General features: G+C 41.2%; 2 protein-coding genes and 1 pseudogene across 7 annotated transcripts in view; 2 read left to right on the top strand and 1 right to left on the bottom strand.

The window, feature by feature from the left end:
* The first annotated feature begins 10,416 nt into the window (after positions 1 to 10,416).
* On the top strand, positions 10,417 to 11,666 carry LOC114209237 (glyceraldehyde-3-phosphate dehydrogenase pseudogene; annotated as a pseudogene).
* A 39,464-nt stretch (positions 11,667 to 51,130) lies between these two features.
* On the top strand, positions 51,131 to 249,694 carry LRCH1 (leucine rich repeats and calponin homology domain containing 1). Of its 2 annotated transcripts, none has more exons than XM_028104370.2 (19): positions 51,131 to 51,656; positions 143,532 to 143,676; positions 163,499 to 163,625; positions 176,736 to 176,841; positions 181,019 to 181,155; positions 181,877 to 182,004; positions 183,199 to 183,262; positions 186,162 to 186,267; positions 188,088 to 188,215; positions 190,762 to 190,829; positions 192,891 to 192,977; positions 197,408 to 197,497; positions 197,601 to 197,637; positions 201,538 to 201,591; positions 202,335 to 202,407; positions 220,750 to 220,859; positions 224,381 to 224,518; positions 229,474 to 229,551; positions 247,465 to 249,694. In XM_028104370.2, the coding sequence occupies exons 1-19, from the start codon at positions 51,344 to 51,346 to the stop codon at positions 247,573 to 247,575; spliced, it is 2,100 nt and encodes a 699-aa protein (XP_027960171.1). In that variant the 5' UTR covers positions 51,131 to 51,343; the 3' UTR covers positions 247,576 to 249,694. The 2 variants fall into 2 exon arrangements, with proteins under 2 accessions (XP_027960171.1, XP_027960185.1); XM_028104384.2 differs by lacking the exon at positions 247,465 to 249,694 and adding an exon at positions 238,325 to 239,550.
* A 13,894-nt stretch (positions 249,695 to 263,588) lies between these two features.
* The window catches only part of ESD (esterase D), a 24,792-nt gene continuing 22 nt past the window's right edge, over positions 263,589 to 288,358 (bottom strand). Inside the window, exons 1-11 of one of the 5 annotated variants that reach the window (XM_028105975.2) lie at positions 288,267 to 288,283; positions 284,531 to 284,579; positions 282,670 to 282,771; positions 282,096 to 282,170; positions 281,449 to 281,537; positions 277,084 to 277,182; positions 275,274 to 275,398; positions 274,104 to 274,223; positions 272,482 to 272,580; positions 269,923 to 270,090; positions 263,589 to 264,490 (exon numbers count right to left, since the gene is read on the bottom strand). In XM_028105975.2, coding sequence (XP_027961776.1) covers positions 264,410 to 264,490; positions 269,923 to 270,090; positions 272,482 to 272,580; positions 274,104 to 274,223; positions 275,274 to 275,398; positions 277,084 to 277,182; positions 281,449 to 281,537; positions 282,096 to 282,163 — 849 coding nt within the window. In that variant the 5' untranslated portion in view covers positions 282,164 to 282,170; positions 282,670 to 282,771; positions 284,531 to 284,579; positions 288,267 to 288,283 and the 3' untranslated portion in view covers positions 263,589 to 264,409. Of the gene's footprint in view, positions 264,491 to 269,922; positions 270,091 to 272,481; positions 272,581 to 274,103; positions 274,224 to 275,273; positions 275,399 to 277,083; positions 277,183 to 281,448; positions 281,538 to 282,095; positions 282,171 to 282,669; positions 282,772 to 284,530; positions 284,580 to 285,237; positions 285,257 to 288,266 lie in introns of those variants that run through there. The other 4 variants (XM_028105983.1, XM_028105961.2, XM_028105970.2 and 1 more) reach the window with 4 other exon arrangements.

The raw sequence follows: 288,358 nt of genomic DNA, 5'->3' as shown, positions 1-288,358 counted from the left end.
CTAAGGAGCCTTGCAAGATGAGCAGCTAGCTGGCCAAGAAGGCATGGGGACGGGGAGTGCGTGGAAGAGGGAAGACTGGAAGCAATTAATTTCTAATCCTCTTTATGCTTATCTCAAAGTCCCTGCGCTGGCTACAGACAGAAAAACCGCATCCAGCCTGACTACATCTTTGGTGGGTGGAAGGTCGATCCGAAGTTGATGAGAGCCACTGCCAGCATTAGAGGCAATGAGCTGCAAGGAAGCCATCTTCCTCCAAACTGAAACTAGATGCTGTTCAGTGAATGTAAATGTCTTAGGGAGCCAAACTTTTCATTGTGTTTCTCTTTTAAAAATGAGAGGCCGCAAGAGGGCGCCAGACTTCAGTTTTCTGGATCAGGAAGCCAGGGCATGGCGAAGTACAAAGGAAGGGGTCACAGTTAAAGGGAATTAGCTCTTATGGTTTAAAGTGTATTCTTGTTCTCTAATGAGAGTAGACATATAAATATTCACAGTACTTTGAATAAATGTGAATGTTGATTTATCTTTCAAATTCTAAATTTGGGTTTAAAACACGAAATAAAATAATACATCAAGTATTGCTTCTTGCAATGGAATTCAAGCCCAGTATTTAAGGATTGGTGAGTCCAATAATGAACCTTCCGGCCCACCCTCTTCTTGATATTTGTCTTCTGGGCTGAGTAGACTATGCCTGCTAATAGGTGCTTTGTTTGTTTATTCATTCATTTAACAAGTATTTGTTCAGATTCTATTATGAGCTAGGCAGGTTGCTAGGTGTTGAAATAGAAAAGTAAAAAAGACATGGTGAACGGATAAATAAACCATGGTCCACCCATACAATGGGCTGTTATTCAAGGACAAAAAGAAATGAGCTATCAAGCTCTGAAGAGGCTTGGAGAAAACCTACATGCGTAATACTGAGTGAAAGAAGCTAATCTGAAAAGGCCATATACTGTGACTCCAACTATATAACATTCGAGAAAAGTCTCAACTATGGAGACAGTAAAAAGATCAGCGGTTGTCAGGGTCTAGGGAGGAGGGTGGGGTGAATAGACAGAGGACTTTTAGCGCCCTGAAACTATCCTGTATGAGGCCGCAATGACCGACCCGTGTTTTTATATAGAAGGTACGCCACCGACAGTGAACCCTAATGGAAACTATGGGCCTTGGGAGATACGATGTATCTGTGTGGGCTCATCAGTTGGGCGATGTTGATGGCAGGGAAGGCTGTGCACATGTGGGGGCAGGAAGTGCAGGGGAAACCTTTGTACTTCCTGCTCAGTTTTGCTGTGAACCTCAAACTGCTCTAAAAAATTAAGTCTGTACAAAAAAATAAAACAAAACAAAACAAGATACAGGTGTTGCTCTCAAGTTGCTTAGAGTCTGGGAACAGACAACCCAGAAGACAAGAACAATACCACAGGGGCAGTGCTCCAAGGAAGGCTTCAGGGTTGTGGGAGCCCAGGAGTGGGGCCCCACGTCGCTGTGCAGTGTGTGTGTGTGCGTGTGTGTGTGTGGGCGCGTGCATCTCCCCGGAGGCCCTGGGTTGTTACAGCTGCTGTGGGAAGCCCGGGGGCTGGAGAGGCTGGAAGAGCTTCCATCTTCGTGCTGACGGGACGTGAGCTTCTTGGTAAGTCTCTTCACCTGCCGGAGCTCCGTTTCCTCATCTCTGACTCGGCACCGCTGTTCCCGGCCATCTGTAAGCCCGGGACATAAAATCGATCATTTCGGTTGTGATACCAAGTTCGTGTGTGTGTGTGTGTGTGTGCGTGCGTGCGCGCGCGCGCAGTAAAATATGCAGAACCTAAACCGCCTTAACCGTATTCAAGTGTGCGGTCCAGTGACGTTCCGTGCATTGACGTTGCTGTGTCGCCGTCACCACCCTCCATCCATCCCCGCAGCTGTCTCACCTTCCCAAAGTGAATCTGTCCCCACTCCTCCTCCCCTAGTCCCTGGCAACCAGCATTCTACCTCTGTCTCTATGAAGAGAGAAGGGTACCTCAAGTTCGTGGAGCCAGATAGGATTTGTCCGTGGTGTCTGGCTCGTTTCACTCAGCACCATGTCTTCAAGGTTCACCTGCCTTGGCCTGGGTCAGAGTCTTTTCAGAGTCTATTCTTTTCGAAGGCTGAATATCATTCCATTGTGTGTCTGTGGCCACTTTCCTCTGAAGTGGCTGTTTCCGACCCCAGCAACTTCGCGATGGGAGGAGAGCCCTGGCAGAGAGCACACTGGCCCCCTTTTTATCTTTCTGGATCCAAGGACAGCGAGTTCAGATCTCGGCGTCCAGCAGGCTCTGCCACTTCTGCTGGGATAGCTCATCCTTTTCACCAGATAGGCTGGAGCTCCTGCCCGTGGAATACCCTTGGATTCTTCTTGTTTGTTAGGCAGGAATCTGTTTCCCTCCCGAGTAAGACCATGCCCCATTATCAAGAGTCACAGATAGGGAAGACTGAGAGAACGAAGGCACGTGCCTTCAGCCCTCTCTGAATCTGTTTGGGCTGCTGTAGCAAATGCCACAGGCCGGGTGGCTTCTAAACAGCAGAAATGTATTTCTCCCCATTCTGGAGGCTGGAAGTCTAAGATCAGCGTGGCAGCATGGCTGGGCTCTGCTGAGAGCCTGCTTCCAGGCTCTCCACGGCTGATGGCTCACTGTGTCCTCACTTGGGAGGAAAGTGTGAGGGAGCTCTCTGGGGTCTCCTTTATAAAGCCACTCATCCCACTCAGGAGAGCTCTACCCTCATGACTCAACCACCTCCCAAAGGCTCTGCCCCGGAATGCCATCACATTGGGGGTTAAAGTTTCAACATATGGATTGGTGCAGCAGGGGTGGAGACACACATTCAGTCTGTAACACCTCCTTCACGTGAGACAGCAACAAAACCAGAGTCCACAGTGTTTACAACCTGAATGCTCCACTCATGTAGTTTATCAGAGAGCAAAAAATCGAGCATGGGAAATGCAGTCTTAATTAGCGCCATGTGAAATTCTCTGTGATGTCGTTGTGAGGAATGAGATTTCTGGAAGAATAAGAAAGTTAAAGCCAGTTTGTCCCAATAGAACTTTATGCGTTCCTCACATGGAGACTAGAGGCACGTAGGTGACCATTGGGGGCTGAAAGCAGTTGCTGTTGGAAACCAGACAAGGAATAGACTGGCTTTGAGAGCATTTGCCAAACCTACAATAAAATAATATGGTTTCATTTTCAAAGTGCCTCAGCTGTGAGACTCTCTTGGAGGTTCACAAGTGCTTCAATCCCGGCTCCGCTGGAAAGCTTTCTGGAGGTGTAGAGCGAAAGGCAGCATTTGCGTCTGGGCACAGTTCACTGCTAGGCTAAAAGAATTTCACACTAAAACTAAAGGACACCATTGATACAGAGCTCTGATTTTTCCCTAATTGGAACAGACTAGTAACATAGGATTGCATATTAGCACACTCTCGATGCATAAAGCCTAAAATAAATCAGGTTGGTTGATTAGAAAACAGATGGCAAGGCTTTTGCCCTCATTTCTTGAAGCCTGGATTTGTGGGTAAAGAATAGTGTGGTGTAGGTGTGCACACTCCGGGAGCAGACTGCCTGCTTGAAACCCCGAGTCAGCCTTTCCTCTGTGTAGTGTCTTGGGTAAGCTGGTGAAATCCTCTGAGGTTCAATTTTCTATAAGATGGAGGTAATAATAGTTATTGTAGAGTGTTATGAGAATTAAATTGAACGACAAATGTAAAGTCTCGGGCATGATAGTGCTATTGGTGGTATCATTACTATTATTATTATTATTATTATTATTATTATTATTATTGAATGCTTTTAGGACTGGATCTGTTTTCTCCTAGCCACCTAAACTCTAATCAGATATAATAAGAAAGGCAGTATGCTATAGAAAAAAACCAATGACCTCCATGATCTTGGAGAAATCATTGTATCTGTCGTCTCAAAGCTTGGTGTGGTTATCTATGTCATGATGATGAAGATGCAATGAACTTTACCCCACAAACTTGGATACACTAGATAACTGTTACATCCTTTTGTTCTTTTAAAGTCAGGTTAACTCTGACCCTGCTTCCACCTGGGAAGCAGGAAATTGAGTATTAATCTTATTGATGGGCTCCCTCCTCCCCCACAAACATCTGAGAAAGGGCCCTCTGTCTTTAGCCCATAAGGGGCCCTGGTGCTCGGTCCTCTGTTGAGGTCCTTTGAAGGTAGGTCACTCTGCTACTTCTTTGCCAAACGAGCAGAGGGCGTTGGTTGGGCATCAGAAGCCGCATGCAGACGGTGTTCCATCCAGACATTCCCTTCTAAGGCCTACTCACCTCCTAGAAGTGTTGCAAGGACCAGAGGCTCAGGTTACTGACACTTCACCCCTCTCCTTGTCCCAGACTTGGGAGAAACCCTCTCCCCACTGTGTTATCACAGCTTCTACCACTTTCCTCCTTAAAGATGCTCACTCCTCTTCTCTCTCTTGCCCTCTCTTCCTGGGAAGATAGAGCATAATCCCCTCAAGGCTTTTAAGAGCTAATGCTGGGAAACTGCAGGTGGTAGTGGGGTTATCTCCAATAAACTTCTGCTGTGAGTGTTGAAGCAAGAGAACACAAAGGCCCAGCCACATTCCAAAATCAAAAGAGAGGGTAAAAATCCAAAGAACATACAACACAAATTAATGTTGCAGTGAATACTATTTTAAGTGGATAAGACTAGCTTGGATGATTCTTAATTTTTCCTTTCCAAGAACTCCTTCCATATTATCATTTTATTCTGCTCCCAAATATCACATTTAAATTATTTCTCCGAAGGGGTTGCCTGGCTGGCCTAGTCAGTGGAGCATGCAACTTTTGATCTCAGGGTTGTGAGTTCCAGCCCCACGTAGGGTGTCGAGATTACTTGAAATAAATAAATAAAATGTTAAAGAAGTAAAAAATTTCTTTTAAAAAAATAAACCATTTCTCTGAATGTTAATTTATTAAGACATTGCTTGTACAAATTTATCTTAGGTAAGTGTAGTGTCTGTTAGATTTTTTGAAATAATGACTTTCATGTCACAAAGGTCCTTTCCAGGCTGCCATTACTCACATAAGGCAGGTCGGGGCAAAGTCTACCATGTCATATCATATGGGTTCAGAAATAGCCTTTAAAGGTAGCAAGAAAAAGGCACAGGGCAATGAGGCAGAGGTGAATATGGCCCACCAATCTCTCCATCGTCCCTGGATGAGGATCACACCTGGGCTATGGTTTCGTTCCATGGAGGGACTTCTCCCCTTTGTGGGTGGGCCTACTTAGGACAAGTGTGAGGAAGTGGCCTCATCAGGAAGACCTAGACTATTACCACTATTTACAGACTATGACCACTATTTCCAACTCATCTTAGAACATTAAACCTTCTTCCCGTGGGAGAACTTAGAGCAGGTGGGGTCCCTGAGACCCATGGGATATTATAACCACCCCCTACTCTCCCCGGGGTGGGCAGAAGCCAACTGTCCAGTACGAGGCAGAGCCTCTCCCTCTGGGGGTCTCATCTAGCTTGTGGTCCAGGCAACCCTTGGTGAGCACACCAGTCATTTCTATAACACAGTCTCCTTGCATAACAATGACAGTTACTTCTAGACTACCATTCTTACCTTCAGGGGTACCTGGTGAGAGAATTCTATCAAAAGTTAAAGGCTGACTTCACAGTTCTGCTTCTCCTGGGCCTTTTGTGCTGCTTTGACTGATTCTTTCCCCTTAATTCTTTTCAGTGTTTCAAAACCCCTAGAATCATCAATTCCCCACTCCTGCATAGCCTTGCTATTCAGAGTGTGGTTCTCATACCAGCAGCTTTCATATAACTGGGAAGCTTATGAGAAATACAGTTTCTCAGACCCCATCCCAGACTTACCAAACCAGAATCTGCTTATTAACAAGATCCTCAGTGATGCCTATGCACAGAAAGCTTGAGAAGCATGGTCTCCTGGCAGTGCTTCTTGAACTATCTGTGGTAAAGAACCAGTTTTCTAGGTTTCCAATTCATCTAGGACCAGCACTTTTGTAAAGTAATTAAACATGAATTACTTGAACAATGAATTCAAAAATTCATAAAACAAACAAGCTCCATTATTTTATTGTTAGCCTCAGCAAACTTAAAATTACATTTAGGCAAATATAACTGGAGCAAAAACAAAAAAAGAAAATAATTACATAAACTATACAGGTTTATTAAAAATGTGGATTTAGGCAATTAGTAAAGAAAATCTCTATTACACTTCTAACTTTTTGCAGTTGTAACTAAACAAAAAATTATGAGTGAAATAGTTTCCCCAATATTAAACACATCTAATCATGCTTTCAATGAATATTGTGTATATAAATAATTAAAGTTTTTATTATGACAAATAATATTTGCCTCTTTCTTGTTACCTACATTGCACTGAGAGAAACTATTTGCAGGGTATAATATATATCTAAACTACTTCTGTTTTAATAACACATAGTCAAGATACCTGTCTCAAAGAGGTATATTAATAAGAATGGAAGAAGAGATTTCAAAGGAATTTTAGCAAGAAAATACAGTAAATGAGGCTGTATTTCTGAAAGGTTATTTTTAACCTTTTCATCAGTATCCGTTGTTCTCGAGAATTCTCAGCCATCCCGGGATAAGCTTGTTTTGCTTGTGACATGGCTGACTCTTCTTTTTTTTTTTTAGGTCAACACCTCCATACATAATTTCATTTAATCTTTTTAACAACTATGTGGTGAGTACTGTTCCTATTGCTGTCACAGAAAGCAACTTGAGATTCACTGGGTTGATATTTCAAGGGCTTGAACCCAGCAGGGCTCCCTCCCCAGCGCCTGTTACACAGAGAGCAAGTTAAGCAGAAGTCTGATTAAAACAAACAAACAAACAAACAAAAAACGCCCACTGCTGGGAATGTCATCTGCTTTCATTCTTTTGCTGCAGGTTTCTTTCAAAAATTGAAGGTGTTTAAGTTATTAAAATTGCCCAAAGTTTGCCTTCAGGATCTTAGATTATGTCTCTTTTCAGTCTCAAAATAATTATGAAGCGGGCGCCTGGGTGGCTCAGATGGTTAAGCGTCTGCCTTCCGCTCAGGTCATGATCCCAGGGTCCTGGGATCGAGTCCCGCGTCAGGCTCCCTGCTCCTTGGGAGCCTGCTTCTCCCTCAGCCTCTCTCTCTCTTTGTCTGTCTCTCATGAATAAATAAATAAAATCTTAAAAAAAAATTATGAAGCAATAATGCTGCCACAGGAAAGTGAAAGTTGGAATAATCGATTATTTATCTTCTCTTCTTGTTTCTGTTGTTTTGAAATGAGTGGATTTATGTCAGTGCAGAGGGCAGCACCAGAATAAAAGTGGAATTTTGTTTAAGTCCTGCTTATTAAAGGGATGATAATAGTGAGTTGAATATTAGACATCGTGTGTAGAATTTGTACTATAAAACAAATGGCCATGTTTTGTATTTTAAAATTATTTTATAGATATTATATATTGTGAAAGGGCCAGTAATTTGGTGTAGATATGCACTCATCATATTCTGACTTAGAAGAAACATGTTTTATCTATCTGAGAGGTTGTGATGAAAGGTTAATCATTTGTTTTCTCTAATTTGAGTTCATTGATTTTGTTAGTATAACTGTTATTCTGACCTTTCTTTACAGTGTTGGGATCAAAACATAAAGAAAATTACTACCTGATTTCAAGACTTAATATAAAGCTGTGGTAGTCAAGACAGTGTGATTTTGGAGAAAGGGTGGATGTATGGAATGATAGAACAGAAAAGAGTCCAAAAATAGACTCACGTGTATATGGTCTGTTGATTTTTTGACAAAGATGGAAAGGCAATTCACTGAGTTCACTGGGGAAAGGACAGTGTTTTCAATAAATGGGCTGGAACAATTGGATATCTACATGTAAAAAATAAACCTGGATCCATATTTCTCTCCATATACAAAAATAAACTCCCATATATACATGTAAGATCTAAAACTCTAAAACCTCTAGAAAAAAATATAGGAGAAAAATCTTTGTGATCTTCGGGTTAGGAATGGATACTTTAGAAATGACACAAAAGACACTATCCATAGAAAAATGACATTGAACTTTTTTTATTATTATTATGTTATGTTAATCACCATACATTACATCATTAGTTTTTGATGTAGTGTTCCATGATTCATTGTTTGTGTATAACACCCAGTGCTCCATTCAGTACGTGTCCTCCTTAATACCCATCACCGGGCTAACCCATCCCCCCACCCCCCCCGAAACCTCAGTTTGTTTCTCAGTGTCCATAGTCTCTCATGGTTCATCTCCCCCTCCGATTTCCCCCCCTTCATTTTTCCTTTCCTGCTATCTTCTTCTTCTTCTTCTTCTTCTTCTTCTTCTTCTTCTTTTTTTAACCATATAATGTATTACTTGTTTCAGAGGTACAGGTCTGTGATTCAACAGTCTTACACAATTCACAGCACTCACCATAGCACATACCCTCCCCAATGTCTATCACCCAGCCACCCCACCCCTCCCACACCCCCACCACTCCAGCAACCCTCAGTTTGTTTCCTGAGATTAAGAATTCCTCATATCAGTGAGGTCATATGATACATGTCTTTCTCTGATTGACTTATTTCGCTCAGCATAATACCCTCCAGTTCCATCCACGTCATTGCAAACAGCAAGATTTCATTCCTTTTGATGGCTGCATAATATTCCATTATATATATATACCACATCTTCTTTTTTTTAAGATTTATTTATTTATTTGAGAGAGCGAGAATGAGAGGGAGAGTACATGAGGGGAGTGAGGGTCAGAGGGAGAAGCAGGCTCCCCGCTGAGCAGGGATCCCGATGCGGGACTCGATCCCAGGACTCCGGGATCATGATCTGAGCCGAAGGCAGTTGCTTAACCAACTGAGCCACCCAGGCGCCCTATACCACATCTTCTTTATCCATTCATCATGACATTGAACTTTATTGAAATTAAGAACTTCTACTTTCTGAAAGACTCTGTCAAGAGAATTTAAGGCAATTCAGACTGGGAGAGAGTATTTCTAAATTACATATCTGATAAAAGACTTGTTTCCAGAATATATGAAGAACTCTCAAAACTCGGGAGTAGGAAAACAGCCCTTTTTTATAAAAAAAATGGAGAGCAGATTTGAATAGACCATTGACCAAAGATGATAAATGATGACAAATAAGGACACAAAAAGATAGTGATCACTAACACCACTAGTCATTAGGGAATTGCAAATGAAACCTCTGTGAGGTACATACCTACTAGGATGACTGAAATTTAAAGAAATGCAATAACCTGATAATGTCAAATGCAGATGAGGAGTGGCTGCACTGCTCACAGGTTTTGCAAGTGGGAATCCAAAATGGTATAGCCACTTCAGGAAGAAACTGGCAATTTCTTGTACAGTAAGCATACACTTACCACATGACCTACCAATCTCACTCCTAAGTATTTACCCAAGTGAACTGAAAATTTATGTTCACATAAAAACCTGTATGTAAACAATTATAGCAAGTTTATGTATAATTGCCCAAAATAGGAAAAAATACAAATTTTTCTCAATGGGGGGATGAATAAACAAATATGATACATCCACGTAATGGAATACTATTCAGCAATACAAAGGAATGAATTACTGTTATATAGAACAACGTGGATGAAGCTCAAGAAGGCATGATGCCAAGTGAGAGAATCTGGACAGAAATGGAGTACATTTCTATGTTATTCTGTTAATATGACATTCTGGAAAAGGCAAAATTATCAGGATACAAAACAGATCACTGGTTATCAGGGTGTGGGGACGAGTTGGCTCTAAAGGACATTTGGTCTTGGTGGTGGTGATACCCCAATACGCATTTGTCAAAACATGCAGGACTGTTTACTAATCAAGGGGGAATTTTATTGTATTTTACTGTATATCTTAAAGAAGAAAAAAGAATAATAATAATTTAAAAAACACATTGCAAAGACACAAGAAAGACTGGCTTTATGTCTGAATCTGGTCTGTCTCCACTCCCAAGTTTTCCATAACTGCCTCACACGGGTTCTACATGCAATCACTTGAATAACTATATTGATCCGAGTGAATAATTTAGAGTTTTAGGTCATCCTCCATGCATTAAACTAGTCAAAATAAGTTGATAAAGTAAAATTGTTTTCCATCTCTTCTTGCTTATCCCTTTCTTCCTGGTCTCCCTTGCAGATTCCTCTCCCTTGCAGATTCCTCATCCTCGGACCACCCACAAGGACTGGTGTCCTGGATCCTGTGTGTTGTGACTCTCCATCCCGGAGTGACATTCTCTATTTCCAGGTCTTTTCTATCCCCACTTATATGCTTGTAAATCTCAGATCTGTTTTCAGCTCAGATTTGTTCTTAAACTCTGTTCTAAAACTTAGGACAACCATTTTGATTTTTCAAAAATATTTTATGTGTCAAGAATTTAGGAAGGGCTCGGCTCTCTGCTCCTCCCCGTTCGACAGACAGCTGCGTATTCTGGTGCACTGCCAGCCGCGTCCCTGAGACAAGATGGTGAAGGTCGGAGTGAATGGATTTGGCCATACTGGGCACCTGGTCACCAGGGCTGCTTTTAACTCTGGCAAAGTGGATATTGTCGCCATCAATGACCCCTTCATTGACCTCAACTACATGGTCTAAGTGTTCCAGTGTGATTCCACCCATGGCAAATTCCACGGTACAGTCAAGGCTGAGAACGGGAAGCTTGTCATCAATGGGAAGTCCATCTCCATCTTCCAGGAGCGAGATCCCGCCAACATCAAATGGGGTGATGCTGGTGCTGAGTATGTTGTGGAGTCCACTGGGGTCTTTCACCACCCTGGAGAAGGCTGGGGCTCACTTGAAGGGCGGGGCTGAGAGGGTCATCATCTCTGCTCCCTCTGCCGATGCCCCCATGTTTGTGATGGGTGTGAACCATGAGAAGTATGACAATTCCCTCAAGATTGTCAGCAATGCCTCCTGCACCACCAACTGCTTGGTTCCTCTGGCCAAGGTCATCCATGACAACTTCAGCATCGTGGAGGGACTCATGACCACCGTCCATGCCATCACTGCCACCCAGAAGACCGTGGACGGTCCCTCTGGGAAGCTGTGGTGTGACGGCCGAGGGGCTGCCCAGAACATCATCCCTGCTTCCACTGGCGCTGCCAAGGCTGTGGGCAAGGTCATCCCTGAGCTGAACAGGAAGCTCACTGGCATGGCCTTCCGTGTCCCCACCCCCAACGTGTCCGTTGTGGATCTAACCTGCCGCCTGGAGAAAGCTGCCAAATATGATGACATCAAGAAGGTGGTGAAGCAGGAGTCAGAGGGCCCCCCTCAAAGGCATCCTGGGGTACACTGAGGACCAGGTCGTCTCCCGCGACTTCAACAGTGACACCCACTCCTCCACCTTCGATGCCGGGGCTGGCATTGCTCTCAATGACCACTTTGTCAAGCTCATTTCCTGGTATGACAATGAATTCGGCTACAGCAACCAGGTGGTGGACCTTATGGTCCACATGGCCTCCAATGAGTAAGAGCCCCTGGACCACCAGCCCCAGCGAGAGCAAGAGGAAGAGACAGGCCCTCAGCTGCTGGGGAGTTCCTGCCCCAACTTATCCCCCAAAACACTGAGAATCTCCTGACCTCCACCGTTTCCATCCCAGACCCCTTGAAGAAGGGGAGGGGCATGGGGAGCCCTACCTTGTCATGTACCATCAACAAAGTATACTGTACCCAGCCAAAAAAAAAAAAAAAGGAATTTAGGAAGGGTTCAGCTGGGTGGTTAGTATCCATTCTGGGGGCATCAGCTACATGGCTGGGACTGGAGGAGCCACTTCATGATGACTTCTTCACTATCTCCCTGTGGAAGGGGACAGCTAACAGCTGGTGCAGACTCTTGGCTGGTAACTCAGCTGGGCCGGTCAATCAGAGCTTCTACCCATAGTCTCTCCATACATATGATCTGTGCTTCTTGTAACATGGCCACAAAAATGGTAATCTTTTTATGTAATCAAATTCATTAAATTCTGTCTTACAGTTTATGTTTCCAAGATTGTGTTTGAGAAATTCTTTGCCAATTCATGTGGCAAAGTAGAAAACACAGCATAAATGGGTGGTCACGTGCCCCAGAAGAAGGAAGAATGGATTTCAACAATACTCTCATGGGGTTACATGTGGGATTTAAATATGATACTGCATCCTTAAATGATTGCTCAGAGCAGAGCTACCTGGCTAACCGGAATACTCACCTAAGAATCATTACGTGTGATAGAAATAAGCTTTTCTATTCTTAAGGCTGCTGTATTTCTAGGTCTCTTTGCTACAGCAGATTAACCTTGCCCTAACTCATACATCCATCTTACAGATGAAGAAATGAACCTTGAGAGATCATACAACTTCTCAAGTTATTCAGCTTGAGCGCAAACCTCCAGGTAATTCCACTCCAGGTATTAGAGACTGTATTTTTTCCCCCTGATGTTGGCTTTGCTCTGCTTTCTCTTCTCAGAATTTCAAATCTTTCCATTAACTTTCATGTGAGTTTACTGCTCATCAAAGGCAATTAATAAAAATTTAAAGTCAATATGAGGTTTATGCTCTGAAAGATGAAGTGCTAATAATAAATATCAAACATTATTTCTTTTAAATGACCTCTTTCATATCTGAATATTACTTACTATCAGGTAAGCTTTGGAGAAGGCCACAGGCAGTTTCCATGCACTGAAAACCATGGTCTTGGTGATGGTGAGCACCCTGAGGGAGAGCAAGGATGATGGATACTGAAGAAGAATTTAAGTTAAACATCAGGAAGCAGTAGTACCTTATATAGTCAGATGAAACATTATGCATAGACATTCATATGAAATAGTCTAGGGGCACCTGGGTGGCTCAGTCAGTTAAGCATCTGACTCTTGGTTTTGGCTCAGGTCATGACCTCAGGGTCATGATATCGAGCCCCTTGTTGGACTCCACACTCAGCAGGGAGTCTCTTCCTCTCCCTCTGCCCCCCCCACCCTGCTTGTATGTGTTCTCTCTCTCTCTCTAAAATAAATAAATAAACCTTAAAAAAATGTCCTGAAAATTTTGAAGAATTTTGATAGGTGTTGTATTAGCCATCATGACACCTGGGAAGTAAGGATGTTGTATAGTAATTTTAACTTACTCTATACTCCAGCAATCATCTTGTGAAGTGGATAATTGTAAGAATTTCAGATACGAGGAAACCTGAAGTAACTCCACAGGGTGTAGAAACTCCTGGATACACTGTCCAGGAGTTGTTAGGTTGTTAGGTGACAGATGATCAAGCCTGCCATTCTGACCGGTGTGGTTAGATGAGATGGAATGGGTGTCCATCCACAAGATTCACCCGAAGTAGAATGAAATCCAGTTCTCTTAGTCAACCATGAAATCTGATGAGGGGTCATGTGCTGTGGGCCATGAATAAGTTTAAAAAGAGCCAGGACATAAAAGTAAGGCAAATCTGAATCCTCTTCAGAATGCTTTATGATAACTTTGGAGCGTATTTCCTAAAGTAGTTTTTTTCTTTAGAGAGCATATGAAAAGTGAAAATAGTTAAGAAGCAAAAAAAGACATTGTTAGTAGAAATCACAGCTGATTAAATGCATAGAGGCAGTTTTTGAGGGTCAACCTGAGAAGGACTGGACATGGGAAAGAAGAGAGACCATCTACAGGTGTGCAGACTTCTGGGAGTCTGCTCAAGTTCTCGCCATCATAAAGTAGTGCCTAGATCTCAAAGGTGAGCTGAGCAGCTTGGAGCTATCTATGGTTTTCAGATTGGATACGCTTAGAAGTCTCGTGGATTTTTCTTTAAATTTTAAAGGGGGTTGGTGCTGTGCAATAGCTTTGTGTTCTTAGAAAGATGAGCTTTGTTCACCAAAGAGGACATCTAAATGCTGATCGAAAGATTCCTAGTAGTTGTTGATACCTGGTACTACTCATCAGTTATGAGACTACTTCAGATAATTATGTATAGCTTCATTTTGTCATGTAAACATTCCAAGAACCCTAGCCATTGAAAACTCTGTCAGCAGAGACCCAGGGCCTAATCATATGCTTGGAGATCAGTGAGGCCTTGATGGTCTTCATCCCTGTAGGACTGAGTAGGAGGTGGGTTGTTTGGATCCAGACTTAGATACAGGGAGCAAGAGAGGATTCAGTTACTACAAACAGGGTGTGGACTGGGAATTGGTCTCAGGGTCAAAAACAAGCCCAGCTTTCAGAACTGGGGAAGTGGCCTAAAGTTAGATTAGCAATGAAAGTGAATTGATCCTTTGGCCAAGAACATAGGTCTCAAGTACTTTAAGTCCAGTTTAAAGTCTGGGTGGGTCTTTCAGGTTGGGGCAGGACTGAGCCTATATATGGGGGCCTAACTGCCCAACTGGTGAAGAAGAGGGATAAAGAGTTTAGGAACTCAAGCAGTGCTGGCCATGGGGAGTGGAGGTTGCTTCCATCTATTGTGGGAAGATGAATGAACCCCAGAGATTTGAGTTCTGTTAAGGTGAATTTATAAAATAAGTCTTTGTAGGGAACCCTGGGTGGCTCAGTCAGTTAAGCATCCTGCCTTCAGCTCAGGTCATGATCCCAGGGTCCTGGGATCGAGTCCCACATCGGGCTCCCTGCTCAGTAGAGAGCCTGCTTCTCCCTCTCCCACTCCCCCTGCTTGTGTTCTGTCTCTCTCTCTGACAAATAAATGGGTAAAATCTTTTAAAAAAAGAAAATAAATCTTTGCAAATGGGTATTCTAGTTTTTTTTGGGGGGATAGGTCTCAAATTTAAATTAATGTGTCATTTAAGACAATCTTCACTCCCCTACCCCATCTAGCAATAAACCAAAACATCCTTTAGAACAGAATTCCCCGAACATTTTTTCAAAGTTGCATAAAACTATCAATTTTTGAGCATCTTCACTTACGTTAATCTATTTATAAGTAATATGCTTGCACAACTTTCCTGAAATATTATATATATCAAAACCCAGAAAGATAGAAACTCAAAAGGATGAAGCAAAGAATAGATAGAAATTCTAATATGATGCTGTTGCATCCCAGTAGATTATCTTGGCCCTCTTTGGGGTGAGCACATTCCATTTTGGAGATCGCTCCTTTAGAATATTAATGGGGAATTACATGGTCTGAATGGCATGACTGAGTTTTCAAACTACTTACTCCAGGTCTGGAAACATGATTTTTCTTCCTCCCATTCATTAATTTGACAGTGTAGGCCCTATAGAGCTCTATCTTGGGTATTCTGAATTATTCTGATTAATGGCAGATAGCACTGGCCTCAGATGGCAATGTTGTCCTGTCCCGATCATCATAGCAAAGCTAGAGTGCACTGATTTATTTTCTGCACAAAAAGTATTAGGCTCCAGCTGCTGAGGTCAAAGGCCAAAGGAAACATCACCAGATGCTGAATCCAGGAATTCTCTTAGCACCTGGGGCTCAGGTTCAGAGCCCAAGTGAATCTACTCTCTGTCGATCTGGGGGCCTGGGATCAGGACAAGCACAGCTGGATGCAAAAATGCTGCTAAAGCAATCCTGGTGGCGCCTTGTAGGACTGCAGTATTGTGGCTGTTGCCACATCCCAGGTCCTTAAACATGTGAGCCTGAGCCTTGGATACCAGCAGAGTCCCCGCTGAATGCCAAACATGCTGAGGTGTTCAGAAAAGCATTTTGATATCTACTTCTCCATAGACTTTTAAAATACGTTTTTTTGAGATATAAATCACATTTCATAAAATTCACCCATGCAAACCAATGCAATGGTTTTTAATATATTCACAAATACGTGCAACCATCGCCACAATCAATTTTAGAATATATCCACCAGGGGCGCCTGGGTGGCTCGGTCATTGGGCGTCTGCCTTCAGCTCAGGTCATGATCCCAGGGTCCTGGGATCGAGCCCCGCATCGGGCTCCCTGCTCAGCAGAAGCCTGCTTCTCCCTCTTCCACTCCCCCTGCTTGTGATCCCTCTCTCGCTGTGTCTTTCTCTGTCAAATAAATAAAATCTTTAAAAAAAAAATAGAATATATCCATCACTCCAAAAAGAAACCATTAACAGTCAATCTCTCTAAAGCCTGCCATTATTCAATCAACTCAAAATAAACCTCTTTGACCTTGGCTGTAGCAACTTTTTACTAGGCACGTCACCACAGGCAAAGGAAACAAAAGCAAAACTGTACAGTAAAGGAAATAATCAACAAAACTAAAAGGCAGCCTACAGAATGGGAGAAGATATTTGTAAACAACATATCTGATAAAGGGTTACTATCCAAAATCTACAAAGAAATGATCAAACTCAATACCTAAAAAACAAATAACCTAGTTAAAAGATGGGCAGAAGACATGAATAGACACTATCCAAAAAAGACATCCAGATGGCTAACAGACACACGAGAAGATGCTCAACATCACTCAGCATCAGGGAAATACAAATCAAGATCATGATGAGATACCATCTCACACCTGTTAGGAAGTCTAAAATTAGCAATGCAAGAAAGAACAGGTGTTGGTGAGGACACGGAGAAAGGGGAGCCCCCTCGCATTCCCATCCCTCTGTTGGTGGGAATGCAAACTGGTGCAGCCACTCTGGAGAACAGTATGGAGGTTTCTCAAGAAGTTAAACATAGAACTACCCTACGATCCAGCAATTGCACTACTAGGTATTTACCCAAAGGATACAAAAATACAGATTTCAAGGGATACATGCACCTCGATGTTTATAGCAGCATTATCAACAATAGCCAAACTATGGAGAGAGCCCAAATGTCCATCGACAGATGAATGGATAAAGAAGATGTGGTATTTATATACACAGTGGAATTTTACTCAGCCATCGAAAAGAATGAAATGTTGATATTTACAACGAAAGGAATGGAGCTAGAGTGTATTACGCTAAGTGAAGTAAGTCAAAGAAAGATGATGTCACTCATATGTGGAATTTAAGAAACAGAACAGGTGAACATATGGGGAAGGGGAAAAGAAAAACAAGGAGAGAGGGAAGCAAACCGTAAGAGACTCTTAAGGATAGAGAACAAACCGAGGATGGCTGGAGGGAGGTGGGTGGGGGATGGGCTAGATGGGTGATGGGCATCAAGGAGGGCACTTGTTATGATGAGCACTGGGTGTTGTATGTAAGTGATGAATCACTGAACTCTACTCCAGAAACCAATATTGCCCTGTATGTTAACTACCTAAATTAAAAACAAAAACAAAAACAAAAAACAACCCTCAGTCTTTGTGTCTCTTTTCCAAGTTTCAAATTCTCAGGTGAGAGAATCTGATCGAGTGAGCTGTCTTCCCTTAAAACAGTCTCTTCTGGCTGGGAGCAAAGTTGCACAGACACTGTTAATGGGGCCTGTCCTTTTGTTGGGGGCTATACGAAGACAGCACATCCATCTCCTGAGCCTTTATAGTACCCCCTTCATTTTTCTCCCTGCCTCTAGGCTCTCTTCTCCGCAATCCATTTTTCTGGCTACCACCAGATTATCCAAGAGAATCTTTCTGGGACAGTCAGTGCGAGGTCACATTCCCGACATCAGGAATTGGGAGCTTCCTAGAATTGATCAGCATGGAAACTTGAACCCGGAAGATGGGCCTAAAGCGGGCGGGTGAGGGAGCTTGGCCTTTGCCCAGTCTTTCTTAACTAGAAGAGTACAGAGAATGAAGCCCTCCCTACCCAGCTCTCCCAAGTCCATAGCTAGTTCCATTCCAGATGCACAGTAGAGATGTCGATTTGTTAAAAATGTGTTGAGTGCCTTAAGGCCTTAAAGATGAATGTTTTGGGGGAAGTGTGGTTGAGAAGGGCTGGTAAGCTTTGAGGAGGTTAGGGGTCTAGGCATGTGCTCCTGGATGGTAGTTGTCCGGGGCGTGTCCCACCCATCCCTGCCCTACTCAGGTAAGCACATCCACATACAGGTGTGTGGAAGCTTCACCTACACAAGCAGTAAGGGCAGAATCGGAGCTGGAGGGGACCAGACCTCCACATCCTGAGAGTAAGGCACCTTTTATAAATTGTATAATCCTACTCTGTTTATTTTTGTAATGCCAGGGTTTAATAAAATCTTGTTCAATGTCTTTGTCAGATCTTGAGGTATCACTGAATTGTTGGAAGAGCCCTCTGTGCAGCTTGGTGCAGAGATCTCTTTGAGACCAGAGTAATACTGGAACTGACTACTAGGGACCCATTAAAAGCTGAAAGTGAACCTAAGGGAATAAGATCTCATAGGGATTTTATTTAAATTCTTAATAACAGAGGATATGGATATTTTCTTGAAGAAAAAGAAAGCAGAGATACCTAATTAAAACCCTCTCAGCAGCTCATCACCACCTGTAGGATAACATGTAAACTTCCAGGCCTGGCTCATCAGCCAGTCAGTCTGGACCTAGCCCTCCTCCCCCGACCCCAACGAACACCCCATATCCTAAATACACATGTACTTTAAACCTGTGCCTTTCCCACTATGCTCCCTTTGCCCATGCTACCTGCCTTTCTCCTACCTGTTCTTCGAGACCCTGTTCAATGTCACCTCTACTATGAAGCTGTTCATCCATCCCCTCTCCTCCCTACAAAATTAGACCTTTCTCTATTCCATGCCCCTATGGCCTTTGAAACATAATTCTATTGCATCACTCTCCACATTGTTAACATCACTACGTATCTGTCTCCTGCCAAGAACGCGCATTTCCCAAGGGTAAGAATCTCTCCAAATCCAGCAAAGTATGTCTTCATCATGGGTGTCAAGGAATGTTATTCAGTGAATGCATGTAAAGAAATCGCACTGATGATTTTTTCTATTACGAGGAAGTCCACCAGTTATTTCTCGCAAGCCAATGTAAAAGGCAGTGCTTGCTTCTAATTTGGAAAAGCCAAAGGATTTTCCCAGAAACCTTCCCAAGAAACTATCACCACATTACAAGAACTATTCTGATAAATTCTGAAGAAATGACTCCTGCCTGAGTTACTCTAGTAACTGAGGGTAAAGGATGGCTACTTGAATGGAACTCTTCAGATTAGTCTTTTTATTACTGAATTTCACTGAAACAAAATGTCGGCATTATTCTTTGCTGCACAAGATCTTCTAAGGAAGGCTAAGGGCCAAGTACTACAGGAGTGATGGTCAAGTTTTTTTTTCTTTGTCAAAGAGGAGAAAAATGAATATGGATATCATCTGAGAAAAAAATTGAGAAGCTACAAGGTATTTGCCAGGTTCGTGATAATGTATTTCTCAGCATAAAATATCACATAGATCCTATATCCAGTTTAGTGCAAGGGATTGTAATTTATCTTGCACAGGGCTGCATTTGGAACTCATTTGAGTTTTGTAGGCTCATGTTCACAATACCTACAGTTGGAGTATCTGATTTCATTCTCCAGAACAATGAGGAGACCTCACGGACTGCCGTATAAATACAAAGGATTTTGTGCAGAGTCAAGATCTGGTCCCAAGAGAAGGGCAAATAAGACCAAAGAAGCAAAACAAAACAAAACACAAAAACGAAACAAAGTTAAAAGAAAGAAAAAAAAACAGAGCCATCTGTTAATCCAGGAAGAAAATGCATAACATCGTTTTCATTATTAGGATTCCTTTTGTTTTTACTCTCAAAAGAGTCAGCCAACATAAGTTTCCTTTCCCGTTTAATTCCCAAGAGGGCACTTTTGGTGTTCAGGAAAAGCACCAAGCTGAATTGTTTAGAAAAATCTACTCCCAGTAAAAATACTACACGAGAAACCACTTTTTTATCCTTGCTCCAACTTCTTTTCTCCTATTTCCTGTGGGGATTGGCACGAAAGCCCCCAAAACAAAGGCTCCTATGCTGGATCCAAGGACAGCAAGGAATGGGGCCTGGGCAACCACATCCCACACCTCATCCTGGCCAGGGGTGCGGAGCCTCCCGAGGTGGTGCGGCAGGAGCACGTGCTCTAGCGAAGTGGGGACAGGATGGAGCGCCTGAGCCCGGCTCCCAGGAGGAAAGACAGCGAAGCACAGCTGACCTGACCCTTCTTGAGCTTGGAGGTGGTTAGAAGGGTGTTTTCCTTTATTTTGCCCTTGAACTTAGAAAAACAAACGGCTTTCTCCTCCACTGCATCTCCCTGTCAATCATTATGTTTACTGGTTAGCTCTTCTTTTTTTTTTAATTGATTTCCTAAACTTTAGACTCATATAGCTAACTGCCCACGAGATATTCTCCTCCTCCCTCAACTCGCTCCTTCTCCTGCTGTCTTCCCTTCTTCATCGTGGTGTCAGCACCTCCCACAGCCCCAACCACACAGGCTACACATGCAGAAACCATCCCATTTCCACACTCTCCTTCCACCCCACCCCCCCGCCCCCCAAACCCTGGTGCCCAGGTAGCTAGTTCCTAGCTTCTGGTGAACTTCTCCCCAAAGGATACCCCCCTCCTCCCACCACCCTCTCTTCTTCCATGGCTAGCTCACCATTTCTTCCCGTAGAGCGCTCTCTGGTGCCTAGCAGGCACTTCAAGAATGTTTGGTTTTGATTGAATGAAAATGGATCTTCCCGTTAATTTACTGTAGCATGAATGACTTTACCAGATCCTTTAGAGCTAGGCTGAAGAAGCAAAATAGAACAGGATCTCATGAGATATCTGAGAGGAAGGAGTTGTTAAAAGGGGATATAATACAAATTTCCTCTGCTCTTATCAGCCTGGTGCATAAAGAACCATCAGTAAATATTTCACAATGCTGACCCTCTGTCCTGCCTTAACCATCCTTTTGAGCTAGGCTCTACGCATGCAGTAATATACACTGATCTTGATGATCTATGGGTTACAGGAGTGCTTCTCAAAACCCCCAATTGTCTAAAATCTTGTTAGAATGCAGATTCTGTTTCAGGGGGTCTGGGGTAGAGCCTGAGTTTCAACATTTCTTTTTAAATTTTTATTTTTCTCTCTTTCTTCCTTCCTTCCTTCCTTTCTTTTTCTTTCTTTCTTTCTTTCTTTCTTTCTTTCTTCCTTCCTTCCTTCCTTCCTTCCTTCCTTTCTTTTTCTTTCTTTCTTCCTTCCTTCCTTCCTTCCTTCCTTCCTTCCTTCCTTCCTTCCTTCCTTCCTTTCTTTCTTTCTTTCTTTCTTTCTTTCTTTGACAGAGAAAGAGAGAACACAAGCAGGGGGAGCGGCAGGCAGAGGGAGAAGCAGGCTCTCTACTGAGCAGGGAGCCTGATGAGGGACTCGATCCCAGGACCCCGGGATCATGACCTGAGCGGAAGGCAGACACTTAACCGACTGAGCTAACCAGGTGCCTCGAGTTTCAACATTTTAACAAGTTCCCAGGTGATGCCAAGCCTGCTGGTTTGTGGGCCACACTTTGGGCAGTGAGGGCTACCAAAAATAATCTCTTCCAGAGTAAAAGCTCATTACCACAAACTATAGCACTGTCAATATTGAAACATTAAAACTGGCTTAAGGCTCGACAGCCTCCAATGATGCAGTTTCAGCAGCAAGACAGTAAGGCTTTCAACCCAAATGGCAAAGGCTCTTGGAAATAAGAAACCCTCAGACAAGTCCTCTGCAGGCTGCAGAAGGCATGCTTTGCCGGTGATTGCGAGTCTTTCAGGACAGGATGTTTGCACGGGTATGGGCAGGCTTCAGAGCCCCCAACAAACCCAACAAACAGCTAGAGGCAGATAGAGACAGCACAGCAGGAAGCCTTTGCCCCCGCACCCCCGACTCGACGTGATGGGAACCTGCAAGAACCAGGGGCCATCAGGGCAGCCACTCCTCAGGCTGAGAACCCACCTTAGGGGAAGACCTTGGCCAGGGCCAGAGCCACAGTGCTAAAGCGGGGAGGAAGGAGGCAGGGGAGAAATACCTCGACTCGTTCTCCCCTCAATGGTGAGTAGGGTTGACCAAATCCAACTAGAAAAGGGAGGGTAAGGGAGCCCTGTGATCCAATCCAGTGGGAGCCAGGTTCCCGGGGAACAGGGCAGGACAGAAAAGAGCGAGAAATGGATATGGATTGGTTAGTAGAAAATAAACAGCTCACCAGCCCCTGCGGTGAGAGATTCAAAGTGATTGAGAATTCTCATCCTTTTTATAAAAATGTGTGGCTATTTTAAAACATGCCATCCCTAAGGACAGAGAAGGGGGGAAAGGCCACTGTTCAAAGGGTTTGCTGTATACCCTGACTACCAGGGTGAGGTCAGCCCAACAGTAAGCAAGCAATAGGTGTGGGACCCACCCCTGCCTATTTTGGCTCCAACCACTACACAGAATCTGACCCCAAACTCCCACTTCACCCAACAAGTTAATTCTTTGAAGACTCTAGGCAAAAATGTACGGGCTCAATCACAGTTCTAAATAACACTGCTGGCTTTTCCGAGGAAATTCCTGCTTTCTTTTCCAAGGAGCACTGTCACGTCTAGGAAAATGCAAATAGGAAAGTGGTTTCCATGAGCTCAGACCTCCTCCAGATGCATCGAAAACGCAGTGAAGGAAAGCAGGAAAACTGATTATAGGAAAGCACACAGGACATTGGGATCGAAATTTTACCTTTGAGTTTGCCCTCAACAGAGCCACAGAAAGCAAACTGCTGAGGCTTAGCACATCCAGCTTAGGAGGGTAAAGGATTTCTCTGACCTCATTGCCTCAGAAAAGCTCAATAGGTCACATTTCCAGCTTGGGCCACCAAGTGCTCCTTTGGCTTTTCCTTCCTATGCACAAAATTTCAGAAGTGACTGTGTTGCTGATTTTCCTTTGGTAACAGAAGAAACAGTCATCACTGTTGACTGCAAGGAACAGCTCTGACCTAGAGTCAATGATTTCTTCCTGCCGGTGACAAAGCGTGTTTCCTCCAGCTGATGATGACACTCTGAAAATGTGCTGGACATGCATTTCAAAAGCAAACAATCCATGGCAAAGATGCAGCCTTGTACTTTAATCAATCGAAAATGAAGAATCATATTTTTTAAGACAGTTTTTTTTTTCTATTGTGGCCAAACCTATATAACATAAAACTTCCAATTGGAACCATTTTTTGGGGTGCTATTTTATCCTTTACTTCATTAGTATTAAAAAATTTGTTATTGAGGTATAGTTGACACACATTACATTAGTTTCAGGTGTAGAACATGGTGATTCAACAACTCTATACGTTATGCTGTGCTCACCACTGGGGTACCTACCGTCTGTCACCGTTTGAACCATTTTTAAGTTTGCACAATCAGTGGCATTATGTACATTAAGAATCACATTTTATTTTATTTTTATTTTCATGCTAGTGATTTTTAAAAAATTTAAATTCAATTGATGAATATATAATGTATTGCTGGTTTCAGAGGTAGAGGTCAGTGAAGAATCATATTTTATTTATTTATTTTTAAAGATTTTATTTATCCACTTGACAGAGAGAGAGAGAGCACACAAACGGGGGGCGAGGGTCAGCAGGCAGAGGGAGAGGGAGAAGGCTCCCCAAGGAACAGGGAGCCCAACTTGGGCCTTGATCCCAGGACCCTGGATCATGATCTGAGCTGAAGGCAGACGCCTAACTGACTGAGCCACTCGGGGGCCTGGAAGAATCATATTTTAAAAATAAATTGCTGGAGCGCCCAAGTGGCTCAGTCGGTTAAGTGACTGACTCGCGATTTCAGTTCAGGTCATGATCTCAGAGTCCTGGGATCGAGCCCCACACTGGGCTCCACACTCAGCAAGGAGTCTGCTTATTTCTCTCCCTCTCCTCCTTCTGTTGCACTCTCTCTCCCACTCTCTCTCCCAAATAAATAAAATCTTAAAAAAATACACTGCTAAAAATGGGCATAACAAAGAAAGAGCTATCATTTTCATTCTAGAGAAGAATGGGAAAATGTGATACTTCCACAAGAATAATGTTATAAGTCTCAACAAGAAAAAAAAATCCTAAATCCCTCTTTTCCATGTAGGGAAGGTGAGCAAGGGTATTGAGGGGCTCTCTACCCATCTTTCATCAGCTTCAGGAAAGTTCCCTTGACGTCTGCTGGATATACTATCTGCCTGGCCAGCAGACCTGTCCTGGGCTTATACCATTTCATTTGCAAGACTCACTGACAGAAAGTGCATCCTCCTACACATGGCAAGAAGACATTCCCCTGATCCCACACAAAGGAGTGTGGTTTAGGGGGAAACTATGCCATGCTCTGGTAGAAGTTAAGCTTTGGAGTCCAAAAGATCTGGTTCTGCTGCTCATGGTATTGTTGCAAGTTACTTAAGCACTTTGCATCAGTTTTCTTATCTATAAAATGAGGATTAACATTAATATCTACTTGATAGGATGGGGGATAAGTGTTAAATTAAATAAGAGGATTAGTCAGGATATGATAGGTTCTGCCGCAGTAACAAATAAACCCCAATATTTCAGTGGCTTCACCTCACAAAAGTTTACCTCTTGCTCATGTCACAGTCTGCGGTGAGGCAGGTGGCTTTCCTCCAAGGGTGCTCAAGATCCTGGGCTATTTCCAAATAGCAGCTCTGACATCTTGGAGGTCTTTGCTTCCTGATGAAGGGAGGATTCGCACTGGCTCTCTACTGGCTTGGCCTCAAAGTGACTATGTCCTTTCTGGTTATGGCCCATTGGAAGTAAGCATGTATATATTAGAGTCACAGCAAAAAACATACGGCACACTCTGAAGGGCCACTCTTTAATGGGTTCTTTACAAAGCCAGGAAGCAAGGTCAAGAGAAAGCACAAGGGATGGTGAGGCACATCAGGGGTACCAACAGCTCAATCCAGGTCCTGGATTTTCAGTACCTAAAACTCAGGGAGGGACTGTGAGATGGGGGTGGCGGTAGGATTAAGTAACCTAAACCCTCTCTCTTCCTGCCCCACCTAATTGTTGCTGTTGCCTCCCCTGTGGCCAAACTCAAATACAAACCAGAAGTCGGTGGAGCCTGAGTGACACTGCCCATTCAAGGTGAGCTTCCTGGGGTCCAGGGCAGGGTGGAAAAGTGGGTCTGGGACAGCAAATGGAGAATGTCTGGCAGAACATGCAGAAGGCTTGACAATGTGCTGAGCAAGTAATTAGCACTAGAAAGAAAGAAGGAATGAAGTCAAGAATACATGAAGAAAAATATTTAAAAGTTGCTGGTGTTTATTGAGGTTTTCACAGTTAACTTTACCCCTGACAAAGAGAAATTAGCATTTGCTAAGGAGAATTTTTCTTTCTACCACACAGATTTTCCAACAAGGGCTCAGCATCCAAAGCTGGGCTGTCCTTCCTCCCTCCTAAAAGATGAGTTTAACAAGAAGAATAGTGTTTTGTTTGCACAGTGAGAAACATAGATAGCTCTGCCCTGAAGTACCTTATCTGTTCAGCCAGCAATTACAACCTGAGTTAGGACTAATGGCATAGTTACACTGAGAAGTTGCTGTTACTGTTTTCATTCTTTAACTTGCCAACATGATCCTCTGTTCCCTTATCTTGTACTGGCATCAACCCTACAAGAGCAGGAGAAGTTGAAACTCTGACACTTCAAAGCACAGGACGTTGTGAACAAGCTCACTAGTTGTTTGTGTTGGGCTTCACTAGATGAGAGGCTGGATTCAGGGCCAGCAAAAAGATTTGGAGAACAGTTTCTGATCTTTACTCATATGTAGCTTCTCATTCTGCATGTAAGCCAAAGGATCTTTTCCAAGGATCAAATTCATTTCTGGTTTCTTTCCCACAATTGTGTATTTTTATGTCAGAAACTCATCGGAAGTTTGAATTTGAAGGAGGTTTAGAAGTCATTTCGCCTAACCTCCTTACACACCATCAACACCTTGACGAGATTGGGGTTCTGCTTTTGCTTGTCTGCTTTCCGTGATAGGAAGCTCTCTGAACTAATACCCACAGCATCTCAGTGTGTGCTTTGAGCCAGGGATGCAGCTTTGCCACATTATCTCATTCACCGCTCACAGTTCTCTGAGGCAGCTACTACTCTTTGCCCCACTTCACAAATCGGGAAACCAAAGCCAGAGAAGAAACTTGCCAAGGATACACAACCAGACTGCACTGATGCAGGAGTTCAAACCCAGGTCTGTTTTCCCCCAAACCCCAAGTTTTTCTCCTCTAAGGTCTCCCTGCACCTTTCAGAACAACCCATTCCCACCAGGACTCTCTGAAATATCCTTACCTATAGCCACCCCCCCCCCAAAATTTTAGCTAATTATTTTAAATTTTGCATGAGATCAAAAGATGGGAATGAAAAATCTATTAATGATAATTTACATTTTATACCACTTTACCGTTTACAAAGCATGTCAGTGAACTTTTCAACAGTCCTGTGAGACAGTCAGTATCATCTTTATTTTACCTGTTAGAGAGCTGAGTTTCAGAGAGTTTGCACATGTTCGTATGTGCAGCCTGATGGTGGAGCCAGAAACAGAGTCCAGTTCCTTTAACTCTTGGTCCTGGGCTCCTTCCATCATATCATGCCATCGACTCAGTGAAACATGAAAACTCAGTCAATGTGTTAGCTCTTGATGCAGACTCCTTCTCAAAGTGCTTTGTCTAGACCATCAGGAGAAATCACCCTGGCCCTGGTTTCCACACTACTTCCTGTCTTGTTCCAGTGTACCATGACCTCCTGAACTACTGCAATGAGGAGGTTCAATCCTCCTAATAAACCTGTCCCATGCCTACTCCTTAGATCTGAATCCCAATGAGAAATTTCTGTCTCCAACAACTTTACCACTTGACCTTGGTCCAAACTAGTACTGGCCCTCCTTGGTCAACATTGTTCCTGAGACTGGATCTTAGGAACAGGAGCAGATCAGACAGAAGGCAAACTAGGGCCTTTGCCATTGTACAGGAGTATAATGATGTTTCTGTTTGATCCACAGGATGCCAAACAGCTGCTTCCAAATATCCAGATGTTTGGCATCATGAAGAACAAAACTTGGATTCGTTGGCCAAATATTTCATTGCCGTCTAATCAATCAACACGTGCTAGATGTTTTGGCATCCCGAAGACATTATGCTTAGTAGTGATTAGATTTTAATATTTCAGCCTCCAAAAAGTATCCCACAACAAAAGTTCCCCACAATATTTCCCAGTGCACAAATCTTCTTTCCATGTTGCTTGCCAATCTAACAAAGAGGAAAAGGTCCCCCCACATTTTGCAAACTCTTTAATCAGCTAAACACATCTGCATCAAAGGCCAACGTGTTCTTCTGTTGAGCCACCAGAGAAAAAAGAAAATCTTGGTTTTCCCCCATGTCCCCGATGTGAGGAAGCTCAAACCAGTGTAAACAAGACACATTTTAATCTTCTTTACCCTGTGGTTGGTTTTTTTTTTCCATCGAGGTGTAATTGACATGTAACATTGTATTAGTTTCAGGTGTACGATGTCATGATCTGATTTGTATATATTACAAAATGATCACCACAAGTCTAGTTAACATCCATCACTATACATAATTATGAAAATTTTTTCTTATAATGAGAACCTTTAAGATTTAGTCTCTTAGCAACTTTCAAATGTGTTTCATTTTATATCTTGTACTTTACATAGACTAATCAATGAAAATTACTTCACTGTTTTTCCTAATTGTTTTCTCTTATCCAGCTACTTGGAAACACATTTCCTAGATCATTAGTAACGAGTACTTGAAGTAGTCTCCAGTGAGCAAGATCTTCAAGCTTTCTCTCCAAGAGAGATGATAGTTTTTTCCTCCTTGGAAGATACTAGATACAATCTGAGCTTCTTTACTTCCGGCTGGAGCCTTCAATCTACTGCTATTCAAATTCCCAATAGTATAAAAAACACTTTGTATTAAGCTATCATGACATTTGTCAGACTGTGCTAAGTGTTTTAAAGCCATGATGCACTTAATTCTCTCAAGAAGCTGTCTTTTTTTAAAGTTTTTATTTATTCATTTATTTTTAGTAATCTCTACACCCAGCGTGGGACTTGAACTCACGACCCTGCAATTAAGAGTCACATGCTCTTCTGACTGAGCCAGCCAGGCACACCTCTCCAGAAGCCTTTCTGATATATGCCATTAAGAGTACCAGTTTGTACATAAGAAGCAGCAGCTTATAGAGGATCATCACTTTGGTCAAGGTCACATGGCTATTGGGCATCAGAGCTGGGGCTCCAGAGCCTATGGGCTTAACCTCTCATTCTTCACCTGCTTTCAAAATGATCATCCTCACAAACAGGATAGAATCTACTAGCCCAGAGCACAAGGTCCATCCCAGGATGGCCCTTCCTTATCTTTATGTGCCCTGTGCTAATTTTCTCACCATGAACCCTGAGGTGCAACCTCATAGAATGCAAGCATTTCCACCAAACACTCCCTCCATATGCACACCCTACTCTCCTCACACACAGCATCGTACTTGCCCAAACTCATACACTATATGCTCAATATCTTTCCAAGGGACAATTCCCACTTGTGGAGCAAGGACTACTCAAAAGGCAACTCTTCCCTGAAGTTCACCTGACCCCTTGCTGGTTTCCCCTTCTTCCATGACCATGGTTACAGATTCCTTCCTTGGTTACAGAACCTAATGTAGAATGCTGAACACATGTTTTGAAATAATTTATTTGCTTGTCTGTTTCTCTCACCAGCCTGAGAACTTCTTGAGGACAGGACTGACTGCATCTCTGTGTCTCTAGGGCCGTGTATAGCAGGTTCTCAATTGGTGTTTACTAAATAAATGATGAATTGCATCTACACAAGTTATGAGGATGTGTGAGTGATTGCTAACATTTAACACCTCCACAGAATGCAAAATGTTCTTAATTTGTGCCTCTACAGGTTTCTTAGAATGGGGCTCAATTCCTGTCTTCACAAGTCTTTGGGCAGAGAGTTTCTGCTTTTGCCTTCTGTGTAGATTAGGAAATTACCCTTTAAAGAGAGAGAGAGAAAGAGAGAACTCTTCTTCTCTGCAATTCCACAATCACAGGGAAGGACCCGATTTACTCAATTCTGACCCTGGAATGATCACCACCAATGATCACATTATTCTAACATGATTGCTCCCATGTCACCGGGAGGAAGTTGCAATTCAGTTAAATGAGAGTGGGGGTGGGGTCCCGAGCTAAGAAAACAACAGATGTCTATGACAGTGTGCTAACATCAAGGGTTGAAAAACAATCTCTTACTGGGGTTAGCGAACCCTTGTTTATACAGTCATCCTTCTCAATGTTTGGGAGATTTTCATAAGGACCTCTTAAAAGACCAAAAGGTCACTCAAACTCAGAGAAATGCTTTTCTAATAGATGCATTACAGGCCCCGGTGGTTGAGATATTTAGGGGGCACAAAAGCCTTCTCCAGAATTTTCAAATTACCAGGGAGCTGTGAAGGTCCTTTACCCAGAAAGCCAAAGAGCTCTCTCTATTGACACCTATGCTTCTGTCATTGGTGGAAGTTTTGGGGCAGTTAGGTTCTAAAGGTAAAAATCTGTCAGCACTAACATATGCAAAACAAATGGAATCTAGAAGTGCTGTCCATGTTGGGCTCAAGCTATCACCCTGTGTCCCCAGACACTAGATTTGAGAACAGGCCACTTAGTGTCTTCAAGCCCCTCTTTCCTCAGCTGTAAACAGGGAATAAATAACCAAGCTGAGTTGCTGGGAGAACCAAGTAAAACCAAGTATGGAAAGCACAGTTACATGAATATTATTTACTTGTGCTATTTTAGGAAGAAAATGGAAAATAATTGAAATACTCATTTAAAAGGGAATGGTATATCAGCTGTATGTAACTACTCATATTTTGGCATTAAATGGTTTGCAGTAATCAAAATGAAAACAATAACAAAATGGGGAAATGACTGGCACACTGAATGAAGAATATCAGTCTTATATTTTTCTACTATGATTTTATAAACAATATGTATGCATATGAAAAAGAACTAGAAAGGGGGTCGAATAAACATAACTTGGTTTTCTGGGAGGAGGCAGAATTGGGTGAATTTTTTTCCTTTTAGCTTCATTTCTGTTATTATTGTCTATGTTTGACATTATATTTTAAAAAATTTCTCCTTAAAATGACAGAAAGCAATTAAGTTCTGTCCCTCCTTTCTCATAGGCGTCCTTCTCCGAGAGACAGGCAGCCACGGGATCCTTGGCCCTTTGTCTGAGTCCTGTGGAATTCTGTTAAGTCTTCATGGAGTCCTGGGTCCAGGGAAGAGGCCTGAATGTGGAATTGCAACAAGTGTTGAAATGGGTTAAGACATACCACATCCTAGATAGAGGTGGAAGCACGGAGGCAGGGCACACGTGGGCAAGTTGGCACAGTTTGCAATTTTTTGCCCTGCCCGCCATCTTGTTGCCCATCTTCTCCTATCTGTGCCCATTCTTCCTCTGGGAGACCTCCTCCTCCCCATCTCAGTCAATGTGTCCCAGGTGGAGATGCGCTGGAGCAGGGCTTTCGAGGTTTATAAGTCAATTAGCACATCTGTCAAGAACCATAAAGGCTCTGAGATTTTATCCTACTTGCAAGAAAGCAAGTTAGCTTGCTACTATTTCATGGATGCTTACAGAGAACATAAGACTCTTTGACACACACACACACACACACACACACACACACACACACACACACACACATTACTCAGAGCAAAAACAGTAGCTAAAGTGTCAGCATATTTGTTTTGGTCTCCCAAGCTCTAATTCCACAGGACAGCAAAGAAGGAGAAGTGATATCTGCACATATAGTGGGTTGTGTTACAACAGAAAACTCAGAGCCCAGAGCCCAGTACATTTTGAGCAAGCAGAGAACACTGTTGCCAGCAACAAGTCAGTCTTTCCTCCCTACTCCCCCCATGCAAACGGTAGTCAAACTATAGGTCCTTGACCTACTCGGTTGCCCACATGACTAGCTCCAGAGCTGCTCAGGTCAGGCACACCCAGCAGGGACATAACAGATGCCCAGGGCCATGTGTCCCCCAACAGCATTAAATTTGGTTGGCCAAACCCAGACATGCGTGTGGGCCAACCAGAACTACTGAGACAAAATAAAACCTTTGAAGCTTTTGCTCCAGATGACAGGCAACTTACTTCCCACCCCACTTCCACCTCAGATAAGAATTTAGAAGAGCCATCTTGTGACTAATAGGGAAAAGTCTGTGTGAGAGTAGAGTCTACTCAGAGAAAGCAAAATTGAGAAATGGAGAGATCAGGAAAATTGATCCTGATATCATTATTTGAACCAGTGTATAAAGCCAGGATTCAAACCAAGCCATGTACCTACAGAATGGCCACTTTTGGAAGGCAATGTAGGCACAGTTTTCTGTCACTTCCCAGTAGAGTCTGGACACAGATATCAATATAAACCTGTATTAGTCAGGTTCTCCAGAGAAACAGAAACAATAGCATAGCTAGATGATGGCTGGATAGCTAGATGGAGAGAGAGGGGGAGGAGAGAGAGAGAGACAGAAAGAGATTTATTGTAAGGAATTGACTCATGAGATTATGGAGGCTGACAAGTCCCAAGATTTGTAGTTGGCAAGGTGGAGGTACAGCAGAGCTGATAATACAGTTCTCGTCCAAGTCTGAAGGTCTGAAGGCTGGGAAAACCCATGTCCCCGTTCAAGACCACCAGGCAGGAGGAATATTCTTGTCCTTACAAGAGGGTCAGTGTTTTTGTCTTCTTCAAGCCTTCAACTGATTAGGTGAGACCCACCCACATCGGGGAGAACCGTGGGCTTTACTCAAGTCTCCCAATTCAAATATTCATCTCCTCCAGAAATACCTGCACAGACATACTCAGAATAATGTTTAGCCAAATGTCCAGGCACCTTGCGGCCTAGCCAAGGGGACACATAAAATTTAACCATCACAATACTTGTACTATTAAATTACATTCATGAACTGTTACGAATGTGCTTAAATCTTTTTTCTTTGGTGAATGTTGAAAGTCCCTAACTGATTCAACTTCACAATTTTTATTCTTCCAGACTCTTAGTAAAAATGGGGCTCTTTGATGAATCGTTTGTTGATTCATTTCATCCAAGATTTTGTTAGGGGTTTTTAAGAGCTTAAAACTATGTTTTCATAGTTGTGTTGCTCCTTAGGCTAAATTGAATCTGCTGGGTAAAACCTTCCCCTCTATTATAAGTGTTATTGCCCCATACTCATCTCTCCTCTTCCTGAAATAAAAATGGGGATGGGGGAGAAGGCGGGGGTAGATAATTTTTCAGGATAAAAACCTGCTTGGCTTTCTCATGCTATTTTAAGTTCATGATCCTGTCCATTTGATATTCATTTTACATGCCTGGCTTTCATCACAATGATTACCTATCTCATTACATTTTAGCTGAAACAGCCAGATAGCCTTTCAGTGAGATTGAGGAAAACCTGAGCTTCCAGACTTTTCTGAATCCTTCTATTTCTCTGTGTTATCTTTACAGGCAGCCTTTAATACAGAGACTACAGTGGAGATAATTAACCTTCTAATGGTGCCAGGTACATTAAAAAAAATGGCTTGATTTTATTTCTGTTCCACGCTAAGTCTTCATCCATGGCTCATCCAAATATTTCCCCTGCTTGAGGCACTTCTTCTCATGCAGTTCCTCTGCCAGGGGACCAGTCATCTATGAAGGAAGGCATGTGAGTGAAACTTAATTCAAACTGGAGGGGGATGTCTTTTCATTTTTGTGCAGTGCTCTCCATCTTGACTGTAGAGTGGTAACTCCTGGCCTCTCCAGATTCTGAGGAATTCACCCCCGGTCCCTCAGCCCTCTTGGAGAACTGGGGGGAAGCTTTTCCTCTCACTGGCTCCTCACCGCAGTGAGAGACCAATAGGAAAGGTGGGATAATGGCTCAACCTCCTTTATCTGCCAGCGCGCAGCGAAAGTCCCCTCTCCCCAGCTCCTCCTTTCCCTCAGTCAGCTCAGCAGAGGGCTTTCCCACCCTGCAAGGGAAGCCTGAGTCCTCTGCTTTTCCACTTGTGACTGCTGAATTTGTCAGGGAGAATAGGAAGCTCGAGGTCAGCCTTTGGGTCAAGTCACATTCTTTACGCCAGCAGCTGTACTTGAACATAGCTGCTGTTGTATCACCTCTAAGTCTGGCTTCCTGAGTCTTTTTAAAATTTATTCCAAAGCTGGAGGAGAGACTAGGTAATAGGTTCGATCACCTCCCGTCAAACCCCACATCTACCCCAAGAGAGTTGAGAGAACTGACAGGAGGTTAAGTGCGTTACTGTAACAACATGATACCAAGTTCCCAAGAAAATATGCGCTTGGAAGACCAAAGCCATGTGGCATTTGGGAACCTGATTCTCTTCCATTTTTTTCCGCATACCATCAAACATGTAAGGTAGTTTTGATGGACACCATAAATGCAGCATGTTAGTCACAAGATAGACTTTGGAATTTCCCTTTAGCTTCAGTTTCTGAGATGCAACTGTAAATGACTGAACAAAAGCCACAGTTCATGTTTACAAAGTAAATGACTTTCACTTGTCATTACTATCAAGCTTACGAATACGACAACCTCCATAAAAAAAAGCTAAAAGTAATTTATCAAGAGATATGAAAAAAGACCTGAATAAATGGAGAAGCAAAATGTTCCTGAAAAGGAATACTAAATTTTATAAACATGTTAATTATTCCAAAATTAACATACTTTTTTCAGTAGGTTGCAATTCAAATCGAAATCTCAATGATTTTATGTCCCCTCAATATTTTATTATGAAAACTTTTTAAACAAACATAAAAGTTGGAAAAAATAGTAGAAAGAACACCAATATATCCACCACTTAGATTTGATAATTGTTATATTTTGTTATATTTATCTATATCTATATCTATAATTGTTATATTTATCTACTCATGCATGTTTATATGTTTATACATGTATCTAAACATATATGCACACACTATACCTATATACACATACCATATATATATATATATACACAATTATTTATACTGTTTTTTATTGTTGCTGAATCATATGAAACCAAGTTGCAGATGTCATCACACTTCACCCTAAATACTTTGATATCCATGTCCTCAAAATATATTTTCCAATATAATCACAATAATGTGAGCATGACTGAGAAAATTAACGATGATTTCCTAGTATCTATTTCATTTTTAAATTTCTTAGTTGTCCTGAGAATGTGTCACTTACTGCTGCTTTATTCCCTTCAAATCAGAATCGAATCACGTTACATTTGGTTATTATGTCTCTCTAGTCTCTTTTATTGTAGAAAACAGTCCCTCCACTTTATTTTTCATATCTTTCGCTTCTGGAAAATACTTTTGTTGTTTTGAAAATAATTTTGAGGTGTTTTGAAAATCATTTTGATCTTTTGAAAACATCAGGCCAATCCTTTTGGATGTGTCTGATTATCTTTTTATGGTACACTTTAACTTGCTCTTCTACTCTTTGTATCTTCCAAACAGGCTTGATTAGGTTCAGAGTAAACATTTTTTTAAAGATTTATTTATTATTGTTTATTTATTTGAGAGAGAGAGAGTAAACATTTTTTAAAGATTTATTTATTATTGTTTATTTATTTGAGAGAGAGAGTAAACATTTTTTTAAAGATTTATTTATTATTGTTTATTTATTTGAGAGAGAGAGAGAGAGAGAGCAAGGGGAGGGGCAGAGGGAGAGGGAGAGAATCCTCTGTTGAGTGCAGAGCCCGACGTGGGGCTTGATCCCATGACCCTGAGATCATGACCTGAGCCTAAATCAAGAGTCGTTCCCTTAACAGACTGAGCCACCCAAGCGCCCCCAGAATAAACATTTGTAACAAGAGCGCTTCCCTAGGCCATGTGATTTGTTCCAAATTGCATCACATGTGGAGGCATACAATTCAGGCTATCCTATAATTTAGCGGATGGATAAATGGTGACCACCAAATCTTTCTATTTTAAAGGTGTGGGGAGTTTTTCCCCTTTACAATCAGCAAATACCCTGGAGAGAGGGGGGACAAAATTATTTTCAAGTGTATTTGGTAGAATCAATAGATAAAGATATCAAAGAAAATTTAGAAAAGGAAGAGTAATTTAGAGTGACTATCAGGTATTAAAATATATCTTAAACATGGTGACAGTAGAGCAAATCTTAGCCCCCTAATGGGTTAAGTAGCCTAAGGCTGGCCAGTCCTGTGGCTGTAGTGAGAGGCCCCCCACCACAGGCTGGCATTTACCATTAACGTAAGTCCGGTAACTGAAGAACCTGCCGTAGGAGCTCTTGGCTTTAGCTGATTCCCAAGTCCCTTTGGTCTCTTTTGCCAAGTCACATGAACACACACACACCAAACTGGCATGGATTCTTCCAAAGAGAGCTATGAATAGATCGTACAGAACGCGTTTGTTGACTCTATTCCATTGTTTGGGATCATATTAGAACAAAATCCTTTTCAACAGAAGCCTATTAAACCGGCATATAAGAAAAGGACCGACAATGCTGGCAGTTGAGAAAAACAAAACAAAACAATTTAGATAAACAAACAGTGGGTCAGAATGTGATCGGGTTTTTCCCTACTCTCCTGGGAGGCAGTCCTCCTCCTCAGGAGCGTGTGTCCATACCAGCTTTGAAACTGGGAGAACAAAATCCCCCGAAGATGGCCTGAGCGAAGGCCAGGAGATCCTGAAGGAGAGGATACAGGGCAGTCCCAGGCAAACGGGGAGGGTGGATGAGAGCTGGACCCGACGTCAGGGCAGGGCTTCAGGAAGAATGCCGCTGTGGGATGGCCTTCTGTTTCTGAGTCTGCATCTCTGTGCATCTTTCCCCATAGGTAGACCTAGCAGGAAACACACACACACACACACACACACGAAACTTACTACCTATACTCCTCCCACCCCAGCTCTGAAACCATCATGAGCCCTGGAAAATGATAGATTTCCTAAAAAGGACTTTGTTCTGCTCCGTTCCTCGATGAGTGTCTGGAAGCAGGCTGGAGAGCTGGGGCGGGGGAAGGAAGCTAAACCACCTTTTCTGACAGAGTCACACAAAGAATACGCAGGTGCGAAGTGGCGATATCACTGTCGTTGGCGGTGGCTCTCTGGGACCCGTAAGGAACCTGGAGCCTTAAACCAGCCTTCTGGGTGAGCCACCCTGTGAGGATTCTCAGCTGGGTTCCCCCTCCTCCTCCTCGTGCTGGAGCTGCTCTCCTAGGACCAAGAGTTGATTCAGCTGGATTTGACCTACCTGGCGGATTATTTTCCAGCCAAACCAAAAAGGGTGTCCTCTCACTACTGTTTGGGAATTTAGGAAAGAAGAGAGCACTTTGAGGACTGTACTGCTGGCACTATGGTAATGCCCCATTGGTCAGCCGACGGTCTCACTTCCTCTCCCTGCCTCCAATGTCAGCACAGACGAGGCAGAAGGGAGAGTGTGGGCAGTTGTACAGACTCAAAACCAGGGGCTCAATAAGCCGTTCTTAAGGAAAAGGCATAGTCCACACCTCTTAGATAGGATAATCTAGTTCAGATAATCCAATTCCTCCGATAATGGTTCACATCTCCCTTTTCATGTTTTTCTTGGAAGTCCCAAGCTCTGATCGGTCTCTTATTATTTCCTGGTGAGGGCAGCATCAGGGTCCTACCTGAGAATAGGCATCCAAATCAGATATGGTGCTCTTCACTTACATCAATTGATCCACAGGATTTTCATCTCCAGTAATTGCACGGTAACTTTTGAATGCTACTGTAAGGCTAAAGCAATTATGGAATATGATTATATCAGCCGACTGCCTTGCTTTTCAACATCCTGCAGTTAAAATTTTGCAGCATGCATTTTGAGCCCAGGCTACAAGCTAGCACAAAAACTTCCACTCGGTATATAGTGTTTTTCCATAGTTAAAAAAAAATTGCTTTAAGGCACACACATTCCTTTCATAGCCATAGGCATTGACATTTTTGATAACAAGACTGTGTTCAAAGCATAAAAATTCAAATTATAGAAATAGTTATGTTAATAACAGTAGCTAACAGTCCTTCAGAGCTTCCTTCTCCTTAGGTACCTGGAATGGTATAAAGCATTTCATAGACAGTACGGCATGGGCACTGACCAGTCAGAACTCTCACTGGTCTCACACCTGTAGTAGGATACCTGAGACCGGTCACCACCCTGGGCACTGACCCTTTAGTTGCTGGGTCATAGGGAAGTATGACGAATTTAGGGGGAGGAGCCTGGCAGGTGATGTGGGTGTTTTTTTGGTGGAGAGAAGGTGGGGAATATGTCCAGGGCAGCCTGTATGGAAGTGTTGCGTATTTGAACAACAGGTACATACAGGTGGGTCCATCTGCTGAATATCATTCGAAGCTGCCGGGCCCTGTGCTAGAGCTCCTATCCCCAACACAACCCTGCAGGGAAGATCCTGCATTTACCTTCATTTTACAGAGAAGGAAATGCAAGCTTACAGAATTTAAAGATCTTGCCCAAGTTCACACAGCCAGTACAAGGAAATAACAAGGATTCTCGGGGGAGCAGTTTTAGGTTTACAGAACTGAGCAGAGAGTGGGGAAGTTCCCATATCCCCCCTCACCTGCACACCTGTTTCCCCTGTTATTAACATCTTGCATTAGTGCAGTACATTTGTTATATTTCATAAGTTGATATTGATATATTATTATTATTAACTAAAGGTCATAGTTTGCATTAGTGTTCACTCTTTGTGTTGTGGGTTCTATGGCTTTTGACAAATGGCTAATGGCATGTGTCCAACATTACAGTATCACACAGAACAGTTTCACTGCCCTGAAAATCCTCTGTGCTCCTCTTTGTCACCTGGCCCTCCTCCCCTCTGGAAACCACCGATCTTTTTACTGCCTCCATAGTTTCACCTTTTCCAGAATGTCCTATAGCTGTAATTATACTGTCTACAGCCTTTTCAGATTGGATTCTTTTGCTTACCAACATGCACTTAAGTTTTCGTCATGTCTTTCTGTAGCTTGATAGCTTATTTCTTGTTATCACTGAATAATATTCCATTGTCTAGATCTACCACTGTTTGTTTAGCTATTCATCTTCTGATGGACATCTTGGTTATCTCCAAGTTTTGGGAATTTTGAACAAAGCAGCTGTAAACATTCATGTGCAGGTTTTTGTGTGGACATAAATTTTCAACTCGTTTCTGTAAATACTAAGTAGTACGATTACTGTATCATATGGTAAGAGTATGTTTAGCTTTATAAAACTGCCAAACTGCCTTCCAAAGTGGCTGTACCATTTTGCATTCACACCAGCAATGAATAAGAAAAAATGAATTTTTGAATCACTGTGTTGTACACCTGAAACTAATGTAACATTGTGTGTCAACTATACTCAAAAGACTTAAAAAAAGAAATAACTAATTTTTATATAGACTTTTATATTTACAAAGCACTTTTACCTGTATTAACTGTACCTGGATCACAGACAGAGAGATTTCTTCACAAGTATGTTCTAACAAACTGATGGATTTTTCTGTGTAACTGGTACTACCAAAGAAAGGCTACTACTTATTCGGTGGGCTGCAATAGTTTCTTTACATGTTTCTCTTATTTAACCTGCATAACAATCTTCAAAGATAGATCATTCCTATTTTACTGAAGAGGAAACTGAGACTCAGAAGTCAAATACATTGTTCAAGATAACAAAGGAATTCAAACCCAGGGCCACCTATCGCCATGTCCGGGGTTCATTACGCTCTACCACATTACATTCCCTCAATGCAAATTGTCAGGAAAAATCGTGAAAGACTTTGAAGGGGGGAAAAAAGGTAAAGAGAAAGGATCCCCAAGTGTCCTGTCTAGTGTGCCCTTCTTAGTTAGCTTCCCTTTCACTGTCTCAGAGCTATCGTACAGCTCTGCAAATTACAGAAAGCTAATAATAATGCAAATGATTCTTGTCCACAGAGTTGCAAATTACTTGCCTTTCGTGGAGTGCAATTGATAATTGCCCTGTGGATAGCCTGCTCTTTTTTTTTTTTTTTAAAGATTTTATTTATTCGACAGAGAGAGACACAGCGAGAGAGGGAACACAAGCAGGAGGAGCTGGAGAGGGAGAAGCAGGCTCCCCGCCGAGCAGGGAGCCCGATGCGGGGCTCGATCCCAGGACCCCGGGATCATGACCTGAGCCGAAGGCAGACGCCCAACGACTGAGCCACCCAGGCGATAGCCTGCTCTTTGTGTCTACTTGTAAATTCATTTCAGCATTCCCTCTCTGCCTGTATGTGTGTGTATTCACCTGAATTCTCCTTTGAACCAGCTGAAATATCTTATGGGTTTAATGATTAATGAAGGAGTTAAATAAATTCCTTGACATGCGTTTATTTTATATTGGCATGACAATCATGGTTTTGTCCTTAAAGATTATCTTTTTTTTTTTTTTTTTTTGAGGGGGCATGGCAGGAGAGGGAGAGAGAGAGAGAGAATCTTAGGCAGGCTCCAGCTTCGTATGAGCCCAACATGGGGCTCAATCTCAGGACCCTGAGATCACAACCTGAGCCGAAATCAAGAGTCAGACTCTTAACTGACTAAGCCACCCAGGTGTCCCAGGATTATCTTTTAACAGAATGTATTTTGTATATATGCATCAACAGAATCAAAAGCAACGCCAGTATTATTTCCTTGTCATGGTTTCTGTTTTATAACTCAGGGACCTACACCATCAGCATACAAAGCCCTGATCACTCTGGACTTTCCCTAAATCTCACCTTTTGAGATGGATGTATGAGAGGGTCTTTCTCTTAATTCTTTCTCCAGTGCTACTACTACATCATGTCTCATTTCCCCCCTGAAACGTTTTTCTTTTTTTCTGCAAAATTAAGATTCTCTGCTTATTGATACTTTAGAAGCAAGGTGTTATGAGAAGGGGAATATAAAATTGGAGCCTGATTAAGAATTTTAGAATTGAATTTGCCTGCAGTACTTCACACACCTAATTGTATGACAGATTATTATGTGTTCTGTGGATTTTTCAGGATACTAGTTTCTTCTGCCAGCCTCAGGCTCTTCATTAGCCATTTATAGTTTTTTTCTCCTCTGATGAGGCAGGGGATACTTAGGAGATATGTCTTTCTCTGGGTGTGAAGTAATGTCAAAGTACTTTTGGTAGAACAGAAAGTTGAAATTATTGCTTAAACTGTAATTTTGAGAGTCATGAAATTTCAGGGAAAAAAGATCTTCGACATAAACCCTCCAAACCCTTTATTTAAACACAAGTAGAAACTGAGTTCCAGAGAAATTAAATGACTTGGCCCCAGCTGACTGGTGACCTTTCTTGAAATAGGACTGCACCCTCATTTCCAGTTCAGTTCTTTTTCCATGACACACAGCAGTTCAATGACCTTGCCCTTCAAGAACTCCAATTAGCACAATAGTTAAGAAATAACTATAGTATGCATTATTTTCCTGAACTTCTCTCATCGTATGAAATCATGCAATTTATAAAAGCTTATTGTTTTACTAATTTGAAGGAAAAATCAAGGGCAAAGTCAATGGTAGCAAATTTGCGCTTAAATTACAACTTGCAAAAATAAATTTTAAGCTAATATGAGATTTTCACTGTTGTTCTCACTAACTGGTCTACGTCATATGATGGCCACACATTCCACCTTCCTCCATTTATGAAAGCCCTCGGGTTTTTCTCTTAGCTTTCTGAAGTTAGGCGAGGCTGGCTAATTGATGCTGAAAACATCTTTGCCTACTTAATTCAATAGTTAATGACTAAGAAAACAGTCCATTATTATGAGCCCTGCATTTACTATCTCTCATTTGCATTCAAATTATTTTTTAAGTTGAAAAGGAAGTTTGAGGGGGAAAAGTGAATAAAAGCCTGGCCTCACTTTTAGAAAACCTTAAGCCTAGAGGATCCCTTGGACTTTGAGGCATGATAAAGAGAAACAGGTACTGCCTAATGCAGCCATCTGGACCCAAATGGTCCCAGTTAGGGGAAGAGGCACGTATAATTAGAAACAGTCCATGCCGAATAGTGTAACCTAATCAGCAGCAAGGACCTGAAAGATATGTGCTTCTCTCATATCTCGGTCTGGAGCTTTAGGTGGCCCCATTCCCACTCCCTGGTTTGTGTACAGAATTGCTAACCACACAAGGTAATCTACATGCTTCCCAGTTTCCCACCTAACGGTGTGTGAAGACAGGAAGTACCCGCTTCTGTTCAGATATCTCTCCCGGTCATCACTCCCTGAATGACCTGAGTAATCTGGAACCCCTTGGGGATGGTGTTGGGTGAAAATCTGTTTAATATATCCACTGAACTCAGTAGTAAAGCCCTTGCCTCCTGATTTTTAACCCCACAGGAGTAATGGGTGGTTAGTTAGATAATATCTGTGACTACGTGTGAAATAACTCGGACAGCACTGAGTTGCTAGGGAAGAGGCAGGTGATGGACGACTTAAATTAAAGGTAACTCAAACACATTTATGTCATTCACCACACACTCAGCCCGGAGTGGGAGGAACCACTCATTTGTGTCCTCATTGCAGACTCATGCAAAAGAGATGCCTGGTGTCATTCGGGAGTGAGCCTTACACTGGGAAGCCATGCTGTTCACGGGGGCAGGGCTATGCCCCAAGCCATAGGTGGATGCCCGTATCCTGCTGCTGACATATGGCGCCCCATCATTAGCCAGATGGCAGAAATGCTGGAAAAGACCTGAGCACACATGAATTTTCTAACCTGGGCTGTGGGAGGCTGTTAGGAGAGGCCGGGCAGGGATCAAATCTGGTGTGTTGCTGTGGAAGCCTGAACAGGAATTTAAAATGTTACAGATGGGGGTCCATGGTCAGCATGGATGAATCTTTGTCATCAGCATCACCTCAACTACCTGCCACCTCTACTTAAGTGTTGGAAGACGGTTCCAATGTCACACACTTCCCCCTGTGCCCAAAGGAAATATCAGGGGTTCAGAAGAAGAAGAACACGCTGTACCTAAAAAAGAGAATATTTTCTGAGATAGTCTTATGGCTCAAACTACTTCTCTTGATATATTTCTTTTTAATAGGAAGGTTTGTTTAGAGTCAGAGTTGATTAGATGATGCTTGACCAGCCTTAGAAGGTTCAGAGTATCTCTAGTACCTTTGAATTGTACAGAAAGTGGTGCATGTAGGATTTCAGGCTCATTTTTCTGGGAAGAAGGTATCTCTCTTCCTGGGGGGCACCTGGGTGGCTCAGTCAGTTAAACATCTGCCTTCAGCTCAGGTCATGATCCCAGGGTCCTGGGATCGAGTCCCACATCGGGCTCCCTGCTCAGCGGGGAGCCTGCTTCTCCCTCTCCCTCTGCCTCTCCCCCTGCTTGTGCTCCCTCGCCCCCTCCAAATAAATAAATAAAATCTTAAAAAAAAAAAAGAACCTTAAAGGATCTGCAATGCCCAAAATGTTTTGTAGCCACTGGTATAGAGCCCAGGGGAACCCAGCTGGGTTCCTGAAATGTCATTTCAGGAAGTATCCTGAAGTGTCATTACAGGAAGTGGACGTCGGGTAACTTATGACCTTGAATTTTGCCTGGCTCTTGGGTACTTACAACACCCCTCAGCCGACCGAGGGCACACTGCCTGTCATGTTCCAGAGACAAGTAGCTAGGCCATCTCAGGTGTCTCGGACCAGCTCCCACCAAAGCCCTTACCCAGCAACAGCCCAGTGAGCTTGCACCCTAGATGATTCCCCTTTCACAAAGTCATACTCAGACAGAAAGCAAATGAACCACATTGATGGAAGGACAAGAGCAGATGTCCAAGCATGGCAGTGGTATTGTCTCATGAGGGACAAGGAGAACACAGTGGATAGGAAATGACCTGAGTTCTAGTCCATGTTCTGCACTGGCCAGCAGCATAACATTGAGTAATTCACCTTCACGCCTTTATTTCAGTTTCCCAATCTGCAGAATGGGGAAGATGGGCTGCATTCCTGAGGCCTCCCTCGCTGAGGACATGACAGACTATATACAAACTCCCTGGCATGGCTCTGTCTACAGAGAGGTTATGGGAGGGAAGTGGTCTGTTATTAGGAGCTAGTTCATTTCTTTTTCTTTTTTTAAAAAATATTTTATTTATTTATTTGAGAGAGAGAAAGAGAGAGCATGAGAGGGGGGAGGGTCAGAGGGAGAAGCAGACTCCCCGCTGAGCAGGGAGCCCGATGTGGGACTCAATCCCGGGACTCCGGGATTATGACTGAGCCAAAGGCAGTCGTTTAACCAACCGAGCCACCCAGGCGCCCAGGAGCTAGTTCACTTTTCTATCTTAAACACCAAGCTATATGTTTTAAGACATGTTGGATTTTGCAATCCACAGAAGGACTAAAAGCAAATAGACACATCCAAGGGGAAAAACCATCACTGTGGGTAGTATCGAGGTATCAGTGATAGGTTAATGTGCTAGTTAAGGCTGAAAGCCAAAGATCACATATTTCTGATTATAATGGGGTGCCTGCTCTATGGTTTCTGATTTGAAGTATTGTTCATAAATCTCTTTTCCTACCTCCAACCTCCAGTTCTGCTCTTAGCAGATAATATATATTTAGATTTTTGACTCTTGGCATCCAATCCCTCAGGGGCCTAAATTGCCAGTTTGGCATATTAGCGTTCTCACTTAGGTCTCCTAACGTTTTCACTCCAGTCTCCAAAGGAGGCATCTGAGTCCTTCCATCCAACCTGGACCCCATCCTTTTAGTCTCCTCCCCTTTCCTGTCTATCCCACAGCCAGCAGTCTCTGCCACCCTCACGTCCACTTCCTCCTGCTGGGTGCTCCTGTCTTACCTTCCTTGCAGGCTTTGTCCTCGCCTCTCGAATCTTCTCAGGTCTTCCCTACATTAAACATCATTGCCTTTTTAGTCACCTTTCAATTTTTTTCCTCCCCCCCGGTTCCCAAATCCTTGGAGTAAATAGCTTACATCTGCTGTTTGTACTTCTTTCGCCTTGTTACCTCTGCAGTCTGGACATTCCCAAGCTGCCCTGGAGGTGCGATCTTGCAGACAGCTTTCCATGTTCCCCTTCTCCTTGTCTCTGGCATTTGCTATAACCATGGGGTAGAGACAGTGCTTCCAGCCACCGACCACCAGTACCCGGCGTTGACGGTGGCTCCGAAGCGGCGGGGCAGACCTCTGTGGAACACTGACACTCTGTCCCCTCTTCCTTCCCAGCACTTCTCATTCGCCCATTCTCCCGCATGCCCTGTGCCTCATCGTCACTTCTGATCCATTCCATGGCGTCTTTTATCACTTCCATCTTCCTCAGGATGCGCCGGCTCTTCCCCACGGACTGGTGATCCAAACTCAATCTCCTCAGTTGGTACTTTAAAAATGTAATTATTCGGGTGCCTGGGTGGCTCAGTTGGTTAAGCGACTGCCTTCAGCTCAGGTCATGATCCCGGAGTCCTGGGATTGAGTCCCGCATCGGGCTCCCGGCTCAGCGGGGAGCCTGCTTCTCCCTCTGACCCTCTCCCCTCTCATGCTGTTTCTCTCTCTCTCTTTCTCAAATAAATAAATAAAATCTTTAAAAAAATAAAAATAAAAAATAAATAAAAATGTAATTATTCATTGCTTAAAAAGAGTCATAGAGGCACTAACAAAACACATAAACAGAACAAAAATGTATCTGGAGAAATAGAAGTCTCTCTCCCAGCCCACTCTCCAAGTTTTCTTTCCCAGAAACAATCATTATTAGCAGTTTCTTATACATCCTGGCGGAGAGAGTCCACTTCCATACAAGTGCTTCCTGATCGGGCTACAGCTCAGTACCATGCTGTCTGGACATTTCTGTTTACCTGCTGGACATTTTTCCCAGAACTGGGCTCTACCACACACACTCCTCATCACCAGCTTGTGATTTGCTTCACCCCACATGAATCTGAGACAACCCTTGCTCTTACTAGATTGTCTGGGGCTCCCGGGGGCCTCCCCTGTGGCTACTGTGAGGGGCTCCAGGAGTCCTTCCTGGTCAGTCCTCCAGCCCCAACCCCACTAATTTTGACTTTGCTGTTTCTGCCAACCAGAAATTGAAGAAAGTTCTAACTTGTTTTGCGTCTGAACCATGGTTGATTCATGCTACCTGTTGACCTGATCTGCCAGGAGATAAGAATGAAATGACCATGTACCTTTGCTTCTGAGCTGTTGCTTCATTGCCTGGCCTTATTCCTAAGTCCATACCTGACCCTTCTTTTCTTTTTTTAATTAACTAATTTAGATAGCACCAGCAGAGGGAGGGGCAGAAGCAGAGGGAGAGAGAGAATTCCAAGCAGACTCCGTGCTGAGCGTGGAGCCTGACACAGGGCTCAGTCTCATGACCCATGAGATCATGACCTGAGTGGAAATCAGGAGTTGGACACTTCACTGACTGAGCCACCAAGGGGCCCCGACCCCTCTTCTAATGATGCCCTGGAATGATTCGAGAAAGAACTTGAGGTTCTCCACATCTACACTTTAAATCCTGGGCACATGAACAGTGATAACATCTGGGTGCAGAAAGCTTAATGCCCTTGTGGCCAGAGAGTGTTTCCTGCTAAATCTGGGGAAAATGGCCCCTCTGGGAGGCATGCTCTGGTTCTGCATCTGACTAAGCAGTAATGACAGCCTTGCATTTGGAAAATATCCCTATAATGACATCAGGAGTCTTAAAAACTGCCTTTGGGGGACATATAAATTACTGTTGTAGTTAGATGCACAGTACCTTAAGTACAAATGGGAAGACTTCTTTGTTCTTTTATAATCCACCTAATGAATAACAGGCCTGGAATGGCATTTGCCAAAGAGATGCTACAGTAGTAACACTTGGCATCATTTTAAATATTGATTTGGAGGTAAATTTTGATCTGTTCAACTGTGATTCATTATAGATAATGTCAGGAGAGAGATTACCCCAACCTGGGGTTTCTCAATGTGATTACCCTAATCTAGGGTTTCTCGAATATATATGAAAAAAGCTGGAGGTAAGCCACTACTCTTTCATGCATATTCACAAAGCACATTAGCCTACTGAAGACTCTAAGAAGTCCCAGAGTGAAATAACTTCTAAACTTTTTTATTAACCTAAACTTATTTGGCAATAAAACCCTTTATGCACATGCCTATTAACAGCCTAGAGAACTATGGTTCAGAGGGCTCATACTGGATAATAATGTCACTTCAGTTTATCCATGCAAGTTAAGCAATTTATAAATAAATAATTGGTTGCCCTAAATATTTCGTGTATTCGTTATACAGTAGTCTCCCCACTTATCATAGGGGATACATTCCAACAGCCCCAGTGAATCCCTGAAATCACAGATGGTATCAAACCATATATATGCTGTTTTTTTCCTATACATACATACCTATGCTAACGTTTAATATAGAAATGGGGCACGGTAAGAGATTAGCAAGAATAAAAAGATAAAACAATTATAACAATATTTAGTTGATATGAGATGATAAAATGCCTATATGATGACATGAAGTGAGGTGAATGTCATAGGCATTGTGACATAGGGGTAGGTAAGCTGTTATTGACCTTCTGATGATATGCTAGGGGGATATCATCAGACTTCTACACTACAGTTGACCACAGGTAATCAAGACCACAGAAGACAGAACCACAGATAAGGGGAGACTACTGTATTACAAGCCAATAGCATAATATGCAATTATATTGTAAACCAATAACACACAATATAAAAAATAGATGAAATATTTAGGGGAACCAATCATAGTAAAGTTGTTATCTAATGTCATCTAAAATTCAATATTTACATTCACATCTTTAAAAAGCCAGTTACTCAAAATACATTTTTTAAACAGATTTTATTTATTTATTTGAGATAGAGTGAGAGAGAGAGAGAGCACAAGCAGGGGAAGGGGAGTGGCAGAGGGAGAGGGAGAAGCCTACTCTCCACTGAATAGGGAGCCCAACTCGGGGTTCGATCCCAGGACCCAGGATCATGACCTGAGCCAAAGGCAGATGCTTAACCGACTGAGCCACCCAGGCGCTCCCAAAATACATTTCTTTATAAGTTAAAGTTCTGTTAGCTGGTGCCCTTTAGTCGTCATTGTCCAGTGGCTCTTCCCCCAGTAGCCTCTTAAGAAACTTCTGACAGGAACCCGAGGCTCAGCTATTGGTCTCTGACATTTTCTCCTTACAACTTATTCAAAGAGGTATCAACCTAATTAAGCCAAAAAACTCTTTGTCACAATCATCTTCACATGCTGGGTGGTCCAAGCTATCTCTCCCTCACAGCTTCTTTCAAAATGCTATTAGGGACGTCCCAGTGGCACAGTTGGTTAAGTGTCCTACTCTTGGTTGCAGCTCAGGTTGTGATCTCAGGGTCGTGAGATCAAGTCCCACATAGGGCTCCACGCTGAGCGTGGCATCTGCTTGAGATTCTTTCTCCCTCTCCCTCTGCCTTTTCCACTTATGGCTTGCTCACATGCTGTCTCTCTCTCTCAAATAAATAAATCTTTTAAAAAATGCTATTAATCTCTCAGAAGTTCTAGGTCAGAGTGTTGTCTTCCCGCCACACGTTGGGCTCTTGGGGAAAAAAGGCCTGGGTTCTGCCCCTGACGTACTTAAATACAAATGAATACAACACACTCTGATCACTTCCAGATAAATATCTACTTATAAATATTTACTGATATAGTGCAAAGAGAATACTTAAGTCTGAGAGCATGTGGAGGGAATAATCAAAAAGGTTGGTGTTATGCAGGGAATATTCTTACTCCTTTTTTAAGAAAGAGGAAACTGAAGCAGGGAGGTTGGAGAATATCAAGGTAAGAAGATGGGAATAAGCCCTGACTCTGGCTGCCTTTGGGGTCAAATACCTGCTGTTACTTGACTCTGGTCTTGGTGTGTTTTGCTTCAATTTTCAGGAGAGTCCGATGGGTGAACTCCCCTGCTTGGGGCTGACTAGATCTTGTGTCAGCCCCTCTTATCGAGTTCGCTATGGCTGGCAGGGGCAGTCAGGACCGTGAAGGTCAAATCTGGGTGACCATGCCTACCTCTTCAGCAAATGATTCAAGTTCCCACCAAAAGAGAATTGTTCATGGCTTTCTGAGAAGGTGGTGTAGGCCAAATAGCCTTGCTCAAATCTTTTTTTTTTTTTTTAAGATTTTATGTATTCCTTTGATAGAGAGAGAGAGCATGAGCAGGAGGGGAGCAGAGGGAGAGGGAGCAGACTCCTGCTGAGCCCGGAGCCCAATGCAGGGCTCTATCCCAGGACCCTGGGACCATGACCCAAGCCCAAGGCAGACACTCAACCACCTGAGCCACCCAGGTGCCCCAGGCCCTGCTCAAATCTATCTGCCATTCTTAATAAGTCTGATTCTCATCAGCTTGTCCACAGCTCTATTTTCCAGGCAAGAATAAAAGAGCTGGGTCTTAAATATGGAAAAGTCTGGTATCTTTTCTGAGCGCAAGAGGAATTTTTAAAAAAGAATGGGTTCTAAAATTTTTTTGTTTTGATGAAAATGATCACTTTTTTTCTAATAGCCAATATTTTAATCTGAGAGTATTTCTGTTTCCCCCATTTTCTCAATCATTTGAATTCTGTCAACTTTGTAGGATGATTGGAAGGTAATAAAGACAAAACATGAAAAAAATCTGCTGACATTATCCAAATAGTTTTTAAAAGATTATTTGTTGACCATCCAAAAATGAGGTTATATAGGAAAACAAGGGGGAATAAAGACTAAAATATGGTAAATTGAATGTATTAATTAGAACTCTTGGTTACACCGAGAGAAAACCAAATAAAATTGACTTAGGTGAACAGTAGAATGTATTACAAATATACTGGATATCTCAGAGAAACTAAAGACGCAAATCAGGAACAGTCAGAATCTAGGATTTGAACATATTCAGGACCTTCCGATCCTCTGGCTGTTCTGTCATTTGGTCAGAAGTCCACTTCTAGACTAACCGAGGTGACCAGCTGTGTTGAAGAACTGTAAGTATGGAGTGGGGAGAGTGAACAGAAAGACGGTACTGTTTTCACAAGAAGTAAAAAGAGTAACCAAACAGAGATGCCCCAAAATAGAGAAGCAAGACAGCCAAAGAAAATAGTTTGTCACGTTCTTGAATATTTAGAAATAATCAAGGTCCGTTTTAAGGGTCAAGTACTCTCCTCCATTTCAAGGAAAAACTCCTTTATTCAGGGACATAATTTGAAAGACATACCAACAAATGGCAAGCTTTCTATTGTGCAATAGACAGGTTTATTGTGCTCTTGGCCTATTGTGCAATGCTTAATTACCAATATTTATTGTGCGCTCCTTATACACAAAGTACTCTTTTAGATATGGAGTGGGAGTTACAAAGATGAATGGGTCCCGCCCCCAAAGAGTTTACACTTTGTAGTCTGTAGAAGGAAAAGCAAACTATAATGACTATGTCATTCTAACATAAAGACTGATCACTTGCTAAAAAGCAAATTCTGAACTATTCCATCATTTCCTCTAAAAAAGAATTTGTGGCCTTTTTTAAAAAAAATGATGCTCTATATGATGCATCACCACAATCTGTGGTCTGAACTAAATTTGCAATCTGCTAAGTGTCCTCAACTATAACTTGCATACTGATGACACAACTGAAGACAGTGAGTGAAAATGTTTCCTGTTTCTGTTTCTCACTCACCTTTTGGGGAAAAACCAGTGAAGAAAGGGGAAAGTAGGTTAGTTTTTATAAGTGATGTAAGTGTGCTTTTATTTACTATTGTTATTATTTCCTAGTCTGGTTTTTAAAAGTCTGAGAAGTTGAGGGGATTAAGAGCTTGGTGAGAGAGGAGGTTTGGGGGAGATACCAGCAGGTGGCGCTTGTCTCCTCCGACGAGATTAGAATATTTTAGGCATCCTAGAATCCTGTAGGAATTAAGGGCGACTGTGCATGCACTCAACGCAAGTGACATAGATCATGTCGTACTTTAGTGCCGAGTACACGAAGTCACCGGTTCCAGCCTCTTGCCCAGGCCATCATCTTTCTGCACTACAATTTGAAAGACTGGCTCACCTACCAGCGGGGTTGTGGTATTTTCTACAAGCATCCTCATCTCTCCTAGCCGAGTCGCTCATAGCGACCGTCAAGATGGTTATCTCGCAGAGATGAAGGCCCTAGAGAGCTGGAGCTACAACTTCAGAAGGGAGTGAGGTTTTATCAGTCTTCAGCTGGACTGCCCTATGCTGTCAGAGGTTCTGTCGCCACGTCTGGGCAGAACGTGAATTTGCTTACACGTCAGTCCCCATGTCCTTTGGGGGCAAGAAGAAGCGGCACAAGGACACTTTGACGGTACCTGTGCGTAGGCTCAAAATGCTGAGTTACTGGCTAGTTTTGGTCACTGGTTTTCTTACTTCTCTCTGCACCACTCAACTTCGGGGCTCAGTCAGCCATAGCCAGCCCCTCTCCCTCATGTGCCGGTGGATTCTGTCCACCATCAAAACTACCCTCATTTTGAAAGTCCTTCCTTTCTGTGTTTGTAGTTTCCCCCCATCGCTCAGAATACCTTCTGCCCTACTCTTATTTGTCTCTTCGCCCTGAGGTCCAGCCAGGGACTACACAGGAAGAAGGGCAACCCTACAGTGTGAGGGCTGCAAGTTCGCATCCCGCTCCGCCTCAGACTGCACCGGTGACCTTAGACAAGTTTTTTTGTTTTGTTTTGTTTTGTTTTGTTTTAACTTCCTCTGTACTCTGGGGAAACAGGTTTTCATCATTGGATCCCTGGATTAATGAGATAATTAATGTAGACTACTTAGACCACCACTGGTGCATTGTAGGCGCCCAAATGCCAGGGGTCTGACCCCACGGTGAGAAACTGCCTCTTGGGGAGCTGTGGGTCAGAAAGCCAATATAGTTCGCAGAATTGAGATAACCTCTCACCTCCTCATGATCTCACTGTGTTTCAAACCCCACCTATTGCCTCGCTGGCGTCTTCTCAGACCCTCTAAAACCTCTTGTCCCCCCCCCCCCCCCAATACCCTGGGCAGCAAAAAGAAACCCAGGGGCGTTGGGCGTCTAAACGAAGATCACCCCGGAAATGGGGCCCGGCCCCCTGACGTACCCCCGACTGCCGGGCGGAGCGCAGCGAAACTGCGGGGGGCCGGCCGGGCTCCGAGCGGAGGAAGGCTAAGGGCTGGACTGACAGCTTGGGGTAGGAGGAGGAGAGAGCAGGCGGCGCGGCGGAGGAGGGGAGAGCCGCCTAGAGGAGGGAGCAAGGGCGGGAGGAGACACATGCGCGCTGCCTGCCGCCGCCGCCGCCGCCGCCGCCGCAGTCCTTAGCTTCCCGGGGACAGGAAACCTTCGAGACCGAGCTGCCACTGCCGCCTCCCCGCCTGCCCCCCATTCCGCGCGCCTGCCACACCCTCCTCCCCCTCTTCCAGTATCTTCCGGTGGGGCACTGTAGGGACTCGGCCCGCGCTGCAGTCTCCCCCTCCCGGGGGAAAGCTGTGACCCCCCCCGCAGGAGCGGCGGGGCGGGGTGGGGGGGCCCGGGAGAAGATGGCGACGCCGGGAAGCGAACCCCAACCTTTCGTCCCTGCCCTCTCGGTGGTTACTCTGCACCCACATCACCATCCCCACCACCACCACCACCACCATCAGCACCACGGAGGAACCGGAGCCAGCAGCGGGGTCGGGGGAGGCGGCGGCGGCGGCGGCAGCGGGGGCTTCAACCTGCCCTTGAACCGGGGGCTGGAGCGCGCGCTGGAGGAAGCGGCCAATTCCGGGGGGTTGAACCTCAGCGCCAGGAAATTGAAGGAATTTCCCAGGACCGCGGCCCCAGGGCACGACCTCTCGGACACGGTGCAGGCAGGTGAGAAAGGGCCGAGGGGAGCCAGTGGGTGTGGGTGACTGGCTGTCGCGCCTTCCCCTCGCCGCGGCCCGTCAGATCTGGCCTCGCTGGGGGTCCTCTGGCCGGTGCTCTCCAGAGTAAGGAACACGCGTGGGCACGGGAGAGGCGGGCCCTGCGGAGGGCAAGGTGGCCCCCGCCTGGCCAGAGAACTGGGGTGCGCCTGGCTGCGGCGTCCGCGAGCACGCGGGTCTCCGGCTCCCCACCCTGCGGCGGCCGCTCCAGGGAAGTGGCGGCCAGGCGGAGAGTCACGGGCGCGCTGTGGAAGTGGGAGGTTTGGGGCGGCCGCATGGGCTTCCCCGGCCCCGCGCAGAGGCCGGGAAGCCGAGCGCCGGGTGGGTGCTTCCGACCAAGGCAAGCCCGGTTCGCGACAGGCGTCGCCCGTCCGGACTGGGAAACCGAGACAAAGGTGGCGCGCCCGGGGCCGACCCGAGGGCAGCGGCGCGGTGCCGCTAGGCCCCCTCGCGACATCACCGGGCGGTCGGGCAACTTGGTGCCGACTGCGAGGAGGTGCCAGGCTTCCTCTTCCTGCGCCTGTGCGAGGGAAGAGTCGCTGCTGTTGTCGCCAATCCGAATGGGCAGCCACTTCGCCGGCGGTCGGCTTGGCTCCCGCGTTCCTTGCCTTTCGCTAACCGCCCACACGGTTTGGTCCTGCCGCCGAGGCTCCCTGGTTCTCAGTAACCCGATCTTTGTGGGGGCCCAGGAGGGGACGGCATGGCATATTAAAAGAAAAGTAATTAAAGTGAGCCGGTTTTCCTGTGTGAACCCGACAAGTTGTAACTCGCGCCAATGAGCAGCCAGCTCTTTCAAGTTATGTCATGTATTGACATATTTCTGAGACGTCTGCTTTCTCTTTGGTAGTTGGAGTTCCTGGAGCGGGATCTATAAACAGGAAGGAGGGTGGTGGAACTCGATTCGGGGCTTGGGATCCCTTAGAACTGCCTTGGTTTCCGACCATCCGGTTCAGCTCCCAGGGGGGAGGGTTTGTATCTTGGCAAGCGCCCAACATTTCCCAGCGCAGTGGGTGCCCCATTTTGGAACCACTGCCCAGACCTCCTGGCTGTCATCACCTCATGGGCTGAGTGTCAGACCCCTTGGATACTGGATGGCTCAACTCTCAGCTGCAGATCTCCCAGTTTCCTTTCCTGGGGGAAAAAAGGGGGTTGGGCGAGGGAGCGAGGCTTTTGGAGCTAGGTTTCCAGTGCTTTTTGTTTTCGACTTCAATTCAGTAAACATCTTTGAGCGTCTTAATGAGTATTTAGAAAGAATTCCAAGTGCGCTGGAGGCAAAAAAGGGCTCTTTAGGGTCATTAAACTTTGTGACTTGCATTAGGGATAGTCAGGAATGGGCGAAAGGGAGGGAATTTCCAGAGTTGAGCTCTCAGCAGCTGGGGAGTCTCTCGATAGGAGCTCTTAGTTACATTTTCTCAAGTGGAAGTTATTCCAAGAATTGCCTGAATCATTAACTTAAAAAAAAAATCTGTTGTTAAGTTCTACTTCCCTTTTGCCTTAGAGTATACCAGGGATTATGGAAGGATTGGATATGACTGGGGAAAACAGAGCTGGCATAACCAATGATACGTGTTTGTACGGTCAGTAGGGGGGTTCGAAAGTTGTTGGTCACTTCAGTTATGCAGACGTTTATTCCCAAATTTGAGTGAACTTGATGTGTCTGCTGTGTTGGCATGTCTTTGAGACCTGTGCTTTTAAAAGCAGGGACCACCTTTTTCAGTTAAGACCTTGCCATGTGAGGTAAATGCTCCACAATATTCCTGTTCTCCTCTCTTGCTTGCTTGTGGTGAACATAGGCTGTGAGTTTTGCCAGTTTTTAATTATGACCCTTCCTTGCACATATTTAATGTTGAGAGAATTCTAACTAGTTAAAACGCAGAATCTTAACATGAATTTCCCAACAAAAAAAAATGCAATATTAGTTATGGGATAGGGAATGTCACCAACGTTTGTAGAAATGTAGGACATCCTGGAAAGGATAAAGTGTGTTCAGTGTAGCCAGCTATTTCTCGTGAAATGTGAGTACTCCTATGTATTCAAGGGTTGCTTCTGCAAAACATCTTTGCCTCAGGTCAAAAGCTGGCTGTAAAGCAAATGTATTCTGCCCTTTGTTCTAAAGAAATATTTACTGATCACTGTTCTTTATTTGGAGGAGCAAAAATCAAAATAAAGCAAGAGTTAAATCACCCCCAGTTTGCACAGTGTTGACATTTACTGCATATGAAGTTCCAGCCAAGTGGAGAGTATGAGGAATATGACATACAATAAAGATAGTGGTTTCTCCTGGTTAATATTTAGTTTACAGAAAAGCTCTTAAAATCAGAATGGCACATGAAGATTCTTAAAGACCTAAGATGTAAAGTGTACTTTTTCATAAATTTTGTAAAATGAAGAGTGACATAGAAAGCTTTTTCTCACTGTTCAGTTGTATAACACAGGCCATTTGGTTTATTCCCTAGCAGCCAGATGCAGACCTGCACTCTTGGGCAATGTAACCTATCTGAACAGAGTGGAAAACTGGGATGTGAATGCAGAAACATAGAGGCCGGGGGCCGCTCAGTAGATGTCTAAACTCTGTCACTAAAGTGCATCCATATTTTTCACAGGAAAAAAATACTTGCAAGCCCTCACTCAAAGTGCCTCAGATAGGCTCAGAGCCTTTTGATTTGCTCATATTTGAGTCGAAATAATCTTGTTGTCAGGGTCCAGTCTTTTTTCAGGTTGAGAAGTTTCGGATAGAAAGGCTGACTTATGCAGGTGTGGTGACACAGGTGACACTGAATGGGAGAAGCATGAACAAAAAAAACCACGATTAGCTCTTGGTGTTTGCACTTTGCAGTGTGCCAAGGACTTTATCTGCATTATCCCGCTCAGTCCTCACTGGAAGCCTATTCATATCCTCACTGATGGTTGGGGAGAGATCGCAATTGAGAGAAGTCAGGTAATATGCTCAAGATCATACCCTTACTTAGATGGTGAGTCAGTGACTAGACCCTGACAGTTTCACTTTGGCTTTTATGTTCTTGACCATTTTCCTGTGAAGCAGAGAAGAGGTGGAGAGGAGCAGAATCTGGGAGGCTGTTTGACGGTTCATTCAGCCAACATTCATTCCACAAGAACCTGCCAAGCCCTGCTAAGTGCCAGGCACTATTTTAGGCTCCAGGGACCATCAGAGAATCCCTGTATCTCTTCATATGGAGTTTCCATTCTGTTTGGAGGGGGATGGGGAGAGAAAGGAGGAAATAGATTTTGCAGAATGAGTTGGAAGATTTACAGTATAAATATAATCCCTTGTTTCAGAAAGACACATGCTGCCTTGATTTAAGGTGACTTGAGGTAGCTTGTAACAAGAGCACAAAGGATGACTAGTAAGACATAGAAACTGAAGCATAAAATTGGGCCTGATAAAAAGAAGTACACATGTGCATCAGGAAAGCAAACGTTTTTTTTCTAGTGCTGATTTATTAAGTGTGTCATTTTGTGATGAAGAAGTTCAAGATGGTGTGGAATATGACTGAGAAAAAGCAAATCGAAAAGAGGAGTAAGAAAAGAAAGTGTCCGTCTCAGATTGATTGCAGGAGGGGCTAGAAAATAAAAAGGAAGCCCTTGGACTTGATGCGCAGACAGTTGGTGAGAACTGGTCCCATTAAGGAGAGGGTGGAGGGGAGCCTGGGTGGCTCAGTCGTTAAGTGCCTTTGGCTCAGGTCATGATCCCGGGGTCCTGGGATGGAGCCCCGCATCGGGCTCCCTGCTCAGCGGGGAGCCTGCTTCTCCCTCTGCTCCTCCCCCTGCTTGTTCTCTCTCTCTCTCTTTCTCTCAAATAAATAAATAAAATCTTAAAAAACAAAAAAGGAGAGGGTGGAGTGTATCATGATAGTATCTTTTTGAGGTGGTTGGAAGCAGGAAAGACTGTACGGGAAATGAAGAGCCTACCCAAGCAGGAATATAGAAGTCTGGCATAAAAAAATGCTCACGGTGGTCCCGTATGTGCCTGTGTGGAATGTTTAGGAGATTGCAAGGTGAAGATAAGATAGGAATGCATGAGAAGGTAAGTAATAGTTCAGGAAGTCCCAGGAGCCTCAAAGCAGGTCAAGGTGAGATGCTGAATCACATAGACAGACACTGTCTGTGAAATTCAGAAGAAAAGGTCTTTTCAGTGAAGCTGGTTAGGAGCGACTTTCATAGCATAGGCATGGTTTGGGTCAGATTTTATAGGATGGATTAGTTTTAGATAGAAGTGCCCGTGGACATTCTGTGGTCAGAAAGATATTTCTGAGATGTGGAGTGAGAACCTGATGGCCTGAGATCTGTGACTAAAACAGAAAGAGGCATTTAAGCCTGTGCCTCTGGTCATATTCTCCCTACCCACTATCACCATGTAATGAGGTCACAGAGAGCGAGGCTCTTAGGACCTTTTATTTGAGGACCCTGGAGATGGCTGAGGCCTGGGATTTGTCAGCCTATGGGACTAACACCCTAGTCTGTCTGAGCTACCTCTCTCAAATGTCTATACAGATTCAAAGAATCTTCTTGGAGATTTGTGGGCAGGCCTATCTGCTGAATGCTGACTTCCCCCACTCCACTCCCATCCTATAGCGACTGAATCCTTAGGATATTAGCACTCTTTTGTCATCAGAATTCATACAGGACTTGATAAAGTAATCTGTGTGTTCTCAAATACACGTTCTGTTCCATAAATTTGGCCACCGAGAGTTTTCATTACAAATGTGATGAAACTTCTGAAATCATGTGGCTTCTTAAAACTTATGTTCTTTTATAGTGATATTTAGTTTCAGATTATTTTTCTGCTATTGAATTAAATTTATTCGTTATTGCCGTACCTATCATTTATTGTGGCCATCACTATCATAGAAATGTCTACATTTGTGACATGTATCTTCAGTGCTTTTCCATTCATAAATGATCAGTCACAGCTTTTCCTTCCTATTATTATTTTTTCTTCTGTTGATCAATTCCTTCCTTGTTAAGGTGTAGAGGACTTCTAATAGTGAAAGCTTTTAGAACATCGAAAACTCAATATTGCCACTCAATATGTGGTGGCTCGGGATCCTGTCCAGATGCGCTCTTCTATGTATGTATCTGTGTATGGCAGAAACCATCTCCACAAACACACTGCTATTCTCAGTGCTTGCATTATAGGCCACTCTTCATTGAAGAGGTAGGAGCACACTAATCAAGTTTCTAGAATAATAGCATGCAATTATAGGTCACAAAACCTCTGGGAATTTTTGGCCTGTGCCGGTTTATAAAGAAACAGCCCAGGGTTTGACCTTCATCATCGAAATGATTCTACTGGATCGCTTGTCAGTCACTGTGACATCTTACTTGATTTTTGGTGAGTGTAGGTCATTAAGCCAAAATTTGGCATACCCCACCATTTAAAATTTTTTAAGTTATTGACTAAAAAATTGTTTTTTGATTTTTCACGCTGTGGTTTAGTAACTCTTTGGTGGCAAGCATTTAAAGGGTAGATACCTTTTGAAGTCTGTGTTAACCTTGATCAATTCACGGGTCAATTTCCTTTTATTCTTGTTCTTCTGATGTGTAGGAAGACTTTTTCTATCCTGTTACTTGACTTCATCATTGCTTGTTTTTAAACATAAGTTTTTCCTCTCTGTGTGTACTTTTCTATTTTTCCCTTTCTATCTATCCATATAACTATTTATAAGTACAAAATATGCAAAATAGAGAAACATACATAAAATTATAGATGGGTGGATAGTTAGATGATAGATAGCTGATAGATGTTTTGTGTTTAGAGGAGCAGCATTTACTCTCTCAGTCTCTCTCGAGTTACCCCCAGGTACTGTACAGATTATGTTTTTCCGGAGACTTGGTAATTTAAATGATAGAAATGCTATTAACTCTACTTAAGGTGGCTGTGGGTTCATCCGTCAGGCCACGTAACTTGAACTCTTGTCTAAGCCTCACAAAAACCTGTTTGTGACACTACTTTCCAGATTTGGCTTAGTTCTTTGGAAAATTAGGGCTCTGCCTTAGAGAAACATCAGGGGAAACTGCCCTGGGCTTAGATTTGGTAAGGCCACCAATCTGTGAACTCTTTCAGTGAATGAGTCAGTTGTGGGGATTAAGATAATTTGGTGTTAATTGCAGTGACTATTTCAAATTATAATACTATAATCTATCATAAAAGGTTTAAGGATATAAAGCACAAAACCCAACTATATTTACATATTTGATGCCTTTATTTATATGCAACCTATAGGAAGCCTAGAAGCTCCTGTTACTGATACTCCTGATTTTTGTTGCTGCTGTTTTGTGAAAATTAATTCCAGCATTTGCAGTTACTGTATTTCAGATAGGTTTTTTTTCCCCCTATATTATGTGGATCGTTTAACTGAAAGAAAAAAAAAAAAGGTCAGAATTCCAGGTAAGCCTTAGTTTAGGGAAACTAGGTCTATCCATGGAGACAAGCTTGAAGCACGCCTGTGTTTTCTTCATCTTAATTGAAGAGCTCAGTAGTATTACTTCCATCTACTGCAGTAAGAAGTCTTGCATTTGGAAACCATCTGTTCCCACTAAGTAATTCGAAAATAAAGTGAGATGGTTTACATGAACAGAAAGTTGACGAACTGTGAGAATTTGGCTTCTCCTGTTTACTCCAGCAAAGCAATAGGGAAAATGCCTTTATCATCAGGTTGCTGCCTGTGTTCATAGTTTTTCCAACCCTATCCACCTTTACCAGCCACAAAGGAGGATATAGGTTGGGGGGGGGAACAATTACAGAAGAACAATGTTTGATTTCCACGACAGAAATGTTGTATGTTCTTGCATGATGAGAAATTATTGCTCCGCTGTTAATATGCTGTTGGTTTACGGTTCTCAGAACTCTTCCAGGACATTTTTGTCACCAGCATCAGGCTCTAGGGGTTTGGAATCTTCTTTGATGTTGGCTTTTCTTCCTTTAGCTGTGTTTCCTCCGTCTTTTTGCTGGAGGGGGCCCTAAGACCTTGAAAGATTAATAGGGCCATGAGACCCCCAGCTCAGTGAGTGTTGAATTTCCTCTTCTCTGTTGTCCCCGAATGGGCAGAAAGAGACCCCATCTTAATTTTTTTTAATCCTCTGGTTTCTTCCATGGCCTTGCTTTTGACAGCTGACCCCTGCAGTGCAAGATCCAGCGTTTTGCTACACAACGTATTCCTCCAGTATTCTTTCCTGTGTTTGATGTTGATGCCATCCAGTGTTAGGAGCAGCATCAGTATGTCTGACCTGGTTCCGTCAGCGTAGCTCTGATTCGACTCTTGTTATCTCTGCAGGCAACAGTGACATGTTCAGAGAAGGGCGTCAGCTGCAGGCTCTCTGACTTGGCTTTCCTCTACATTGCCTTCATTTCGCTTTTCCAGGTCATTTCCCTCACTTCCCCCTTCTGCCTGCCTGGTCGGAGCCTACTTCTCTCCCACTCTGGTTTCGTCCAGTCCCCAGGCTAACTTAAAACGCACAGCCTCCCCGCCAGCCCTCCATGTGGATCTGAGCCCTGAATCATGCATGCCCTCAGGGCACCTTTGCAGTAGTTCCTTATGGCATTTTTGGTTAATGATTACTTTCCTCCTTTGGTACTTTTCCCATGTTTAGGCGGTTTCTGCCTATACTGTCCTGGAAGGTCTGGCCAGACAGGGTTTTCTTTATTTTTACATGCGCCCTCCGTGCCTCTCGCAAATAGTGTGAGGTCTCCATCAGGGTGACTGTTGCATCTGCTCTTTCCCACTCGCGGCCTACTCTGAGTCTCTGTACTTTTAATCCATCATCTTGGATCTGACCAGATAACTGAGACCCTGAGCACCCCTGCAGAGTGCGAATGATAGGTGCTCAGTGGGGTTATTGTGAAGACAATGATTATAAAATGACACCAGAACACTATCAAGTGCTTTCTCTGGGCCAAGTATTGCTCCTCGTGCTTTATATGTAAATCTATGTATTAAATCTAGGTAGTATAGGTATCGCCTTATTTGATTCTTGCCGAGTGTTCTGTTTTAGCCATGGGAGGAACTTGCTAACCCCTGTCTCTTCTAGCTGTTACCAGGATCCCACCCAACCTCCCGCATCTGGTTCAAGTTCATCTGCTTCTGAAATGCCTTTCTTGACTACTGTGGCTTGAAGAGGGAGTTTAGATATCTAGAAAGGATCGGTTCACATCTCTCCCAGAGAGCTTAAGCCACTTGACCAACGTCACACAGCAGGGCGGTGGGTAGGCTCCTGAGACAAGGCAGAGTCTCACAGCCTCACACCAAAGGGCTGTTTCTGTGGAACCCGGAGGCTACCCTGGCCTGGATGAAAGACCTCCTTCCTTCCATAGAGTTCTCAGGTCAAATTCTTCCAGACCAGCCGCGTGGATGGTCCCTAAAAGAACAAAAAATACTGTGAAAACTCTAATAGCATATGGTTTAAAGCTAGGGAGAATAAGATATAAAATTAATAGTGGTTATAGATGAAACATGTTAGTTCAGGATTTTACTGCATGTGGTCTGGGGGACATGCACGGGCCCCGGGTGAACTGGATTCCAAATACTGAAAGGCGGGTGTGTGGGGCAGTCCCTGGTCCACAAACTGGAGGCCCACAATGGTCTTTCATTTTCAGTGTTTTTCTTGGCACTCCTGTGGAAATAAAGCAGTAAGTGGTGGTTTGGTTCTCTCGCCAACCCTCTATTTAACCCTGGCAGAGGTGGGCCTCCATATTAATGGTGGTTTCTTATTGTTTCTTTGGAAAAATGCAGCGTTAGTTGTAACATGAAATTCTGAATCTGGAGATCTTGGCATCAGGCTGTGAACAAAGCTCCCGCCTCGTGGGGACAACTCTCTCCCCTTCATCCTTTCTGACCGAATGTCAGAAGGTTTCTCTACCCTCCTCCAGGTCCCTCAGTCCGTGGGTGTCCCTTCCCACTGGTGTGGGGACAAGGGTTGGCATAAGTCAGAGGGTCGGCTCTGGGACTCCTCGAGGCCTCTCGGCCGAGGAGGGGCTGGCCCAGCAGATGTTGTCTGAGGGAGACGGGCAGGGATTCAAACCCTTCTCCATGTATTTTTTTTTTATTTTTTATATATTATTTCCTCAATTTATTAACTTTAGAATTTGAAGCAAGTTCCTGAATCTCATGGAGCTTCAGGTTTGTAATTTGTGAGAAGTGAAAATACTCTTTTTTTTTTTTTAAAGATTTTATTTATTTATTCATGAGAGACAGAGGAGGGGAGAGAGAGAGAGAGAGAAGCAGAGGGAGAAGCAGGCTCCCAAGGAGCAGGGAGCCCGATGTGGGACTCGATCCCAGGACCCTGGGATCATGACCTGAGCCGAAGGCAGACGCTTAACCATCTGAGCCACCCAGGCGCCCGAAGTGAAAATACTCTTTACCTCTCAGGGCTGTGAGGATTCCTGAGGGAGGTGCAGGACCCAGAGCAGTGGGTCTGGCACAGAGTGAGTCATCAGTAGATGTCATTGGCCCTCGTGGGCTCCCCTGGGGTTATGTCATAGTTTTCTTCAGTCAAAATAATCATTGGAAATTGTTGGCATATTATTAGCATGGGGGCTATGAGTGCACTGTGGCTGGGTCTTAGTCCTGGCTCCACCAGGATGTGGGGAGTGCTTAAACTCCCTGTGCCTCAGTGCCCCCAGCATAAAATGGGGGATAATAATCATAGGATTATTGTGAGGAGTAAGTAAATGAATATATGTGTAAAGTGTTTAGTTCAATGCCTGGCATTGACCTTTGCCATCATTATTATACTCCATTATCTTTAGAAAACGGATTCAATTTTATAAAGCACCAAAAAAACCCCTAAATTCCTGGAAATTTTGTGACATTTTAAAATGATTTTAATCCCTAGAAAGCTTGAGTATACATGCTTCCAGTGTGTGTAAGCATTACTGAAACTCTTTGACAGTCTTTGGAAGATGATAGAGTAGGTAGTACTTATTATTCCAGCTCTAAATATTCAGAGCTGGATTACATGTGAGGAAACCCAGACTAGATGGTGAAATGGGTTTTCCTTGAGTTATGTTGCTAGTGGGTGGTTGAGCCAGGACCAGGTCTTCTGAGCTTTTATGTGATTTCCATTCAGTCTTTAATATAACAGCATTCTTAGGTCTGGTTTTGATTTTACCAGGATGGAGAAATCCTGAGGGGGACAAGCCTGATGAGAAGAATGAGTTTGGGATTCTCCCAGCAAAGGATGGGGAACCATATTCCGGTGCCACACTATGTATTGAGGCCAAGAGTCTAGGGTCCAAGGCTTATTTTTGGCCTCAGGATTAGAAGGGTAGGAAGTTGGTTGGGGGTGAGGCCTCAGAGGAGGGCTTGCCTTGTGGCTCTCTGTCCCGTGCAAGAGTCCTGCCCCTGATTTAAAAGCTCTCTAAAAAGGGGCGCCTGGGTGGCTCAGGTGGTTAAGCGTCCAACTCTTGATTTCGGCTCTGGTTGTAGTCTCAGGGCTGTGAGATTGAGACCCGAGTGAGGCTCTGTGCTGGGTGTGGAGCCTGCTTAAGATTCTCTCCCTTCCTCTGCCCCTCCCCCTGCTAAAAAAATTAAAAAATAAAATAAATAAAAGCTTTCTAGAAAAATAAATAAAAGCCTTATAGATTAAAATAAATAAATAGATCACCTTTTTATGCTCTTGGCAAAAAACAATTTGTGACTCTTTTTACATTTTGGCAACTGCTCTGAGGATGTAGAGCAAATAATTCTGTAAGATGTGAGAAAATGTCTTTGAGGAGGCAAAGCTTTAAGAATAAATATATAGACTTAAATGTATCTATTCTTTTCTCACTGTTTTCCTGGCATCCGGATTTATTTTGAACTTTATTCAGGAGTTAATTCTTTAAAAGCCTCATGGTAGGTTCAGTATCATGCTGAAGTTTCTGCTAATGGAACTGAAAGGGGCATGTCATCTGGGTCCAAGTTCCTTCAGAATATTTCTTCAGTCCTCATGCCTGCCTTGCAAGGTAGGTAGGGTCCTTGTTGCGGAGAAGGGAACACATCAGCGAGGCAATCTTAGTAGGTTTGTAGATCCAGTAAAGACAGAGCCAGAACTGGTGTCAGCTCCTGTGGAAAGTGCTGGAGTCTCTTGCCAGGCTCTATTATGGTGTCACTGAATATCTAGAGCTGGAGGAGCAGGCCAGAGGAGGGGATCTGTCGTATTTGACAGGCAGTCCGTGGGGTGACTCAGAGTGAAGAGTAGATCCTTGAATTGGAGTCAGATTCTGGACTAATTTCTTTCTTTCTTTCTTTCTTTTTTAAGATTTTATTTATTTATTTGAGAGAGAGCGTGTGTGTGTGTGTGTGTGTGTGTGTGTGAGAGAGAGAGAGAGAGAGAGAGAGCACGAGCAGGGGGAGGGGAGGGGCGGTGCAGAGAGAGAAGCAGACTCCCTGCTGAGCAGGGAACCCGATGTGGGACTTGATCCCAGGACCCCGGGATCATGACCTGAGCTGAAGGCAGACGCTTAACCGACTGAGCCACCCAGGCGCCCCTGGACTAATTTCTTTCTCCCACTAATCTGAAAGTGGGTGCCAGCAATGCAGGTACATGTGTGGCAAGTTCTGATCCTCAGCTGTTTGTAATGCCCGGCTATCGGCTCCATTTCTGAGAACTGCATTTTCAAGCAAGCATTCTCTGAGGTGTCCGTTGTTTAGAAACATAAATATACATTAGGGTTTTTAGTTTTCTCGTATGCAGTTTTTGTATTAGGTAGCTCTAGGGCTTACCCTATATATCCCTAATTTATCACAATCTTCTTTGAATTAATGTTATATCACTTCATGTAAAACATAAGAATATGTCATATATTCAGAATATTCAGTTCAGTTCCATTTACTCTGTGCTTTGTGCTATTTTTACATGTATTTTACATAAATATATATTTACATACATTTTGTATGCATTATAAACCTTGAAAACTTATTTAAACTACTTTAAAGAATTTAATAAAACTACTTTATGCATAAAAAACTTTATAGTCTTTTATTGTAAAAGACTTTATAATATGTAACCTAGTTGAACAATCCATTTTAACTGTACTAGATTTTATTCCCTATGAGAAATGAATGAAGACCCATTGGGTGAGTAATCAATTGTTTGTTTTCTAGAGTATTCTCTTTGTAATAGAAGTGTTTATATTCTTAAAGTTGTTTTATTAAGTAATAATCACCAATTTGATTTCTAAAAATGCATTTTATTTCATCATACAGATCCTTCACTACATTAATTCATTGCTCTTACCATCTTATAAATGAGATCAAACAGCAGCCCATTTTGGCTACAATGGCAGCACGGCTTACGGTTAAATAACCAAAATTTTTTGTGTTGATGCAAATTGATCCAATTCAAAGGAATCTGATTGTGCAATTGAAGGCAAATAGATACCTCTTTGTGCAGTTCCCTTGGAGGTGTGGATGATAATCTCTGCATGCAATTTTAGGCAATTATGTTTTTTTCTGGTCTTTAGAAAGCCTGGATAAATCAAAGTTAATTTTAGTTCTACCAGTCATTCCCGTGGTTATAGTCTTGCAATAAACTCTAGCTGTGGTTTGTTCAGATATTTACAAGTCATGCTTTCTTGAATCTGTGCAGTCCTTTAAAGGGTTCTGTGCTGTAACTTTAAGAGTGCTAATGTGCTAAGTCTGATCTATTTTGTGAAATTCAGCTGGAGGCTGTAAAGACTTGTTTCTGCTCCCCTTCCACCCCCAACGTCCTTGATATGTTAATGAAGACTTGGTATCTCCATAGGAAATTTGCACAGTGGGAGTTCTGGGGTAATGTGTCCTGATAGAGCCCCTAATGCCTGCCCCTTAGAGAGTGAGTGACAAAGATAGGAGAACCCAGCTAAGTGCTCGCATAATCAGGCAGCTTGGGTCTCTCTAAAGTGGTTTCCTCCTTTCAGTGTGTGCCCTGTGCTCTCTGGTGTGTCCGTGTCTCAGACCCCTGCTGTCCTCTGGCAACGAGGAAGCCTTATTTGTACTCTCTTGACAGCGCATGGTAGATTGGGGTGATGAGCCCCATCAGTTTTGGATGAAAGACCTCAGCTTTCAAACGTATCACTTTGTGAAATGCCACCCTCTTTTGGTTTTGAAAGAGAACATTTGGTCACTGTGGACATCACAAGACGTGCTCTTATAAGATGATCATAAGTAGCATCATGCTGAGTCCAGTCTGGTTTATGCCTCTTGCCCTGGCTTAATGAAGGATAGCAGCTCCTGATTTGGATGATAAATCCTATGGTCGTTCCACTCATGTGGGACCATAGACACTATCTTTTAAGAATAAACTGAAATGGAGACACACGAAGTGACTTGCATGTCACCCTGCCCCCCCAGCCAGTAAGTGTGGGATCAGGTCTGGAATCAGAAGAGCTTATCCTGGCCATCTCTGTCTACCGCCCAGACTGCTGTCCTTTGAAGAAAGGGCAGCGCTTGGCTGGTTTCTAAACCCTCACAAGAAGGTGTTTGGCATTTGTTGTTCGTTTTCGTGGGCACAACGCAGTGCTCATTCTAAAATTTTGAAACGCAGCATGGAAAGGAGTCCATACAGAATGTAGGCATGATTTAGACGGTGATAGTGACATAGACATGCAGAGCACGCAGTAAACGGGACTTGTCTTGACTGTAATGTTGACTGCCCGGTGTGTGCATTGGTCAACACTCACGAAACTCTACCCTTCAAAATGGGGGCATTTTCTGTTTTGTATATAAATTATACCTTGGTAAAGTAGACCCATTATTCAACTTAAAAAGTAGACCATTTGCAGTATGTGTTTTAGCTCTCTGCACGCTGTGTATCCATGATTGACAAGCTGTTTTAAAACACAGAATAATTGGGGCTTCATGGCTGAGTCAATGCCTACTGCTAGAAGACTGATATTTCTCTTGTAGTGGACAGATTCTTTGATCCTCATTTTCTTTATTTTGAAACAGCTTGTTAACTGTCTATATAGTCATACTAATAAAATATTCTAAGTCTAATTATGAGTAGCATCTTATTTTATTGATAGTAAAAACTGACACCGAGTCGAATTTTCTAGGGTCACTGGGATGATGGTGTTGGCTAATGAAGTCCAAAGGCTCAAGAGCATTTGTTTGTGCACCTCTTGGGTAGCAGACCCTGTGCAGACAGGATCCCATTCTTCTTGCCAGCCTGATAGGTGTCATGTACCTGAAATGTCATCAAGTACAGATACTGAGGCTCCTCGATGTTAAGCAGTTTACCCGAGATTCCCCACGTGGGAAATGGAGGAGCCAGGGTTTGGATCTTAGTTGCCTGACGCTAAAGCATTCGCCTTTCCCACCAAGCACATGGTCATTTAGAAAGAACTGCCTATCCCGGAGAAAGTGGACCATGTTGGCTCTTCCCTGGCTGCAACCTGTAGCTCGGGCAGCATGTCAGTCCCAGACTGCCCACATTACAACGGTGCCCGGCAGGGCCCCTGCGCAGCCTCCTCCCGTGGCTCTCTCCTGCCTGCCCACCCAGAGTCAGCTGCCCGCCTGCCGGCAGATCTGATGAGCCCCTGGGAACCGGCGCCACCCTGCTTATCCCACTGGGTTTTCCTCACACCCTCCTCACGGCCCCTGGGGCTCCAGCTGCCTTTTCCTGTAATGTCCCCATATGTTCTGGGTTAAGTGCCTCTCCTCCGCCTTTGATCATACCTTTGCTTTCCTCTCTGCATTTGCCAGATAAAATAAAACCGAAAACACAACAATAAAAAACCCCACAAAACTCCAGTACCCCAGGTGCCTGTCAGTCATCCCCAAATCTCAACTCCTGCCTCTTCTGTGATGTTCCCCCATCCCAGCCTCCCACTCCCCATTCACCTCCCATCTTTTCTGAACTTTAGGCTTTGGGTCTGAAACAGGTGGTTTCAGTGATCGAGTTGTCCCTCAATTATTCTTTAATTTTATGTCTTTTCTTTCCAGGTCATAACAGTAAGAACGATAACTGCCTTATTTATTGAGTGCGGCGTTGTGCTGTGCACTTCAGGTGGCTTTTTTCAACTAACCCCCAAACAATTTTAGGAGGCAAGTATATGTTTTCTCCCTATTTGGCTAATGGGAAAAATCGAGGCTCAGAGAGAAATGTCCAAGTCCTAAGTGGAGAAACTGAGATTCAAATCCCATTTGACTTGAGGGTTCACATCTCGCTCTTAACTGAGTCCTCGCAAAGTCCTTGAAGATACTGGAAAAGAAAGGAAAGTGACCTTTCCTGTGCCTTTACTAGGGTATGGAGTAGAGGAGGTTGGCTCATTTCCTCACATGATTTTTACACCTGTGCTAAAAATTAGATTTATGGCCTCCAAACCAAGGCTCAATTTAAATAATTTGCTCCAGGTCACAGAGCTGGTAAGTGGAGACATCAAAATTAAACCAGGTCTTTCTGCCCCTAGAGACGCACCACTCTGTGCGTGAGAAACTCCATCTATATTTCTTTCTCTTATTTCTCTCCAGGGCCTTTTATTTCTTTTTTTATTCTCTCCAAGTCCCAGCTATATATTAGTGAAACTTTTCAATTAGTTATAGGTTGATTGAAAAACACAAAGGTCCCCTTTATTCTGTTAGAGAAGCATGAGCGGATAAGGCATCTTCCAGTAGGGACGGTGGAACCCACAAAGAAGTTAGATTTTTAAAAGAGACGCTACAGGAACGAAGATGAGGTGGAATCGATTCTTGAATGGCATGGCAACCACAGATAAACCACATTTATCTTGGGAGATGTACTTTCTGCCTTCCTGACTTGTACTGTAGTGGAGCAGGAATGTCTAAAATTAAAAGATAGGAGAGGATGATAGGATTTCTGTTCACATTTTTAAGTTGCTGTATTGTTAGCTTACTCCCAATCAGCCTGCTTCCCCACTCCGCCTTTCTCAGGGACAGAATTAAAAGCTGTAGGTGCTTACCCTGGGCCCTGTCCTTGGTGGATGTGTAGACCGCTGAAATTCACCCAGAGCTCACTGTGAAGAATAATTAACTATTAAAAAACAAAACAAAGAAACAAACCCAAACAACAAAAAAGGAACTCCTTTCAGTTCTGAATATATGTTACAATAGTTAGAATTTCACTGATCAAAGCAACACCTTCTCAGTGTGCCCAATGCCCCTCATGTGTCTCTGCCCTTAGTGCAGGTAACCCGGTGTGATGAGAAGATAGGTCTGTATCAGGTCTAGTTCCTGGATCTTGTAATACGTCCTCCGCTTTCATTTCTATCAGCAGAGTGTTTCTATTGAGTATGCTACATGCCCACAGAACAGTTGTCAAGTGGAATTCACAGTGATGTGTGTTAGCCTGAGCGCCAGAAGAGACTCGAGTGTAGATTCTGGAGTGATGGACACCAACTCTGTCTTCCACACATGGCCTTTTGTGCTCTGGGTAACAGAAGCGCTGGCTGTGTGCGCTGGGTTTTCTCGAAATGTGCCAGGTATGTCATCTTCCAGGGCTGTCGAGCTTCTTAGAATGTGCATGATACGGAGCTTTCCTGGAGTGAAATACCACAGTGCTCAGATCACCATGTCTTTGTCACTGGCTTCCCTCCCGTTTTTGCTGTGACCTTCCAAGAGGTTTAAAACTATGGTAGCTGTTTCAGTAGTGGGCTTGGAGATCAGGTGATCAAGTGGGCAACAGATCACACAACAGTGTGCACAGTGACTTGGAACCACATTCAAGGCATTCAAAGTTGGGATTCCTGCTTTTCCACCTACTGGCGTGGTGACCTTGGGCAAGTTGCTGGGAAAGCCCTGCCCAGTACCTATTTCAGAGGGCCTTTGGAAGTTGAATATGTAAAGAGTGTAGAGCAGTGCCTGGCATCTGAGAAACACTCAATAATTTTTACTTGTCTCTTTTTTGTTTGCTTCTTTGTTGTCATTCTCTCCCTCCAGCATCAAATGCTGACAGTGACCTTGTTTTTTTCTTTCTCTTGTAACTAGTACCCCTAATTCCCAGGACGGTATCTAGCCCATGGTAGGATCTTAGTAAATATTTGAGCTCAATAAATGAATAAAGTGGTTGAGTGAGTGAATGGCAGGCTCCATGCTGGATGCTTCGTGTATAGTCATAGAATGAACATGGTATCTGCCTTCATGAAGCTGCCAATCAGCCTGGTGGAGAGGGGACTGGAGGTATATCATGACCAATGGTGATGAGTGAGTGACACACAGGGAAAGAATGAGGGGAGACTATTTTGGATGGCATGATCAGGGAATAGTGGCATTTTCAGACCCCGTATGGTTGACTGATAAATGGCGCACGTTTTTTTCATCATCTGTTCGCAGACTTAAAATAGTTATTTGTGGGTCCCCCTTCCTGCTTTTTAAAGCATTTCCATCTCAACTGTTTCTTCTCTTCAAACATATAAACCATTATGTGCATGTTCTAAGGTTTCTAAAAAGGCGAACAAACATCAACGATTTAAAAGATCTTAAAAAGTCAACCAAGTAACTTAAAACTGGGTATGATACACACTCACTTGTTTCCTTTTGGTTGCTTGGAATTAATTTTTTTTCCATTTTGGTGTGTGGGATATTTATTGGTTTTTCTTCATCTTTTCCTTGTCTGTTTGGGTAAATTCAGCCAGCAAAATTCTTTTTGGCAGCAGGAATGATAAAGACTCTGCTTAGTCTTAGGATGAGATTTACATTAAATATTTACAAGTACATTCTTGAATGTTAGAATAACAGGTTCTTTTTGGCCAGTGGATGGTGAAGTTACTGAAAAGATCAAATCCAAATATGCCTGATGGACAAGAGCCACCTTTTTTCAGGAGGTGGAAATCCTCAATAGGGTCCTGACTTGGACTGACCGTAGGGAGCTGAGAGCTGCTAGAAGGCTGCTTTCTCCCATCATCACCAACACAAAGAAGTGTGTTCTCTGCTGCAGATTAATGATCTTATAGGGGGAAGTTTAAGCTCAGCTATGCACTCCAGACTTTGGCCAAGTTGCCTACTGTATGGCTTAGCTTCACAGGGCCGTTAGGTGTGGGCACCACTGTCTAAATAAAGCACTATTACTCCACCTTATGGTTAGGGTGCTAGCACTGTGTTTGGAGGGCTTGGCCTCCCTATGCTTTTCACACAGATGGTTCTCTAAGTTGAAGGAGACTTGGCACCATCACATAAATCTACAAAACTAAAAGGTAGGTGTGTGTGTGTGTGTGTGTGTGTGTGTGTGTGTGTTTGAGAGATGGGGACACATTGGTCTCTTTTCAAAGCCTTGCACAAGGCTCATGTTTTTCAGAGTCTTGGGTGGACTAAATGTGAGCCCTGTTCAGTGCCTTGCAAACAGTGGGAGATCAATGGGCGCTCATGGGAGCCATTTAATTCAGACTGAATGATAGGATCCATTTGAACCGGATTGAATGATATAGAAACTTGCTCGATTTATGTTAATTACATCATATGTTCTTTCTCTCTCCGTTTTTCATGAAATGCATCCAGGAAGCTCTTTGTGGCTGAAATGAAAGAGTGAAGCTGGCCTCTGAGCCCTGGAGCTCATGCCTCTGGTAAAGTAGTAAGGAGGATCTTTTGGGAAATCCAGAGGGAATGAACATGATGAACAGGAGTGAAGGACGAAAGCCCTGGTAGGGATGATACAAAACAGTACATCATCCGAAAGTAACTAATATTTGACTTTGGAATGCATTTTTATTTTTGGCAGTGGATTTGTCTCCTGTGTTCTGCCTGGACAAACATTGGAATTAGCCGGCATTCCTTAAGCACATGCTGATTAGGGCCAGAGAAAGTGGCAGCCTTGAGGCATGCTGGTGACCAGGGGAAAGCCATCTGGATTAGACATTTGTCATGGACCTTTGTGTTCATGTAACATCTCCCTAAGTCAGAGAAACAAGAACCTGGAAAGCACTGTTAGTGAGGTTCTCACGCACTGCAGCATGTTTGAGTCATGGTGCACTTTATGCCGGCCCTAAATGAGAATGTTCTTCCCTTTCCTTCTCTTTCTTTTTCTTTTTTTTTTTTTTCCTGTAGGATTCAGGTTCTGTCAGTGTAAAGATTCCTGAGTGGGACAATTTAAGTTCCTTTCCTTCTGATAACCTCTGGAGTCCTGGCCGAAGTTGTCAGTTGCTGCTGGACTCAACAGAAATAATTGCATTCCTTATGCTGATTATTAGTGTATATTTTGAGACCCAGGAGGGCTGTCACGACATGGTCACAATGCCCTTGTTGATGAAAGCTCTGAGTTTTAAATGTGGTCAACTTTGGTGCCCTTTGAAAAATTGGGGAGCATGCTGCTTTTCTTTGGATGTTCTCAACACCCCCCCCCCGAGCCAGAATTAGAGGCTTCCTCATGGTCCCATGGAATTTTCTACTTACCCTTTATTATATGTACCTCATTGTATTGTGTTCTTTATTTCTCTGTCCTCAGCATAAGGCTCACATCGGCATTTGTGTTAGTTTGCCATTGCTTCGTAAGAAACTGCCACAAAAAAAATGTAGTTACTTAAAACATCGTAACATTTATTATCTCACAGTTTCCCTGGGCCAGGAGTAAGGGCACAGCTTAGCTAGGTCCTCTGATTAGGGTCTCATAAGACTTTAATCAAGGTGTTGGCTAGAGCTGCTCTTATCTGAGGCTGAGTCCTCTTCCAAGTTCATGAGATTATTGCCAGAATTCAGTTTCTTGTGGTTGTAGAACTCATAGAACTCATGGTGGCTTTTTTTTTCTTTGAAAGAGGGTCCCAGTTCCAGTCCCTCTTTTAAAAGCATCACCTGGGGCACCTGGGTGGCTCAGTTGTTTTAGCATCTGCCTTCGGCCCAGGTCGTGATCCTGGTCCTGAAATCGAGTCCCGCATCAGGCTCCTTGCTCTGCAGGGAGCCTGCTTCTCCCTCTGCCTTTCTCTCTCTCTGTTTCTCATGAATAAGTAAATAAAATATTAAAAAAAATTAAAAGCATTGCCTGATTAAGTCAGGCCCACTTGAGATCATCTCTCTGTTTAAGAACTCACGTCAACCGATCGGGGAACTTAATTACTCTTAATTACTCTTGAAATACTTTTGCCGTGTTAGGTATCATAGTTATTGGAGTGATGATATGCCATCGTATTTACGGGTTGCACTCACGTTCAAGGGGAGAGGCTTCTACAGGGTATAGACAACGGGGACAGATATCTTGGGGGCCATCTTAAAATTCTGCCTACCAGAATGCCCAATAATGTTGAAAGAATGAATGAATGGGATGAATGAATTCTGATCGGTGGCAGTACAGCAACCAGCTTGATTGTAAAATGAGTAAGAGAAGGTATTGAGGTCTTTAGTGCAAAGTGCAGTTGCCAGCAGTTTCTTTATCACCAGTGAGCTGTTTCCTGGCAGCTAGGAAGGCATCAGCCAGAGAGAAGAAAGAGCAAGAAAGCAAGGAAGGAAAAAGAAAAGAAGGAAATCATGTCTTGGGCTGATTTCAGGTGGCGGTTCCACTTCTGAGGAGCTCTACCCACCTTCCAGGCTGCTTACATTTACAAGTTGGTCAGAGACCAGGAGCTATGGGTGTCTCCTCCGTTCTGCCCTGGGGCAGAGCCATTCTGGATGCAGCAGGGTGGAGGCAGTAAAGGGAACCCCCGTCAGCTTGGCTTCTGGTTTCCAGAGATGGAGTCTCTGCCTTAGGCTGAAATAAAAACCTGAGTCTGTATTCCATCCCTTATAACCACAGGCCCATGTGGTATCTCTTGGAATCCTCCAGCGGTGAGATGCATTAGGTGTGGAGAGGAAGCCTTAACTTCAAATCTCCTGGCTGCGGTTGGCTTTAAAAATCAAATTGAACCATGGCTGTCTGTGTTTAATTTGGAAGAACAGAAAGGATGTGTGCTTTGTGGCGCCCACGTAGTATAAAACTCTCCATGACATAATACCGCTCTGCCCAGCCTTAGAAGCTTCCCGTGCAGACAATGGCCTGCTTCCCTGACAGTTCCCAGGCATGGGTGCCACCTTATGTAAACATTGCCGTTTTTAGTGCATTGCAGAGGCAAAAGGATGACACATTAATAGCAGCTGGAGGATCTCATTAAAATTGGGAGGAAAATATGAAGACTGGAGTCTGGTAATGTACAAACAGTGAAAGAGTCTTTGTCTCATCTGATTAACAATTGGATACATTCTGATTGCCTTTCTGGATTGTAAGAGCTGGCAGCATTGCAGCCAGAAGAACCATGTTTTTCTTCTTTACAATAGACTGTCCTTGTTTTTCAAATCTCTTACTCCCTCCAAAATTAATATGCCGGGTCCTTGGGACTCCCTTGAGAGCTGAAACGGTGTGGTGGCTGGTCTCCATGAGCTGGTGCAGAACCAATCAGCAATCCCTGGACTGGATTTGGGAACACCTGCATTATACAGTTAGATGCTCACATCTTGGGAGGTGGAAGGACAGGGCTTGGCCCTCCTGCCACAAAGGACAGGGAAGCACACTGCGGGGGAGCTCTCTGGGGGAGGAGGTGTTGGCAATCTCTTAAGGTTAACCGGTAGGGCCACACTGCCTTCTCCAGCTCAACAGGGAAGCCTCCATGCTGAAAATAGTTCTCTCCCTCCTGAAGAAGCCTGTTTTCCCAGGTGCGTAGGTGGGGGATTTGCTGTGTGCAGGGCAAGGGCTGCTTTTTCAAGAATTCGTGTATAGATCTTGGAATAAAAACAAACAGGCCAAAGGACCGTTCTTTTGAAAGCTGGTCTGCTTGACTCAGCCTAGCAGGAGTGTTGCCATGTGCTTGACAGCAGCATCTAATTATGGGCAGGGTTTGCAGACTGGACCGCCACCTGATATGAACCCACGGAACACAACTTAACTCTAGCCTGGACTGTCACTGGTCATCAGTGATCATTTTTTTTTTTAAGTCATCAGAGAAATAGTCATCACTATGAAAAGTGGCTTTTTAGAACTCCGTGGAATGAGACGTCAATATTATTAGATGGGTTGATAGTGCTCTGTCTCTTTTTGCCTATGGTTGTTTTTTCTTTATTGGGAATGATGTTTCCATATATGCTCATTTTGTGGCTAGTGGGGAAAAAAAAGGTCATCTTTCCCTATACTAATCACTTTTCCAGCTGAGATGAATAGAGGGTAAAACTGACTCCTTTTCTGGGATTCGTCACTATCAGTCTGATGATGTGAACAATAGAGAGATAATAACCCCTCAGTAATCACAACAAAGCAGATAACCTTTAGTTTCCTAAATTACCTTAGCACTTTTCACCACCTTCATACCTTTCGGAGTTAAGTTTTCTCAAAGGCAGCTGCCTGCTTTGTCCCTGATGTAACTAAGCAATGTGAACATTGAAATAATTGTCAGGTAAATCTGGTTTCAGAAACATCTGTCCCATAGTTCATCATCTTGCAACTTGAAATATTGAAGCATGAGGTGCCTCATTTTAACTTCAAACATTGTTAACATTGTATAGCTTCAGAGTAATTTGACAAGACTACGGTCTGTACCTCAGAAAGGCAGGTCTAGAGAATGGCTTCATGGAGTGAGACCCATCAGGTAAGTGGGGTGGGGGACAAGGGAAGTTCTTGGAGCATTTTGGTATGGATGTTTGTTTTGAGTTTCTAGCCCAAGGCTTTTTTTTTTTAATACCATTTGTTCCTTTCTTAGACTCCCCTTCTGTCTCAAATTTTTTTTTTAAGATTTATTTATTTGTTTTAGAGAGAGAGAGAGAGAGCACAAGCTAGAGGGGCAGAGGGAGAGGGAGAGAGAATCTCAAGCCGACTCTGAGCCCAATGTGGGGCTTGATCTCATGACCTAAGCTGAAACCAAGAGGCGTATGCCTAACCGACTGAGCCACCCAGGCACCCTCTCTTGCCTCCAGTTTTTAAAAAATTAAGTCTCCTTTAACCTAGACATTCTCGTTTAATAGTGAGCTAGCTTTGGAAAATAGCCTTATAGAACCATTTTCAATGAAGAAGGAGTTTTAAAATGACTTCTATCACTTGTGATCAAATTATAACCTGACTATAGATGTATCTAAAGATCGAAAATAATAAAAAGAGCTTTGGTTATTGTACTTTTTCTTATAGGGCCCTTTTCTTACCTTCTTATTGGAATCTTGTATTATTAGAGTGGGATATGAAATTGTACAAAGTGTAATTTGCAGTTTGTATTTTAACCAGGAGTTGAAATGATAGTAGCAAAACATGAAGGGTTCTGTGTTTTGTAATGTCAGCATGTAGGGGTTAGTGCACACTGCTTTCTGTTCCAGGGGCACTGAACTGGAACTGGGGACACATATTTTTCGATCTGGGACAAATCTGTAAGATTAATAAATGACCGCTGAATTTATATTTTGCAGCAGGTCTTGTCAGATGAACTTGTTTGTGAGACCAAAAGGAAAGTCCCTTCCTTTTTTGCCATTATGGATTCTGTAAGATGTGGATTAATCAGTGCAGACATACTGATGGAACCTAATGTCACCAGAGGAACATTTCTGACATGCAGTAGACCAAGATGGGAAAGCTTAAATGCATTTCAGTGACGTCAGGACAGAACTTTAGAGACAAAGCTCTTTCTACCAAAGGGGAGCAGAGCAAAGGGGAATTGGTAAAAATCCCCAAGTTTCCAGGGCTGGGTTAGTTCTAATGAAACCCTAGCAAAGGGAATTTGTGCACAAGGGCCGACTTGAGGCCTTCATTATAATAATAATTGTTATTAATTATTATTAATTATTATTATTAGCAGCAGCAGTATAGTGATGCTTCAGATACTGAAGTGTACAACTGGAACTCATCCTTTCGTTAATAGATGTATCACCAAGTGGGCTTCTAGATTGCTTTACCAATGGGTCTAGCATTCACTTGGTTAATGAAATAAAGTAAAACACAATCCCCTGTGGCACCGTGGTACCGGAAAGTGGGTTCCTGTGCCATCTCTTTCCTGACGTTTGGAAACTTGCAGGTGGGATTTTGTGGGGTCCTTCAGTCTCCTCATCTCTTTCATTGCCTTAATGAACCCCACTGCAGCTGCAGAGCTTTTGCCTCCTGGCTCTTACCCCCTGCCCCCCAGCCTTTGTGCACTAAGTGGAACATGGCATTGACTATGCCTGGAGCATCTTAGGAAAAGGCTTAAGGGGAGGTGAGGCGGGCAGGCCAGGGACAGAAATGAATGCAAAACAACAACATAAAAGGTTAGCTGGGAGTTGGGTAGAGGCGGCGGGCCCACAGGATCTGGAGATGGAAACTTAAGAGAGGGCGGTGCAGAAAAGACCAGCGGCATCCACCAAACATGTGGCACGTGCCACGCCTGGTTCCAAGCGCGTCGGATCGATTATTTCATCAGAGTCTCACGGAAGTCCTGATAGGCATCCCCATATCAGATATGAGGAATCTGAAGCACAAAAGGGTAGGTAGTTTTTCAGTTGTGAAGTGGCCCTTTTGGGGACTAAACCCCAGCAGTTTGACTCTAGTTTATGCCCTTACCTCTGTTACACTGTACTGAACAAAGTGTGGGGCAAAAATCCCAACCAGAGGCTGCTTCGTCCTTCCAATTTTCCCACTCACCCTCCTGCCACCTTTTCATGCCCATGTAATCCCCTTTTTGTTTTCTTCTCCTTCCCATGATTTGGTTGCCCTTCCTTTATATAATCCAAAAGAAATAATTTAAAAAAAAGTTTTTTTTTTTGACGAAAGTAAAGGGTGTGAGCTAAAAGCTGCTCATTTCACGGGACCCTGGCAGTTTTAAAAATCTGAGTGTATTGTAGGACACAAAGGACCCTTGTTACCAGGCTTTTCCACCAATGGGAAAACAGCTGTTGCTCTCATCTCTTCTGTCATTTCATCTTTCCAGTGGCTGAGTGCTTGCTTTTGAGTTCCCTTGGATGTCTTAACGGGGGGATGAGCATGCTGTTGTTTGATGGAATTAGACAGTAAGTGTTACCAAGCCCTTCACAGAGGTTGTTGGGCTCAGGAATAAAGGCTCTGCCCCAGCTCTTCCAACAGCTTACACCACAAAGACTTGCTCTCAGAAAGAAAACAAATGACAGTTCCGTTCAGCCAAGGGTGGAGCCAGGAACTTAAAATGTTTCTCAAAAATATGTTCCCAAGAAATCCATGTTGACCAAAGCCAGAGGCATCCAGTGTCTGTTTATTGCAATCTCAAGGAATATTCTGCCACAGATTCTCCGAAGACTGATCTTTGTCATAAAATTGCAAACCTTTTTGTCTTTTTATAAAAAGTTTATCAAGTCTCACATTCCATATTTAATTTTGACAGCTGCCAAGGCAAATCAGTTCTAGCTTCCTTTGTTTAAAAGGTGTTGGTGACACGTGCTGTAAGCTTATGCTCATCCTCAATCAGCCGTGTTAAAAGCACTAATATTCTGTTCTTTTCTGGGTGCTAAAGAAATATAGCCAATGAGAATCCTGGCCAAACTTAAAGGAATGAATTTCACTGTACCAAGACATTTTTATTGCCAAATTAAGTCAGTGATTTGTATCACACACTGGAGGCCTTGGGTGGGGATGTGGGAGTGGAGTTTTGTCTACCTTCTGTGGCTCAACTACCCTTCCAGTCTTTCATATGAAAAGCTGTTAATTCAGGAGTCACTTGTGAGTATTCAGTATTCCAAAGATGGCTTCAGGTTCCTGGCTGCACGTGTGAATGGCAGTACTCACTCCTGGGCAGGATATCTAGTTTTTAGGTTCTAGGCAATTGAGAGTCATTACCTGCCCCCCGCCCCCCCCCCCGTTTGTCTTCTATTTCATAGAGTAGATGTTAGCGATGTGATTTGATCTGACAGGATTCCTACAAACCTTTGACCTTAATCTTTTGTTGGTATTTGTGTTACTTGTTAACATTTCAACCAAGATTTTGTTGTTGTTTACCAAGACTTTTTAAACTGTATGGAGTCAGGAAAGTTATTTTTTACATAATGCATTTTCCTTTTATATAGAAGAATATTTTCTGGGTATGTTTTTAGAGGTGATATAGGTAGTGGTTAAGGACCTGACATCTGAAGTTTCCTTATTCTTTTTTTAAGGATTTTACGTATTTATTTATTTGCGCATGTGCACGCACACGCACACGAGAGAGAGAGAGAAAGCACAAGCCAGGAGCAGAGGGAGAAGCAGGATCCCAGCTGAGCAACGAGCCTGATGTGGGACTCGATCCCAGGACACTGGGATCATGACCTGAGCCGAAGGCAGACACTTAACCCACTGAGCCACCCAGGCGCCCCTGAAGTTTCCTCTTCTTATACAGATCCTGGCCTGGTCACTTGTTAGCTGTGTGGCCTCAGGCAAGTTCCTTAATCTTTCTGGGCCCGATTTTCCTATTCTGCAAAATGGGGATATGAAAAAGATGCTGGGAGATTTAAGGGGATAATTCACTTAAAGCTCAGTACTTGACAGTAAACATCCAACAAATGCAAACTAATATTATTATGCTTCTATTCATTGTTATTTTTAGATTTTTAATAGTAAACAGGAGAGTAACACATGTAGACCTATACATTGAGTTTTTGAATAGAGCCACTAAAACAGTGAAATCAAAACCTTATTAATCAGGGGCACCTGGTGGCTCAGTTGGTTAAGTGTCCGACTCTTATCTTAGCTCAAGTCTTGATCTCAGGATCATGAGTTCAAGCCCTGCGTTGAGCTACACGCTGGGCATGGAGCCTACTTAAAAACAAAACAAAACAAAACAAAACAAAACCTTATTAATCAAAGAATAATTGAAGAAACTGGATGTGAAGCCTAGAAAAGAAAAAAGAAGTGTAGAAATGATGGTAACCATTTTCCAGTATCTCAGGAGAAACACATACCTTTTATTAGAAATTTATGTTAACTATCAGAAAGACCACATAAGATTAGAAAAACATTACATTTGTTAGTAAAAATTCATGGCTATAATTTTATCCAAAGTTTGTATGATTCTGAAATTCCAGGCAATGGGACTTAAAGACATAATGATAATTAAGACTTTAAATTATAGTCTATTCAATTTACCACTGGGGTAATTGTAATTTTAGTTACAGACTGGCTTTCTTCCAGGGAACCTACATTTCCTTATACACACAGCCTCATTCCTTCCCACAGCGTGCTACGTTAATTTCACTGTTTCACATTTGATTTAAGATCTTGCTACCCAAGGTATGGTCCATGCAATAACAGCACTGGTGTCACCTGTGAGCTCACAGAGAAAGGCGGACTCCGACTCTACCCCAGACCTTCTGAATCAGATCTGCCCAGTTGTGTAGCCTGTGTTTCCGATACATACAGCAGAGATGCCCATTCCTTTCTTTCTGAGGATGATGCAGAATCCCCTTGGCTACGGCAGAGCCTCTGCGGGTCCCGCACCCTGGGTTCCTTTTCTTCTTCTTCTTCTTCTTCTTCTTTTTTTTTTTTAAGATTTTATTTATTTATGTGACAGAGAGAGACAGTGAGATAGGGAACACAAGTGGGAGACGGAGAAGCAGGCTTCCTGATGAGCAGGGAGCCCGGTGCGGGGCTCGATCCCAGGACCCTGGGATCATGACCTGAGCCGAAGGTTGATCCTTAACTACTGAGCCACTCAGGGGCCCCTTGGGTTCCTCTTCTTAACTCTGCCCCTGTGTGCTTTTGTCCCTTGAGACTTTGTCCCTGGGATTTCTTCCTTAAGTGCTCTGAACTTAATAGCATTTTATTTCTTAGTTTAAACATGGCATTTCAGTCTGGTGACAATTTTATAGTCAAAACCCACATGGTATCTATTTCATAATGTTTTATAAAGTACCACTTATTATGAAAAAGAGTAGATCGTCCTGAGATGAAGCTCTATGCAAAATGTGGGTGGACTTTGCAGGTCAGTTGGAAACTGGTAGGGAAGTGTATTTTGGTCTGCTATAAAAGTTTCTCCCCAAATTGCTTCCACACAACTACGCGAGGAAAGAGCAGAGAATTCTCAACTTGCTTCACTATTGAAAAGTAAAGGGAAATTTATGGGGTAATAGTGACATTGAGAAGAAGTAGTTCTTTAAGAGAACTGCATTTTTCATAGGTAACTAGAAACATTTCCGGCTTTTCAAACGAACAGATGTCTTTTCCCCTTATTATTAGCAAGGTTTTAGAAACGAGTAGGAACAACTTGGTACAATTTCTGACTTACAGGTCAAAACATTTTGAATTTACTTTTTAAGTAAGATGTTTTAAAAGCAGTTGGCACTTGTATTTCTGCTATTCATAAGAACACATTCAGCATTTCTGTAATTTGCGACAATGTTGTAGTAATCAGTATCAGCTAAAATTAGTTTTCCTGAATATGCTTTACCTACATATGTATCATTCATGCACATAATTTTCATTCTTTAGTTTCCATCTTTTTGGTTATGACTGAATTTACTGGGGATAAGAATGAACATTGCCATCCCCCCCCCCCGCCGCAAGGACACTGGTATGATAAGTGTAATTACAGTACTAAGAAATCCTTTCCAGCTGAAGAACAAACCACAAAGACCGTGGTTTAAGTCTTTGTAAAGGTTTTTTTTGTTGTTGTTTTTTGGGTTTTGTTTTTCCTATTTAAATTTAAACCATACAGTCAGATTTGGTTGTGCTTCACAGGTGTCTGCTTGCAAGAGTTTTCTTGACTTCATGTTCTGCCGGTTCTCAATTATGAATCAGGCCAGTACTGGGGAAAAAAAATGCACTTTAAAATTTACTTTTACTTTTCATTATGAATTTTTAAACCCTAAAAGCACGATGCATTCTTTTCACAGGCCACAGCACTAGGATAATATGTGTACTGATGGTCTAGCATCTGGAAATAGTTTGACCTACAGGAGATACAAAAAAATAACTGTAAAGATAAAGAGGGGGGAAGAGAAGGGCAGACAGGAGAAAGACCAGCGGGAATTGACCACAGAGATGGCATATTTTGCTCAATTCAGTATGGTATTTGTTGCTTAGGAAGCCTTAGGAAAGGCCACACATGGGGTCCAGGGCTGCCTGTCACATGTGGTTGGCAGCCAGGAACAGCCCGAGCGAGGCTGAGGAGAACGTCACTCATTTGTTTGTTCTTTTAGCCAGCTTTGACTGACTTCCTTCCCTGGCTTTAGGAATTGTAGTGTAGCTGCAACAGTAAGTGTTGGGGGTCAGGCTAGGGTCCTGCCGTAGTTTGTCCTCATCAGCAGCTCCCCCTAGCATCCAAACTCCCCAAGCAAAAAGGATTGTTAGACATTTTGTGTAGATGTGATTCAGGTCCCTCAGGATTTTGTTTCAGCTTCAACAGAGGAGAGACAGTGACTCCCACTGGGTCTCAATATCTTTATCAGGAAATCAAGGGGTAGGCCATTGATGACCTCTGTCATACCTTCTAACTGAGACCGTTGAGATGTATGGTTTGCGAAGGATCAAACAGCTCCTGACAGCTGCTACAGGAAGCTTGTAAGTCTAGACCTTTCTTTACCAATCCAAGTTGCTTGCCTTGTAAATGTTCTAACACACTGGTTGCTGATGGTGAAGCTTACCTCCATTTGCCCTGATTCTAGAGAAGAGTGGAGGGATGGCCTTAGGCGCCATCTTTGTTCTTGACTTTATTTATGTGCCCCACTTTCTGTAGTCTTGGAATGGCAAATTTCTGTAAAGAAAACACAAATTTATACCTCCTGCCAAGGCCTGACAGGTTGCACTGCAAACAGAATGTGCCAATTGTTCTACTGATGAAGTGAAAAAATATTGAGGCTTGACAATTGATTTTTGGCATTGACGAATTAAGGCAGATTAGACGGCCCTTTAAGACGCTCCTGTTAACATTGCGGTGCGGGAAAGGCATTTTAGAAGAAGGGTCAGAAGGAAATTAAGAAAGGTATTGGAACATATTGTGGGTGCCTGAGAGGAGGTGTTTGACTCAAGGTAAATTTTAGATTGTCCCTGACTTATGACTGGGTCTCTTAGTAAATGCTTTTGTTTTCTCCTTCAGTGACATTTTTTAGTCAGGAATTAGAGGCAACTTTCAGAGTTCAGTAGTCCTCCCTCATCTGCAGGTGTGCTTTTCCCAGTATCAGTTGCCAGCACACCCCGCTCCAGAAGCAGATGCTCCTCCCTCTGGCACCCTGTCAGGGGCTCAGCACCAGCCTAACACTGCGTCATCGTGCCTATGTCCCCCACCCCACTTCATCCCACAGCGGAGGCATTTTATCACTTCACACCATCCCGAGAAGGGTGAGTCCATGTATTAAGTTCTTTTGAGGAGAGAGAGACCACACTCACGTAGCTTTTATTATAGTCTATTGTTATATTGTTCTGTTTCACTATAAGTTACTGTTGTTAGGGGCGCCTGGGTGGCTCACTGGTTAAGCATCTGCCTTCGGCTCAGGTCATGATCTCAGGGTCCTGGGATCGAGTCCCACGTCCGGCTCTCACCTCAGCGAGGAGCCTGCTTCTCTCTCTCCCTCTGCCCCTCTCCTGGCTTGTTGCTCTCTCTTGCTCACCGTCTCTCTCAAATAAATAAATAAAATCTTTAAAAAATAAGTTATTGTTGTTAATTTCTTGCTGTGCCTGATTTGTAAGTTAAACTTGATCACAGGTGTGTATGTATAGGAAAAAACACAGACTGTATAAGGTTCAGTACTATTTGTGGTTTCAGACTTCCACTGGGGGCTTGGGATGTCGCCCACGCAGGTAAGGGGGCACTAGTGTGGCTTATTGTTATTGTGGTGGTTTTATAACAAGCTTTTAGAGATGAATTTCATTAAATGCCACCAGTTTGGTTGGTGAAAAGTCGAAACAAATCTACCCTTTTTTTGACATCTGTGACAGTATAGACTTGAAATTATAGTCCTAGTGTATGTTAGGGAGCTGTAAGAAAAGGTGAAAATGCATAGATCACATTATTCTTCACAATGTATGAAACTAATAATCTCTCTGCTTCCTCTTCTCAATTGCTGAAATCAATTTTAGTGTTTCCATTTCATTTTCAATACCACAGAGTATTTCAGGGATGATGGGCCTGTGATTCTTAGCGTTATGGGGATATTTAAATATAATTTAATATGAGAAAAATCAAAGGAATGTGCAAATTTGAGGTTGTATTTCTCTCTTATGTAAATCCAGTCATATATCTCTGATAGAATTGTAATGCCGAGTTATTTGATCTTTCCTAACTGACTTATCTTGGAGTATTCATATTTACAACATGCTGTGCATGAAAGTGTGAAAACCAGAACCATACAGTTTCATTATCATATTAACTTATAAAATGTTTTTTATTTACATAGTAAATCTGAGATAGATTATAGTAGAAACTCCTACAGATCTGAGATACTGAAAGTGGTAGCAGTTTTCAGAGATAAATAAGTAACCTATTCGTCTGATTAAACGTCTCTCTGCTAGTTACATGATAAGTAATACATAACTTTCCTTTTATGAGTTTCACCCTTTTGAGTTTCCTTATAGACATATTTACTTTGTCTTCACATGCTTAAGGTCTTAACAGCATTTCTCCCCCAGCTCCCCACCTATCTTTTTATTATAAAAACATTCAAACAGAAAAATTGGAAGAATAGTACACTGGGGCGCCTGGATGGTTCAGTCCGTTAAGCATCCAACTCTTGATTTCGGCTCAGGTCATGATCTCAGGGTCGTGAGATCGAGCCCTGTGTCATGCTCCATGGTCAGCGGGGAGTCTGCTTGAGGGTTCTTGCTCTCCCTCTCCCTCTGCACCCCCCTCTGTGGCTCATGTGTGCATGCATGCTCTCTCTCACAGAAATAAATTAATTTAAAAAAGAAGACTAGTACACGGAACATCTATGTATGTGCACCTAGATTCATTAATTAACATTGTGCTGCATTTGCTTTGTATTTGTGTGTGCCTGTGCACGTGTGTGAGGATGTGAAGGTATATACATATATGTGTGTTGCTGAACAACTTGAGGTAAACTGGGGTAAGCAAATACGATGTACACTCCCTACTTTCTCAAACATCTATCTTTTAAAAAAGGACAATCGACATAACCACAATAAAACTTCAGAATGTGAAAATTAATAATTTTTCATGACCTCTGATAGCCAGTTCATATTCAGATTTCCCCATTTGTCTCCAAAATGACTTTTATGACGGTTTATTTTTTCCCTGAACTAAGACCCAGTCAGTGTTTATGCATTGCAACAATGCCATGGCCCTTTATTCTAGAATCTAGAACGTTAATGTTCTCTTGCATTTTCTGTGTGACATCGACGTTTGAAAGAGACCGGGCTGCATGCCTTGGAGAATGCCTCACACTGGGGATGTTTCTGATGGATTGTTTCCCTGGGGGGGAACTCCTGTATTTCCTATAAACTGGAAGTTGGGAAAAAAGTTTGGAGGTTATTTCTTTTACCTTTTTTGGGGGGTAGGGTGGAAGAGTTTAAGAAAAAGTGAATCCTCTCTTTTAGGAACAACTTTCCTTAAAACCTAGGCCTCTATGACAGTGAGTAGAGTGGAGAAGAATAATGACTTTATTGGAAGGTAGTACTTGTAAGCTTCTGATTAGAGTCTCTTCCTTATTTCCAAAGACCTGAAGGAGAAGTCCCTTCCTGTCTCCTCTCCTTTGGGGTTCCATGGCACCTGGAGTGTGTGTCACTAGGAGATCTTTTTTTTTTTCCCGCACGATGTGGCAACTGTCATGTGTGCTTTCTTTGTCTTGCGCCCCAGCCCATGAAATTCTGACAGCAGGAATGGTGTTGATTTTCTTGGAACAATTCAGTGGTACCACACTGAATTACATGATTTTGCTAATTTATTTTTATTTAAAACTTTCTTCTTAAATTGGATGTGGAAAGGAGTTTTCTGGATCCACCACTCAGTTGTCTCTGCCAGGTGGATAGATGTTTTCTCAAAATACCGGGTGGATTCATCCTCTCTCTGTCCTCAGTTTAGCTCCTTTGTCACATCTGGACTTCAAGTACCCCCAAGGTACTACTGGAAGGTAGGTGTGTCTATCAGTTTTTAGGAGTTGATGTGTGTCTTCTCTGAAACGAATTTTCTGTTGCCTATGGTGCTGTTTCTCTTAGTGCTTTGCCTGCTATACCCGTGGAAACATGTAGACTCTTTCACTTTTGCAGAGCTTGGTATATCAGTTAGACAAAGTCCCTTCCTGCACGGACATTCTGATTGGTTCCATGGCCTTAAAATGTTGAGCAAGTATACTTTTTTTGTGTGCCCTACAACTTAGCTTAAACTTTGCTATAAATGGCAATGATTCTGAATTGCCCTGGTTCCATGCCAAAGGCTGGAAATAATTTTGGGATATAAAAACACAGCTTTCACATGAAAATATTTATTTTATGGGCGGTTGATAAGCGTGCATGTGTGTTATTCATATTCATAATGAATTAGTTCCTTTCTTCAATTGCAAGAATAAGCCTTCATTAATACCCAGTTTGTTGGAGTGGAAATAAATGATTCCAGTAGTAGTATTATGATTTCATTGTGACTCCCTCCTGGAAAGGCATGATGGAATGAATACTTTAATCATATTTGAAGAAAAAGAAATAAGGCTCTGAATGTGCCCTTGATAAAAGGGAAGGCGGCTTTCAGCATTCACTTGTAAGTATCATTTTTTCAGGCAGTGCTCAAGGCTAGCCACCAGGCTCCTCATGGCAATTAAGATCAGAGTCAGGATTCTGGGTTGCTCTCAGTCTAGCCAACCTAATTAAATTAGAGCTCTTCGACCAGGAAGGGGCCACAGAAAGCCAGCAAGGCAAGCCTGTTGCCTTCAGGCCAGTAAGATACTAACTCCTGTTCCTGGGTGAGCCTGGGTTGTCTTCTTTTATAGTTTAAATATTGTTGAAATAAAATAATAGTTTCATTTTCAATTCAATGAGCTAGGTCAATATCGAGGAAAAGAATATTTACAGTTGGAGAAATGAGAGTTTAGTCCTCAGTTTGCAGCTTCACTATGTGCCATGGAGTCCTTAAACTTTGTCATGCAGCTAAAACGTCCCTGGTTTTCAGGCCTTTCCTTGTGTCATGTGGTATTTAAATAAAAAATAGGATTTTGTTTTAGTATATGTGCTGCCGAAGCGAGCACTAGGATTTTGTTTTAAAATGTCGGGATAGCCAACACTTCCTACCCAGCGGTACTTTCTGTGGCTCAGTCCTTATTTGGAACGTGGCACGAGGCTGAGGTACTACAAATAAATCTTCCTACTGGTGTGCATAGTTGGATAGATTTTTGAAGTGTGTAATCTCATCACATTCAGAGAGAATGATGGTCTCCTGGCTTTGGATAGCTAATTTTTGTTTAAAACAGAGGAGTGTTGCTGATTCCCGCCATGGCTAATAGGCAGCAGTCTCGAGAGACAACGTCACAATTTAACCACTTGATGGCCCCTGAAAATGTCATGCCTGTGACACTGCCCCGTGATATATGCCACTGTATTATTCCATCCTTTTAGCTTCTAGACTTCCCTTTTCTATGTCAGGCAGGGGTGCTGAGTTCTTGTTCTCTCTATATAAAGGGGCTATATCCTTTGTGCAGATACTGGGGTTCCCTGTGGCTGCCATCACTGGCCTTTGGAGTCACACTGATCTGGAGAATTTATTTAATCCCTTTTTGCCTCTGTTTCTTATCTGTAAAGTGGGACTAAATTGCTAGACTATGTTAAGCATTTAGGAAGTATGTTATAAATGGTACTTAGCATTATACCACTTACATTTGTGCGAGTTTTATTATTCTAAACCCCTCCTTTAGTCATGTCATGCCTCTCCCCAGTCCGTGTTCTTAGAGCTGAACACCTTTGGTGATTCCCTACTGCTTATGGGTTAAAATCTAAACTCTTTAGTTGGCCATATGAGGCTCCCTGTGATATGCCTCTGTCTTACCTTTCTGGGCTCATGCTTGGACTGGTATGGAAAATGGAGACCAGCTGCCGTGCCACACATGCCACTGAATTTACGGCTTCCAGTTTGTGGGTTCTCTCCACCTGAAACTCCCTCATGACCTGCGTTCCTGCCCCTTCTTCTCCCCCTGGCCTGTCCCCCTCCCCCGCCTCGCCACCCAGTTTCCACCTGCCTAAATCCCCTTGTGCCTTTGGGGTCCTGTGCCCCAAGGCAGGCTTTCCTATTTCCCTGCCAGCTGAAAATAATGTCATCCTCCTCTAAATTGCTAACCCTATATTTACAGCTCTCTTAAAACCCTGAGGAACTTTATTGAGAATTCAGATCATTAAGAAATATTAAACAGTGTTCAACACTTCCATTTATTTAATAAGAAAGTTTGTCAGCGTACAGCTCACCCTTGAACAACATGGGTTTGAACTGTGAGGATCCACTTATAAGTGGATTTTTTCAATAAATACAGTGTAGTACTGTAAATGTATTTTCTCTTCCTTACGATTTTCTTAGTAACATTTTCTTTTCTCTAGCTTACGTTACTATAAGAATACAGTATATAATACAAATAACATCCAAAGTATGTGCAAATGGACTGCTTATGTTATCATGTTATTATTGACCAGTAGGGCTTCTGGTCAACAGTGAGCTATTTAGTAAAGTTTTCCGGGAGGCCAGGTATACATGAATTTTCCCCTGTGCTGAGGTGAGGGATGGTGGGTGGGGGAGGGTTGGTGCTCCTATCCCCTGTGTTGTTCAAGGGCCAACTGTATTTTCAAATATTTTTCAACAAGAATTGAAACAAAAGTGTTTGTTTTTCTTTGGAAGTTTTTTGTTGTTGTGTTGTTTTGTTTTGTTTTCCTAAGAGCTGAATTGATTAGACAAATTTAGTGAACTAGAACATGCCATTCTTCAAACAGTTCTTTGAATCCCAGCACTTGGTATCTGATTAGGTCATGCCGGAGAATACAAAGGCAGGAGTGCCAAAGTCTGCACAGAGAGTCACTGAATTTTAGAGCCAGGAGAAACCAAAGTGACTTTTACGAACCATCCTTGTGATCTGAAAAAAGCTCAATCTCAGATAAGTGAGGCAACGTTCTGAATAAATGTATTCTGTGGGTTGATTCAAGGGGCTGGTTTCGCTAGTGGCTGCCTAGTAAACCAGTGGGCACACTGGAGCATTTGCAGCATGCCCCCCATAGCCTGCTGCCTTGCCTGCAGCACGGTCCAGGCAGGGACCATGCTTCCCATGGGATGATCCTGAGGTGAGGCCAAAGCTCCCACGACGTCAAGTCCAGGGACACTGACTTGCCCCTGGTGGACCCGTATTTCACTTTTAGTCTCTCTCAGTTTCTTCTTCTCTTTCTCTGAATTTTAAACTCGCTCTGGTTTGATTTCATATTTGTTCACTGGGGTAGCTTTGGTTCAGTAGACCCACAATAATGATAGAGAAAAAACACTGTTTTTTTGTTAGCTATGTTTTTTACCCTGTATCATTTCCTGTATGAAGCCAATTTTAATTTGATGTGCTAAAATTTAAGGGTATCATTATGGATTAAGTATTATAACTTCAAATTTTACAAGATTTGAAATGAATAGTAATAGTAATAATAACAACATAAGGGTTAACTCACATATGGCATATACTATGTGACAGGAATAATTTTAGGTGTTTTATTACATATTTGGCTTACCTATTTAATTCTCACAATGATCCTACGAGGTAGTGACTGTTACTATCCTCACTGAAGCACAGAGAGCTTAAGGGACTTGGTCAAGATCACACAGCCAGTAAGTGGAAGACTTGGGGTTTGAACTCAGGCCATCAGACTCCAGGAAACAAGCCAAGATAGCCATTGTTCTTCCTTTATTATCTATAATCTTTCCATTTGGCACTGGACCCCTCCTTAATTTCAGAAAAAAAAAAGTGGAAAATGCATGTTTAACATTTAAGCAAAATAAGAGTGATATGTGAAATTTAAGAAACAAAACAGAGGATCATGGGGAAGAGAAGAAAAAATAAAACAAGACGAAACCAGAGAGGGAGACAAACCATTAGAGACTCTTAATCATAGGAAACAAAGGGAGGGTTGCTGGAGGGGAGGGGGGTAGAGGGATGGGGAAACCGGGTGATGGACATTAATTAAGGAGGGCATGTGATGTATTGAGCACTGGGTGTTATATAAGACTGATGAATCACAGGCCTGTACCTCTGAAACCAGGAATACATTAAATGTTAATTAACCGAATTAAAATAAAATTAAAAAAAAAGAGAATGTACTGTAATAAATTTCCAAGCTAACAGGGAATTCTTCCAAAAATATATTTGCTTATGAGGTTTTTAAGAAAGTCACCACAGGACGGATGTGGGACCTTGGTTTTTGGACAAGTGCTAGTGCTACTTGAACTCAAAGAAATATTTAGTGAGAAGATCCTTATAGAGTAATAAATGATTTCTTATCTCCCTGGAGAATAAAGACCCTTGGACTTCAAGTCACTACATGCTGCCTCCTTGAGACAGGGCCCTCGGACAGACACCACGTGCCCTGGGAGTTTGGTGGAGGGAGAGGTGACTTCCAGCTGACTTTGACAATAGGATTTAATATTTAAAATTTCTCGGGTTGACTGAATTAGTCCCTATGACTTCATAAGTGACGGCTTCAGTTAGCTGCGAGGAATAAAATCACCAAATTACAACGGCTGCAAATCCTGAAGAAGACACTTGCCCCTACTTTTCAAGTGTATCGTCGCTGCCTTCTAAAAATAAAACCTATCTAGCTCTGAAATGTGAAGACTGTCATAAGATCAGATAACAAGAATGTAATTTAGGAAAACCTGATTGACTCCAGTGTAGGTGGCTATCCAGTCTGCATCTATAAAAGGAGTCTCACAAGTAACTGATTCCATCTCAGTCCCATTGACAGTGTTTCCAATACTGCTTTCCCTTCCTCGAACTTTCCAGGCTCTGGATTTTCTCCTACCTTATTCTGAGTTTACAGACTTTATTTAGTTCCCAGCTTCATGCTGATCATTTCTAGGTTTGCTTTTTCCTTGGTCACAGTAGGGTTTAACTTCCTACCATTGCTGGTCCCAGACTCCCTCAAGAACCATATCCCTTTCTGGCAGACTGGAATGAAGGTAACAGTGGGTTATACATTTTCTTTCTCTGGGGAACCAAGAAGATGAATAGGCCTGATGCCAGCTTTTCTGATCGTGCTGCCTATAAAACTGCCCTGATCAAGTCCTATGCCCACTTCCTCGCCGCTAATGAGGCAGACCCGCTCTGCCTCCCCAGACCATTTTTGGATTCTTTTCCAGGTTGTATGTCCAGACCGCACACGCAGAATGGGTCGCAAAGCAAGTGCGTTGGGGCTTTATATTCATGTCAGGCTTCTCACTTCTACTGGGGATGGATATAAAGTAACTTTTGTAGCTCTCCTAGGTTTACTACTGACATCTGTTCCGCGTGAACACATCCAGCTGCCGCTGCAGCCGCATCTGCACTTTAACCTTCCACCTACCTTTTTGTTTTAAATGTAATTTTAGATTTCGTTTGTTTTTCATTGTGAGCTCAGAGGAGAAGATGGGTTCCAGCTATGACTCAGGGTGAGTTCCTGTGTCCTAATTCTACATTTCTGGAGCATTTGCACCTGACAGGAATTGACTCAAGGAAACAAAAAGAACAGGAAAGGCCCTAGGCACATACCGGCTGGCCCAGACATGGACTTTTGCTGGTGACGGGCACAGAGCAAAATCAGCCACGTGAAATCAGAAGCATGGCTCGATATTATTTCTTCGACTATTTTGTGTAGGAAAGGGAGGGTAAAAAGTTGGGAAAGTAGTTATCAGTGGTGAGCATAGCTTTACAACTAAAACACAGTAAATCACAACTTTAGTGCTCCAAAGCTTTCTTAGTTGTGATGTCAAAAAGGCTTTGAAAAGGTAACCAGTTTTGAGACTTTTAAAAAGCAGAAGTGTTAGAGAGCAGGGCTTCCTATTTTAGTCGTAAGACTGGCAAGAAGGTGGGGCTGAGAACGGTCTGGCTGTGAGGGGAAGACAACAAAATGGCTCCTTCCCTGGAAGCATGCATGCAAATAAGAGTGCTTATCTCTTTCATTGTAGGAGAGTGAATTTTGAACTTTCCTGCAGTTCTGAAGAAGTGCTGCGATCCTAAGGAACGACCAGGGCACCCGGTACCTCTCCTGTGCCCCTAAGCGTTTTCTGCCTGGAAGAGGCAGCATGATTTGGTGCAGTCTCATACAGTGATGGTAAATCAGAGTCTTGATTTCTCCAGAGAGATAAAAAATTATTTGTTATTGTGCAAGGATCTTATATCAGTAGCATGACGTCTGTCATGTTTCCATTTTTTTGAAAAGATTATTTATTTATTTATTTATTTGACACAGAGAGAGAGCACCAGCAGGGGGAGTGGCAGGCAGAGGGAGAGGAAGAAGCAGACTCCTCGCTAAGCCGGAAGCCCGATGCGGGACCCATCCCAGGACCCTGGGATCATGACCTGAGCCGAAGGCAGAGCCTAACCGACTGAGCCACCCAGGTGCCCTGTCATGTTTGTATTTTTCTAGTGCAAGACACCTGGTGTGGCTGTAAATATAGTAAATAGGAAAAAGTTGGGCATTTTTCAATCTTGGATTTTACCTTAAGCATGTATATGGAAATGAAATGTTCAGAAGAACAGAGATCTCTTTGTTGGGGTTGGGGGAAGAATGCCCATGAATTCTAACTGGAAGTTACCTTGAGATGAGACTTTAAAGGGGACGATTTGAGGAAGTGCCTTCTGGGGATGGTGGGAAGTCCCGTTGTGGGGAGACCAGCAGCTGTTGGTTGGATCAAAGTCACAGAGATGTAGTGGTTGATGCTGGTAGTCAAGACTACTGGGTCTGTGGTGGTCAGCGACTTGCCCAGTGCTTGGGCTGCTGAATTTGGGGAGCAAGAGAAGCATTTCACCTGCCCCCAGCAAGCAGTGACTTGTGCCTGGTATATGCAGCTCAAAGCACTTGAATTTTCAAATGGCTTTTAAAAGGGACACCACTAATAGATTTGCATAGATTTTGTATTATCGTGAGCTTAAGTGTAGGAAAGTTCCCAAGTCAGCTAATGCAGTAGATTCTCATCATGTGTGAGTTCTGTTTTTGTGAATTTGCCCACTTGCTAAGGCTTATCTGTAACCCCAAATCAGTACCCATGGTAGTTTTGTGGTCATTTGCAGACATGTGTAGGGGTGACGAAAAATTTGAGATGCTAAAAGTTGAGGTTGGACCAGGGGACGCTCTCCTTTCCTGCTTCAGCTCTCATATTATGTCCTTTACAGTTGGGCTACACTTTTTGCAGTTTCTGTGTTTTTTGTTGGTGATTTCACTATTTAAGATGCTACCAAGCTAGTGCTAAAGTGTTGCCTAGTATTCTAAATGCGAGACCCAAAGAATACAAATATACTAATTTAAAGGGACACATGCACCCCTTTATTTATAACAGCATTATTTACAATAGCCAAGTTAGGGAAGCAGCCCAAGTGTCCATCAATGATGAATGGATAAAGATGTGGTATATATACAATGGACTATTACTCAGCCATAAAAAAGAATGAAATCTTGCCATTTTCATTGAAATGGATGAGCTAGAGAATATCATGCTAAGCAAAGTAAGTCAGTCAGAGAAAGACAAATACTGTATGATTTTACTCATATGTGGAATTTAAGAAACAAAGGAAATGAGAAAAGGGAAGGAAAAAAGAGAGAGAGGCAAACCAAGAAACAGATTCTTAACTATAGAGAACAAACCGGTGGTTACCAGAAGGGAGGTGGGTGGAGGGTGGCTGAAACAGGTGATGGGGATTAAGGAGGGCACTTGTGATGAGCACCGGGTATTACATGGAAGTGTTGAATCACTATAGTGTGCACCTGGAATGAATATTACACTGTATGTTAGCTAACTGGAATTTAAACAAAAACTTAAAAAAGAAGAAGGTATGATGTGTCTTTTGGAGAAAATGTATGTTAGGCAGCTTTGTTCAGGCATGAGTTTATAGTGCTTATACTGTGGGCACAGTGCTAATGCATCAACAACATATATCAAATTAGGGGTTTTATTTTTTTTTATTTTCATTTGTTTTTAAAGATTATTTACTTTAGAGAGAGAGAGAGAGAGCATGCGTGAGCACAGGCAGGGGGAGGGGCAGAGAGTGAGGGAGAGAGAGAGAGAATCTCAGGTGACTCCCCCCTGAGCACGGAGCCTGACCCAGGGCTCAGTCTCACAACCTTGAGATCATGACCTGAGGCGAAATCAAGAGTTGGATGCCTAACTGACTGAGTCACCCAGGTGCCCCAAATAAGGGGTTTTAAAACAGAAACACACACAAAAACAAGGTCATGTATTGATGGGTTGACTAAAATGTGACATACCTAACCCTGTGTGCCCCCTAGTAACAGTGCTTTGATATTTGCTAATCCAGTGTTCGAGATGACTTTGTAGGACAGAACCTACCAGATTAAAATAATGAGGATGAACCGTATGTGGGAGCTCCTTTCCTTCCATCCCACTTGTTTTCTCCAGCATTTCTAAGAGCGTAGTTCGACTGTACACCATAGTACCTCACCATCAGGACCAGAAGTTCTGGGAACTTTGCGGGGTACTTGCTACCATTCTGTAGCTGTTGGTCTGTCCCTGCAAGTGTGGAAATGTGTTGGCATGCCGGTCCAGAACCACACATCTAGTAAAATGGAGCAGAATTTAAACTTCACAGTTTCTGAGGCCATTTCAGAGTAAGTCCACGTATATTGTACTTTTTCCTCCGCAAGATCCAGAATCACCATTTCTTTACGTCTAAAATGGCCTCTTTGGAGCAGCCCTAGGGGTGGTTTTTCTCTGGTGCCCCAGTTCAGTGTACAATCTGTATAAAAATAGGCAGCCCAGGAACTTGGCCGTCTCGGGGGGATAGTTGCAGATTCATAGAAAACTTTTGCATCTGAATGGATGATATTCTACAGGCTCAAGAAAAAGTCCAGTTTCAGAAAATTCAAAGGAAAAATACCTTTCTGTACTCCCTACAACTTTTTTTTTTGTAGTTTCACACTCCACCCACCACCCTATCCCACCCCCTGAAAAAGAAAAGGACACAAACAAAACAGCCTTGTTCTGTGTTTTGAGGAAATGGTTTTGTGAGGCTGTTCGCTTGGACAATGAATTCAAGTGTCAGAACTTCCGGATGGGCTTTCGGGAAGAGAAATGTGTGCTGTTGCAAAGCCTAGGGTTCAGCTCTTGACAAGTTGTCCTCTGCTTACAGAGCCATGGGTAGCACTGCGGTCTGTACCCCAGAACGAAACACTGATGTGTGCGTGTACATATGTACACACACGTACATATGTGTACACACGTGTGTACATATGTGTGTACGTGTGTGCATGTGTGTACATGTGTGCATTATATATCATTGTATATGTATGTATCCATGTATATGGTTTGTGTATAATGTATATACATATACATTTATGTATATATTAAATTATGGTAAAATACACATAAAATGTATCATCTTATCCACTTTTAAGTGTTCAATTCAGTAGTGTTCAGTGTACTCATTTGCTGTGCAGCCAGTGTCCACAACTCTTTCCATCTTGCAAAACTGAAATTCTGTACCCCATTCTCCCTGCTCCCAGATCCTGGAAACCCCCATTCTACTTTGTGCATGCATGCATATGGCTACTCTCAGTACTTCATATAAGTGGAATCATTCAGTATTCGTCTTTTGGGGACTGGCTTCTTTCACTTAGCATATCATGTCTTCAGAGTTCATCCAAGTTGTAGCACATAGCCGAATTTCCATCCTTTTAAAAACTGAATACTATTCCCTTGAATGTATATTACATTTTGTTCATCCATTTATCTGTGGATAGACACTTGGGTGGCTTCCATCTCTTGGCCGTTGTGAATAATGCTGCTGTGACGGTGGGCATAAAAATATCTGTTTGAGTCCCTGCTTTCAATTCTTTGGGCATATACCCAGAAGTGGGATTGATGAATCTTATGGTAATTCTATTTTTAACTTTTTGAGGAACCACCATGCTGCATTTCATGGCAGCTGAACCATTCTACCTTCCCACCAGCGGTGCCCACGGGTTCCAGTTTCTCCACATCCTCGCCAACACTGGTTATTTTCTGTTGTTTCGTTTTTGATAGTAGTCACCCTCATGGGCGTAAGGGATCTCACTGTGGCTTTGATTCACATTTTCCTAATAATTAGTGATGTTGAGCATTTGCTCATGTGCTTCTTGGCCATTTGTATATCGATCGTCTTTGGAGAAATGTCTACCTCAGTTCTTTGCCCATTTTTTTAATGGTGTGGTTTTATTGTTGTTGAGTTGTGATTTTTCCTTATATGTTCTGGATATTAAATGTTACCCAGTGTTAAATGTGCTAGTTATGTTGAATGTTAAATGTGTTGGTCCTTTATAGGAAAATGATCCTATTCTATTATCTCACATCAGGGCCTGGGGGACATTTTGCCTCTGTGGTGTCCGGGGGCCATCTTTAGGCTTTGCAGTGTGCAGTGACCACTCGGGCCAGGCTTGTAAACACAGAAATAGAAACATCTTTATTCTAGTAATGTCTTTATGGTTTGGGAATGTGGCTTCTGGTCTTTCAAATCTTGATGTTCTTTGTTTTTTTGGTAAGTGCCTTCTAAACACCTGCATTTGAAATCTTTCAGGTGTTTTGCAGTAGTTTTCCCAGATAGTTGGATTACTTCAAGCCAAGAATAACAGAGTTGGGATTCAAGACCATGAATTGTATGGTCAGCCCTTCAAAGGAAGTATTTATTTTTACTCATTTTTGTTTGCCTTTCCTCGGGTCACAGTCCTTATTGCTGCTCCCTGTGCTGTTATTACCCTAAATTGAGTTTACTACTGAGCCTAAGACAATGTTTTCCAAGCTTTTAAAATCATGACCCCCAGTAAGAAATACATTTTACATTCTGACCAGTTTCATATACACGTACACATACACACAACTGAACCTAAAGTATTTGTTGTAATGAGTATAATAGTTATTGCTAAGGATATGTATTTCCTTTTTTTTTTTTTTTCATGTTCTGTCATGATAGTCAACTTTTCTGCTTACAACTGATTGCCTGTTGCTGGGGATTCTGTCCCACGTTAAAGCAATTTGCTAGCAAAAGTCATGCTGGCTCTAGTTGCTATTGAATTTTACCTGCACTGCTGCTCCTTGGGAGGTGGGAGCAGATCGAACTTTTCATAGAAACAGCTTTATGTGTGGAGGGAGAGGTTGCTCACCAAGGCAGACTCAGCAGGATGGAAATCACACAGCAGCCCACCCCATCCCTTAAAAGCATAGGTTCACGTCGCCTTGAAAATGTGCCCTGTCACCCATCTCGAGGATGCTTTGAGGGGATGGGCTGATTCTCTTTTCTCTCTCTTTCTCACACTTGCTAACACGATGTGTGGAGAAAACGCCTCAGCTTCAGGTGCGGTAGTCTTTTAATCCTCCCTCTTCATTCCTCCAGCGCTTTTTCTTCCTTCCTACGGAAAACGGAGTTATGTACAGCGAAAGATAAACAGACTGTACGGAATGGCCTGAGGGGTGACTGGCTTGGGAAGCGGAGACTGCCCGTATGTTAAAGTTTCTGTTCGAGGCAAGTTAAGAGGAAAAGACTCTTTAAGGAAAAGTAAGATGACAGAATTTTAAAAAACGAATACAGGGGATGACTAGCAATGATCTCACTGGTCAGAGGGAAAGAGAGGCTTTTAAATGACTTTTAAATGGCTCATCACCTAAGGTTGATTTAATGTCGTCCAGCAATCTGAATTTTCTTATCCAATCCTTTTAAATCCAGATGGGGTTTGGCTCTCCCTGAAATGTCACAAAGCCATAAGAGAATTTGAGTCTTAGGTTAACAAGGAGTTCCATAGCAATGTTTAGGTGGCTGGCTACCCCCTACCTGCCAAGCCCAGCCCCGTTGAGTTTCTGTTGGCCCCGGGAAGATCCTGCAGGACCAGGGGGCTTTTTGCAGGTGGCAGGTCTCTCTGCAAGGTCACCAGCACCTGGGATGTTAGAAACATGAGCTTGGCTTGCATCCTGGTGGCAGCTCTGCTGTCCAACTCTTGAAATCAACTAACGAGTCCAAGTTTTCAGCTACTTTCCTTTTTTATTGGGAGGAAAGAGCCTGTTTGATAAACCTGAGAATTAATAAGCTGGTCAGTTGTAGTTGGGGTGCAACCTGGATGTGTTTGTGTCTCCCTTACTCTCAGCATTGTCGTGTGCATTAGAGATCATGGATCCAGCTGTGGTTTAATAGTGGCTACGTGGAATGTGGATTCAAAAGATCAGGTCTGAATCTCATTCTAGCCATGTAGCCTTGAGAAAGCCACTTAACCTGTCCATGCCTCAGAGGTGTCAGGAGGAAGAAATGTAGCTAAGAATAGTTGGCCCTGAGGAATCCTTAGTTCAAATGAAAAAGAGCCTGGATTTTCAAAGATGGGAAGGTCTTTGCAGAGGATCTAGCTTCATTGTATGACTGAGACCCAGAGAAATTTAAGTGCGTTTTGGTTGTTCCCTTACTGTGTCAGTGGTAGTGCCATGATCACCACCCAGAACAGGTGTCAATTAATCTGGAATGGAGTGTCCACAGGATTAAGAGAACTGGTTTTGGATTAGTCTGTAGTGGGTCTGAATTATTCCCTCACAGTTTATTGTCTCTGTAATCTTAGACAAGCTACTTAACTCCTTGCAGACTTAGTCTTCCCATGGGATTAAATAATAAGAATCTTTTTTTTTTTTTTTTAACTTACAGGGGTGTGGTGAGGATTGAATGAGGTAAGTTTATGTAAAGCTCTTCACAAAATGGCTGGTGCCCAGAAAATGCTCAGTGTCATTATTATTTCCTAATCAAAGGATGTTGCTTTTGGGGCGCCTGGGTGGCTCAGTTGGTTAAGCCTCCGACTCTTGGTTTCGGTGCAGGTCATGATCTCAGGGTCATGAGATTGAGCCCTGCATCAAGCCTCACATCAGGCTCAGCGCACAGCATAGAGTTGGCTTGAGATTATTTTCCCCTTCCTCTCTCTTCCCCTCTGCTCCTTCCCCTGCTCGCACACATGTGTGCATGCGTGCTCTCTCTCAAATGTAAAATCTTAAAAAAAAGATGGGGAGGGATACTGCTTTTGATCCTCCTCCAGCAATATGCTCTGTGAACACCAGGCTGAAGTTCTCCACAGTCAGAGTGGTTTTGATAGCCATTGTTCAGTACTGAAAATTAACAAAAAAAGGAAGTAAATTTAAATAAGTTTGTTTCTTGCTGAATACATGGCTATATTTTTATAATAAAATGACTGCATTTTGTGGCTCCATCTTTTAAATAACTTTGTGCCTGTCACAGTTTCCATGATCTTCTTCATTTTATGCTCAAGAGATACGGACATTCTCCAGATTACTTCTTTTTGGCATGGCATTGTATTTGGAGCATGGGTGTGTCTGATCACTAAGGGAGTAACAAAGCCACACTGTGGAGATCTGAGGTATTGGGAAGCTGTCCAGTTTCCTCCGCCTGACCCTGACTCAGGTCTTCCCTGAAGTCTTCAGCCAGCCCCATTCTCTTTCTGTCAGTGGGCCTCCTTACATAACCCAAAGGGTTGTTTCCAGAGCTAGTGTCCGCAGAAGTGTTCTGTGTCCGGTAGTAAAGAACTGGGAGAGAGTTCTTATGTAGCACCAAAGCAAGTAGTTTAAGTGGAAAATTGTGGATGCTTACACTGAATGCCATCAATAAATTGAGAATTATATCTATCATGACAGCTTAATTCTATTAGAAGACTTCTTAAGTGTTGACAAGTTTTAAGTATCTAAAAACACCTTTAATCTTAACCTTCACCTTTTTAGATCAGATGCTTTAATATTCAAAGTACTGTGAAAGAGGTTATGTTCTGCAGAACCCAATGACTGTCTCGAATAATGATAATAAACCCTTTAATTTCAATGATATACAGATTTTTGGGGGGTACAATGATAGTCTCTAAAATAATTTTTCCTTAATATTGTTGAACTTTCTTTTTAAAATTAGCTTGTCGACCTCCCACTCCCAATTTGTTTTGCTGGCTCCATTAAATTTTTCCTCATGTTATAGAGTACCATGAAAGAGTATTAAAACAAGTAGGTATGGGGTTGTCAGATTTAGCAAGTAAAACTACAGGACACTCGGGCCACCTGGGTGGCTCAGTCGGTTAAGTGTCTGATTCTTGGTTTTGGCTCAGGTCATGATCTCAGGGTCCTGGGATTGAGCCCAGCTCAGGCTCCGCACTCAGAGCCGGGTCTGCTTAGGACTCTCTCTCTCTCTCTGTCTCTCTCTCTCAAATAAATAAATAAATAGATAAATAAATAAATAAATAAATAAATAAATAAATAAATAAATAAATAAAATCTTTTTAAAAAGTACAGGACACTCAATTTACGTTTGAATTTCACATAAACAATGAATTTTTTTTAGTATAGGTATCTCCTGTGCAAGAGTTAAATATGAATTTCAGATAAACAAGAAATAATGTTTTAGTGTATCTCCCATGCAACATTTAGGACATAATTACACTAAAAAATTATTGGTTATTTATTTGAAATTCAAATCTAACTCTCATGAATTTTTTTGTGTGTTGTGTGTGTATTTCCCATATGCACGAGTTAAATTTGTCTGCCTTTTCTCCCCCATGATGTTGCATAAGCATGAACTATTGCTGGAGCAGAGCAGGCTGAACTTAAGTCTTGTTGGTCTGGTTCTGCCTTCAGCCTCTGACTTCCTCCAGGGTTTCTCTTTTTCTCTTTTTTTCATGATCCAAGAACTGAGATGCACCAGAACAATCTGGTGGGAATTTGTGACGTACTTTGAGCTAGGTGAACTCAGAGCATAAGAATTTTCATCTCACCCCAGCACTATCCACAGTTTTCAGCCCTGTCTCAGGAACCAGACACTGTGCTGACCGTTGTCAAATTAGCAACAGGAAAACTCTTTTAGTCCTAATGCACTGATGAGAGGGAAAGGTGCAGACGAGAATATTCTGGGCCATACTGGATATCGGCTGAGGTGTGAGTAAAAACTCAGATGGATGAAAAAACCGTTGGGCTGCGTGGCAGGCAACTAGGTCACGGTGCCGGTTCCTCAAGCAGTTGACCTGTTAAGTCCTCAGTTAGGAGAGACAAGCTGATTAGCACAAGGCAGCCCTGAGAAGTGTATTGAAAGAGTGATCTTCACCTTCCCATTCCACATCTTAACTATCCTGAGTTTAAAACAGTTTTTCTCCAAGAAAATTTGGATTGACATTAAAACACACGTGTCTGGAATTATCTCTTTGAGTCCTTTATAAACAAATAGACCAAGACGTGGAAGGGCACACCTTAGGTTACAGAGTGTTTTCCTGGGCTGGGCTCCAGAGCTTCCTGACTCTTGAACAATAATGTGTTCTTTCCATGCTCCTTTATGTATTTATTTTGCAGCAGTCTTATGCTTTTTATCCATTCGTCTCCACTTGGAAACATACTTGTGTGCTTCAAGAGCAGAGGTACAGAAATTGTGAGTTTTTTTCTGTTTAGAGACTCCACAGACTCTGTGTGCTGAGGGGTGAGGGAACAACTCCTCCCCCTTCCCCTCCTCCCCCCCCATTCCTTTCTATCCCCCCCTTTTTCTTAAAAATCATAGTATATTTTTTTCTCATCATGTGCCTGTAAATATTTTTATTGGGCATTCTTGACTGGGATTTCTAAACATCCTGATAGGGGAAGTTGGGTATTTCTTCATGTGATAAATTCCTTAAGGAGAGAGTTAGTAGTTTTGATTTTTAGTTTTCTTTTTTCACTCAGTTTTCTTGCTGTCCAAAAATGTTACATTTCTGGCCATAAGGTCAACACCCAAGCTGTAATTTGTGATAATGACTGAAAGATGTGATTGGAATTCTTATTTTAGGTTCAATAGGGACCATTCACTTATAAAACAGAAGATGCCAAAACTAGGAGGTTTGAGCTAGCTCAACACTTACCCTCACTGGAGGAAATGGAGACTCAGATATGCGAAGAGACTTCCCCAAACTCACACAGCAGGGTTAGTGGAGAAGCTGTGAGTAGGAAGGGCTGGGTTGCCAAGCTTCAGAGCAGAACTTTCTCCCAACTGTTGAAGAAAAAAGGAGTTCAGGATGGTTTACCTTTTTAGGTAGTTGAAATATTCCTTTAAGTTCCCCAATTCTGATTTTAACAGTATTTTGGTGGCAGTCATTCTGAAATACTTTACCTTCTGAGGTCTAAACTGATGATGTAGAACCTACTTTAACCTTTTCTCAATTTCCTCCTCCTCCTCATTATCTTCTGAGCATCAGTTATTTGTGTCTTAATACATGGATGCCCTTTGCTACTATGAAATTGAGCCCTTTGCCCTTGGTTACACTAAAACTCCAGTGTGACAGGCCTCTTCAGGGCATAGGCCTGATTTTATAACTTTTTGGTATCCTTCTTCCTTGTCAGTTGTCAATTTTTTCTCCCTTCACTGGTGATATTTATAATAGCATTTCCTTGCTCCCCAGTCTCACTTTGCTGCATTTATTTTTGTGGTGCACCAAGAAATCCCAGATCTCTTGGAAGTATGTATATTTGGTTTATATTTTTGAAGAGAGATGTTCTGGATGAGTGGGTACCTTTTGGGACTGGTCGGATTTGGGAAGGATATTTATTTTTGTGCTTTTCTATAAATTGGGACTTTCTTTAAAACAAAGATTAAATTTTTTTATAATTAGAAACAAGGCCATTTTATTTGGAAACGTAATATGCATGAGTGATAAATAGATTCTGAGTGAGGATATTCTTGCCCTGAGACCACGATCTATGTTACTTCTTCTCATTGGAGAGGTTGATGTAAAGTTCTACTTATGTTTTAAACCAAGCCCACGGGCCCCCTTTACTGCGATGTCATTGTCTTTGATGACCTGTCTCAGCTCAGACTCCAGAGCACTGCTCTTGTAGTTCTGGTGGGGCATTTGCCACATTTTGTTTTTTTTCCCTCTGTGCCTTTCCTGTCCTCTCCTGGGCATATTCATCTCTGTTGTCTTAGGCCTTCCCCTTAGTGTCTAGTGCTGAGCCATGTGCTTAGCAGGTATCCAGATGATGTAAATATTTGTGGAGTGACATTTACAGTGGCTTGCCATTTGCCATTGTTTCTTACCTAGGGGATTTGAGATTTGTCTTGATAATCGAGGCTGTCTGCTCTGTGACTCCAGGAATGTAAGAGACAGCTATCTGTCTAAACCCAGAAAATGTTATGAGACATTCCATTAGACAGGCCCCGCTCGGCGTTTCTGGATCTAATAGGGCAATCCGCCTTTCAGGGGTAGAGTAGCTGAGGCAGAGAAAGAGAGTTTGGGATAACCAAGGTCATGTAATGAAAAGTATTGAATCAGAAAGACTTCAACCTAATTTAATCCATTGGTAGGCTGAAATTATATATATATATATATATTTTGAATGAAAACCCCAATTTCCAAAGGCTTTTCCATTTTCAGTTACATTGAAATATAATCCATTAGTGTGGTAAGGCAAAAAATTATCCCCACCCCCAATAGGTGTCCCAAGTCCTTTTTCTGTAACCTGTGAATACATTTCCTTACATGGCAGAAAGGAGTCTGCAGATGTGATTGAGTGAAGGATCTTGAGGCGGGGGGATTATCCTGGATTTTCCCGGTGAGTCTACCATAATGACAGGCATTCTTATAAACAGGAGGCGGGAGGGTCAGTCAGAGAAGGAGATGTGATTGACAGGATGGAAGCAGAGGTGCCAGTGACACAGGGCCATGAGCCAAGGAATGCGGGCAGCCTCTAGAAGCTGGAAGAAGCAAGGAGTGAGGCTCCCGGAGGAACCCAGCACTGCCCACTCCTGGATTTTAGCCCTGTAAGACCCAGTTCTGACTTCTGACCCCCACAACTGTAAGATGATACATTTGTGTTGTTTCAAGCTCCTAGGTTTGTGCTGATTTGTTATAGCAGCTGTAGGACCTAATACAGTCTGTATTCAGATGTTTGTTGTTTCTTAACTCCTGTCGGGCTACGAGTGCCCAGATGCTTGGACCAGAATGAAGAGAAGAGGTTCTCACATGGTGCCAGGCTACAGAACTTTCCGTTTCTATATATTCTCAAGTGACCAGAAGAAGATCCTTCACACACAGACTGCCCCATATATTCTGCAGCAACACACACGCACACACATACACACGACTGCACTTCAGTGGAAAGAGTTGAGAGAAAGAATGCATATTTCAGTTGGTTTTAGCTAACTGAGTACGTTGAGTGTGCAGATGCTGCCTGGATTCTGAAAAGATGCCCAAGTAAAGGAAGATACAAGCTGTTGCCTCCCTGGGGTTGAGACCAAGACTACTCATTAACAGTTTTAGTGTCAGGTATTTTCTGCTGGAGATAACCGACCCCTCCCTTGAAACATTGCCACTCTCCATGCAAAACATTTAAATTATGATACCACTTTACCAATATCATGTGCAGCATAATATAAGATCTCAGGACCTAAGACACCTAAGGGAAATAATTATCATTTATTGCCTACCAACCAGGTGAACAGCTTCCGTGAAAGTTGAGGGGTGGGGTGGGGAAGGGCAGAGAAGGTTAATGGAGAGGTGAGGTTCTCTCTGTGATGAAGATCTTCAGCCCTGGGAGAAGGATCAGCGGCACTAAGCGCATCTGTTTCTTTTCTTTTCTTTTTTTGAGATTTATTTATTTATTTTAGAGAGAGAGAGTGAGCATTCATGCACAAGAGGCAGGGGTGGGGGGAAGGGCAGAAGGAGAGGGAGAGAGAGAATCTCAAGCAGACTCCCTTTTGAGCACGGAGCCCCACACGGGGCCAGATCCTGTGACCCTGAGATCATGACCTGAGCCGAAATCAAGAGTCAGCCGCTCAACCGACTGAGCCACCCAGGCACCCTGTTTATTTCTAATACTGTTAATAATTACCAATTGGTTTTGAAGCAGGGCTGAGGGTGGGGTATTTTCTCTGCTTGTAGGGCAGTCTAAACTTCCCTCTCCATGAGGTACCGGTTTTATAGCCAGAGTTGAAAGGTGATGAGTCACTCTGTGATCAAAGGTTAGGTGAGGAGTTGCTATTGGATGCCCTGTGACCCCATTGTACAATCAAAGCCGTCAGGGATTTGTGAAGGTGGGTCATAGATCATGGATGCCTTTCCAAAGTGAACAGAACTTGGGGCCCAGTGGACATTTATTTACTTTAGTCCAAATCCAGTTTTGTTTCCCAATCTCTTGCATTAACAGCAGTCACAGGGCAGAAGAAAAGTACAGGCATGTCCCCACATCTTTTCCGCACGTGGTGCAAACAGAGAGGGAAGACAGGGGAGACCTACTGTCATCAGCACAGCTGATTTGCTTTGGAGATAGAAAGAGAATTACACATTGTTATGTCTATGGCTGATCATATTTTCCACTGTCAGTGCCTTGTGTCATTTGGGGTAACTTTGACTTTTATTTCCACTCAGTTTGAGGAAAAGACCATAAGACACAATTGGAGTAAATTCTGGAAAAAAGAAGTAAATGCTTCATAGAGTGCTATAAAGTCTTTTCATAAGTATTTGATGAACATGCTTTTCTTTTCCATAATTCTTCAGGAAAGTAAATGCACCGTATATATCCCTCTTTTAAGCAAAATGGCCAGAAAACGATGTAGTCCGCTTCTAGAAATGTGGCTTCCCCCCCCCCTTGCTCATCTCATGAAAGGGAAGTGTGAGGTGTGTAATTGTGTGCTCTGAGCTGTATGACGAGTGAACCAGGTGGAAGCAGCCTCTTCCTAATCATTTCTTAGCATCCACAGAGACTTCAGGTTAGTTGTTCATGACCTTGAACTTGTCATCCTAGTTTAAAATGGGGTTGGTAATTTCTGCACAGAGCGGGCATGGAGTACACCCTCAATCTACTTCATCTGCTGAGACCAGCCCCTTTGTCCCATGCTCCGAGTTTGGACACAAGCATGAGGGTCAAGGCCTGTGTGCCTTCCCCACTTCGTGAGGTTATTCTGGGATGGAGTTCCAGGGCTGTTGCCTTGGACAAAACATTTCCATTCTTTATCCTTAGGGGATGCCAGTTTTGCTAACAAGACCTGAACATCACTTTTCTCCAAGTTTGGGAACCACTTTGTCCCCTGCATGATCCCTATGATGAAAAACTGCATCTTGAGAAAGCTGGCGACAAGGGTACAAGGAAAGAAATCACCTCTTTTTATAAACACTTGACGACTGATCTTTTCTCTTTATTTGAAAGCGAAAGAGTTTATTTAAGGAAGGTCTCAGAGAGAGTTTTAGAATTTCAGAATGAAAAGGGAGTCTCAGATTAACTAACCAAGTAGCTAATTAATTCATCCAACCAGAAGGATTTACTGAACACCTACTGGGTAGAGGATTTTTGTGCTAGGAAATGTGCTTACATGTTGAACACAACAGATGTGGTCCCTGTCTCAAGGAGCTCACGGCCTAGAGGGTAAAAGACAATATTTAAATAATTTTTAAAAATATCTCTAACCAGAAATGGTGAGTCCACCCTAGGAGAGGTTGGGGGCTCTGAGAGCATAGGTGGGGAGGGGACCAGATCTAGCCTGGGGGAGGGGGTGGTAGGTCAGGAGAATGAATGGGAATTAATCCAGAGGAGGGAGGAGGTGATCTGACTGTCCCTTCAATGTGGGTAGGCTGAGAAAGGCTTACTTTATGTTCAAAGTCAGCTTTCCTTGGGTAATACTGACTTATCCAGCCTCTTTCAGACCATATAATCCTGTTTTTTTTTTTTTTAATTTGAGGAAAAAAAAGTCACTACATTTATATTTTTTCTTTAAAAAACTTGTAAAATTGTATTAATCTATTCACCCACATCTCCATCCCTGGAGGTAATAACAATATCTTTTCCGATGTTTGTTCATCTGCTGTGTTTTGCACCATCCATTACACCAGGACATTTAGGTCTACACTATTTACAAAGTCATCTGGAAATCGATTAGGAAAATGACATAGAATGTAATTTGCTGATCCTGTTAACATACATATTTAAGAGATGGCATAACTTTAAAAATGTTATTTGGGAGACAGTTTTACATCCAAAGTTTGAAACAGCTCTCGAGGTGTAGAGTCCAGAATGCTTAGATTTTTGCTCTCAGTTGGGATAACCTTGGTTTGGGAAGCTATAGGATAAGATTCTGGCCCTCATGTCCTCAGCCGAGTTTGCATCTGAGAGCCAGCCTTGCACTTGTCACCTAATGAGGTCCTCCGTGGGTCTTCCAAGACAACATCTATTTAGACTAGTGAGGGCCAGCCTTTCTCAGCCTACCCACATTGGAGTGAGCCTTATGTGGACTCAGCTACCACAGCTCCCTTCCTTGGGCTCCTGTGGACATAGGAGGGCTGGTGTATGGACCAGACCTTCTGGAGAACATCCGTGTGGCATCCCAGCACCATTGTGCTCCCACAACCCAGAGCTGCGCTGTCCAGTGCTATAGTCAGTAGCCTCATTTGGCTAAAGCGCACTTGAGATGTGGTGGTACGAATGAGGAATTGGATTTAATTTAATTTAAATTAATTTTTTAAAAAGATTTTATTTACTTATTTGACAGAAAGTGAGAGAGCACAAGTAGGGAGGAGCAGCAGAGGGAGAGGGAGAAGCAGACTCCACTGAGTAGGGGGCCCGACGTGGGACTCGATCTCAAGACCCTGGGATCATGACCTGAGCCGAAGGCAGACACTTAACCGATGGAGCCACCCAGTCACCCCTAATTTAAATTAATTTTAATTTAAACTTTAAAACTGATATTCAAATCCATGATTGGAAAACTTTAGTATATGAGTTTACTTTTTCAACTGCTGATTTTATGCCATAATGCTTTGGTATTGGGCTTGTTATATTGTGGGCTCCAAGTGTAAATTCATAAAAAGAGCTCACAGTTTTGTTGAAACTCCCACCTCTTTAGAGAGATGGGCTTGTATGTGTTGATTTTGAGGCACCCCTCTTGGCATGAGACCCGTTTGATCACTCTGAGAACCACTCTATTTTCACCTTTGTGTTTTCTGGGGAAAATGGATAGCTCACATACTGGAGCTCTTTATTTTTTTAATTTAAATTCAGTTAATTAACATATAGTGTATTATTAGTTTCAGAGGTAGAGTTTCATGATTCATCAGTTGTTATATGCAACACCCAGTGCTCATCTGGTACAGCGACTCTGGAAAACACTGTGGAGGTTCTTTAAAAAGTTAAAAATAGAGCTACCCTACGACCCAGCAATTGCACTACTAGGTATTTATTCAAGGGATACAAAAGTAATGATCTGAAGGAGCACCTGCACCCCAATGTTTATAGCAGCAATGTCCACAATAGCCAAAATATGGATGGAGCTGTTCATTTTAAGCAGGCTTAGTTTTGCTTTTTCGAAGCAAAATCATAGAAGAAGGAAAATTCTGTACTCCATATGCAGGTCTTGTTAGACAGGCAGATGATTTCTAAGAAAACCCTAAAGTGTTTTGAAGATAACAGAGCTGTTTCCTTACTTATCTTTAAGGCTGTGTATCCTGTTGTTTATGCATTTGGTCAGTTAAGAACCGAAATTTAAGGAAAATACTTTCATTTCGACCTCTTGAAATCACAGAATGCAATGATTATTTGGGAGGGACCCTGGTTAAGTATATGTGTATACGTGTACCTTAGTGGATCATGTAAATTGTTGAAAGTCAATGATATTTCCTACTCACCTCCAAGGCAGTATAGTTTGCTGTTTATGTACTTGGTCAATTATCGAAGAACCAAAATTTAAGGAAATCACTTTCATTTTACCTATTGAAATCATACAATGGAATGATTAAGTAATTGTAAATATTCCTGGTTAAATGGATATGTATATATGTACATTGATGGATGACATAATTTAGTGAAAGCCAATGAAAAACCGCAGAAACCTGTAATTTGTTCATTACTATTTTAGATTACCGTAATAGATATTACCAGATTTTTGGTTTCCTTTAAAAAAAAAAAAAAACCCATGAGCCTCTAAATTTTTAATTAACTCTTTCTGCTCCCTCTGCATCAGCCATCACTCTCCCCCATCCCAGTCATTTTTCCCTTGATAATAAAATCCCAGCTTTTCTCAGGCTGCTCCCTTCCATTGCTTTAGGTAAGTGGTCTAAAACATGATTTGCCAGAGTTTTGATTTCCCAACGCTGGGTGTTCCTTAGAATTGCTGTGAGAGCTTTAAATTCAGATGCTTGGGCTGTGCTCACAGAGAATCTGATTTAATTGGCCTGATGCAGGACCTGGCTTAAGCCATTTTGAAATAGGTTCTTTGTGACTTGTAGCTGAAGGCATTCCAATAGACACAAGGTAAGTAAGGTGACCACAGGATTTATCACTCAAGTCTGATATGTTCCTGAATGTCTTCTGAATTCCTACTTCCCACTCAAGTTTTTGAAATGGCTTGGTGCAAAACACATTCTTTTCCAGCATTAAAACATTAGCAGGTTGTTTTGTTTCATAAACACTTCCTACTCTTTCTTGGTGAGCCAGGTTGTGTGCATTTTAATCTGGTGATGCTGCCTTCATTAATTATGCCTCTATGTAGTAGTGTGGTGTGATGGTTAGCGATCACTGAATTCTGGGGGCCTTTTGTCTCGTTCCAGAGAGGTGAAATTGTGAAGGAAAGACTAGAAGAATATGAAAAGAGTTTAAGGATGATACGTGAACAAAATCATAAAACTAAAGTCGAAAACATCTGCCAAGCAAATCCTAGTACAGAAAACATTTTTTTTCCAACAAATAATTATTTATTTATTTATAATAAATAACTGGGGTGCAATGGAAAACAGGGCAGGCAAGGATTTTCTCTCCTAAAACTTGCAAGCACACCAAAAACAAAGACATAAAGGCAATAACTACAAATGTGACAAGCTATAAAACATCAGAATGCAGAATGCTGGAATAGCACAAAATGAGGGAGGTCTGCCTTCATGCCTACTTTAGAGGCCTCTGAAGGCAGACTAGTTTAAAACATTTTTTTAATTTAAATTGAATTTAGGTAACAGATAGTGTATTATTAGTTTCAGTGGTAGAATTTGGTGATTAATCAGTTCCCAGTGCTCATTGTATCAAGTGCCCTCCTTAATGTCCATCACCCAGTTACCCCATCCCCCCAACCACCTCCCCTCCGGCAATCTTCAGTTTGTTTCCTGTGGTTAAGAGTCTCTTATGGTTTGCCTACCTCTTTGTTTTTAATCTTTTATTTTTCCTTCCCTTCTTTTATTTCCTTCCTTCCCTTCCCTTATGTTCATCTGTTTAGTTTCTTAAAACTCCATATATGCGTGAAATCACATGGTATTTGTCTTTCTCTGACTGACTTATTTTGCTTAGCATAATACCTTCTAGTTCCACCCATGTCGTACAAATGGCAAGATCTCATTCTCTTTGATGGCTGAGTAATATTCCGTTGTGTGTGTGTGTATATATATATATATATATACCACATCTTCTTTATCCATTCATCTGTCGGTGGTCGTTACAGAAAGTATTTTTTTTTTAAATGTTGAATTCATGGGGCACCTGGGTGGCTCAGTTGGTTTAAGCATCCGACTCTTGGTTTTGGCTCAGGTCATGATCTCAGGGTTGTGAGATCAAGCCCAACTTTAGACTTCCTGCTCAGTGCAGAGTCTGCTTGTCCCTCTCCCTCTCCTCCTCCCCTGCTCTCTCTCTCTCAAATAAATAAAACCTCTAAAAAATGTTGAATTTATTAAAGACTAGATAACCAGACTGTTCTTAGAGGAAGGAACATGCACGATTAAGGAAATATTTAAGAAAGGAAGTCTTAATAAAATCTGATCTCTAGTGGTAGATGCTATTTCCCAATCACATCTGGAATTTTACCTTGAATCATGTTTTCTGATTGGCATTTTTATTTTTCCTTTGAAAACAAATAATTGGTGGATTTTCCTTGTTTCAGCTCCCTTAGATAGTATTGTGTTAAGTCTCTCTGGTGGGGGCTGCCAAACTTAGACGAAGGGTATTAGGACCTTCAAGATGAACAATGACATAAGATGGACTTACTCAATTGTATATCACAGTGCAATATCAAAACATTCTGTCCCAGGAAGAGATGACAGTGACTCAGAAAATCCTGTTGGAGTTGTATTATAATGTAGAAAACCATTTCAGAATTGCTGTCTGACATTTGGGCATCTGGGACGCTGACCTCATTCCATGGCCATATGTCCTTATAAATTTAATTGTCAGGGTGCTGTTCTCTTTAGGGCTATGCTGGTTGCATGCCTACACCGATCAGTTCATCGCGTAGCAGTGAGCCTGAGTTCTTGCTCTGGTGATTTAGTTCCTATTCATAAAAACACTTCTTCCGTGGCTGAGTGGCATGGCACAAGATGCAACTATAGCAATTTTCACTTTGTAAAATCCCAGCTTTAGTCTTCCTTCTGTTCAGTCTTCCAGACCTTCCGTGCGGATATGTCCTGGGACCTGCTTTTGTGTTATTGTTTGTCCAGAATAAAAGAGACTTTAAGCACAAGAGTTTCGGAAATGTTTTTGTTCCCAAGAATGGATATTTTTCAATTGTATTTTCTTCCAGTACATGCCCAACCAAAGTATTCTTTGTGGATCGTCTTAAAAATTACTTATAATGAAAGGTTTGATGGAAACATTTCCAAGAAGTGTTATACTTGGAGTGTTGGTGAGGATAACCCACCAGCTGAAAACGTACCATTCCTGGTACCTCTCTGCCTTTCTCACCCTCTGCGCCCCGCCCGTAAGGCAACTTTTGTAGTTAGGGTTTGTAAACAATTTGAGTAGCTGCCTTCAGTTTCCCTCCTAGAGTAATTAAACATCATTTCCTGGAAATGCAAACAAGAGACTGAGAATTAAGTTGTGGTAACACATTTGGCAGAGGAATTGTGCGTTGGAAAAAGAAAAATATCCTGGAGTGAGTTTCAGTTTTGCAGATAAGGGAACTGGCTTTATTTAGCGAACTGGAACAGTACAAGCCCCTGTGCCCTGATCTCAGTACTCTCTCTTCCCAGATGAGTCTACCTGGGCACAAGACCAACTTCCAAATAAAACTTGAAGCAAATGGCACAAAACAGAGACAGAGCCCTTGAAACTAGGTTTTTAAACGACAGCACAATAAAAATAATTTATTTGCTGTCAAAATAAGCTTAAAACAGAACCGCCATCTGACAGATGGCTTTTCCTCTGTCCTTAACATGACAGTATCTGTCACTCCAGTCCCTGGTTGTAAGCCTGACATGTAAAAAAAAAAAAAAAAAAATTAAAAAAATAACAGTGTGGTGGGGTGCCAGCACCTAGTGGCTGTGGAGGCTGATGTTTATTATTTTATGAGTTTCTAAAAATAAAAGTAAGTGTAATTTCTTGAGTCCCTTACGTCTAGATTCTTCCCAGAGGACTTTAGGTAGTATCATACTGAAGAACAGGAGTGAACTATCATTTGTTTTTTTTTTTTAAAGTGGCCCAGAACAAATCTCCTGTCTTCTCTGTGAAGGCAACTGATCTGAAATATTTTTTAATTTGTGTTTTTCAGGGGTGGCATAACACAGTGTTCAAAACTGTCAGGCTGTCTGTGTCAGGTGAACAGCCCCGTGGGCGGGCTTCTGGCTGACTGCAAATGTGTTTTTGGTTGTTTATACTTGGATGCTTTGGATGGGAATAGTCAGGGAGTCAGCCTTTCATTTCAGGCAGGGGAGTGTGGCGAATTAGACATAACTTTGGACCCGGGTCCGGGAGAACTTGGTTCTCATCCCGGACCAGTTACTTACTAGCTGTGTGGGCAAGTCACTTCATTTGTCTGAACCTCCCTTTTTCCTTTTGTAAAATCAGGGTGTTGGCTCATCTGTGTGGTCCCTTCCAAAACTGTGTTTTTGTGAGTTGGGAGACTGCACATTTGAAGTGGAAGCTCATAAAGGGTCATCTGAGCTGTGTAGTCCTGTTTGCTACTCAGGGAGGCTGAGAGAAGCAGCTGGGTGACCCAGAGCAAGACTTTTATGGGGCAGGTCCCCACCTCAAGTCCCCTGAAGGTCTCATGATCTTGGATGTCACCGGTCCTTCCCTAACCTTTCTCTTTAAAAGACACATGTCAGGCCTTTTCTCTTTTTCCATTAAGTTGGGTTTTTTGTTGTTTTGTTTTTTGTTTTTTTGTCTTTGACTTACTTACTCAGATTCTCCGTAGAGAATGATAGCTTTTAAGAAAGTTCCTTGAGAACAATAAAAGCTCTCATCCAAGATAGGCTCCAGAACTTTTTTTCATCATGATGGGGTTTCATATCCTCATTTTGCATTTGTTTGTTGGTTCATTGATTCATTCAGTAAATATTTTTGAGAGTTTGCTGCGCACTGGGTCTTACTAGACACTTGACAGAAAGAGAAATCAGACACTGGTCTTAACCTTCGAGAAGCTTTATATCCTATCCTGGTAGTAATGCCCTAATGTGTTACATAAGCTATGTATAGTATATGTGTGTTCACATATATGAAATTATAGCTACTTCGAATTTTAGCAAAGCCTGGCATATAGCAAAATTGTTCTTTGTGTTGCTGCACTGAATTTTGCTTTGATATTTTACCCTCAATTTATAAGAAAATTTGCTGCAGATGATTGTGGAGAGTCATCTTTGGCATTCACTGTGGAGATGACGTTGAGGACATTGACATTATACTATAGCAACCCCCTCATGAAGTTCCTCAGTGGACATTTCTTTGAAGCCTAAGTTAAATATAAAACAAGACAATAATAACAACAAACAGTGTGTCCGGAGTAACTTGAAAGGATTTTTTTCCACTTGTGACTGTCCATTTTCTCCCTTGTCAGTCATGTTTTCTTGTTTAGTTTTGCCCCGAGGAGGCTCAGAGTCGACTTCTCTTATTGAAGTAGGATTTCCCTGCCTCTGTAGCTCTCCCTCTGTTGTGTTTTCCCTGTGTGGGTTTTACTATTTTATTACTATTAGGAAAAGTAATAACTACTATATGCATGGTACTTTGTAGTTTACAAATATTTTTAGAAAGATCTTGTCAGATTCTTGGGATCTTTAGGTTCATGTCTTAAGTTCCCATTTAAACATTTTCTTTTGGTTTCTTTTAGTTTGAGAAGTTGGGTTGGAGGCAGTGACCAAGTATTTCCAGGAAATTCATTAAGGAATGAATTATTCAGCAGAACAGGCTCAAAGTTAGGGTGCAGGTTTACAGGACAGAAGCAAGGAGATGGCCAAGTTCTATAAAGAGAAGATACTTCAGTACAGAAATCATCTTCAGGGTAATTTATTCTTAGAGATCACACACAAAGCTCGGTGTTTGAAGTTAGAAGAAAGGAAAGTGAACATTTGGATGAAAAGGCTGTTGGGTTGGCATGACTTTTACTACTGTTTATCCTTTGGAAGATGGACCAAATTGTGAGCCTTGTGGACTTCATGTGCTGAGAATTTTAGCTAAAATAGATCCTTATGTTGAGACATTTCCTAAATTCTACACCCACATACTCAGTCTTTGTGTTATTGCCAGTAACACATTTTCCAAAATGCCAGAATTGCATTATAATCCTTTTAATATTGGATTAAATATATGTTCAAGAGAAAGAGTGCATTTAATTTACTTTCGGTTCAGTAATAATTTAAATTATGAATGGAGATAATGTAATTCTGTTGTCTGTATTGGTTGTTAAGATATTATACTCAGTAGTACACTATATGTGTTTCCAAATTTGTCAGATAAAGAGGACAGAGTGCAAACTCCTCCCCAGGTCTGTCCCCAGCCATGCAGGTCACCTCCCCACAGGCAACTGGTGTCATCAATTTCTTGCATATCCTTCTAGCTATACCAAAAATACAAAAGAATATTATTTTCTCCCTGTTTTTATGCTAATGATGATGTACTATGTTCATTGTACTATGGTGTATGCATTTATGTTCAGTTAATTCCTGAGGAGAAAAATGAAACGTATAGAGTAAATCGGGAGCCTGTGGTATTCCCCATCAGAAACAATGGGGCTCAGAGGACAGCATTGTAAATAATCACCAAAACCTCGATTAGGTAGTTCGTCAGAACATGGAGCTATGTAGTGGTGAAGTGACCTGTGTCTGAGCCACCAGGTTTTTGTGAAGCAATGGTGAGTTTTGTGGCCGTCTAGAGGACCTTGCTGTTTACCCTCTTATTTATGGAGAAATTCTGCCTTTGGATTTGGACATTTCCATGCTTCTCATTTAATTTAAATTTTAGTTATAACTATACTCAATTAGCACTTATTCTTTTTTCCATTTCACAGAGACATTGAGTAAATAATTAACTAATATATGAGCTACTTTATTTCAGATGGGGAACTCACCATCTTTCTTGGTTAAGAAATATGGTACATTCATTGAGTTCTTACTGAGTTTAAGGTACATCGTGGGCTCTGAGAACAGGGACCGGGGCTTGGTCTGCCATGCCCACCCATGCTCCTTCTCTTCATGTTTTGCACCTCAGCACCCCAGGACATTTTGAGGTGGTAGAGCCATGTATGAGCACATTTTCTTGTACCCAGCAGCCTTTCCATCCTCCCTTCCCCCGCCCAGGCAGAAGATCTTCCAGTATCATGTAGGTATAGTGAATCGGAGATTTCTCCACCTGCAAAATGGCATCTGCCAGTCTGGGAGGTGCATTGCAGGTGCCATAGTGTATTTTCTGTGTCTGTTCATACACCCATCTTTCCCACGTAGCTCTGAGTGGCTTCAGAGCCAGTGCTTGCTTACCCCAGAGTCTAGCACATTGTAGGATGCCATGCATGCTGAATGAATGCAGACGAAGCTGACTCTTCCAGAGTTCAGTTCTGAGTGTAGGACACTTAGGGTGTGTAAACAAGTCTAGACTTTGGTTGGGGGCAGTAGGAAACAGTAAAAGAGATGAATGCAAGGGATGGGGCAGAACAGTGACAGGCTTCTCTGGGCTTCCTAACAAGTTATTCCTAGTGGCATTAGATGACGGGAGAAATTGGGGTAAGGGACTAGGTAGAAAGCTTTTGACAAAGGCGAGTGATGATGGAGCTCTGTGTTGCTTATTTCTCATTGCTTTAACTAGATTTCTCAGTAAAAAAGTACATCTTCCATTAGATTTTTGCAGTATTTACAATTGAATAAATTTGACATTGGAAGGCCTTTGATATTTTAAAGTTACAGAAAGCCCAGTATAATCAAGGAATATAAGGAGTTAGCAACTACCTTGTAATCAGTAAGGATAATGTTTTTTAAACAGTTGGTATTTTTTACACTGTATTACGATAATAAAATAGAAAACTCATCAGGGGGTTGAGAATGCTGCTTGGGGAAGCTTGCATTCATCTCTTGATCCTGCAGATGTTCATCTAGCCCCTTTTCTATGCTCTTGGAAGCTAGAAGGATTTAAAAGATGGATAAGATACAGGGTAATTATATCTATGTTTTAGATATTGAACTCCAAACGTACAAGAAATATTGAATTATTCTTCTTTATGAAAGAGAAATGTTTATGCAAGCTTGTGTGTAAATCAGCCCTGAGTAAATTGAATTAAGTGGAATGTGCTGACAGAGGTTGCTATTTAAAGAAACCCTGTGATGAAACTTTTGTGAAATAAAGAACTTTTAAAAACTGAAATCCAAATAAGCACGCTCTCATTTGTATGGTTTTTCCCAAGGCAGTATCCCGTATCTTCTGTTGTTGATTGAATTCCAGTTAGCCAACCACCTGGCTGGTTAATAGAGTATACCATTAACTAAGTCAGTGACACTGGAGTTCTCCAAAGAAAATAAAATAATTTACCATTGTACAAAATCAGCTATTAAATAGGTTTTAATTCTCTAGCTTGGGTGGGTGTGATTTGCATCTTTCTTAACAGACAAGCATCTGCAAGTGCTTTGCCTGCAGAAGCTCATTAAAAATCAGTGCAAATCCTGACGACATCTCAAGCAGCAAGCATTAACTTGCAGAGCCCTTGTAAGTGGATTGCATTTCCAGTATCAGGAAAGTTTCCTGACTATTATGCCACCATGAAAGTTTAGTCCTCTAAGACTTGGAATGGCCAGTACCACTCAAACAATGCTGATTTTTTACTAAACCCAAGGGAAACTGTCAAAGAATTAAAGAATGTGAAATAGAAAGGGAAATCGAAATTCTCAGGTTGTTTACTTATTTAAAAATAATGTATGCTATGAAGTAAGCTAAGAAAATTACTTCGTAATTTAAACATCCTGGACGGTCTGCAGAAATTTCCAGCAACATTTAGGAGCACTGTGGTAAGGCTGGACTTTTCTGTCACAATCCTTTTACATTTGCTTTCATTTTTGTAAAAAGTTTGCCATTAGTTATTTCAGTAAAGCAGCTCTGTTTTTCTAGCATACTGCTCGTTGAGCTGAAGCCTTTTGGGAAACAGCATTTGGAGAGAGACCCATGGTGTAATAGCTGAACCCACTGGCATGTGTCCCAGAGCAAGCAGGGCTGGAAGCTTTTAGTGGAGTTAAAAGATACCAGTCTGTCATTTGCATCCATTGAAATTGAGCAAGATATTTCAGATTGAGCTTTACATTATACTTCCAGCAAGAGCAGCTGGTGAAGGGTTGCCGATTCCATGTGAGCTGGGACCTATCAGCTGGTGTGTTTAATGGAATCCTGCTTCATCTTGGGAGCGATTTCTGGCATGTAATAATAATAATGCACAGTCTTGGTGAAGGATAATGCTTGTGGTTATTAGAATGTGCCGACTGAGTAGGGGTCTTGGCATTAAGAATGGTGGTGGTGGGGGAAGGCAAGTATTTAATGAAAGGATAATGATGAGGAGAAAGCAGATAGTTTATGGGATAAGGAAAGCCACAAATACATGATCAGTTTAAGAGTTTTAAGTAAAATGTGTATAAAATGTGAGCTGTTCGGTACTAATCAGGCAAAATGTCCACAGTCTCTAGCTTCCTTTATAAAACTCTACTCATCCTTGGAGGGTCACTCGCTTTTGTTCAAAGTCAACCCTTTCCTCCAGGGGTATATTTAATTAAGGCCATCATCTTCCATTAGTGATTGTGCCAGTCCTTTCCTCCTTTTCACTCCCGCTGCCCTGCCCCCTTTTCTTGACTCAAAAAATAATTTGTGCCACCATGTCTCTTGTTTTTAACTTGCAAAATAAATTTTCTGCACGAGTGAGTTTATATGAGATTTTAAGATTTGTGGGCAAAATAGGACACTCCATTTTAAGAGCTTCCTTCCTTCATTTTTGTTCTCTGGTGCTTGATTTGCCTGGTGTGGAATTTAAGAATGGATGTGTTCTACGCCTTATTAAGGAAAGCACTGAGAACTAGCCAGGTCCCACTTAACTTAGTTTCAGAATGACAGTGCTTTGGCATGCCCTCAGTCTCTCCCCATTCCCAACTCTTCTCCACTCATCAGGACTGGGGCTGTTGCAACTGACAAATCTCCCATTTTCAGTGGAATGCATGCTTTCATTTTTCTTTGATGAGAAGACATAAATGACTGTTTAAATGGTGGCTTGAATTCCTTGAGAGTTGGAAAATCTTGCAGGGAATCCGTGGAACATGGGAGGATTCTGTTGTGAGAATGTCCCAGGAGACAAGTCAGGTCGGGAGAGCTCCTTGCAAAGTTAGAATTCAGCAGCTTGTACTGGGGACATAATCTGTTTTAGCCAGGATGACGAAAAAAGAGAAACAGTATTAACACCTTTGGAATGACCTAGTGATGTTGTGATGGCAGAATCTCAATATTGTGAGTTTAATCCAGTGACTCCGAATAGGTGAATTACTTTTTCAAGATATATTTTAACCCTAGTTACTTGTGGCTACTTTACTTATGGAATAGAATGCTCTATCCAGAGGATTGATTTTGATCAGCAATCTTCCTACTGCTGAAACTCTGTTACTTTCTTACTCAAAAACCTTCAGTACCTCCCACAGGCCCTGGAGACCCTTGACCATCTGTTCAGCCTCATCTTTGGCATTACGCCTGTTCTGACCAGGTTCTGACCATACCCACCTGATTACCAGCAACCATGGCGGTGTGGTTCTATCTTTTTGGATGCCAGCCCACTCCCTGGCCCAAATGCTCAGTGCTGTCCTTGGCATGTTGAGGTTTAAGCTTAAGTATCTCCTGTTCCCTGACTCCCCCAGTCTCAGTTAGGACTACCCTCTTCCAAACTGCCCTACCATCCTCTACATACCTCTGTGTTCCAGCTTTCTATTGCCGGGGAACAAACAAATCACCCCAAACAGTGGCTTAGAACAGTAGCAATCTGGAGGGCACAGCTAGGGAGTTCTGGCCTGGCATCTCACGTGGTCACCATCCTAGGGTGGCTGGCACTTCATCTCAGAGGTTCCTGTGCTCACGGTCTGGTGCTAGGGCCTGGAAGAGCCCCACAGCTGGCAGTTGGAGCTGCTGGAGCTCCTGGGGCATCTCTCTCTCTCTCTTTCTCTCTTGCTGTGTCATTTCTCCATGTGGCAGCCTTAGGTAGCTGGACTTCTTCCATGATGGCCGAAGGATCCTGGAGCCACTGTCCCAGCAGAGACTGGCAGGAGCTGCCTGGCCTTGAAAGTCACACACAATTGCATTAACAGCACCATAGTCATTGAGATGATCACAAAGGTCTGCTCGTGTGTGAGGGAGTTACATAGACCCCACCTCTTGATGGGAGGAGTGTCACAGAACTAAGGGAGATGGGTTTTTGTTTGTTCTTTTTTTAAGATTTCTAATCGTGGTAAAATACATAGAACATAAAATTTACTATCTTAACCATTTTGAAGCACACAGTTCGGTGACATGAAGCGCATTCATGTTATTGTGCAACCATCACCATGTTTATCCACAGAGCTTTTTTCATCTTGCAAAAAACTAAGCTCAGTACCTATTAAACAGTGACTCCCCATTTTCCCATCCCCCCCAGCCCCTCGCAACCACCATTCTACTTTCTGTTTCTATGAATTCTACTTCCTATAAGTAAAACCATATGGTAGTTGACTTTTTTGTGTCAGGCTTATTTCACTTTGTGTAACATCCTCAGGATTCATCTAAGTTGTAGTTTGTGTTAGAATTTACTTCTTTTTTTAAGGCTGAATAATATTCTGTTGTACGTATATAGTATATACATCTTACTTATCCATTTACCTATCAAGGGACACTTGGGTTGCTTCCACCTTTTGGCTGTTGTGAATAATGCTGCTGTGAACATGGCTCTCCAGTGAAGGACATGTTTTAAAAGCGGCTCACTATTGTGGTTCATTCTGTCTTTTGGTTCTTTTTCTTCACTGGACTGAACATACTTGAGAGCATGAACAGTGTCTTTCCATCTTTAAATCCCTAAGGCCCAGCACAGGCACAAAAAAATCTATTAGATGAGTGATGAATGGGTCACTGGATGGATGGATGGATGGATGAATGAATGGATGGATGACAACTATCTATAGAAGATGGAAGGTGTCGTTTCTGAAGTGTGGCAATGGCTATATCGTGTCCTATTGAAGATGGGGTCATCCCATGATACGCACCCTAAAGCTGTCACTGCCGAGTTGTGCTCTATTATTTTAGTAACCTCACTGGACAGCACCTGGTACAGAGTGAACATTTCATAAATGTGGGTTGAGTTGAGTTAAACTGCAATTGGGAAGTGGAACTTGTAAGAAGATGTTTTAATCAGCTTTCATCATTTTATGTCTTCCACTGTGCTTAACATGTGATCCTGTATTGAGTAATTTTCTGGGTGATTCAAAGAGCTGTGAAGTAGAACACTTCCTTTGTGTGTTGATTAGGTTCTATTTAATTACATTTTAAGCCTGGCAACCTTGATAATGACATGTTATGTGCAAATTGTGTAGTATTAGACTTGATTTTCACTACATCCATTTTAGCCCTTTTCATGTGCAGACTTGGGTGGTCTTTCTAAAGTTCAATCTACATGATACTAATAGTGATCGTGGATGGCATGGTGGTTCATAATAAAATTCATGCATAGACTTTGTTGCTCCTTTATTTTAGTTAAATTTAAAGACCAGAGTGGAAGGAGGATGTATGTTAATGTATCAAATAAACAGCATCCTTGCTTTCCTTTGTCTTCTTTTATTATCCACCCCCATCACAGAGTTTATGCAAAAAAAAACCCCAAAAACGAAAATGAAAATGATCATAATATCCTGACTTCCTGTTTTATTATAAATGAGATAAACACTGGGTAGTATTTTCCTTTAACTTCTTCACGCATGTTCTTCAAATTAGCATTTGAGGAATGGTTTGGAGTTTCCATATGCCTCATACATCTTTTATTTAGACAGTATGGTAAAATGGAAAAGCTTTGGATTTGGAGTTGGATAGGCTAGGTTTGGATTTTGGTTCTGTCACTTACTTGTAAAGGTACTGCCTGGGAAAAGAAAGACTGACAATAGTGATCTCTTGGCCAGTTGGAAAGATTCAGTCCAACCCAGATGACCTGTTGGTCTTAAGCATCTGTGTGCTTCTGTATCTGTAAACATAAACATGATGAAAGCGGAACCCGACATGTTTCTGGGAACTAAGGTACCAAGAAGGGATGGTCCTGCTTCTATCCCTTTCTTTTTGCTTAGTATCATGGCATTTTAGATAAGGCCAGATTCTTATTTAACAGTTGGGGAAATTGAGACCCAGAGGATGAAATGAATGATGCAAGGCCCAGAGCACATGAGAGGCAGAGCTGGGGACTTTGTCCATTGTTTTACTGTATTAATTATTAAATCACTGCATATTTTCCCATTTTCCCAATCTTTCCTCCCCCTTCTCTCTCCTTTTCAATCCCAGTTCACCGTGCTTGAGTGCAAGCACGGTGTGTACTTGCACTCACACCGTGTACACACAAACACACACACATACACACTGGATGGCAAAGATCAAGAAGGATGCAGTGTCTAGCCTGTTTTCCACGGGAGCCTGACAGTACTGTTCCTGGCTAGACATGGTCGATGCTTGTTGATCACTTACAACAACAGCATATTTTGAAAAGCTAAATATAATTCCTTCTTTCTAGGTTCTCCTTTTCATTTGTAGTTTTTGGACCCGTGTGACATCCTTGAGGCACCCACATTATTTTCTCTTTTTCTCAATTTCCATGACCTGAATTACCATTGCAGTCATCTCTGCTGTAACCTAATATACATATTTACATATATACATTATATACATTCTGAAAACCTCACCTTCTGCAAAATCATGTAGGCAATTGAATGTGGCTAATGGGAAATACAGGATAGGGGCTGACCACTCTTAATCTATGCTGCTTTGCAACCAGAGCACTAACAAAGACAATAAAAACCAGAGTAAAAACAGTAGCACAGTTCAGAAGATGTATTGAATTCCTACTATATACATATGTACTTGGATAAACATGACTTTAACTTATTAAGAAATGTGGGCTGCTTGGTGGAAGGGGATGGAAGGGAGGCTGTGAGGCTGGTGGAGAATGGGAGACAAGAGGGAAGTGAGCAAGGGTCTCTGAGAATCATGCCTAGTGAATTGTGTAGAGGGGCACTTATTTTTTTTTTTTTTAGGTAATATTTCGAGATTTTTATTTATTTTTTTAAAGATTTTATTTATTTATTTGACAGAGAGAGATACAGTGAGAGAGGGAACACAAGCGGGGCGGGGGGTGGGGTGGTGGGAGAGGGAGAAGCAGACTTCCCGCGGAGCAGGGAGCCCGCTGTGGGACTCAATCCCAGGACCCCGGGACCATGACCTGAGCCGAAGGCAGTTGCTTAACGACTGAGCCACCCAGGCGCCCTCAAGATTTTTAAAAAAATATGTATTTATTTGAGAGAGAGCGAGAGAGAGCGCGCACCAGCAGGGGGAGGGGGAGGGGGAAAAGGAAGGGGAAGGGGGGAGGAAGAAGGGGCGGGGAGGGGAAGGAGGAAGGGGAGGGGCAGAGAGAGAGGGAGAAGCAGAGTCTCTGCTGAGCAGGGAGCCCGGTGCAGGGTTTGATCCCAGGACCGTGGGATCACGACCTGAGCAGAAGGCAGACATTTAACCGACTGAGCCGCCCAGGTGCCCCCGGAGGGGCATTTATAAGAGGCAGGACCCAGCAGGCTCAGGACTTGAGGGGACGGGGCACGTGGTCTCTGGTGCTACGAGGAGTATCAGCTTCACTGTGTAGTCTGTGGAACATTTATTCATTCTGCATTTGACAGAATTCAAATATTTGAATAATATTCCTGAACACTGGAAAGTAAATATCTCAGAGGACTTTTCCCGAGAACGTTATTTAATACCTTGTTCCTGGTAGGTTATGGAAAACATGTGACAAAAGGCCAAGAACAAAGTCGCAGAGGTTCTGAGGGGTGTAGAACCTGGGGCAAAATCAGTGAGCAGAAAAGCAAACTGAGATGGGATGGAATCCTTTGTGGGGGCAAAAGACACCTTTCCCCAATTAACAGGACCAGTGAACGCTGTGTTCTCAGGGTCTGTAGCCCGTTTCTGTCTTTTATTTATTTATTTTTTTACATCTCATTTGTTATTTTTAACTTTTTTTTTTAATACTAAAATCCTATGGAAATGGATTTTGTGTCCCCTGAGCACCCATCAAAAATAGAAACAAATGGCACTCGTGCCTCTAGCTGCATGGTTCTTGGAAGGTTTGAAAATGGGAAGTGGCCGGCTGAAACCGTCCATGGGCAATTTACTGGGTTTCCTTAAACCCAGTTAACATGACCTCCCACCGTCCTCGGGGCCCATCATGTGGGTGCTTAGTGTAGCCCTGGACCTCATGGAGGTTTCTGCCCAGTAAGCTAGGGGGTGGTTTATGCCTCTCTGAGTCTCTGGGATTGGGGAGGTGAAGGGGCTTTGTAGAATAAGATGTGACACGAGAGAATGGAAAATGAGGCTAAAGAGGAGCAGGGCTATGGATTAGGAGCCCGGCAATGCAGGTTGGAATGTGTGTCTTGCGTTGCTTCCTGGGAGTAACTTGCTGCAGGAGCTCTCAGAAGCTGACCGCAGGATAAGGACTTGGAGTAAGAGCCACATGTCTGGGCCACCCGGCAGAAGTTAGGAAAGGCAGACATCCCTCAAAGCTGGGCGGCGCAGAGGTGTCCCCTAGTGGGTGGTAACTGAGCAGGTCTTTAAAGAATGGACAGGGCTGGGTTAAGTGGAGATGGTGTGAAGGTAGGGAAGGAGGGTGGGGCTGAGGGCGAGTTCGCGAGAGTTTGGGGGAGGATACAGAGCTGCTCCTTGGGGCTCCTGAGGATGATCGTTGTGATGTCCTCAGACCTCATTCCTAGAACCACAGGGCAATGGATTTTTTCTTTTTTCTCTTTTCTGTCGTGTCCTGTTCTTTTTCTGTTTTTGTTGTTGTTGTTGTTCTTTTCCTTCCCCCCTCCCCTCCCCCCCTCCCCTCCCCTCCCCTCCTCTTCCTTTCCTTTCCTACAATATTCATGCCACTCACTCTGAGAATGCTTATTGAAAATTGATGATAATGGCCATATGGGAAGTCTCAGAGCTTATCTAGGATTTGGATCCCTGGAGCATAATTGGTGGGTGGAAAGCAGATGGATGGGGCAGGAATATTGTTCTCTTCCTATCCGATGACAGTTGATTATAAGTTATAAAAATGGGCATTTCCCTTGTGGTCCTAGATTCCAAGATTATTGAAGGTTATTACTATTTATTATGACTACTTCTTTAGCAAATTGATCAAAGAATGACGTTGATTATTGAGATTTAACAAGGTTGGACTTTCCTAAACCAGGGTGATCTGAATCTAAATATGTGTCTTCTTTCACCATGACCCATTGTATAAGAATCCAAGGTACATTTACTACGTCTCTGAAGTCCCACAATTTGATGGGAGCCCCACCCAATAGTTGGTTCTGTTTCTCTTTCAGTTGCTCTCTGCCAAGCTTTTGTGTGCATTAAAATATTGGGCCCTGGAAAGGATTGCATTGTTTGTTAAATGGAAATTATACTCAGTATCGAGGCTTTACATGGACAAGGAGAGGGGCATTTTGACTTTCCTTCCTTTTCAAAATGCAGTTAAACTGATATTCAGAACAATGGTGGGAAAGTACTAATTAATATAGTATAACGAAAGATGGTAAAATAAACAAGGTGGGCAGTTGTTTATGTACAAGGCATTTATAAACTCTTCACTCTGGAACTGCAGGCTGCGGGGAGATCAGGTTTTCTCTGGTTTAGTGCAGTCCCACCCAGCTCCCTTTTAGGTCCACCTCCAAGAAGAAATGTGCTCCCTAGATCTGGGAATCTTTCTGTCTGAAGGCCACTGGGAGACCTCAAAATTGGGATCCTGCCCCCTCCTTCCTCTCTCTGGACTCTATTTTAGAGCTGCAGGAAAGATTTGAGGCTTTTTGCAAGCTTTCAACTCTGAGGTATTTTGGAAAACTGTAATTTTGTTTGTTCTCTGCTGTGTGCATGTGGTTTCTTAAAACACAAGTGTGATTATTTTCTGCGTCCTTTCCAGAGCAAACATTTCCCCCTAAACTACAGGCTCCAAAAGTGGGTACCCGAGTGCACTTGACATACATTCTCCTTTGGAATGCTTATGGAGAGTAACTGTCTCTGCAGTGAACAACTTGCTGCAGTTTTGAGTCTCACTAGGTGGCTTCCGACCTCATCTTGGGCTTTGCCCTCCGCAGCCAGCCGGGCCCACGGCATTCCGTATATTCCAGCGAGCCATGAGGTACTACTGCGCTCTTGTGAAACTTAATTGAATGATGGTGAGGGCGTTCTGTAAAAGAGCACTTTAGGTAGCCTCCCACATAAAATAGCAATTTGTGGATGACCGTGAGCATGTAGAATGGACTCTGAAGCTAGATTACTTTAGTTCGAACCCCAGCTTTTCAATTTTTTTTCCTGGTAACTTTATTGTTTCTTTTTACTATCCAATTTTTAGTCTACCTGGAATTTATTTTTTATAAGGAGTCACGTTCGGATCTAGTACTTATTCTTTTTTTTAAGATTTTATTTATTTATTTCAGAGAGAGAGAGAGAGAGAATGAGAGATAGAGAGCATGAGAGGGAAAAGGGCCAGAGGGAGAAGCAGACTCCCTGCTGAGCAGGGAGCCCGATGTGGGACTCGATCCCGGGACTCCAGGATCATGACCTGAGCCGAAGGCAGTCGCCTAACCAACTGAGCCACCCAGGCGCCCCTACTTACAATTTTTTAAATGATTTTTTCTTGTAAATACACAACATAGAATTTATCATTTTAACTATTTTTAGGTACGCAGTTAGGTGGCAGTAAGCACATTCACAACTTTGCCACCATGTGGCTTTGTGCTATGGGTCGAATTATTTTGCCTCTTTGTGTCTCAGTTTCTTTATCTGCAAGGACGGATAACACACCTGTGAAGTTTTTATGAGACTATGAGTTAGTTTCTAGAAAACACTCAGTGTTTCTAGGCCACTGTAAGTGTTCAGTGATGGTTAGTGGTCATGGCAACACGTAGTACTGGCTGACCTGCATTTGCTAGGTGGAACCATTGATGAGCTGGTATCCTTATGTATGCTGTGTATATTACGTGAAAAGGTAGGTGACGGCAACTGTTGCCCACTGAATTAGTGTGAAGACCTAGAGAATTCTCAGTGCAGACGTTGGACATGTTGCCTCATTTTTGTGTCCGCTGTAGCATGGGACTAACATGCACTTGGAACGTCAGGGGAAGAAAAGATTTTCCAAGATTTAGATTTCAGATTGTTTGCAAAGCAATTAATAATGAAAAGATAAAACCTGGTTAGTCTTCACGTTTAAAGCATAATGCAAGAGGCTTAGAGAGAGTTGACTTTGGACTGTATTCCACAAACACTAACTCTTTTCAGAGACTTTGATAAAAGCTCTTGCTTTAAAAAAAAATGATAGCAACAATTATTTGTTTTCATGAAGTCTAGATGAGTAAATCGTGATCACAATGAGAGGAAAAAGTCTCAAGAGAAGAAGCACTTTGTTTACATTTAAGTCTTCCAGAAATGGTATGTTTGAAAATAATATACCAGTTTAATATATTTTCCTAAATAAGTTAGAAAAACCACATTTCTGTTATACTTTCTGTTAAGTGATAAAAACAGTCTCTATTTTATAATCAACAGTCTTTTTCTTTTTAGTTCAAGGAGCTTCTAACTAGATCTGTAAAAAAGGATGCGGAAATCATCCGAGATAAACTATTCCTAGCCTTAAAATTCATGTTCCTATAATAGAATATGCTATACCCAGTCACCATCACAAAAATATCTTTCTTATCATTGCTGCCCTAGCTAAATGTGAACTTTAAAAATGGGAAAACCAGGCACGTTGTAGACAGTTCACTCTTTGTGTCATATTTTTTGGGCTAAGAAAAAAAAAATTGCCCAAGGAAGTATTTCTGGAAGGAGTCAAACTTTTTTCAACTGCCTTAGTAGTTTAGCTGACAATATTTTTGTTGTTTTAGGAATTGGTAGTGACCCTAAGTATAACTGAAAGAATACACATTTCTAAAGCATGGATCATGGTTGGTTCCTAACAAGTGTGTGATAACGTAACAAATAATGCTGTTATCATGTTACACACAGTTTTCAGGGTATCGGTATAATACCATCATTATCATTGAATTGTGTAATAAACATGTGGGGCAGAGTGCTGTAGTGGACATAACACTGGATTTTGGTTCAGGAATTCTGAATCCCAGGACTCACCATGGTGCTTGGGCCATGGAGCCAAGCCCTTCGATTTTAAGAAGTTGTGATGGGAAAGAGAAAGGCATTGCTTTATGGTAGCAGCTTCTAGAAGGTTGTTTTCTAGTTCATCTTCTCTCCTCATTTTTAACATTTTTTCCAGGGTGACATCATATATGAAAACTCCTTTTTTATATGCTGGTGTTTCTCAAAACTACGTTTTAACCAAGGCCTTTCTCATGGCTCCAGACCCACAATCCAGTGACCAACAGACAACTCTGCTTGGTTACTCCATAGATATTTCAAATCAGTGTCTCAAAAACCAAGTTCACCCTGACTCTTCTAGCCCACCACTACCCTGCTTCTTCCCTGGCTTTCATTTTGCAGCAGCACTGGGCACGGTGGATCCAGGCCCTCCTCCTTGAGACAGTTTCTTGACCTGATTTCCGGGAGATCATACTTGCCTGGGTTTTCCTCCTTCCTCACAGACCTCTTTCTTAGTCTCCTCTTCATTTCCCACCTCTGTACGTTGGGATGGCCCTGGGGCTCAGTGCTGGGTCCTCTTTTCCACCTTCACTGAACCCCTTGGAGATCTTAGTTATGTCTTTAAGTGTCATTTATACTCTCACAACTCCCACCGTTTGTATCTCCAGCCCATATGTGTCTCCTGGGCTCCGGACTGGTGCAGCTCCCCACTTGATATCTTCACATGTGCATACCTACTGGGCGTCTCAACACTGATGTCTCCAAAACGAGCTCTCTCGATGTTCCCCACAGTGTCTGCCCACAGGCTTCCGCACCTCAGAATGACAACTCCACTCTCACTTCCAGAGCCAACATTTGCAGACATATTTGACTATTCTTTTTCTCTCAAAATCACGTCCAGTCAGCAAATTCTCTTACCTTTCCTTTCAAAAGATATGATCTGAACTAATCACTTCTCATCGCCTCCACTCCCCACTCCGGTCTAGCCACACGGTCTTATCTTGCCTGGATTATTGCAGGAGCCTTCGCAGGGGTCTTTCAGTCCCTGTCCTTGCTTCCTCACAAGCTATTCTCAACACAACATCTAGTAAGATCCTTTTAAGAAGGGAGGAGACCCTGCTCAAAACCCTCCTGGGGCGAGTGAATGCCATATCTTTACCTTACCTAGAGCCCCACTTGGTCTGCTACCCTATGACATACTCCCTGGTCTCAGTTTCTTATTTTCTCACCCTTGTTCCCTCTGCTGGAGCCACACAAGCGTCACTGGTGTCCCTGCAATCCACCACCCTGCGCCTGCTAAGGGCTTTTCCATTTGCTGTTCACCCCGGGGGGCAAGGCTCATCCCCCCAGATGTTCCCATGACTTCCTCTCTTCCCTTCTTCAGCTCTTCACCCAATGTCATCTGATTTATGAGTGCTCCCTGGTCACCCTGTTTAAAATTGCAGGCCCCTTCCTCCATACTTTCTACTTGCTTGTTCTCTCTAGCATGTACCACTGTCTAACATACTCGATATTTTCCCTGTGAGTTTTGTTTAGGTCGCCCCATCTGAATGTAAGTAAGCTCCAGAGGGCAGGCATTTTGCCAGCGTTCACAGAACCATTGCACAAGTATTTGTTGAATGACTCCATCGAGAAGAAGCTTTCCCAAACAGAAGGTTATAATTCATTGTCCAGAGGGTGTTATGCTGAGTTAAATAAGTCAATCAGAGAAAGACATGTATCACATGACCTCACTGATATGAGGAATTCTTAATCTCAGGAAAGAAACTGAGTGTTACTGGAGTGGTTGGGGGTGGGAGGGATGGGGTGGCTGGGTGATAGACATTGGGGAGGGTATGTGCTATGGTGAGCGCTGTGAATTGTGCAAGACTGTTGAATCACAGATCTGTACTTCTGAAACAAATAACGCAACATATTTTAAGAAAAAAGAAAAAGAAGAAGATAACAGGAGAGGAAGAAAAGGGGAGTATGTCAGAGGGGGAGACGAACCATGAGAGATGATGGACTCTGAAAAACAAACTGAGGGTTCTAGAGGGGAGGGGGGTAGGGGGATGGGTTAGCCTGGTGATGGGTATTGAGGAGGGCACGTTCTGCATGGAGCACTGGGTGTTATGAACAAACAATGAATCATGGAACACTACACCAAAAACTAATGATGTAATATATGGTGATTAACATAACAATAAAAAAAGTAAAAAAAAAAATTCATTGTCCATTTCCCTCTCCCAATAGTCTCTTAAGTTTCATTTGAAATTTCAAGTTCTTGTTTTATCTAAAAGATAACAAAGCTGAATTTAAAATTCCCCGACACGATGTGTCTGCTTTCAAAAAAAGCACATACAAATGAAATCATAATTCAGGTTGCTCTGAACATTTTTGTACACATAAAATATCATTAGTAGTAAAAACCCTATTTCCATTATGTACTGGAAAGTTCCTATGGATTTTCAAATAGACTCAAATATAAAATTTGTTTTCATATCGACTATTACATTGAAATGTTAAAGTAGCTTTAGATTTCCTGATTCATATCTTAACAATATCACTGGTAGTATCTTTGAGGTTTTTTTTGATAAAGTTTGTGGTAAAGTTTGTGGTCCCCCTTCGACCTCACACTAGCATATGTTGAAACTTGTGGATGGCTTTTGAAATTTTGCCTCATTTGAGATTAACCAACTACTGATAATTAATTAACACCATATGGTATAAATTTTGGATTCTGTACGATTTCTACTTCAAAATGATGGCTCTTAACCCTCCCTCTACTCGCTTAACACAAGTACTTGGAAAACTTGAATAATGGGTTGTCTGGCTAGTGGAGCTGCGGTTTACTTCATAGTTAATAGAAAGATTCCTTTATCTTAGAACTCTCTTAAAATGTACGGATACATTTCCATGCCATTTAGAAAGTCTCCCAGAGGGTCAGTAGTCTTATCTGTGATAATTAAAGATCTTACATGGTCTCATGCCTGAGATTATTTACCAAATTGTAGAAAAAAAAAATATTTGATTTGCCTCTAAAGGGCTCTTTTTGGGGGGGGGGGGCAGAGGAATCAGGAGAGAGAGAGAGAGAGAGAGAGAGAGAGAGAAAGAATCTTAAGCAGGCTTCACACCCAGCGTGGAGTCTGACTTGGGGCTCAATCTCACAACCCTGAGATCATGACCTGAGCAGAAATCAGGAGTCAGACGTTTAACTGACTAAGCCTCCCAGGCACCCCTAAAAAGCTCTTTTTAATAGGTGAGACCAAATCAATAATATATGTGAAAGTGCTATGTAAACTCTAAAAACACTCCATCTGCTTTATCTTTTGGGGGGTAGGATTCACTTTTCTTAATGGTTTTATTTGCTATTTTTAAAGAACGTAATAAAAGAACCTAATTAACTGATGGTTGTGGTTAACCGAAGTTAAATAGACTATTTCACAATATATTTGATTTCTAAAAGCTTCCAAGAAAGGTAAAAATCCTGGAAAAACTTTATGGCTTGGTCATTTTTATGAGAAAGGGCTTTCTTTCCAGCAGATAACATTTCTTTTTTGGTTGAGAGTTTCAGTATTTATGTAATCATCAGCTCACAACAGCGCATTGTTTCATTCTTGATAGTGAGCCTGGAATGATAATAAAACCCGGGCAAGTCTGGGACCAGAGAGTTCCCTGCTTGCTGCTATCTCTTCTCCCCCGGCTCGGCATACACCGAGCCCACTCCCTGCCTCTGGCTGCAACACACCGATGTGAGTTTGGGCATGCGCAAAGTCCATACGCCTGACAGCCCTTGGGACTCACTTCCTTTGCCTTCCCCAAATTATTCTTCTTGCAGTACTTGCGAGATCCCTTGCCGACTAGCAACTAGTCTTCCCCTAGTTACGGTGTGACAGAGACTACCCATGAGCTGGCTGCTAAGTGTCCTCAGCGGCTCAGCTTTGTTCAGGCAATAACATATTTGATTTTAGATTTTAAATACCAACCAGGTGCTTTAGTGAAGGGGCCTTTGAGCTCCAGAGCCACACAGGAAAAGCTGTCCCTCTTGCAGCCCAGAGAACCCCAACACAGGCCCTGGGCAGCTGGTCTGTCTGCCCTGCTGTGGGGCTGCCCCCCCACCCCCACCCGCGACTCCCTGTTCCCTGCCCCGGGGCTCAGGAGCCCTGTCCCCAGCAGAGCCCCATGCGGCATCTCATTTGGGCTCCTCTGCACCTCCGGGGAGCCCTGTTCCTGTGCTAATCTGCGATGGTGCCTGTTCTCACACCGCCCTACCCTGAAAGGCAGGGCTCTTCCTTTCTGTGCTGTGCTGTCCTAGTTCCGTTTCCTTTCTTAACCGTCTTTTGTTGGGTTCCAGGCCCTGCTGCTTTGTATGCACCAATTCACCTTTGTTCTCAACACTGATGAGGTACAAATATGTCAAGCACACAGGCCTGGCGCCCGTGGCGAGTGGGGGTACATATATACAGATGGATGGATGGAGCCAGAGGAAACTGTTAGGTGGTGCTCGGTCACAGAGCAGAACACCGTTCATGACTCTGTCCCTTTGTCATTCTGCAGAGCTGCCCCTTCTCTCAGGCTTCCAGCCCCTGTACGGTTAGTCATTTCTGGCATTCTGGGGAATTTTATGTTCTAGGATAATATTTGTCTTTTGTGACCATTTTGGGGAAAAAATTTCATTTTTTTTCAACTGTAATAAAAATAACATACAGCAGAAAATTTACCTTGACCATGTTAACCGTGTAGTTTGGTACACTCTCATGGTGCAACCATCACCGCCATCCATCCACTGGATTTTTTTTTAAGATTTTATTTATTTATTTATTTATTTGAGAGAGAGAGAGAGAGAGAGAGAGAAACAGCATGAGAGGGGAGAGGGTCGGAGGGAGAAGCCCACTTCCGCCGAGCTGGAAGCCCAATGTGTGACTCGATCCCAGGACTCCGGGATCATGACCTGAGCCGAAGGCAGTCGCTTAACCAACTGAGCCACTCAGGTGCCCTTCACTGGATTCTTTTTATCTGTGTAGCTGCTGAATGTATAGCTCTTCCTTCCCCCTCCTCGCCGGCCACCACGCTTCTACTTCCCGTCTCTATGAGCTTCACCATGCGAAGCCCCTCCTACAAGTGCAGTCATACGGTATCTGCTTTTTTGTGGCTGGCTTATTTCACTTAGCAAAATGTCCTCAAGTTTCATCCACATCATAGCACGTGTCCGAACTTCCTTCCTTTTCCAGGCCTATTACTATTGCACTGTGTGTATTCACCCTGTTTGCTTCTCTGCTCATCCCTTGGTGGACATTTGGGCTGTTTCCACCTTTTGGATATTGCAAATTAGGCTGCTTAAAGCATTCATGTTTTACAAGAAAATTAGTATTTCCCCTTCAAATTAGTATGCCCCATTTAAAGATGATTATGGTCGATGGGCTGTTTTTATTATGTCCTTGAGCCTGAAGTTGGCTTCAAGCAAATGGGAAATGATTCGTGGTGCAGTGAAGCCTTAGCTCCCCAGACTCGCCAGGGGATGTGTCATGACAGAGAGGCTGTAACCACCTAAAATGTTTTCATTTTGAGTAATTTACAAGAGAACATTAAAACAATTACATTTTAAACACAATTTAATCCTCAAATAGACAAACTATCGCTGGATCGTTTGGAGTTGTTAGTATGTTCTTGTGTCACAGCCTCATTGTGCTATAATATTTAGGGGAACCCTGCCATTGCATTTTAAATTTTTTAATTTAAAGTACTTAAAATTTAAAATGTAGGTCGATCCCACTGTTCGTTACTGTTCCTTGTAAGAAGTGTACTTTCTTAACGGCTCTCTCTCTTTTCCTTATGTGTTTGTTGCTTCTAAAATGCTGTGGGGCTGGAAGAGTTAATAATAGCAGTTGTTAGAATTGTGTTTAAGAGTAGAAAGCCTCTTTTAGAGGTCCTTTAAGTGAAATGATCATACTTTAGGGCAGGAATTCCCCACGCCTCTTCTCCCCCACCACCAATATCTATGCTGGCCCTTAAAAATCTGTGACCTGATCTTTTTTTTTTTTTTTTGACAGTGTGCTTTTGATAGGAGAGGTACAATAAAGGAATCAGTTTTTACTATAAACATTTCAGTAATGCATTTGTTAGTAAAAGGCCACCTACATGTAATTACCTCTCGGCACCTTGTGGGCTTAATAGGTATCACCCACTAATAAAATCACTGCACCAAGGGTCTAATCTGTCACTAGATGCTTTTTGGCAGTTACCAAAATTAATTTCTGTTTCTTACTTCCTCCGGCACCTTGGAAAGGGAAACCTTCCAACCAGCTTATAAATTTTTCACTTAAAATACATTATTATTTTTTATTCTTTTATCTAAGATTTGTTGTTACCATGAGGCATGTATGTGTATGGTGTACTTCATTAGCTTGTCAGTTAGGTTTTAAGCTCCTTCCCAGCCCAGGCAGTATTATTTCTTGCTAGAAATACTCAGAACCCAGAATTAGCTAGACTAATGATAGAGACTATTCTTAGAGGGCTTCACTCTGGGCCAGGTGCTGCTCTAAAGGACTTTAAAGGTATCGATCATCTCGTGTAATCCTTCCAGTAATTCAGTGGGGCTAGGACTGTTATTATCCTCATGTTACAGGTGAGGAAACTGAGGCATAGAGAAATTAAAATTATTTCCAAGTCCACACAGCTGAGTAGTGGGACCAGGATTTGAACTCAAGCTGTCTGGCCTAAGAACCTGCTTTCCTACTCCATTCATTCAACAAATATTTATTAAGCCCTTAGTGTATACCAGTGAGCCATGCAAAATCCCAGCCTTCATAGGACTTACATTCTAGTAGGGAGAAAGAGAAAATTAATAACCATAATGCATGAATAAATGGTATGTTTTGGGAGGAGGTTATTTAAGTGCTAAGAAAAAAGAAAATGTAGAATAGAGTGGGGAGGTTAAGACAGATGTTGAAACTTTAAATAGGTGGTCAGGGAAGATTCATGGCTCATACTGAGGAATTAACTCATCTCTACTGTTTGATAAGATTTTTTTGTTGTTGATCTGTTAGAGATGTAGCCTGAGATCTTGACCAACTGCCTCAAAACTTTCATGAACCCACTTATTATTTCTGTCCATTTAACCCTGGAAGCGTCAGGTAGCTTCATTTCCAGAGTCAGGATGAGTCAGCCCAGGAGCTCTGCTTCACTGCCTAGAGCAGCACACCCTTACTTGAGTGCATTTCCAAATGTGCAGGTGCCCAGGAGCACCCCCATTGGTGCTGAGTCATGGGGCTGGGTAGGCTGCCTGTGCCAAGAGAAAAGTTGAAGTGAGGGGCAGTCAGATGCTGGGGAGCATTGTGGAGTGGGGGGAGGAAGTTCAGAAGGGACAAAAACATATAGCTGAGATTCTTCCAAAGAGACCCCTGCCTACCTAGGGGCAAGGGGGTATGGATTGTCCAGATAGGGCAGGTGTTCTGAGACCATGCGTCCGCTTAAGGACTGTCCCTGCATGGTGGTCCCAGGTGTGACCACGCAAGAGAGTGGAGATGGCCAGGCACAGAGCGTCCCTCCTCAGTATTAGAAAAATAATAGGTCCCGTGCTCTAGTTGGTGGGTCAGGAGTTTAGACTTCTATGTGAAGCATACCCATTTGACCCAGTTTTATTGAACCATTGTGCTTAGTGCTAATATTCTAAAATTAAACTTTCACCATAACATGTTTATTGTTCAGCTTGAAAAATACATCCTTTGGTCTTGCTGGAGCTAGGCATGATCGTAACCTCCAAGATGAGGCCTTTTCTTCTGACCGGAGAGCAAGACATTGCAGATGAGGTTCGCAGCTGTATTGGTCTTCATGGCTGTGGTGGCTGATAACTCAGGATGTTGTTGCTGGACTGCTGGCCTCATCCAGTTCCTCCCGAGGCACCACTTTCCTTTTTTATACAAAAACAACATCGTGCTTCTGATGGTGCTGACTGCACACCAGATTCCATCGACTGTTTTTCTACCCTCCCCTGCTTATTTTTATTCATTTGGCTACTTTATTTTAGGGATTTGCAAAGCTTGTTTTGGCCGTGGTGAAACGTATTGTTTTATTTCTGGCTGCCCAGCTTTCATGTCGATGCTTCCATTAAGAAGCGGACGTGGGGAGGACGTGGTTCTGGGGTTCCGGTCTGCTGCCCGGCTGTTTGCACAGCGCTGTGGTGTTCCCTGACTCCGCCTGGCAGGGCCAGCCCCCAGGGTGGGTTTGCAGCGAAGAAGCACAGCATCCAGCTCGGGGTGGGAAACGAGGCACCCGCGACACATGCTCTTCTTTCTGGAGAAAATATTTAGCACCTGGTCAAAGGGCACGTACTTTAGTACAAGGCTGTGGGGTCATTGAGGTTCTCCTGATCGGGCATCTGACATGGATCTGTTAATTTTTTTTTTTTTTAACAAGAGTTACCCACATGAAAAACTGACTTTCCCTATATTGCAGTCGTATGAGGCAGAATCAAAAATAGTGCAGAGCAAGGCTTTCCAAGAGTCATGCCTACTGGTTTACTTCTTGCTTCGGCAGAAGCTTACTAGCTCTGTATCCTCGGGCAAGTTACCTAACCTCTCTGGCCCTTACTGTCCACACGTAACTGAGAGCTATAACAGCACCTGCCTCACTAGGTTATGGTGAGAAATCAATGAGGGGAAAAACCTAAATTTCTATGATAGCCAATTCATAATACATAAAACTCCCTTCTGGGTCAGGTTTTTGCTGCTGTGATTGTATCAAATACTAGTTGAGGAGGAATTTAGAATAATAATCTAACTGACAACAGTTAACTCTGGATCAGCTCAGGTTTCCTTTCCCAAATTAGGATTCATGGTAAAGGTACCAGTGGGCTCTGCAAGTCAGGCCCCTCCTGGGGCCCTTTGTGTGCCCCTAGGATAGGGCCACCTGTTGGACAGGCTTGGTTTAGGTAGGGAACCTGAGAGGTTGGATCATCTACTCAACTGCATTTCCCCTGGAATAGAGGGAGGCACCTGGACATCCAAGGGATCCTGATGCCAGAGCCACATCCTAAAATTCATGGCCATGGTCCCCAGGCTTCAGGGTTTAAAAAACTTTCTAAGTGATTCCAGTGTACCAACAAGGCTGAGAAACGCTAGGCAAGTATTTCATTTAGGAAAGTAGCCTGCCCATGAGCTTTACTACTATAGAGGTAGTACCTCCATATATTTATAACAGAATTAGAACAGTAAACAATAAAAATTAACACAAATTCCTCATCTATATTTATCTCTATCTAAATTTAAAAGCTGATTTACTTGTCGTTCATACCTTATTGGGTCATTTCACAGCTCCTGACCCATTTGCCCAGCTGGTTTTGGTTGTATTCCAAGATGAAGATTCTAGTTGCCTTCTTAACATTTGCCTGTTGTCTATGAGTACTTGTTCTTTTTGTCTTCTTGGGTTGGAGGACCTTCATTGCCCCCACCTTGGTCTGCCTGCCGTAGTCGGTGGGATGGCCAGGCTTCTGGCCTGGCTCTGCCCTTTCAGAGGCCACGTTAGAGACACTCACATCCAGGTACCTGCTGTGAACTGTCTTCTTACTTATTTAGTAACAACTAAGTCCTAGATTTCTTCCTTCTTTTGCTGCTCCTCTTCCTCCTGTCTTTCCCCCTCCTCCTTCTTTCCCTTCCTCCTCCCCTCCCCCTCTTCCTCCTCCCCCTCCTCCCCCTCGTCCCCCTCCTCCCCCTCGTCCCCCTCCTCCTCCTCCTCCCCCTCGTCCCCCTCCTCCCCCTCCTCGTCCCCCCTCTCCCCTCGTCCCTCTCCCCTCCTCCCTCTCCCCTCCTCCCCCTCGTCCCCCTCCTCCCCCTCCTCCCCCTCCTCTCCCTCTCCTCCTCCTCCTTCTTCTTCTTCCTCAAGGATCAGACCTTGTTTTATTTCTTTGTTTTCCACTAACAGGAAAGATTTTGAACAAATTTGTATGTCATTCCCCACTTCCTCCCCCAGTACTTATAATTGGATTATCTGTTTTGGGTTATCAAAGTCAAAACATCATAATCCAGACTGGCTTCAGCCCTTTTGGACAGCTTTCCCGTGGTGCTGTGGATGCTCAAAGATAGAAGGTGATTTCTGCATTAGTCTGAGGAAAGCACATGTACCTGGTTTTTGTACCTTTTTTCTGTCTTCTAATAATAAAGTTAATTGAGAATTAAATGATACTCAGAGACAAGTAGGAGAAGTAAGTCGTATCTTTGAAAACTCGTTCTAAACTCTTCAGCGAACAGAGTGCTTACGTAGGGTTAGTGGGGTTAGTGTAATTAGCGAGTGAGGCCAGGATTTCTACTTACCAAGTTTCCTGTAGCTCTTTCCAGAATTTAGGCCATTAGCTGACAGATTGTTTTCAGTACTTTATTTTTTGAACATCATGTTTATAACTGTCTTCCCCTCTGGGTCTATACACAGAACATGCTGCTTTTCTTTTGATTGCATTTTGGACAAATAAAAATGCAGTGAAGATTAATTGTCATATCTTCCTAATAACCTAGCTGAGGGACACATCATGGTCTTGCTGACATTGTTCCATGGAGAAGGAGTGGTCTCATGCGGGGCACTCAGGCCCTAGAGTTAGATGTCCTTAGGTGTGAGTATAACTGCTTATCTGTGTGGCTCTGGGCAGGTCACTCAGGCTTTCTGAGCCTCGTTTCTTCAGATGGTGGGAGCACAGCTCCTTGGGGTGGTTTAAATGAGGTACCAGATGCAAAACTCCAGATACAGTGTGTGGCACAAAGGATGTGCCTAATGGATGATAACATGATTTACCCACCTGGCTTTTAGCTTTTGATATGTGCCTTTTCCCTTTTCAGCACAAGTAGAACATCTTACCTTATGGTTTATTCTGGGTTTGCTTCATCTTACTTTTCAAGTGATAAACTCCTTAAAAGTAAGCCTATGTGTTTTTCATTTCTCCAGGAACCATGTCCTCAGTGTATGTTAATAAATAAGTCAGTAATTCATCATATGGGTAATGAACTTCAATAAATAGGCAAGGAGAGCTTTTTTTTTGGTCTGTTTTTCAGCTTTATTTTAACTCGAACAATGCTGGTTTAGGCAACTGTTTTTATTTAGGCATTGAAAGAGTGTGAGCTGTGTACAGATTTTGTAATAAATTTCTTCGCTTTTCATGTGGAAATGGGAACACGAATGCAGGACCATAGAGAGCACACTGCATGGGTAAATTCTCACAAAGTGGACATGGAGCTCTGTTCATGTGGCTAGTAATGTAGGCTCAGGCATGGCAGATGCCCTTTGCTTACACCTTGTAACTTCATTTATAATGACTAGCCTGAGTCCTTTCAGAAAAAGGATTCCTGAAAAAAACAGAGAACAGCACAGTTAAAAACAAGGATTAAAGGGACGCCTGGGTGGCTCAGTTGGTTAAGCGTCCCCAACTCTTGATTTCAGCTTGGGTCATGAGATCAAGCCCCGTGTCAGGTTCCAAGCAGACCTTGGAGCCTGCTTGGGATTCTGTCTCTCCCCCTCCCTCTGCCCCGTCTTCCTCTTTCTCTAAATTAAAACAAACAAACAAGGATTGAAGAGGAGATATCAGATACAATTTAAAATGAGGGCAGTTTAGGTTTTACCGTGTCCGCTTCCTCTTCTCTCAGCAGGCAGGACTAACACCATCTCTTTGGAAGCTCTAAGCAGACCTTCTGCAGCTTCTGCTTCTGGGGTGCAAAGTTAGACTGTCAGGGGGGAATTACAGAGAAGGGAAAGTGCTAAAGCTTCCCCTCAAATCTGGAAATTGTGGAGGGAAACTCTAAAAAGGGGCGAGAGCATAGAATATCTGTATTGTGAGTAGTAGACATCAGATGCACACATCAATTAGAACATTATTCTAGCATTTTTAAGCCAACTGTTAACAATGATGCTATTAGTGTTTAGCCCAGAATTAAATATTAGCTTAATTTATAAGCTATTATCTAATTTATTTCTCCTACCATTGCATGGTCCCCATGTTTGAAAACAGCACTTTTAAAAATTAGATTATCTGATAAGAATATAGATTTTACAATGAAAGGACAGATTTGTTAAAAAGATGTGCCAGTATTTGTTATATGTGGGTTTGTACTTTATAACTTTTTGTGATATTCGACTGCTGCTATTGATTATCATGAGAAAACAAAATCTCTTGGATTCTGAATACTTTTGACAAAAAATACTTGAATTCTGCATACTTTTTATTCATAGAAATCTTAGATTTGAAAAGAATGTTAGAATTTATCCAGTTGCATATACTCTAATTTTACCTATTCAGAAACAGAGACCTGGGAAGTTGAGTGACTTTCCCAAGCATCTCAGGTGGTTGTAGATTTAGAACTGGTCTTCTTCTCTCTGGTTGGAGCGGTTTCTATTACTGATTTGATACCCCCATGATCTTTTAAAAGTTTTATGGTTGTATGACAGCATTTCTACAAAAACCCCAATCCTTTTTTTAAAAAAAGCACTAGTGACACTGAAACTAATAAAAACATTATTATTATTTAAAGTAGTTATCGAAACATTCAACTTGATGGTATCGTTCTAGCAGTTCTCAGGAAAGGTCAAGGTTTGAATGTAAACTGGAACCTCAATAGATTTTTTTCTTTGAGTCAAACCTGAAGGAAACAGCACATAAAAGTTTTCTGGGCAAATTTCCAGCATCGTAGCACATGAGGATTGCCATGTCTAGTAAAGAGTTTCAGGAAGAAAGAATGCAAGAGACTTGTGGAATTTTTTTCTGTTGAGGTTCTAAACATTCATAAAAAGCTTGCCTCTGTATTTCTCTTAATTAAGAGCATGGGACTTCACAGTTTGCTCTGGCTTCTTAACTCTTTTTTTCAAATGAAACAAAATTCTGTGTGTAGAGAATATGTATGTGTGTATCTGCGTATATATACACATATGTATTTATATATAATATATACAACACATGTACATATATATATCGAATCCATTTCTATATGCAAAATCAAATAAGCAATGCATTCACATTTCTAAAGGTACAGCATGACGTATGGTGGGGGATCTCGCTCCGACGCCCATCCTCTCTGCAAGAAACCCTCTTTCCAGAAGCAACCACTTCTACCAGTTTCTTTTGCAGCTTCCAGAGATAATCAATTTATATTTATATATCTATTTACAACTATGTAAATATTCATTTAAAAACACAAATACTATATACACTGTCCTATGCCAGGCTTTTAAAAAAATTTATAATATGTCTGGGAGATTGTACCACATCAGCACATATAAAGCTGCTTCATTCATTTTAATGACTGCATAGTATCAGCGCTGCATTATGGAGTATAGTGTTTAATATTACATTCCACCATATGAAATATTAATATTATGCTAATATTTCTTTATTGATTTAATTTTAGTTTTATTTACATTTATTAATAACGTATTAATATATAACCAGACCTCCACTGATATTTAACTTGCTATCTTTTGCTCTTTCAAACCATGTTAAAAAATATGTCATTTGCACACTAATGAGTTTATCTGTAGAATGAGAAAGATTTCTAGGTTGAATGAAGTATGTACATTTGTAATTTTGATTGATATTGCTAACATGTTCTTCATTTACATCACTGTGTCCTCAGCATTATAATGTGTTCATCAAACTTTTTTTTTAAAGATTTTATTTATTTATTTGAGAGAATGAGAGAGAGAGAGAGCATATGAGAGGAAGGAGGGTCAGAGGGAGAAGCAGACTCCCTGCTGAGCAGGGAGCCCGATGCAGGACTCGATCCCGGGACTCCAGGATCATGACCTGAGCCGAAGGCAGTCACTTAACCAACTGAGCCACCCAGGCCCCCGTTCATCAAACTTTTTGATACTTACTAGTCTAATGGGTGAAGAATATTATCCCATGTAGCTGTGATTTGCATTGCTCTAATGTGAGTGAGGTTGATCATTTTTTTCAGATGCTTAAGAGCCATTTGTATTTCCTTTTCTGTGAGCCATCTGTTCTTTTCTCTTCCTTCCTTCCCTTCCTCCCCTTCCTCCATTTCCTCCCTCCTTCCTTTCTCTCCCACCTTCCTTCCTTCCTTCCGTCCTTTTTTTTTTTCTGGGTTTCAGACTTATTATCATTGACTGTAGAAGCTCTTTATATGTATAAAAAATTAGCCTATTGGGTTTATGAATTGTAGGACTTCTCACCTGCCTCCCATTCCTTGATTGTCATGTATGTTTTTGGTGGAGCTTTTGTTTGTTTTAGAATGCTATAAATTTTGTTTTAATGTGTTGAATTTATCAGTCTTGCTCTATGCCATTCATGGGAAGACTTTCTCCATTCTAAGATCATAAACACAAACTTCCATGTGTTGTCCCAGTGCTGTTATGGCTTTACTTTTTAAAGTTAATCATTTAGGGGCGCCTGGGTGGCTCAGGCAGTTAAGCATCTGCCTTCAGCTCAGGTCATGATCCCAGGGTCCTGGGGTCCTTCCTGGGATCGAGCCCCCTGATGGAGCCCTAGGTCAAGCTCCCTGCTCAGCCGGAAGTCTGCTTCTCCATCTCCCTCTCCCTCTCCTCTTTCCCCTCTCCGCTCCTGTGTGCTCTCTCTCAAATAAATAAATAAAATCTTTAAAAAATAAAGTTAATAATTTAATTCATCTAGAATATATTGAGGTAAAAGGGGTGAAGTAGGTAATCCTTTGTTTCAGATGGCTATCCAGTTTTCTCAAACTGTTTACTGACCTCACATCTTTTCTCCGTTGACTTGAAATGCCACCTTTACTGCACACTTGATTTCCATATGTGTCTTTGACCTGTTTGTAATTTGTTCCTCTGACCTTCTCACCTTCCCATCATACTGCCTTATGTGTCTGTTAATGTCTCAGAGAGCTGGTGCCCCTGAGAGCACCTTTTGTTTTGAGAGCTACCTTGCTATTTTTGCGTTATTCTACCATATGAACTTTAAAGTCAACTTGTGTAGTAACCTCAGCAAACTAAAAAATATCTATCTTAGAACTATATTTTTTGAATTGGGAGTTCATTCCATTATACACATACAGCTTAGAGAGAATTGACACTTTTTTGATGTTCTTATTTATAATCATAGAATATCTTTTTAATCGTAATTTTTCCTTTTTATTGTTTAGTAGCATTTCAAAGTTTTCTTCATATAAACTTTTGCCTATTTAAGATTTTCTAGATGTTTTACTTTTGTTATTATAATAAATTAGTTTTTTCATGTTGTATTATTTTGCTAAGGAGTGTGTGTGTGAAGACTATTATCAACATACTCATTTTCTACCCTGTACCTTTTTGAAGTAGTTTTTCTGTTGATATTTTTGGATTTTCTGGGAAAACAATCATATTATTTGTGAACAATGATGATTCTTTTTTCCCAATTTTGGTTCTTCTTTTCTTTCCTTATCCATGTCATTGGCTAATATCTCCTGAACAATAATAAATAATAATAGTGGTAGTGACGTCTTGTCTTGACTTTATTGGTAATATTTCTACTCATTTGAAATTTAGTAATAATTAAAAAATTCCCACTCATATGCATGTGTGTGTGTGTAATTATGTAAGGAAATAGCCAACTTTCTTCTTTATTGAGAAATTACATTAAGAATGAATATAAATATTCTGAAATAATATTCTGATTTATCATGATGATGTACCACTTGGTAAGTTGCTAGAGATCACTTAATTGTACACTTGAAATAGGTCAATTTTATGATATATTAGATATACTTCAATAAAGTAGTTTTTGAAAAAAGTAAATACTGTATTTTATCCATACCTTTTAAGTATCTATAGAGGTGATCATATGCTATTTTGCTTTTACTCTAGTTATATGGTGACTTGTTTAAATAATACAAAAATCCTTATATTCCTAGAATAAGTCCCACTTACTCATAGTATGTTAATCTTTTTTATATACTGCTCAGTTCTGTTTGCTAATTTTTAAATTTAGGATTTACATAAGTGTTTATGGAGAAGGGAGATTCGTAAATAGTTTCTCTTTTGTGTATTTTCTTTGTTAGGTTTTGGTATCAATATTATACCTTACTCTTTAAATAAGTATTTAGAAACTTTCCTTCTTTTACCTTGTGTGGAATAGTTTAAATATTATCGAATTGTACCTTTAGACCTGCTTAGAATTCACCTCTGAAGCCATCTAGGCCTGTCTTTGTTTATTTATGTATTTATTTCTCAGGAGGGTGGTCAGTCAGGAGAATAGCCCTTTGACTTCTATTTCATTATAGTATTGACCTATTTATTTTTTATTTTTATCTGTTTATTTATTTTAAAGATTTTATTTATTTATTTGACAGAGAGAGACACAGCAAGAGAGGGAACACAAGCAGGGTGAATGGGGGAGGGAGAAGCAGGCTTCCCGCGGAGCAGGGAGCCTGATGTGGGGCTGGATGCGCTGGGATCATGACCTGAGCCGAAGGTAGACACTTAAGGACTCAGCTACCCAGGCACCCCTATAGTATTGACCTATTTAAATTTTCTATGTTTTTTTTTTTAATGGAGTGTGATTCCTTAAGTATATATGACATGATACTTAATAAACATCTTCAGATCATACTGATTGAGTCCCTTCTGATGCAGGGTGAGATGATCAGTAATGTTGAGTTATTGTTTTTGAGAGTGGTAGCTCTTTTCTCATATTTGGTATTTTATGGTATTTAACAGTTATTTCTGCCACTCCTAGGTTTAGACAGTAAGGACTGTTCCATTTTTTATTGTTGAGATGGTGATATTGTAAACCATGATGTGTGTTTACACTGCTCTGTAGACCACCATTATTATGGTCTTTGGTACCCTTGAGGGAGAGAGCCCAGTTTTATTGCTGGCCATGTGGCAGACACTGCCTGTCCTTAAGAGAGACACAGTTGATTTATCTTGGTCTTGTACATTGTAGGTTCTCAGTAATTCCAGTGAATGAAATATTTGTTTAGTATCTACTATGTGTGTGTTTGCCGAGGATATAATGTTCCAAGAGACAACATATGTTATGAATGCAAAATTGAATTAAATAAATACTATGGTAAAGATATATATTCAGGCATATTGAAGGATACAGTTTTCATGCTTGCCTAGGGGAGAATGACTTTGAAATAATTTCTAGATAGAATGGAAAGTAAATATTGATTCAGTTACTCTTATATCTAGCCTGTATTTACAAATTAATATAGAGCTAAAACTGTTTTAAGCAGTATTTTTGCTTTTCTGTATGAATTGGATAATATGCCAGGAAAAGGAAATCAACCCTGGAGCAACAGAGCTACAAAAAATGAAAATACTGATCTAAATTTAAATTATGCTTATTTTAAAACATTTAAGAAAAAAAAGTGTTGATAGTTGACAATTGTACTGGATTATGTTGAAGATTTATTGACAAAATATTCTTTCCTTTTCTCACAGATTTATCTAAAAACAGACTGGTCGAAGTCCCAATGGAATTGTGCCATTTTGTGTCACTGGAAATTCTTAATCTGTATCATAATTGCATCAGAGTCATTCCTGAGGCCATTATTAATCTGCAGATGCTGACTTACTTAAACTTGAGGTAGGTTGACTTATAAGGATTGTAATCAAATTCAGTGAAAAAAACCCCAAATAATTGTGCTTTCATTTCTATCAGGTATTTTTTTCTCTTTGCAAATCTTGATCACCCTTTGAAGTAAATCACACAAAGATTATTTAAGAACAACCTTTCATAATAAATTTGTTGTGACATTAATACTGTTTTTGGTGCTAGACTTCTCTGAATATCAACATGACAAGGTATTTTTGTTTAGTTTTTTTTACAATAATTTATATGGCATCATTTATACTTTATGTCTCTTTGGTGCCTGGTATATTGTCTTCATGTATTGCCGTAGTTTTTGGAGGAGGAGGGCTAAAGAAAGTGAAAAAAGAACTTGGGGGTTGTGACACATTGGGGCCTTGCCGGTTTGGGGGAGTTTTTGTACCATTGGATTTGCTACTTGGTACTGTCTGAGCCTGTTCCCTTTAGGCCACCTGAGAAAATTCAAGAGCACTGAGCAACTCCAGAAAGATATGAAGTTTGCTGTCTTTGTAACCCCATTCAATTAGATCAGCATTTGCTGAGGACAGGCCAGTGGTCTGTATTGATTCCCTAATTATGCACAGCACGGTGTAACAGATTAATGCCCCTAAGTAGCCCTGAAATTAAGAAAATCAGCTTTCATATGGCCTAGGTTTTAGACTTTGTGCTGTGACTGTCAGCTGCTCTGGCCAGATTTGGGTTCCTTGTCTCCTAAATCTTTGACTCACACAGGATGTCAGGAGAGAGCTAGGAACTGTTAAATCAAATCTATCTCTACTATGAAAACAAGTTTCCAAAGGTCAAGCCAGAGCAAAGCCTCTACTCAAGTCAATGGCATTATCTTGGTGTGTTAAGAGCAGCACCTGATTAGCAAGGCTTGTGCAGTGTAACAAACATGGCAAACTTTAAAGTGCAAAATTCCCAGTGAACCAGATAGAGCATTAACTTATTATAATAATGTCAATTATTTTTTTGTTGGTTTGTTGTTTGGTTCATTTGTTTTTAGTTGACCACTGAGAGTTGGGGTCTTCTCTTGCTTTCTTTGCGGTCAAAAATGGGTTTCCACTGCAATTCATTAGTTGTGCATATCCTTCTTGGGAGTGAAAAAAAATATCCTAGTCATGTTTTTAAGTGACTTGGTGAATAAGATGTAAGTTACTATTAGCATAACCTCGAGGCTTATATAGCTAACTTTCACTTCTCCAGGTTTCTAGTTCATCTGACTATTTTGAGTTTCCTTGAATAAGACAGTCTAAACTATTTCTGCAACAGCACAATATTCATTACCTTAGAATTGCCTGGTGGAGCCAACCTAGTGGCGTCTATAAGGTTTGGTTCACTATTTCCCTGAAACATCTGCCCTCTAATTCAAACCTGCATGGAGGAAATATCCCAAGAGCATATGCAGTTGGTGTGTTTACTTACCTAGGTCTGTCCTTCTGTGACATTTTTCACCTCCAGTAGTCCTACATGCAGCACATAAGGAGATTTAACTTCGCACTGTTACACTAAGTCTATACGCAATGAGAAACTTTTGGGTATAGATGACATATCTCTTCTGGGATGATATGAACTATAAAATTATACAAACATGAGATAATCTAATCTTAAAATTTATATTATGTTTTAAAAGCACTAATACAATTGATTTTGGTGTGATGATTTTCATGTTGGGCTTAGTCAAGAGTAGAATAATAATTGCTATTTCAGACGGTAGAAAGGATATATTGAAGTGTGGGCCGCAGGATCCTTTAAGGCAAGAATGGAGAGAGTCATTGAGACTGATGATGCTGAAGAGGAACTGTGTGGGTATATTGTAAACAGTTTTGTGGCGAATTCCTAGGTGATAGGAAGAAGAAAAAGATAAAGAGACTGTTGAACACCCAACTCTTTAAGTGTTATTTTCTGTTTAATTCCTTGTTTGCCTCTATCTTTTCTTCCCTTTATATAGGTCACTTTTATTTTGTGTTTTCTTTGCTCACATCTTTACTTTAATATTACTGTGCTTTAAGACATAGTCTACAGTGTTGAATCCCAACTCTTCAGAGGAATTGATAACTACATGGAGAAAATTAAGAAAAAGTGTATCTCTTACTTTTCAGAGGTGTTATACCACGGTATATGAAAAATATATGTATATCCTTGGGGCCCCTGGGTAGCTCAGTCGGTTCAGTGTCCAAATCTTGATTTTGGTTCAGGTCATGATCTCAAGGTCATGAGATCGAGCCCCTCAAAGGGCTCCATACTAGGCATGGAGCCTGCTTAAGAGTCTCTCTCTCCCTCTCCCTCTGCCCACCCCCAACAGCTCATTCACACTCTCTCTCCCTAAAAAAAAGAAAGAAAGAAAGAAAGAAAGAAAGAAAGAAAGAAAGAAAGAAAGAAAGAAAGAAAAAATGTATGTACATGCTCCAAACTCTTTGAAAGACAGGTACACATACATAATTATTTTTGATTCCTCTTTTAAGTTTATTTCACAAGTATAAGTGTGTAACATAAAATAATAACATAGGGCAAACTTTAAAGTGACCAGGAAAATGGTCACCTTGTTCAATTGTAAAGCCTTTAACTCCTGATTTATAGGTTTGGTGGGAACATGTCTTCTGAGAATCGGACCCCTGGAATTGAGTTAGTTCTCTGTTTGATAGTGATTTGAAGTGGAATGCTATATTTGCCTAAAGGATTTATTGTAGCTTGTAAAATAGTAGATGACTATCACATCTGTTTATTTGTAGGTATGTAATAATGTCTGGAAAATACCAGTGGCATCTAATAAAATTGTTAACTCTTCTAAGATGCTGAGTGATATCATCCACATGATAGTGGTGTCTGTGTGAGTTCTTCCTGTCTCAGACTCCTACCCCACTTCCAGCCACCCTCAAGCTGGTGACCAGGGAGGGGGACATGTAGAATATTATGCTTGTGTGTGATCATGATATATGTCCCCTCCTCGATATCCAGGATCGGATGTTATGGCCTTTTCAGGTCTTTTCTGCCTGTCATGAAAATTAAGTCAGCAAAATAAAATATATTTCTTCTTGGGTATGGTGAAGGGGGCATGGAGGACTCCGGTTAACTTTAGCCTTTGGAAGAGAGGCTGCCAATCCATTTACTTGAAAAGGAAGCAAGGGACTCTGGATGCTGTGGACATAGAGCCTCATAGAAGAATTACCGAGTTGTCTTCAATGTAGTTTTTCTGTGATAAATTGGGTATTCTGCCAAGGAAAGAAGCTTATGTTCTAGACGGAAGTATATAATCAAATCATGGCATTATCACCAATTTAGATGCATCAGGGAAAATCTGCATAAGTTTCAAAAAAATTACAGAAAAAATAAATTGCTTTTAGGCATACACTTAAGGCAGACTGTATCAACCATAGCATGTTCTGAAACAGCTTTAACAAATAGGCAAGTTCATCAGCTTTTATAAATAAGTACCTGGAAATACTTTCTCTTTGTGGTACTTAGGGGTTTTTCCTCTTAGTCTATTAACTACGAATAAAGAGCTGTAAGATAAAGTAACGCAGAGAAGCTGCTTTTCAAATGTTCACAGATTTAATGTTTCTGAACTTAAAATCAGACATGATCTCCCTGTATTTTTAGTTTTTCCTCTTTTTTAATAGATCACATGTGGAAATCACTAGTTTCGTATGTTTCAAAGCAGGAGGGATGCCATATGAAGCTACTTTGAGTTGATGGGAAACATTCAAAATAGATGACACCCTCTGAAATATATTGAGTATTCCAGCGGAGTAAACAGCCATGAGTGTTTGATGGTCATGGTGATAAGGATGACAGTGAAGACGATGGTGGTGGTGGTGGTGATATGCCACTGCCTACACGGGTTCTCGGCTGTCAGGGTCTCTCACAGATGTTATCTTTAAATGTCAAATGGCTGCTTAGTGCCAGAAACCCAATTCCTGTCTTAGACCAGAGATGGGTTCGATTAGCACATGCAAAACAAAACTCTTCGCTGTGAAATACAGTGAAAAACACTTCAGCATTTTCCCACATGATAGAAATGTCAGATTTGTGGAAAACATTAATTTATTGCTGTTTATGTAGCCTGTGTTTGAAGGTTCTGGGCTTTTAATCTTTGCTTCTTGGTATTCACAACAAAAGGTTATGTTAGTTTAGTGTAGGTGCCACTGTGTTTCTTCCTGTTATAAAATGTCTTAATCCCAGAAATGTGGCCAAGAACAATAAAAATGATTAAGCAAGACCTATTCCTATATAGGAACAAACACTTTGAACCTGAGTTCCACAGGAAAGCCTTACAAAGTTTAAAATCTATTTTAAGGTGCTGGAGAGGTTGTGTTGATGAGACCCATGAAGAAAATATACCTTAGGAAAATAGAACAATCCAAAGCAGCAAAACTCTTGGCTGGAACCACAGAGGTCCTATGAATCTAAGAATAGGGACTTCAGCTTTTGAAAGTTATTTCTTAGGTTCAGGAATAGAAGCTGCCAAAAAATGAAAGTTCTTTACAGCATTTGAGCATAGTGCTTCCAGAACTCTTGGTGAGTGGTTTTACTTTCTGAGGGTGAAACATACAAAACGGGAGCTGGTTCCTTCCTATGAAGCCCCTGGGGCGCCTGGGTGGCTCAGTCGGTTAAGCGTCTGACTCTCGGTTTCGGCTCAGGTCATGATCTCAGGGTCTTGAGATCGAGCTCCGCTTTGGACTCTGCGCTCAGCACAGAGTCTGCTTGTCCCTCTCCTTCTGCTCCTCCCCCTGCACTCTCTCTCTCTCTCTAGAATAAATAAATAAAATCTTAAAAATATAAAAGAGGAGCTCCTATCTCTACCGGTCCATTTAGGAGTAGTTTCTGAGGCATTGCCTATAAGGAAAGGGCAGCCTATTGAACAAAATGTTTTCACACCATAAAAGGAATCTGGTTTGGATGCTTCTTCTGAAGCCTGGCATCCTTTTTGGCTGCTAAACAATGTGCAGAAAGAGCCAACTTCCTGATGGCCATGCAACCTGTATCCCCACATTCCTTTGGAGGGGTCATTCTGAGAAATAATTTTTAATTCTAAGAACATCTCACTATTTGAAGGATTGGAAGGAGCATCTTGCATATGAGGGTTGCCTCAGAAAGCACAGATTTTACATATTTGTTGTGAACTAAAAATTAATTTTCTTTGTTCCTAAGAATATTAATTTTATCCCTAAGAAACCACCTCTTCTTGCACTGACATCTCTGAAGAAAGCCTCAATTGTAAGATAGCATTTATTCTTTATAGAAACTGAGAAAATTGATGGTGTCTTCCTACGCTGGAAAAGGGGAGTTTTGTTCAATCCAAGACAAACTTCTATCCCAAATCCTTTTATGAAGATCTTATTTTCAAAGGGAAAACGAGATATTTTGAAACTGGCCTTTGGTAGCTAGGTTCTGTTTTATGATCAGGAAGATACCAAAACACAGTGAACCATGTTGGAATTTGGAAGTATCATCTTAAAATTTGAAAATGTTTTTTTGTAGAATGCTATAGTTGGAAGTGACCACTGGGTCATCAATTGCACAAGCAGCAGTGTATGGATTAAGCCTTGTCTTTTCTAGTGTGCTCACTGGGCATTTGTTCTCAAGGCAGAATGTAGAGACAGTGGTCCCTAAAATTTGTAATATATTTATGATTTGCTGTGCCTATAAAATTATGTACATTGGCATTGATAGCTGATGGGTTTTATAAAGTGTGAATGAGTTAATAGTAGGATATTTCTTACCAGAATACATTCCTTTTAGTATGGTTCATACTTGGCAAGACTTCCAAAGCGGATTTTTCCATTATACATGTCACCTGATCACAGATCTTGTTTTAGATCAGTGTTTGTGTTAAACAGGAACAGAGAAACACAAAAGGGACATTATGGCTTTGATGGCTAGAGCACTGTCAGAATGTGTTGGTTTTTTTCAGTTCTGCTTCTGATCTTAATGGAGTTCTTAAGATCTTTGTGCTGCAGCTTTTCCCTCCAAAAATGGGGTAAATACCTACTCCTAATTGATTATATAGATGTTTTGTTTATAGTAATTCTCAGTTTTTTCTGCAAGCCCAAATGAACAAGATGCAAATTACATTTGTTTTTCTAACTAGACCGAAAAAGACCCTTCAAAACATTGTCATTTCATCAATAATCAACTTATTCTGTTTCCTCTAAGAACACCGTAGTTTGCCAAGTCTTCTAACAAGTACTGTTAAGAACATCAAGAAGAGGGAAAGGGAAAAGGAGTGTATACGCAACGATGAGGGTGTAGATTTTTGGAATAATCTTCATCACCATCATCATCATCATAATCATCATCATCATCTCTTAACAGACAAATAGGATTTAGCTGGTACACCATCATATTTGGGTCCTTCAACAACCCTTGGTTTAGATAAGAAACAGGAAAGTGATTTATCCCCCAGCCACACCAGTTCATAAATAAGAATAGTAATAAATTAGTGGAATTTATTTTTATGGCATTTATAGTTTGCTTGGCATTTTCACTTTTGTTATCTTATCTAACATTAACTATGCTTGATTGCATTCCTTGCCCTTTGGGACAGTTTCATAGTCTTAAAAATAGTTGTTAGAGAATTGTCCAGGATACCAACCTAAATATTTAAATAAGGGAGGGCTTTTGTAATTTTAAAAAAAATTTCTACTGTATCTGTAGTTGGTTTGCCTTTCTAATTCCTGATGCTGTGAATTTGTGTTTTCCTTTACTCATTTTTTATAAAAGTTTGTCTGTTTTGATTGTGTATTTTTTTGTTAAATCAGCTTTTAATTTTAGTGACCAACTTTTTTGGGTTTTTTTGTTCTATTTCATTAGTTTCTGATTTTTATCTATTGAATTTCCATCTATTTTCTTATATGTTTATTCTTTTTCTAATTTCTCGAGTTTGGGGTATGTATTCGTTAATCTCTATTTTTTTTCCTCATAGGAACATTTAAGATTATGGATTTCCCTGTATGTAGCACTTCAGATGATCCCTAAAAGTTGTGATGTGTCATATTTTTAAACTCACTCTTAAAATTTTTCTAATTTTCAGTATTACTTCTTTGACTCATGAGTTTGCTAGAATAGATTTTTAAAGTTACCTTTTAAAATTGATTTTTAATATTAGTGCATTGCATTTAGGGAATATTTTATTTGATGTTGATTCTTTACATTGGTTGAGATTTACGTTATAGCCTATGCATAGTAAATATTCCATGTGTGCTTGAGAGGAACGTATGTCCTTCTAACTGTTGTGTGTGGGTTCCAGTAAATCCATTAAGTATAACTTTTTAATTTGGAGGTTCACATCTTCTTTATCCTAAAACATTTTTTGTCTGCTTAATATATATCTGTTACTTAGAGATGCGCTTTAAGCAAAAGAGGATGATTGTAGATTTGCCTTTTTCCCTGTAATTCCATCAATTCTTAATGTGTGTATTTTAAGACCAAGTTATAGGCCAAGTATTTTGAGCCCAATTTTAAAATTATATGTCTTTCTTGCGAGCTGCAGGTTTTATCATTATGTAGTGATTCACTTTATCCCAAAAATGCTTTTTTTGACTTACAGTCTGTTGTATATGAAATTAATACTTATATCTTAACTTTCTTTTGGTGGCTTTTGCTCGCACATATCTTTTCATTTTTTTCATTCAACCTTTCAACCTTAGTTTCGGTATGTAGGTATGTGGACTTAAGTTTTCCTTTTTCTTTTGTATTTTTTTTAATCAAGATGATTATTGTCTTTTTTTCTGACCTTTCCTACCTTCTATTGAATATGCCAAGTTTTATTTATTCTAATATTTTTCTTCCTCTGGTTTAGAGGTTAGTCATTATATCTTTACACTTTTAATTGAAAGGTTGCCTATATAAATTGTTAACATAAATATTTGACTTACAAAAGCCCGAAGTTCTAAAGGTAAAAAAAATACCTCTTCCATCCTCCTTCAATAATATTTATAGAAAGCTTTAATTGCAAGTACCCCTCTGCAAGCTTACATATTATTTTTAGTCTTTATTTTAGGTCCATCTTGCTTTTTACCTGGAATTGAGTCAACTGATGCTTATTTGTACATATATATACATATATATATATATATAGGAGAATTTGACTTCTTAATCCTCAGTCCTTTCTTTGCTGACTTCTGCCTTTCCTGCCTTGTCAGCATCCCCCATACCTTCTTCCCTGGTGTCTTAAGTTGAGGGTCAGATGGAGTTAGGGCTTTATAAAGGCAAGTAGGTTTTGCCTGCAGTCTGGAGGCCTAATGGCCAAGCCAGAGCTTCACTTTGGTTTTCTTGGTGTTCTTATTTGCCTGTTAGTGACAATTATAGTAACAGGGCAAATCAAAGTTTTGTTTTCTTTTTATAAGAGTTGCTTTTGAGAAAAGAGACACAGTATTGTTTTTTCCCAGCTTCCCAATTCAAATCTAAATGCATGGCTTCATTTTCAAAAGTAAAAAAAAAAACAAAACATACGCTATCATAGCTGGAAAACTGTAGAATATGATGTTAAAAAATATTATCCTACTTCTGAAAAGAATGCTTGTGCTCTGAGAGCTCAGTGAGGGGAAATCTTGATAAAATAATGTAGCCAAGAATTTGAGCATGTGTGATAATCTTAAATCCCACTTTTCCCAGGTAGATAAATTAAGTCAAGAATAAATACATACTCTGTGGTTCTTTATCTAGAAGCAATCAAGGGATTGAATGTTTAGGCAACAAAGGGGCTTTTTTTTTTTTTTTTTATCTCTTGCCATTTCTTAGAACACCTTTACACTCTCTGAACCAGAGGGACTGTCAGGACGGATGGAATGAGATAATCTCTTTGAACAGTGAGAAAATAACCAGAAGATTTGGGTCACTTTCAGAGTTGGATCATGTGGAACTATGTTATCTATTAATCTAAGCATATCTACCTTAACCCCATGAAATCAGGCAGTGTTTTTCTGATACTCCATTTGGCAAGCCAAGGCAGAAAGGAATGTGAAAATAACATAAGAAAATTGACCCCTTCTACTCAGTGATTAATTCTTCTGTTCATGAATAGAGAATAATAGGTCCGGAGAAAACTTACCTGCCAGACTCCATAGGAGAAAAAAGTTGTTTTTTTCTAACGTCAGTGATGCCATTGGATCAGTTAAGGAATAAGTAGAACATTGTTTCCCCAGAGTATATTCTATAGAAAAATGTTCTGTTGGATATAGGTATACTTAAAAAAAAAAACCCACAAAAAACAAACCATGTATTGTACTAATCTGCACTGTGTGTATCCAAGCGACACAGAACTCTTCCCCCTTTTTTGTGAGGCCTACCTATTAGCATCTCCCAGAATGGTGCCTTCCAGGACATCAGTTTGTAAACACTAATTTAGAAGAATTTTTATCACCCACTGACTCCTTTAAGAACTGACTTCATGCCTAAAAAAGGATGAGGTTAAAAAGTATGTTCCTTCATGATGTTATATTCAGTGGCCAAGTAATCTGTATGGACTAGATGTATTGAAGGGAAAAATGAAATATAAGTAGAAGACAGAAGGGCCCAGGAAACACTAAAGCATAAAGTGTGTTACACAGAGCTGCCATCCAAACTGATTTATTTTTTATTTAGTACTTTAATATATATATGTATATTTATTTGTTTGGTTATTATTTATTAGCTATCAAGTAAAATATGCAATTTCTTTTGAGAAAAAATTAAATAGTGCAAAGTACAAATATATCAATCGTTCACCAGTACTCAAACATTTGTTAATATTTTGTGACATTTGCTTATAAGATTTTTTTTCCTTTTCCCCAGCTTCTTTCTTTATAGGATTGAACTTTTTTTGTGGGTGATGAGAGGATTTTTTTCAGAGGTTCTGAGAGCTCAATATTATATAATGAAGAAAAGAATGACCTTGACCAGAAATGTGAAGCAGCTGGAAGAGTCTTTAAATTGTCTGTACTGAAATTTTATTGTTGAAATGCCACATCCTTATAGTTGAAATAATCACCCGTTAAAGGGTAATTCTTCAAAAAATGTAGAATCAGGACTCTCATACAAATATAACATCCATCAAAGGTTGCATATAATTCATTAATTAACAAAGGAGCCAGTAAGATGTTATAGCCTGTTTAAGGGAGAATTCAGTGCGCCTGAATGCACACGCACATGCCCACGCCCTAGTGGGCTGGCTGAAATGAATTTATGAATAGTTGCAAGAGGTCTGTCATCATTCGCAGTTCCACCACACTCATCACAATTTGTCTGTGCTTCTGTGCACAAAAATTATTTGCCTTACTGTCAGTTTTCAGTTTTACAACAAGTTACAGGGCTGTAAAAAAACTCAAAGACGATGAAAGGCAGAGAGAACCTAGAAGGGTATATTAGGTGAGACCCCAAGCAGTGATTTTTCCCATTTCAAAGTCACTTGCGATTTTCCTGATAGTAATACTAAGTAATTTCATTTATATCACTGCTTGCAAGAATTGTGCAGCTTTATGAACTATATTTGAACAGGACTATAAGAAGAAGAAAAAAAATAAGCAGTGGTATTCACTGGGGATTGTGAAACTCTTCTTCCATAGCCTGTGTCCCAAAGACTGTTGAGAGGCTGTTTGTGTGCGGGCAGGTGGGTGGTGGAGCAGGATCGAAGAGGCAGAGCATGTGCTCTTAGTGCAGCACGTGTACCTTTGTTTGGCCAGGCATTCGAGTGGGTGGCCTTCAGGGAACGTAAGTGAACTGTTAGAGGAGTCGTGAGCCCTTCCCCCCGCGCTTTAGGCCCAGGGAGAGACCACTGTGACCTCCGTCCCGAGAGTAGAGAACAGCCTAGAATCCTCGGCAGAGGCAACCTTTGAGCAGTTGACAGTGGGGCCCAAAGTCTGCAGACACTTGTTTACAGTTGTTAGGATGAGCCTGGCATCCTTCACTCCCTGTTACAGGAGAGCATCCGTAAAGGAAGTCACTTTATTTGCTAAGAGTCATTAATCTTTCGTCTTATGTCTTGAGAAACCCAGTAGGAAATACCTGCTGCTACAGAATTTTTTAAATAAATGTTCTATGTTCAAATGGGACATCAGCTCAGAGAAATGTTGCCTAATCCTGTGAAGGGCTAAGTTTTAGAATTCATATCCATTTCATATTTTCTCAGAGTTTAGAACAGGTTCTTGAGCAGAGCAGGCACTCAGTAGTGTAGAAAAATAATTGGCTTGCTGTCAGCATTTGACACCATGGGCACTGTCCTTCGTGGACTTGGTCACAGGGTTTCCTGCTTGCTTTTCTGTGTCTTTCTGTTTCTTCTTTATTCCCCTGTCTGGATGTTCTTTCTCTTTCTTCACCTTATCACTAGAATTCCCCAAAGCTTGATCTTTGGTCCTTAAATCTTCTCGCTCAGACCCGTGCCTCGGGTGTCTCAAACATATCCTCTCTCACCTTGAGTCATGTGGACATTCGTCCTCATTTTCCCGATTGCCTAAAATTCAGCTCCTCTTAGATGCTTACTGACTCCTCAAAATTCAGCATCTGCTAAACTAAGCTCATTTTCTTCTTTCCCAAATTAGTATCCTTGTTCCTGTCCGTGCTCCCATTTTTCTTCTGCCCCCTAGCTTGGAATCTCAGAAATTATTTTTGACCCTGTCCTCCGTCCTTCTTCATAGAAATTAATCACTGAACGACCGGTCTACCATGTCATTGCCTCCTGCTTGGAATTTGGGGTCCTCCTCCTGTTTTCCTGGTTCCCTTCACTTTTTATTCCAAAGTCAATGAGAATAGGCTGTGTTGTATTGAGGAAGATCACAGACATTAACATGAAGCCTGACCCACCTGGTTTCAAACCACGCAGCACAGAGCAACTCACTAGCTAGACAACTTGGAGCAAGTCCTTTAAACTCTCTGAACAACATCAATTTTTGCATCTCTAAGTTTGGGGGCTTAATGCTTATATGACATGACTGTTGAGAATATAAATAAAATAGTAGTTGTCTAAGTGCCTAGCACAGTGCTTTATATGTCATAACTACCCAAGAAGTGTTTCTTGAATTGTCAAATCCGGTTTTGTGGTATGCTATCTATCGTATCTATTGCAATATGGGTTAAGAGAGAGAGTGCAAAAGATCTAGTGAAGTGAGTGGGTTTTCTAGTATTGTTAGCGACGTGGATACGGTGCTGGTTTGTAAAAGTATTAGAGCCGTTAAATGGAACTTTGTTACTACAGGCTGTCAAGTTACATGACAGGAGCTCTCTGGAGACTCATTTCCTTGGAAGGGTAAGTAGGAAAAAGAAGATGTGTCTAGACTTACATTTGTGCAATTCCATCCGCATTCAAAAATTCCTAGGAATAAATGGAGAGATATACATCTTTATTTTTCTTTAAAGATTTTACTTATTTCTTTGACAGAGAGAGACACAGCGAGAGAGGGAACACAAGCAGGGGGAGCGGGAGAGGGAGAAGCAGGCCTCCCGCCGAGCAGGGAGCCCGACGCGGGGCTCGATCCCAGGACCCCAGGACCGTGACCTGAGCCGAAGGCAGACGCTTAACCGACTGAGCCACCCAGGCGCCCCGAGACATACATCTTTAAATGATAAACAAAAATGTTAAAAAAAACGTTCAGGCATCTTAAATTTTATTATGAATATTTTGTATTCACTCAGTGTCCCTGAGTGGAAGTTGATCTGGGCAGCCTGTCCTCCTTTAAGTCAGTATGGATATCTCTTTCTTTTTGGGTGGAGGAAAAATGTTAAAGTAACATTTTCGCTTGGTGGAGTCGAGTGGAGGAGAAGGTGGATAATGTAGGTATCTTTGCCTGATAATAGGAAGCTAGTGTCCATTTTACTTGGAACAAGGCTCCAAAAAATGGGAGAATTATCTTCAGTGCCAATACATCTTTCTTAGCCATTTACTGGTGGTTTGCCTATGTGCCAGCAACAATGTTTTGCACAGTGGTGGTTTTTGAGACATAGGGCTCAGGCCTCTACAGTCTTAATACTTTTTATTTTGTTTATTATTTTGTTAAGTAGCCGCAGTGCAGAGCTTGAACTCACAACCCTGGGATCGAGACCTGAGCTGAGATTAAGAGTCCGACGCTTAATGGACTGAGACACTCAGGCACCCTTACAGTCTTAATACTTAAAACCCCAAATCTACATTCTTGCCTCTGGAGGTGTTTGGCAGATTAATATTCTTGCTGGCATCTGATACTGCATTCTCTTCGAACAGCCAATGCTTCCTTGATTTTGAACAGTTAGCTCCATTTTAGAGTGAAGGAAGGTCACGATTAACTATTAAAGAGGAAATTTAAAGTCACAGTTTTTAGAGCCTTGTCCTTTTAGTATTGATGCGCTCTGAGAAAAAAGGATAGGAAGTGACTGAACTGAGAAGGCGCGAGTTATCAACAATTACACTTTGAAATCTAATTACAGACATCGGCCATGGTGGTTGCCGGCCGTGGAGAGTATAAAAAAGTGGAGTATTTTAAGCAAGGCTTTATTTATGCTTAGGAGGAGACTGATAGGCTGTTATTGTGGGAACTGGGTTCGGTTGTAGTGGCCAAATATGGTGCAGGTATGCACGCGAAAATGCACAGCAGAACGGCTGGTGCAGCCATGGGCCTGAATTCTGAGCTGCTGTGGACGCTTGCTTGTTCTTCTTGCTCTCTTTTAGTTCTCTTTTCTGAGGCTGACCCTTTTGCTTCTCCAGACTTGGCCTTCGTGTGTGTAGAATGTGAAATGGATAGTGTTCAACAACCGGTTCACGATTTCGGTGGAAGGATGATTCTGTGTTTCTGGTCTTGACATTTTAAGTTTCCGGGTTATGGCCACCCTCAAGCTGTAGACAGCATAACTGCTTTCAAAGTTCAGTTTCAGCGTGAGTGCCCAGATGTTGTGCATGCCCGAAGTCTCAATCTCATGACTGCTTTGCAGATTGTGTGTAAAACATGATGAAAATGATATTCATGTAATTTGTATTTATAACATTACAATCCGCCAACATATCCTAGGCAACTTGAAGCAGGGCTCTGGTGGTTGTTGGGAAGTGTCTCAGGCATCTGCTGATGGTGGGAATGCAGGGGGCTGGCTGACGATAAGGGGAAGTACTCTGTCATCAGGGGAAGCGAGGGTGAGACATTTTGCCATGGTGGATTTTTCAGAATGGAGCCAGCAGGAAAAAGGAAATGGTCTCTATAGATATTGTTCACTGATGTGTGTGTGTAAAAACAATTAACAGCCAAGTGTCATACGCAAAATAGAAAAAAAAAAACATAAAAATGTTACTCTCCCTTGAATGAAAGGCAAACAGGGCATGCAAAAAACAAAAAAGAAAAAAGAAAAAACAGCATAAACACAAAATTAGGTGAGATATCCTTTGAAAGGAAACTTGCTTGGTTGGTTAAAGCAAAATAACTGCTGTTTACTGGAGGTCGTCACACACCAAGCCCAAACTCTTCACACAAACAGGAGCAATAACTACTGCATACTTGTTTGCTCCTTCCCCGGGCCGAGACTCATAGAGGGGGAGCCTGGAGTATCCACACCATGAAACCTGCCCTGCTTTCTCTGTGGCTTTTTAGGCGTGATCTGGGACATTTTCTGAATAGGCTTGGATGGTTAATGATCTCACGTCATTATTTCTGTTACTCTTTGGAAACCAAACAGTAAATGAAGATGGTGACTCCTGGGTATTCATGTTTTCCCAGAGAAATAGTAGGAACCTGGCATTTGGAGAAGGTAGGGAAGAGAAAGTCGTTTGTGTGCTTGTAGGTGCTAGGATAGGTTTTCCAGACCAGTCATAGTTACCTTGGTTTCTATTAGCCTGAAATTGTAGAGCCCAGCCTGGTCCTACCCTGCACGCCTTAGAGTGATCATTTTTATGTTTAAGTGGTATATGTTTTCAATGAATGGAACATGAAACCATATTTTAAAAGTGGCTGAAATTTTAGCAGTTAGAAAATAAAACAAGTAACTAAAACCGAGCTAAGCACATGTACTCTTTTTGGTCATGTCCCCACTGCTTTTGCTTCATTAGTGATCGGGTATGGTTTCATCTTTATGTAGAGATTTAATGTTGGGCTGAGCACTTTTGCATCCATAATCTCATGTCTCCTGTTACTGTTACATAAGTATTATTATGTATGTTTTAAGGACAACAAAACCTATACTAAATGTTTGTGGCAGAGGGAAGATTTGAAACCAGGCCTTCTAAGTCCACAGTTGGTGACCTTTTCACCAGCCGAATAGGTGACTATGTTATAGAAGTCTTCCTATAAATTAATTTTCTGCTGAGTTCTACCCTCAATTATTACGTGAACCCATACACTAAAAAGAACCCATTCACTATTCTAGTAGAATAAAACCCATACACTGAAAAGAACCCATACACTATTCCAGTAGAACAACAACAACAAAAAATATGATACCCTGATAATAAAATCACATGTAAGAATATAGTATTTTTTTTTTATCATCACATACTTTAGGGAAAATAACTTTCTGATAAAACCAATAACAAATAATGTTAAATACCACCATTAAGTCTGAAAACATGGATATTAACAAGTGCCATCGTCAAAACACATTAAATTAAGACTCTCTAACAGTAAAAGCATACGGAAATGACTTGGTTTGCAAATTCCTTAATTGAGGGATTAGGTTAAGTGAGGGATAGTGGGTACTTGAAGCCAAGAGAAATTTATCCTGTAAACTAAAGCTATCAAAAGTGTTCAAATTATGTTGAGCTGCCTTGTTTCATCTTGACATGAGGAAATAGAGCAGTAAATCTAGTAGGGAGTCATTCAGTTGAGAACGATGGAAGAGAAAGCATTAGCAATAAACACGGCCCAGTAAAAACCTAAGGCCTTCCCGTCCCTCCTCCTCCCTCCCTGTGCCATCAACCTCCACCCAGACTGGGCAGGGAGAGTCACAAGAGATGCTGGGCAGGAAGGCTCAGGCTGCCATGACCAAATCTGTAATTTCTGCTTCTGAATGAGTGGCCCCCTTTCCCCCCGCTAATTTAATCTTTTGTAATGAGCGAGTTAAAAAAATTTTTTTTTTTTTGAATTTTGCTTTCAGATGGATCTTCCTGGGTAGATTTGAAAATAAATGTTGGCCATTACCTTATCAGACACTATACGGCCTTATTTTAAACACTCTTTCTGTGGAGGGCCTGTTTTTAGCACAGAGGCCAGCAGGAGACAAGTGGGGAGCAAGATAGTTGTTTGCGGCCTGAGGCACTTATTTGCTTGAGAAAAATTCCTGCCAGATGAGTGGTTTCAAAAAACTCAGGCTACCCATGTGGTCTTTAGTGGGTAGAGGATTAAAGGGAAATGGAGTTTCTCCTGTTCTTTATGAATATTTGCTGGAAAGCTAATGGGTTTTTGTGTGCATGTGTATTTCCTTTTTCTATTGGGGAAATTACAAGTCCTACAGGAACACCCTGCGATAAAATATATGAAGTCGAGCCTGGGAGACTAGATCAATGAAATTGAAGAAATGTGACCCAGGTCTGTAGCATGCTGAATTAAAACTAAAGTTCTGGCATCTGGATTTATCTATAGGTGACTAACCACAGTATAGCGTGGGGCATACAGAAACAGGCTATTCCATCAGCAACTTTTAGCATAAAAAGCTTGTACCCCCATCAAAGAAATCATGCTTACATTTAATTATGCTTAAATTTAAAATTAATACTAACATTTTAAATTTAAAATGCTTATTTTAAATTAGTACCCATCCTAGAATTCCCATGAGCATAATCCCATGTAATCTCAAATACGGTGCTTCTGAATGAGCAGAGCCTTCATTGTGTTGCTTAAATGGTGTGGTAAGTGCTCTCCTGGTTCAATATCTGTTAATCTGATGAGATGCCTGCATTACGGTGAGACTGGGAATAGTTTAAATCCGAGTTTCCAAGCAAAGAAACACAAGAAGAATCTTCAACTGGAACTGCTAATTCTATGAAAATAGGAATGTAGAAATTTTTGAAAATACTAATCTTTGTTTCCTTATCTTCTCTTCAAAAGGAAGTTTAAATATGGCTTCAAAATAAAAAAAATTGCCTTATTAACGTTTTAAGTAACCAATGCTCACTTTATGAAATTACATATTAATAAATATTTTATAAACACAAATTACATTCCAAGTTATTTACTTGCCACCTTTTAGTAAACTTCATTCTCTTTTCCAGAGGTAGTGTCTAAGGAGCTTTTTATGGAGCTTGGAGAAAGCTCTCTCATCAGAGCACCAGGAAGTTCCTATCAACCAGTCGGAATAGCCCCACAGGGCTCCTGTGGGTGGATGTCAGAGGCTGGAAGACAGGCTGGTAGCCCTCATTCCCCTTCCGCTGCCCTCAGAGACAGGAGAAAGTGCCAGGGCATGCCCATCACCCTTATTCTCACCTGTTACTCTAACGAGGGGGATGTGAAGAGCCAGCTGGTCCTTCCAGTGCCAGGGACGCCCTTTGCCCCCATAGGGCTTTCAGTCTCCTCCCTCCCTCTGTTGGACCCTCTTAGAGAAACCTCTCTCCTTCCCACTCCTTTCTGGAAATAGCTTTCTTTGCAGATCTGGGCAATGGAGGGAAGGTTGACTGTATCTTTTCTTGCTAAAACCCTATCACCCCGGCATTGGCTACTTGGAGCAGAAGAGATATCAGGGTAGTTATGGGGGAGCACCCACATTAGAAAGGTTCTTTTTTTTTTTAAGATTTTATTATTTATTTGAGAGAGGGAGAGAGCACGAGTGAGGGGGGAAGGGTGGAGGGAGAGGGAGAAGCAGACTCCCCACTGAGCAGGGGGCTTGATTCCAGGACCCCGGGATCATGACCTGAGCCAAAGGCAGACGCTTAACCAACTGCCACTCAGGAGCCCCTAGAAAGGTTCTTTCCAGAGCATAACACCTGCTTTTTCTCAGCCCATCAGTTAGAGATGCCCTTTATTTAGCCATATGATTCCCACCTCCTCATACGGGTAAGTAGGAGAGTAAAGCCTTTAACTGAAATATAATACATACAGAAAAATATGCAGCTCATAATTACACATCTCAGTGAATTTTCATAAATAGAAGCACCCATGTAACCAGTATGCAGATGTAGTTTATCTTTTTATAGTGTTATTTCTTTTTTAAAGTTTATTTATTTTAGAGAGAGAGAGAGCCCATGAGAAAGCATGCAAGTAGGGGGTGCAGAGGAAGAGAAGCAGACTCCCCGCTGAGTGCTGAGCCCCATGCAGGGCTCCATCCCACAAACCTGAGACCATGACCTGAGCTGAAACCAAGAGTTGGACATTTAATGGACTGAGCCACCCAGGCGCCCTGTGATATTTATTTCTTAATTCTAAAAGCACATTGTAGGAATTTTGGAAAATTCAGTGAAGTGTAAGGAAGAAAATAAAAAGACATTCATTGTACCTAATCCCCCTCAAAGGAGTACTGATTAACATTTTGGTGTGTTTTCAGGCTGTCTGTCCCTTCCTCTCACACACGCTGATTTATGTGTGCCCATAAATACATGCACACTGTACCACAACGTTGGAAGCTTCGTACATGTGTGCACATACACACAAAAGAAGTTCTAAATAGTTGACAGATTTTTAGATATTTCACAGCCTGGTCATTGGCTTCATCAGCACAATGGTGGGGAAAGAAATGGCTAACATACATAAGTTGGTTCATGGATTTCACTTGTCCATTATTTTCCCATTTCTCAGAAAAACTAAGCATTGATGGTAGGAAGTTCAGACAGTTCTCAGTAGAAAGCCTCTTCATGCAAAGCAGAAGTGAGAACTGGACTCAGACTTTTAGGTTCTCTGTGAAACTGAATGTGAGCAGTTTCTGGGTACTCTGTGAAAACGAACCCCTCGAAGCTCTAGCTTCACTTTTGCCAGAAGGCCAACTTTACTTTTTTCTTCTTTTATATTTTTCTTTAAGATTTTATTTATTTATTTATTTGAGAGAGAGCGACAGAGAGCATGAGCTGAGGCGGGGGCAGATGGAGAGGGAGCCCGATGCGGGGCTCGATCCCAGGACCCCGGGATCATGACCTGAGCCGAAGGCAGACGCTTAACGGACTGAGCCACCCAGGCGTCGCAGCTTTTTTCTTCTTTTAATTAGCTCCCTTGCCGACACCCAAATTGACCTTAACCACAGTGGCTCTTGTGTTAGCAAAAGGAAGCAGAATCAAAATGTTGGAAATCAGGCTGGAGGTCTTTTATAAGTTGCAGCAAAATGATCTTCCCCATCACTACTCACATGAACGGGAGGATGCCTTCATGGTACTTGGATCTTGCTGAGTTTCCGGCTCACATTGTCAGGAAGAGAACAGTTGGCACCAGCTTCCTGTTGCTATTGGTGGCACAGGGCGCGATGCCCATCTGCCTCCTGGCTGGCCAAGGACTCAGCTTCTGCAGGGGCTTTGATGGGGTTCCTTGTGCTGGAAAAAGTTGTTTCCCACAGAACTGCCTATGCCTTTCTTTCTTTCTTTCTTTTTTTTAAGATAAAGTTTATTTATTTATTTATTTATCTATTTATTTATTTATTTAGAACACGTGCAAGAGTCAGGGGAGGGGCAGAGGGAGATGGAGAAAGAGAAGCAGACTCCCCACTGAGCTCCATTCCAGGACCCTGAGATCAGGACCTGAGCCGAAATCAAGAGTCAGACACCCAACCGCCTGAGCCACCCAGGGGCCTCTGCCTTTCTTAGAAATATATTTTATTATCTTCTGTACTTGGGATTTATGACAAATGCAGAAACTTTACTGGACCTTTTATATTTGTAAAATGTCTTCTCAGATTGCTCCTTTCTTCTCGCTGACTCATAAACCGTTCAGAAACAGCATGAAGTTGTATGTTCACCTGTGTTCTGGTATTGTCTTTGCAGTCGAAATCAGCTGTCTGCCCTGCCTGCCTGCCTGTGTGGTCTGCCTCTCAAAGTCTTAATTGCAAGTAACAACAAACTTGGATCGCTGCCAGAAGAGATAGGTCAGCTCAAACAGTTGATGGAGTTGGTATGTTACTGATTTTTAAGATGCCCTTTTTGTTTGTTTACTAGTCCTAGTCTATCAAGGTAGTCAGAAAGACTTTTTGCTGCAGTTGGACAGGGAGGCTGTGTGATAAAGACATTAAGTGGGGGGAGGAGCACTCTTGGCTTTGCCGTGGCAGACACAGTTCCTGCAATTGACAGGTTTCCGGTAGTTTACACTTCCTAAAGTTCGCAGGATTTACAGTTCCTGAGGTTTGCAGGTTATCATGTGGTAGTTGGATCATTTTTTTTTTCAGACTGCATATAAATTTGTGACAAATTATGGATAAACTGGCAGAGTAATGTACAAATAAGTTAGTAGGCCATACTTGATGAATATAAATAATTCAGAAAGAACAGAGTGCTCTGATTCTGTAAGGGTTTTAATAACCATTGCCCCAAATTGATGAACTCTAAAACGTGACCAAATCCCCAGAGACAAAGAAAAAAAAAACAAAAAAACAAAAAGCAAACCTTACGGATGGGTGGAGATGGGTTTGTAAATGTGCACCTGAGTCTAGAACATTGATGGCCAATAACTTTTTTCTTGTGTGCCAATTCCAGTTAATTTCTTTGGGACCACATGGAACACTATGGTGATGACTTGTGAGGCCCACACAGAGAGTGCTGTGACCCCTTCATCATGTCTGCATGGGGAGTTGGCTGGGAAAGTGACAGCACCCATGTCATATTTGTATCAGCTTTGGTTTTAGTATAGAAATGCGTTATTGCTGTATAAAGGCATTAAAGGTAAAGAAAGAGTGTCTTCTTCAGGACTTATGTGATAGTAGTATCTGAAACCCATTCCAATTAGCTCACACCAAAGTTGGAATTGGTTATAAAGATGCAGGGGTCTTCTCAAATAGCTAAGCAATCTTGAGAGAGAAGAATAAACCAGAGGTATCATAATCCCAGATTTCGAGATATATGACAAAGCTTGGTAATCAAAACAGTATGGTACTAGCACTGAAACAGACACACAGATCAGTGGAATGGGATAGAGAGCCCAGAAATAAACCCATGCTTAAATGGTCAGTTCATCTATGACAAAGGAGGCAAGAATATACAATGGGGAAAAGACAGTCTTTTCAATTAATGGTATTAGGAAAACTGGACAGCTACATGTAAAAGAATGAAACTGGACCACTTTCTTAGACCATACACAAAAATACACTCAAAATGGATTAAAGACATAAATGTGAGATCTGAAACTATGAAACTCCTAAAAGAAAACGTAGGCAGTAATCTCTTGGACATCAAATAGCCTTGACAATGTATTTATGGATATGTCTCCTTAGGCAAGGGAAAACAAAAGCAAAAATAAATTATCAAGTCTACACCAAAATAAAAAGCTTTTGCACAGCAAAAGAAACCATTAACAAAACAGAAAAGCTACCTAATGAATGGGAGAATGTATCCGCAAATTATTTATTCAATAAGTAGGTAATATGCAAAATACATGAAGAACTCCTACAACTCAACACCAAAAAAAAAAAAAAATTCTGAATAAAAAATGGGCAGAGGACCTGAATAGACGTTTTTCCAAAGAAGACATACAGATGGCCAACAAACACAAGGAAAGATGCTCAATATCACTAATCATCAGGGAAATGCAAATGAGAACCACAATAACACCTCACACCAGTCAGAATTGCTAGTATTAAAAAGACAAAAAATAACAGGTGTTGGCAAGGATGTGGATAAAAGGGGATCTTCCCACACCGTTGGTGGGAATGTCAGTTCATGCAGCCACTATGGAAAACAGTATGGAAATTCCTCAAAAAATTAAAAATAGAATTACCATATGATCTGGTAATTCCACTACTGGGTATTTACTCAAAAAATGCCAAAACACTGATTCGAAAAGATACATGCATACCTATGTTGATTGCAGCATTATTTACAATAGCTAAGATATGGAAACAACTCAAGTGTCCATCAATAGATGAACGGATAAAGATGTTTGGTGTGTGTTTATATATATATATATTTATATATACAAATATACCATGGCATATTACTCAGCGATAAAAAAGAATGAAATCTTGTCATTTGTGACAACATAGATGGACCTAGAGGGTATGAAATAAGTCAGAGAAAGACCGATGCCATATGGTTTCACTTATATGTGGAAACCAAAAAAAAAAAAAAAAAAAAGAAAAAACAAAAAACCAGAAACAGGCTCATAAATAACAGAGTAACAGAGAACAACTGGCAGTTGCCAGAGGGGATGGGGGCAGGTGGATGAGTGAAATAGATGAATGGGATCAGGAAGTGCAAACTTCCGGGGTTCCTGGGTAGCTCAGTCATTAAAGCATCTGCCTTTGGCTCAAGTCACAATCTTGGGGTCCTGGCATTGAGCCCTGAATTGGGCTCCTTGCTCAGTAGGGGAGTCGTCTTCTCCCTCTGCTCTTGCTCTCCCAAATAATTAAATAAAATCTGTAAAAAATTTTAAAAAACCTGACTTGTCTATACATTTTTTCTTTTTAAAAAAATACTTCTTTTAGGAGTCTGATAAACCACAAAATCCAGGTCTGCTAGAATTTGGATTAAATCTTATGAACACATTATGAATCACAGGGTGGGTTTTTCCTGATTCTTGGGCTCCCATAGCTGGGTGGCATAGAGCTGAGGTCAGTCTGCTGGAACCTGTTGGCAGCAGGGCCACGTTTCTGTCCCCCGCACCCTGGGCTTATTAAGCCGACAGCATGCCCCGCATCCCCTGCACTGCTGGGCCTGCAGACCAGCTCCTCGGTGATGAGTAGCCTGTGTGCTGAGCCTGGAGCCGGCCCCACAGCAGAGCAGGGCTTTTCTCAGGTACTTGCGTCAGCTGCTGGGTTGGCACTGCGGCAAGGGCAGAACAGCACTGTCTCCCACCCTGGGACCCCCAAGCTGTGGGGTGGCTGTAAGGGACCCCTTGAGCTTCCCTTAGGCACCCTGTCCAGAGCCCAGCTCTAGCAAAGGCTGCCCTGCCTCTTTGTTACACTGTTTAGTGTTGACCCACTACTTATTAGCATTGTCATCAACTGGCTCTGGTGTCTTTTCTCCACCAGCAACAACTGTTGAATCCTTGAATCGTAGAATGTTAGAGCCATAGGGGTTTTAAAAGCATCTAGTCCAAGCTCTTGACGTCTTACAAATGAAAAAACCCGAGATAGAGAGACAGCGTGTGAAGGCCACTGTGGTGTAGCTGACTCGTGGCCTGAGCTGAAACACCCTCACCCAGCACTGTTTGATGGGAAGATAATGCACGCAGCAAATGTTATTCTACTCTATTCTACTCTATTCTATTCTATTTCTAGTCTCTCTTCTCCTCTCCTCTCCTACTCTGCTCTACTCTACTCATTCTTAATTCCAATGTAGTTGACATACAGTGTTAGTTTCAGGTGATTCCGCACTTTGATATATCACCCGGTACTTATCACGACAAGTGCACTCCTTAATCCCCATCACCTATGTCACCCATCCCCCCACCTACCTCTCCTCTGGTGACCATTAATTGGTTCTCTATAGTTAAGAGTCTGTTTCTTGGCTTGTTTCTTTCTATCTCCTCTTTTTCCTTTGCTCATTTGTTTTGTTTTTAAAATTCTGCACATGTGGTATTTGTCTTTCCCTGACTTATTTCACTCAGCATAACACTCTCTAGCTCCACTCATGTTGTTGCAAATGGCAAGATTCCATTCTTTTTTATGGCTGAATAATATTCCAGTGTGTCTGTGTGTGTGTGTGTGTGTGTGTGTGTGTGTGTGTGTGTGTCTGTGTGTCTGTGTGTCTGTGTCTTTGTCTTCTTTAACCATTTATCAGTCAATGGACACTTGGGCTGTTTCCACAATATGGCTATTGTAAATAATGCTACTATAAACATCGGGGTGCATGTATCCCTTTGAATTAGTATTTTATATTCTTTGGGTAAATACCCAGTAGTGTGATTGCTGGATCATAAAGTAGTTCTATTTTTAACTTTTTTGAGGAACCTCCATACCGTTTTCCACAGTGGCTGCACCAGTTTGCATTCCACTGAAAAAGCAACAGTGCACAAGTGTTCCTTTTTCTCCATATTCTCACCAACATTTGTTTGGTTTGTTGTGCTTTTGATTTTAGCCATTCTGACAGTGTGAGGTGATATCTCATTGTAGTTTTGATTTGCATTTCCCTGATGATGAGTGATATTGAGCATCTTTTCATGTGTCTGTTGGTTATCTGTTGGCGATCTTTTTTGGAGAGATGTCTGTTCAGGTCTTCTGCCCATTTTTTAAATTGGATTATTTTTGGGGGGGTGTTGAGTTGTATAAGTTCTTTACATATTTTGGATACTAACCCTTTATTGGATATGTCATTTGCAAATATCTTCTCCCATTCAGTAGGTTGCCTTTTAGTTTTGTAGATTGTTTCCTTTGCTGTGCGGAAGCTTTTTATTTTGATGTAGTCCCAATAGTTTGTTTTTGCTTTTGTTTCCCTTGCCTCAAGAGATGTATCTAGAAAAATATTGATATGGCTCATGTCACAGACCTTACTACCTGTGCACTCTTTGAGGACTTTTATGGTTTCAGGTCTCACATTTAGGTATTTAATCCATTTTGAATTTTTGTGTATGGTGTAAAAAAGTGGTCCAGTTTCATTGTTTTGCATGTAACTGTCCAGTTTTCCTAACACCATTTATTGAAGAGAATGTCTTTTTCCCATTGGATATTCTTATCTGCACTGTCAGAGGTTAATTGACCATATAACTGTGGATTTATTTCTGGGTTTTCTATTCTGTTCCATTGATTTATATGTCTGTTTTTGTGTGGGTACCATAGTGTTTTGATTACTACAGCTTCGTAGTATAACTTGAAGTCCAGAATTGTGATGCCTTCAGCTTTGCTTTGCTCTTCCAAGATTGCATTGGCAACTTTGGAGTCTTTGAGGTCCCATATAAATTTAAGGATTGTTTGTTCTAGTTCTGTGAAAACTGCTGCTGGTATTTTGATAGGGATTGCATTAAATATATAGATTGCTTTGGGTAGTATAGACATTTTAACAATATTTGTTCTTCCAATCCATGAGCATGGAATGTCTTTCCACTTCTTTGTGTCATCTTCAATTTCTGTCACCGATGTTTTATAGTTTTAGAGTACAGGTCTTTTTCCTCTTTGGTTAGGTTTATTCCTAGGTATCTTATTTTTGGTATAATTGTAAATGGGATTATTTTCTTAATTTCTCTTTGTGCTGCTTCATTATTAGTGTACAGAAATGCAGCAGATTTCTGCACATTGACTTTTTATCCCGAGACTTTACTGAATTCATTTATCAGTTCTAGTAGTTTTTTGGTGGTCTTTCGGGTTTTCTATATAGAGTATCATGTCATCTGCAAATAGTGGCGGTTTTACTTCTTTACCAATTTGGATGCCTTGTATTTCTTTTTGTTGTCTCATTGCTGTCAGCAAATCTAATTTTAAATGCACTGTTAGCCACATTTTTTAAAAAAGCAAGTGAAATTAATTTTAATAATATATTTTATTTTATGCAAGATGGCTAAAATATTATTTCAGCATGTATGCAATATAAAGTTAATGAGATATTTTATATTTTTTTTCATATTGAGTCTTTGAAGTCCAGTGTATATTTTACACTGCCAACATCTCACAGTTGGACCAGCCACATTTCTCACGCTCAGTAGCAACGTGCGGGTGGGGCAGCTCTGTAGCCTGTGTTCTTTAACTGTGTGAGCATGCATGATCTTTGTGAAAAGCATTTATTTCTGACCTTGGTGAATATTAAGTTAGTTGCCACTATTTAACCACAAGGGGTGACTGGCCTTGTTTAAGGTCACAGACTAAAAAAAGATTAGTTTCCATTCCGTTCTTATTTATCTTTCATCTCTTTTACTTAAAATAGTAGTGCTACTGTAGGTAACCATGTCAAATGATTTTTAGCTATCAGTTGGAAAGAAATTCCCTGGAGAGCCTGAAGTAATTCTAGACTGGCTTGGGAGACTTTTTGTTTTATAGCTACATGGTAACCAACTTGTTTAAAAATTTGAGAGCCACCTTCTCCCCACCCACCCACCCCCTCAAGCATTCAGAGTACCTTAAGCCAATTAAGTGCTGATAAAATCACTCCGCTTATCAGGCTCTGAGCATTGTTTAGCTATTTTGGAAGAAGTATTTTTAAATTTCACAGTAGACTCAAAGAGTATCCTAAATGGAGTTGTAAACTCTCTTTTCTTACAAGTGTGAGTATTCCAGAGTCATCACTAGCCTGAAAAACAAAAACAAAAGCACCTTAGCTGTCTGCAAGAAAGGAGGAGTCCTCTCTAATTTTTAAGAGGAACGAAAATTGGAAAACACCATCTTACCATCTTATATATATCACAGTTACCTGAAAATAAAACAAAAAGCATTGCCATGCAGAGATTGGTTCCTCCAGCCATTTGAGATTGTGCAGAGAACAAAGGAACTCAATTGTTCTTCCTTCCATGAAGAAGCCATTAAGAAACACCTCTTGAGATGTCCTTTTTTGAATCCACGAGAGGCCAGGATAGAGTTCCATGTTGTTTCAGATGCAAGAGAATTTAAGGAATCCTAGCTCTGTGGAGCTGGCCCCTCCAGGGTCATTTCTAATGGGAATGATCTAGACCTTTCTGACTTTCTTAGCCACTTTGAATTACTTCTGTCCCTCTCATACTGTCAGAGCTGTAGATGTAATCCATATGTTGCTTTGTAAGTCTTTGTATCTGGATGTTCTTTCTGTAAGAGAAAGAGAAAAAGTCCTGGCATTTACTGAGCACTTACTATATGCCTGGCCCTCTGCTAGGTACATGACATGGATTATTCTGTATAATCTTGACAGTAACTCAGCAAGGTAGATATCATATCTACATTCTGTAGACAAATTTGAGTTTCAGAATTACTTACCCAAAGCCATGGGGCTATGGAGTGGGGGAGCTAGGGTGAAAACCAGTTCTGTGTGATGAAAGCCCCAACCCTGTCAACAGCACCACACAGCTGTACTTGCTGTGTCTTCTAGATGACATGTCTCATGAGAGGGGCCATGTTTTGTTTGTTTGTTTGTTGAGTTCCTGGTTCACCTTGCAGTGGTTTTCCCATTAAAGTTGGGGCAGAGCACAAACAGTGAATCAGGGAATGAATGTTATAAAAATAGGGGCAGTGTCTGTCTGGAAGTTTCCTCACAGAGGACCTACAGCCAGTCAGGGAAGGTCAGTAGAACATTCTGGTATTGACTAACCCTTATTTTACTCATTAAAACCACATTAACATTTGGAGACATGGTTCCTTTACTGTCAAACCATGCCTGAAGGAAAAAGGCATGGTAAATATTTGGTAAGAGATGCCATGTGAATGGCCTATGTTATAATTCCCAAACACCTGTGAAGAAAAGCACACCAAGTTAGAGCACAGTGAAGGTGAGTTTCCTCATGGTTCCCTGTGCATGCTGACATCCTGGGGTCCAGAGGTGCTCTAGCCCTTGTGTGGTTTCTTTCAATTTGTCTTTCTCCAACTCAGGCAGTGAAAATTGTGGCTTCCAGCTCTTACCTCCATGTAAGGGAACTTAGTATCTGTGATCCAGAAACCTGCTCTTACCACTGAAAAGCTAACAGAGCCTGACACAAGTAATAAGGATTGAAAGGTGCATTTTCTGGCTCTGACTAGACAGCTCATTTTTTATTTTCTTTTCATGAAATGTTTGTTTGTGTGGGGAGTTTGAATTCGAGCATTGATTTATAGACACAGGGTATATTGGCCTGCTTCTGAGGAAAATCCCTTCTTCATTTTCATCCATAGCATTCCAACCTCTGGGCTAGGTGTAGGGGAGATATAAACTCATGTGTCTGCCATAATCATTTTTCCATTTGTAGTGTCCGGAGATACCTCCTAACATCTCTAGTTTCTGTGGGACAGTTGGATATCCATGACTTGTTTAAGATCCATTCTGTTGAAGAGCATTGGGGTGGGACAGATGTTTGTGGATATGTGAAAGGGTGTGAAGTAGAGTTTTATACTGGAAGAAGACATCCAGTAAGCATTGGGAGGTGGTAATTTATCATACCAGCGGTTGCTTGAGAAAGTCTTGAGTTTAAATGAACATATTGATTTTTCTTAGAAAAGTTCTGACTACAGGCATTGAGGTTTCTGATTGCTAAGAAAACAAAATTGACATTATTCCTAAGTGAGTTAAGTATCTGTCTTTCAAAATCTCTTCATTATTTGTTATAATAAATGGATTTTCCCAATATCGCAATGAAATTTGAATTTTTTAATCTTACCACTTCTTTTTTCATAGGAACAGAGAGGTTAAGACATTTACTTAAAGTTACACAGTGAATCACAAAACAGACATTTCCCAAAAAAAGAGCGTGATCCCATGATGGGAGTTAATATCTTGCATTTCCTGTTGGAATGTTTGCATTTCCTCCAGTAAATAAAGAGCTACATTTATTACAAAAATACGACTTCAGCAATTGTATAACCACATTAGGTTTTTGAAAACCTGAGAGTCAGAGCAAGGTAGGTCATGAGAATACCATGTGCATTTTCACAGGGTGGCCTGGTCTCACTGGACATCTTCCCTAACCAAGATCATCTTGACCCAATACTCAGTAGACATATTGGTTTTCATTAGAGGTTACTCCTTAAAAAACACTTTGTTTTTGTTTTTTTAAATATTATTTTCTGAAAGTCAAAATTATCTAGCTTAATAATTCCTGAATTAATCTGATGTTTTAAATCCTTGTCATTTCTGCATCCTGAAGGTAAATTAACAACTAGCACTTAATAACAAAAATCTATTAGTCTCCAATGTGCATTAAACACTTCTAGAGACTTCCTTTATTGCCTGGAAGGACTAGCATGAAATGACTAAAGTTTTTCCTTTGGTTACTTAAAAACATGTTGATTAAACCAGTGAGAAAAAAAGTATATTTTAAGTCATAGTTAAAATTTTCTGTTTTGTTTTTTATCTCACTAACTAAATTAGACTGGCTGGTCCATAAAAACTTAAGTTTGAGTGTTTATGTTAATATTTAATAATTAGGTTCTTTTCTGTATAAAAAAATGGAATGAGTAAATATTTATGACATGTTTGTGATGATTTCTTTTTGGCCTGCCTGTACATTTGCAATATTATAACAGTAAATATATGGTAATTTGATTCACTGAAGCTTGCAATCATTATTTTCTAAGATATAGCTTAGGGGCTAATAGACAATTCAGAAGGGATTCATTTGACTATTCAAAGAAGCCACTGAATCTGGAATTCATAGCTTGGGAAATTCTCACTAAATGCAGAAGTATGAGGCATTGGTGTTATTTATTTATTAAATTTATTTTCTTAAACATTATCTTTTTAAAATGAACTCAAAATTTAAAAAAAAAACATACCTTAGGCTAAACGTGGACGGACATGTTCTAGAGAACCAGACCATTCTAGGAATATTGCTTTTTCATGTTCTAAACTGAAACATCTTACCCAAAGCATTTGGACTATTATCCTCTCTTTCCTCCTCCTCATTCCCCAGCTAATTAAGACATGGGGGGGAGGGGTTTATTTTTGTGATGAAATTATGGCTCTTTAAAATTTAGCAAGGTTCAGTAACTGGGAGACAGTTGAGTTTTGCATAGTTTCTACAATATTGATTATACAATAGTGAAAAAAGTCTTTACCTCGATTTCATGCTAAATCTGCCTGGACATTTTCCCCTCGTTATTTTGGCAGGACAGGAAATAACGGACAACAGCGTACTATTAAAATAATTTGGCCTTCACTATACACCCTTCAAAATGTGAATGGACAATTGGACTTTGTGTTTCTAATTGTCTACAGATGTCCTATCGTGTAGGTCAGAAGGAAAAACTCTTTATCATTATGTTTTTTTTTTTTTTTAAGTGTTAATTGGGTAACCGCTTTCCTTACTGGTAAATAAGCATTTAAATATAGCTGAAGGGAGTTGATTTTCCTTGATAAAGCCATTATGTTAGAAATATATGTTAGGAAAAAAAAAAATTCCCTTATATTTAGGGAACCAGGCATACCCTTTCCGGCTAACCAGAGGGTAATCAACAGAATGCAAGGTGAATATAGTACCCTCAAAGAAATAGGATAAGACTGAATGAGACTTTATGCTGCGAATAAGCTGCCTAAATATATCTGTTTCCCTCTCTCCCCTCCTTTTTTTTTTTTTTTAAGAGTGATTTTTGGAGGGCACCTGCATGGCTCAGTTGGTTGAGTGTCCGACTCTTGGTTTAGGCTCAGGTCGTGGTCTCTGGGTCTTGGGATCGAGCCCCGTATCAGTCTCTGTGCTCAACAGGGGTCTGCTTGGGATTCTCTTTCCCTCTGCCCCTCCCCTCTCTCAAAATAAATAATAAAAGAAAAGAATGATTTTTAAAAGAATTCTGTCCTTGAAACTTCTGAAAATTGCCAGTTTCATATCAAAAATTTGATTCCCATAAACTGCAAAAAGGGTCTTTTCTCGTGCTGTCGCTCACTGACTTATAAAAACTTACTATAGATGTCAGTAACATAATTTCTCTCTAGAGATGGAAAATACCCACTATTTCTTCCCCCACGCCTCCTTCCCTCCCACCAACCATCACCAGCGTGACTGTGCCTGTCTGTGAGTCCAATAGAATGATTTAATCTCATGTATTTCTGGGGCTTACCTGTATACACTTTATGTGAGGGCTCTTCTAAAAGAGAATGGAATGGTACCTCTTGCGTATTTGTGACTTGGTTGAGGCAAAGAAAGACAAAGATTTCATTGAAAGGATTTGGTTGTTGCTATCTGTGACTGATCAGATGCCAGAGTAATTGGGAAAAGGTAGTATTTCCCTTTTTATTTCTCATATATGGAAGTATATGCTGAGAGGCAGAATTATTTACTGACTCAGTGAGGGGCTCAAAGTGACTGAACAAATCTCTGGACCTTTTAATTCTGTAATTACTTCCTCCGACTTTTATTTCTCTGAAGATGTACTTGTGGGTTTTTGTTTTTGTTTTTAAACACTAGGGATGTTTTTCATGGAATTTTATGTGGCTTTTCTGGGCCAGGAGTGATGCATCAACAGCCAGCCTGGGGGTGATGCCCTTGAACACCTAGTGTTGTGAGCCTGTCACACGCCACCTCACCTCAGTCCGATGCATTCTGCTCAGAGCACTGAGCAGTACCACGGCTGATTACACTGTGTGCAATTTGCAGCCTCTCCAGAGGGCTGTTTCATTCCCTTTAGCAGGAGTGGTTTTATTCCTCTTCGGCAAGTGATACTCATTTAGCAGCCTTGTAACCTTGCCAGATTGATGGGTCACCTGAGGATTTTTAGGTGAGAAGAGACTAGAGGGCAGTGATCCCCTGTGTTCTGCATAGTCCTGCTCTTACACGGAGCCCTGGGGTTGCTGGGGATGGGTCAATGGTGAGTTCTCATCTGAGTGAATGTGAAACTGCTTTGCTGCCTTGTGAAAGGGGGAGTTTTTGCAGGTTCACAAGTGATGTGGGGAATTTAAAGACTCAGTCTCATTGGGCTCAAACCTAGCCCAAGTAAATCTGTGATTTTGCCATTTCAAGCAAGACCTGCCAGGGATTGGTGTGTATGTTGGAGCATCCTGGGGTTCCAGCCGTGAGGCAGAATGAGAGTGTCAACATAAATGGACTTCAGAAATTTCATCCAATATTTACTGATCTCTTCATACCTGGCATTCTGCTTGGCCCCAGGAAGATGGCGTGGATAAGACCCGGTATCTTCCATCTGGGAGCTCACAGGCTCTTAAGAGAAGGCAAATGTGTGAGCATATGAGTACAGTAGTAGTTTATGCACAGGGCCACAGAGGGAAGAGCGGTCATTTCCCCTGGCTGTCGGTCCAGAGGGGGAAAATGGGAGAAACCTCCACAAAGGTTTCAGAGGGGAGCGAGCCCTGACTTAAATCTGGAAAGATGTTGGTGGAACAAGAGGTCAGTACCGGGGAACGGCGTGCCGACCGGGGCCCTGGGCACGGGTGGGGCCGCGAAGCACCCGGCGCACGGCCGTGACCGCGGTCGGTGATGGCGTGGCTTGAGGACGCAAGGGAGGGCTTTCAGAGAGGTGGTGCTGGAGAAGCAGAACTGAATCGTGGCTTCTGGGCCCTGCCCCAGAGTTGGAGACTTTACCCCACGGGTTTCCCGGGAGCTGTTGCAAATGTCTAAGCTGGTAAATGACATGGTGAAATGCACACTCTGGAAGCTCTGTGAATGATGGATCTGGGGAGCAGACCGATGTAAGGAACCAATCGAGGAGACCATTACAGTGTCCCCATGAGAGAGAATGCTGCTCTGGACTAGAGAGTAGCTGGGGGGGGGGGGGGTGGGGGGGTGAGAGCAGAGCAGAGCTTCCAGAGGAGGAGGAAGAATGGGATGGGGGACAGTATAAGAACATTGTAAATGTCATAGCTTTCATTTTGCATGTGTCAAGAGGTGGTTCCAATCAACGGTTAACGGGATATCAGTGTTTCAGTGCAAAAAAAGACATCATCCACATGCCCCACAGTCTTGCTTATAAAATGTGCTTAAAGGTGTTTAGGCCCACAAAATTCCCAGCCTTCCAGTAAGAACTCCATCTTACATAAATAGTGCATCCAAAAGATGCATTAATAGTCACAGTTTCTCACTGTAAAATGTGTTTGGTAAGTAGGATATGTCATCTTCTATTTCAAGGCACTGTGGGATAGTGGCCTGACGGTGGGCACTCGTTCCAAGTGTTAACTGCCTTGGATGCCTGACGTAACCTCCCCGAGCCTCGTTTTTCTGACTGTAAATACTGTCTCATGGGTTTGTCATGAGAATTATGAGATTGAAGCACATGAACGCAGCAGGCGTGAGGTCCTCAAAGTAGCCCCCGGATGCTCCAAACACCCTTCCTCTCCTTTTTTTCTCCTCAGAGGATGTTCAAAAATGGTGCACTTTCTTTTTCTTTTCTGTGCTAAGCCTTCCTTGGCCAGGGATGTACAGACCAAGATAAAAATGTACTTGAGTAGTTGTCCTCATATTTAAATTCCTTAAGAAGGTTTCACGTGAAATGCTTGATTTCCTGGAAAAGGGTGTTTATCATTTCTGCCTTTGCCTTTGATGCAGGATGTCAGCTGCAACGAGATCACGGCCTTGCCCCAGCAGATAGGTCAGTTGAAATCTCTACGGGAACTGAATGTCAGAAGAAATTACCTTAAAGTTTTACCACAAGGTAAAAAAGAATAAAGCAGGAGACGTTTATTCTTTTTGTTTTGTTTACTTATGTGAAGAAGGTAGTTTGTCTAGTCATGTTTGGGTATGCCTAATGATATTAATTATTAATTAATTATGTGAATATGAATTATATGAATTTCACATGCAGATACCAGAAAAGTGAATATTCAGCTTTTAATTTGTGTCGAGGAGTACAGCAATGCAGCCATTCCCCTGTGTGTGTGTTAGTTTGCTCAGGCTCACGTAGCAAAGTATTACAGATTGAGTGACTTAAACCACAGAAATTTATTTTCTCACAATTCTGGAGGCAGGAAGTCTAAGATCAAGGTGTCTTCGGTCCCCGGCTTACAGATGGCTCTCTTCTCCCTGTGTCCTCACATCCTCCTCCTTCTGTGTCTCTGTCCCAATCTCTTCTTATAAAGACACCAGTCATGTTGGGCTAGGGCCCACTCAAATGACCTCATTTTAACTTAATGACCCCTTTAAAGGCCTTATCTCTAGATACAGTCACATTCTGAGGTACTGGGAGTTAGGACTCCCAACATAGGAAATTTGGGGACACACGATTCAGCTCATAACAGGAGGCAACATGAGTTGTTTTTGGTATGGATGTGTGATGTTTTGGAATGTTGAGCCAACACTTTAGGCGATGTGCTTGGTGTTATAGACCCAGCTGTTAGGATTTCTGGCTTTGAGCATCTGGTCACCCTAGCTGGGAACCACCTGCCATGTCTATAATATATGCCTCAGGTGAGGGTACTACCCCTGCTGAGGTGGTACTTGGACTAATGTCACTGGTAGTTTTGGTGAGTCTCCCAAAGGCCAGAAGCAAGGATCCTCTAGAACCTCAGCGCTGAGACTGGTTGCCCTCTCAGACATCCCTGCTCAGGAGCCAGACTCAGGCAGACCCTTCCCTGCACCTGTGGGCTTCTACAGTCTGTCCCTCTAGACATCGACTCTTGAGTTCAAATAAAAAGATACATTTCTTCAGGAAGTGTGCACCATTAAGAACTTCGACAAGCAGCTTTGTAGATAATGGTGGATCTGAATTTCCTATTTTGGGATTCTTATTTGGACTTGAATCAGAATGAGCTGATGAGCAGAATACTGAACGCTTCCGCCAAAACGTACTCTGGTTTTCAAAGATCGCACTGATTTCCCTCGGATTCATTCAAGGCCACTAGGCATACCGGGTTTCAAATATATAATTAAAAATATACCTCAAAGCTAAAGCATATATTTGGAAACAAAAAAGGAAGCATTTGGTTAATCTGACACAACTGCAGCTAGTTGAGAACTGCCTGATTTTTATTATTCTGTTCCTGCATCTTGATCTTTGGCTTGAAGGCAGGCAGATGAAGCTCATGGAAGGAAAAGAACTTCATAAAATGCAGTGTGCTTTACCTGCCATCCGTCACCTTTCTTGCACTGACCAGCATTTAAAGAAGTAGAATTAGAAACTATCTCAGTGCAAGGATGTATTACTTTATTGCTTGAGATAGCTTGGTATGAAAACATTGATTTTTTTCATTCTGTCATTGTCTAATCCATTTTGAATGGATGAGATTGTTTTTCTTGGTTTGAGCAAGTGCAAAGGGGAAACACTCTTACCAACAGCACATTTCTAAGCATTTAACCTTTTGTGGCATTAAAGAAAGCTGGCCTCTAAATGTAGCTCTCATGCTAATCATTGAAAAATCATTACAGAACATCAGACTCTCATTTTCAAAAGAAAAATCTAAGAGAGTCATTTCATGGTTGCCTATAATAGTTTAGAAACATGTAAACAGTGTGTCTGCAAACCAAGGTTCTTCTTTCTCTCAGCGCTCCCTACGCTCTTACCTTAAGAGCATTCCTTTCCCTTGAAAAGATCAGTTACACATTTCTATCCTTTTCATAATTATGTTTTCTCAGGTTTAATATTTTAAAATATATTCAAAGCTAAAACTTCAGTTTCCTGGAAAAATCTTTTTTTTTTTTTATAACTTCCTGAATATTAAGTTTCTTTTTTGCTTCACTCTGGAGAACTCTATTAACAAAAGAGCATTGATAGTGCTTTCAGGCAGTGAATTTAAAGATTTTCCATATTGACTTGTTTTTCCTCTGTGAGTACCCCTCCCCGTATGCTTTCAATCTGAGGGGGGGAAAACAAGTCTGTGGTCTAATTACCCATATCAATTTTGTGGTGCTTTTCCTACAAATACTTCAATGAGGAGACCATATTTTGTCTTTTCGAGGACCAGAATGGACAGAGTTAAGATTAAAGGAGCCAGTCATTGACCTTCTTTGCAACAGAAGATTCCTTGGGATTTTTTTTTTTTCTTCCTCCCTTTTCCTGCCCGGTTTCTTTTGACCATTTCTGGGCTGGAGTTATCGTCACCCCTCACCCCCACCCCCATTTTCTTGTTATGAAACTGCCAGGCTCTCGTTTTCCTAAACTAAGATGGTAGTTGTGTTCCAAACTGCAATTAGCAGGAACAGTCGTTATTTACCTTATTTATTTAAGTTGCCTCTCCTCCCCTTCCTGCTATGGCTGCCAGGAACTTAGCCCTCAGTCTTGCTTAAAAGTCTTCATGTTCAGCGGCAAAGACTTGCTGAAGATCCAGACTGCAGTTAGATTTTGCCCCTAATTTGCCAACCTAAGTTTAGTGAGTAAAATTAACAGCCCCGGAGACGGATTAATATCACTTAAGGGTTACGGCAAGGAGATATTCCTCTCGTATGTAAATCCCTCTAAGCCTTAACCCTGTTTTAGAAATAAACTATGAGGTGAAAGGGATCTTACTTTCCCTTTTCCTTTGATTTTCTTGATTTGCTGCGCTCCAGGTTCTCTCCCTCCCTCTCTCCTTCACCTTCTGCTGCTCACCTCCATCAAGGCAGCCTCCAGGATGAGTCGGGTGTGAGGCAAATCATCCACCCGGCTGTTGGGGGGAGGGGGTGGGGACCGAGTTTGGGCAGTGAATTACTCAGGGCAGTTGACACAGAGCGGAGCTTGGGACCTGCTGAGTTGGATGCTCTTCTGCCTCTCTTCTAGCACTTGAGTCCGCTTGACTCTGTTTTTTAAATACGATGTAACTCACTAAGGCATGAAACAAGGAAAGTCCCTTACACACCCAGAGGCCCAGAGCCAGGTGACTAGGAGAAGAGATACTGGTTGCTAAGAGCATCTTTGTTTGTGGAACTTGAAGTAGCATAGCTGAGTCAAGTGAAAACCCTAGGGCATGCTAGGGGGAGAGAAGGAATTGCGTTAATTCTCACTGCAGGTCACTTTATATAGTGCCTGGCTGTCCTCCACTTTGGAACTTCTTGTGTCTTTGAAAGCACTGTATTTCATCCCTTACCAAGTCCTGTAATAAACATGGTGAGGCCCCTTTTGACATGGAACCCGCCAGAGTGTCTCACGCAGAGGTCTTAGCGGTTTGCCCCGTGTCACTCTACATGTCTGGTGTCGCTCAGCCTCTTTGCTCTATGGAATATATTTGACTTCGTTCCTTGTAGCTGCCAGTGTCGGTTGGAATGCTTGAAATTACTGAGTGTTTACTATGCCACTGGGTGGGGATTTTAAGCTAAATATAATGTTCTGTCTTGTTTGTGGAGCTACAGAAGACTTTTTAAAAGCAGTAGAATTGAGCCTCATCAAATCAGGATTACAGGGTCCACTGCAAAATTCTGAATTAGATAGCATTTAGTTTTTAAAAAGTGGAATTAAAAAACCATGAACATATTTCTTGTAACTAGTTCTGAGATTATGCCAGCCCAGATACGTTGACTAGATAAGAATATTTTATCATTAGCACATTGTTCATAAGCTCACAATTGAAGTTAAACATGTCCTATGAAACCTAAGCCAATGTGGTATGGCTTATGTGATTGTTTTGCTGGAAGAAAGGTTTTTCTAAACAATAGATAGTGTAAATGTCAAGTGTGTTTCTAGCTCTTACCAGAACTAACAACAATTTAAAATTACTGCACTCTCCATGAAAGATTTCCCCCTCCCCTTTAGTAAAATATTTTATATACATACCACATATTCTTGATGCATAACTTGCTTTGATTATGCTAACTGATATTTTTCCTGGTAAGCAGAGAATTAGTTTTTGAATGTTTAGCCATTTAATCTTATTGCTTTCTGAATTTGTTCTTTTTTTTTTTCTTTTCCCCCCCCTGTTCTTTAGAACTAGTAGATCTTCCCTTGGTAAAGTTTGACTTTTCCTGCAATAAAGTGCTCGTGATTCCCATTTGTTTTAGACAGATGAAACAGCTGCAAGTATTACTACTTGAGAACAACCCTTTGCAGTCTCCTCCAGCACAGGTGAGGGATAGCAGTGAAGCTCTTTCACCACGGGATATGCTATCAATACTGCATGGGAAACTCGCAGCAGAGCTGGGCCTTTGATATTCTGCTGAATTAATATTGTTTTAGACATGATCACAATCTCTGAAAGATGAAACCTTGGGTGAATCCGACTACCATCAGTTGTCTTCTGCTACATCAAGTCCGTTCACCAGCGTTCGACCCACTGTCCTGATCACTCTAATCCTAGGATTATATGTTTGATTAGGTTAGCATTTGTACACACATTGGAAACTCCTTCATGGAGTGTATGGCTTATCAAAGGAGTAATATATTCCTTACTTTCATGTGAGCTGAGAAATGGGGTTTAAACATTTTCACATATGATTGTTGGTTATTTAGAGATAAGTTCCAAGTTCAGCTGTTAAACTGTGTGGGAACAAAATGAATGCTTCCAGAATTGGAATGTTACCATGTCAGGTATCTGACTTCTCTACTTTTTTACACTATTTAGACTTAGACACATTTCTGTTAGGATGATTTTCTATTCAAAGTAGAATTTGGAAGAAATGATTGCCTAAATTCTCATATGGTTTGGAGAGGTCAAATTTGGCGTGTATTTTTGAAGTGTTACTTAAAATGAAAATGCAAAAATTAAAATACACAGAGCCTCTGTCTCAAGTGTTTCCATTTTGTTTTGCCATTGAAAACCAAATATGTATTATTAATTTCTCCATAGATTTGCACAAAGGGCAAAGTGCACATATTCAAGTATCTGAGCATACAAGCATGTCAGATTAAGACAGCTGACTCCCTTGATCTCCACACGATGGAGAGGCCACATTTCCACCAGCCCGTGGAGGATAGGTGAGTGTGACTGAAGTCACTCAAAGCCCCCGTTTAGACTTTGCTGAGGCTGGGGCCTCCAGGTAGGTAACTCTAAGAATCCCTTTGCCTCACTTAACTGATGCCTCACAATACCTCAGGTGTTTCAGCAATTTGGAATAAGAGAGAGAAAATAGGTGCTGTTGATAACCTTTTGGCATCTTGCAAATCTTACCTTCCCTATTCTAGTCAATGATCAGTCTTTCCTGGGTACTGTGTGTGCTGTGTGCATGTGCATCTGTGTACCTACATACATGTATGTTATGTGCATATATATATATATATCCTTATAAATGCAATCTATAATATAAATGTAGTATTTTTTACTTATCAGAAATAAGTCAATTAAATTAAAATTAATTAAATTAAATTAAAACAACCGTATCAAACTCAGGCATGTCTTTTTAATTATTAATTTTTAATCTGCCTCCAGAATATTGTTAAGAAAAACTGCAGGTTTTGTTTTGTAATTGTCTTTTAAAAATGCAGCGTGCATAGTTTTTGCCATTTCCTTTTTGGAACCGAAGTGTTAGAATCCTTTCTCATGCCCTTGGCCTTTTTGTGGCATAAATTGGGCCTTGAATTTTCAAAGAACAAAATTCCCACACTGAACACGTGTATAAAAACACAGATTGTTTTGAGAGGTCTTCACTGCAGAGACTTTTGCTTAACTTTTTACTAAAAAACATGGTGACTTAAAATCTCAGCCTACTCTAATGGTACCTTTTATATAATACTTAAAATATGTATTCATTATTTTATTTTTATAAACATCAAATTTGTTTAGTCACTGGATAAAAGCTTACAGAATTATTGAGAGTAACCACATAAGAGTAAAAGCCTCTTAGAAAAGGTAAAAGCAATTAGGCAGTTTTTGGTTTTTTAGACACTAGAATCCATAAGAAGAAAATTGTTAACTGTTTCAAAGAACAGGCTACTTGGTTAGAGTAACCCCGAACACAAAGAATTTATCTTGTCCTCTGCTTAGAAAGAATATCTGATTATTGGGCCCTTGTCTCCACCTCCTTTAATTTTGGGCTGATTTGTTGCCTTAGGGTAATAATAAAATTTGTATAGCAGAAGTCATTATTCGAATATAAATTGATGTATCTTGTCGTGAACTTTTTGATTTCACTTTTTTCTAAATGGATTCCGTACTGATGGCATCTATCCCAGCAAGAAGGATTCTGATTCGGGTGTCGGAAGTGATAATGGAGATAAGCGTTTATCTGCCACAGAGGTAAAGTTTGTGATTAGTTATTTTTGCTTTCTGTGCTAGATGTATCTTCCTGCATTCTTGAACTCCTCTGTAGTAAAGGGCATTAATGCATCTGTGCGAGAATGTGTGATTATGTTCGTGAAAGCAATTTGAAATCCTCCAGGTTTTCAGCTTTTGCTGAATATTTAATGTTTTGTAAACGTTCTTATCCCCTTCCCCTTCCACCACGCTCCTCACAGTACCTAGAATATTCTTGAATGTTTCATAAATATGAAATGGCGAAGAGTGGTGTGCAGGTACCCATGAGGCATTTCTAAATGTGTTTGTTTCTAAGTGACAGAATAATTTAGGAAAAAAGTTATTTGCATGCATAAATGTTAAAGAGTCAAATGTGCATTGCATTTTAGCAGTTTACCCACAGGAAATGCCATTTTGAGTAGCCATAATTTTTAGAGCAATATTTGTTTTCCTGAAACTCTTCGATTGTGTTCTTTTCAGACAACGGGATAAAAGTTGGGTTATTTGTAAGCTAAGAGGCCTCCCACACTAGAGCTTCCTGAAGTGGTTATAAATAGCTCATTTAGCATATTTATGTCATTTACAGTTAGAGTCCCCAAAACCTTTCACTAATATACCATTAAAGGGGGTTTCTTGAGCAGGGGAGCTGGAAGGGATAGCTGGGGTAGGGGGTAGATGAATCATCAGGTCTTCTCTTCTGAGGAAATTTATTGAGTTTTTGTAGTTATTGAGTTTTGAAACATTCTACTCTTGGAAGATGTAATTATTAAGTCAATTACCCCATTTAAGGAGTTCACATTTGTACTGTGTATGACTCCAAGAAAGATGCCTTTTCCCTGTTCTCTTCAGGTCTTCAAGGGTTAATATGTAGCTAAGATATTTGCATTTATTTCCTACAAAATGCTTTATAAAGCAATGTATTAAAAAGTTAGGATACCTTAAAATCTTTCTAATACAGAACATTTCAGAAGGAGTTTGTAGGCAGAAAAAGAAGGCCAATTTCAATAAAAGAAAATTACTCTCATGAAGCCACATGAATAGTCTACTGTAGCTCCCTGGGGGAGAAAATACTCAACACATTGCTTTATATTTTGTATTTAATTCAGCCCCCTTAGCTTTATTAAAACTCCTAAGTCCCCTGAAATGTCCCATTATTTCAGAAATTACTCACCCTAAGCTTATTTTCTATGAAATTAAAACAGACTCTGCTTTATCCTTTATCTGTTTTTTAAGGATAATTAAGTTCATTAATAAAACATCACACAAAGAACTTCATTATCCTTTTGTTCTCACTTAATACAAGTAGGATGCTAATTTCATTCCAAAAGGAGGCCAAGGGTTTATTTCCTCCCTTTTAACTAGATGCATATCTTTGGAATTTTGCTAAGTTTTTAAGATGGGAGGAGGGTGGTAGGAAGGACTAGAAAAAGGGTTATATTCGACAGAATCAGTGCATGCTTCTTCCTTCCCTTTGGCCTTTTTTTGCTCACGCTGTAGCCTCATTACCTGAGAACACCTCCAAGCAATTTGTTTTTTAGAAGGAAAAGGGCCTTGAATTATCCACTGTAGCTTTCTATTTTCACTTACTCTGGCAAATACGTTACCATCTATGGCCAGTTTCTCTTGCTCCCCACTTCTGTTTCATTGTGGCATTCAGAAAGCACATCTCATTCACTTTGCTTGGCTGTTGCCCTTGTCTGATTGAGTTAGCATTTGTCTCTAAGAAGTTTAAAACATATTTTTGTCAAGATAAACATGCAAAAAAAAATTGGCTGAGTCCGAATGAGTATCTGTTGAATGGATGAAATGCACACTTGTTTTGTGTCAGTTTCTAAACAATTTGTGCACGCGTCCAAAAGTAAATGAACACTGAACTCTGAAAGTCACAGCTTCAGGAATTTAGGAGCAACCCAGGAGTCACTGAGATGTGTTCTGTTGGGGTTCGTGATCTCTGTGATTTGGAAAGCTCTTCACTAAATAGCCACACGAAAATGGAGACATAGGAAAGAAATTGAGGCTCCATGTTTCATCCGTGACAGAATCGTAGATTATCTGAATAAACTTCATCAGCTAGTGTGGGAAACAAGACCCCAGAGACAACTGACTTTGATTACCAAATCGAAGCCTTATTCTGAAAATTGCGCAGAACACATGTCCTTTTAAGCACTACGGTCATTCAGCACTTTTATGTATTTGATGCAGCCGAAATGCCTATATATTCCTCAGTCTCACACAGGGAAATAAACCGGAGCTTAATGTTGCACATAAGATGCACTGTGAATAAATGAGATATTGTCACAGATATTGCCTGATTTGGTGACTAGCCCCATGAAACCTTAATGTAGTTTTGGGAAATTAGTGTTGTCGTCAGGTCTCAGAGTACCGTTACTGTGACAAGGATTGATTAGTCAGTCTTAGGGCTAGTGTGATAGTATATTTAGTTACTCCTTTGTTCCATCAGGTATAACATAGTCCTTCTTAGTGCTTTGACTATTGCTCTTCGGTTGGAAATGCCATCAGGTACCTGACAAAATTTCAGCTCAAAACATATGTACAGAGAAACACTTGAGTGTTAGCTGAGTGAATTTTGACAAAGTGGAACACACCCACATTGCCAACTGCCAGTACAAGAAACAGAGCAGCTTTACGAGCACCCCAGAAAGCCCACTCACACATCCAACCTCCAAGCCAAGAGTAGTCACTGTCCTGACTTCAAATACCACAAATTAGTTTTGCTAGTTTTTGAACTTATGTAAGTGGAATTGTTCTTTGTATCTGGTTTCTTTTACTCAATATTATGTTTTTGAGAATTAGCAGTATTTTTTCTTATCATATAGCTTTCTCTTAATCTACATCGATAATGCTTGTCCCGCGAATGAAGCAGTGTACTGTTTCTTTTTAGCCTTCTGATGAAGACACTGTTAGCCTCAATGTGCCAATGTCAAACATCATGGAAGAAGAACAGATCATCAAGGAGGACTCATGCCATCACCTTAGCCCAGTTAAAGGTGTGAGAATGAAAGATGGGGAGAAAATGCTTGTTTTAAGTTTCAAATACTATGTTTACAATCTACACAAATAGGGCCTTGGTAATAGCTAAAGTTTGTTGAGCATTTCCTGTGCACCAGGCTCTGTGCTAATCTGTGAAGGTGATCTCATTTAAAGTTCAGAACTCTGAGATGGATATTCTAATCATCTCCATTTTATAGGTGAGTAAACCAAGGCTCAAAGAGTTTAAGTAACTTGCCAGTGATCACACAGCTAGTAAGTAGTAGAGTGGTCCTCATTTTGAAGATTTATATACCTGTCTTTAAATCCATTCTTGGAAAGCAAATATTGATGTATAGATATATTAGGCAACACCAGTTGTCGTAGCACATAAAATCCCAGATCTCATTGGCTTAACATAGTCCAAATCAAGTCTACATGGGAGTTCATGATTGACAGGCAACTCCCCTCCAAGCAATGATTCAAAGGCCTAAGCTGCTTTCATGCTGTGACTCTACCATCTTTAGCACAAGATTTCCAAAGTTCCCAAGTCCTGTTTTATGGCAGAAGCTGGCCAAGCATGGGGGCTTGCTCACAGGAGGTTTTTAGTGGACTGATCCTAGGAGTGCCCATCACTTACAAGGTAGGCTTGGATACATGGCCACATGTGAAGATGGGAAATGTAGTTGAGATGTGTGCCCAGGAATCCACTTGACTTTGGACAAGACAATTGACCTTAATTTTCTCACCTTTAAGTGAGGTGATTAGATTAGGTAATATGTAAGGTCTTCAGTAGCTCTCAAATTCTGTGGTCCTCTAACAATCACCAAGTGATCACTAAGTACTTTATGTCCTATATACCTTGAAAATCCTAGCAATATATTTCATATTTTAGTGAGAAGCCCTCATTTGATTACATTAGGGCAGTACATTTTTTTTTTTACTGCTCCTGTTTATTCAATAATTTTTAAAGAAAATCCTAAAATTTAATGATTTGTGGCAGAGATGATTTCATTTAATGTGAATGATTTGTGTTTAATGATTTGTGGCAGAGATGATTTCATGATATATGAACAGTATAGAACTAGGTTAATATACAGATTATCTCCCTAGTAGTTTAAAAATGCTCTCATTAGTGATGAGAGAGCTGTGTGAACCAACTCAATGTCTAGTGTTTGCTTTCACTTTTTACCTTCAGGTTTTTAAGTTTAGCATTTACGTGTATCTGAGGTTATGACTGGAACCATACGTTGTCCAAAAAAAAAAAATCACTGTATACTCTATGCAAAAATAAAACTGCCATTTTATTATAAGCTGTGTGACATTATACAGTATAGGAGGTAGTGTCTTAGGCAAATTTTGAAAATAAAAGAATTACATAATTTGTCACCAGTGAGTTTTTTCCTCTCTATTCTAGAAGTGGGTATTCTGCTGGGTAGGAGTCCTTAAAGGTGGCCCTACTTGGTTCTTTCTAGTTTGCAGATCATGGAGAAGAGATCTGCTTGGTGTTCCTTTTGCCTCTTTCAAACATGCTTTCCTCTGTTTCTTAAAAAAGTTATAGGAGATTTCATTTCTTTCTTAAGGGACAAAGCCATAAAGAGGCCTTAACTTTCCAGTTCACCATGGGGGGGGGGGGGCTTTCTATTTCTTTTTCTCTTTTTCCTCCTTTATTCATCTTTTCGTCCCACTTTTCAGGGAAGAGAAAAGTTGTCATTCATAGACCTCCAGAAGAGGCAAGAGCAGTGACTGAAAATAGCCCGATGGTATTTGAGGGTCGTCTGTGCTTTGCTCATCTCTTCATGAAACCATCTTTTTGTCTTTCTCTACATTTTCCTAATAGGGGACTTTCATCAGGAATTTCAACCAGAGCCTTCCCTTTTGGGTGACAATGACAACTCAGGAGAAGAAAGAGGCCAATTTACTGATGGAACAGATGTTCTCCGTTCAGAATTTATAACCTATATTAAGGCAAGTTGGGGATCTGCTGATTTTTAAAATTTTTTCTTCTGTTTGGTGCCTTTGAATTTAAGTTCAAGGTTACCAGTGCATCACCTTAAATGTCAGCTTATGCCAGTTTCCTCCGGTTTCTATATCTTCTCAAAGCTTGGGGTGTCTATTTTTTGCTGTTGGGAGCTGGTCCCTGTCATACCTCTCTGTGTGTCTGTACATGTGTCCGATTTCCTTTATATCCAGTGATTGCTTAGCTTTCCACCTCTCGGTGCATGATAAGTTAGCAGCCGGGTTAGCATTACCATCACCATCCATTCAAAGTTAAATAGACCGTTTCACGTTCTTTTCCACGTATTCTAGGTGAATGCTTTTCTTGGGAGTATGTCCATAGTATAAAGAGAAAAGTGGAGACTCTTAAAATCTAGAAATGAATGTCTTCTCTTTCTAGGAAGGTCACTCTGAGGACACTTATTCCTGAGCTCTTATCCTTGCACTGAGGTGTTGAAAGGTTGGATGAAGTCACGGTGTTTTCAGGTGAACCTTCATCATAGTAGCAGCAAAAAGAATAGAGAATAACCAGCCCTTTGCTAACGCTGGTAGTGAAGGTTCCACTTTGAGACATGATTGGTGTGTTTCTGCCAGTCCTTCTGGCTCAGGGTGTGGCCCCCATGAATCACAAGGGTAATTGGATAAAATTCATTTTCACTGAGGCTCATGAGAAATGATGGTCCCGGGCTTACTGTGGTAGAGCAGGTGTGAGGTCTCCAGGTGCTCGTCCTTATTTCCTGAGGTTGGTGCTCTGATGGCTGCTGGGCTGGGTCCGAATGAGAGGGCAGAGCGTTGCTTTGTTCAGCCTCAGCTGGGAACACACACATATTGTGGACTCAAGGTTTTCACCGCTCTGGAGAATCTTCACGAGTATTGATTTATTGATTCATTCACAAATGAATTTTAGTGAGTAGGTAAATTCATAAAAATGGAACCCACAAATGAGGATGAACTGTATAACCCTGTAACTTAGCAAAAGTAATCGGTAAGCCCTATTTTGCATATTGGAAAAAAAGTGGTCTTTTATACTATTGGCTATTCTTTTATTATGAAACTGAAAATTAGGAAATAGCCAAGGAAATACCCTTGGCTCCTGTAGTTGAAACCCAACAAAGAGCAATTAGAACATGTTTTCTTGCTCATTTCTGGTAGCATATTTTCACCCATGAATTTCACTCTTATTTGGATAGTGACACAGTAATTTCTTTGTTTACTTTACTATGCACTATATCTATAATTAATAAAAGTCTGAGTGTTTTTTAAGCCAGAGGCTGGCATCCAGTGCTAGGCACCTCCTCAGAAGAAGACTTTTCTCAGTGACGTATCTGGAGAATGGGCTGGATCTGAGTTAGTAAACAGCGTGTCAGTCCTTGGGTATGTCTGTTGTTCCTTCCTTGCCTGAGGAACGTACTGCCCTTCAGGGGTGGCTTCTTTTCTGGCTGTAGGCTGAGTTAAGGCAGCATGGCTCTGTGTCAGAGCTGACAGTGGACAGAAGCACATGGAAGTCTTAGCAGTGGGATGCACCATGCTAACTAAGCCCGTCACAACGTTCATTTGGGAAAATAACGGTGTATGTGTGTGGGGGGACATTTCAGTGAGATCTGGGTACGGTATGCATGGAACTATTAGATGCAACTGGAGGCGTTTTCTGTTGTTCTTTATTTTACACTTTCTTTTTCCTCAAGAATACACACATGCACACATGTGTACACACACACACACCCCTCCTCTCATGAACAGTAGAATGCGCTTCCTTATGTGACCGACGAGCCTAACTTAATAGAGGAATCTGAACATGAGGTGCTAAGAGGGCAATAAGAAATAGAACTTTACATTTCTGACTCTTAAGTTAACAGGTACTGTGATCCTGGGTCAGGTCTCTCTTTTTTTTAATTTTATTTTTAATTGTGGTAAAATACACGTAACATAAAACTTACCATTTTTGTCATATTTAAGTGTGCAGTTCAGTGGTGAGTACATTCATTCACATGGTTGTGCAAGCATCACCACCGTCTATCTCCAGGACTATTTTCATCTTGTCAAATGGAAACACTGTACCCGTTCAACTTTAATTTCCCATTCCCTCCTCCCCTCACCCCTGGGAGCCACCATTTTGCTTTCTGTCTCTATGAGGGACTCCTGTAGGTCGCTCACAGAGCTGGACTCTTACGGTATTTGGCTTCTCATGACTGACTGACTTCACTTAGCGGAATGCCCTGCAGGTTCACTGTTATAGCCTGTGTCAGAACCTCCTTCCTGTTGAAGGTTCAGTGACATTCCACTGTATGTAAAGATCATTTTTTGTTTTAACCATTTTTGGTTAACCATTTTGTTTAACCATTTTGTTTTTGTTTAACCATTTTGTTTAACCGTTCATCTGTAGATGGACACTTGGATTGTTCCCACCTTTTGGCTGTTGAGAGTGATGCTAGTGTGAACGTGGACTAAAGGCAGGGTTTGACTGTGGACTGTTGATAGCCAGTGGCTCTCAGAAGACCCGTGTGTTCTGTCCACAGGATAGGGCTGAGGACTGTGAAGAACTGTTACGGATAGAAGAGGACACGCACTGGCAACCTGAGGGAATGTGAGTACCCAGGGCCTGCTTATGAGCCACCATCCTGTAAAGTTCATGGTTCAAGCAGAAGGCAGCCCTGTCATGATAGAATTTTGGTCTGCTTTTCTTTGGGCAAGCTGATAGTCTAGCCCAATGTTATATCAATAAGTTGCAAGTTGTTCTCTGTCAGATGCTTATTGTCACAGTGCAAGGTCAGACCTCTTCTTGGCCTGGAGTTTTATCTGACTGGAGCCTGTGGATAGAATGTGATTCAGGAAATTAGATAAAATTCCTACACTGGAGATTCTAGCTTCCTTCCATTTGTCTGAAGAAACCAACAACTGGACCCAGAGCAATATACAGTCCCAGTCACGCTTTACCTTGAACCGTCTTCAGGTTCAAGATCTGAGAAAACCATATACTTCTCATGTCTTGGTCCCATGTCTAACAGTTGTAATAGCTAACATTTATTAAATGCTATGTGCTAGGCACTGTCCTAAATACTTCACAGGTAGTAACTCATGTCATCTTTACAACAATCCTATGAGATAAGTTCTATCGTTATCCCCCATTTCACATGGCACAAAACTGAGGCACAGAGAGACTGTCCTAAGGTCCCAGAGGGCTGGGATTGAACCCAAGGAATCTCATATCAGATAGAGATAGCCCCTCAACTCGATTGCATGTGAGGATTTCCTTGGCCAGCTTTACAGGGGAGGGCATGAGTCATCTATCAGATGATGAATGATTTCCAGGGGAATTGAGCTTGAACCATGTGGCATACAGTAGATTTTTGGTTCCCAGGATTTTGTTTCCATGATCTGGCATGTAGGCCTGGATCTTCCTTCATACCTTGGGAGGGATTTACCCTGAATGAGGATTTACTATATTGTTAAAAAGTTTCTCCACTTATAGAAACACATTGGCTCATATTCTGTAGTGGAAAGCAGTAACCACGATCAGATCTCTTCTGCCTTTAAAAACATTGCTAAGTTCCTTTCAAATCACTGTCCAGTATTATCAGCTATTCATTGAATATATTTCTGTAATGTCAAGGAGGACTAGTTTGATTACAGAATCATAGAATTATAGGGAAAGAGATTTTATAGGGAGAGTGTTTTTTTAAACTATAGCTGACCCTTGAACAATGCAGGGGTTGGGTGCAGTCAAAAATCTGCATATAATTTTCAACCCCCCCAAACTTAACTACTAATAACCTACTGTTGACCAGAAGACTTACCAATAACATAAACAATTAACATATTTTGTATGTGTATTATATACTATATTTTTACAATAATAACTGATTTTCCCCTGACTTTCTCAGTACTTCTAGGCTATGCCGTTCATCTGTGAATTTTTTCAAATTGTTACAAATCTCTAAAAAGTTTTCCAATATATTTATTGAAAAAAAAAACCTGTGTATAAGTGGACCCATGCAATTTGAGCCTGTGTCGTTCAAGGGCCAACTGTCTATAAAGCTTTGGAAACCCCATTCAGAATCTTATACCTGTTGTTCTCAACCTTGCCTGTAGAGCTTAATAAAAAGCCCAAACCCCAGTATCTGGCTTGGCATTTTTTTTTTTAAGCACCACAGATGATTTTGCTGCATAAAGAAACTGCACTGAGAACCACTATCCTGCAGTGAAGTCCCATATTGTATGAAAGCAATAAAACCGAGCCACGTTGGTTGCTCTGGAGCGGGAAGAGCCAGAAGTCGTGCAGACCTGCTGCAGTTGGGCACCCCTGTGCAACCCCCCGCCCCGGGCTCATGAAAGCACAGTGTGAGAACCACCCAGCCTGTCCATTGCCTTGATTTTATAGAGGAGCAGATGCAAACCCTTGGGCGTCGAGACTTTGTGTGAGCTGCTATTTTATAGCAGAGCTGGGCTTCCCCCACCCAGTAGCCCCACCTCCTCTACCCTCTGGCAATCCACTCCACAGGGGACTGACACCTGTTCATTATCATGTTGAGCTTGTCAAAATCATTTTTATATGTTAGATGGATTTTTATACGTTTGCTCTTAAGAATCTGGATAATATCCACGTTCCAGTAATCGTTTTCATTCTTATGCCCGGTTCATGCTACAGAATAAGTTCATCCAAAGACCAGGACATGGATATAGCGATGATTGAACAACTGAGAGAAGCAGTAGATTTGCTGCAAGATCCCAACAGGTATGCGTGTCTTTCCTTGGCCCAGGGTTCATGTGTGAATAATGTGTACTAATTTATTGAGTATATTATCTCACCTTTAAAAATATTTGTACGCACCGTTTGGGTTCACTCTAGCCACCAAAAAAAGAGAATTTCTCACAAGAGCCATAAGTAAGAGTCACAGTTCTGGAGAGATTGAGATCATTTCCTCCTTTTGCTACTCCTTAATGAAATTCAGTTACCCTTCATGACATTCCTATGGGGATTTTTGGTATAATTCTTAGAAAATAGAAATATGATAAAAGTGCAGATTTGTAATTGCTTAAAATTTAACTCCTGACTTAGAGAAATATCAGGGATATTTTTCAAAAAAGAAAGAATTGTTTTATCTGGTACTATCATATTTGTTTCTGAGATGCTAAATATATGTTAAATAAATAGTATATTTCTGAAGATTTGGGTCACAAGATAATTTTTTTAATTGAATTGGCCATTGTCAATAATAGGCACTATATGCAGGAGATCTATTTTTTGGTTTCTTCACAAAGGATAATGGGATTCCCATGAACAAAATATTCTTCAGTGAAACAGTATACCAGGTGTCAGGTCCTAACTACTTTAGCACTAGAGAAATATACCCCAAGCTTATTCCTGATAAACTGTTTAGGGGTCCTGGGGATTTAAATATGAAGATGATGTGGTCTTGTAATATGGTGAACACGGAAACCACACCACATTTTGGGAATTTATGAAAATGGTGGTTAGTGCGTCCCAGAGTGCCAGTGATGGGTCACTGCCCAAATCGGCTGGTCCTAAAAGAAGAGTGACGGGTCAGTTTGGTTGGAAATCTTCAGCAATTGATTTGAAAAGCATTTCGGTTCTGCAGACATTAATTGAGTGCTTAGAGCATGGGAGGATCTACCGAGTGCACCTCGGGGGGATATGAAGATGAACAAGACACAGCCCTTGCCTTCAAAGAACTTAAACTGTGGTAGAGATTGCCTTGAGTAGATATTTGTAAGTGGAATGGATTTAAGTGTTTGAAGTGAATGCCTGGCCACAGATGGAAACAGGGAGGTGGTTGGGCTGGCATCCGTGAAGCCTGGGACCATTCATCTGGGCCTTTAATAACTGGCCCTTTCAAGGAGAAAGCAAATTCTGGATTAAATTAGAGGCTTGGGCAAAGGCAGGGAGTCACAGGGAGTGGAGCGGGCTTGGAGCGGGCTTGGAACGGTTCAGGCAGAGATGATCTCTACCTTCGCTGTGCTTCAGTACTGCTTGTGGAACGTTCGAAACACAGATACCCCGACTCCACCTGTGAGGCTGGGGGCTGGCCATTTCCACTTTTCAAAAGTACTGCCAGTGCTTCTGATGCACAGCTGGGACTGAGACCCCGCAGAGGGGCAGCGGGATGGTGCTGAGGGTGCCTTCGAATGCTGTGTTGAGGAGCCCAGACTTTGTTCTATATGTAGACGGAGGTAGTGGTGGTTTAAAAATAGGATTATTTATGTTGCCAATTCTCCCTAATGTTTGGCTCAGAGCTTTGCATATTAGTGAATGCCTAATCAAGGTGTATTCCTTAAAGGGCTGAGTTTCACATCCTAAACCAGGGCAGTCAATGAGAAGAAACAGGGACAAGAGAGTGTGTGTGTGTATTGTGTGCATTTGTGTGAAATTATAAAGAATGGGGAAGCAGCCTGTCTGTTGAGAAGAGCAGACTTGGGATCAGCTGGCCGCTGGTTCTGAACTCAGCGCCAACACCGTTGATCTGGGTAAGATAGAACTACTCTGCATGCCAGTTTCCTCATCTATAAGATGAGATCCAAATATTTACTTTTTAGGATGGTGAGGATTTGAAATAATATCTAAACTGTTAGTAGGAAAAACCATTCCAGAAGACATCCTAGTAGTACATGGCTGTAGCCTATAAAATATATAAACTTTTCAAATAAATTCTAAAAATTTATCCTGAGGGACAAAGAGATATGAACAACGATTGTGAGGAGGAAGGTGTTTTATAGCAAATATTTGGGAAAAGGGAAATAATCCAGTAGTTTGGAGATACTTAAATATAAGTATTAATACGATGGACTATAATGTGCCTGATACAATGGTTTTTTTAAAGTTTCCAATATATTTTAGAATGCTCATTTTATGTTTTATATACTTTAAAAAGTATATAAAATACAAACGTTTGATCCCAATTATACAGACAGAATTAGGTCTCAGTCGTGTCAGAAACCTAGAAAAAATTAAAACTGGAAGGAAATATATTACAATGGATGTTCTTCTGTAGGTATTTCTAAATTCATACTTTTCTTTAGATTTTATAAATTAGAGATACTCAGTGGTAGGTACAGTTGTAGTTCTTTGGCGATCATTTGAAGTGGGTGGCGAGAACACATCTAAACAGTGTTTAGATCTGAGCCCCCCTTCTCGTTATCGGAGTTGGGGAACCCAGAGGGACAGCAGGTTTGAAGAGGAGGATGTTGGGGTCAGCGTAGGGTGCACTGAATTTTTATCCAAGGTGGCAACGTCCACTCTGCTGCTAGGTGTTCGGCTCTGGGGCTTCGAGACTTAGGTTTGAAAGTCATTTTCACACTGTGCTGCAGTAACAGAGCTATCTAAGGAGGATGAGATTTCCAAGGCCAAGCGTACCGATGGGAAGGGAGCGTGAGTCCAGGAACGAGCCTTGAAGACATGATGTGACAGAGAGAAGGCCCCAGTTGGGCTCAAACTTCATAGTGTTTTAATACTTCTACTCCTCCAATACACTTTTCTTACAAATTCAAGATTGATTAATACGTGAACCCCAAAGTGAAAAACAATAGCCTACTTTGGTGGAAATAAAAGTGGCTTGGGAATGTGGGACTGGAGCCCAGTAGTAAAAATCCTACTGACCTGGAGGAGGGTTCCCAGCCGTGGGCCTTAGTTTTGCCTTCCTTCATGAGAAGTGGGATGAACGGAGAACCTCAAGATTCCTCCCTAGCTTGGAAATGTTTGAGGCAATGAGTAGCCAAGAATGTTGAGCGAGTCAGAATGGTGGGTGTGTGCTTGAGTTGTGGAAGAAAACAGCCCTGAGTAACTTTTCAAGAGCTAATTGAGTTACATCTTTATGGAGTACTATTTTAAAATGCATTATGTTGTAAAACTTATATGGATTTCATTTCCTCCCTAAAATTATCCACTCCTTTGGCTGCTTTAGGTCTTTGTTGTTCATCCTGAAATAATTATCACAAAAGGACAGTTCTAATGTATAATGTTCTGTGAGCCAGTATAGTACTAATATAAGAAGAGTCCTGTGTGTGTTTCTAAAAAGAGAGGGCACTTCAAGGGGTCACTTATTTCTAGCTGCTTGGGACTGATTATTAATAATAAAAATTTTACATACATACTAGGTTTTTCCTTTCTCTCATATTTCATAGATCCAAACTTTTTATTGTTGGAGTTAAGCCACTGATTATAGGATTAAGTTTTAGAGGTTTACCTTTCATACAACCTTAACATCAGAAAATCTAGTTGAATATTGGTACTGTATTTTGCCTTTGTCTTGGTTTCTTTTCTTAAGTATTTCTGATTATTGGTTTGATAGCATTTTCAATAAGTATGTATAATGTGACTCATCCCTACCTTTAAAGATAGCCTTGTAACTTTTATATGACTTACAGCAATTCCTGGTTTTACAGATCTTAAAAAGAACTCAACTCTTAGGGCGCCTGGGTGGCTCAGTTGGTTAAGCGACTGCCTTCGGCTCAGGTCATGATCCCGGAGTCCTGGGATCGAGTCCCACATCAGGCTCCCTGCTCAGCAAAGGAGCCTGCTTCTCCCTCTGACCCTACTCTCTCTCTCCCTCTCATTCTCTCTCTCTCAAATAAATAAATAAATAAATCTTTAAAAAAAAAAAAGAACTCAACTCTTGAAATTGCTAGAAATTCAGAAAATATCTGTAAGACAATTTCACAAATAAAATTGCACATCAAATTGCTTATGAATTTTAATTTTTAAAGTGAGAGTATTCTTGTATATCAGAGATGTCTTCTTATTAAAGCAACATGCCTTTGGTACATATAAAATAATACGGTACTCTTAGCAATTTTATTTACTTCTATAAATCAATCAAGTTCTAGAATAGGACTTAATGTGTGCTATCTATGAGAATTATGACTTCAGCAGAAATTACTGTTATATTGCAAGTAGGTTGGATTTCAATACCAATAGCAGATAGAAAATTAAATTAAAATTATATAAAATTTGGCACAGGGTGGGAAAATACCACGTGATTTGAAATTTCTACCATAAATTTTTGATTACTTAACCTAATGATAAACATAACTTTTTAATATATTAAAATTATAAACTAAATATGACCCAAAGCATTGGATTTATTAAAGTCATAGAACATATGAAAAGTTTAATAAATTTGCTAACATCTTCTTTGCCCCCCTCTTTAGATTAAGCACTGATATTACAGAGAGAAATGTTGTGAACTTTTATCCTGTGGAATCAGCAGAAGCCTTAGACTTACAAGATTCTGCACTAAAGTATGTTGACCTTCTTGTAACTGAATATATATTCTCTTTCTACATTGAAATATGTATGCTTTAAATTCCACTTTATGTCCCTTTCTTTTCTTTATTCCTACAGTGGTCAAATACAGCTGGAGACCTCTCCAGTGTGTGAGGTAAGGCCGCTCTTGGATTAACCAGAACTCTCTGCAGTATTCTGCCACGGAATAGTGGCTACCATAGTCTATAAAAGATTGATCGTAGGGTAGAACATTCATTAGTGGGACTAGTATTCAATTTTGTTCATGGTCTGTTTTTCACATTTTTTTATACTTTTACCTTAGTTAGTTTTCCTGCATATCTATTTTACTTCATCTTCCATTAAAGATGAGAGTTGGCTCTTCCCATTAAACTCTCTAAATTTGGGGGGTCAGATAGTCCTGCTGAGCCAGGCAGTAGCAACTAAGATAGCGAGGGAACCTGCTGCATCAGAAAGAGGTAGGACCACTCAGTGTAGATTTTAGAGCCAAGAACGAAGCCTAGGGAGTGGCCAGGTGGAAATAAACTAGAAAAGACTTGAGAGGCAAGAACAAATGATTTGGGAAGTGCCTGGGAGGATTAGGAGAACTTTAGAGACCTGGTGGGGTTATGTGGGGACAGAGTAAGGGTGGAGTTGTGCTGGGTGGAAATTGGGTGGCTATCGAAAGCCGTTTTGATGTAAAACTAGAGATGAGCCTAGAAGGTCCCAGAGAAACAGTCCTAAAAATAGGGTTGAGCTGGTGACTTGGGAGTGACATCTGGGTGACACCCTAATTCATCCCACCGTAGTGAGTGGGTTTGGGATGGCTAACTTCAGGACACACCAATTTATGTCCCTGAGGTGTTTGAGCATGTGAAGTGTAGTGAAGCAGTTTTACACTCCTAACTGGCTAAGTCTCTCTGTTAAATAAGAGGAGAGAGAACCACTCTGGTTTCTTTGTTGGGCGCCATGACTTAGAATTATGTTGAGTTTTAATCCCACCTCAAAGACTTGCTAACTATGGGCAACCTCTCTAAACTTCACTTTCATTTTCTGTAAATTGGGACCAGTCTCACAACCCAGGATACCTAGATGTTAGCTATGACTCTCACTCTACCATTCTATTATCATTATTGGTGGGGTCCTCAGACAAAATGACTGCACCGTGTCTTCCCTGGTGGAGGCATCACTGAATTACCCAGTCCTGGAACATCAGGAAGCCTTTTGTGTGAAGGCTGCCCCCGGCCCATTCCCTCAGGCTGTCCTTTGAGACAGGCTCCTTGTGATTCTGTGCAGGCCCACTATTTTATTATTGATTGATTATAGTTGACCCACTTTTTTTTTAAGCTTATTTGGAAATAATTTTAAATTCATAAAACTGTGGGGAAAAATTACAAGATTCTACAAAAGGTTACAAAAATTGCGTCCTTTTACCCAGAGTGACCTATTATTGTTTTACCACATTTGTCATATTGTTTCTTCTCTTTCTCTCTTTCTCCACACATGGTTCTTTTTCTGAAGCATTTGAGGGTTTCATATATCACAGTCCTTTTTCCGCTAAATATTTCACTGTATGTGTTCTAAGAATAGAGGTTTTACTTTGCATAACTACATTTCAGGTATCAAATTCAGAAATTTACATTGATAAACTGTTTTAATCTCATCTACTATTCATATTCCAAATTGTTCAGTTGATCTAATGGTGTTCTTCAGATTTTTTTTTTTTCTCCTCCCATGTAGGATCCAGTGTAGTGGCAGGTATTGTATTCAGTTAGGAGGAGGTATTTAGAGGTTCCCTTACTCTGGAACATTTCTGTAACATTTCTTTGTTTTTTATAACCTTGAAATTTTGAAGAACATAGCTCTCCCCTTTTTTAATGGTGTGCCCCTTATTTTGTGAGACAAAAGTCCCTCATATTTCCTCATGATAGATTAGGCTTCTGTGTGCTTGATCGGAACACTGCACAGGTGGTATTATGTCCATCTCAGGATATCACACGTGTCTAGATGGGCCTGATTGGTGATGTTAATTTGATTGCCCATTTGTTGTGTAGCTTGATTTGTCCACTGTGTAGTTATTGTTCTGTTTTTCCATTGTAACCAATAAGCAGTCAGTGAAGAGGTACTTTATAACTGGTTAGGGTCCTGCTGCAGACCCACTTTTGATGCTAGTAAAACAGATGTCATCCTGGGTGCATGATTCAGGAATACCAGTTTAAGACACAAGTCCTCTAAAAAAAAGATACGTCCACTCCGTCTCTGATTTATAACGTTTTGTATTAATATAAGTTAGTTTTTTCTTTTTGGTTGAATGAGGACTCCTATTTGGTGTAAGAAATTCTTACTCATTGTCTTCCTTCTCTAGGGCATTCATCTGTCCATGACAGGCACATCTCAATGATTTTGAAAAGGAGGGATCAGATAGTGGGCTCTGGAAGGCACAAGGAGGAAGAAGAGAAAGTGGTGGACTAGCAAGGCCAGTGCTAATGATTATAGAATTTCAATGTGGCCCTCATTTATGATTTGGTTATTTTTATATTTTCTATCTCATTCCAGAGGAAAGCAATAACCTTAGCATAAGTCTTGAATCAATTAGCCAGTGTTTGTAGAGTACTTATGCTGGATTTGGTTTTGTTTTGGGTGTCAAGGACTGGGCTGTTAAGGATAGGAAGTTGTCCTCCTTTTAAGATGTTTTAAAAAATGTGGAGGGAAGAAAACTTGGATATTGAAAAAATTTAAAGAATTTGAGGTGGTCTGTAATCCTGAGTATTTTAGGTGCTCTGGGAGACTGGGGAAGAGGTAGAGTTTAAAGAGAGAGGGAAGTAAACGTAGATTTTGGGGGTTGTTTGGATTTGGATGGGTCCCAGCACGCAGCTATGGCAGAATCAGCACAGTGTGTAAGCCGGGCAGAACACTGAGGAGGGGTGTGAACTGTGGCCCTACCCAGTTCAATGGGTCGGGCCAAGATTGCCAGGGGGTTTTTACATCACATTGTCTGACTTTAAACATAGTTGAGATGATGGTATCAAGTTTGGGTAGCACTGGCATCCATTCAGGAAGAATTGCAAATTATAGTCTCCTTCATAAATAATATCAAATTGGGGACAGTGTTGGAGGAAGGAATAGCTCATAGAGAGAATCAAACCTGCAGGTACTTGTTAGTAGTGCTATAAATGAAGATGTTTATGTTAGCTATCACCAGGTTTTTTTATTAGGGTATTCAGTGGGTTCCTTGATGACCATATAAAGAAGGCTGATCTGAAAAAAAAAAAGAAGAAGAAGGCTGATCTGAGTAAAATAATCTAGAGTTTCCTCATTGGTTGCCCAAGCAAACTGGCATCGAATTGATGACATAAGATTGTCTCAGGTAATTTGGAGTGTAGGCATGTATATTTATTAAAAGCTCCCAATGAGGGGCACCTGGGTGGCTCAGTCGGGTAAGCCATCAACTCTTCGTTTCAGCTCAGGTCATGATCTTAGTTAGGGTCCTGAGATCGAGCCCCACCCCCATCAGGCTCTGTGCTCAGCTTGGAGTCTGCTCAAGATTCTCTGCCTCCCGCCCCCCCGCCCTCCTCCTGCTCACGCACAGCGAGCTCTCTTTCTCTCTCTCTCTCTCCTCTCTCTAAAATAAATAAATAAATAAAATCTTAAAAAAATAAAAGCTCCCAGTGAGATTCTATGTATTTGGGAAATACTGCCTTGGACCATTTCTAAAGACCTGTAGTTCAAATGAGGAGTGGGAGCCTGCACGTGGCTTGGTCATCAAGCAAGGTGGGTTATGTTTAAAGGTACTTTGGACTGAGCTCTTTGCCCTGGGAGATCCCTTTTCTTAGTTTGTGTAATACTTTAGATGTATTTTTTGTGTGTGAGTACAGCTGCATGTTTTTAGCAAATGTCAGTGTGACCTACTTAGCTATTTAACACACTACTTCATTAATTCAGTATATATTCATTGAGTGCCCAGGTGCCAGGGATATGAGGGAAGTCAGAAGGACGCAGTTCTTTCCTCAGTAATTTTATGGTCTAATGGAATATACCACGCATTTTTTTCTTTAAGGTGCAAAATGATCTCACATCACAGAGCAATGGGAGCGAGTATTCTCCAAATGAGGTAAGTTTCCTGAGGATTACCGTAGGACGAGGTAGACGAGGTAGTTTGTGAAGGCTGAATTGGAATAGCTTTTACAGAAATACATAATCTGAGACTGTCATGATTCATGAGTTAACTGTATTGCAGGTTCTCTGGGGGAGTCTCATTAGCTATCATAGTCTTATCTGGCCCTCTCCATAATGAAAGATTGTTTTTTAAGATATATTTTGAAAACCAAATATGGCAGCGTCTTTATAGAAGACAGAGTGATGGCTTCCATAGGCAGCATTTCGAATGTCCTGTTATCCATCAGTGGAGCAGTGGGTGGTTTCCCTGTAGATGAGACTCTGTCCAATGTGACCTGTTTTCCTATCTTACTGTGTCATGACATTCTTCATCAGCTGTGCCCCCTGTGAGGGGGGTGTGAGTGTGTGCCTGTGTGTGTGTACCCATGCACGCATCTATTCTGGAGCAGAAGAGATTGCCAGCGTCACATGATTATAGAATATTTTTTCTTGCGCAAATGAAAATTGACTGGCTCTCCCCTCAGACAACATTCCGTTGACGATGCCACTCAACCATTTGCAATGCGAAGATGCATCAGTCATATTTTTTTAGTCAGGGCTTCATCACATGCAGCGAATCAAAGAGGTAGTGGTGTTGTTATAATCCTGGAACGTAGAGAAGCATGTGTAGTTCTGCTTTAGTTGTTTGTTTTTTAAAAAAAACAAAAACAAAAACATCCTTTCCTTCCAATACTGCAGATGAGAGGGAACTCGCCTGCAATCTCTCCCACCACCAACAGCACAGCTCCATTTGGCCTCAAGCCTCGATCAGGTAAATTAAAACCTCAGCGTCCTGACACTTCGAAACACTCAGTTGTTTCCCTTTAGCCTCTTAAATGTGTATGTGTTAGCGTGAGCAGCCTTGTGAATGCGCTCTGGTGAACATTGAGTCCTAGCCTCAGAGCTGCAGCTTGGGGAGGCCAGACTTTGGAGCCTTGTTCTCAGTGAATCATCTGCTATGTCCATGTTATCAGTAGTAGATATCATACCTCCTTTCCAATCCGAGCAAAGAGAAAATGTGATGGGGCATGTTAGTGGGGAAGAAATATTCTAATGAGTGTTTTACCCAGGGAAGATAAAATAGCTAGCGCTTTGCCCCAGTGGTTCCTAGGAAGGTGCTGAGCTAAAGAGCAGCCTCTGACAGGGTGACTCCTCTAAAATATCCTTTGTTGGCTTTCTAACCCTTGTAAGGTTATGCATTTCCTCCTGCAACAGGGTGATCATTTCAAGGCTCACATGAGTGGCCAGGAGTCATTTCTTTAAAAGAGGCTTTCTGCATCAAAAACTAATGATATACTCTATGATGACTAACATAACATAATAAAATAAAATTTAAAAAAAGAGCCTTTCTGCTTATATTATCTACTTTCTTTTAATTTGTTGTTAGTGTATTCACAGATGTAAATTATAACAATGTGCAAAATAACTATTGGTTTTAAAAAGGACGATGATGCATAAAAAAATTTGGTTCTTCTGATTTCTCCACTGAAGTTCTAGCACTGTCTACCTTCTTTTAGTCCTTTTTTATTTTAATACTTTTGGATCTTTGCATACACTCATGACTATAATGCTTTTTTTTGTCTTTTATTTGTTAATTTTTTATTGTTATGTTAATCACCATATATTACATCATTTGTTTTGGTGTAGTGTTCCATGATTCATTGTTTGTGCATAACACCCAGTGCTCCATGCAGAATGTGCCCTCTTTAATACCCATCACCAGGCTAACCCATCCCCCTACCCTCCTCCCCTCTAGAACCCTCAGTTTGTTTTTCAGACTATAATGCTTTTAAGTAACTGCTAAGAAAGGACTCAGACGCATTTAAGCAAAAATCTAGTAAAGAACTTAGATGTCTTGGGTTTTTCAGTAAAGCATTTTGGCAAACAGAAGTTATATATGTGTATATTTTGTAAACAGGTACCCATAAAAAAACAAATATAATTCCTTTATGAAGGAAACTTTTTCGTTTGGGGAGCAAGTTGATTGATGTGTAACATGTAGCCAGGTGTAATGGTTTCCTGGCATTCTGGATGGGCTATAAGGCAAAGCTATTTGAGAAAATGCTGGGACATGGCAAAGATTAGTAGGTGTGTTATGGAAAGCCAAATTATGCATGAAATAAGGCTCAAATGACTGGCCTCCTCATTTATGGCAGTGAGCGTATGCAGTCAGATCTGGGCTGGGCTTCCATTTCCCTGGGGTCTCACGTGTGTACCAGGAGACATGATCAGGTGGGCACCTCTCCTCCGTGCCTTCAGTGACGGCCTTCCAGGAGAGTTATTGCTATGTATTCAGGACCTCAGACTGGGCTACAGGTTTGCTTCTAATCCTTACAGGTAGTTTTAAGGAATTTTAAATATATTTCATAATTGAGCAATCAAAAGGTGAATGAATCCTCAAAGACCAATATTCTTTTGAATATACATCTTTACAATTTAGTTGTAAAATTGTTCAATGATATTTTTTCCTCTCTTTTATGGAGTCCAAACTTGGCTTATCAATATTGTACTTGTACTGTTCAACCATTTCAAATTCATTGTAGTGGTGGAAAAAGAAAGGGGGTATTTATTTTGAATAGCAGAAAACAAAGATAATTTCCTCTGCAAGCTTCCAACCTTTCTATAATGCTGACTGTGGAAACTGTTCTAGTCGTTGAAAGCTTTGTGGAGTTTGGTTGCTGTAAATAATGTGATTTATCATCAGGAACATCAAGTGGCATGTTGGAATTTTATAAAACTGCCTTACATATTGGGGATTTCTTCATTTTATTTAGTAATTTAAACATATTACAGTATGTATTTTTCACATTTTCTAAAAAATAATATATATAGCAATCTTAATTGAAGATGATACAATTTAAAAAGAAGTTCTATTTGATTGAGTAGCTTTGGAACTTTTGAAAGCCAATTAACTTTTCTTTTCAAGTTAAGTATATGGATTTATGTGATTTCTGTGTTATAAATAAAAATAGACTGCTCAAATCAGCAAATTGGAATAAGAACTTAGATTCTTAAGTAGGCTGATAGTTTTCTTCAAAAGAACATTTTTTTCTCTTCTGTTTTCCTCCAAAGAGAGACAACTGTATATACTCAAATATTCATTCCTAACTCAGAAGTGCTTGAAATTGATTGACTTCTATTGGTGAATGAGGTTTGTTGTTAAAGAGACCCTGCTAGTGTCAGAAAATGTTTTTCTGCTGATCGGTACCAAGACAGTATTGAGGGGTATGTGTGTCCAGGGTTGAGCAGAGTTGGCTCGCTACAGCTATCAATAAAGCATGCCAGTAGCCTTTATTTATTTTTTTTTAGGGAGAATTTTTTTTAATTTTAAAGATTTTGTTTATTTTTTAACACAGAGAGAGAGAGACAGAGAGAGAGAGGTAACCTTTAAAGAGAAATTTTACATTGCCTTGGAAAAAAATTGACACATGGTAAACACTGATTCTGTAATAGTCTCATTTCTAAATAATAGATATATTTACACATATTAAGCTTTGTCTATGTAACCGAATTTTTTTGTGTGAATCGTATTTGCTACGATGTTAGTTATCTAGAAGGTTTTGAAAAAAGGTGTGTGGTAGGTCTTCTGCTTTGTATGTATGTTGACTGTGGGTACGCTTCCTATCTGCGGACATGATTCGTTAGGACTCTGAGTCTGTGGGCTTGCAGAACTGTTAAGGTTAACAATATTAACTGCATGCAAAGTATCTGATTGATAAGTACTAACACTCGGTTTTTATCATTCTTTTTATTTCATGCGCCATCTTTCATTCTCCTCCTATATTGTACATTTGAATTTAAATCCCATAATATGAAATTCGCTTCATTTCCATACAAACCTTATGCCATTTGTGAAATGCTGCTGTCCCTTTGGTTTTTCCTGGTCCTTGTCCAACTGTACGCGGACCGGCTCTCTTGCTCTCCTGCAGACCCAGCCCTCACTCTTCCTCCTATCTCCTTCAACAAACTTACACAGGCACAAACATGGGACAGCTCTAGCTACAGTGTTCCATCTGAAGGAGACAGTGACAATGGTAGGTGGCCTTGTACCTGTTCTTCAATGTGCTCATTAATAAGCCAATGAATATACTGATCGTTCATTTCTGTGCAGCCGAGGACAGAGTATATTCACCTGCATGCCTGCTCTAAGAACCAATGAGAAAAGCTGGAAAGCAAAGTCCAGAAAAGTGCATGGGGATTGTTCTCTAGCAGTTTGTCGAACTACATTTAATTAACTTGAAAGTTCTGACTTTCTGGAGGACTTTACCATAATTTCTTTCTCTACCTTTTCCGCTTGGGTTTTTTTGTTGTTGTTGTTTTGTTTTTTTGTGTTTTGTTTGCTTGTTTATAAAAATTGGGGGTTGCACATTTGGAGTGTCTCTGCTTGCTCCTGCATCTGCACCAAAGTGATGAGTTTGATCTTTTATTATCTATGCTTAACCGTATGAGATTTTTAAGGTAATTAATACCATGGCTGATCGCTGAGTGGTGCACTAAAAATAATGTTAACATTGAGAAATTGCTAAAAATGAAGAGAAATCACTTTCCTTCTTTTTTTTGTGATTTGCACATTTTAACTTTTGATACCTTCTACCTTTTCGAGTGTCTGTTCACCTATATGATATTCAAATTGGCCTGAAAATCAAATGTGCCAATAAAAAGATTGGACAGCTCGTTGGATTATTATGAATATCTTTTAGTTTTGTGCCATTAAATAGCCTGAAAGATGAAAACAAAATATAGTTATCTAGACCTACATGCCACATAGATCAGAATCTCCATTTAGCCTAATGTTAGTTAAGATTTTAAACATTTTATTCTAAGATACAAAGTGACAAAAGTAATGTTAAATGAAGCAGCATGATTTATAGGGAAGAGAAGTGAGATATGAGGTATAACCAAAATGCAAACACAATAGGAAAATAAATTTTCCGATCATAGTTATTTTTTAATCGAAGTATGTTATACAGAAAAAATATATTTAAAACATTTGCTGTGATTTCTGGTCAAAATTCAATAAAAAAATTTTCCAGTTTCCTTATAAAGAAGGATACATGTATATTTTGGCAGGTTAGTTGTAAAACGAGTTTTACTATTTCATAGATTTCTAAATTTTTTTAACCACAAATAAGTATGCTTCAACAACAGCAGCAATGAGACAAAAGTCCCTCCTTATACCATCCCTATTTTAAAATCTGGAAGTTGAAGAGGGCTCAGTGGAAACTTTCTTGAGAAACTGTTCCTTTACTCAAAAATAAAAAAAGAGGGGGAGAGGCATTTTTGTTTTTCAGAAAGCATGGCTATTTATGGGTCTGCTGTTGTTTAAAGGAAATCAAGCCTAAAATGAAAGATTTATGTGTGATTTGGTATTTCCTTAGGAGTGATATCTGAAACCAAAGGACTTTTTTTGTTTGTTTGTTTGTTTGTTTAAGCTGGGAAAGATCTAGTCATGTTATGTAGCAGAATTTCTATCTATATCGATGCGCCAGCTAAAACCAGAAAGGTGAGGTCACACCATTACGTCGTGATGGAGGTGAGGCCACCCAGGGTCCTAGCTCTGCACCGTCTCCATACTCACTCTGCGGCTGTGTACTGAGGACTCTCAGTGCAAGCTATAAGCCAGACTGCCTTCTTTTTATTAAAAATCCTAAGAGTTCCTTAGAAATTAATAATTGTAGAAATCTCTCTGAAAATAAAATCACCTTGCACTCTTTACTTGGCATTGTTTTTGTACGACTGCAAATTCCAGAGATGCACATGTAGCTGTCAAGCTGTACCATAATCGTAATAAAGGAATTAACTCTCGATATTCATGTGGTTCCATCAGTCACATCAGGTAACGGGTGGTTGTCGTTTATCCCTATTGGCAGTTTGTCTAGAAGGTGTTGTGGACAACAGAAAATTTTCTTTGTCTTTACATTGTCTTTACAAATAAATATTTGTGCAGGTTCCCAGATCTGACTTTTCACATGCTTCTTCATTCTCTTTGTGCCACACTTGGCCTTGTGATTTTGATATATTTTCCAAAGCATTTTTTAAATTAATGAAGCTGCACTATACTTATTCACAAGCATACAAAGTAATCTTGTAAGAGAAATACAGCCTGCGATTTTATGTTGTTCTTACTCATTCCTCTTAAGTAGGAGATCCTGTTCAGTGGCCATTCTTGGCATTTCCAAGCTGATTAGCACATCAGTTTTGTTTCCCCCTATTCCTGGTCTCCATTATCTGTACCTGTCTCAACCTTTGTAAAGAAATGGCATCTTATCCCTGACTCAACCCAGTGTGTAATGCAGTTTGTCTTTCATTTATATTTTTTTTAGTTTTGGGTAAAGTTGGCATTTTTAGACCTTGTTCACTGTCTTGCTTTATATTAAAATTCCCCTTTAATTAAGTTCTTTTCAGTATTTCATTCCAGATATGTCTCATTTTCAATTCCCCATCTTTTTCTAAAACTCTTTCTTCGAAGTAATAAAAAATGGCAAAGTGGCTAGAAGGTCCTTGGAAGTTTGCATTCCCGCAGTCCCCAGAGTTCTGCCCCTTGAGACGGGTGGGGAGGCTGGGGAGGGTGGGGAGGGTGGGGAGGATGGGGAGGGTGTGTGCAGGGCTGTGGGGCACTCCTGGCGCTGGGTGAGGCAGCTTCACTTGAACTGGTTCTTAACTTAGGAACAATTTCTTCTCTTTCTTTTGCTCTTGTGCCCTATTACTACTCTGCCTCTTTCCTGCCTTTCCCCTTCACTTTGAAGTGAAAACTGTTCCTATCTTCTTTTTTTCCCCCTTTTTTTGTTGTTCCTATCTTCTTTTGAATCATTGTCTCTTTTTCATTTGCAATTAGTTCGTGGGTGCTAATTTATACTTATTTAAAATTGGCCATTTAATTATCACTGGAGAATGAATGAATGAATGGACATACCCATCTTAGGCCAATTTACAGACATTTTCTAAGTTTTGCAATAATCTTGCACTTCTGTGTATTATTTTCCCCATACAAAAATGAGGACATAGGCCATGAGAGGCGTTTCAGCAATTCTTAGCCCTAGCTCTATATTAGAATCATCTGAGTGTTTTTAAGACTGTAGCTGCCTAGCTCCACACTCAGAGGTGCTAATTTATTTGGTGTCACAAGGACTCTACACATTGATTACTTTTTTACTGATTTTTATGTTATATTCAAGTAGGTCAAAGTCACTAGGTTAGAATAAATTGCCCAAAATTATAGAGAGGAAATATGAGCATTTTGAGGGCAGAGAGAGAATGTATCTAATTCATTTGGGGGCACAGAAGGGAATAAATGAATGCATTAGTCAGATTTCTAATTCACATTAGCCAGGAGCTAAAGCCCCTGGTATTTTTTCAGAGCCGTTTTATTTTGCTGCCCTTGAATTTGTGTATCTTAAACATCACACCCAGTCCAGGTTCTTAACTTCCAAGGAGAAACTGAGAGCTAAATTTCAAAACCCCATACGTCCATGGAGAAGAAATCTCTCATCGAGTTAAACTTAGGTAATAAAGGTTAATAATATAGACTGATAAATTTTATACCAGGAGTGCATTTTACATAATAATTAAATAAGCATTTCAGGGAATTTTTACTTATTTATTTATTTATTTAAGATTTTATTTATTTATTTGACAGAGAGAGACACAGCGAGAGAGGGAACACAAGCAGGGGGAGTGGGAGAGGGAGAAGCAGGCTTCCCGCGGAGCAGGGAGCCTGATGTGGGGCTCGATCACAGGACCCTGGGATCATGACCTGAGCCGAAGGCAGATGCTTAACGACTGAGCCACCCAGGCACCCCTTCAGGCAAATTTTAGAGCAGTGGGATTTCTTGATTTAACTAAAAGATATTCTTGGGGTGCCTGGGTGGCTCAGTTGATTGAGCAGCTGACTCTTGATTTCAGCTCAGGTCATGGTCTTGGGGTCCTGGAATTGAGCCCTGTGTTGGGCTCCACGCTCAGCGAGGAGTCTGCTTGAGGATTCTCTCTCCCTTTCCCTCTGCCCCTCCCACCACTCTCTCTCTCTCTCTCAAATATATAAATAAATCTTTTTTTAAAAAGATATTCTTAAACAAATAGAGAAATGATTTCTTGTGCACATTCTTAAATGTCTATTGTATACTTTGTGCTAGGCATGAGGTTCATTATTATGGATATGACTCTGCAAAAGACAAACAAGGTATCTGCTTCTATAGAACTTTTATTTCAGAGTCAAATGAATTCAGACCTGGAAACCAAGCTTCAGTAGATTTTTCATGACAGGAAAAACTGAGGTGACTGATTATCAGGGTAGGATAATCTCTGCAAAGATACTTTCCAAATAGACTGATCTTTGAATGAGGGGAATTTTTGAAACACTTGTTTCATTTTTTCATCCATCAAACAGCTTTGTGGGGTAGGAGGAGACCTACAAATTGGAAACAGACATAAACTCTTACAGAGTCATGGAGAGGAACAGATCTAGACTGCAAGAGAGAAAGTGATGAGTACCACTAGAGAGACACAGATAAAGAATTCTGTACGTTGATAGCTCACTCCCAGGTCGGGGATGAGGGTGAGGAGAAAAGTGAAGGAAGTAGCAGAGATATTGGAAAAATCAGTGGAATTTGACCTGTACCTGCAAAGATGAATTTGACATTCTGCACAAACATATTCATCATTCCTTGCAGGGGCTTTGCTTAGAGATTTGTCTCTTCTGCTAAATAAATTACAAATAGGAGCAAAGCAAATCATCTTTTCCATTCTTTGAATGTTATTTATTAGATACATAGTAATTAAACAATTAAGCAGGACTAATTTTTCCTGCATCTTTAATCACCCTTACATCACCCACTTTTTTGTCTCTTCCTACACACACACACACACACACACACACACACACACACACACACAGAGTCCTCCACACACTTCCTCTGCTCTCTTCTCCTTTTTTTTGCTTCTTAATTACACTTAAATAGGGTGGCATTTGATTTGAAAGGTCCTAACAGTGCAGCTCTTCTTAATATTGTAGCCTCGAATTAAACTTTCCCCCCTGAATTAAATAAGGAAGTTCTTAAAATTTAGTGATATGAAATTAAGGACAAAACAATAATTCTTCTATAGATCAGTTTCCCAAACCTTCGGCTCAGGCTGGTCACTACACGTGTATTATTTAAATATGACTTGAAAGAAAAGAAAAAAAACTGTAGGTAATAGAATCAGAGCTACCATCATGATCCCATTAAAATGGTTCTGTCATAACAGACCTCGCAACATAAGCAAACATGTATGTGCTCTGTAGAGTTATTATTAAAGTTTGTTTTAATATCTCATATATTCTACAGTAATTAATCCACTTAGAAAACTAATAATACTGTAGTCATGGTTTCCAATAATTTTAGGTACTTTTGAGATATTCATTTAAAAAAACACAGTTCAAATGTGTTTTAACACTTTGTGATTGCTTAACATTCATAGAGCAAGTACCCAAGCATGCATTTTATATTTTTAAGATGCATGGGAATTTAAGATGAAAAATGATGCTGGGACATTAAAACCCAGACACCACTGTATTATCTTATCTCACATAGGGTTCTAACAAGGCGTAGATATTTGAATTGTGTGCTGTTAAACAAAAGCTCATGGTTAATTTAACTTCCTGATAGTTTTGTATTCGAAAGAAATCTGCCAATAAAAACATATTGAAAATATTAAGCATGCTGTATTAGATAAGATTGCCCCCTAGAAAAAAGGCAAAGGGAACTAAAACCTCCAAAGAAAACATTAGCATTGTTTAAACAATGTTGGGGCGCCCCTTGCTGGCTAGTGTATGTATTATTCAACTCTGCTCACATTCCTTGACTTTTTTGGTAAATTTGGTTGACTTCTTTTTTGGGGGGTGTGGATTATTTCTAAAATTTTACATTACAATATATATCTCTTCTGGATGTTATGTTAAGTGGGTAGATTTTTTTCTTGGTCTTGGTAAGATTCAAAGGCAAGTGTAATGCATTTCCAATTTCTTCCCGGCTTCCTAGTTTGTCCACCTTCTCCTTTTTTGCCTTTGCTCTGCAAACTGCTCATCTCTCCCTGCAGGTTATGCTACCCTGCTTGCTTTGCTGGACTTGCCTTGATTTTTTAAATAATCGGTCTCACTTCCTGTGGGTTTGGTTTCTGTGGGTTTTGGTGACAGTCCTTTGATGACATGTCTTTGGCTCTTTTTGCCGGTGACTTCCCTGGATGGCTTGAAGCAGAGGCCCAGGCCCCAGGCTGACTTCTCCGAAGTCCCAGGAGGTGTCATGTCTAGTAGACCTCCCTCTTTCTCCATTTACTGTAAATCAAAGTTTTATTAAGACAACTTTCTGATCTTCCATAGAGCATCAGAATACTGGTTCACATATCCTACAATGGACTTAGAAAATACTGAGATGTGAGAAGCTTAGTGCAAGTCATTTTATTTACTTATTCATTTATTTACTTATTTATTTATTTGAGAGAGAGAGTGTGCACATATGAGCGGGAGGGGCAGAGGGCGAGGGAGAGAGTGAGAGAATCTAAAGCAGACTCCCCACTGAGCACCGAGCCTGGTACAGGGCTCAGTCTCAGGATTCTGAGATTAAGACCTGACCCCAAACCAAGAGTCAGATGCTTAACTGACTGAGCCACCCAGGTGCCCGCATGTAAGTCATTTATTAAGGTGGTTTCATCCAAAGGTACACATTGAGATTAAAATGACATAGTTGGGTGAGCATGCGATAATCGATTATAGGGAGTGGACTCAAGTTTTTCTATTCTAAGTATATTTGTAAACCATATTTAACTTTTTTAAAAAATTAGTAAATTGAAGTAACTTTTTAAAAATTTTTTTATTGTTATGTTAATCACCATATATTACATCATTAGTTTTTGATGTAGTGTTCCATGATTCATTGTTTGTGCATAATACCCAGTGCTCCATGCAGAATGTGCCCTCTTTAATACCTATCACCAGGCTAACCCATCCCCCTACCCACCTCCCCTCTAGAACCCTCAGTTTGTTTTTCAGAGTCCATCGTCTCTCATGGTTCGTCTCCCCCTCTGACTTACTCCCCTTCATTCTTCCCCTCCTGCTATCTTCTTCTTTTTCTTTTTTCTTAATATATGTTGCATTATTTGTTTCAGAAGTACAGATCTGCGATTCAACAGTCTTGCACAATTCACAGCGCTCACCATAGCACATACCCTACCCAATGTCTATCACCCAGCCACCCCATCCCTCCCACCCCCCCACCACTCCAGCAACCCTCAGTTTGTTTCCTGAGATTAAGAATTCCTCATATCAGTGAGGTCATATGATACATGTCTTTCTCTGATTGACTTATTTCACTCAGCATAACACCCTCCAGTTCCATCCATGTCGCTGCAAAAGGCAAGATCTCATTCCTTTTGATGGCTGCATAATATTCCATTGTGTATATATACCACCTCTTCTTTAGCCATTCATCTGTCGATGGACATCTTGGCTCTTTCCACAGTTTGGCTATTGTGGACATGGCTGCTATAAATATTGGGGTGCACGTACCCCTTCGGATCCCTACATTTGTATCTTTGTGGTAAATACCCAGTAGTGCAATTCCTGGATCGTATGGTAGCTCTATTTTCAACTGTTTGAGGAACCTGCGTACTGTTTTCCAGAGGGGTTGCACCAGCTTGCATTCCCACCAACAGTGTAGGAGGGTTCCCCTTTCTCCACATCCCCGCCAACATCTGTCGTTTCCTGACTTGTTAATTTTAGCCATTCTGACTGGTGTGAGGTGGTATCTCATTGAGGTTTTGATTTGGATTTCCCTGATGCCTAGCGATGTTGAGCACTTTTTCATGTGTCTATTGGCCATTTTGGACGTCTTCTTTGGAAAAATGTCTGTTCATGTCTTCTGCCCATTTCTTGATTGGATGATTTGTTCTTTGGGTGTTGAGTTTGATAAGTTCTTTATAGAGTTTGGATACTAGCCCTTTATCTGATATGTCATTTGCAAATATCTTCTCCCATTCTGTCGGTTGTCTTTTGGTTTTGTGGACTGTTTCTTTTGCTGTGCCAAAGCTTTTTATCTTCATGAAATCCCAATAGTTCATTTTTGCCCTTGCTTCCCTTGCCTTTGGCGATGTTTCTAGGAAGAAGTGGCTGCAGCTGAGGTCGAAGAGGTCGCTGCCTGTGTTCTCCTTTAGGATTTTGATGGACTCCTGTCTCACGTTTAGGTCTTTCAAGCATTTGGAGTCTATTTTTGTGTGTGGTGTAAGGAAATGGTCCAGTTTCATTCTTCTGCATGTGGCTGTCCAATTTTCCCAACACCATTTGTTGAAGAGACTGTCTTTTTTCCATTGGACATTCTTTCCTGCTTTGTCAAAGATAAGTTGACCATAGAGTTGAGGGTCCATTTCTGGGCTCTCGATTCTGTTCCATTGATCTATGTGTCTGTTTTTGTGCCAGTACCATACTGTCTTGATGATGACAGCTTTGTAATAGAGCTGGAAGTCTGGAATTGTGATGCTGCCAGCTTTGTTTTTTTTTTTTTTTCAATATTCCTCTGGCTATTCGGGGTCTCTTCTGGTTCCATACAAATTTTAGGATTATTTGTTCCATTTCTTTGAAAAAAGTGCATGGTATTTTGATGGGGATTGCATTGAATGTGTAGATTGCTCTAGGTAGCATTGACATCTTCACAATGTTGGTTCTCCCAATCCATGAGCATGGAACGTTTTTCCATTTCTTTGTGTCTTCTTCAATTTCTTTCATGAGTATTTTATAGTTTTCTGAGTACAGATCCTTTGCCTCTTTGGTTAAATTTATTCCTAGGTATCTTACGGTTTTGGGTGCAATTGTAAATGGGATCGACTCCTTGATTTGTCTCTCTTCTGTCTTGTTGTTGGTGTATAGGAATGCCACTGATTTCTGTGCATTGATTTTATATCCTGCTACTTTACTGAATTCCTGTATGAGTTCTAGCAGTTTTGGGGTGGAGTCTTTTGGGTTTTCCACATACAGTATCATATCATCTGCAAAGAGTGAGAGTTTGACTTCCTCTTTGCCAATTTGGATGCCTTTGATTTCTTTTTGTTGTCTGATTGCTGTGGCTAGGACTTCTAATACTATGTTGAATAGCAGTGGTGATCGTGGACATCCCTGCTGCGTTCCTGACCTTAGGGGAAAAGCTCTCAGCTTTTCCCCATTGAGAATGATATTCGCTGTAGGTTTTTCATAGATGGCTTTTATGATATTGAGGTATGTACCCTCTATCCCTATACTCTGAAGAGTTTTGATCAAGAAAGGATGCTGTACTTTGTCAAATGCTTTTTCTGCATCTATTGAGAGGATCATATGATTCTTGTTCTTTCTTTTGTTAATGTATTGTATCACGTTGATTGATTTGCGGATGTTGAACCATCCTTGCAGCCCAGGGATAAATCCCACTTGGTCGTGGTGAATAATCCTTTTAATGTACTGTTGGATCCTATTGGCTAGTATTTTGGTGAGAATTTTTGCATCCATGTTCATCAAGGATATTGGTCTGTAATTCTCCTTTTTGATGGGGTCTTTGGTTTGGGGATCAAGGTAATGCTGGTCTCATAAAACGAGTTTGGAAGTTTTCCTTCCATTTCTATTTTTTGGAACAGTTTCAGGAGTATAGGTATTAATTCTTCTTTAAATGTCTGATAGAATTCCCCTGGGAAGCCATCTGACCCTGGGCTTTTGTTTCTTGGGAGATTTTTGATGACTGCTTCAATTTCCTTAGTGGTTATAGGTCTGTTCAGGTTTTCTCTTTCTTCCTGGTTCAATTTTGGTAGTTGATACATCTCTAGGAATGCACCCATTTCTTCCAGGTTATCTAATTTGCTGGCATAGAGTTGCTCATAATATGTTCTTATAATTGTTTGTATTTCTTTGGTGTTGGTTGTGATCTCTCCTCTTTCATTCACGATTTTGTTGATTTGGGTCATTTCTCTTTTCTTTTTGATCAGTCTGGCCAGGGGTTTATCAATCTTGTTAATTCTTTCAAAGAACCAGCTCCTAGTTTCATTGATCTGTTCTACTGTTCTTTTGGTTTCTAGTTCATTGATTTCTGCTCTGATCTTTATGATTTCTCTTCTCCTGCTGGGTTTAGGCTTTATTTGCTGTTCTTTCTCCAGCTCCTTTAGGTGTAAGGTTAGGTTGTGTATTTGAGACCTCTCTTGTTTCTTGAGAAAGGCTTGTATTGCTATATACTTTCCTCTCAGGACTGCCTTTGCTGTATCCCAAAGATTTTGAAGTTGTGTTTTCATTTTCATTGGTTTCCATGAATTTTTTTTAATTCTTTAATTTCCTGGTTGACCCATTCGTTCTTTAGTAGGATGCTCTTTAGCCTCCATGTATTTGAGCTCTTTCTGACTTTCCTCTTGTCATTGAGTTCTAGTTTCAAAGCATTGTGGTCTGAAAATATGCAGGGAATAATCCTAGTCTTTTGGTACCAGTTGAGACCTGATTTGTGACCTAGGATGTGATCAATTCTGGAGAATGTTCCATGGGCACTAGAGAAGAATGTGTATTCCGTTGCTTTGGGATGGAATGTTCTGAATATGTCTGTGAAGTCCATTTGGTCCGGTGTGTCATTTAAAGTCTTTATTTCCTTGTTGATCTTTTGCTTAGATGATCTGTCCCTTTCAGTCAGGGAGGTGTTAAAGTCCCCCACTATTATTGTATTGTTGTCAATGTGTTTCTTTGCTTTTGTTATTAATTGCCTTATATAATTGGCTGCTCCCATGTTTGGGGCATAGATATTTACAATTGTTAGATCTTCTTGTTGGATAGACCCTTTAAGTAGGATATAGTGTCCTTCCTCATCTCTTATTACAGATTTGATTTAAAATCTAATTTGTCTGATATAAGGATTGCCACCCCAGCTTTCTTTTGGTGTCCATTAGCATGGTAAATGGTTTTCCATCCCCTCACTTTCAATCTGGGGGTGTCTTTGCATCTAAAATGAGTCTCTTGCAGACAGCATATGGATGGGTCTTGTTTTTTAATCCAATCTGATAGCCTGTGTCTTTTGACTGGGGCATTTAGCCCATTTACATTCAGGGTAACTATTGAAAGGTATGAATTTAGTGCCATTGTATTGCCTGTAAGGTGACTGTTACTGTATATTGTCTGTGTTCCTTTCTGATCTATGCTGCTTTTAGGCTCTCTCTTTGCTTAGAGGACTCCTTTCAATATTTCTTGGAGGGCTGGTTTCGTGTTTGCAAATTCCTTTAGTTTTTGTTTGTTCTGGAAGCTTTTTATCTCTCCTTCTATTTTCAATGACAGCCTAGCTGGATATAGTATTCTTGGCTGCATATGTTTCTCCTTTAGTGCTCTGAAGATATCTTGCCAGTCCTTTCTGGCCTGCCAGGTCTCTGTGGATAGGTCTGTTGCCAAGCTAATATTTCTACCATTGTAGGTTACATATCTCTTCTCCCGAGCTGCTTTCAGGATTTTCTCTTTGTCTCTGAGACTTGTAAGTTTTACTATTAGATGTCGGGGTGTTGACCTATTATTATTGATTTTGAGAGGGGTTCTCTGTGCCTCCTGGATTTTGATGCCTGTTTCCTCACATTAGGGAAGTTCTCTGCTATTATTTGCTCCAATATACCTTCTGCCCCCCTCTCTCTTTCTTCTTCTTCTGGGATCCCAATTATTCTAATGTTGTTTCGTCTTATCGTATCACTTATCTCTCGAATTCTGCCCTCGTGATCCTGTAGTTGTTTATCTCTCTTTTTCTCAGCCTCTTTATTTTCCATCATTTGGTCTTCTATATCGCTGATTCTCTCTTCTGACTCATTTATCCTAGCAGTTAGTGCCCCCACTTTGATTGCACCTCATCAATAGCCTTTTTTTATTTCAACTTGGTTAGATTTTAGTTCTTTTATTTCTCCAGAAAGGGTTTCTCTAATAACTTCCACGCTTTTTTCAAGCCCAGCTAGTATCTTTAGAGTCATGATTCTGAACTCTAGGTCTGACATCATACTAATGTGTGTATTGAGTAGGTCCCTGGCTGATGGTACTACCTCTTGTTCTTTTTGCTGAGGTGATTTTTTTTTTGTCTTGTCATTTTGTCCAGAGGAGAATAGATGAAAGAGAGAACAAAATGCTAATAGGTTAACAATGTCCCCAGCAAATATACTGTATACAAATCAGAAAAGATCTGAAACCAGGGGAAAAGAAAGGGAAAGAAAGAAAAAAGAAAGAGGAAAAAAAAAAGAAAAAAAAGATAAAAACAAAAACAGAACAATACAAAAAAAGCAGAATATGATCAAATATGATCAGGCTAATGCATAGATCAGTGCCACACACTAGATTTTGGGCATATTTTGGTCTGTTAGAAAAAAGTGCCTCGTAAAATTTTAAAGGAAGAAAGACATATATGTACAAAAGAAGGGTTGATACAATGAAGGGATGGAAGAAGACTGTAAAGATGAAAATTATAAAAGATTTTATAAAAGGAATTGATAAGATGTTTGAAAAAAGAAAGAAGAAGATTTAAAAAAAAAGAAAAAAGGGAGAGTACGTGATCAGGCAGGAGACTAGAACAAAGCCATACACTAGTGATTTAGGGTATATTTTGATCCATTAGAAGAAACTGTATCTCAAAATTTTAAAGAGAGAACAACTTATATATATATGCCAAAAATAAGGGTAACTACTATGAAGGGATAAAATATGACTCTAAAAATGAAAAATAAAAAATGTTTTTTTAAAAAAGGGATTGATAAGATGTTGGTTGAAAAAGGGGAAAAGAAAAATTAAAAAAAAAACAGTTAAAAAAATTAACTTTGATGAACTAATTAATCATGGTAAAAAAAAGCCATGAATTCTATGTGCAGTATTCCCCTAGCGCTGGAGTTCTCCCGTTCTCCTTGATCGGTAAACTTGGTCTTGGCTTGCTGGCTGTTCGTGCTGATCTTCTGGGGGAGGGGCCTGTTGCTGTGGTTCCCAGATGTCTTTGCCGGAGGCGGAATTGCCCCTCCCTTGTCGGTCCGGCTAAGCAAGCTGCTCAGGTTTGCTCTCAGGAGCTTTTGTTCCCTGCAAGCTCTCGGTACAGCTTTGGAGGACCGGGGTGAAAATAGTGGCCTCCCAATCTCCACCCGAGGAGCTGAGAACTCGGGGCCCCGCTCCTCAGTGCGCCCCCAGAGAAAAGCAGTCACTCCCGTCTCCCTGGTCTCCGGCCGCACTCCGTGCTCACCCGGCCTGTGACCGAGTGTTGCTATCTCTGGCACCCGACCCCGTGTGGAGTCTCCAAACCCAGCAGATCCCTGCGGTGCGCTCCCGCTCCGCTCCTCCCAGAGGAGGAAGGGGAGTCTCCCCGGATCTGCCGCTTGTTGGGTCCCTGCTGGAGGAGCAGCGGCCCGACTGGGCCGCGGATCACAGTTTATGGCAACCCCGAGCTGAGAGCCCGCGCCTCGGCTCCGTCTCTGCAGCCGGCTTCCCCGCCCCGATACCTGGGAGCTCTGGCGCACTCAGGCACCCCCGGTCTTTCTGTGACCCTGAGGGTCCTGAGACCACACTGTCCCGCGAGGGTTCCATCCCCCGCTTAGCCACTGGAGTGATGTCCCTCAGCGGAGCCGACTTCTAAAAGTTCCGATTTTGTGCTCGCGGCTCTAGCACTTGCCAGAAGCAGTCAACGGAGGCCCCCTCCCCCGCCGTCTATCCTCCTGAATATCGCCTCAGATTCCCTTCTCCGCACGTCCTACCTTCCAGTAAGTGGTCGCTTCTCTGTTCAGAGAGTTGTTGCTACTCTCCTCTTCGATCTCCTGTTGAGTTCGTAGGTGTTCAGAATGGTTTGATCCCTGTTCAGCTGAATTCCTGAGACCAGACGAAATCCAGGTCTCCTACTCCTCCGCCATCTTGCTCCGCCCCCAAATTGAAGTAACTTTTTAAGTGGCCTGTAGGAAATATTTGTCAGAATAGAATAAAAGTTGCATGACCTTGTTTACATGATTTATATTATGGTGATCAAAATTACTGGAATTGTAGTACCCATGCAGCCTTCCCTGTGGTTGTGGTTTTTAAAACTGAAGTTCTTTGCCCAAAACTTCCTGGAGGGCTCCCCTACCCCACCTCGCCCCCTAAGCCCACATGCAGTCTGAAGGTCTATAGTACAGGAGGGGCAAATACAGCTTTTACCAGCACCTTGCTCTCCCTCCTGTGTGAATGGGAAATTGACAGTCTCGATGGGATACAAATCTCAAGGGAGAAAAAAAATTCAAGTTTAAATCTGCACTGGGCTTTGTATCCTAATAAAAAGTGATTAAAATCCTTGCTAGAATCACCATGCCATATGTAGAATATTGTGTACCTTCTTTATTAGTCTTTACAAGATGTTATCCTTCAGAGGTTTAGAGTATTTATTTTCTCTGGAGCCCGAGGCTGGCCGCCTTTCAGAGGGAGCTCTGCTGTTAGTTGCTGTTTGTGATGGTTGTAATTTTAAAGATGCGAAGCCAAGGATGATCTCTTAAATTGCCTCTAATCTTGCCAGCTTTTCTAAAAGAAGTCTATGGTCATCTCTAAAGAACTAATTTTCTGGATATCGTGTCAGTGATGTAATAGAAGGCAGAGTTTTCCCACTCCACACTTAAAATACGTAGAAATCCTGTGTATCATCACTTAGTTCTTAACTCAGGCTTATAAAAAATTTTGGCCAACAGAAATATTAACCTGTCCTCATTTTTAATGTGTAAAGCAATTCTAGAGTCCTCTTCTTTGAATAAAATTATCTGAGTTGATGAAAGGATCATGAAACCCCAAGGATACATGAACACTTAGATGAAAGCAGCAGGAACATGAGAGAGGGGACATCTGTCAGAGCTGTGGCCTGGCATGGGTCCAAGGATGACCCACACCCTTCCCTGGATTCAGTCTATTATCACCAAAAATACAACTGTTATTAGTCTGCATAACTCAGTACAGTTTAAAATATAATCTTTAGAATATTCAAATCAAGCCTTCTGTGTGAAGTCAGAATTTGTTTCCATGAGTGCTAAGTGCATTATTTGAGGGTAAACTATTGATTTAACGTCCATACGAGTAGTCCTATATGGCAACCTGTGGTAGGCACTCAATAAAGGCTTTTTTTTTTCCTTTTTATTACAGTGTTTCTAAGACCTCAGAGAAATTTGGAATCTATAGACCCACAGTTTACAATTCGGAGGAAAATGGAACAGATGAGAGAGGAGAAGGAACTGGTGGAACAACTCCGTGAGGTACCCCAGAAACAGTCCCTCCCTGAATACCCGTTCTCACCCAGAAACAGTCCATCCCTGAATACCCGTTCTCACCCAGAAACAGTCCCTCCCTGAATACCTGTTCTCACCCAGAAACAGTCCATCCCTGAATACCTGTTCTCACCCAGAAACAGTCCATCCCTGACTACCTGTTTTCACCCAGAGACTGTCCATCCCTGAATACCCATTTTCACCCAGAAGACAGTCTGTCACTGAATACACGTTTTCACCCAGAAACAGTCCGTCCCTGAATATCCGTTCTCACCCAGAAACAGTCCATCCCTGAATACCCGTTCTCACCCAGAAACAGTCCATCCCTGAATACCCGTTCTCACCCAGAAACAGTCCATCCCTGAATACCTGTTTTCCCCCAGAAGCAGTCCATCCCTGAATACCTGTTTTCACCCAGAAACAGTCCATCACTGAATACCTGTTTTCACCCAGAGACTGTCCATCCCTGAATACCCATTTTCACCCAGAAGACAGTCTGTCACTGAATACACGTTTTCACCCAGAAACAGTCCGTCCCTGAATACCTGTTTTCACCCAGAAACAGTCCGTCCCTGAATACCCGTTTTCACCCAGAAACAGTCCCTCCCTGAATACCTGTTTTCACCCAGAGACTGTCCATCCCTGAATACCCATTTTCACCCAGAAGACAGTCTGTCACTGAATACACGTTTTCACCCAGAAACAGTCCGTCCCTGAATACCCGTTCTCACCCAGAAACAGTCCCTCCCTGAATACCCGTTCTCACCCAGAAACAGTCCATCCCTGAATACCCGTTCTCACCCAGAAACAGTCCCTCCCTGAATACCTGTTCTCACCCAGAAACAGTCCATCCCTGAATACCTGTTCTCACCCAGAAACAGTCCATCCCTGAATACCTGTTTTCACCCAGAGACTGTCCATCCCTGAATACCCATTTTCACCCAGAAGACAGTCTGTCACTGAATACACGTTTTCACCCAGAAACAGTCCGTCCCTGAATACCTGTTTTCACCCAGAAACAGTCCCTCCCTGAATACCCATTCTCACCCAGAAACAGTCCATCCCTGAATACCTGTTTTCACCCAGAAACAGTCCATCCCTGAATACCTGTTTTCACCCAGAAACAGTCCATCACTGAATACCTGTTTTCACCCAGAGACTGTCCATCCCTGAATACCCATTTTCACCCAGAAGACAGTCTGTCACTGAATACACGTTTTCACCCAGAAACAGTCCGTCCCTGAATACCCGTTTTCAGAATTGAGGCAGCATTCTATACGTTTGAAAAATAGACTTTGAAGCGCTGCCAAAAGGCCTCATTTCAAATCCAGCCAGGTCACCTCCTGACTGATATTGGGCAAGTCACATAACATCCCTGATTTCAGGTTTTTTCATGCATTAAAACAATACTTCCCATCTTAGTGGGGTTTTGTGAGGAATATATGAGATAATGGAAGTTGAAATACATATGGATAAAACCTAGTATTGTTTCAATTCAGGTATGCTCTACAAAAATACGCTGTCATTCTTTTACTTAGCAATAACATTCCATTAATTTAAAAATGTTTATCCTTACCCTACTTTGTATTCCAACTGATCAGAACTTTATAATCAGGCATTTAAGCAAAGCATTTGAGATCCTACCCAGAATGAAGTCTTGTGCTAGGTGCCAATGAAGATTTTAAGCTTGGTAATGGCAGGGAACATGGCTATCTTATTCTCTGTATTTCTGTTCCCACACAGCTTCTGGTGGGCACTCTGGAGGTATTTGTCTATCCTCATGGATACCTCTTGTATCTAGTTCAAGAGCTCATATATATATAAATATATGAAAAATCAAATAGCAGTGCATGGGTCGGTCGCCAGAGAACACATGGATATTAATTATTAAAGTCAGTGCACCATGAACTGCTTCATAAGTTCTTTATATTCAAGGACAAGTACAATAGCCATGGACCAGAAGAGTATAAGAAGGTCTAGAGGGGATAGATTTAAGGTACATCTTCTTCAGTCACTGGGTGATTGACTGCTACTGTGTACCAGGCAGTATTCTAGGAGATGGATATAGGAGAGAACATAAAGGTCCCTGCTGTCATGAAGCCTGTAGTCTATGAAAAGAGATAGTAAATGAGAAGGAAACAAATAAACATATAATTTTAGATGGCAATGAGTTCTGCAAATGAGAACTGAATCCCGTAAATAAAATCAAAGTTAAATTAAATTAAGGTAGGTCCACACCTTTGTTGCTACAGATGATACTTTATATATGGTTTAGCAGGGGGTCAGGAGGAAAGAATTAAAAACACAGAAACCCCTTCCCACTGCTTTAAGTCACCGTGGTTGGCTCAACAGTCCCAGGGAGAAAGACCTCTGTGGTTTGCCTAGAGTATTTGCATGTGCTGTAAATTTGGGAGGTGAACTTTCAGAGGAAGGTGAAAATAAGATCAGAAGCTGAGACATGCCTCTCAAAGAGTGACAGTTTTATTTTAAAGTGTGGGTTATGCTGGTTGTTTACATTTTCATTTATGATATAAAATAAGGGGCTGAAAGAGTGTACAGAAGAAAAGTAGGTGTCTACACACAGGACCGTTTTGAGAAGGAATTACGTGACACTGTTTTATGCACTGGATTTCTAGAGCTTCATTTATTCCAAATCTCCAAATTAAGTCATTCTTTCTTGGGCTGTTATCCATTTAACAGGAACCACTGTTATAAAACAGAAACTTGTATTTGAAGTTCAGAAAGTTAATTTCTCTACTTCTGCTTCTGAGAAGATGGAACACTGTTACCCTCACTAAGTACAAGTAAAAACCATGGACATTATATATAAAATAAACATAAGAACACTCAGAAAGGTAGAGAGAAGACAGCAGTCTGGCTAGGGCCCCTCGGGACTAGAAATGACACCATGGTGAGCTCTGTGGGTTTTCTTTTTTGCCTTATATATCTCAGATCTGGAGCTGAAGTAGTTGGAAACCCAGAAATGCTAATGGGCACAATTTCTTTTAAAAGGCCACCCAAAAGCCATGGGATCTCTGTCACTGAGTATGAATTTATAATTATCTCAAAATAGAAAGTTCAATTTTTTTTTTTAAGGGAGAAAAATTGATTTCTCAGCTAAAACATAATCTAAGAGAAAAGCATCCCTTAGTCCCTCCTCTGCCCCTGGCTGCCTGTCAGAACCAGTTGGACCTGCTTTCTGTTGGTCACCTCATTCTGGTTTTATATTTCCATAGCCAAGGCTGAGGCAACATTGAGCTCAAGAAGTAATCCGGTATTCCATTCACTCAACTTATTAAAAAATTTTAGGCACAGCTGAATTTGTTTTTCTACAGCAGGGTTTTTACTGTAATATCTTTTGAAAAAAGTTCAGTAATGTCAGTGTTTTCCAAGTGTTCCTGTTGTTCTTCCTCATAATGAAGTTAATGTCTCAATTCATAAATACCTGTAACTCTGTTTGACCCTCCATTGCCTGATGACACCTGGCTTCCCTCTGATTCCTCCCACAGAGCATCGAGATGAGACTCAAGGTCAGCCTGCATGAAGACCTGGGGGCCGCACTCATGGATGGCGTGGTCCTCTGCCACCTGGTCAATCACATCCGCCCGCGATCTGTCGCAAGCATCCACGTCCCCTCACCAGCAGTTGTAAGTAACACCAGATAAAGGGAAACTAACTTTCACATAAGACAGATTTTGGGGGGACAGTGTTGCTTGTTAAAGTTGCTGCCAGGGTTCCCCAGGACCTCAACAACTGGAAGAGTGGAAAAGAAAAAGCTCTGAATGAAGCAACATTTTCACCTAAAAAGGGAGAATATATAAATATGTAAGTGCCAGGAAAAGAATTTATTTCAAAGATAAAGCACATCATGTTAAAGGACTTACTGGTTGGGGCACTAACTTTTAAGGCTGTAAGGACATAAAGATTCATTTCTCACTAGGGGTTATTTAAACAGTGAGAAGTCTTTCCAGGAAGCTTTTTTGGTTGGTGGCTTCTCTGCTAAATGGAATCTCTTTCCTTTATTAGTCCCTGAGGATTTTAGGATGACTCTGGAAAGATGTGGTTCTCTGTAAAATGGCATTTTAAATAACCCGTCAAGCCAGAGGTTGGTCAGCCGGGCATTAGGCCCCACTTTGCTTGGGGTACACAAGATACTGGGGCAGCAGTGAGACAGGCTGATCGCTGAGACTCGGCTAATAGCCTGAAACTCCTCATGTCTGCTGTAGGGGAGATGAAGCTGGCAGTGGGAGCCGCTGCCTGTAGGTCACAGAGCTACGGGGTCACTTTTATGGTCATTCAGATGAGGGTGGGGGAATCAGGGCACAGCTTGTCTTTGGAGCCGAGGTCAGGTTCAGGCAAGCGGAGGAGAAAGAAGAATTTCTGTCCACACTCTTTGCTGTTCTTAGGAGCGGCAGAAGAGTTTAGGGGCTAAGAACGCAGGGTTTGGGTTCAAACTCCACATCTACTTGTCAGCCATATGACTGCAGGCAAGTATTTAACCTCTTTTCACCTCGATTTGTTCTCTATCATGGAAGTATTCCTGTGAGGATAAAATAAGGCTACTGCCTATGACACATGCACAAATGTAAGCCGTTGTTATCATTTGTCTATAGAACAGATTTTCAAAATTCAGAGCCCTAATGTCAAGGCACAATGCTCATAAAATATCACAAAATGAGCATTTTTCTACCTCCCTCACCCCCAGGAAAGCCTCACGATGGCCTTATCTTTTTTTCTCTTTTCTTTTTAAATTTACATTCAATAGCTGACGTTTTCAGATGTGGGGTTCAGTAATTCATCAGTTGCGCATAACACCCAGTGCTTATCACATTGGGTGATGGGCATTAAGGAGATCACAATGGTATTTTTTATGCTTTCTTTTCTCTTGGCAGCAGGAGAGATTAACTGAGGATCACGTTCCAACTGTCAGTTTCCTTTCTATATTGTGGAACATATTCTTCCTCTGAAAAGTTGTACCACTTTTGCCTCAGAAATCAGAGGGGAGGGGCGCCTGGGTGGCTCAGTGGGTAAATAGTCTTCCTTGGGCTCAGGTCATGATCCCAGGGTCCTGGGATCAAGTCCCACATTGGGCTCCCTACTCAGCAGGGAGTCTGCTTCTCCCTCTCCCTCTGCCCCTGCGCCCTGCTCTTGCTGTCTCTCAGTATCTCTCTCTCTCAAATAAATAAATAAAATCTTTAAAAAAAAATTATGGGGGGGAGATCAGTTTGTCTTCTCTTTCAAATCCATCTCTAGCTTGCCTTAGTTTGGGCAGCAAATTCTATCCTGTAATCCAGTATGAAACTTTCCATTGTTTCCTACAAATAAGGTCCAAACTGCTGTAAAGTTGTCTGAGCCATGTGCCAAATTCTCATTTCATAATTCTTTCCAAATTATAAGAGAGAAACCATGACTCCTCATAGCTTCCAATTTGAATTTACAATTATATTAATCATAGTGAATATGAATCATGTATGTAAGTGTTTATATATATTTTTTATTATGTTATGTTAATCACCATACATTACATCATTAGTTTTTATTAAGCCTTCAGGAAACATGCTGCGTTCTTCTAGAAATCTTTTGGTTGTCAACCTATTTTCTTTTTTATTTATTTATTTTTAAAGATTTTACTTACTTATTTGAGACAGAGACAGAGAAAGCGTAAGGCGTAAGCAGAGGGGAGAGGCAGAGGGAGAGGGAGAAGCAGACTCCCCACTGAGCAAGGAGCCCGATGCAGGGCTCGATCCCAGGACCTTGAGATCATGACCTGAGCTGAAGTCAGATGCTTAACCGAATGAGCCACCCAGGAGCCCCTATTTTCTTTTCTAAATAATTTTTTTAATTGAAAAAATAATGGGAAATAATGCCCAACTAGAGAAAATACAGAAATGCAGAAGGAAAAAAAAGCAGCCTTTATTCCATAAGCCAAAGACCACCACTGTTAACATTTTGGTTTCTCTACGAACTACTAGCATCCTTTCTACGTTTAAGTTGTTTCTGAATTATGAGCTCCTCACATATACCATTTAGTAGTTTTTAAAATTGATCAAAACCTAGATATTTCCTCATGCCATTAAAATTCTTCAATAAATGCCCATTTTAATAACTGTCAGATATTGTACCTTATGTTATCATATCAGAGTTTTCCTTTTTTGGAAATACAGGCTGTTTCCAAATGTCCACTTAGCAGACATTCTTGAGTGAGCATCTCAGAGCCCCTCTGAGCAGTACGGCTTGCTGTCCTGGGCCGTGTGTCATTGTCGACTGTTTGCCCGGGCTGTGCTCTCTAATCTGGAAGGTCACTCTCTACCCTCTCTCTAAATTTCACCTTGCAGCTGCTCAGCCTCCTGTTTCTCCTCTGCTTCAGTGTCTACGGGAGCCACGCCACTCTTGACCCCTTGGAACGAAGTTAGATTCTGTTCTTTGCTTTTTTTTTTTTCTCCTGATGGTCATCTCACAAGTAAGGCCTATACCATACTACACTGTAATCTCCTTGAACGTATCAATAGTTCCAACGAGACTGGAGCTGAGCGCCCATAAGGATTGTGTGTTTCGCTTCCACACGTGCACACGTAGCCCCTAGCGGAGTATCTGACACCCAGTAAACACTCCGTTTGCACCATTGTAGCTACACCAGCGGCAGTGGATGCTTTTTCTACCCATGTTGTTGTCAGCATTAAGCATTTTAATTTTTCATTCACAAAACTAATACTGTCCATTTTTTTTAATGCCAGGCTGGTGTCATTTTGACTCTTCAGCCGATGGTGGGGTTGAACCTATTTGTGGCAAGTACTTTTCTACCCTAGACCCAGGCATCAATCGTAGAATGGGGCCCTCCCGCCCACTTCCAAAGATGGGAAATTCTCTTTGTGTAGCTTGAAACTCACCTCACTTGGGGCTAACCTAAATATTGTGAATGGTGTTGGGCATCTTTGGAGTTTCAGAACAGACCCCTTCCTCCCACCTAAATAATAAGTACATGAAGCAAGATGATGGGCCCAGAGGATTGGAGAGACAAATGCTAGGGTCTCAGAATGATGAAATGCCTCTGGGTGCCCCGACAGCTGGGCTAGCATCCGTACTTCTGGTATCCCCCTGTCACATTACCTCTGCCCATCCTTCCCTTTGCATGGGGTCAATGTGGTCTTGTCCTAACACATGCCAGGAAAGGGCCAAACCACCCAAGCAGCTCCTTGCCCCACTTTTGCAAGTCTCACGTTGAGGGGAACCATTTCCTCTCTAGCCAAGGTGGAGAATTGTCTGTTTAGCTTCCAAACTAAATTGTTCCACATCAGCAGGCTTTCATTCTTTCTGGGGGCTGGGGGTGAGGAGATAGGGATAGAAGGAGTCCCTTTTTAAAAAATAAATAATGTGCAAATGCAGATTTTTGTGATGACTGGGGTAGACCATCTAGAATAAGAGTCACTTCACGGTCACTTGCTGTTCACAGGCCAAAATCAGTCTTTATAAAACATTGCTTCTACACCTAGACTGTTGGAGTCAGTCATACTTGCTCCCTTTTTAAGGGAGGAGGGAAATATTAAAATTTAACAGTAAGGCTTTTAAACCTATTATATAAAAATTAAAATGTGTGAATCCAATGTACCTGCTTTCCATCCCACACCTCAGAGGTGATCTGTAACTACAGTCAGCTCAACTGTGAGTGGCCGTTGACTGGGTCCTAAACATCCCACCATTTTTATGCCATTTACCTCTATGTTGCCTCTTTGTTGTTAAACCCTTCACTTTGGTGGGAAGGAAATTAATTGGCCTGCTGAATTTAAACCTTCATATAGAAATATATTTGCTGATGGCAACAGGTGATGCTTATGGTGTATTTTTAGATGAATGAGAGCAGATTACACAAGAGTATGATCCCATAAAAACTGTCAGTATGCATGTGTGTATGTATACATACACATACACATATATACGTATGTAGAAATTTGCATGTATACACGTACATATACACATGTATGCACACATGCAGAAATTCTGCTTATATAAACATCAGTGTTGTACATGTGTTTATGTACATCTTTTTTTTAAAGATTTTATTTATTTATTTGAGAGAGAGAGAATGAGAGAGAGCACGAGAGGGAAAAGAGGGTCAGAGGGAGAAGCAGACTCCCCGCTGAGCAGGGAGACCGACGTGGGACTCGATCCCGGGACTCCAGGATCATGACTTGAGCCGAAGGCAGTCACTTAACCAACTGAGCCACCCAGGCGCCCTATGTACATCTTTTTTTAAGACTTTAAGTAATCTCTGCACCCAACGTGGAGCTCGAACCCATAACCCCAAGATCAAGAGTTGCACGCTCTACCAACTGAGCCAGCCAGGTGCCCTATTTACTTACATCTTTACACACACATACGCACACACACATATACAATGTCTGGAAGAATATAATCCAAAATCTTAATAATTTTTATCTCGAGGTGGATGTTTCTAGATGACATTTATTGTCTTCTCTTTGCTTATGTATTTTTCCCTCCAACGAACATGTATTAGTTGTGGCATTTAGAGAGTTTAAAATTTAACCTGTTATTAAAATTATTTCTCTTTTAATAATACATTATTTCTGCATATTTGTATTTATAGCCCAAACTTAGCATGGCCAAATGCAGAAGAAATGTGGAAAACTTTTTGGAAGCATGCCGAAAATTAGGAGTACCAGAGGTAACGTCAAACTTAGTCCCAATAACTATGTTTTGGTGCAGATTTCATTTAATATATGTGTTCAAACCCACTGAATGGATGTACAGCTTTGCACATCCTTTTTAGTCTCAGTCTTTCTTGAGGAATAATATGAAATAAGTTAATACAAAATTTTAGTTTAAATTCCTTTGCAGTGAAATTAAAATGGCTTAAAGTGGTAGGGTCAATACTGAGGGAAAAGGGAATATAATTTCCTTAAGGTTTTGAAATAAATGCAAAATTTCAACCTGGAGAAAAACATGTAGTTGGCTTGATTCCCTACTCCAAGAACAGAAATTACTGTGGCTCCAGTGAACCTTCTAGCAGGTTCCGTAGGGTAGAATTTTGGAGCTGTTGGTTTTCCTTATCCACAGCTCTTAAGCAAAGCAGACCTGTAGTTGACTACTAATTTGTTGATTTTCATTCCGAATAGTTGCATTTTGGGTATGTGGATCAAAAGAGTCAATGTTGAAAATATTATAATTATTGTTATTATTATAATTAATCATTACCAATAATAATAACAATGTTTGTATGTTGCTTTATAATTTGTTCTCTGTTTGCAGTTCCATTTTCCCCATTAGTCTGCTGTAGACCCAATTGGCATTCCCTGTAGCCAGCCCAACTATACTTGGCTACTTTTTCTTTCTCCCAAGCTAAGTCCCAGCCTCAGCCTCAGCCTGATAGCTAATTTGGGGCTTTTAAAGGATTTTGCTATTAGTAACAAAATTATTTCTTCAGGAGACAAAGGCCAGTCCACTCAGAATTTGGGGGTAAGTTGAGAAGTTTATCATCATTGTGATAAACAGAAATGGCCAGAAATTACATTTTTAAAATTTTTCTTCTATGTTTTCTAATATGCCAGAGATAAAGTAGCTACAAACTCTGTCATGAAATACTGTTTATGAGTATGTGAAAGAATTATATTGTAACGTAATTCTACTCAGTGATAGGAGTTAAGTATTGGAATTGAGAAAGGCTTATTCTCCCTCCCTCCTGTCTTCCTCTTTTTCCTTCCTTCCTCCTTCCTTCCTCCTTCCTTCCTCCCTTCCTTCCTCCTTCCTTGCTTCCTTCCTCCCTCCCTCCCTTCCTATCTTTTAGCTTGTTAAGTTTCAAAAGTAAGGGGTTAGTGATGCAATTTTTAATCTTATCTGAGGACAAGGAGAGAATTATTAAAGCATCATTACGTCAGAACTGTATCAACAAAGAAGAGCTTATAAATTCATGTTTAAAAAGAGTGTAATATTTATATAATGGACTAAATGTCTTTGTGATCAATCCAGATGTCTTTCAACAATGTTAATGTGTGTGTCTATATTACATGTGTATGTTTTAATATTGCATATACATTGTTGGCTTCAAATACTTAATTCCTATACACATACTATTTTTAATAATTGGACTCCATCATGGGCTAATAAGATTTCCATGTGTGAATCAAAACTATCATACCAAGTTTCAGAAGATAAATTATTTGTGCCTGTGCTAGAGAAAGTACTGGTGAGTTATGACCTAATCCCCTGTGATATTTTTTAAACTCATCAGAAAATTTTTTTGGCTTATGGTGATATAAAATGAAATGGAAATGCCCTTAACCAAGTGTTGTGAGTAAAGATTGGTAATTACAATTTTCTTTTAAAGTAGGGAAAAGGAAATTAAATTACCATAATATGCAGAGAAAAATGTATCATAATTTCTGAAATATGCCCCTAGCAATGTGCCCCCTTGCACTAATCAGTTCATAATTTCTGAGAAGATTGAGTTACAAGGAATAAATAATCTTTCTTGCCAGTATCCCATTCAACTCTGCTTAGTAAAATATATTACTTAGGCTATTTTTGAAAATTTTTTAAGATTGGAGGTGACTTTCAAGTTTGCATCGTGTATAATGGTGCATGTGTGGTTGTGTGCATGCGTGTGTGTGTGTGTGTGTGTGTGTGTGTGTGTGTGTGTGTACATACACATCCATCCTGTTGGGTAATCCAATGGCATTTTACCAGGGACTAGAGGTACATTAAGCTTTTGGCTACTAGAAAAAGTCTGTTGGTTAGTTAGCAACTGAACTTCTTAACGAGACGTGTTAAAAGTGAGGAAGGAGTATTCTAGTGGAAAACTAGAAATGCCGTTGGAAGGCAATTGGCAGATCTTCCTGGACGCACAAGGGAGCTTGCTTTCATCTCAGAATGCATGAATACATGACGGGAAATGAGGAAATCTTTTCATCTGGGCATGTGATAGGAAGTTAGGGGAGGAGTGAAATGACTCCCTTCGCCTTAGATACACTTCTTTCACTTCTGAAGGGCGTTGATGTTTTAATGTATATGTGGCACACTACAATTAATTATTTACATTAAAAATAATTATATCACAAGCCTAAGTGCCGAAATTCTCCATTTGTGATCAGACATTTGAAAAGGCTCATACCTAAAAAAAAAAGAGAACCTGTATCCATTACATTTTCTTAATTGCATCACACCTCATATTTCCCAGTCACATAGTTAATTCCCCAATGTATAAGCTTTTTCCTGCTTTCTTCTCCATCCATTGCTTATCTACTCACATACACTCATAAGTCACAGAGATCTTGAATTCTGTATTTTATAAGCCCATACTAATTGACAGTGATGAATCATCCTGTAGAGACTGAAAAGTCACAGCTGTGCTCTAAGCCCTGCCTTCGGTGTCCTTCGTAATAGAATCACCGTTCGAAACGCCAGGCAAAGTCAGTCTTGGCAGCTTATATAATTTTGTCAGGTTCCTATGCGTGGAATGTGGTTGCTGACTTAGCTGAGTTTTTACATATAAAAGAATCTGAAGGGATGGAAGTAATTTTAAAATTGTTCAAATTGTTACAGTTTAATATATTTTCTTTAGAAGTCCCCGTGGACACAATCCCAGCTCTGTGCCGCCGGGTCGGTCAAGGTTCATGAGGCATTTTACTCTGCGCTTGGGTAGAGAGGTTCTGGTGTGGCTTACCTGTAAATGTGCCTTCTTCGACCTGGCTGTGGTCTGCGTATTTGCTGCAGGTTAGCGTATGTAGACAGGTTAAGGCCACTCCAGACCTCTGTGCGTTATTTGTGACGTTTGGGTGAGCCTGGATCTATCCCCTTGGCTCCTCAGTCGGGGGAACAGACAGGATTTGGAACAGCAGCTGCTACTGAGGGAAAGAAGATGACATCACAGAAAGAAGTTAGTGATGGGGACCTGCAGAAATTCTGTTAGGGTGACAGGAGAATTCCTTGCTATTAACTGAGAAGGATTTGGGATGAGGTAGAGGCTCACTAATGAGAATGCCAAGGAAAGGTCCTTAAAAATGAACCAGAAGTAGCACTCGCCGGCAAGTTTCTTTCTCAGTGGAGGGGATGACATTGGATATTCCAATAGTTATTTCAGTGCAGGTAATTTTCCTTCCTGCTCCCCAATCCGGGTGCGTTGGGGTTTTGGTTTTGGTTTGGGGACCAGTTCCTCCACTAAAGGGACACAACCAAAATGAACATAACCTGGAAGGAGAAGATTGAGTGGGTGAAGGGGATCTGTGAGCAGAGGGAGGGAATGCACAAGGTTTGGGGTCAATTATCCCTACTTGTGCTGTTAACTAGTTCTGTGCCCTGAGGCTAACTCCTTAAAATTAGCAGCGGTTAACCTTTTATTGAGGACTTCTTATCCATGCATCATCTTGAATGCTTACCATGGAGGGTTGGAGGTAAATATTTTATTGCCATGCCCTGAGGAAAGTAAAGTCCAGAGAGGTTAAACAATTTCCTAAGCTCACGTTCACAGCTGGTTAGCTGCAGAGCTGGCGTTTGAACCTGGCTCTCTGTGACCGAGCTCCCCACTCTGCAGATTGCAGGTGTTGGACTTGAGCAGTAAATTCAAATCATCTTCAGAGCCCTCGAGTCTTTCCAGTGGCCAGCCCGGGAGGTAAGGGAAAGCCAAGTGGGGAGACTGCAGTGGGGAGACTGCAGATCATTCTTGCCCCCTTGAATCTGCCAGAGCAGTTTCTCCTTTGTCTATAGCATATATTGGATTTCCAGCTAACATTTTCTTTGGGGGAAAATGTATCCTATTGCTAAACATAGTTTGGAAATCATCAGACCCCTATGATTTCTCTGAGCTGTAGGAGTCCATGAAAGCTCATCTGTATCCTGCAGCTCCATAATTGCTTCCCCTTCTTGGGGGGGGAGCGGGGGGCTGCTTAGCAGTTGAAGGTGTAACCGCAGGTGCATCATGGTGCCTTGGAAAATCTAGGGATTGGGTGATGGTGACCGCACCACCCAGAGCTCCGTGTGGTAATGATGCCAGTCGTCAGACTGTGCAAGCTATCTTTGACTTCTGGTGCAAGCATCAACTTGATCTTTTTTTTTAATTTTTAAAAAAAAATTTTTTTTAAAGATTTTATTTATTTGATAGAGACACAGCGAGAGAGAACACAAGCAGGGGGAGTGGGAGAGGGAGAAGCAGCCTTCCCACGGAGCAGGGGGCCCGATGCGGGACTAGATCCCGGGACTCTGGGATCACGACCTGAGCCGAAGGCAGACGCTTAACGACTGAGTGCCCCAGCATCAACTTGATCCTGAAGACAGGCCTACCCTTGGTGGGCTTTCAAATTCTTGAGGATACATTCTTTGTGTCACCCAAGAATCTGACTTCGGTTAACCCTTGGACTCATGAGGCTACTAATGGACATACTGAGGCTTCTTTTCTTGGCCTGTAAACTTGTTGTAGAAGATTCATGGTTGGCTATTGGGGGTTTCCAAATTGATTCAAATTTAGGGCAGTTTGGGGCTCTTATTAATAAGTGTTGCCGCAGGTCAAAAGAAACTTCTGATTTATGAAGCATTAAAAGTATTAGAAAATAGATATTTTTTGGTTCACCAGGGAAATTTTTCTACTCTGTTTTATATAAGTAGCCGTGGCCTCAGACCTCTGTAAGGAGCAAGGTCCTTTATTTAAGAGACTTGCTCTCTTTAGAGGAGGAGGGAACTTAGACGAAATGCCCAGCCCTTCATAGTCATTTCTGTTTGCAGAGGGAAAATAGAGAAGAGGATCTGGGGCAGCAGCTCCCCTGAGTGGTGGACACGTTGGGCCCCCACTCGCCTGCCTGGACAGCACAGAGACCAGGGGCTTGTGGGACTGGAGGGGATCCCTCAGCTTCTGCATCAGCCAAATGGAGTTAAACATAAAATCCTAGAGAACATTCGGATTCTAACAAAGATCATGTTGATATAAGTGGGTCGTGTTGACATTATGGCTGAGTCTTCTTTTCAATACCTTTCATATTTGCTTTTGTTGGGGTTTTTTGTTTGTTTGTTTTGTAATGAGGTGTACAGTATCTGAAAGTAACAGTAGTAATTTCCCTGCTTTAAGTGAGGGTTTAGGAAATTTGTAACTAATCTGAATTTTTTTTTAGTCGACACATTCTATAAATCGAAGCTGCTCTTTTTTGTTGTTGCTTTAATCTTGAGAACAGGAGAAATGAGTTCTTTCTCTTTGAGCTTTAAGCCTCTCTTTTTCCCCCTAATCAGTAACTTTAGCGTCAATTTAAATCATAAGTAATAAATAATTTTGGGGGATGGGATGAGATTATTATTACAAAATTTTATTTTCTACTTATATTGATTAGTCTTGAGGTTGAATGACCAGAGGTGCAGACTGACACATTTGCTACTTTATTAACAGCAGTTTTTAAATTCATAATTTATTAAAAAGAGTCAGTCTCTAGTGTGTAAAATCAGGTACATTTCTTAACAGGTAGTATGAGTTTACCACTGAGAATGTAAGATTCCTTTCCTACCATGTGTCTCCTGCTGGCAGGGTCGTCTGTGGTCAGCAGTCTGACAGCCTTTCATATGTGTATTGTTGAGAATAAACCTTTTATTTTTTATTCTTTTTTAAAGATTTTATTTATTTATTTGTCAGAGAGAGAGAGTGCACAAGCAGGGGGAGCGGCAGGCCAAGGGGAGAAGCAGGCTTCCAGATGCGGGACTCGGTCCCAAGACCCCGGGATCATGACCTGAGCTGAAGGCAAACGCTTAACCGACTGAGCCACCCAGGCGTCCCAAGAATAAACATTTTAAAAGCAGCATCTTTAATTACAATTCTAGATAAAGTAGCTTACTGATATAACAGTTACTCTGTAAGATCTTAAAATTGATGATTAGTTCTCATATATTTGGAGAAAATTCTTGAAACCCTTTGTTACCTCAATCCACCCCCACCAAATTATACCTTGTCCATCAGCACTTTAAATATTCAGCATGACTATCAACATTCATGAGCTTTGTTATCTTAGATTTAAAAAAATACTTTGTAAGTATGTTGACCTTAAAAATTAAAATTATATTTAAATAAACTGAATACATTCTAAATCTCCTAGAATTTAGACTGTGTGACACTCAGAACATTTATAAACCAGACCTTTTGCCTGATCTGTCTACATTTCTGTTTGTGTCCATAGTATTCAGGGAAGCTGGACCAATCTTTAATAGTAAGCTTAGTCACACATTCTTGTGTTGACTCTAAGAGAATCAGTTAGCCTCTGGCAATTGTGATTTCTGTTCTCTATAGTGATAATTAGCATCCACACTTGCCTCTGAGGACTCTGAGTGTATTAACTGTGTTTTTCAAATGTCTTGCAGTCATTACTAAGGCTCTGTAATACAGAGGGAAATTTTGCCTCTTTAAATTTTCTTCCTTTTTAGCATTTTCCTGTTTTAATTTTAAGATAAGAAATGTGTAATTCCTAAGTCCCTCTCATTACGACTTTAGTTTGGTAGGCACGAGGGTCAGAACATTCCTTTCTCCCAGCAGAGTCAACCCTGGTTCTTATCCCAGCACCCCCTGCAGGGGCTGCTCGAATGGGGCGTGGGTCTGAGAGGGCCCCAGCAGCCCGCACTCCCCACGTTATGGTGATTCCAGTTTTTGCCTACCAGATGATCTTAGACCCATGCCTTTTCCTTTAGAGATCACGCTTTAGTTTAAACCAACCACCATGGGCTGTGAGTCTAGGCCCTACCCACTTTAATCTGAATTAAGCCCAGAATCTGTGGCATCATGAAATTAATTCCAGGGGGAGAAGAAAGGTTTGTGTTGGCTACCTGTGTGAGAAATATGCTGCTGGAAGAACACCTCAAGGACAATCCGATTCAAGTTCTTTGACCGTGTTGCTGGGGAGCAGACCAGACATTTTCCATAGGGCACCGGGAAGTGTATTAAAACATACACTGGAGGTAGAATGATTTGCTTTTAACATGGAAATACCCACTTTTGTGAAAATCACATTTCAGTTTGTGGATGCCTTCTGTCTTATGTCTGCTTTGCTCAGATTTCACTGGTTAAAGCACAACATTGCAATAGAAAATTCTTATTGCAATAAAAACTTCTTTCCTTAGATGTTTCCCCATCCGCTTAGTCCTTGACCAGCGTCTCTCTCCCAGTGAAATCAAATCTCTGTGTAGCTGTTTTAATTCTTAGGAAAATAACAGTGGTAGTTTGATTCCTCCAAATCCACTGAGAAAAGATTCGTGATCTGACTAGATATGACTTGATATCTTTAAAAAGCCTTTCCTTAACAGCAGCTTCTCTACCTTCATAAACCAAAATAAGAGCTGACTGTTTCTAACCTTATTCATCCCACTTGCTGTTGTAGTATTCCTATTTATCTGAGGGCATCAGGCTAACTTCAGAGGATACAAGTAAGACAGCATCTCTATCTTAGAATCTTTGAGTGGCTCTGAGATTTGCATCTGCTTAGCAATGAGGCTAAAACAAAGGGTAAAACTGTAGCAAAGTATGTTATAAAATATATATTACATATATTTTAAATACTTTGCCAATTTTGAAATAAAGCTGCATTTATGAAATATAAGTATTTTCAATCCTTGTTTAATCTGGACACAAAACTACTTCTCTTTCCTGTTGACATGGCAGTTATAACCACTGTTAATGTTAAGCTGTGGTCATTTCCAGTTCAGGAACACAGTGAATCAGGAAAAGGTTTGCTTCCTGATAGCAACGGATATTCAGAGGCACTCAGAAGAGCTGTGCCCCACTGTACCTGTTTAGTGGTGAAGAAATTTACATAACAGCCCCATGTACTTTTATGCTCACTGCACATCTGAGAAGCCTCCTCTAGACTTTGGTCTATGTGTGGCTGCAAAACCACGAAATTTAATGTACTTTCTGACACATGTAGGAACATACTTAAAAGCAGCATTCCCCAGAGTTTACCAGTAACCCTAAAACAAACAAACAAACAAAAATTAGGTGTACGTATTACCTTTCAGAGAGGAATCCTTGATATTCATTCAGTCTTCATAAACCAGGCTGAAGAATACATTGAGAATGGTGAGGACAGGTGGGGATTCAGCTTGGAAGTTTATATTCTTCCCTTAGGTAAGGTTAGGTCCTGAACGTCCCTAGCCGAAAGCTCTTGTTTTTATGCCACTGGTGAGCACGTGATTCCACTTAAACATTAAAACTGTTTCGATGACGGAATGGCCTAGTAATTGCAGAACGCACTATTCCTTAGTAGTGGCATTGTGCTTGGAGGATTTTTTTGCACTGTTTGCAAAAAACACGTTGGGTATGCTACTTTTCTTTTGTAATGGATCAAAAAAAAATCTTTGATGGTGGAGTGGGTTTTTACCTGCTTGAAATAAGGGGTTACTCTTGCCATTTGCTAGTAACCAGAAATGCGTGTATTTTTAATTGTATGCACTGTCTCTTTCTGTTCTAATGGCTGCCCACGGAATAGGCCGACCTCTGCTCTTCGTATGACATCCTGCAGTCGGACTTTCGTCACGTTCGAAAGACTGTTGACACTCTCCTGGCACTTGGGGAGAAACCCCCACAACCAACCTCTGCCCTCCGCTCCAGGGACCTTATAAGCTTCTGTCTTGTCCATATTCTCTTTATAGTGCTAATCTATGTCACTTACCACTGGAATGCTCTGTCCGCATAACATCTGCATGTGCATCCAAACACTCTGCTGTGTCACCCTGATCTATCGCAGGGTCCTTCCTCCATTTGAGCCTTTGCCTGGCCAACTTCCATCCCCGTCATCTCTTTAGTAATCTCTGGAGTTTTGAAGCCGGACATTATGAGTCAGATTTTTCCCAAAGCACAAATAACTTCTCTCCCTTACTGAAAAAACGGCAACAAGTGTGTCCAAACCTCATGCTTTCTCATTCACATAGTGCTAGCAGCAGTGCTATGCAGTTCTTCTCTCTCTCCCAGGGAGCTTTGTTGCCCTTGGTAGAGTGGAAGAAGATTCCAGAACAGGAGCAGAGGGGATTTAGGATGTGGAAATCTTTCCTTTGGGTCAGTGTCGGATCCTAATTCAGGACTCGGTAATTGAGGTGTAGAAGGGCCACCTTGCAGAGGAGACAGAAAATTGGCATTTGGCTCCCAATTTGGCCTATAAAAGTCTTTAATAATACCATTATTGACCAACTTGAAAAATACCATCGGCAAATGACTGCTTTGCTGGCCATGCAGTTGGATTCCTCCCTGTTTCCTGCCATGGGAGCGGTGAGGGGCACCAGGGAGGGTTGCCGCCCACCCCTACCCTGAGGGAGCCCCTCTGCCTTGCTGCATGAGACCTAGCTGGGCAGCTGGGGAAGAAGCGTCCATTGCTGTTAGAGTGCCACCTGGAGGATTCGCTTGCACATCACTTTCCGCATATTTTTACTTTTTGCTCCATGTTAGGTCTATTCTGAGCTCCTAGAAAAGCATTTTCCAGAAGGGATTTCTATTTTTAAATAATGGAACGGGTCGTTTTCCTTTTTTGCTACATCACGTCATAACTGCAGGTCAAGAATGTGATGAATTTGACTGTATTTGCTTTCAAATAAAGCCATGAGTCATGGAACATTCTTGGTCCTAATACTTGGGTTACTATGGGAGAAGCCAACAATAAGATTGCTCTTGTTTTAGAAGAATGTAGTTTCCCTAATGGCCTGAAATTTCCATTTAACCTTTGATTTCCAGTGACATTAGCAAGCTGCTTCTATCCTTAAGCAAGCTTACAAGATTATATGTTAACTATATCTGCTTTTGGAGCAATGTGATGAGTTTGTAACTAAAAGAAAAAAAAAACCATTAGAATCCTGTCTAGGCCAAGATATTTCTGGTTCTGGGATGTCTTTTCATACTATGAGAATGCCCTCCTCCACAGTTCAGACAGCTTCCCCTAGGCTTCACTTTACATCTGGTGGCCAAATACTATTTCTTAAATTTGGGAGATGATGATGTTAACTTCCTTAAGATAAATTTCTAATTTACTGAGTTGTGAAGAGTCTACATCGATGGCTACTAAGAAGATAATTTTATTTTTCTGAATGCTTCCATGAATCCAGGGGACTTGAAAATATGCAAAACCCACATGGTTAGAAGAGTATATTTATAAATATTCTTTGTTGCTGAATTAGATTTTCTAACAGGAAACATTCTTTACATGAAAATACCTTGAGTTACCTGAGCTTTTCCCTCCTGATGTTGTGTTGATTGGTGAAATACAGGGTATGTGGAAGTTACCTAATTAACCTCGGTTGTGTATAAATAACCCGCAGATGTACTGAACTGCTTTTGGGGCTATCTTGTACCCTTCAATCTGTGACACAATAAAAGCCCTTTGTGCAAAGTCGAATGAGCACCCTGAGCCATAATAAACACATTTCGGGTGATTATTCCAGGTTTTTATCAGCCCATCGATGCACTGATTTGTGCCCACCCGGAGCAGCCCTCTGCATCTCCATCCGGCTCTGCAGTACACTGAGGCTTCCCTTAATCATCACTGTTTGGGTTTCTTTTTTTTCTTCTTTGGGAGGAGTGGGGGCGGGGGCAAAAGGGAAGAAGAGAGATGACTTACAGGGTGGCACTTGAAAGAAAATTCTATCAATAAAAACTGAGTAGAGCAATCATGTGAGATCAGATTTAATTTTCAGTGCTGACTTGACATCATTCTCAGGCTATGTTTGTATTTCAGTTCTGGCATCAAAGGATTCTTTGGATGCACTTTCATTTCTCATGTCATTAATGTATCTGTAACCTAACGTGACGCTCCTCTTGGGATCTGTGGGATGGTTTGTTTGTTTTTTTTCTTTTTTTATCAAGTGGCATGGTAACTAGCAGAACACAATTAATTTAGGCCTTTAGGCAAAACTTGGAATGAACTGTCTTGCCCATTGTCAGGCTGTTCATTTCTATTCAGAATATTAAGCCTCTCCGTGGTTCTTCCCCGAGGTACCCACACACCAACTCATATGCCCACATGAGGCCTGCCATTACAGCCTGACATGCTTGTCGTCTGAGAGGTGGGCAGGGACTTTGTTGTGTGATTTATATGTGCATCTTCAATCTCCTTCCTCACACAAGACAGACCATTTTCCCAGTACTTGCAGTGCCTGATAAAAGGAACCAATTGTTTATTTATGTTCTCTCTTTGAGATAGAAAGATCTATGTGAAAGAAAAGGTTCTCTTTCTCCAGGTCCTCCAGTTGGTGGCAGCTCACCACTCATCATCAGGATTTCCACAGTATGTCATAGCTAATGTGTCTACTCATTCCCTCTATTTACGGCTTTGTGAGTCACATGTGGCTCACTCTTCGGGGCAAGACACTTAGGAATCGGGCTGGTGGAGAACTCAAAAGTAAGACAACTGAGTAGGAATTTCCTCAGTGAGAATAGGTTTAAAAAAAAAAAAAGGGACTTGATACCCCGATACCATTTTTTTGAGTAAGAAATTAAATTCAGTGCATGGCAGCTAGGGTTACCTCTCTAAAATCCATGCTGCTCTATAAGGACAAGACATCCTAAGGACAAAGGCTGTTTCACCTTACAGGGTAAAGTACTGGACAGTGGATTAAAATTTCAGGAGCCTGAAGTGGTTTTGGAGTAAATGAAAAATATTTTAATACCATTTCATTTCAGGAGATTTGGGTTTAAAGTTAGGCTTCAGGTTTTGAAATTAGTTCTCAATAAACAATCAGTTGTATGTAGAATGTGCACTTTTTTTCTTCTTTGAGACTATCAGAGTCCGTTCCTTGGCTTTTCAGTGTGATTTTCTTTGTGCTTGTGTTCACTTATTCATTCCTCAAATATGGAATGAGCGCTCTTTGAGTAAGCCTCTGTGGTAGCCCTTGGGGATACATGACCCTGTCTTCAGAAATCTTGCAGTCTAGACCAGGAGTCAGCAACATTTTTCTGTCGAGTGCCAGATTATAAATATCGTAGGCTTTGTGGGCTATGCAGTCTACGTTACAACTACTCTGTTCTGCTGTTGCAGCCTGAAAGCAGCCATCGATGACTCATCAGTGAATGGACACGGCTGTGTTCCAGTAAAAGTTTATTTACAAAAACAGGCTGTGGACTGACTTGGCCCGCAGGCAGTGGGTTTTGGACCCCTGACCTAGTGGACAAATAAGATGCGATTCAGGGTGACACAAGATTCTGCAAAGCACACGGCAGGGGACCGGACCCTGATGGGGAACGGGGAGTCTGCGAAGCCTTTCTGGAACTGTGATGTTTACACGGAGACCTGAAAGGTGTGTAGGAATAGCCAGGGGAGGAGGGTGCAGGTTAGGGACGTGCGAAAGGGGGCAGATACTTGTAGAGAATGACGTATTCCCAAGGGAGGAAGCCCTGGACGGTGGCAGGGCTGGAAGGCAGAGACTCCCACGGAGAGCGACAGGACACCATCTTGGTCTGTAGGAGTGTGACGTGGTCTCCACTTTACACAGGAGGAGACCGCCCCTCAGAATGCTCAGGTGGCAGAACTTGAAGCTCTCTCACATGAAAATCATGCAGACAGTTCTGCTTTAAGTGCAGTCACTTCAGCGCCAGGAACGTGCATTTGAGAAACAGGTTGGACCATATGAACTATGCAGACATAAACGACTTCTTAGTCTAGCAGCTGGTCCTGGAAGGAGGCGCGTGGCTGTTTGGGAGCACAAGGAACTATAGAAGGAGGAGAGTCAGGCAGCGATGCTCCTGCAAGGCGTCCTCCTCTGGGATGAGATGTCTGTTGCTCTCCCTGAAGAGAAGCCCAACAAGCCAAGTCGCCGAGCTAACGCCTGTCCCCAAATTGAGGGTTCTGTGTCCCCCCCGCACCTGATCTTGAACTTGCTGGGGCTTCCCAGGCTAGGACTCCGGGGGTCTAGAGGCCTCTTCCTGTCCCAGGGGCACAGGTGCAACATACCCACCTACGGATGAAGGTAAAATTTATGGGCAACAGCATGATGTTGTGGAAAGAGCCCCGGCTAGGAGAAGAGAAGCATGTTCAAATCCTGCTTCCAGTACCTACCAGCTGTGGGACTTTAACGAAGTTACTTAAGCTCTCTACATCTCAGTTTTGTCATCTGTAAAAGAGAGGTATTATATCCGCCTTACATAGTTGTTCTAGAGAAATAAGCAGTGCAGATCTGTAGCATTGGCACCGAGCATGTAGGAGGGGCCCGGAGATCTTTCTGAGTTAGCGTTTAGTGTTTATGGCTTGCCTGCCTTTTCCAGCCCTGTTTGCTGTGGCTCTAAAAAGAGTTGGGTGACCAGCTCTTTTTTTTTCCCCCCAACTATTACTTTATTTATATTATTATGCTTAAGTTACCTGGAAGCAACCAAGCAGTTCTGCCCCATTTCAGGGAAAGTTTCCAATCAACACCAATTACGTGGTGACAAATAACTAGGAACGATGACATCTTTGGGTCACGACTGACAAGGAAGGATGGGCTCCGGTGCTAGGGTTCATCTCCAGCAAGAATACGGCACAGCGGCCGGCACAAGCCATACTAGCATGGAACCTTTAGCGCTGGTCACAAAGTCGATCTCTTCCCTGAAGCTAGCAAATCAAGTGAAATAACTGGGTTTAAAGAACATTTTTTTTAAAGATTTTATTTATTTATTTGAGAGTGAGAGAATGAGAGATAAAGAGCACGAGAGGGAAGAGGGTCAGAGGGAGAAGCAGACTCCCCGCTGAGCAGGGAGCCCGATGTGGGACTCGATCCCGGGACTCCAGGATCATGACCTGAGCCCAAGGCAGTCGCTCAACCAACTGAGCCACCCAGGCACCCAAGAACATTTTTTTTTTTTAAATGAAGCCCGAATAAGTTTAAAAACCATGCTCTTGACCCATTTTCCTTTCAAAATTTACATAAAACTCGCTTTTTCACTCTTAATAGCCCAGATTTTTTTTTCCTCACATAGCCCATCATGTAGCTGCAGATAAACTATTCTACCTCAAGATGTAAACATAGGCAGGGAAAAAAATGAACGGCATGTGAGGGAACCTTACTGATTCCACCATCGGAGAAGCAACACAAAGCACGAGTTCTTCAGAGGGGTTCGGAAGCATGGTATTTATGGAAGATACTCCTTTATGACTCTGCCCTGTGCTTTAAAAGGAAACACAACAGTGGTGCCCCATTCTCAAGGAAAGCCGCTAGGCTCCTCTAAAAGGAAGTAAATTTAAATGCATTTAAAGTCAGTGTGAATGTACAGTATCTCTGCTTTAAGTCCCTTTTATCCAGGTTTACGGGGTGGCCCTTCTCTGTCACTTCTGATCCAGTTATGGAATGTACAGAAGTTCCTTCCCTATCCCAATTTCTGGGTCACTTCCAGGACCCTTCCCAATGCCCCCCGGCCTATGCAGTGGCCCGACTAGTGCGGTGGGAGATGGCCTTCTGGCCATCCTTGCTACCCTCTTCATTTCCGGCAGGCTCCCCTCGCTCGGCCTGTCAACCAGCGCCTCAGCTCATCATTCCTATCAGGTTTCATCCCAGTCCTGTGATAACCAGAACTGCTGTGTTTTTATGTTTCTGTTACCTTAGACCAGTCTTTGTAGGCACCTCCGACCCCATCCACGTAATCTGAGGGCACTTCTGGGTTTCTTCAGGGCATCTGAATGAAAGGAGAAAGGTGGGAAGGAAGTGAGAAGTAGCTTTTTATGTCTTCCGTGTACTTCTCATTGCCGGCTGTGAGGGTGGAAGCAAGACTCTTGGACTCTGCACCTGGTTTAGAAGTGAGGAGACCAGGAAGGTGAGAAATGCCAGTTGGAAAACTAAAGAGCTGGGAGAGAGGATGACCTTAAGCTAGCTCAGTCTGTGAGTCTGTGTTGTCTCCAGAAGTCCTATCAGTGGGAGGTTGAAACCTCAGTACTTTCCCCTCCCTGTCTCTGTGGAGCCCCCCTCCCAACCATGGCCTCCAGCACTCCTCACCGGGACTGGCGCAGCCATTAATGGGGCCATGTTGCATCTCAAGCAAGACTTAGTTTAGGGCACGTAGCCCCATAAAAGCCATGTTGTACACAGAGTTTAGACCCTGTGGAAATATTTGTACTTGAATTCAGGAACATTTAGGACTAAATATAAGTAAACATTGCGGTCAAGAAGCAAAGTGTCTTTCAGAATGCTTTGGGTGTGTGCATCCTTTTAAGATTTCTATTTGTGTTCCTCACCCAGTGTTCTTTTGATCCCTTACTGCTTTTCTCAATGATTTATTAAACCAACGTGTCATATAAAACTCTTTGTAATTTGATGCAAATACTTTTGTTAGAGTTTGTTGTTTATCTTTTAGTTAATTTGTTTTTTTTAAAAGATTTTATTTATTTATTTGACAGAGAGAGAGAGCACAAGCAGGGGGAGTGGCAGGCAGAGGGAGAAGCAGGCTCCCCGCTGAGCAGGGAGCCCAATGCAGGGCTTGATCCCAGGACCCTGGGATCATGACCTGAGCCCAAGGCAGATGCTTAACTGACTGAGCCACCCAGGCGCCCCAATTTGGGGTTTTTTTTGACACATGGAAGCTTTAAACTTTAAGGCAATTCAATTGTTTTTATCTGTTGTGAATTTTGTAACAGTTTTTAACTTAGAAAATTCTCCATTTATTTATAGGAGAAAATGCTTACTCTTCATCTCTGTTTTATTAGGAGAGATGTCCATTTAACTCTTTAATTCATTTCAAATTGATTTTAGCATATGGTGTAAATACAAGACCTTTTTTTTTTTCCCCAAGTAATGTCTCGTACCAGGAGCTTAACCATAATAGTGGCCATTTGTAATTTCCTGCGAAGCCCGATGTCAACCTGGGTGATGTGGAGATCATAAGAATGGGGTAAACATACCCCTGCTCCTGTGGAACCAGCCTTAGCAATGAAATGCCAGATTGAGGTGCTTTCACAAGCCCGTGGAAGGTGGCATCAGGAAAGGATCTACCCTGACATCTGGCTGTGGCCCATCCTGGCTTCGTGCCCACCTGGCACAGAGCCCCCCATTCTTTCTCAGGTTGACATGTGCCTACTAAATTGGCAAGCAACATAGGGCGCCTGGGTGGCTCAGTTGGTTAAGCGACTGCCTTCGGCTCAGGTCATGATCCTGGGGTCCCGGGATCGAGTCCCGCATCGGGCTCCCTGCTCAGCGGGGAGTCTGCTTCTCCCTCTGACCCTCTTTCCTCTCGTGCTCTCTCTCATTCTCTCTCTCTCTCAAATAAATAAAATCTTTAAAAAAAAAATTGGCAAGCAACATAAACCTGAATGCCCACCAACTATGCCATTGGCAAGATCATCTTATTATGGTACAGAGCAGACATGGGAAATAACGGTTAAAATTGTGTTCTAAAGAATCCGTTGTCCTACGTTGACGTGGGGCCATTTCTTAAGACCTGGTGCCGGACACAGAGTCTGAGATACTCTGCATTTACCACAAGTTAGGGAAGGAGGTGGGATAGGGGTAATAAGGTGATCGAGAGCGTGTAGGAAAATGACATTTTCAGATGGTGGAACAACTTACTGGAGATGTCATGGCATGTCCTTCGAAGATCTTTCTAAGAGCAGAACGCCTGTGTCTGTGGTAATTTCTGGAGAGCTCTGCACTTGAGGAAGCAGGAAGATCTGGTTCCTCAAGCAAGAGTCCCATGAGATGAAGCAGAAATGTCCAAGACCCTCATTGGCCTCATGGTAAACACTGCGTCCACCACCTGGGGTGTGGCCACATCCCCTTTAAACTGTCCTTGAAAACAGCCGTCACTGGGCTTGTGGAGAACATACCAGGATCCGGTAGACAAGAGGGAGTGTTTGCTGCGGAGTCTTTCCCTAGCCAAGGAGACATGTTCTGCAACGAGATTCCCCTCATTCCCAGAGCCAAATGACAAAGGTGTGAAATTATTTTATTGTGTTCTTTTGTAAACTGTTTGGTTGAGCATGCAAGGTTCTCCACATAAGGAGTGATTTGCGCTGATTGTTTTCCTTGACTTGTACGTACCGGCCATTTCCCAAGAGCAAAAATTCAACCTGAGAAAGTAACAGGACATTTGTGTCTTTGACCGTTTTATGACAGAGTCCTAAAAGGGAGACTGTTGAAGGCTGTGGTTAAAATTACTTATTTACAAGGCCGTTCGTAAACCATGAAGAAAGGATACCAAGTCCACCAGCATACCTCCATTTCAGAGATCACAGCAAATAAAATCAAGGTTTATGGTCAGTAGAACGGTGCATGGTCTGTATAAATGAGTGTCCTAGTTCCTTTGGAATGTGTGAGAGGCTATGTGCATTTTACTTTATAAGAATGTAATCTAATATATTCTTGGTGTTTGGTTTCCCCCTGTCTATGTAGCTCAGTTATTTAGAATAAAGCTTTTTTTTTTTTTTAACTGTTTAGATCTAGTGCATATTCTAAGATGCTTGAGAGACTTTCTGGAACAGCCCTCACTTGTGAAAAATTGGTATTTTCTCTGCAAACACAGAAAAGATCTTTGCCAGCGGGTGGAAAGCAAGGGAGGGAGCACAGTCTGAGGTGATCAGACAGGCACATGTCAGAGCTCAACTGAACTCCTGTCAGTGGTGTCCTCTAAGATTTTATGATTATGTTTTCGGTCATCTAAAAATTGACGCTGTGTTCTTCTTCCTTTTAGGAAAAACTGTGTCTACCCCATCACATCCTTGAAGAGAAAGGCCTGGTCAAAGTGGGCATTACCGTTCAAGCGTTACTAGATGTAACGGTAACGAAGACTCTGTTCACATGAAACCAGCTCCTCTCCTTGGGGTCGGTTCAGACTCTCCTCTCGTCCGAAGTCCTGGACTCTGCTCTCAGCACCTGCTCCTCCTGCCCTCCCACTCACTGCCTGTCAGTTCCCTGGCTCTGGTTGCATCGAAGGGAGGACAGAAGGGAAGATTGTCCGCCTTCCAGAACTGACTTCCATTGTTAAGATAGGAGAGATACTTACCTTAAAGCCAGTGAGGGAGCTGCCAGCGAAGACCTGAGCAGCACATCAATGCCTTTTACAACCTCCTTCATCCCTTCCACGCTCACCTACTGCCATTACCAACACACCAAGCACAACCGTTTTGCAACAAGATGCATTTGTTTTATTCAAACCAAACTTCTTGTGTATTTAGTGGGGGGAGGGGGACACAATCAGGTTTCTCACCACCAAATTTTTCAAGACGTTTCTTGAGACCATTGCCTTTTAAAAAACTATTTTCGACATACAAAATATTTATATAAATATTATTTATTAGTGAGTTGTTATTCATCCTTTGGATGCAAATTGTAAATTAGGAAACTATTTTATTACTGCTTTTTTGTGGTTAAACACTTTATTTTAATATTATAAATATTGAATTATTTTCTATCCTCTTTGGTGTGCAGTAGTTCTAGGTCTCAGTAATCATGTATTCTGGTGTATGTGACTCAGCAAAAAAAAAAAAAATTTAAGCCAAAAACAGGTGCTTCTGTGACAAGAACTGTTTTCTGGGGAGGCATTATTTACACTTAGGTTTATGGAACATGGTTTTATTTATATTTCTGCATTCCATCCAGTTTCCTACATTCCAGCAGCCCTGTTGTCCTCTCACATAACAAACCGACTGAAATCAAGAGAGCACCCCAAAGTTATTTGTAAATAGCTGTGATGAAGAAAAAAAAAGGCATATTAAACTTGAAGATGAAATGTGAACAATTATTTTTTTGGATTCAGACTTATTTTGCTATGCACAAAACATTCACGTTTTAACACAAAGAACTCGTAAGTGTTAGCGTCATGTGTCTTGAAGTATAATTTTGCACTGTAACTTGGCTAATGAAAGAAAGTCTAGCACCAAAGGTAGATAATAAGGAAATGGTCTAGGTAAGTAGAGATAAGAAAAAGTCTATTGTTTGACGACAAAGCTTTTGTAAGGACAGCTTTGACTGAGTGAGCAAGAATGGCACATGGCACATAGGACCTGGATCAGGACCAGCCCTTCTCACAACTGCCAGCCTGTCTTAAAAGAGAAAATGATTCCGAGAGGCAGACGTGCTCGTTTCGTTGTAATTTAGTCGGCGGCTTCCCTAAAACGCTGCAGAATTCACGGCCTCTGCTGTGAAACCACGGGAATGAGTCCCCCACTGGGGGGGCAGCCACCCATTACACCAACACAGGCTCAGGAACGGGCTCGGGAAGGGCTGTTGGGAGACGGAGTAGCCTAGGAAGGAGGAAGTTCAGTCAAAACAAGGCTAAGAAGAGCCAGCAAAGGAAAGGGACCTGTGCTGGCTTGAGGGACTCACGTAAGGCGTCACAGACACACTTCCACGCGTGGGCATTGGCCCCGCAGTTACAGATAGCCCGCTCGTTCGTCTTCCAAAGTCTCGAGAAGGTCGACTGCAGCCTCACTTCCATGAGAAGCCGTTGTAAGTGTCGGGAGACAGATACCCGGGTGGGCGCCGCGAGGATGGGAGGCACTGAACACAGACGCCCGTCAGTCAATGCCACGGCTGCCCTGTGCCGGGGGCGAGATAGGGGCGGTTACTGGAAACGGTCATTTGGATTGGCAGCTAGCAGTTATTTCCTGTCAGATGTACTGTGCACTTTAACCTAACATAAGATATATTTTAATATGTTCCTGTACTGCACAAATACCTGTTCTGTCAAATAGCGTCATGATGTAAAAGAAAGGCATTTTGGGCAAAGAGCCTATTCAAGGTCAACAACATGCCAAGGTCGATATGGAAATAAGAATGCAGATTGCCGCACCTTGACGGGCATTCAGAACGCAGGGTCCTGAAATATTTTTTTTTACGTGTATATATGGCAAACATGAAGCTCTGTAATCCTTGTTCTGAGAGATTCCCCCCCCAAATTAAAATATTTCTTTTGATACTAATCTTCAGTATTTTTCTTAAAGTTGGCTGTATAATACAAATGACTTCAATATTTTGTGCAATGGCTTTTTTTTCCCCTTTTAAATGCAGTCGGTGTATGGCTAAGTAACGTCTTCAAGATCCTTGTACACTGTTTATATGTGCAATAAAACGGGCATGGTCAGCTGAGAGTACCGGAAGTGGACAGAATGTACACAGCGCAAATATCCTTTCTTTTATTATTTAACAGCCATTAAAACTTTGAATTTGTACAAACCATCTTCTGCCTGACTTACCCATCTGATATGAAGGTTGACCATAGTCACAAAAGAAATCCTAGGGTGTCGTTGCTGAAATAGTCTGTAGCAATTATCTAGTGTATATATATATATATATGTGTGTGTGTGTGTGCGTCCTGTAATATATATATTTTCCAACCATTTTTTTTTTCCAAACTAAAATCTTCCCTGGAAGCACAGAACATACAGCAGTTATAAGCAGAGTTGCTGTGGTGAGGGGGAGAGGGAGTGTAGACTCAGGACCTTCACCTGTCCCTTGGGTGGCAGCTCCAGAAGATGTCACTGAGGAAGCCTGAAGGCTGTGTGGTGTGTGTTGGAGAACCACAGGATCTGGTCCTTTCTCCTCAGCTGCCCGCCGTGGGATCTGACCTGCAGAGAGCGAAGTGGCCGCCATGATTACGCCTCCCATGAATCTAGGCTGGGGTTTTTCCCACATGTGCAGCCTACCTCTGGTAGAAGAGAAGCTGCTTGGAGGAATTCAAGTGAAAACACAACACACGAGACCAACAGCCTAAGTAAGCAGAGATCAGGGTCAGGGCCTCTCCATTTAAGATCCGTTCCTACCGAGTTGAGAAAACCAATGCATGGCCAACAGTGTTCCGATGGGGAATGCTGTTCCTGGGCCGAACCTCGAATTTTTGGGTATCTTAGTCTACTACATGTTGCACAAGTCTAGCACTCACAGAGACTTTGCACTGTAAGTTGGCTGGAGCACCTGGGGAACGTGTGAAGGGCAAGCGAAGGGGAGGCCACAGGCGCAGAGCGCTGGTGGGGGACATGGCGGGGGGGCACACCTGGCACTGGGGGCATCCGTGCGGTTCAGCTATATGGCATTGGCCGCAGCAAGGGACTGTCCCAGAGACCGAGTTCTGGCCAACGGTTGCATTGGGGGTTTCCCATTTCTTCCTGGGGGAGTCCGAAAGATCCGGGCAGCAATGACCCCATTGGGGCTGGTTATCTAACCTCCCGGAGGTCAGCTAGCAGAGACCAGATCCAGTTGAGCCTGGTCTCACGGGATGTATGAACTCAGGGAGTTCTTTTTGGAGCTGGTACTCGTGTGTGGGGCAGGCGTGTAAAGCAGGGTTCCACTCCCAGCCACTACCTTCACTCCTCACACCCACACGCTAATGGGCCATCTTAATGGTCAATAGTCATTGAGTGGCTACTGTGGGTCAAGTGTTTTTCTGAACTATAAACCCCATTAAAACAAGGCTACTTGTGTATTTTGTTCTCTGTCAATTCCCCATTGCCTGGAACAGTGCTTGTCAATAGGCACTAAAAAGATGCCACTTAGAAGAATTAATGAACTTTGCATGCAGGATTTCAAAAATTCTTGCCAAAATGCTACTAGGGAAGGACTTGTGGACACCTATACTTAATACCACATACATCAGGAACTGACCCTGCCTCTTCTACCAAGAGGTTTTTGTGGTCCTTGCCTGACATTGTCCACGTGGCTATTGTTTATTGGTTCAAAAGCAGCCACCTTACTCAACTGACCAATAAGTCTCTTCCCCCAAATTTTTAATTCTTTTCCTGGTGACTGGAGACAAAAGACATAAAACCTGGAAGAGACCTAGAGGCTAACACTGACATTCAGAGAGAAGTAGGGATAAGCAACTTGCTCAAGCTCATATCAGGTAAGACAGAGGGCAAGCCACGGTCAAGTTCAACTGTTGGGCTTGTGTCCTTGTCATTGTACAGAGGGCATCCCAGCAGAGCTGACCGACTGAAGTTTCTAGAGTTTTTTTTTTTTTTTAAAGGTCTTGGGCAATTCTTAGGATTTAGAGATACAAAAGAAAGCATTTGTGGGATAAAACTTGATAAACTGAGCCTTACTGGGACCAGTTTAAATGCTAGCTAAGACAGATCAAGGCCAGGAAAAGAGGTTTAAAAAACAGGCCCAGGGGAGAGGAAGCGTTCCTCACATTGAAATGAGGTCGAGGAGGAAGCCTCCAGTTCCCTTGCCATTTCTCTCTCCCAATTTGATAAAACATTACTCTAGGGTTTTTTTTTTTTAATTTTGGAATGTTTATCTGTTTATCAAAGTGATACACGTTTATCAAAGAAACTTTGGGCAGTATGAAGAGGTTGGGGAAGATCACTGGTAATCCCATCTTATAGGGAACTGTTAAACTTTTCAAATATTTTCTTTGAGACATTCCTATGTATTTTTACACAGTACAACTTTACATAGGTTTTTCCCTTGTTAATACTAGAGTATATCCGTTTTCCCCAGGATAATGCTGTTTGCTGAAAGAAAAAATGGGGTACCCTGAACAGGCACTAATGATATTTTAGAAGCCCCCTTTAAAAACGTGGTCTTAGGTGGGCAATACCTAAAAGAAGCAGACAGACCCTGAAATAAGATTAAGGGCCATGAGGTCTTTGGTGGGCAGGGAGTCTGCAGGGGGGTTGGGAGGTACGGCTGGAAGGGAAAAGTGGCCAACAAGAGGTACATTTTCTTTTTTTTTTTTTTTTAAGACTTTTTTATTTATTTGTCAGAGAGAGAGAGCATAAGCAGGGAGAGTGGCAGGCAGAAATAAGCAGAGGGAGAAGCAGACTCCCCTCTGAGCAAGGAGTCTGACTCAGGACTTTATCCCAGAACCCTGGGGTCATGACCTGAGCTGAAGGCAGCTGTTTAACCCACTGAACCACCCAGGCGTCTCGGGAGGTACATTTTCAAGGCAGCCCCACAGTGAAAGACTGAAGTTCAGTCCTGGAGGAAGCTCTGGGAGATGGTACACCACATCTCATACCTCAGAATCCTCCCAGCCAAACTCCCAGGAGGTATTTATATCCCCCTAAAACCTCCCTTAACATCATGCCTAGATATGCTTAAAAAAATAAGTGTATGCCCATTTAAATGCTTTGGTTATATAAAAAAATAAGGAAATCCCTAGGATCTCTAAGCAGAGAGGGAGCTAGAGACCAGAATATTAAAATGAAGGCAAAGCCATGACCCTGCTGGGAGCACCGGTCCCTCCTCTTGACCAAGAGATGGTGTATTAACTAATGGGCACTCTGTGATGGCAACAAATACACAGACCCAGTCAAAGTGAGTCCTGAGTTGGATCTGAAATCTCTGCACAAAGCCAGCATCCGTAAAGGGCTGCATCTTCATTGAAAGGATAGAGAAAAAAGAAGTTAGCCTGTCTACCAAGGGAGACGGCAAGGAGAGTAGCGATCCTTGGGTGAGAGGAAGTGGGAAATATTAGCTTCTGTCACTACAGGTCTCATCTTCCACAGATTTATGCTTTGAATTTCCATTGCAAATGTGGTCTGGGAAACCCCAAGATGAAGAATACTTACAGTGTCTCAGGCTGGTCACATTCCAGGACACCAAGGAGAAGAAAAAACAGTTCCTTACTGAAGCAGACCCCACAGATTCCCTGGGATGACACCGACCATGCATGAGCATCCTATGCAAAATTACAAAAGAAGCTCTGAGACTTGCAGCCTGAAAGTTTTTTTGCAACTTAAATTTGGTGACAAGACTCGATTGGAGCTGGCAGATATTCAAGTCTGTATTTTTTAATTTTTTAAAAATATTTTATTTATATGCCAGAGAGAGAAAGAAAGCTCACAAGCAGGGGGAGTGGCAGGTAGAGGGAGAAGCAGGCTTCCTGCTGAGCAAGTGGCCCGATGTGGGTCCTGGGATCATGACCTGAGCAGAAGGAAGATGCTTAGCCGACTGAGCCACCCAGGTGCCCCTATTCAAGTCTTTATCATCTTAGTGTGATAATAAGAAGAGAGTGGCCATATGTAAAGAGATGGTAATCGAGATCTGTCCAAAAGTGATAAAGCATTTGAATGCTCAGATTCAAGAGGCACAACACATTTCAAGCAGGAGAAGTACAAATACCTCTGTATCTGTAGAGATGCGGTAAAAGTGATCCTAGAAAGTGAAGACATGAGCCCAGACTTCATTCTGCCTTCTAATGGCTGGGCGTTCCACTTGGTAAAGGCCCTTGAGAAGGACCATCTCAAAAGTAAGTAGAATCTTCCACCGGCAGGACTGGAAACCTGTGTCAGCCCACACCCAGGGCTAAGACAGCTGTGCCCAGCCAGACGATCTTAAGAAGTGTACCTATTTGTGGTCAGAAGACACTGTCCTGGCAAACAGGTCTGGAGCTGAGGATTGTTGCCTTACGTGTCATGGAGAATGCAGCACAAACATCTTCAGGAGGACAGTAAAGAGGCCTTTTCTGACAAGGTCAAAGAGGTGATGAGACCAAAGGAATGGGATACAATTAACCACTGAAAATCCATCTGACCATTCTCGGTGCTTTCTGGATGCCGGACTTGAAGGTCAATCGGTTCAGCAACACTCAGGAAGAGCAAAGCTGCTGAGGATTTATAGAGGGCAGCGGGGGCAGACTCGGTGTTTTACAAGGTCACATGGGGTGGGGTGGGGGTGGGACGGGGGAGGAGAAGCAGGGACGTGCAGGCTGCCCGCTTTCCACTGCGATGAGAAATGCCAAAGTGCTGGGCCAGGACACTCCTGAACAACTATCACTTTTCTTTACAAAGTAAAAGAAAGCCCTTGACCTCTTGGAATGTGATCTCCACATAAATACCTGCTAGAGTCATTAAAGCTGGGCATGGGGACGGAGGGAGAGACACGTCTGCTGCCTAAGGAAGGTCCCATACAGGCAGACCTCACCTTTCCCCTCAAAATACTGTCTAGTCTCTTGTCTTCCTAAATCCTTAGTGAACGTTCTTTAAAAGAATATTCAAGGGGCACCCGGATGGCGCAGTCAGTTGTGTCCACTCGATTTTGGCTCAGGTCGTGATCTCAGGGTCCGGAGAGCGAGCCCTGCATCTGCTCCATGCTGAGCATGGAGCCTGCATAAGATTCTCTCTCCGCCCCTCTCCCGTCACTACCCTTCCCCCCTCACGTGTACGTGTGTGCTCGCTCTCTCTCTCTCTCAAGAGTACTCTTTTTTTTTTTTTTAAAGAAAGAGAGAGTCAGAGATTGCGTATAAGTGGGGAAGGGGCAGAGGAAGAGAATCGCAAGCAGACTCCCTTGCTGAACGCAGAGTCCGACCAGGGGCTCGATCTTTTGTGCGGGGTCTATGTTTTGTTTACCAGAGTATCCTCAAGGCCCAGAATAGTGGCTGACATAGAATAGGTGCTTGATAAAAATTTGTTGAACAAATGCCTTTGCTTTTTGTTCATTTTCCTTTCTACCCTTATCACTCTATTGAAAACACTCATAAGAAAGTCATGGGTCCCCTCCCAATGGCCTCTTTCCAGTCCTTGTTCTATCTGATCCTCCTGAACAGGGAAGCATATGGGACGGCGGAACACTCGCTTCTTGAAACCCAAGAGTTTTCTTCTGGTGACATTTTATCTCTCTAACTGTTCTTTTTTCATTTTCTTCATAGTCTTCTCTTTCTTTTCTTTTAGGAGGAGCACACTCCATATTGAAGATCTCTGGGGGTGCTCACCAGCAGTAGTGACTTAGGAATCTACAAATCTCTGCACTTCTAGGTCTCACTTCGCATCTGAGATCTAGCATGATGTAGCTCTGGGTGTCTTCACTTGGCAGTCCGATAGATCCTTCAGTCTCACGGTATTTAAAATTTAATTCCCTATCTACCTTCCCAAATCCCATCTTCTTCTCATGCATTTCCCGATTCTGTGGTTTCACCGCCTCCCCAGCCTCCCGAGCCAGGTATTGTAGGATCATCACCAATGTGAACCTGTTCCTGTTAGCTGGTCACTAAGCCATGTAGAGCTTCCCTTAGAAAGGGAGGATCTCAGCCCCAGCATCTCCTCTTCATCCCTGCCCCCTTAGTGTCAGCCTTGAACGGCTCTCCCAGGGGTGAGTAGTCAGTGGTCCCTCTGGTCTCCCTGTCCGCCTGCTCTTTACCCTCTCCCCCTGCTACTACAGTCATATTTATAAAGCACAAATCTTATGTCTCATCCCTGCTGGAAACACCTTCCGTATCTCACTATTATTTATGCAGTAGATTTCAATGCCATGCATGCCTCTCCAATCTGTTACCCGTTTGCTGCTAACGCCCTCTGTTGCAGCCACTCCAGTCTCCCCTCTCCTGAGCCTCGCTGGGGTCTCTGATGTCTCTGTCCCCCGTGCTACATTTGCTGCTTGGAATGTCCTCTCACTCCTTCTTGATTTTGTAAAGTGCAGCGTTTTCGGCGAAGCTATGCCCACACCCTCCGGATGATCTCTTCTTCCTTCGTATTCCTGAAAAAGAATTTGGTCTGCTATATTCAAATGTTCATTTCTAAATACAACTCTTCATATTGGACGAAATCATTTCAGTGGGGAAAAAGGCACAAAAAGACCCTCAATAATTCATCTGTTCTCTTATGGAAATCTTAATAAGAGTAATCATAGACCCACGTGTGATGAAGAAAACGAAATACCATGGCTGATGCCTACTGAGTAGTCACTACCCGACTGGCACTGGTCAAGGGCTGTGTTGTACGTCTCCCCGTACCCCTGGGAGGCAGCACCTACCATAACCTCCATTTTGCAGGGAGGTGACTTGTTCAAGGTCCCTGAGTCCTAAGCGACAGTACAGTTTGGATTCAGATCCCCCGCAGTCCGGCTCAGAGCACACGCTCTTCAATGCTATCAACCCTTACTGAATGCCCTGGACCAAGCACCTACAATCATAAAAATTGGAGTAAATAGTTGAAGCCTTTACTTGGGTTATTTTCTTTGATCTTCACGATGACCCTAGAAGTAGGTGCCATTATTATCATCCCTCTTTTGCTCATGAGTTTAACAGGAAGTCATCGTGGGGCTCTCTCTACCCCAGTTCTGACGGAGGTCCCCAAATAGTGGGCACTCCATACAGTCACCTTCGAAAGGGAGGTGTTAGGCCACCTGCGAAAGGGGATGTGAAACCCAGCTCGGTCCAACACCCTCTGTGAAGGGGTTAAGAAGAGTTGAGGAGGCCAAAGGTTTTCAGAGAGAGATGTGGGGTGCTGTGCATTTCCCCAGCCTTGCCCTGCCATGGGAAGCGGGGTGGTCTACCTTAGGCCTCGGTAGATGGGCATACAGGGACTATTTGGAAAACCTGATGTGTGCTCCCTGGAGTTTTTGATGCAGGGGCCTGGCCTCTGAACTCTGACCTGTGGGGTGGCAGGGCAGAGAGAAGGGGGCTGCCCCGGGAATGAACTGTGCTCTTTTCTGGGGTGCAGACAGAACACGGGCTTCTCCAGACGTGGTCCCCCACGCCCCCCATGAGGGAACTGCTCTATGAGGTTGCTTTGCACTCTCCTGGAGGTAAGTTCTTGGGGGGTGCATGGGATATGGCTGCAGCAGAAAGGCTGTGGGAGGGACCGAATTATGAAATCCCTCAGCAGAGAACAACTGAATAAGGCTGGAATATTAGCAGGATTATAGAACTCATGTTTTAGAATCAACATGATAATCCCAGCAGCTGGGATAGCCTCTCTGCACTATGCAGCAAGTGTGGGCTGGGTCAGTCTACGATGAAGACCGGAATGTTCTATAGTCTGTCAGGCCTTATTTGTATATAACTAAGAAAATGAGTTATTTGCTATTTACTCTAGAAAACTTTACTTTTTAGTGTGTGGCCTATTGTGATTGTCCTGATCAAAACACTGGATGGCAGTATTTTTACTGAAATGATTTCACAAGAGCCCCTAAAGCAGTAGGTTTCAGTCTTCTGAGAAGAATAATCCTACGTAACCAGCAATGAACAAAAAGGCAATATGCCATCAATCCACCACCTGAACAGCCTGTGCTGAAAATTACAACTCCAAATGTGGTGTTTTAACCACACACACACACACACACACACACACACACACACACAGTGCACACACACACAGTGCACACACACTCAGACACGCTCAGACATTCACACATACACACCAGAATGCCAGAAATATCATCTTGATAAATTAAAAGTCTCTTGCCTTTTCTAGGTCCTACCTCCATGCCCCATTTTTAATAGTATTTGAATTCATCTAATAAACCCAATGAGATGAAAACATTAATATATTTGACTGGTTGAGTATATACCATTGTCATCCAAAAAGGGCACTAGGATTCTCTTCTTTACTCACTGTCACCAGGAAGTGAACTACTCATTAAACATCACCAGGGACAGAAGGCTGACACCTGGTGCCAAAGAGACGTGAATGAAATCGGAAATTCGATGCTCTTGGATGGGAGTCCTGGTCTCAGGCCAAACACTACAAGGGTATAGATTCCTCTTATTTCCTCTCTGAAGACCAAAAAGACATTTTCTCCTGGACTGGCTGGGGCCACTAAAAGAAATGAAGAAGTTTACAAACTACGTTCTCCTGGAGGAAATGATTTTATTTCTATAGTCAAGCAGCCTCGGTACAGGGTACACATTGAATGCAGAGCTGATACTCAGTGTGCTGGCCCTCACAAGTCTTTTCTTTTACTCAAAAAGTTGTGGTAGGAGAATATTAGGGGGAGAGGGCTCACACATGCCACATGCATCCGCAGTATATGACTATTTACATATCACTGTGTGTATCGCCACAGGAGTAAGTTACGGATATTATAAGGTATGCACAAAAATAGACATTTTAACAGGAGGAGGATGAGCTAAAAATACACTGACAGAAGATCTTTCACACTCCAATGAATGGTCTTGTGCACCTTTGCAGGTGAGCACACCTCACTGTGGAGTCCAGCGGCACTGGTGCCCCTGGTCACTGACAACTGGACGGGACGGCGGTGATTTCGAAGGCCATCCTGTTTTGCTACGCGCTACGGCCCCGTGAGTTAGATGGCGCGGGGCTCTTGTCTGCTCCATTTGCAGATGAGCAATCAGGCCCAAGGTACCTTATGGACGTGGGAATCACATCCGGTTCTCTTCTTCTGGAAGTCTCACTAGTTCACAGAGCAAGTTACGGTAATTCTATTTTTTATTTTTATTTTTTTAAAGATTTTATTTATTTGACAGAGACATAGACAGCGAGAGCAGGAACACAAGCAGTGGGAGTGGGAGAGGGAGAGCAGGCTTCCCGCGAGGAGGGAGCCCCATGTGGGACTCGATCCCAGGACCCTGGGATCATGACCTGAGCCGAAGGCAGACGCTTAACGACTGAGTCACCCAGGTGCCCCGGTAATTCTATTTTTTAAAAAGTGTTTTTGAATCAGAACTTAAATTCCCACGAGTATAAAGGAAAAGGCATGAAGGTGTGTTTCTGGGCCTTGACACAACGGGGTGTCAGCACTGTTCTTTCTGGCTTCCAACGTTTATTAAACATGAAGGCTGAAAATTAATGTTTTACAACTCAGCACATATACGCATAACTTCTGTTAGTAAAAATGATGGCATTCTTAAAAAATAAAGCCCTTTGCCTATCATCCTCAATTCTGAAGCTCTTCTCCTTCTCAGAAGTAATGGCCGTTATTTTCATTTGCACATTTTCCTAGGAAATATTTGTATCTATAGGAAGTACACATACTGTGTTGGTTTAAGAAATGTTAACAGTATTGAATTAAAGTGCGTTGTTCAGCAGCTTATTTTTACTCATAAATGTTTTAGGGTGTTTTCATATTTTCTCAACCACAAGCAATGTTGCAAGGCATGCCCTTTCCGGGGCTACTTTTGTACATCTTTCTCCGTGAAGCTGCTGAAAAATAATTTTGCAGCACCATATATGGAAGTGTGCATTCCTTGGAGACTTGAGACACCACCTATCACTTAGACTAAATCCCTGGATAGATCTGCTGCAGGATTTCTTTGATCCACCGAACTCTACGGAGTCCAAGCCTGTTTTGATTATCACAGCTTTCCAGTGTGTTTCGACCCCTGGTAGAGCAATGTGTTCTTTTCCAAAACTGTCTTAGTGTATTCTTCATAGAAGTTTTATAACAAGCTTGTCAAGTTCCATTAAAAGTATTGAGATTTGGATTGAGATTGCATTGCCTCCATAGATTAATCTGGAATGTATCAATACCTTTACAATATTGAGTCTTTTCTTCCATGAATACGTTGCTCTCCATTTGTTAAGGGTTTACCTTACTAAAGACCTCATACCACTCTTGTTCGGGGTATTTCTTGGTACTTTGGGTTTTTGTTGCTGCTCTGAATGGGATCATTTTCCTTTTGTACGTTTGTGTTAGATATTTATAAGCTGATAGGAAAATTACTAATTTTGAGATGCTGCTCTTGGTTCTAATACTTTGTCCCCCGTCTTGCACACGGCTGCTGCTTCCGCCCTCCGGTCACCAGTGCTCCTGTGGCTGAGTCTGCGGCTCCATTTGCTCCCCCACGTCTGCCAATCCCTTGGCACCTGCCGTCGCCGCCACCCTCACCAGCCCGCACCACAGGCAGCAGGTCCTTTCTTCACCCAAACCCAAACGAAACGCAACCCAAAACTAAACTAAAATGAAAGCTTAAAAAAAAAAAAACGCAAACCTTTTTGTTTTTGTTTTAATAAAAAGTGATTTTGGTTTCAGAAGTTACACACACTGATGTAATCTCTGTTGTATCCTGTGTTTGTCCAACGTGTTCAATGGAGGTCTGCGTTCTTCCGATGAGAATATACAAAAAGGTTGCTTGGCTAACTTGGGAATAGGTCTAATGAGCTCTTCAATATAAAACGCATGTCTACTTATCACAGCTTACTACGCATATATATTAAAAATATTTTTAAGACGTCAGCTTAGAATTTTTGCACTGTAAGATTCATGAAACAGTTTTATTCAAACTCTTTACTCGCATCTCCAAAATCAGACATCATGGTCCACTTGCTTGAAGTGCCACACACCACCTTCAATTCTAAGTGGTTTCTAAGTGAGATACAACATTACTTGAAGCTAGAAGTCATGTGGAAATTTTATCCCCCCCCCCCAAATGAGGGTCCTTTGTGTAACATTGGGAGTTTTTCTTCTTCATGCAGATTTATGGTCTTCACAGAAGGACTACTGAATTCTTTTTTTTTTTTTTTAAGATTTTATTTATTTGAGAGAGAGAGAATGAGAGATAGAGAGCATGAGAGGGAAGAGGGTCAGAAGGAGAAGCAGACTCCCCGCTGAGCAGGGAGCCCGATGTGGGACTCGATCCCGGGACTCCAGGATCATGACCTGAGCCGAAGGCAGTCGCTTAACCAACTGAGCCACCCAGGCGCCCCTGAATTCTTTTTTAATGTAGACCTCACTGAAGTGCAACCGTATATGAGAAAGTATATAAATCTTAAATGTATGGACTGGTGCATTTTCAGAGTGAACACACTCAGGAAGCAAGCACCCAGATAAAGTAGTAAGAGAGACTCACTAGCTCCCTCTCGTGCCACCTTCCCATCACCTCTCCAAGGGCCCCACCCCTCCCCTGCTATGGCAACCCCATCCCGACTTATAACACCACGGATGAATTTTGCCTGGCTTGGAAACTTACATGAGATGGTACAAAACGATTTACACAGGACATAATTTTTTTGTCTGGATTCCTTTATCAATATTACGTTTGCAACCCCTCCATGTGGCCGCATCTAGTAGCACGCTCATTTTCATTAATGTAGAATATTCCACTGTCTGAATATATGCCAATTTTACCCATTCTATGTAGATGGATATTTGGGTTGTTTCCAGACCTTGGCTATTATGAGTAGTGCTGCTAAGGACATTCTCAGACAGGTTTTGTATGCACATGCTATGGTTGGGGTACCCCGAGTGGATCTGTCGGGTAGGGTCATGCTCCATCTCCGCAGACCCTGCCGGTTACGCTCCCACTAGCCGGTCACCGTACAGCCTCACCAACACCCAGGATTTCTGCTGTCCTAACTTCAGGTGAGTGTGCAGTGGCATTTTATTGTAGTTTTTATGTGCATTTTCCTGGTCTTAGGAAGTTAAGCACATTTTTCATGGGTTTATTTAGCATACTTACATCCTATTTCGTGAATGAATTACCCATTCAATTTTGTTTTCCTGTTGGTTTACATCTTTTCTTAAAATGAATTTGTGGGAGCTTTTTAGATATTCTAGATACAAATTCGTTATCAGATAGTGTATTGCAAGCCATTCCATCCACGACATGGCTTGCCCTTTCTCTCTGAAAGAATACAATACACTTCATTGTATCCTTAAAGGGATCATAAAGAGGGTTTTACAACATCTATAACCCAGGAAATGTGTCTGTTCCTTTGCCTCCTTTTATACCTGATTCTGTCTGGTGCCATTTAGAAGCACACAGAGCTAGTAGTAGGAGGTCATTTTGGGGTTATTTTTCTACTATGAAATCATCAAGATGGTTCCTTGTAACTTTGATAATGATTTCTGGTGGGGGAAACAGTCTACATTTAGGCATATAATAAGAATTCATCCCTCCCAGGCCAGTCTTTGCAGCATCTAAGAGCAAGCTTCAATTTACTGGCTTCCTATATATCCTTGACGGTCAGTTCTGTGTTGTAATTGAAGCCTTTGTCTTTACTAGTGTTATCATTGGCTATATGTTGGCAATTATTTACCAAGTATTTAAATATTTTTTTTCATTTACCCTGCAAAAGGGCAAAGCAACACTTTTCTCATAATGTTGTACCAGCTTGGGAGGGTATAGCTCCCGTTCAAACACTAATCTTGGTATTGCTATTAAGGGATTTTGCGGATATAATTAAAGTCCCTAATCAATTGACTTTAAATAAGGAAGATTATCCTGGATAATATGGTGGGCCTCACCCTATCAGGCCTTAAAAACAAGGCTCCAGACAGGAAATCCCACCTGTGGGCAGCAGCCTCAGCCCATGCCTGTGGGGTCCCATCCTGCTCATGAACCTTCCTGTTGGCCTGCCCTATGGATTTTATTATTATTATTTTTTAAGATTTTATTTATTTGACAGAGAGATAGAGAGCACAAGTAGGCAGAGAGGCAGGCAGAGAAGAGGGGGAGAAGCAGGCTCCCCGCTGAGCAGGGAGCCCGATGCTCAATCCCAGGACCTTGGGATCATGACCTGAGCCGAAGGCAGACACTTAACCAACTGAGCCACCCAGGCGCCCCTGCCCTATGGACTTTAGACTTGCTTAGCCAGCCCCCACATTCACATAAGCCAATTCCTTGTAAACAAACAAACAAAAAAAACCTCTTAATATGTATTATCTCCTGCTAGTTCTGCTTCTCTAATTAAATCTGCAATATGGTGATCTTAGTACACAACTGCTTTTCTTTACAAAGGAGTTACCAACATGCACAAAATTCACAAATTAAACAATATTCCTTATTAGAGGACACAAAACCGTTAAGACTGGAACCATTTTGTGTGTAGCTCACTACAGGGCTCGATCTTGACTACTGATATTTCAATAGGACTGATTTTAAAAATTTTAATACAATCTAATTCACATTTAAATAGTACTAATTTTATAACTTTAAGAACCTGATGGCTTCTTTAATTGCTGTACAATATGCAGTCTTCTTGAATGTTTAAAATGTATAATCTTTGTGAACTAGGTGAGGGGAATCATGAGTACACTTATCTTGATGAGCACTTAGTAACAGATGGAAATGCTGAATCGCTATATTGCACGCCTGAAAATAATACATTATGTTTACACTGAAATTAAAATTTAAAAAAAGTATAATCTTCATGCTTCTCTAATAGAAAAATCTTTTTTAAATAACCAGACTTCATCTATCATGCTTCAGAAGTTTATTCATTTATTCATTAAGTTCTTAAAGGAACACAACTTGGTATTTACAAAGAGACGGATTACTTCTCTTGGCGAGCTCACCAAGCTAAATTTCTGCATGTAACTGAAGGAAAATACTGTGATTACAGTAACATATGAAACAACTTTCCTTATATAGCTATTTCCAGATTGAATCTGATTATTTAATTCTTGTCTCTTGGGAGATTCCAGAAATCAAGGTCCACAAATCTGTTTGGCTTAATAGATAAGAAGTATCACTGGATTGGGTTTAGGAAATCTGGCTTCTAATCTTAGCTGAAGATGGGGAACTTCTTTAACCTTTCTGAGCCTACTTCCTTATTTAACAACAAATCAGTTATTAAATGCCTATTAGAAGCCAAGCAGTTGCCAGACACTAGAGATGTAACAGTGAACGTAACGAAGACAGTCCAGCTTTCACAGACTTCAAGCCTGACAAAGTGAGGGGTTTAGGCTAAATTACCTCTAAGACCCATTCCTGAGTTAGCATTCTAGGATTTAAATGGGATCATATTCATATATTCTGTGGTCTGAGGTTAATACAACAATGATTTCCAAATGACCTTGCAAAAGCTGTAAAGTATTAAATAGTTCCCATATGAACATTGGTAAAATAACTTTTTAAATCGTAAGCAGGTTTTACGTATTTATTCATAAAGTGATTCAACTATGGAATGATGCATTTTTAGCACTATGAAATCCAATGTCTTGAAATCATTTTTCCCTTTTTATAATCTTGAACAAATTTTATATAATCTTGAACAAATCCTCTTATCTGAAGGTTTTCATGCATTCAGGTATTTTGCATGATGTCTGATGTGATCAGTAATAAAGGTTGCGATGAAGTAGTAGCTATGATCATAACCCTAGAAGACAAAAGCGAGAAATGGTAGGATATTTACCAGTCAGAAACATCAATATTAAGGACATTAAATATATCTCTCATGTCACTTAATTTTCTTGTAAATCCTGAAATTATTAGAACATGAGAAAGGCTTATAATCAAAATCAAGCTTATTATACTTGTACTTCAATATTTTCACTGAACATTAAGAGAACAGCAAAAATAGAAAAAGAAACATTCTGCATAGCCTCGTTTCTAGATGCTACCATTAATATACAAAGAGAGGAAATAACACATTAATCAAATGTACAGGGTAAGCAGGTGGTCATATCAACAAGGAATAAAATAATCAGACTTTAAAGAAGTCAGAAACATAGGCAAGAAGTTTCAACTCACAGAAGAAACACACTAACATTGGTAACACAGAAAATGTTAAAATACAAAATAAGCACACAAAGGCAATACAGAGAAAGAGCAAAAAACCACCCAAATGGTTAAACATTGTTTGGGAAGTCAAACACAGCTATCCTAAGTCTAGTTAGGAATTTCACCTCCTATGCAATAAAAGCATATCACATTTTTATTTGAGGAAAAAGGAATAATTCATTAAACCCTGACATCCCTTAGCAATAAACCACACTGGGTAAAAAGCCAGTCAACTATTTTGAAAACTATTCTGAAACAGAGAGAAAATGTAATAAACAGATCTCATGCTACCTGGTTAATTAAAACCACATCTAGATAAATGGAGAGAAGATGCTTCCTCGGGGCATCCTCTGAGTACAAGATAAGACGAGGCTTTCAAAGGAAAAAGAAAAAAACTAAGGTGGGAAGAACCTAAGGGGGGTTAAACAGGTAATTTGGGGGTGGCCTCCGTTCCAAAACACAATGAGAACAGAAGGTGAAATAAACTGAAAGGAGGTAAAAGTCTAAGAAAGATTTTTAAGTTTTTTAGCTTATTCAATGGTCTGTGATGAGAGAAAATGGGAATTTTCCTAAGCACTTAAGAAGCAAAAAAAGCCCTAATAAAAATATCACCTGGGTTCCAAGGAACAAAGCAAATCCCTAAGGTTTTGATGAAATCAGTAAATGTTCTTAATCTTTTACTTTCAGAGATATGCAATGTTACATATCTTGGGAACGGAAGTTAATAAGTAAAGAGTTCCAGGTTAAAGTCATCCAAGTAACTTAAAAGCATGATCTTTTGTTTCCTGTGGCCGAATCACAGAAATGAATCTGACAAGAATGTTGTCAAAATTAAGGCTGAGCTCTGGAATCACTTGGTTTCACATTTCTCAATGATTAGACCAGCCCTAGTTAATTAGTTCAATTTAGAGCTGAAGAAATTTCTTAGAGAGAGAGAGAAACATAAAGAAAAGCATTTTCCACTCCTGTAATTCCTCAATCGTTCCAAGGTTAAACAGGATCTTCAGACCCATGATTTCAACCCACAAACCCTAGGAAATGTAGGACCAAGCAGCACCTGCCAGTTTTTACAGATGGACAGATGTCTGAAGACAGGTCCAGATGCAAGGATGTGGGTGCCCCGGCACCTGTGCAGCACATGCCCTCATGTGACTGAGGGCTCTAACCTTATGCAGCTTCACAGGGGTTTAATGCCTTGCACAGTGTCAGGAACACATGGCGTAGCTATGACTATTCTTGTTATTATTTATTATTATTTTTATTTTATTAGAGAAGTCCCAGGGTAAAACAAAGTTACAATTTTGAGCTCTCAGGAGTGTACCACAAGATGACAGTATATTTTATCTAAAATACAAAGCCAGTTGTCTGTAACTTCCACAGTGATATTTAACAGAAGACCCACCTTCATGAGAAAATAGAAAATGGCCTATCACGACACTGCGAGAAAGATTTTTTTTTTTTAGAGAGCGCGCGCGTACACAAGCAGGGGGAGGGGCAGAGGGAGAGAGAGAATCTCAAGCAGACTCTCCATGAGCACAGTGCCCATTGCGGGGCTTGATCTTTCAACCCTGAGATCATGACCTGAGCCGAAATCAAGAGTTGGACACCCAACCAACTGAGCCACCCAGGCGCCCCAGGAAAGATTAAAAAAAAGAAGAAGAAGAAGAAGAAGAAGAAGAAGAAGAAGAAGAAGAAGAAGAAGAAGAAGATAGCAGGAGGGGAAAAATAAGAATGAAGGGAGGAAATCAGAGGGGGAGACAAACCATGAGAGACGATGGACTCTGAGAAACAAACTGAGGGTTCTAGAGGGGAGGGGTGGGGGGATGGGTTAGCCTGGTGATGGGTATTAAAGAGGGCACGTACTGCACGGAGCACTGGGTGCTATACACAATGAATCATGGAACACATCACAGACTAATGATGTAATGTATGGGGATTAACATAACAATAAAATTATAAAAAAAGAAAAAAAATGTCAACTTAAAGGCAGGAGAACACATTGGAACTACTGGCGTTCCGTTTAGATAAAAGATGCTTATATAATTTGAGCTAATTGTGTCATTCTTGACTGGTCTTCCTGTTGTATTTATTGATATTATTAAATAGGGGTGGGTCCTTTCATTAACTTCTTTGAGTTGGTTTGATATGTTAAGCAGCTCGTGCAATTCCATATATGCAGTGACACTTGAAGGAGCCTTAGTTTTGTCTTCTACCTCCCACTTGAAATGGAAAAATCATCAGTTAACAAACTCTCTCAGATTATAAAAATAAATGAACACATTCTTTCATTCTTCCCTCAGCTCTCAAAAAAGTAGTGTGCCAGCAGCTATGATGAACATTTATTCTAACAGGCAGTGTTTTCCCACACATTTTCCAGACCCAATTAGAAAAGCTGGTATGAATCCCTGGGTTCTTCAGTTTCTTCAGAATACAAAGAAGACTGCTGAAAGGTGCTCACTTGTTTATTTAGTAAGCACTTCCTGAGATCCTACATGCTGGGTAATGGTGCTGAGCATGAGCATACAGGGGCACATGACATCCCTGCCCTTCTGGAATTCTGTGCCATGTTTTTACTATTCTCTAACACGCAGTGCAGAGGCCAAAACAGCCTCTGAGTTTTCAAAAAGGGCCTGAGACTTGAAGAGGTCAGATAGCCTTGCTTCAATATTGTTTCTGGAAGTTTCTGTCAGGTCACTGATATCTTTTCCTCACAATGTAACTTCAATAACTGGAAATAAGACATATGAGGCTTCAGAGTAAGATCTGATCTTTGTATACTATCAAAATTCTGCTATCTAGTGCTTTTTCAATTTAGATTCGCTGAAGTCTAAACAAAAAAAGAAAAATTCTATGAGGCAACAAACAAATATCCCCATGCACCACACTTACCTCTCATTATTTTCGGACAGTAGAGAATAAAAATAGAGTGTGAGCATTTAACACTAAAAAGAGGTAAATAAATAAAGTTGGGTAAATCGTGTACATGATTGTAGTAATTCTCAATCTTCCTCCTTAGTTCACAAACTTACATATAGCCCCTATTTTTTTTCAGCCTACTTAATGCTTCACTGCTCCCATTTCATAAAGAAATACAGTTCTCTCGTACTTATATGTCAATGATAAGGCAGATACGATTCTCAGACCTGAGGTATCCTGAAGTAAGTGGAAGTTGGCCTGAAAACGTGAAGGCATCCTCTCCGGAGCCATGCCCAGTCATGTCTACTCAGTTGCTCATTCAATTATAACAAGTCTAAACATCATCTTCAGACCCTGTAGTTTGCTGGTAACCTGCCCTTGCCGGAAGGAAAGTGAATGAAAAATTGTGTCTGAGCAAAGATTGCGGCTGGTAATTTCAATACTTTCCCACTTTTTTTAAAGAACTGAATATTTTGTCTCGACTCCTCATTAAATACACCCAACTGTGTTTTTTAGTTGCTTAGGATATAAGCATTTCAGAAATAAATAAGTTGATTTATTTTTTTCCCTCCAAGAATTTCATCAGTGTTTTACTTCTGTGCTATTTTTATAACAAACTCCAGAGATTTTTCAGTCTTTGCTGGCAGGCTGAAACTTTGGTGTTGGTAGTAACAACAGAATTTCCTGGCACTGCCTCGGGGGGGGGGAAGAAGAGGCATCCAACACTGCTAGTGCCAAGAAATCATTCGGAAAGAAACATGGTTTATTATGTCCCTTAGAGCTAGAGTTAATGTAGTTAAACACACTACTTTATAATCAAATTGGTATTTGGGTTTCTCAAAGTTGGTTATTGACTGAAAACATGTAATTCTGATAAGTGTTTAAATTAATCTAAGAAAATACTATTACTTAAAGACAGACACTCAGAGAAAACAAGGTATATCTAATATATTGGTTTTTGACATGTTTTCCCACATGATTGATCTATCTACATATACATGTAAATATGTATGTAAATATATTATTATATAATATATATTATTTACATGATCAAAATATTAGGGGAATTAAAAAGCAGGGAGACTGTTAAGATCTGTTGCAGAAGTTAGATCACAGGTTACGCATCAATTCTCCTTGCGTCAGCTAATTCCATCCCTTCGCTCCTCGGGAGCGCGGCTTCACCTTGCTTGGGGATGGTGAGACTGATGAGAGGACGTGTGTTTCCATTCAAATGGCCTCGCTTCCAGTTCTGGTTCTACTGTAAACTAGTTGTGTGATCTTAGATACAAAGTACTCTTCTGAGCCTGTAAAACAGACAGGAGCCATATATGCAAACCTACAGCCAACATCATACTTAGTGGGGAAATACTGAAAGCTTTTCTCTAAGATCAGGAACAAGACAAGGTGCCCACTTTTGCCACTTCTGTTCAACCTAGTACTAGAAATCCTAGCTAGAGCAATGAGGCAAGAAAAAGACGTAGAAGGTGTACAGTTTGATGATATAATCTTAAATGCAGAAAACCCTAAAGATTCCATAGTAAGATACAAAAAGCAACACCCAAAAATCAGCTGCATTTTTATACGCTAACAATGAACAATCTGAAAAGGAAATTATGAAAACAACTATGTGATTCCACTTACATGAGATACTTAAGGAGTAGTCAGATTTACAGGGAAAGTGGAATGATAGTTGCCAAAGGTTGGAGACAGGGAGGAAGAAATAGGAATTAGTGTGTACAGGTTTCCTCTTTCTATGGAATTAGATCATAAGCATCACTAACTTAATAAGAAGGCTTTCACTTTGTCTTGTTATAATTAAAAAAATACCTTACTAGAGGTAGCTTTTCAAATTCTGAAATATAAAGTATTATGGAATCTTGCTTAAAAAAAAAAAGATTTTATTTATTTATTTAGAGAGAAAGAGAGAGTGAGCGAGCAGGGGGAGGGGTAAAGGAGAGGGAGAATCTCAAGCAGACCCCAGAGCTGAGCATGAGCTAGACATGGGGCTTGATCCCCCGCAGAGTCAGATGCTGAACCAACTGAGCCAACCAGGCGCCCCTGGAATTTTGCCTTATAGTTACTTAGAACAAGCTGAGGTTTCCTAGTACTTGCCTCTTGTAATCTAAAAACAACAGGGACTTTCTTTTCTGTACAGGCAGCTATGAAGTTATCAGGTAGTAACTGTCCATCTGAAAGGAACTGGTCATCTTTCCCTTGATCAATTAGTATGTCCAGCTGAGAACCTGGGTAGGACTTCACAAGATGGGTAGCATCATAAGCCTAGAAAAAGAAAAATATTGAAAAATAAATTGGAAAGTGCCCAGAAATATGTTCTTCAAAACAGAATGCAGTAGAACCAAATATAAATTTAACATTATTTAAGCTCTAAGGATGATTAAACCAGAAAAATGCTTTATCATTGTCTTGCCTGGCTTTTATTTATAAGATCTTCAGAAGTCTATGTCCCACTTCTAGCCTCTTCTCTACTTCGAAGCAGTCCTGGGCCAGTGGCAAGAATTCTGTACCTCAGCATTCTTCATAGGATAGACTTTTTTCTTCTAAACCTTTGAGGTTCTTAATCACCTCCCAACTCCAAAATCGTAATTTTTTTCTTTGTAAATCCCTCCACAAATTGACTATTTCTCCTACCTTCCTTATCTTTTTCTATTTCCAGATATTTTCTATTTCAAATAGTCTATTTTGTTGCCTCTTCTTTTTGGCTCTAATTCCAGACTTAAATACATTCAGCCTTCTCTTCTGCGGTCTGTTGAACACCACCAAATGTCTGCTATCCCCATAAGCTTTCAGGAAGATTTAATTTAAATAATCTGACTCATATAAACAATCCCTCAAATTTGTTATCTGAGGAGCTGCCACTAGTTACAAGTTCGTATTTTACCATCCACCTTTAAGTATTCTGGATTCATATATATTCACTAGCGACAACTTCTATGTACCAATCAAGACAAACAAAAACCCAAAGAGTTCCCCTTCTAAAGTAGCCTGCTTTTAAGACTTGCTTTCTTTAATCTCATAAGGAGAGACTGGAAGGGGATCTATAAAGTCCGACTAGTTCTAAGCTCTGTGACTTCATAATTCTGCACGGCCTCCTTATTCCAATACTAAATTAAATAGCCTAAACGCAACATAATTAAGATAGTAAAATCTACTGCCACTTAAAGAAAAATTATATAATTAGCTTCCTTTATATGTTACCTGTGCCTCTACCTCTCCCCTCCTTTCTTCCAACCAGTTGGTCTTTTTCTTTCTTTTTTTAAGATTTATTTATTATTTGAGAGAGAGAGAGAGAGAGAGAGAGCAGAGGGACAGGAAGAATCCCAAGCAGAACTCCCCACTGAGTGGGGAGCCTGACTTGGGGCTTGATCTCACCACCCATGAGATCATGACCTGAGCTGAAATCACAAGTCGGACACTAAACTGACTGGGCAACCCAAGCACCCCACCAGTTGGTCTTTTACCCAACTCTCCCATCAGAACCTAAGACCCGTGTGGATGTGAAAGGTTATCATCACCTTTGTGACCTAAGATCTCAAACTCCACACAGGCTCTGCACAGTGGCAAGGACTCCAAACACCCAAGTACATGCACCATCAGCTCTCAAAGTACCTAATAGTAATCACTTTCTGCATTCTTCCAATATAATAAAAATCTGAGCCTAAACAAAACAGAATTCTAATCTAGTGCCTAAAAGATTAACCCTCCAATTTGTTAGAATTTCAATGACCAATCTTTTTTTTTTTTTAAGATTTTTATTTATTTATTTATTCATGAGAGAGAAGAGGAGAGAGAGAGAGCGGAGGGAGAAGCAGGCTCCCAAGGAGCAGGGAGCCCGATGCGGGACTCGATCCCAGGACCCTGGGATCATGACCTGAGCTGAAGGCAGACGCTTAACCATCTGAGCCACCCAGGCGCCCTCAATGACCAATCTTAAATAAAATTAGGATCCATGTGTGAATGACCCCCCCTGAACACACAACAGTAAGACAAAAAAATTTTTTCTTCCCCCACTCAGGTATTTTCTACTTGTTAACATGATGATGGATGTATTTGCCAAATATTCAAACTCTTGGCGACGTTTGCAAATAGCTTATTTCTGCACAAAAGTCAAATGGGTCTCGGGAGAAAGAGCCATTTTTAAATTTTCATTTTGAAGCATTTGCTCCCATGCTTGAAAAAGCAATCTTGCTACTGGGAATGTTCGCATAAATGCACATTACACAAGATCTATTTTTAAAAACTTGAGTCTGGAATTTAAAATCCAAATCTGAGAAATGCTGGATTTTGAAACAAATAAAGGAAATAATTAAAAGGCCAGGACTCATGCTTCCTGTTGTACAATTGAGCACCTGGTTAATAAGAGGCAAATCTAAAGTCATTAATAAAGTGTGGTATTTATTGGTAATGTTAATTTAGAAATAAACACAAAAATTAATCATTAGAATAAAGAATGTAGTTTCAGAACATCTACCACAATTCACTACAATTAGAAAATAGGGCTTTTTTGTTGTTGATCTTGTTCTACATATATTCTTTTGTTAATTATGTTAGCTCTGGATCTTTTAGTGAGTTAGGAATATAATGTCTGTGGTGTGTAGCTTTTTCACAAATCTGAAAACTTAAGAATATGAAGACAGCCATCCCAGTACCTACCTTCCATTTACTTTGATCTGTTCCCAAATATCCACTAAAGGCTTTTTTGCCCCAAGGACAGAGCACTGGGTTGCAAATGGGAGCAAATGCCGACACAGACTTCAGAAACAAAGGAAATTTAAAAACAAGTTATATTTTGCTAAATCAAACATGAACAAACATTTCCAACTTGCTTAAAAACTCAGAAATTTATTTGCAACTTGCTTATGAACTCTGACTTGCCATGAAAACACTTGTGAACAATTTTCCATTGGTTATATGAAGCACTGAGATTGTAGGCCTCTCCATGATACATCTTTTGTACATTCTATTATGAGAGCTAATTAACCATAGGTGCCAACATATTGTAAAGCAATACATTGTATTTTCATTAAATAATTTCAATAAATAATTTATTTCATTAAATAACACATGCAAGTTTATATTCAGTTTCCACTCATTTTTTCCACTTATAACTAATGAGTAGTAATATAGAACAGTTTACACTCATCTTTGTGAACCTGTTATTAAATCTGAGACACATTAGTTCTCTTAAAGAGGGCCAGGAAAGCACTGAGCAATGCATTAAATATTTGTATTCTATGCAGTGTTGTTTTTCACTGGATAAGTGGCAGAGATGGAATCGTTCAGTTTCAGAGCACTTCTAAAAGTATATGTTTATTAACGTCTATTACCTTTTTTAAAGGACAAAAAAACAACTGAATTTGACTTTCTCCCTTAAATGTAATAAACTGTCTTATGTATAAAAAATGGAAAATAAGACCTTATTTTAAAAACCTACTGTCAAGCCATGAATTAGTTCAACTTTATAATAAAGTCTGCTAAAAGAAAAATATCTGGTGCCACAATAAGAAACTGCTCTCAGAAATATTGTCATTTCTCAGGGGCACACCTGAAATAGCTAAGAAGTCCTTCCTAAGGGAAGGACATGGATTAAACAAATCTTGAGGTATCTGACAGCCCTGTGATGTTAAAGACAGAAGCAATTCTGAGATTATCACTGCTTCACCATTTCCTTTTTCAACATGATGGCATGCCGCTCTACCCAAGACATTTTACATATGGCGGTTATTCCAACTTGGCTTATTTAAACAACAAAAAAGTGAAGCTATACTATTTCAAATAAATGAATAGAAAGACTGACAGTGTTATTTTTCAGTTAAGCTGCAATCCAATTTCCATCAGAGGCAATGAGAAGAGAGAATACTTAAACTTTTACAAATCATGAATATTTTCTACCTCAGGAAATTAAAGTCAACTTAACAAATGTAATCCTGGGAAAAAATATAAGTAAGTGATATACACTGCCACAGTAATAAGAATAAGCTTTAGGGGGAAAAAAAATGCCTATAAAACTATAGTTTGAATAGAAGCAATAAAAATTGCTTTACCATACTTCTAGTAGACCAACTGTGATAGAATTCCTGTATTTCTGATTCTGGAGCATATAATCGTGTGGTCAAATTTAATACTCTTCCCCTAGAGCCCCCTGAAACTCCCAACACTAGAGAAGTTTAGTCCCAGTACTATAAAATAACAATATCCTAGTTTCACTCTTTGAAAGTTCCTAACTGACATTATCCAAGAGAAATACTTGTCACTGAAAGCTTCGGTAATCTTACTTTGTACTTTCCAGGATTCTTCAAAGCACAAATCAGAGCTCCATGGCCTCCCATGGAGTGGCCAAAAATAGACATCCTTTGGGGGTCCACCGGAAAATTGGCATTTATGAGTTGGGGAAGCTAGAAAGCATTTAATAGTGTGACAGAAGATATGAAAGAAACAAGTTTAGACTTCTTCAAAGTCATATAAAATAATTACACAATTAACACTTCCAAATCAGTCTTAGAGTACTATGAACTAATAAAGATGAAAAAAAATCTCAGGTAGACAAGGATTATTAATGTATCACTGGAGAAAAGTAATCCTCAGAAAGCAAATTAAAGAAGACGATGCAGAAAAGCCTTTAAAATGTCTTAACTTTTGATCTAGTAATTTCACTTCTTGGCATCTATTCTAAGGGAAAAGTCCTTAGGGAAAAAAAATTATACATAAAGACAACCAATGCAATAAAATTTACTGTGGTAAGAAATACACGTAAATATGTAAATAACCTACGTTAGAAAAAACTAAATTATGACATTTGACAGAATGTTATGCAATTACTATTATGTTACAAATAGAGTATTAGAAAATATTTTATACAACTAAAAAAAAGAAGATAAAAAATTTTACAACTGTATGAAAACTGGTCATACAAAAAAAAGTCTGGAATATACCAAAACAGTTATTATTTGGGGGATGGAATAATGGGTGATTAAAATTTTATATTATTGTTTCTGGATTTTTATGATATACACATTAACAATTAAAGTCATATAAAATTTAGAAAAATGCATGAACTGCACATAAATATTATTAACAGAAGCAACGATTTACCCTTACTTATCCTTTCTAAGTAAGCCTTGGTTAATCATTATAAAATATGTCTGAATAAACCAGCTGCCAGAGTTTTTTCATATATTGTTTTCTTTGTATAATCTGGGTAGTGTACGCAGGTATCAATGTATTTATTTTCCTCTTTAAAACTGTACTTAATATTAATTTAAATTGTAGTAAATAAGACTACCGCATAAGTAAACTCTGGAATGTTCACTAAGATAATCAATAAATATGTACCAAATAGATTCAACAATAACCATACCCTGGTTTAAAATTCTCAGGACTGAAGGACTTTGTGACCCAAACAATTCGTAATCATCAATTAATAAATACAACATAAATGAAATTACCTCCTCAGTTACGTAAGAGTACATTCTGTAGTTAGTTTTCCAAGGATCTTCAGTGGCATCCACATAAAACCCAGCACCAGTGCCAAAGTCCCAGCTCTCATCTTCTCCTTTAATATTGCAGCCACCTATCAGAGAAACATCCCGTGGCCTCATCTACTCCATGGTAATGACCCATGTTTAGTAACACTCTTTTAAATGAATCTGGAAGTTCACTTGCATTTGGGCGGTTCGCCAAATATTGTAGTTCTCTACCTTTTCCAGCGGATACTCCCTGGTCCTCTTAGCCCTGAATGGGGCCACGTGACTAGTTCTAGCCAATGAGGTGAGAGAGGGAATGCCCTTCCAGGCTGGAGAAGTCACTGCTAAGGGGAGGCACAATGGCTTTCTCTGTGGATGAAGTGCCCTCCTATGTATTCCGATTATATGCTTCTTCAGTGTTCACCTGTCAGAGGACTTATATCCTCTCTCTACTCTTCCAAAATGTGTTGAGATTCCTTCCCTGAGGACCCTCCCCTATTACCAACACTTTTTTCTCTTAGAAGGAAAAGGAGACAAATGCTTGTGCTCAGATTTACTATCTTGCACTGAAAATGTCTCCGTATGTACTTTGGAATCATTCCATTATATTTCCCCTATTTATTCATCCCCCAATAGGATTTTCTTATAATCTTTTAAAATTTATTAGGTCTTATTTTATATGCTTGCAGGTGGTTAAAAAGCCAATCACTGAGACAAGAGAATTACATTAATACATAGAGTAATTTCACGAAAATAACCTCTTCATGATATTCAGTACACTCATCCAGGAACATGGCTTTTTCCATTTATTAAAGTCTTTGTTTATGATTATTAGCAAATTTTACATTTCTTTTAAAAAATAAATCTTCATATTTTAAAAGTTTATTCCTAGGCATTTAATATTTTTGATACTACTCAGAATTAAATTTTTTATTACATTTCTAGTGAGGTATGTCTTGCTTTGGTGTATTATATGTCCTGTGAAAGGAAATGTACTACTTCCTAAGGCCAGCCATTTATCTTCCAGATAATTTTAGCTGCATTTAATAAATTCCATTTCCTGACACTTTCTAGGGTCACAAAGTTAAGTTTTAACTCTCTGATGGATTGAGTTCTCAAATATTTGATAGTTTCATTTCTCTAATGTAAGCATTCTAGTTATTTATACTAAAACCAATACACTGATGTGTATTAAATGCATGACTGATGCATGACTGATGAGCAGATGAGAAACGACATTTTCATGTGACAGGACAGTCTACCTATGGAATAGAAATATTTTTATGCATTTTGGCATTAGCGCCAATATATCAATCAAGTTGCTCAGTCTCTGTTTTGAAGTGTCTTTTTTTTTTTTTTTAAGATTTTATTTATTTATTTGACAGAGAGAGACACAGCAAGAGAGGGAACACAAGCAGGGGGAGTGGGAGAGGGAGAAGCAGGCTTCCCGCTGAGCAGAGAGCCCGATGCGGGGCTCGATCCCAGGACTCTGGGATCATGACCTGAGCTGCTTAAGGACTGAGCCACCCAGGTGCCCCATGTTTTGAAGTGTCTTAATATACAAAATGGGACTAGCAAAACGGTCCCTTCTCATAAGAGTGCTGCCATGAGTAAGATTCACAGTGAGGAAAATATATAGCATGGTATTTTAGAGTATTGATATCATCTGAAAGATTAATAGAGATAATAGTCAAAATATAAAATAAACAAAAAATAAAATAATAGTACATTATACCACTTATAACTTAGTCTGAAAGATTTTAACAAGGATCTCTGGACTGAGAATACTTACGAGGGCTTGTATCTGGAGCAATGACGACAAGGCCATGTTCGGAGGCAGCTTGATGATAACCAGCCTTTGATATAAAATTTTGTTCCGTGCAAGTCAAACCTGAAGATCAGAAATGGTGTTATCTCATGCTACACTGTGGATGGTTTATAAGATGTAACCCTTTTTTTTTTTTTTTTAAGATTTTATTTATTTATTTGAGAGAGAGAGAGAGAGTGCATGAGCAGGAGAGGGGCAGAGGGAGAGGGAGAAGCAGGCTTCCCGCTGAGCAGGGAGCCCGATGCTGGGCTTGATCCCAGGGCCCTGGGATCATGACCTGAGCCGGAGGCAGATGCTTAAACTGACTGAGCCACCCAGGCGCCCCATGATGTAACCCTTTTATAATATAGGAAAACAACTCACTTGGTATTATTAAAACACTTTTTTTTTTTAGAAATGATTCTAAAGAAGACAATAAAGTTCCCTTTCTCATAAAATTTACAGTAGTATTAATCTAAGAACTGTCTTAGGTTAAATGCTCCCACAGCTGTCCTTTCAAAGTCACTCACTAAAGTTTCAAACACTGAAATCCTTAGGACCAGATGTATTTGGGAATTCAGAATTTTTCAAACTGTAGAACGGCAATATGGTGTAGAAAGCAACATTGTATCAACCCCAGTGGGGTGCTGTCAAACATGCTAATTAAACATGTTACTGTTCCTGCATCAAAACATAAATATTCACAATAAGTCAGCATAATACTATAAATAACTTAAATTTTTTTTTTATAAACAGAATTTAGCCTGATCATCTTTGTATTCCTCGGTGTTTTAAGAAGAGAGAAATGGTTACCATATAGCTCCTTAAACTTTAGCTCTAGTTTTTCCAGCTATTTCTGCTGCTTTTCCTAGCTATAGGCTTTTCGGTCGTGTGACAGAAGAGATGACTGAATCCTCTTATTACAGGAGAAGGGCCAAGAATAAACTGGCAATAGATGGATGAGCTAAGTACCACCTAACCCAACACCCCTTTTCCAGTGGCCAATGCCAAATATCCCACCACATCTGATAATTAGTGACATCAAAGCTTACTAGTATGTGTGATACGGTATGAATTAACTATGGAACACTTCTATAGTTTCTATTTATCCCCTAGCAGCCAGCACAGGGGCTTATGAAATGGTTGCTAATGAGGATTAAATTAATAAATAATTACAAGATACAAAGTTACCAGTATTATTGGATAAAGTGTTTCGGGAGTTCATGTTTATTTATTTATTTATTTATTAAGATTTTATTTATTTATTTGACAGAGAGAGACACAGCGAGAGAGGGAACACAAGCAGGGGGAGAGGGAGAGGGAGAAGCAGGCTTCCCATGGAGCAGGGAGCCCGATGCGGGGCTCGATCCCAGGACCCTGGGATCATGACCTGAGCCGAACAGGCGCTTAATGACTGAGCCACCCAGGCGCCCCGGGAGTTCATGTTTAAACTGTTAGGACATACATACTTTCACTAGTCATAGCAGGGGAAGAAGGTCGTTTGTCCACTCTGTTCCTTCCCAATAAATCTTCCAGAGATATAGGAGCCGTATCATGATGGAGAACTACCCCAAATACTGATAAAAAGTCAGCGGTCTTGATGACCTTAATGCAAATGTGTTCGGAGGCAAGGTAATAAGGGTAACAAGAATGGGTTTTGAGGATTTCAACCAGATCTGGTTATAAAGATGTCACTCAGCCACTTACTGGCTAACCAAAATCAGGCAAGTAACTTGAATATTTTGAGTCTCAGTTCTTTCATTTGAAAAATGGGGATAATATTGCTTATGATGATCTCACAGTGTGGCTGGGAGGATTAAATGCAATAATGTAAAAAGCCTTGAACTGTGTCTCGGACACAGTGCAGAGTGTCTTATACTTGGGAAATGTAAATGTTTAGCGACCAGAGAAAAATTTGTTTTTTTTCTAGTTAGAACACAATTTCCTTGATTAAGGTATTAGGAAATGAATTGTAGACTCATAGAAATGAAGATAATTCTACTAGCAGAATTACTCTCAAGAATATAAAGATGGTTACTAATTAACATCCACTTGATCAACTATGCTTACTTTTATGAAGAGCTTTGGGGTTTTTTGGTTAACAGCTTTATTGAGGTAGAATTCAAGGCCATACAATTCACCCATGTAAAGTGTACAGCTCCATGACTGTTGGTATATTTACAACTATGGAACACCACCACTATCTAATTTTAGAATATTTCTGTCACCCCAAAAAGAAAACCCATACCCATTAGCAGTCACTTCCTACTTTCTACTCCCTGCCTCCTCAGCCCTGGTAATCACTTTCTGTCTTTATGGGTTTGTTTACTCTAGACACTTCACATAAATGGAATTTAACAATATGTTGTCTCTTGTGAATGACTTCTTTCATTTAGCATGGTTTCAAGGTTCATCCATGATGTATGGTGCATCTATGAGGACTTCATTACTTTTTGTTGTTGAGCGATATCCCACTGTGTGGATATACCACATTTTCCTTATTTCATTAGTTGACAGACCTTTGGTTTGTTTCCACTTTTTTGTTATTATAAATAATGTATAATGTAATATATGGACATCTGTGTGCAAGTTTTTATATGGACACATATTTTCAATGCTCCTGGGTATATGGCTAATGAAGGGCTGTTCTGATGGTCACCTTGACTTGGGAAAGTTGCAAACCACACCATCAGAACCATCTTTTAGCATTTCAGTTTGGATGCTTTAATTTTAGTTAATTTAGTCATTTAAGAAATCTAAAAATTGATGTCGTCTCTCTGCCATTGTTTTCTTTCAACGTACCAGGAAATAAATATCCTGAAATTCTTTTGCCATTATTTCTCAAATGTATAGTCGGACGATCTTAATTTTTTAAAAGAAAATCAAGCCTTAGGTTCCAAAGTCTATCTGTTCTTCAGCATCTCACTAAGGAAATTGTCCTGTCATGTGATGTAAACAAACCCAAATTCTATGTTTTATACTCATAAAGCTCAGATGATAGGTCTTGAAAGATTCCAATTTTGGTTAGAAATTTAGGGCCTTATTACTACAGCACCTCTTACACAATACCCTGGTACTTCTGATCTAGGTTATTATACTTACAGCCAGGAGACAGGACTCCAGCAGCCAGTCACCAGAAACACAATGCAAAAAGAACAGGGGAAAGACTAAATACAGCCCTGGGCTATAAGTCAGAAAACTTGTTCACTCTGTTACATGATCTCGGTCAATATATAACTTCTCGGGGCCTGTGAAACAGTTACCTGTTCTATAGATTACATGATTTCTAAGGTCATCTTCAGCTACAGTACTGTGTTTCTAAAACAAGCATGCAATTTTGTTCTTGCTGCTTTTGGCAATACCCACTGCTCTTCCAGCAAAATCAGTTTGCTTTTTTCAATCACAGAAATGGGTTGTTGAGTAACAATCAGGCAGGCACTTAATTTTTACCTTTTAAAATGAAATGTTTATTCTCATTTTAAATGATTGGTATTTGGGGCTTATCCTTGGTAAGACATATGTAAGAGGGGATTTATTAAAATCCAAGCTATAAGCAATTTTAAAGTAACAAAAATAGCACTCTATGACATAATTTAGCTTCTATCGAGCCTCTCCTTATGGTTGCTTCTAAAGATGAAATGCCAACATTTTATGAAAGAATTAGCAGACAGCTTCAAACTACTGGTGGCAAAACTTTACTCTCTCATAATCCATTCTATAGTCTTTAATATTTGCCACTGATTAAGAAACTTTAGTGTTCTTTTGTGATTTTTCCAGATTGTTGCCAGAGAAGATTGATGGAGTCTGATTAAAACACGACTTCCCTGGTCACCAAGGTAGTGCATGCATGTTGGGGTTACCTTTACCTTTTCTGTAAGTTGTACCAAAACATCTACTTAACTTCTTTCATTTGTAGCATTCTTCAAATAAAGTAATTTGGTACTCCCCCTTCCAAAAGAAGTTACTTGTCTGTAGTTTCTAATTAGTGTATCATGGGTGTTCTCATTTTACCTAATATTGTTCTATTTGAGTGGTAAAATCTCTACAAACTTCAGAAATTCTTAGGTAGGTACAAATTAAGTAAGTAACTTTGCTAAGCTCTTGCCATTGAGTCCAGAATTTTACATTCTCTGTTAAATTACTTGGTTTAATTTTAAAAGAAGTGAAATCAATATAACTTAGTAGGTCTGAAATTATTCTCAGGATAAAGTAGGAGTAGACTATAAGAGGTTCCTAAAGTCTTTTATAAATGGCTCAGCAAGCACACCAATAAGTCAAGATAAAAGAGAAGATAAGGCAGTTAAAAAGAAAAAGAAATTCCTTTCTAAAACTCACATGAATAACACTTACCAGACAGCCAATATAGTGCAGGGCATTTTCCAGTTTCTGCCTTTGGTGGTAAGTAGATAGCAAATTTCATTTTGCAGTTCAGTTCAACACTGTAATTTTAACCATGACAAAAAAATCAATGCCTCTCACTCGTTAAGACAGAAACATAAAGTATGATTCCACCAACATTTAAGGAATATAACTTGGCCCTTAAAGAAAGAATGGGGCCAATTTAGCATACTGATCTATTAACCAACCTGGGTCTTCGCTGTGCACGGCACACGAGTCATTTGGGGTGGGAATAAATTAAAAGAATAAATGTAATATCCTCAATATAGCACTAATATTACTAAGAGAAAAATTGTTTTTGTTTCTAAAGAGATGTATGAAGTAACAAATCAGCTTTTATAAAAAATGAATTCTAAAGATATTAAATTATATGTTTGTTCATGGGCAATGAAATGTACATCTTTAATTTATTCTTTGTCACTAATATCTTATTATAATCACTAACATCACAAATGAGGTAATTTTGATAAAAACCACAGGTATTTTTTCCATGTAAATGGTAATTTGTGCAACAATGATCTTTCATGGGTCTATTTAAGGAATCAAATAGATGGAAGCAGAATGAGAGATACCTAAAATTTTATCTTCTTGGTAGTTACCTGTCATGTTCGAAAACTTTCTGCAATCCTCCAAAGCACTTGTTGCTGGAAATCTGCTTCAATGCCATTCTTCCCCTATTAGTGAAGATTAATCTTATTAATTTCTAAAACACTATTTCCTGAAAAATTTGAAACAAAACTGTTTTCAGATAAATTAGCCAACATACACAACTGTTTTCCACTGAGAATATTTTTTCACTTGCTAATTTTTTCTGGTAAATAACATTAAGAAACTGACTCACTTTCATGTACACACTTAGAGCTGTTATGCACTTCAGGAAACTTTAGTACTTTTGGTAGGTCAATACTAATTTATCCAGTTGGTTAACAAGCTTTTTCTTTTTCTTTTTGTGGACTGCCCCAAATTCTTTTCAGAAAAGAGGGAGAATATAAACAAGCTATTAATTAACTATTTTAGCTTAGAAGATCAAAAACTGTTTAATATTTTACCTGTCAACTGTAACAAACGAATCAAAGAATTGGTCTTACTGATTTTGGCTGATTTTTTAAAATGGGAGGAAAATGATGTCACCATAATGATAGCAATGAGTGGTAACATTTATTGAGCACTTACAGCGTGATCGCCACTTTGCTATACGCGCACCCAGATCAAATTCCTCGTCCTATGAGATTTTTTCTGAGAAAGTGATGCACAACTTTTGGTCAACAATTCTCCCTTTTAAAACGAACCAACAAGTAAAACATAAGTGAATTAAAAGCGCAGCTTACTGATGGCAGATTTTGAAGTTTGGTAATTTTTTTCTCTCAGACAAATCTTTTAAATGTTCATAAATACAAAATGTTAAGTTTAAATGTTAAAATAGCACATGTTCTTAATTTTTAATAAGACAAAAAAAGTCGGTAAACCATCCGTACCAGAAGTGCGTGTTCAACAAAGAGGAACCAGATTGCTTATGATGTGTATCTCTCAGGAAGGATTCCCTTCCCCTCCTTATTATAAATCAGTTAGCCATACACACTAAATAAACAATCCTCAGATACAAGGAACAGGTATTACCACTCTAGTGGTCTTCTCAGTGAATAAGTTCCACATAATTTCTACTGACATTCTCAGTAACAGTATGCTGATCGGTTGTGGTTTTAGGGTTACTCTAAAAAAATACATAACAATAATCTTAAAAAGTTAATCTTGGAAATGTCTTTGCAAAATTCTTTTTTAAAAAGAATTTTTATTTATTTATTTGACAGAGAAAGAGAGAGAGCACAAGCTGGTGGAGTAGCAGGTAGAGGGAGAGGGAGAAGCAGGCTCCCCGCTGAGCAAGAAGCCAGATGTGGGGCTCGAGCCCAGGACCCTGGGATCATGACCTGAGTTGAAGGCAGTTGCTTAACCAACTGAGTCACCTAGGCGCCCCGTCTTTGCAAAATTCTAAATAAGATTAGTTTCAATCCTACCTTTCAGTAATTTCCTCAATAAATCCAAATACTTAGCTTTGCATGGGAAAGCTGGGATTTGAACCAGGAAGCCTGACATCAGCGCTCCTACTTTTTGCTGCTATGTTTTACTGCTTCTTTGGAGGGTCTTTATATACTCTCTTTTTTTAGATGCTCTGAGATTGACTAAATTTATAGGATTAGGGCTTACAATTACAGAGAAATTATCTTCTATTCACAGGTTCATGCATTTCATCTATAAGAGATCAATTCTTAAACTGCTCACAAATGTTATTAATTATTATTAACTTCAGCTATTCTTGTTCATGATCCTAGCTTAAATAATACAATAACACAGACAGACGTATAATTTTAGCATACACACGAGACCAGGGAATAGAATTTTTTTGCTGAATTATTCTATAAGGATGTCCTATTTTCTTAAATTTAGTAAGGGCTATGTCTGCTTTCCTAAACCATGGCACACTGAGCATATATCTAGTGCATAAGAAATAACTAATAATTATTTGTTGAATTAATGAATAATTTATTTTATTAACTTCTGACTACCAATTATGTGAAAGTTTTAAAAATCTGCTTGTCCTTCATCTTTTTTGTTCTATACTTTATGATTTATTTTTTTTTTAGTAAAGCACAACTAGTTTATTTCTTCTGCTTTTTTAATGTGCTTTATCTAAAATTCAAAATCAAGTACTTCCCCTTTGGTCAGAGAAAACCAAGTTAAAATGCTGTTTTCAACTGATAGAATGAGCTGAAAAAAATAAAATCAAAGCTTTTAAAGTTTTTTCCTCTAACTACCCATTTTAGAAATTACCTTGATTAAAAATCAAGAAAAAAGTTACACTCAATAAAAAAATATGACAGAAGCTAAGAACTACACTATGATATACGAAATAATATACTAGGTGATTGCGTTCTTCATTAAAATTTTTCTATGTGAAAAATAACATATTTTAAAGTAAGTTATTAGCTTTTTCATCCAACTTTCAAAGTAACACATAAAAAATAAAACTTAAATTTACCTGACCAATTGCTACTTGCTTTTTTGCCTGCACCAAAGGATAGATGATCCTGAAAAAAATAAAAAGACCAAGTGGTTTATAAACAGGACATACTTTTCTTTTTTTTTTTTTAAAGATTTTATTTATTTATTTGACAGAGAGAGAGACAGCACAAGGAAGGGGAGCGGCAGAAAAAGGGAGAGGGAGAAGCCGACTCCCCGCTGGGCAGGGAGCCCGAGCTGGGGCTCGATCCCAGGACCTTGGGATCATGACCTGAGCCGAAGGCAGCCACTTAACCGACTGAGCCACCCAGGCGCCTCAGGACATACTTTTCACAACAGTGGTTATACAGACATGTGCAGGGCATAACACATTCTGAGCAGAGACATTTTCTTCCCTTGAGGCAGATGACTGTCTACTCTGGATAAGGCAGCATGGCAAAAGCAGCTGAGGGAATAGCATCACCCCATCACCTCAGCCCTTAATCTAACTTCCTTCATACTTATTTTGCTACAAGGCAGGCAAAAACTTCTGCTGGACTAAGATTCCTATGAAGAAAGTTTTGTGTGTTTTTTTCTTTTTAATTAAATAGAAAAAAAATTTTAGAGTGTAATTTGTTAGTATGAGATATAATCAACCGCTGAGAGGAAAGAAAACAGGAGTGGGGACGAGAAGAGTAGAGAGAGATGGGGGGACTAGAATAGTAGAGAGAGACAGAAAGAGCAGACCTGTTTGGCTACGAGGTGTAGATGGAGTTTGTTGCGCAGGAGAAAGGACTTCAGGACTGCTGGGCTGACAGGCTAGAAAGGATGAAGAGCTGAGAAAAATGACTGGGCTTATGAATGATGGTGTAGGGACTGCTGCGACACTGTAAGAAATAAAGAGAAACTTACACAGTAGGTATAGGCCTGTCAGGGTCATTTTATCTGCCGGGTATATTATTTAGGTTCTTGGATTGTATTTTGTAGGAGAAATGGAGTGAAAGAGTGGGGCAGAATAGCAAAACGCAAAACAGATCCCTCCCCCAAGAAAAACCCTGAACAAAAACAAACAACAGTTTTACCGTGCCAGTGGGTGTTACACAATTTTTCTAGAAAGTCAATGAAATGAACATCAATATTTTTCAGAGAAGAAAGGTTTTCTCAAGTGCACTGCCAAGCCAATCAGGCAAAAGCTATTAAAGAGAAATCATCTTTATTCACGAAGCATCTGTTCCCCCAGAAGGCTGACTTGTCAAATCTTAGTTTTCTTAACCTTCTTTACTCAGGCTAACTGCCACCCTCCTCCAGAAAGCTGTGTTCTTTATAGGTTCACCCATTCCTTTCTTCTTTTGATGAGTCTCAGAAGGTCTCTATCTCTTCCTGTGTTTTGTTCTCATTCTTTCTGACTCCTTGGACTTGGATCCATTTCTTCACTTTCAGGGGGTCCCACTCCACCGGCTCTTACAACCTACACAGGTCTCCCCGGCATCATCGGATTATGGTACTGCTCACCATTATGTCTCTGTTTAAATCCTCTTTTCAGATAAAACTCGCTCTCTGGGTTCTTCTACTCCTTCCCCTTCTCCCATCTCCCTTTCCTTTGCTCTTCGCATGCACTCTTTCCCTAACTCCCATTCCCTGTGTTTCAACCACATTTTCTAGGTGGAAGAATCTAAATCTGCATCTCTAAACCCAATCATTCTCATGCATTACTGCCAGAATTTCAATGTCTTACTACACCCTTTTACCGAGATATGCCAACTCAGCACATCTAAAATTAAGTGTTGGGGCACCTGGGTGGCTCAGCTGGTTGAGCACCAGACTCTTCATTTTGGCTCAGATCATTAACTCGGGGTCATGAGATCGATCCCCACGTGGGGCTCCACACTGGGCCTGGAATCTGCTTAAGATTCTCTCTCCCCTCCCAACTCTGTCTCTCGAAAAATAAAAATAAAAAATAAATTTAAAATTAAGTGTCTATCTCCCACCTTCAAACCATTTTTTTCTTTCCTTTTCTTGCCTCTCTTTTCATCCGTGCCTCTCTTGCCCAATCTATGTGTGAAACGTCTTATTAAAGTTACCCCTGCCTTGAATTCCCACTGCCACCATTCTAATTATACAAAAGAAATTAACAACTTAGGCTCCTACTTTGTTTCCTTCTTGTATGTTCCACTAAAATCAATCCTTCAGGGAAGCCTAGGACTTTAACACACGTAATCTTACTGTTTAATGGATACCTCTACACATTACATATTTACGCCTCACATGGCCTACATGCAATTGTTAGTCATTTTGATTTTTTATTTGATTTTTAAAAATTTGTGATAAAAACATGTAACATTAAGTTTACTGTCCTATTTTTAAGTGTATAATTCAGTAGTGCTAAGTATATTGTCAATTTTAAAAAACATGGTTAGCTTGCCCACATAACCAGCAAAGGAGAAATCTTGGCCATCTCCATGCTGCTGCTACAGGTGTAGAGGGAATCCCATTCACCTTGTGGTTGAAAAATCACTAAGTCATTGAAATGAAAAATAATATAACTATTTATAACTTTTTTCAAGTTTGGTGCCATCAAAACTTAATAAAATTCAAACTATTAAGAACTGACAAAAAGATAAAGATGAATAAAACTCCATATATACTTTGGTCACATTTTAACTGCGTACTGGCCATAACAGTCTCTTTTCCTTCATAAAAATTCACATGGCTGGCCCATACAGAAATTTTTAATCCACCATGGGGGGAAAATATAGCACCCGTGAATTCCAAACACCTTAATTTGGCTCTCGAAATTGTCTTCAATGGTCCCACATTATTTTTCTGGCCAAACTTTCTATTATCTTAAGTCACTCAAACTCAATTATGCAGAATCCAAGTATAGCCTGGATGTTTCTAATGGCTGGCTTTACCCACTGCCATGGTGTAACAATTTCAGAGTAGGTTCTGGAGACCGACCCTCCAGTTTCAAATTCTGGCTTCACCATATACTACTACGACATGACTTTAGACAAGCTAGGTAATCTTTCTATGACTCATTTCCCCATCTATAAAATGGAGATATAATACGATCAATTTGAGGGCTGATCCCGAGACTAAATGACTTAATTTATTATTGACTGTTAACACTGCAGACTATGCATACAAATGTTAGTTATTATTATTCCAGCAACCTTGAATGCCCCCCGAGGTCCGCTCAAATGCCAGCTCCCCGGCAACGCCATCAGGGAGTGACCTCCAGACCCCTCCAGAACTCGGACAGCATTTACAACACGGACAGACTAACAAAGCGCTTGCACATGCGTTAGCAGGTGCGGGTTCCCCCTGTACCCAGGGCCCTGAAACGCGCGCCTGCCAGGGCTACTACAGCTTTGGGCTCTGTTTCTCACTAAACTGGGTATGCAGCTACTTCATGCGGTGGCGATCGGATCAAAGGGCGGGGAGAATCTATGCAAAATGGAAAGAGCTAAATAAACGGAAGCGGGTACGGAGACCGCAGGCCCGAGCGCCCAGCGTTACACTCATCTGGAAGCTCAGGGAAGGAAAGGGATTCGGGCCAAGGCCTGCGCCTGCAGCCAAGATCCTGGCCTTGGAGACCCAGCCCTTGGCCTCCAGCGTCTGCTGGGTCGCGTTCGGGATCGGGGCCGCAGTTCCGGCGATCAAGCCTGCTGGACTCGCCCCTGGCCTCAGCGTCCGCCCCGGACCAGGTCCCGCCGTGCAATCGGAGCCGCAGAGGAACTGGGGACATCCAGGGCTCTGCCCAGACTCAGTCTTACCTCGGGGATTGGCGCCGGCGGGCAAACAAGAAGCAGCGGAAGCGGGAAGGCGGGCCTCATCATGGCCGCCGGGGACCAACGCTCGGGGTCGC

The sequence above is a fragment of the Eumetopias jubatus genome, unplaced genomic scaffold, assembly GCF_037043125.1.
Source record: "Eumetopias jubatus isolate StellerSeaLion01/CBP00866 unplaced genomic scaffold, mEumJub1_p1.0 scaffold_3, whole genome shotgun sequence".
Classification (NCBI taxonomy): Eukaryota; Metazoa; Chordata; class Mammalia; order Carnivora; family Otariidae; genus Eumetopias; species Eumetopias jubatus.
The sequence above is the reverse complement of the archived record's forward strand: the minus strand, read 5'-3'. Positions and strand labels throughout refer to the sequence as shown.

Bases quoted from the DNA above. Each gene is read 5' to 3' on its own strand.
- LRCH1 (XM_028104384.2), top strand. From the start codon at position 51,344: ATGGCGACGCCGGGAAGCGAACCCCAACCTTTCGTCCCTGCCCTCTCG. The intron at 51,657-143,531 runs GTGAGAAAGGGC...CTTTTCTCACAG, and splicing joins CTCGGACACGGTGCAGGCAG to ATTTATCTAAAAACAGACTG. The intron at 188,216-190,761 runs GCAAGTTGGGGA...TTCTGTCCACAG, and splicing joins AATTTATAACCTATATTAAG to GATAGGGCTGAGGACTGTGA.